The sequence below is a fragment of the Botryllus schlosseri genome, chromosome 1 (genome assembly GCF_051294905.1).
Source record: "Botryllus schlosseri isolate E-star chromosome 1, Bs_hap1, whole genome shotgun sequence".
Taxonomy (NCBI): domain Eukaryota; kingdom Metazoa; phylum Chordata; class Ascidiacea; order Stolidobranchia; family Styelidae; genus Botryllus; species Botryllus schlosseri.
The window spans coordinates 26,231,298-26,519,655 of record NC_137236.1 but is presented as its reverse complement, the minus strand read 5'-3'; the positions used below and the strand labels follow the sequence as shown (position 1 = coordinate 26,519,655).

At 40.3% G+C, this 288,358-nt stretch overlaps 9 protein-coding genes and 4 long non-coding RNA genes across 17 annotated transcripts; 6 read left to right on the top strand and 7 right to left on the bottom strand.

Moving 5' to 3' along the window:
* The first annotated feature begins 38,117 nt into the window (after positions 1-38,117).
* Positions 38,118-44,351, top strand: LOC145441398 (uncharacterized). The gene is made up of 5 exons (XM_080319252.1): positions 38,118-38,208; positions 38,703-39,023; positions 39,695-39,826; positions 42,128-42,340; positions 44,118-44,351. The coding sequence occupies exons 1-4, from the start codon at positions 38,118-38,120 to the stop codon at positions 42,334-42,336; spliced, it is 753 nt and encodes a 250-aa protein (XP_080175378.1). The 3' UTR covers positions 42,337-42,340; positions 44,118-44,351.
* Positions 44,352-51,517: 7,166 nt separating this feature from the next.
* Positions 51,518-54,856, top strand: LOC145446186 (uncharacterized). Of its 2 annotated transcripts, none has more exons than XM_080324429.1 (3): positions 51,518-51,769; positions 51,844-51,935; positions 54,183-54,856. In XM_080324429.1, exons 1-3 carry the CDS (start codon positions 51,687-51,689, stop codon positions 54,389-54,391), a joined length of 384 nt encoding a protein of 127 aa, XP_080180555.1. In that variant the 5' UTR covers positions 51,518-51,686; the 3' UTR covers positions 54,392-54,856. The 2 variants fall into 2 exon arrangements, with proteins under 2 accessions (XP_080180555.1, XP_080180559.1); XM_080324433.1 differs by having other exon boundaries at positions 51,521-51,765; positions 51,846-51,935.
* A 16,284-nt stretch (positions 54,857-71,140) lies between these two features.
* LOC145446176 (uncharacterized) lies at positions 71,141-83,312 on the bottom strand. The gene is made up of 9 exons (XM_080324418.1): positions 81,706-83,312; positions 79,912-80,090; positions 78,978-79,133; positions 77,550-77,726; positions 76,808-76,986; positions 76,655-76,746; positions 76,362-76,499; positions 75,838-75,985; positions 71,141-72,773 (listed from the first exon to the last, which is right to left on the bottom strand). Exons 1-9 carry the CDS (start codon positions 81,801-81,803, stop codon positions 72,372-72,374), a joined length of 1,569 nt encoding a protein of 522 aa, XP_080180544.1. The 5' UTR covers positions 81,804-83,312; the 3' UTR covers positions 71,141-72,371.
* Positions 83,313-86,165: 2,853 nt separating this feature from the next.
* On the bottom strand, positions 86,166-96,411 carry LOC145446136 (uncharacterized). 2 transcript variants are annotated; one of them, XM_080324364.1, is made up of 9 exons: positions 96,263-96,411; positions 94,481-94,659; positions 93,946-94,101; positions 93,447-93,623; positions 92,192-92,370; positions 92,043-92,134; positions 91,799-91,933; positions 91,536-91,683; positions 86,166-90,967 (listed from the first exon to the last, which is right to left on the bottom strand). In XM_080324364.1, exons 1-9 carry the CDS (start codon positions 96,346-96,348, stop codon positions 90,515-90,517), a joined length of 1,605 nt encoding a protein of 534 aa, XP_080180490.1. In that variant the 5' UTR covers positions 96,349-96,411; the 3' UTR covers positions 86,166-90,514. The 2 variants fall into 2 exon arrangements, with proteins under 2 accessions (XP_080180490.1, XP_080180499.1); XM_080324373.1 differs by lacking the exon at positions 94,481-94,659 and having other exon boundaries at positions 96,263-96,380.
* A 14,696-nt stretch (positions 96,412-111,107) lies between these two features.
* On the bottom strand, positions 111,108-119,164 carry LOC145446130 (uncharacterized). The gene is made up of 3 exons (XR_013917214.1): positions 118,964-119,164; positions 116,896-117,825; positions 111,108-112,268 (listed from the first exon to the last, which is right to left on the bottom strand). It is a non-coding gene; the product is annotated as an uncharacterized LOC145446130 (long non-coding RNA).
* A 9,592-nt stretch (positions 119,165-128,756) lies between these two features.
* Positions 128,757-164,676, top strand: LOC145446113 (uncharacterized). 2 transcript variants are annotated; one of them, XM_080324346.1, is made up of 16 exons: positions 128,757-128,963; positions 135,992-136,254; positions 136,332-136,472; positions 136,531-136,687; positions 144,579-144,741; positions 144,796-144,934; positions 145,858-146,016; positions 148,970-149,010; positions 149,075-149,203; positions 153,263-153,447; positions 154,641-154,898; positions 161,199-161,374; positions 162,516-162,645; positions 163,996-164,078; positions 164,159-164,307; positions 164,369-164,676. In XM_080324346.1, exons 1-16 carry the CDS (start codon positions 128,772-128,774, stop codon positions 164,461-164,463), a joined length of 2,460 nt encoding a protein of 819 aa, XP_080180472.1. In that variant the 5' UTR covers positions 128,757-128,771; the 3' UTR covers positions 164,464-164,676. The 2 variants fall into 2 exon arrangements, with proteins under 2 accessions (XP_080180472.1, XP_080180464.1); XM_080324338.1 differs by having other exon boundaries at positions 164,135-164,307.
* Positions 164,677-179,060: 14,384 nt separating this feature from the next.
* On the bottom strand, positions 179,061-193,268 carry LOC145446167 (uncharacterized). Its single transcript, XM_080324406.1, has 9 exons — positions 192,800-193,268; positions 191,878-192,056; positions 191,083-191,238; positions 189,126-189,302; positions 187,300-187,478; positions 187,148-187,239; positions 186,550-186,687; positions 186,049-186,196; positions 179,061-180,715 (listed from the first exon to the last, which is right to left on the bottom strand). The coding sequence occupies exons 1-9, from the start codon at positions 192,895-192,897 to the stop codon at positions 180,311-180,313; spliced, it is 1,572 nt and encodes a 523-aa protein (XP_080180532.1). The 5' UTR covers positions 192,898-193,268; the 3' UTR covers positions 179,061-180,310.
* A 16,692-nt stretch (positions 193,269-209,960) lies between these two features.
* On the bottom strand, positions 209,961-216,653 carry LOC145446156 (uncharacterized). The gene is made up of 9 exons (XM_080324396.1): positions 216,504-216,653; positions 215,495-215,673; positions 214,986-215,141; positions 214,496-214,672; positions 214,005-214,183; positions 213,852-213,943; positions 213,601-213,735; positions 212,991-213,138; positions 209,961-211,790 (listed from the first exon to the last, which is right to left on the bottom strand). Exons 1-9 carry the CDS (start codon positions 216,587-216,589, stop codon positions 211,359-211,361), a joined length of 1,584 nt encoding a protein of 527 aa, XP_080180522.1. The 5' UTR covers positions 216,590-216,653; the 3' UTR covers positions 209,961-211,358.
* Positions 216,654-230,853: 14,200 nt separating this feature from the next.
* Positions 230,854-238,710, bottom strand: LOC145446104 (uncharacterized). 2 transcript variants are annotated; one of them, XM_080324305.1, is made up of 4 exons: positions 237,313-238,710; positions 236,625-236,901; positions 233,947-234,026; positions 230,854-231,565 (listed from the first exon to the last, which is right to left on the bottom strand). In XM_080324305.1, the coding sequence occupies exons 1-4, from the start codon at positions 237,385-237,387 to the stop codon at positions 231,299-231,301; spliced, it is 699 nt and encodes a 232-aa protein (XP_080180431.1). In that variant the 5' UTR covers positions 237,388-238,710; the 3' UTR covers positions 230,854-231,298. The 2 variants fall into 2 exon arrangements, with proteins under 2 accessions (XP_080180431.1, XP_080180443.1); XM_080324317.1 differs by lacking the exons at positions 236,625-236,901; positions 237,313-238,710 and adding exons at positions 234,908-235,064; positions 235,660-235,815.
* Positions 232,014-235,064, top strand: LOC145446107 (uncharacterized). The gene is made up of 2 exons (XR_013917211.1): positions 232,014-233,053; positions 234,246-235,064. It is a non-coding gene; the product is annotated as an uncharacterized LOC145446107 (long non-coding RNA).
* A 4,297-nt stretch (positions 238,711-243,007) lies between the features above and the next one.
* Positions 243,008-252,645, bottom strand: LOC145446146 (uncharacterized). The gene is made up of 9 exons (XM_080324386.1): positions 252,484-252,645; positions 250,315-250,493; positions 249,692-249,847; positions 248,334-248,510; positions 247,560-247,738; positions 246,136-246,227; positions 245,485-245,619; positions 244,852-244,999; positions 243,008-244,387 (listed from the first exon to the last, which is right to left on the bottom strand). Exons 1-9 carry the CDS (start codon positions 252,567-252,569, stop codon positions 243,953-243,955), a joined length of 1,587 nt encoding a protein of 528 aa, XP_080180512.1. The 5' UTR covers positions 252,570-252,645; the 3' UTR covers positions 243,008-243,952.
* A 12,177-nt stretch (positions 252,646-264,822) lies between these two features.
* Positions 264,823-270,980, top strand: LOC145446049 (uncharacterized). Its single transcript, XR_013917188.1, has 2 exons — positions 264,823-265,148; positions 269,816-270,980. It is a non-coding gene; the product is annotated as an uncharacterized LOC145446049 (long non-coding RNA).
* Positions 270,981-276,219: 5,239 nt separating this feature from the next.
* LOC145446082 (uncharacterized) lies at positions 276,220-277,066 on the top strand. Its single transcript, XR_013917202.1, has 3 exons — positions 276,220-276,409; positions 276,481-276,592; positions 276,923-277,066. It is a non-coding gene; the product is annotated as an uncharacterized LOC145446082 (long non-coding RNA).
* Positions 277,067-288,358: the final 11,292 nt, after the last annotated feature.

Sequence of the window (288,358 nt, the reverse complement as noted above, 5' to 3'; positions counted from 1 at the left end):
GCTAATTAATAGAAATATATTGTCAGTACTTATACCTACCCTTGATTTCGGGCTATTTGGGAAACTGATTACAAAATATGGTTGCACCGTGGCGACCCTAGGTTGGAATCCACTGCGATATAGAAATGCGATTTTGGCTTGACCATATCAGTGAAACTGATCACCGTGCTTTCAATTAAACGATGCATGTTGGTACTTAATATTAATTACATTCCTTCCAGATGTTGTTGAGGGTTACGATTTTGTACTTACGAGTCTCTGCACAGTTCTGAAATTAAAAGATAAATATCAAATATATCATATATATCAGGACTCTTGGTCCCGAATTATTATGATGATATTTATCACATGTTGTAATTTCGAGTCATTGGTTTCAGTACTGTCTGATACGCTAATACGCATCACGTAATCATTACAATGGCGCAAGGGGGTCAAGATCAATGTTTTGGTGCCTCTGGGACCATGTTTACATCACAACCACCCGGGACAAGCAGTAAGTAATGCCTGTACTATTAGAATCATTAGTCAATATTATTATCAATGCTGTCAACATGAAATAGTTGCAAAGCCTTTCAACTACAAGGCATTTCGCTCATTGCGTAAACAAATATTAGAAAGAGAGATCTACTACATTCTTAAATGTTAGGGAAATGCATAGTAGGCCTATTTATGAATATGTTATGTTTCGAAATTTCGCATGCCTTACAATAATCGCGCGTCTCTTAGGATCTGTAGGATTGGCTCAAGAGGTTGAAAATGTCAATCAGACGATCGTAAACAGCTCGGTCACCGTCGTGGGGAGGGATCAGATTCACGTGGAAAAGGTTGTCATTATGAAAGGTGACGGAGAAGCAAGTTCTAAAAAACAAGGTAAATATGGTTTTCGCCATTAGGAGAGAACGGTATATTCCTACTGTCGTTGTAAGCCATTGAGATGCTCTAGTCTCGAGGTGCGCACTGCGCAACCATCAAACACCCGCAATTTGGCGCACACCATTTTCTCTCCAGGACATATTTTGATACATGCGTCTTCGCGAAGTGCTCTGCCAAGGAAAAATTACTGTGATAAAACCTTGGCCTCTATATGGATTCGTCGAAGCATCGAAATTACACGCGCAAAATAGATATATGTCTGCTATATGAGTGAAATCTGGTACAAATGCAAGCGCTGAGAGAGAGAGAGAGAGAGAACGAGAAAAAACGGGGATACAAACGATGTTGTAATCGCATGGGACTAGCGAAAGTAGTTTTTCTTTTAGTTTGATCTGGTACATGTGAGCGATTCCATTATTGTTTGATCCTTTCCCCGGTGTCTTTTTGCAACAGCAGCGTAATTCATAGCATTTGGCCCGCTCGGAGTAAACCCGCGATAACCTCGTGCATATTCTTAATCGTGTGGCTTGAAAAAGGCTAAAATGTAGGCCTGCAATTGAGTGCCCAATATATTCGAATTCATCACATCCATCAGATCTACGAGTGAGTACGATTGCATGCGTTGAAAGAGGATAAGATAGAATTAATATACAGTGGCCTAATGTCTGCAATTGCCAATATCATCAAGTTTCATTCAATACTTTCTCAATGTTTTCCCGCTTTCCGTGTCTACAGTGAAGAAATGCGTAGTTAGTGGGTAGGCCGATAGAATTAAATAGATATGTCCTGTGTACTGTACACAATTACTAATCGCGCTCGTTCGTGAATCGAGTTATACTGGAATTGGTTCGCTACGGAAAGATTGTGTGTGTTTGATAGACGTATGTATAGTTGGCGGTGATGAAATGATTCGTAGAAGAAATGTAGGTTTGGGTAGCAATGCCTTCAGAAGTTGGGTTGAAAACTGAAATGGCTAAACACGATGATTGGTACGACAAATACATGTATAAACCGCTAAAACAGTGGCTCTAACGATGATTTGATCTGTCGTAGGCTGTTTCTATGTTCCCCTTGATGTAGTCGTGATGCGACGTTGGTCGTTGACGTCCGTCCAGAAAAACTACAAGTGATCGTTAGTGTCATGTGTTAACAATATACATATACACATCAGTGTTGCGATGACTCGAGTCACCTTTTTCGTATGACTTGACTTGACTCGGCGGTTTGAGATTGCAGATTGACTCGTGACTCGGAGCAAAATTTACGGGTCAATTTCGAGTCATCAAATATTCGTTGTCGATGAGACTCACTGTATCTTTCATATCCTCGGATTGCGACCAATTTCATTTATTCAATGATTTTGTGTTTTACTGAACATCCATTGTCTATCACAAAGAAATAGACCGCAAATGATGTGATTGGAGTTGTCGTAGGGAACTCCAGGGAACTAGTAGGGAATCAATATAATATCAATCAATATAATATATCAATATATATCAATATATATCAATATAATATCAATATATATCAATATATATCAATATAATATCAATAATATCTCTGTTCTATAGACAGGTCATTGGTGCCCGGTGCTCACCTTAGCCAAACCTCATGTATGATTTAAATTGAATTAGAATATAGCTTATGTTACCCGTTAACCATTTGCGCAGGCTTAAATTATATCGCTTGAATATGTAAGTGGGTAGTGCATCATATTACGTCATTTCAACTATCTGAGGTTTCGTGATCTATTCTCTATATTGGCGAATATTCATAGACGGTGGGTTTACAGTTACTTACGAAGCTTCGCAATTCTACGCATGCGTGAGCTAATACAACGCCTTTTTGCATGTCTATGTAATTCCATATTCGTTCCTTGATTTAAAATATACAGTCAATTCAACGAGTTAATCATACCTCGTACTTCCCAAAGACAACTCGACTTGAATTGTAACTCTAGGGACTTGACTAGACTCAAATTTGCTCGAGTCACCTTCAAATATCGAGTGAATTGACTTGACTCGAGTCACCTTCAGAAATCAGTTGACTTGACTTGACATGACAAAATGTGCAATGACTCGAGATGAATGTTGACTCGAGGATAATGACTTGATCCCAACACTGCTAGACACGCTCGGCGCGGCCGAATAACTTACAGATCCTTATCGGTGTTTCACGTGGCGTAGAATATCACGTATCAGTACTTGACTACTTCGAATGGATAATTATTCGTTCCACCAGGCATATATACGTTGCTATAATCTTGATAGACGGAGGTTGCCGAGCTCATAATTGCATAATTGTTATTACTGCGCACATGGTCACCATGGTCGTGAGTAGGGATGGGCACAATGATTCCAGTACTCGAATCTGAATCGAGTATTATTCTCAATGATTCGAGCCGAGTATTGAGAGACAGTTTTTCGAGTACTGCAATTATGTGCTCCTTACCAGTCACAGTGAATTTTTGAACGAAAATTATAGTTCAGATACCTTTTTACACAGCTCACATTACTGGAAATTACATTTCTGCGAAGTTGTGATCAACTCACAGCATTATCACAACGTGCAATGAAATAGGTATGGTCTAAAAACACCACATCATCTTTATGCTATATAAATCAGGCGTTTTTATTAGGGATGGTGTGAACCTCTGAAAGGTTCAGGTTCGTGTGAACGCGAACCTTTTTGAAAGGTTCTGTGTGAACACGAACGTGAACCTCATGACGTCACGTTACGTCATATTGCTAATTCCAACCCTATCTTTCAATGAAGTGATAGCGTATATTAATGTACATGGTACCTAGCGACGACTCGGGCCACATCATGTCACAATGCCGAAGTACATGTTGGCGTTTTAAACGTCGCTAAATGTATCAACTGAGGCAATCGAAGGACATGATACTCATATAAATCAATATCTTCTGTCACTTTGCCTACAATTGCGACGAGGACTTACCAGGGAATATAAGCTTACGCCTTAAGGGTCTAGGCCAGACCGGACAATGTATTCGGCGTCTGAGTATCGCTACATTGATATTGAGCAGCGTGTAAACAGGTTTCTATACTTGCTGCTGATACTACCCCATTAACAAGTTATACAGCAGTAGCCAACACCTCAATCGCAAGGATTTGATTTTAATGACGCAGTAAAGATATGAAGTCATGATTGACCCCGTACGCCTGCTAGATTTTTTGGCATCAAAAACGATATCCATCTCATTGATTGCTTGAATAAGCATCATTCGCTGACTACGTATTTCGCTAGGGATGTCGTGTGATTGCGGGTCAAACTCACAGCAGAGAGTCACTAAATATTCACAAACGGAAAGCTGGATATTTCGAGCAAATTTTCTAACAAAGCAACTAAGACTTTTGAGATTGCCAAGGTGCATGCTCGTTTAGTGTTGATTTCTAATGCTGCCAGCGCCATGCATAGAGTGGCCTACAGTTGAAATGCAACAAATATGAACCAAAGATGTTAAAATGAAGTGAAAATTTTTATATATGAAAAAGGTTCACAGTGCAGAAGCTACCCAAGGTTCTGTTGTGAACGCGAACCTCTAAATTTCCGAGGTTCACACACAGAACGCGAACGTGAACCTCACGTTCACACCATCCCTAGTTTTTATCCTCTGCGGAAAAGGTATGTTTTGAACAGTATACATCACCCATACTCTTAAGGCGTTATAGTGACCGATAACCGAATACCCGACTCGACTCGAAGCCTAATCTTAGATTCGGAATTGGATCACCCAGGTACTAGTTTTTGCACAACCGAAACCGCGGGGAAGTTTTAGTAATCAGCACTCCAAATTGAGAGGTTGGGTCGTGGAACATTTTTGAATCGACCTTTGGGGTCGCGGTCATTAAAAGGTTGGGAACTCCTGCTTTATTGTTTTTGGAATCAAAGAGCTGATCAAATATTATATTTGTTGTGGTGATTTTTCGCTTGATATGGTATGTATTCCGCAATACCACGAATTATTTTTAACAGGTGACGGACAAACGCGAAACGGCGGCTTGAAGAAGATCCGACGAAATCTGAGCAAGGTTTTCAGGCCGTCATTACGAGCACCTTCAAAGGCCCGAGGTGGTAATTATGCAGGCGTTAATTGTCGTTATTTTGACGTATAGTCAAATTATTTGGTGGTATCCATTACAACCGATTAGTATATGTTAACGTCGATGCAGCAATAAACAGGTCCCATTGTATGCGGGTATCAACATAATTGAAATTTGGACTGAATTCTCGTAATTGAACGTTGAGTAACCACTCTAATCCAGAGCATGTGGAATATACTTTCCGCATCACGATTTTGCTGAGCTTGGGTTCATCTAACACAATTGTTCTCATCCTTGCTGACCTTGCGGTATACTCGTCAAAGGGCTAAATAGTTCGCAGCACCCCAGAGCTATACATCAACTTCACGTGATTTGAGTATATCAAAGAACGTATAATATAATTGCTCCTAATAACTGTATAGCGCATCTCAGAATATGGTATTTCCTCTAATTTCCACTCCGACTTTTACTTAGACTGATAATATACCATAGCAATATCTTAATTTGCAATCAGAACTAAAGCTACTATTCCTAAATCATTTTACGCCTTTCAAAACTTAGTCATAGTCCGAGATTGCTACATGTGTCGCTGCAACTGCTAACAAGTTCGGCTTGGTTCGATTCGAAGTTAGGTTCGAGCTAAATAGTCCGTAGTGTTGAATTACTGCAACATCTTGCGGAACTCTGGCGTATTCCAAACGGCACTCACGTTGACAACAACTGACGTAAGAGCTGACCGTACTTCATGTGTTGGCGTCTGGATTTCCGGTTCCAGAATTATTCCGTCATTCTCTATCACCAACTAAATCAGAAAGTTGAGTGTGGCAGATCTAACAGCCACGAACCCGTCTTCACTTGGTGTCTTTCTAAGATTTGATACGGGCCGTGGGTATGTAATATAAAAAGCATGCATTGCTGTTTGTCCTGTCGCACGTAGGGTATATGCCACAGTGGCTATAAACCCCACATCTGGAATAATACTTAACCGTTTTCTTGTATTACCATGAAAGCCTTCCGCCTAATTGTCACAAAATAATTTGGAGGTACTGTTCCTGCTCATTAGAACGTATTTGATCAACACGACTTATAGGTACGGCGATTTTTTACCTAATGAACGGAATATTTTGATCTGAGAAAATTAAAATTTGGACATATTTTAACCTTAAAAACATAATTTCGACAAAGGTTTGCCCTCTTGTATGCAAATTAGGTGTTTTCACACATATTGTCAGAATTTTATTACCTATCTTTCATTTCTGGATGGAACTGTTTGACCTTACAAAGTAGTTTGGCCTGGGAAACTTTTTGACTTGAAACTGACAATTTTTACATGAAGAAAACTGTATTCTAACGAAATCTGGATCTATGAGGAATTCCAGTAGTTACATCACGCATTATGGTAGAAGTAATTCAAATTTGTTGTCGTCCAACTAAAATTACTTTCCTACATTATCGGGTGGAAAGTATGTCCGTAGTTACGGAGTAGCTTGCCAAGAATCTAGAAAGAACGTTCAACAGCAGCAGTTGTTGGCTGGCAACACTTAAGTTGCGCGTGTACTGCTCATGACACACCATGTTGATAGCAAATCTTCAGCTATTCCTATTCTTAAGCTAGGGCTGGACTGGTCTCCAAGTAAAGTCGGAATAAGCACTCTCACGTCTAACCTGAGGTGGTCAAATTAATTAAGAAAGCTACTGTAGTAGAATCAGGTGTAGCGACGCAAAATCCACTTGAGTACAAATAGAAGTAGTGCTTTTAAAAGCAACCTATATCTACTTGAAGTGGAAGTAGAATAGAGTTGCTTGAAGTCTCTTCAAGTAAGCAGATAGCTGTGAAAACACTCATATAACGCTCACATGGACTGCCAAATATGTAGATTGAGCTATGCGGAAGGTGCAAAGAACATGATTCAGAATAATGAATCCAAGGACGTAGAGATTTTCGACAGCGAAAGCATTCGACTGCATCATGGGATGCAAATGATGGTTCTGCTGCATTATTTTCATTTCTTTACCGCAGTGCCATGTTTGCGAAAATGTCATGGCATCACCCCTTATTATATGGCCAGTAGTTTTGACGAAGAGCAATACGCAGAAGTTTTATACGCTTTGTGCGACTAAAATACGTTAATAATAAACTAGATTAGGTCGTAAAGATACCACACACTTCAATTTTATTTCTGGAAAATAGTGGCAATACCGTACTTGATTTTAAACTTCATCAATAATGTTCTCCAAACAAAAAAGTTTAGGAATCATAGTCTTCAGTAAAGGGAAATACAACTATTTGAAAGGGGAATATATATTCCATGTCTTTTGCTCGGAAAGCTTCATCAGTGGTCTGCTAAAACAGAATATATTACTATAAAATTTACGATATGATCATTTGATGCTACATTACGAAGAAGTAGATCCAAACGTTTTGTTGAAGCATATTCACTGTCATGAAATATGTCCTATAAACGACAATGCATTGTGAACGGACGTAACCACGTAGCCTGCTATCGAAATTTAATACACCGGTACTTTCATTAGAACAAAGTTGTCACTTCATATCTACTTTGTGCGATGCGTGACCAGAAATATGTGATTTTCTTAATTTTTGTGAAAATTAAATTCTTGTCGGTACTCCGCCAAAAACAGAATTTGAAATCCTCCGTCTCGCTTTCTTTCTTTGGAGAAATATAACACTTCTACTTGATAAATTGTGAATAGTAGATGTCCTCTAGAGAGCTCTCAAATCCGTCATTGGCTCTGTCTTCTTCACGGAGAGGAGTCACTCATATAACTTCAAGCTCTGGACCCACAAACATCGTTTTTTAATGCGATACTCGAGGCTATTATTCGGATAGATTCTTTTTCGCCAGCTTTGTAACAGTGTTTGAAACAACATGATCACGAGATAGAAGAACGTTTCACCGGAGGTATTCGGTGGACTTCAGGCAGCATTAGTGCTTCGGTAAAAATTTTAGAACCCAAACATGGCTTTCTTCAAATCAACTGCTAGACCTACCTTCTATTGACAAAAAGGAAACATCTCTTCTTCATTTCCTCAATAAGATTGTGTGAATGTCTGTGGTACAAACGACAATAAGTTGAAAATTAGAGGAATTTTGATCACTGATATTGAGAATATCAAGGTCCGTTTGTGATTGCAAACTTCTGATTCGTCTAGATTCCCGTAGCAAACGTAAACCGAACGTTATCAGGATTCGCACGAGCTACCATATGAGAACGATTGCCCGATAAATTGTACGAAATGTAGATTTGTAGTTTTTCCATATCTACTTTTTCAGCTATCGGCTGTGAAAAAGTCATACAAATTTGCAACGAAAATACTAAAGTCGTGACGGCAATTGACGTTCTTGATGACTTCAAGCATGAGGAGCTTGAGAAACCTGACTTCGAAGTTTACCCGCAGATGCGACAAGTTGACGTTCACGATTATTATAAAGGTCGCTATAGTAGGAACAGCTTTCACGAATTTCAACTTGACCATGATCAGGTGACAAAGGAAGTTGGGTTCTTCCGTCAAGACAAAATTGACGCTAAAATGATCGAAATAGCAGACGTCATGGCTTCCATATGGCAGAACGAGGGATTAAGCTCGTCACAACCTGTAGGCGTAACTGCTATTGTAGCATCTGCGGGATCGGGAAAATCCACACTTACACGCCGAATTGCTCGGCAAGCTCTTGGTATAACCTCTGCGAGAGAAAAGATTGAAGATCTGCCGTCTTACAATAAAAAAATGATACATTATATTGAGTTGAAGGATATGGTTGACGTACGCAAAATTAAACCGTCCAAATTTTTGTTTGGCGGCCTTTACCAAAACGAAGAGGAAGAAGATATAGCATTCGAATGGCTAGATAACCACCAATCAGAGGCAATAATAATTTTTGACGGGCTTGATCAAGCAAGATGGAATTTTGACATGGAAAATCCACGAAAAATAAAGAAATACGAAAAAGCAAGCTCTTGGACTGTCATGTACAACATTCTATCCAAAAATATCCTACGTCAAGTTAAAGTCTACATAGCTTCGCGCGAGTTCAAGGTTTCGGAATTACCGGCGTTGGCGAGACCAGAAACCATCATTACGCTGAATGGTCTTACGTTGAAAGACGCGCAGAAATTCTTCGCCTTTCTGTTAGGGGAAAATGGCAATGATCTCTGGCAGAAAATTGAAGCTATGTCTCCAAGATTGCTCAGTTTAATATCGGTGCCTGTTTTCCTGATTCTAACGGCAGTTGTGATGGGGAGGGATCCGAGGAAACCTCCTCCAACAACAGTGACAGAGTTGTACAACAGGATCATATTAGCTCTGCAAAGCGTAGAAAACATTCGAAATCGGGAGCAAATTTTATCCATAGTCAACAAACTGAAGGCAATGGCATTCCAAGGCATGAAAGAAGGAAGAGTCGTATTCAAAGAGACAGACTTGAAATTTTTCGACGTTTCCGCAGAGGAAGTCCAAGATTTAATGACGAAAGTTCCGGGAAAAAATCTACTAAGCCGGCATTTGATGCAAGGAGATTTCACATTCTTCTTTTGCCACCAAAGCGTTCAAGAATACCTGGCAGCGATCTTTGTAACGGAGATGGATTTCAACGAATTCTTTTGCTTCAATGATCAACATCTCCATAAAGAACGATGGTCCGTCGTGCGACGATTCGTAACAGGCGTTGTTTTCTCTAAATCAAGAAATGATCTTTACAGAGGTCTGAAATCATACATTGAACTCTTTCTGATCGTATTTGATTTTCTCTGCTACAACACTAATGAGTTGCCGCAAACATTCCGACAACTTCATAAACTCGCGCTAGTTGTTGGATGTTTATTTGGGCCAATTGTAGTCTGCCCGCGGAAAGGTTCCAAGTGGTATAGCTTTCATAATGACCTGTATACAATGAAATTAACTGCCTACGTAAGTGATTGTAAACTTACATTCCGCTAAATTAGCATACATTATTTGCTTCCTCTGTCCGCGAATCTCGAGATGCTGGTGACTAAAAAATGGTTATCACTTTTGTAAATAGAATCACGTATAACACTGTGTAACACGGAATTTCTCCGTGAGTTGGGAACAATTCTTTTCAGATTTAGTATGGCTTAAATCAATAAAAATAAGCAGCCAACAAGTTCAATATTTGGTTGTGACTTTGTGAGATTAATTAATATTTTGTATTAAATAATGAAATCCTGTTATTGTGCTTCTAAAAACGAAGGTCTTTTTCACCAAAAGCTATTTTATTTCATCAACACAAGATGATTGATTAGTTTAACGAATGATTATAAGATATTCACAATATTTAGGTAATTTCGATTATTATGAGAATAATCGGCGGAAAAATCATCAATGATGATGAAATATGCACTGTTTTCACCATTTTGGAAGTCAATAATACATAGATCTCATTACCCTAACATTATATGTCACAAAAGCTTTCATATGAAACCCTTCACAAGAATTTTGAAGTTGACGAAAAATAAGAGGATGACTCCTAAATATTGTTATGCGTGGAATGACTGAAGTGGAAGGCAATGACCATTAATTTGAGCTTGGTCCTGAAGCCGATCACCAAAAATCATAAAAATTTACGTGTATGATAAAAAATGATGGAGCAAATAAATCCATACCACAAAAAAAACTTTTTGCAGTTAAAGTTGCTCAATTAAAAACCATTTCAAGTCTGTTTAAAAAAGCCCTTCAATTCCACGGTTCAGTAAGCATCAAAGGCTCGTTTTCATCAAGAGATAACCTGAAAATTATTTTGTAATACATTTGAAATAAATTGATATTGGCGCAGTTAGACTTCACAATGTTTGAAACACGTTTCAGCTAAACCTGGAACTTGATCAAGGCCAAATCTCATTTTTTGCTCGATTAGACCTGGAATTATCCCCTAATATGGATTTGAAGTTGGCTCAGTAACTCTTACCCGAAGTTGTCATGGTCTTATTGAGATTTGATTTTTCATGTCGATTTGGCATAGGCAAACAAAAAATGACAATTATTCTCTACCGACAAAATAGTATTTTTTCTTACATCATGATATTAAGAAAGACAGTAGAAATTTTCATCAAATTGAATTTCTAATTCATAATATCGAGTTGCATGCTTACGTCCTATTAGTTACATACATCCTTTGATTATATTTTTGAAAGCCCATAATATCAGATTGTACCGGTCATATAGCTAAGTACATTTATTGATTTTATAGTCTCAGATCAGACAAAGAAACAACAAGTTCTTATTCGTTCCATTCGTTCGCATCTCGAGGAGAAGACTAAAGACAGCGACAATTACATTCGCATGGAGCTATATACAGCAGTTTATGAATCAGACAACGACGTTCTGATGAACAGTATTTCCGTAATCGATGCATCGTTCATCTCACTAAGTCGTGATGAAGCCCATATCGTTGGTTCGCTTGCATCAAGAAATAATGGCCTCGATTCTTTGAATTTGGAAGACTGCAATATCGACGACGAGCTGTTGTGGATGATTGCGAGATGTCTAAAAGATCCGATTCACGTAGGTTCCAGAACTGAGAAGTTTAGATTGACTGATAACCTCGTGGGATTCCGTAAAGAGTTTCGGCACCAGTCTAATTTATTAAGCAGTGATTACTAGAGATTGCAACTGTTCCATGTATCTGTAATAGAATCATCTGAAATCAACACTAGTCGTTTATCAAGCTAATTCCTGTAACGGTTCGTGCCTTGACCGAACCTTTTCGAGTTTCACGTATTTAAACCTGAAGGCTAAATGCAGCAGAAAATGTATTTGATCCATTTGAAAACCACCAACATGGACAAATGTTACGTATGGGGCTGTATTCAAAACAAAAATAAATTTCAAAATCTGCTCTATAGAATTTGTATTGTGGCGCTGATGATTTTAGATGATTTGATTTGACATTCACATTTGCGTTGCATCATCATTTCGAAAAATGTATCTACATCTTTTCAGGTTTTCAGAGTAAATTTGAGTGGCAACAATTTGTCGGCAACAGCACTACGGTCACTTCTTGGACATGAGCGGATTGCATCGTTATCTGGAAAAATGAATTGGGAAGTCAGTTAGATTCCACGATGTCTCTGGTTCCTATTAATTTGTCATTGATTGATTCGCATCATTTTCGATGTTTCTTCACCCGTCCGGCCTCGAACCTGTCATGTATACCCAGGATATCTACCGTTACCGGTTTACAGTGACTGCTGCTCGCAAGTGTAGGGTTTTTGTATGGTCCTGTTATTAAATGATGCTAGTTATATCACAGCTTCATGCGGTTCACGAATTTTTATGAATGTCCTATTTCCTATGTCCGGTATTTGACCACGTGATGGAGTCTATGTCACCCCAGTATTTGATATATGAATTAACGTTACATAATCGATGATCGATAGTTTTTACGATTTCAAGATTCTCATCCAACCAATATTAAGGTTCTCTGGCTGACTGCAGAAGCAGAACGTTTGGAAATGAAAAACGATGGAGATGTTATCAAGATAAGCAGCGGCATTGAAGGGCATTTCAACATAAGGGTCAGATATCAAAATGATATAAATATCACAGTGATTGGACGTTAGTGCTTGAATCCGACCGCACACATTTTCCCTTCCCTTTTATCTACACATTCACGTAATTTTATGTATCACTAAAGCAACAGGCATTATTTTAAAACATTTGTTACGTCATTGTCTCATTTAAGCGACTTCCAAGCTTCGCTTCGTGTGATTTAGAGTCACTATATCTTTGTGTTTTAATGTAGGTAATGTCCTACTAAAAATAGAAAAATGAAAAAAGAAAAAACGCAAAATGTACATACACGACCACCACCATATTCGCGCCACCATGCATCCAGACCAATTGGGGTTCGTCCAGAATGAGACACTTTTGCAAAAAAATCGGCGCTTCTTCGATGTACCACCGAGATCACAATTTATAAACGAAAAGATAAATCCTACTTCGTGTTGGGATTGGGATGGGATTGGAGTTGTGGGTGCTGGATATTAGAGTGGGAAGTGGGTCAGGGTTAGGGTTTTGAGTGGGAGATATTAGGGTTTTGGGGAGGCATATTAGGGTTGGAAGTGGATTAAGGTTATGGTTAGGGTTTTGGTTAGGGTATCCCATCAATATTAGGGTTGTGGGTGAGGGATATTAGGGTTGTGGGTGAGAGATATTAGGGTTGTGGGTGAGAGATATTAGGGTTGTGGGTGAGTTATATTAGGGTTGTGGGTGAGGGATATTAGGGTTGTGAGTGAGTTATATTAGGGTTGTGGGTGAGAGATATTAGGGTTGTGTGTGAGGGATATTAGGGTTGTCAGTGGTAGATGTTAGGATTGTTCGGGAGGGATTTTAGGGTTGTGAGTGAGAGATATTAGGGTTGGAAAATGAAGTATGTTAAGGTTGAAGGATAAAATATATTTAGGTTGGGGGTTACAGACGTTACTTCGTGAATTTTATCACCCCTAATCCGAATATCCCTCGCACCCAGCCCTAATATACGTTATTCACACAACCCTAATATCTGTCATCCCCCAATCGTAATATCTCTCACCCACAACGCTAATATTGGGATACCCTGACCCCAACCATAACTCTAACCCACTTACAACCCAAATATTCCATACCCAACACGAAGAAAGAATATATTTTTACATTTGTAAATTTTGATCTTGGGGGTATATCGAAGAAGCGCTAAAAATCACCACGGAAGGCTGGCCGAAACTTTCGATACCGATGTGTCCTGTCATATATTTGAAGATTTGCTTTTTATATCGGTATTTGCTACGCCTAATCCAGTAAAGTTACAGAACAGTGGTTCCTAACCAGAGGGGGCACTGGTAATTTAATAAGTATGTTTCAAAAAGTCGAACAGTGTGTAATAATCGTTCTAATCGCTTGAACGTGAACCTGAACGTATACCGAATAGTACATTGCAATGATATGGTAATGTTTGGTATATTTAGTTAGACTGAGGACATTTGTTTTTCACAGGATTCAACCTTAGTATTCGAACGATTTCCTTCCCTCGCAGCAGTGGTATTTTATGGGATGCTATTCGATGCAGAATATATCAAATTGACCGGATATCTGCTGATAAATCAGGATGATTTGCGAGAGATATCAGGACGGAATTTTCAAAAGGTCATATACTTTGTTCTTCCCATGTTTGGTTTCCGGATCGCGATCAGCGGGGACACGGAAAAATGGTTGATAGATTTCACTATTCATCCTCTCATACTTATGTCGATAATATTTTTACTATAATCAATCGGTTAACCCAGGGGTGGGCAAACTTTTGAGCTCGCGGGCCGCATCAAAAATCTGAATCCATTCGCGGGCCGCACTATATAAAATTGAGATCATAAACCAAAACGCAATATTGCTGGTATTTGATTATATAGTGAAGACATTGAGACAATACATATGCTTATTTGAAACAAACCAAACATTGCTATGATGATATCGTACGGCACGCGCCAGAAACAATGGCGAGATTTCGTAGGCTGGTCGACCTCAATAACCAATTTGTCAAAACTATAGAGATGAAAGTCTGTTGTCCCGATTCTTAGAACAGGATTGAAATTTAAATCTATGAGCAGTGATCTGTTCATATATTTACTAATTCCGCTTTGGGTTCAGTTCCAGGACACACAATGCTGACAGCATGATACCAATGTTAGCTTTAAACACACTTCTACTATATATGTAGATTTCGCGACATCTTATCGTCACATCACAAAACGCAACCAGGATGCAATAGCAAACCTAACGGATAGTTTGGTGGCATGGGAGGTTACGACTATTGATGAGATATTTTAAATATGAAATTCATACTAAATTCAGAGCAATAAATCTCAATTGGAAGTAAATCGCGCGAAGCGCGAAAAAAAATTCTGTTTGAGCTCAGCTTCGCGATGATTTCAGATGCTTTCATGACCCCAAGGGGCACGCGTCCACCAGGTGAGACCCACTGCCTTAGAATTATCATGGTGAAATATACTAAGAAAAAGTTTAATCAAGTCCCTGCGTTAATTCGATTTTTAGTACGCATTTTATCAATATTTTTATTAAGTTTCTTTAAACTCTCGCGGGCCGCACAGAACGGTGTTGCGGGCCGCATGTGGCCCGCGGGCCGTAGTTTGCCCACCCCTGGGTTAACCCAATGGTTCTTAACCTCGTCTCCCGCGCCTCCCACGAGGCAATTTTGATTTTGAAGGGGGCGGAAACGCTCAGGTGGTGATATGGAGGCGCCGAAGAAAAATGGCGTCGCAGTAAATAGAAGAGTAGAGACATATGACAGTATAGTAAAATAATTTTTATATTGACCGGAATTCTCATTCCAAATTAGCATTCTAAAAAATCTGTCTAATCTGGGAATCTTTTCGTCGCGCACCACCTACCACAGTGGTTCCCAAACAGTGGGGAATGCAGTGGTTTCTAGTAGGGAATACACGCCTTTGTTCAAAATTATCTACAGGACAGTCTTCATATTCACGAAGACACATGCGCAACTACCGTTACCAGTTAACTGTTCCGGAATGTATGCATCGAAAATTATATTGCGTGTTGTTCACCAAAACTGATTTTCAACTCTGGACGGCCAATGATGGCGTCACAAACGCATCCAGCACGACTAGTTAGACGTGAAATAACGCTTTCACGAAATTTTGAGTGTTACTGATATCAGTTAACAATACATTTTACGTTGCAGGTATAAGCGATTGTCTTGCGTACTGGTTTGGTTGTGTGTCTTCTGTAGTCAAACCAGCAAATAGCTGCTCTGTGATGACAAAAGTGTTGGGTAGTGGGGAACAGGACCAAAACTGCCGCATCCCACATCGAGCTGGAAGGGTCCCAAAATGATTTCGTGAATTAACATAAATTAGAGAGCATTATTTTGGAAAGTTATGTCACTTTTTCAATTTTTTTTTGCGCTGGGCGCACGATTTAATATTGCCAAATATCTTGATGATTGGGTAACCTTCCCCCACGAAAATACTTAGATTTTTTAGAAATGGAGACTTCGGCGTCGGTCATTACTGCGCCACGACGCATCAAGGCATATGAAGTTACAGGCCATGTAACATGTGACTCCTAGAAGTGTGCCAGAACGATCAGCAGCGAGAAGACCTTTGCCGAGAAGGAATGCCCTTGTGGTGACAGAAAACTTCGAAAGATATAAAATATACATATATGTTTAATTGTCCATAGGCGGCTAACTGGCTGGCGCTAAATGTTCATGCCCTGGCGATCCGAACCCCACAGGACAAATGCCATCCCGCAGAGAAAAATTATTTGTCAGTAAAGCAATACCAATTTGGAATTCGTGTGTGTCTTTTAGTTTTGGTTGATTTCCATATCTTTTGACATAGCAGATATAGGAGGTCACGAAATAGCATCATGTAACGAAGTCAATATATCAACGGTTCTGGCCGAGGATGTTCAATTCACATTTAGGGGTTCTACCTTTTCCAACACACCTCACTCAGCTCTACCGGTAAATCTGTTTACGTGAGCAGAGAGGGGATAAAAAATTCATAGCAAAATATATGCAATTCCCGATCATATTGACCGATTCAAACTTGGGTTACATAACTTTTTCGCGCTTCGCGCGTTTTATGGTCCTGGTGGGGAATGGAGGGTCGGAATAAATCTGAAGTGGGGAACGGAGACAAAAAGGTTAGGAACCACTGGCCTACGATGTTTCCACAAATGCCGTGGCAAATTATAATTTATGTAAAATGATTTTTTCGTACTATTGGACCGCCAATACCCCGTTTAAACCCTTCCCGCACGCTACCTCTGGTTATTTTCCACAAAATATGTCCAACCAGGTATTGTATCCTTCAGCGCACAGCGTGTCCAAATCGAAGAGCCAGTGTACAGCAGCTGAGAGTGATGCCCTTTGTACATTAAATATGCTTAGAAGCTTTTAGGTCATAATAATTAACTAAATCGGCCTATACAATTGTATTTCATAGCTACAAAATTAAATCGTCAGATAATTCCTTTCATGGTATGATAAATGATGATACTGATTATTTTTGTCACCAATAACACGCACGAACGTTACATAATATCGGTTACTTTGTTGGAAATAAATTTATGGTAAAGTTAAGAGCAGGTTTCTGTACTAAATTCAATGTCAGCAAAGATATCTACCACATTCTGTGTTGATTTACTAGTCACAAAAAGCAATAAATCAAAACGCAATACATTTAACCAATGGGATAGGTGAATTAGAGATGTGTACATCGGGCTCGAACCAGATTGTTGTTATAAAGACCTTGATTTGATCCCGAATATACCACATACAATTACTGTAATAAATCGTTAATTCGGGCGCGGTAAAGCATGGAATATTTCCTATAGTGAAGTCACAACCCGAAAAGACCTATCGAACTTCCACCATTTACCCAATGGTTCTTACTGCATGAGTCCTTCAAATAGGGGCGCTTGAACTACTCAATTTGTAAAAAGTGGCGCTGGAGGAAAAACGGTAAAAAAAATTGATTAACTGATATCCAAATGTCTTGCACATACACAAGTAACGTTATGCTTTCTTGAGCGCATCAGAACAGTTGAAATGAAGTTTTGCATGTGGAAAACATGTCCATTGCAAAGAGGGATATTTGTCATTTATGGAACGAAACTCCTACGGTAAACGTCCAGACGCAAATACTTTTTTGTAATCGGTTTGAATATGATGGATATTACCGCAGCAACGCTATATCTGTGCCTATAGGTTTTACGCAGTCTCCAGTGTGTTTTAATATTGTTGTATGCGGATCAGCCTTCACGTAGATATTAGAGAACACGTTTCATGCAACCTATTATTTTTATTTATTTTGAAATGGAGCAGGAATACATCCTTCCCGGCCCAAGATTTTAGAGCATGGGCGGGCAACATACGGCCCGCAAAGGGATTTTCAGCGGCCCGCAGAGAGTTTATACCCCTGAAAGTGAAATTCCTATTTGAAAGTATTGACAAATTTAATGTGTCATGGAATGAATACAAGTTCACCAACCTGAGAAAGATGGTAATGAAACTATTTGTTTTGTTCGGGTCTACATACATTTACGAGCAGACATTTTCGACCATGAACATTAATAGGACAATGCTGCGTTCCAATATTACTGATGTTCACGTGCAGTCTTTACTAAGGGTTTCTACAGCCGACATGCAGCTAGAGTTCAAAGCACTTGTTGACAACTTTCGAGCACAGATGTCTGATTGACCTCAACAGCTATTGAGGAACATTAGATTATTAAATTCATTAAGTACTGTTTTTGACCTCTATGCTTCAAACTTGAAGTTTACAATAGATTAGAGTTATTCCTTGTATAGGTGAATAAATACGCGATCAATGTATCGATTCTGCAATCCGGCCCACCAAGTACTTCATTTTCTCATATCAGGTAAACCGACCTGAGAGGTTTCCCGCCACTGTTTTTGACGAAGGCGTTTTGTTATATTATGGACCAAACGAAACGTTTACATACTACTTAGTGCTGCATAGTACGACGTGCATTTTAGCAGAGATCTATTCATTGCATTTTTGTCGGCACCATACGGTAAAATGTGAATATTGATTTAATTGTATGATACTAATAGTCACGATTACACCATCTTCCTTCTTCTATCCTACAGATAAGCAAGTTATTGCTCGATTGCACGGAGGTGAAACACATCGATTGGTCGTTGATTGAAACGTCCTCGAAAAACTATGAGGTCAGACTCATTTTTCGAAATATTTTCGAATGTTTTTTTATATTGAGAAATATATTTCACTGGGAATCCAACCGCATAATAGCCACGGGGGACTGTTTTTTAATCTCTTTTTCTGAATTAAGATGGAGATCTTGGATATTGCTGTGAATGGCCAGACATTTGCAGACGACATCAAAAATATTTTAAAGCGTTTGAGAAAAAAAAGTGCTTTTAATTTTCGCGTCACTGTCCATGCGATGTTCTTTGTTAAGAGAGGTGATGACTTCAGAAAGATAATTCAAGCTTGTGAGCGAAACAAGGTAATATTTATCATGTGAAATTATTTTCAGATTTTGAACGTACCAATCCTTCTCTCTTTCTCTCTATCTCTATCTCTATCTCTATTTAATCTGTTACACATTTTTTATGAATATTTTGTCGTACATTACAAGTTTCCTGCTCATGAATCAACATCTTGGTGCTGCCCGAGCTATTCCACGAAGTTGCGGGATTCGTAATTCCTAGTAATAATTTTATCTGGAGAATTGAAGCCACATGGTCTAAAGGCCAATAATATCGGTGAGCATGATCACAAGAAATAAATATTCATAATCTTCCACCACAGATGGAATATATCAGATGCATATTCGACTATGGAGGTCATGTTTCACTCGACGAGATTTCGTCTCTCGTCAAAAACTATAATCCAAAGAAAGTAACATTGATATACTATCAGGGATGTGATATGTTGCAAGATTTCGAAGTGAAAGAAGTCCAGAGGTTTGCAAATGATCGACATTCTCTGCTAGAAATTTCAAAAAGTAAGAAACGGCATGAAACGGACTATGATAACGAAGAGAAATCAAGTTTTGCATGTTACATGAGGTTGAAACTGCGCATTGCGCAATCACATATTCGACCAAATATTCATTTATAGAATTTGATCTGTATGATTACTAGGGCGATTTTTTAGACCTAAAAAACGAAAGATTTTGACCTAAAAAATCTAAATTTCGACATTTTTCGACCTTAAAAAACTAATATTTCGACCAAACTTTTGACCCAACGTGTGCAAGTAGGGTGTTTTCCCAAAAAATATTAGAATATCTTAATTTCTGGTTTCAACTGTCTGTCCTTACGAAGTAGTTTTCCCTGAAAAGAGCATTTTTGACTCAGAAACTGACAAATTTTTACATAGCAAAATATTATTATAACAAAATCTTGCCCTATGATGAATTCCAGTAAATGACATACTATCTTGGCCATATTTACTGGGGCCAGAAACTTTTCGCACCCCAATGTTCATCAAAAGCAATCCAACAGTTTCCGAGCAAGTGAAAATGCAAATGCTAACCTAAATTTTGTAATTCTTAGTTATCAGGAGGTTCTTTCCTTTTGCATATATTCTAATTTTACGCACCTTATCGGTATCATCCTTATCGCTGACGCCTTACCAATTACATTTGAGTAGCCTAATCGTTTGATTACATTTCATTGACTGTCCCGTAGCCTATTCGCTGTTAGTCGCTCAAACCTTTGGTTCTTAACAGTCGCTTGAAACAATTTTCTGTGCTTTTAGTTTTCAGTACTCATGATTAGGAATAGTTTAAATACGTTCGAGTTTTTTCTTAAATAAAGGGTATTCTACATATCAGGAATGAAACATGAAAAGCTTGAGATTGTTGCTAATTACGTCGCTACGGTTGCCAAAGAACACCTCTTTACTGAATCAATTACCTGTTTAAAAGTAATTGTAATTGTAATTATAATTGTAATTGTAATTAATTACATGTTTAACAGTAATTGTAATTGTAATTGTAATTTGATATTTTTAGCATAGAGTTATTGTAATTGTAATCTAATTGAAACATGCAAGGAAGTAATTGTCATTGCCATTGTAATTGAATTAAAATATTGTAATTGATCCAACTCTGGTGCACATCTCAAATTTTGTAAGAACCATGCAATGCCCATGCAGTCTTGGTTCCGTTGGGATATCGCGGTACGTTGAGCATAACACCGTGTCAACCTATTTGTTTCATTTGACTGTTTATGATTCACAATGAGCTGACAATGCGCCGTTAGCAACGGTGGGCCTATAAAGTAGGCTACAAGCTGTAAATTGTCTGACGATAAGTTCACTGATTGTGCAAAATCAACGATACAAACGAAATGCAGGTTGCAAAAATTTTTTTTCTTTCTAAACAATTTTGACATTTTTTGACCTAACGCTAAAATTTCGACCTTATTTTGACTTTTTTTGACATGTCCAAAAAATCGCCCTAATGATGACATTGAGCATTTCAGGTTTGATAGGGATTTTGCTGGTCTAATGTGCTTTGAAGGACAATTGTATCTGATATGTATGAAACACATCATTCACAGGGAGAGCTAATCTTGAGCATAGATCGCATAACAAAGGCATCATACAATCAGGAATAGCATCGTGAGAGTTCAAATACACCGCTTTGAATGTAAGAGCGCGGCCATTTTGTAGGGATATGTAATCCCCGTACAGCAAGTTGCATCTCGAATATTTGTGAATAGAAATCGTTTTGATACAGTACACTGCATGACGCGGTTGACTGATAATGCACGTAATAGGTGAATCTTAGATTAATTCAATTTGCTATATTGATTACGATTAATTAGTGTACGATATACATACATGTATTGATTTTAGCGTAGGCCTAATTAGTTCCGCACAAGAGGGCACCTGCATCGCTAGAAGGAATGATCCATTCCCAGCCATATTTTGTATTTGCGAATCCCCCTGGTATTACTGTCGACGTAATCACTACCTTTATTCAGCTATTTCGCGACAGTTGTTAAGTATAGTGATTCCTACTACATCTGGCTGTTCTATTCCTAACACGAGTTCATGACATATTTTTGCTTTAGTTTCATGCCACATCATACTTGTTAAAATGGAAACAGTATATATACGTTTATAAGCATGAAACAACGTCTTCCGAACAAGATTTACTATCCTCGATTTGACGGTAATTTGTCGAATATTATACCAATTTATCGTTTTGGAAAGTAACCGTCAGAACGAGGAATGGGTGGAAATCTTCATCAAATGATAACTAAAGTGGTTATTATGCATATCCTATTATTGGTTCAGGTATTACAAAATATGTTGGGTGCCAGATAGGATACAGACATGTTATACTAATCTATTGGGCGATTTTTTAAGTGTAAAAAAAGTCAAAACTATGTCAAAATTGCAGCGTTAGATCACAAAACTGTCAAAATTGTTTACAAAGTCAAATGGTTTTTGCAAAATGCATTTCGTTTGTATCGTAGATGTTTGCGCCGACGGTGAACTTATTAATTGGCATTTTACAGCTTGTAACCTACCTTATAGGCCAGTGGTTCCCAACCTTTTTCCAACCACGTACCACTTCGAGGTTTTATGCAGTGCTCGCGTATCACCTACATAATTTACGCACACCGTAGGCCAGTGGTTCCCAACCTTTTTTCACCCGCGAACCATTTTGAGGTTTTACGCAGTGCTCGCGTACCATCACCTACATGAGATACACGAGCCGAAGGCGGATAAAAACGTTGCCATCGTGTTGAGCTGCCGAAGGCAACGAAACAGAAAATAAGGCGCGGTATATGATTTCTGTAGCACAGGAGTGGCCACCCTTTTTGCTATTCACGGCCACATTTCGAGTAGTCATGTTGGCCTAGCCTACGGCCGCATTCTAGGACATAGTTCTTACTGAACAAACTGGACGCCAAATACCCATTTTAAACCGTCCACGTCCATGTCCATTTTCAGTGAGCTCTAGACTAACGTGTTTATTCATATCGGATTACGAAACGCACCGAAATCGCGAGTGGTCAGATGATAAATGGACTCTTGATTACGACCGAAAATTTTTCAGATTCACGCATGAATTTTGTCATTAATATTCGTAGTTTCACAAATTACTATCAAACATTTATCTTTTCAAGGCCAATTTGATGAGATTCCCAGGCAAAGTTGATGGAAGTTGTGTTTTCGAAAATTTAGGGCAAGTAATAAATGATGAGGTATCTTCGGGTGGACCAATTGTAATAAGTCACTTTGTTGCATGCTGTTATTTCTTGACCTCCCATCAGGATTAGCGGTATATTGGAAAGATATTGAAATCACTCAAACGCAACATAGAAGCAAATTTCATTCGTGAGGAAGACACGATTCCAAGTTGGTATTTCTACATGGGGCTCATCATTTTTCATTGCTGTTCACATCTGTATTGTGGTGCTCATGTTGCAAAGAAAGCTACTACACTAAAATCGAAAAATGAAGCCGCGTTGGATCACGCGCAGCGCGAAGAAAATTTCAAGGTTAATCAAAATCTCCCAAAAATTTGGGAATAAATTCGTAAATTCAATTTTCATGTCGACGGCCACCAACAGTCCAACACATACTAATTGAAATACTAGTCCACCTGAACTAATAACTCCCTTCCGTCGAAAAAAACAGAATCTACTCGCGTACCACCTGGAAGACCTTCGCGTACCACTAGTGGTACGCGTACCACAGGTTGGGAACCCCTGTTATAGGCCTACCGTTGTAGACGCCCCATTGTCTGCTCATTATTACTCATAGAGTGTCAAATGAAACAACTATGGTGACATGGTGTTTGGCTCAACGTACCTCACTATCCTAACTAAAGCAAGACTGCGTGGGCAATTAGGCATTGGTTCTCATATCAAGAAGCGCATGCTGGAAATTTGTGATGTAGACAACATTGTCAGAATGAAGCAACACGGTGTGTCACCAGTGTTGCCAGCTAACAACTGATGGTGGTGAACGTTCTTTCTGCATTCTTGGCAAGCTACTTAGTACGGACAGAGACTTTTTACCTGACAATGTAGGAAAGTATCTTTTGTTGTTCTACAACAAATTTCAATTATTTCTACCATAATGCGTAATGTAATTACTGAAATTCTTCATAGGTCCAAATTTCGTTGAAATAAAGTTTTTTCACGTGAATATTTGTCAGTTTAAAAGTCAAAAAAGTATTTTCAGACCAAACTACTTCGTAAGGACTGACAGCTTCAACTAGAAATGAATCTAAGTAATACGTGATGGCAAACTTTTGTCAAAAGTAAGTTTTTTAAGGTCGAAAAATGTCAAAAAGTTGATTTTTAGCTCAAAATCTTCCGTTTGTCAGGTCAAAAAAATTACCGTACTAATAAATATTTTATACGTTGTAATTTCTCATTTAGTGTATGAGCGACCTAAAGACGTTTGGAAGAAACTAGACTCCACATACTATGAAGGGTGAGTAGGATGTCCCAAATTCTGACAGTTCTGAAATTGGAACTTCTCCTTCATGTCCTGGTCGACCGATTTTCAAATGAATCCAGTCACAAACTACAGTATAGAAATATTGGGTCTGGGTCTGTGTGTAGGGATCGACGAATTAGCGAAAAACAATAAATATTCACGATTTTCATTTGTTTCATTAATGTTTTTAATTGCGTTTCAAATCACCTTCAAAATACGGGTGACGAGATAGCGCAGTGGTATAATCCGCGGCTGCAACACCAATGGTTGCGGGTTCGAGTCCGACCTAAGTCGACTTCTAAATTCCGATACCTAAGTGTTGGGGGTTTACCTAGGGTCCTCCTCGTCATTTCATCCGCGTAAGAGGTGTCTTACAATAAGCCTTGAGATGGGCCGTGCTATAAGTCGGCAGTTACGGAAAATAATAAAAGAATCTCGGCCTGGCGTAAATGATCATAGTAGTCGACAAACACCGTGAATACCACAAAACAAACAAACCTTCAAAATACGAATCCCTTCTCTGCTTACACCATATTGATAAAACTACTTTATGCTCTAATGGAGACCTATTCATAATTCCTGTTAAATACACTTCCAAGTACAAATAAGTCTAATTCGATAATTTGACCACTTTTATGCGGTGACCTAATTTCCAACTCGTTGTTTCTGGCCACAATTGGATAACGAGTAATACTTATAATTGACACTCGACTTTTTGAACTACGCAACAATTCTTCTCCTCGCCACACTTATCCATAGTTGCAATGTCGGATTTGAATAGGATATTCCGTGAATATGCATCTTGTGTACAATTTAGCAAGGTGTAGAGATGACGTCACAATTCGCTGATTCACCACACGACACATATAACTTGATGTATTGATATGACACCGTAAATTGATGCTTCGAATAAAATTACGTTAGTCAGATTCGAAGCAAATCACACAAACCAATGTGCACTACGATATTTGATCTTCGACACTCATGCGACATCCACATGCACCAAACCATACAGCTCGTCGCTCAGCCGTCTTCGATCTCACGTCACAGGCTAAATATTTGATTATGAAACCGAGATTCAGCACAATGCTCACTAAATTCACCGTTGATCCGGCATAACACGACTAACAACCTGGATATAACGAGCTAAAAACAGATTGCACAAATAGACTCGCAAATTCAACGACTATGATCCAAGTTTCGAGAACAGTACCATTTTATTACATCCAGTATGACGTAAATGAGCATTGAGCCCATGGTCCACATAGTTTCCAGATGTGTAATATCAATGTGGAAATTTCTTTATTCCGCTTTTTATGTGTTTCAGAGAGTAAACAAAGGGTTGAAGATGCGCCAAAGCTGATGCTACACAACTCTCTCATTATTAAACAAAATTGAGATGTAGAGAGTAGATGACAGTGTTTCATGTCAGTTTCATGTCATGTTATGCTACGCATGATGCAGTGCGTGATCCATTTGATGATATTAATTTTTGTTGTGCAATTTGCAATTATGTAACCAAAATGAGTATCGCACTCATATTACCATTGATGAAGTGGTGAATTACGCAGAGTATACTTGAAATTAAAAAAGAAATTCTGGAGAATTACTTCTTCTGAAATACTCCAAGAAATTGGAAACACAGATACCCCGCGGCAGCGAGTTAGAGGCTTTTTTTATTCATGTCACATCTCGATCAGATAAAACTAAATATAATCTTACCTATATTTATTAATAAAATCAGTGCGCTTCGTCTTATGGGCAGTGAGTGCATTTCTGAATCACATATGTTCATATTTCGAAATACATCAATTTCGATGTGTAATTTACTGCTTATTAAGAATACAGTATGGGTAATGAATATATTCGAACTTAAACATCGTAGATTTTAGTTTTTTTTGCATTCGACTCCCATATCCTTTTTACTTTCTACTCCGCCAGTCGGGTAATTGTGACGTGTTCTTTCGCCGCCACAAGTTGATGTAAGGAGACATTCTAAAACTTATTGCTGTGGTACGATGAGATAGCTACCAAAATATCAATATGTGTTCTCGTTTATTTGATGTTGTTGGCTTTTAAATGATTGACTGCATCATAAAATGGAACAATATATTCATGAGTACGAAAATTGAAAAATTCAAAATAAAAGTTGAGAGAATCATATTCATATAGTCAGTAGAGTTTCGTTGCATTTAGTACGATAGATTACGATAGAGTGCAGGAACTACATATGAAACGTCATACTAAAAGAAAGTGAAGATGACCTATATATATATAATTTCGAAAAATTATGATGAACATAATTGTAGTTAAATAACAATTTCGACGTCCAATATACACTTTCTTTCTTTAGTGTTATATATGTTTTACAACGACATGCTTTGTTGATGTCAGTATAAAATGGCGAACATAAATGACAGACTATACTTTATTGTTATTGACAAATACTTTATCCCAAATGTTTGATGTCAGTTTTGTGGACTATATCTAAGACATAGCATTGCACACAATTCATCGTAATCCGATGAAATTATTATCACATTATCAAACTTGATTTAACCTAATGAAACTGATAATTCGGTGACATGTTGAACGTGGAAGGTAATTTCATGTCATAAATTTTATATATTTATCATTGAAATGAACGTTTATCAGTCGTTTGTGCGTTACATTTTCGTCGGGTAATCAGGATGTGGCGGATTTCATATAAGTTTTGTAATATGTGAGTGTGTAGTGAGAACGACAGGGAGCATGACAAGTCGAAATAAAAGCTATTCATTTGACGCTTTACCACAACGCTATCTATTCCATTGGCCTACAGGCAATTAATGGATTTTGAATTGTATGACTTTTCATGTCATACAGCCATTCCAACGATCTCAGTAATGGGGTGTAAGGAGTTCTGAAGCAGAACTGCTTCATAAAATCTACGCTAGCATATAAATATCAAAAATTAGGTGATCATTAGGGAATTTGTTTTTGACATGTCACAAAAAGTCAAAATAGGTCAAAATTGTGAGTTAGGTCAAAAAATGTCAAAATTGCCCAGAAAGTCAAAAATCTTTTACAACCTGCATTGCGTTTGTATCGTAGATTTTGCACTTTCAGGGAACTTATCATTCGACATTTTACAGCTTGTAGCCTAAGGCCTGCCGTTGTAGACGGCATATTGTCTGCTCATTGTGAATCATAAACATCCAAATAAAACAAATGGGTTGGCATGGTGTTGTGCTCAACGTACCGTACTACAACAGATTTTAATAATTTCTATCATAATTTAACTACTGGAATTCTTCATAGGTGAAGATTTCGTTAAAATCAAGTTTACTCATGACCAAATTTATCAATGTTTGAGTCAAAATATTTTTTTCGGGTCGAACTACGTCGTAAGGACAGACAATTCGAACCAGAAATTATGAGAAGTAGTGCAATTCTAACATTGTGTGGGAAAACACCTAATTTACATACGTTACGTCGTAATTTGGTCAAAATTTAGTCTTTTCAGGTCAAAAATGTCAGAATTTTGACTTTATACGTCAAAATCTTCCTTTTTAGGTAAAAATTTCCTAAAGTGCTCATTCGTGTTGCAACGTAGAAGTTTCGCGAACCCTCGGTTAAGAACCACTGGTCTGTCTACACGACAATGACCGCACCGCAGCCAAACCTACCGCAACGGGACCTTCTATCCATACCGTAAGTCAGGGGCGGGCAACATACGGCCCGCGGGGCGCATCCGGCCCGCGGACAGTTTCCCGTCTTAGTTGATAATGTGGCCCGCCGGCCGGTGTCCGGTCAATACCGAGAAAACCATTGCCGAGAAAGCCATTACCGACAATGGACACTACCGAGAATGCAATGTATGCAATGCAGGCATGTTATGCATATATACAGGTCGTGTGCATGTGCATGACAGCTTTGCCACATTCGGTGTCGATTCTCAGATATAAATTTCTCCACAACGCATTCTCAGTAAGTTAGATTCTTGGCATTGGCCGTTCTCGGTAATGGTTTTGTTGGTATTGGTATAGAACCGAAGTAGTACGCAAGTAGTGGGGAATCTCGGCAAACCAAGGCCGCGCGGCTTTGTATACCAATACCGAGAAAACCATTACCGAGAATAGACAGTACCGAGAATGTGTGCGAGAGTGGAGCTTACGTGCAAGTGCGTAGAAGCGAGAAGACTTGTATTATCGGCATTTACGATGTACTCAACCCTAATGAATTGATATCGTGATGAATTTGAGGTAGCCTACCGGTCTAATCGAACGCTTTGAAATCTTAAATAAGGATTGCACCATGTGTTGATTGATCAGTGAGAAGCAGACATGGCGGCGCCTGTATATGACAACGGTGTTCCTAAATCCAGATTGTCTTCGTCATTATCGGCTAGAATGGCTTCGAAATGACATTGCTGTCGTTACAATACATTCATTACATGCGATTTATTCCTTGTATATGTGAAATAATGGGAGACCCAGTCAACAAAAGTGTGTACATTTAATGCCGAACCAGGCGAATAAAGTGCAGGAGAGAAGTGAACGCAACCGTTTTGACACTACAGCGAGGCGGCACCTTTGATGTATAAAAACCGATCGCTCTCGAATTGAGAGGATCGATTGTTCTCCTTTCCATCGGTCGGCCAGAGAGATTTGTGTCAGCGTTATTAACCAATCTAATAGACACTTACGTGACCTTTGACACGGACCAATCAGGTCTCAGCAGGATGTAAACAAAGATCAAGCCCGGCAAACTTACAATGAGCTCTTATGGAGAAAGGTTGAAAAATGAAGATATTTAGCAAAATGACATTGAATTGGGAATAGCTGGCTTTGATGAAGGGTAATAACGTATAGCTGGTATGTATTTACAGTGTTCTAACCTAGAATAAACATGAATGGTGGCAAGCACATATCAGCATGGTATATCCAAATGAATGGATTTCTAACAACGCTCGGATGAACCAACTATTGCTGTATTATCCTTAGTCGTGTGCAATACTATAAGATTTTCGTACCGAATAGCATATATTAGAGGAATCTTGAGGCAGGATAGGTGGGGTATTCATTATGTGTGCTCGGTGTTATATGTGTTTTATTTATAGAATCGTATATGGCAGGATTGTAATGACTCGACTCGAGTCAGTCTCGAGTCACGATTTTCTGATGACTTGAGTCATTTTCTCAAAATACGGAAATGACTTGACTCGACTTGGACTCGAGACATTGCGCATGACTCGAACCAAAGTCATATGACTCAAGTCAAGACGGCCAAGACCGACATTTCATTGTAATTTCGAAGAATAGTAAAGTAACCAACCTATATTGGGATTCGGTCTATTGGTACTATAGTACTTGAAAATGCGACCAGAAACTGTTAAAAGTGAGGAAAATTAGTATATTATAAATGGAAACCATTCGACATCACCAAACAGAGGTATAAAAGTGGGTTTAACAAGACTTTAATTGAAAACTGAGCAGTCAGCACAATGACTTGGACTCGAGTCATAATACCATGACTCATGACTCAGACTCGAACCTCTGTTCGATGACTTGGACTTGACTCGGTGGTGAATTAAAAACGACTCTAGTCAAAACTATAAAAGTGAGATTGACTTCTGACTCGGAGCCTTGTGACTTGGTTACAACCCTGGTATATGGTATAGTCTAGTCTGTGTCATTATTTAGCAAATTTCTGTTACACTGGGCACTTGTCTGCTTATTCTATAATCAACATATTAATATGATATATGTTAGGGAACATGACCCGTTCCCAGCTGAAATCGCCATTTTCTGCTCTAGCTCGTGTATTGAATCAATCAGGATAAATGCCGCATAAACAGTGTGCTAATAGCCTGTGCAACTTGGAGATTGCTACCCAGACCGTTCCTGGTGCGCGCTTCTACTTTTCCCGATGGCCGATAACATGCACGAAAGAATGTAAAATCTGGATAAAGGCATGTGGACTTCCTATAGCCATCTGAATTCTCATTTTATTAATAAAATGACGTATGTATTATTGTACCAAAAATATTGAATCGTCACATAATTTAGATAGAAACAATTTTGCGTTTCAAAATGAATTCAAACTGAAATGCAGTCACACCGCTTTCGTTGTTGATGCCACAATCGACTTGATGTGTGTCTCATATTATTCCGCTTCAGTGCTTGATGGTGTGCAATGGATAGAAATTGTTGAAAGCAATATATTCCATAATGAGATGGATATTTGATGAGATTGGTAGCGGTAGACATGAGTCGGATGAGTACGCCTTGATAGGTGCCTGCACAGCAGTGTTGCTCTATAAATTAAACAATAAACATATTATATATTTTGTGCAGGCTTGATGGATATCTTTTATGAAGCTGCAGAAAGAGGAAGTTGATGGATAAAGCGCAAGAAAATCAAATTTCTAGAAGAAGTATAGAAGCACAAAACAGGAAACTAGTCCAGGAAAATTACAAATTGACGGACAGTTATTGCTAGTGAAGTTCAGCTCTCAGAGCACCATAGTGTTAAAAGGTGTGGAGAAGCTGATGAAATTATATACTGGACTACAATAAATTCTTTCTGAATTGCCCGAGTTATCCTACTGAAGTCAAATTTCTATTATTATAGTAAGCATAGTGTTAAACCCTTAGGTGAACTGTATGTAACTGCTTCATTAAATTTCGATTTGGCTATGTAAAGATGTGGTTCTTAAAAATGCACCATTTGCATTCATTCGTGAATTCTTAAATCTAGAATGATTATTGACTGTACTGAACTGATTAAGAAAAAACGCCGTGCTCATTGCGATTACATTCACAATATCATTCTGTCTATGAATTACATACAACTTTAAAAGGATTGATGTATTGTGGTGCACTAACATTTGTGCGAGAACTATTCACATGTAGCTATGGTGCACCAAGAGATGCTACCATGGCAGAAAAGGGATTTGCCATTGAGTCTGAAATCAAGAAATTAAATCTAGATTTTGATATTCCTGCACAGGATTGCCACACACCGTCAAATGTCAGGGCCAAACTGTTCCACAACAAGAAAGATGGCGAGACATCGTATTCATATTAAACAACTGATCGGAAGAATCAAGGAGTATAAAATTTTGTCCGTTGTCATACTATGCAACATTGTGTATCAACTATGGACTAATTGGCTTACTCCAATTCAAGAATAAAAATGAATGACGCAACATATTTGGCAATTGTGCCAATTCAGTTCCATTGCGAATATTGTAATGCCTAATAGCATTCTACTGATCCTAATTGTGCGGTGCCATGGTCAGTGTGTACCAACAGCGCATGTCTAATTGTCTATTCATTCCAGTGGTGTGCATTGAATCTCATTTAGATGCCCAATTTGTTGAATGAACAGTTTTCCAGGTGCAGATGTTGTAGGATTATTTGTGTGGGTGAAATGTTATGAAAACGAAGACACCAGATACACCAAATCTACCTTGAGGCAGGAGTTGATGGGTAGAGAGTACGGTCGAGAGATGGCTTGGCAATCACGATGGAGCTCACTGATGCTGATGCTAATCACAATGTATGTCTTTCAGCCCTTGTAGCTTCAGGTGTTGGAGCGTCTTGATCCATGCATAATTGCATATACATGAGAGCATATATCATAGGGTTACCAAATCTGAAAAGAGGACACTTTTTCAGACTTGCAAAACCGGATGAGAATTTTCAAAAAATGGTAAATTTTTCCCACTTTGTGGGCGGTTGACTGAAAAAAGGTCAATTTTTTCGCCAGCGACTAAAATACTGTTTTTTCTTCACTTGAGCAGCGTAACTTCTGTGCTAATTTACGGCATCTCAGTCGAATTTGCTATAAATATGACCAAAATTCTCAAAAAAGAGGACAAAAGGGCGTCCTCCGAGGTCACTTTCAAAAAAGTCAAAAAAGAGGACAAATCCTCTTAAAAGACGACGTATGTCGTATTGTAACCATAATATATCAGAACCTAATCTGAAAATAAATCACGGTTACAATATCTACTGCATCATCGCAGTCTCTGAGGAAATGTCTCTTTCCTTACTTACCCTGACTTACAAGTGCAAGGTGAATCAATACTAGATTTTCTGAGATATTTCCATTGGGTGTGGTATCTCACTTTTCAGCAAGCTGCGATAACATTGGCTGTTCACAATAGAATATTGCTTCCACAATAAGAGAGGATTGTCTCCTCAATCTTTATCGCTCGTGTACGTAGCCTTCCATCAAATCTTTGTAGATTTATCCGCGGAGTTAAAAGAAAATACTTTTCCACTCAAATCCAAAAATCCGATATATTCTCCATAGCTTTCAATAATCAATATACGCCAAAACTGTGCTGTGTGGCAGCAGCTATATTTTTCTACCTTATATTTCTGAAAATGAGATATGCTTGAAAATTTTGCTCGTGACTTGAGCCTATAAAATCGTCAAAATACGCATTACCACAATCTTAAAGTATAGTATACAAATACAACAATCGTTGCTTATAATCGGAAAAATCGAATGGCATGGGAGAGGTAACCTTCATTTTACATGAATAACCACTGCCTTTATAATAAATTACTGCGCACACCATTTGTATATTTAGCGCGTAGTGCAGTGGTTCTCAACCTTTTTGGCCCGCGGACTCTTCTCAAGCTCGTCCATATATCCGCGGACTCAAGCTTTATATTTACGAAAAGTAGGTTTTTTGATTTCTATCCAAGAGAGTGTAATACGGTATCAACAAAAAAGCAGGCACTGTTTTTCACTCAACCCACACTTAACGAGAGCTTGGTCCTTGATCTTGCTTGACAAGCTTATCGATTTCCGGAATTATGGTTGTCAATGTAGGCCTACATCTGATGTCATCTTCCGGTTGAAGTCTATTGCTATGCTTCTTTTGTTTACCGTCAGAGTTGAAAAGCCAGATTCACACAGGCACACAGCGAAATTTTTGTACTGTTCAGTTAACCAGCTTGTTTCGAATAACCGCGCGAAGCGCGAAATATTCTATATTTCATGATTGAATCGGTCAATATGATCGGGAATGGCATATATATAGCTAAAAAATTTTTATCATGTCTCTGCTCATGTAATCAGATTTACCGGTAGAGCTGAGTGAGGCGTTTCGGAAAGTGATATAACTCATGCGTATTTTTTCTTGGGGGAAGGGTTGGCTACCCAATAATCAAGAAATCCAACATCAATAAATCGCGCACAGCGCGAGTTTTTTTTTAAGTTTCATAAATTTCGAAAAAAGATACTCAATAATTTATGTTAATTCACGAAATAGTTTTGGTCCACCTTCGAGCTCGCCGCCCCCCCCCAATTATAGGGGTTTGGGGTGCGGCAGTTACGGTCCTGCATACGTGTGTTTGAAGAGCTGTCCTAGGGGTTTATACCTGGCATATTCGGTCTGTGAATTTTGAATAGTGAATACTCCTCAATAAATTCCGAGTCCATTCGTACTAAATTCAAGTCAATCCGAAAATTTTTTGAAAAAGTGACATAAATTTAAAAACAATACTTTAATTCATATTAATTCACGAAACAATTTTGGGCCCCTTCGAGCCCCCCACCCTAATTGGGGGGTTCGGGGTGCGGCAGTTACGGTCCTGTTCCCTCCCACTACCCAGCACTTCTGTCATCACAGAGCAGCTATTTGCTGGTTTGACTACAGAAGACACGCAACCACACCAGTACGCGGGACAATCGCCTATAACTGTAACATAAAATGTAGTGTCAACCTATACCAGTAACGCTCAAAATTTCGCGAAAGCGTTACTTCACGTCGAACTAGTCGTGCTGGATGCGTTTGTGACGCCATCATTGGCCATCCAGAGTTAAAAATGAGGTTTTGTAAACAACACGCAATATAATTTTCGATACATACATTCCAGAGCAGTTGACTGGTAACGGTAATTGCGCATGTGTCTCCGTGAATAAGTAGACTGTCCTGCATTTAATTTTGAACAAATGCGTCAATTCCCCACCAAAAACCATTGAATTCCCCACCAGTGGGGAATTCCCCACCGTTTGGGAACCACTGGTTTAAAACATAGTGCTTCTGAAAAAGGCCATTAAAAATATATTTTTATTAAGTTGTATAGTTGTGCCATAATTGTGTAAATATTTTCGGGAAACATGTAGTATGAGCCTACGAACGATTTGCGCCCGATATGGTCGACGTACACGATATGGAAGGGTTAGAACTAGGGATGGTGTGAACCTATGAAAGGTTCAGGTTCGTGTGAGCGCGAACCATTTTGAGAGGTTATGTGTGAACGCGAACGTGAACCTCATGACGTCACGTGGCGTCATATTGCTAATTCCAACACTGCATTTCAGTGGAGTGATAGCGTATATTAATGTACGGACACTCGGACAGTCGTACACGATACCTAGCAACGACTCTGGCAACATCATGCCACAATGTTGAAGTAGGCCTACATATTGACGTTTTAAACGTCGCCAAATGTATCAATCGGGGCAATCAAATGGTATAATATTCCAATAAAATCAATATCTTCCGTCGCTTTGTCAACAATTTCGACGAGAACTTACGCCTTAACGGTCAAGGCCAGACCGGACAATGTATTCGACTTCTGAGTGTTGCTAGCCTACGTTGATACTGAGCAGAGTGTAAAACGGTCTTCTATACTTGCTACCGATATTACCCCATGAACAAGTTATACAGCAGTAGCCAACACCCCAATTACACGGATTTGGTTTTTATGATACAATAAACATAGAAAGGCAAGATGGACCCCGTACGCCTGCTAGATTTATTACATCAGACGACGATATCAATTTCATTGATTCGTTGAATTGGCATCACTCGCTGACTGCATATGTAGTGTATTTCCCTCTTGATGTGGTGTGATTGCGGGTCAAGCTCACAGCAGAGAGTCACTAAATATTCACAACGGAAATCTGGATATTACGAGCAAACTTTTGTGACAAAGCAAAGAAAGTTTTTGAGATTGTCATGTCAAGGTGCATGCTCGTTTAGTGTTTATTTTTTATGCTGCCAGCGCCGTGCATAGAGTGACCCGTAGTTGAAATGCAATGAATTTCAACCAAAGGTGTTACAATGAAATGAGAATTGTAATACAAGGAAAAGGTTCACAGTGCAGAACCTACCAAGGTTCGTTAGCGAACGTGAACCTCTAAATTTCTGAGGTTCACACACAGAACGCGAACGTGAACCTCACGTTCACACCATCCCTACTAATTATAATATCAATGTGACAATTCTTGTGGGATGTTGAGAAATAATTATTTGTAGCTAACAATCTAAATTATCCGTGCACACTGTAGTATTTATTACTGTGGCATATGTCATTGTCTTTAGATTTATTGAGACGTGAATACGTTGAAGCTGAAGAATATGAGGCTGGTCGCTGTATTCCTAGCAACCGTTGCATTCTTCATGTTTCACGCTGCTCCGGCGGGTGAGGAATTATCCACTGCCTGCCACCATGTTTGAATTGACAAGACTACATATTTCTGCAGAACAATGTTCCGTTTATAGCGATTGTGATTGGAAATGGCTTGAAACTCGTTATTGCATCAATGGAGATTGCAAGTATAAACCCGTGATATTGTGAGTTGATTATTTTCTTGACCGTTGTCCACTATTCTTACGACCTCTGGATATATATCTATCTCACGTTCACACCATCCCTAGTTAGAGCCCTCGAACTCGTTGTTGGTTCAATAGTTATAGCATATAGTTATGTACAATTGTTACGGAAGGGATGTTCTGATGATGCTGACCGCCGACGGTAAAAATGCTGCAAACCGATGTAGACCTGGTCAGAGATATCTTTATTCCGTTCAAGACTGGGGTTGGAAGCCTTTTTTCGGCGAAGGAGTCTATTTATTCTATATTATCATTCGTCAATTTTATACACCTGTATTGTCACCATTAAAGATCCGTGACGTCATGGCTTAAGAAACAACAAAAACATGTTTGAACAGTTATATAAAACTAATTTCGATTGAATGTATAGAATCATCTCATATCTATATGAGAACTACTCCACTATATACTGCGATGCTTTTTATTTTCAGGCCCCCCCCTCCCCATATCGCATCCCTGAGCGCAGCACCCCTCATATTGCTTTCTGAGTATTTCCTCTCATTCTAAATTCAAATCGACCTTCGGGGGCGCTGAAGCTAAGGCAAACGATCACTGGGCTACACCAAGTTTTGAGAAACCTGTAGACGCGAGAGACTGATTGCTGATTACCCGCAAATACTGAAGACTGTCTCGAACCATCAAGTCTGTGGTGCACATCGCATATAGGTTAGCACAGGTTGCAGACCAGAGGCGGTTACCATAACCGTTTCTGTTTGCAGTTGTTTTATGATAAATGCATATGTATTGGAGCTAACCGCCTTATCGAGAGTGGTTCATTTGATGATGTATGGTGACCGTTGTATACGAATATAATTTTGGACAACACCGATATACGTAGATATTGGAAGAGCGAGAGAGATGGAAAGTACGTAATTTTTTTAATTGGGTTGTCTCGTAGAGTATGAACGTTTGAACAATACAGCGCCTGAAGCACGCGCAGCACCTGCTGCGGTGCTTGAGAAGTGTAGGTTGTAGGAAAGATCTCCTTTAACGGCAAGGTAGTAGCAGTGTTGGGATGACTCGAGTCATGACTTGACTCGAGTCAGACTCGAGTCACTTTTTCGTATGACTTGACATGACTCGAGTCACATTGCTAAAATGACTTGACTTGACTTGACTCGGCGTATCAGAAATGTGGATTGACTCGTGACTCGGAGCAAAATTCACGAGTCAATTTCAAGTCATCAAGTAATCGGTGTCGATAAAATCACTGTATCTTGCACATGGTCAGATTGTTCGCGAAACGCTTGTGTAACCCGTGAGAGCGACCAATCATTCAATGATCGTGCGTGTTACTGAGCCTCCATTGTTCTCTCACAAAAATATTGATCGCAAACGAAGTGATTGAAGCTTACAGCTTACGTTGTCGTAAACTATAGTATAGTTAAGTAATTTAATAGCAAAAAGTATATTTCTGTTCTGTGTTCTTAACCTAACCAAACCTCTTGTTTTCTTGTTTAATTGAAATTGAATTCGAAAATAGTTTATATAGTCCTTAACCACAACAGGCTCGAATTGTATCATATCAATTTGCAAAAGGGTAATGTATTGCATCTTATCAATTCGTTTCTCTGTTCTCTATTTTGGCTGGTAACTATAAACTGAGGCTGTGCAATTACTTACGTAGTTTATTAGTTCTACTTATATGTGAGCGATACAGCGCCTTACTTGCGTGTATATTTAACGCTATATTCCTTCATCGGTTCAAAGTGAATGACCATGACCACTCAATCTGTATTTCAGACAGCTAGCAAAGTACAATGACGTAATCACGCCTCATACCTCGAAAAGGCAATTTGACTTGAATTGTGACTTGACTCGTGACTTGACTTGACTTGACTCGACTTGACTCGAGTCACCTCCAAAAATCGACTGACTTGACTTGACTCGAGTCACCTTCGAAAATCGATTGACTTGACTTGACTCGAGTCAAAATGTGCATTGACTCGAAATGACTCGTGACTCGAAGGTAGTGACTTGATCCCAACACTGGGTAGTAGCTCCAATAATTGGAGAGTATAAAGGCCAGATTAGTTGTCCTATTAATAAGTGACAAGTTGCAAGTTTTATTCTTCATCCTTTTTAGTATGAATACGGGACGGTGAGTAACTCAGCACCCAGTACCGACATTTGGGTTGCATATGCATACGCGAATCAAGTCACATGGATGGAAGTCCGGCTGTGGAGTCGCAGTTGTGGAGTCGGAGTTTCGTTAAATGTTATCTAGATGGAGTTCGTGTTGGGGAATTTCTGCGACATGTTTTGGGTCATAGTTCGGGAAATACATACTGACTTGAGTCGGAAAAGTTGAAATTCTTTGAGTCTGACCCGATTCTGAGTCTCGGACTTGGCAGTATATGACCCATTCCACGTCAATTGAATATGCCAATTCATATAAGCTGATAGAATGCCCTCGATAGAATGCTGATGCCATCACCGAAGCCGTTCCAGCTAGTGAATATTAGTGATGTTGGGCGCACGAGAATAGCTAACTTTGACCAAGAACAACAACTATATTTTCAAACTGAAATACATGTCAGCGTTTCGAAATGCCTTCTTCCAAAATCTCAACTCAGATCGCGCTTCGCATGCGGCCCTCGAGCTGCGTCTTGGTGACCCGCGCTGTAAGTGAATGGAAACCAAAATAAAAGGATTTTTTTACAATTTTGCAATTTACGCACGTTACAGTTTGTCGGAATGAGCAAAATGTACTATATCGCATGACGACATCCCTGGGGTCCAGAGGGTTCCGTTTATGTGTACTGCATTTTTGCGCTTTCCTAATTGCTACACTCAAATCTGAATTCGTGGGCTATACCTCTATCTGAAATGATGTATTCGGTTCATTGACATCGACTGGACAGAGTGTGAATGCAATTTTTCACACTTGAAATTGCTGACGAATGCATTTACAATCGACAGTAGGGTGGCAATCGGTAGGTTACAAGATTTTCATTCAGATTTCCAAGCAAACCAAGCCCCTCGATTCAATCTACGTAATTGATTACGAGTGTCTACCCAAACACATCGGCCATGACTTGAACATTTCGATTATAGAGCGATATATTTATTAGAATACGTAAGAAACATTTCAACCATTACCTCATATGCTCAACAGGGATACAACCAAGACAAGCAGTATATTCATTTCTATCTACAGGAATACATTTGGTGCCACCTGGTGTGCCACGCGTTCCGTCACAGCAGTACCTCTCCTGCGAAGATGAAGACACGGAAACGGAGCACTATGGAACCCCGCTTCTGGGACAGTCATTGGAACAAATCCCCACAGCTACATACGTAGAGATTGTAGCCGAAACCAGTGTAAACAAATGGGATGTTTCGCGGACGGATTTTGCCGAAACGTCGAATACTGAAACGGACAGTGACGCTCTTGTGACTATTCCAAAACATGTGTTGACCGGTTATCCCATAATGGGTGAGTTGCTCCGTTAAATATTTCACAAGACATTGAATCGTTTTTGCACACCGAACATTTTTAATTTCACGCACGAGTGCAGAAACGGAAGATGTCAAAAGCAGAACTACGTTAGTATGTCGTTTAAAACGAATTTGAGGACTCTCCATGACAGCCCAGCCCAATTTTGCAAGGTTTTTCTTTTGGCTTCGATTGCTTATCATTCAGTTCTGTTCCGCATAAATCCTGTAAACCTATTTTACTGGATATCAAATCTATATCTACTTCTTACTGAAGGATAAATTTTAGTGAACTATTGGATAATTATGTAAAAGCTATTATAGTGTAGAAACCGAAATTGTCTGGAGCCAAAACAGCTTCAGTCCGCATAGTAAGAGCTTACTAAGAGTGAAGAACATTATTTTGAAGAAGAAAAATTGCATCGTTATCGATAATCCCTGACGGAACTCCCTAATATGCCACTTCATGAATGTGGTCTTCATAAATTGTCTTGTAACCACCGGTAGCGGGAACGTCGTATTGAGCAGCTCATAATGCATATAAAATCCGAAATATATTTGAATTTTGAGCCCAAATTGTTATCGCTAATATATAATAGTTTTGCAGTTGCACTCTACATTTTCTGTCGATATGAAAATGCGATGTATTTCAAGTAGCCACAATTTTTACAGCCGAAAATAATGTAGACAGATTGGTGGTCTCCAAATCTGAAGTTCCCGAAATTGTCAATGCTGGAGCGGTCAGTGACGCGTGTACGACGACGACGACTCCAAAACATGTGTTGGCCGATTGCCAGATAATGGGTGAGTTAATAGGTTAGGGTTATCATACGACATACGTCCTCTTTTAAGAGGATTTGTCTTCTTTTTTGACTTTTTTGAAAGCGTCCTCGGAGGACACCCTTTTGTCCACTTTTTGAGATTTTGTCCTCATTTTTTAAAATATTGGTCAAATTTACGGCCAAAATCGACTGAGATGCCGTAAATCAGCACTGAAGTTACGCTCAGGCGGGTATTTAGGGAGCTGAGTCGGAGATGACCTTTTTTTATTTTTTAGTCAACCACCTGACAATGTGAAGGTAAAAACTGTATTCTGGTCGCTGAACGAGAAAGTTGACCATTTTATTTTTCTCAGGAGACCGACCACGAATTGTGAAAAATTTACCATCATTTCATGATTTCCCACCGGTTTTTCATGTCTGAAAATTCTGAAAAAGGATCCTTTTTTCATATTTCCAAAATATGGTAACCCTATATTAGGTTGAATCTTTAACGAGGCACCTTACCGTTTATACTTACCTAATAGTGCTAACTTAAAGTTCATAGTATCTGATATAATCGAAAAACATTTATTCCGCCTTTTTCCACCAAGGGAGACGGATGATAATTGACTATGCACTCTTAGCAGCGAAAGGACTGTGTTTCTACACCCTAAACAGAACCCAATTCAAAATTACATATCGGTTATAAATCCTACGTGAATGCCTTCCAATGTCCCTACGTGCGATTGTCATTTGACTTAAAATGACGTGTTGGATTTTTCCGTGGTGTAAATCTGAGGTTCTGGTTTGGTGTGGTGTGCCACGGGTGTATTGTACACGGACACACTTTTTTCGTTCGGAGTGTAGCACCTTTATGTGGTCTAGAACTGGCTTTGTCTAATCTTTGGGCGCATGAAAGGTAAATATATTCGATTTTTCCAATTCATCCAACTCTATCACTTCATAATGAGTGATGGGCTACTCTCGACACGACACGAAACGCAATACTCGATCCACAAACGAATCATTCTGTACTTGATTTTGCCCTGCTTTCTGAGCTCTCTAGATATCTGAAGTTTAGTTGATGTTGTTGTCGTCGAAGTAAAATACTATTACCAACCAAACAAATTATCATTCACCAATACATATGTAATGAAGACTCTCTATCACTCGAAACAATTATTGGAGTGGTGACGGAAAAGGTCTGTATCGCTATTTCTATAAGACAGATATCGGTCATATATATAGTGAGGGGTGGTAGTCATATCTTGGTACTCAAGTCGCCATAAAAGTAGAAGTAACGCTATAGATTTTGTCTTTAGTAAAAGGTGAAATGGCGATTTCCAAGCATGTTTGTTTGTTTGTGGTATTCATTGTGTTTGTCGACTACTACGGTCATTTACACCAGGTCAATTTACTTCATTTTTATTCCGAAACTGCCGACTTGGTAGCACGGCAAAATTCTAGGCTTTGTACAAGACGCCGCTTACACTGATTGGATAGCGAAGAGGGGCCTAGATACTCCTCTAACACTTGAGTAGGGCTTCAGTAGTTGGAATCGAACCCGCAACCCAGTGGTGTTGCAGGCTTGCAGCTGTAGGTTATACCACTACGCTATCTCGCCACCGCTTGCAATCGTATAAAAATGTGAGAATTATATGCCCATAGTTTTTTCTAAAACCTCACAGCTGTTAAGTGATAGGAATAGAAGTAGTCTGAGATCATAACCACTTGAGTAGGTATCCTAGGGTTACCATACGTCCTCTTTTAAGAGGATTTGTCCTCTTTTTTGACTTTTTTGAAAGTGTCCTCGGAGGACGCCCTTGTGTCCTCTTTTTTGAGATTTTGTCCTCTTTTTTGAAAATTTTGGTCAGATTTGGAGAAAACTGACGCTCCGGCGGGTATTTCGGAGTGAAAAACGATTATTTTAACTCTGGGCGGAAATATGACTTTTTTATAGTCATCCACATACCAATGCGGGAAGAAAAACGGTATTTTGAGCTCTGAGCGGAAAAGATCACCTTTTTTTTCTTAGTCAACCGATCACAAAGTGGGAAAAATTCACCGGTTTTCGAGAATTCTTCTCCGGGTTTGCAAGTCTCAATTTTCTGAAAAAGTGTCCTCTTCTTAGATTTCCAAAATATGATAAGCCTAAGGTATCCCAGACGGGCCAAATGTACTTGACTGCTGCGAAAAGTATAAGTATATGTCATTGGTTACCATCTCTATATATCGGCTATGCTTTAAGAATGACCGTACGATATTTTGCGATGCGCTTTTACATTTTAATGTTCGTATGGCACCACCTTGTCTGGTATTTAAAAAAGGATTTTATTTCATGCAGCGCGCAATGACATTCCTGAGTCCCGTAACATGAATCTTGAGACTAGATCACGCACAAGTCCAGAAAGAATCGCGTTCTCACCATCAACAGACCCGTCTCGTAGACGGAGGCGAGCAATGAAAATTTCGAAGACGAAAGGCGACAACGCGACGCGCTCTCTGACTCTACATGGATCGGCAGTAGCATACTTGGCCCCGAGGAGCAAATAACAAAGTATAGTTATTCTATTATATTGCCTGCTTAATTATTGTCTAGGTACTATGCTTAGGTAGTACTATTCCGATCAATTCCTCTTCTAGACTTAGTGGTTTTTGAGCTGAAACCATATACATTTCCAATTTGGATATCGCAAAGTGGAAAGTGGTTTTTCATGCTTTTCATCACTTGTGTAAGTTAAATTCTCGTGTCAATCGACAACCCATCGTGAACCGCTGTAAGTAAATATACGTTCGGAAATTGCACTTGCGTATATAATATATATATATATAGAGAGAGAGAGAGAGTTGCCTATCTTGTTATATCGATAGTACCACCTCCGATTAAATACTAAACGAGTGTGACTCGATGACCCAATCTACAAGTGGAAACTTTCATACCTTTACTTATCTACTCCCACCTTGCGTATTTTTTTTGGCTCGCGTTGTAAATATCTACTTGAAATTGACAGTTATTCCGGAGTTTCGCGTCGTAGCTCAACGTAACTCCAGGTGAAATAGGAGAGTTAACTACCGTATGCGCATTTAAAATATCAGGGTCATTTCTCCACCCTACTAGCGGTGAAAACGATCGTTACATTTGCCCCTAGTTACATTTGTCCCCGGTCTCCCCTACTTCCACTTCTACAAGTTACAAGGCGCACTAAGGCGTACCTCTGTACTAAGGTATAAAGAAGTGCTAGGAATGGTTTGCATCGCTTTCTTATTGGTTAAATCATCATTCCTCGTGACAACCGTCCAAAAAAACATCTATCACGCTAACTGAGTGTTCTCTATGAAAAAGTCACCTACATTTGGAATGTGGAGTCACTCTTCATTGTTAATGGTCACTAAAGTACAACCAGCAATTTCGACGCGAGCCTGTATCAGATTGACTAGGGAGAAAATGCGCTTTGAGAGTGTTTTGTTTTGTTAAACTGCTTTAGCACTTTGAACCGATTCACTTCAACTTATTCAACTTGAAGTGGCTTTGTATTATATTGGAATTTATACTGCTACTCGTCGATACATGGGCATGTGGGCTCCCACTTTCGTATTTTAATGGTCACGAAAATGCTTATAAGGTTTTTGAAAGTAGCCTACACTTTTCATTCACTAAGGAATGCGACTCTCTAGAGCAGTGGTGTTCAGCCTTTTTTACACACGCCCCCATTTATGTTTATGAAGAATTGTCGGGGGCCCTGATCGTCATATCACAAAATGTAATAGAATGCTAGCAATCCCAACGGATAGTTTGGTGACACGGCAGTGTTGACGAGAGAATTCTCGAATATTAAATTAGGACAATACACTGAGCAATCTTTATGACTATGAGGTAAATTGTACAGAGCGAAAAAATATTTTCGGTTAACCGCACTTCGCGATACTCTTCAGCTTCTTTCACGAACCCCCACCCCAAGGCGGCCCGCCCTAAAGTTTGTGAACCACTGCTCTCGAATATCTTGTTTGAACTTGTTTGAACCACTTGAGTACAGTTATAAGATTCATTCAAACTTTTGTGTGAAGTAGTTTTTGACTAAAATTGAGAAATAAAACATATACTTTTGTTTAGGTATATATGTACGGGGTCAATTTCGTGTTTTCATAGCCACGAAAGTTCATCTCGAAATTACGAAATTAACCTACCTCTGTCGATAGACTTTTCGCATCATTCATTTTGACTATATGCTTGTGGTAGTTATATTTTGTATTGTTATTCACTACTTCGTTTGTCTTTAGTTAGGCACTTATTCGATTAATAATGCTGACTTATCTACCAACTCCGTACTTGGCAGTTATCCCACACGGCCCATTGCCGATGACCGTGGCCGTACCCGTATCCGTATCGTAGACCGACGAATTGCTGGTTACCGTGATGATCAATCTCCCGAAGTCACGCCGCGAAGGGGACGCAGGAAACGCGATTTGGCTCTGCAGAAAAAGAAAATGCGATCTAGTAAGGTGTATACGCTGTAGAGTGGAAATTAGAGAAAGGCTTGTTATCAGTTAAATCACCGTAAACGGTGGTAAACGGAACCTAAACCTATAATATACCTTGGGTTGCATTCGAACCTAAAATCAATTTAAAACAATCATGTTTAAAATAAGGCCCTTGCTTAAAACTTGTTTTTTTATTGTTTTTTTAAGCCACGACGTCACGAATATTAAATTGTGACGTCATGGGGGCTTGATATTGACAATTGAAAATATAGGATAAATATATCTCCTTTGACGAAATATCTGTACTGTACCTGTTGAACCTTACCATCCCATATCGATATACGTTGGCAAAATTCGGTAGTAATTGTGCGTAGGTGGAATATATTTACACAATTATGGCATAATTTACCGACTTATACAACACAATTGTTTTAAAGGCCTTTGTTTAAAACACTGTTTAAAACATGTTTTAAACAACCACTTGTTTTAAATGCAACCCTAGCAAGCCAGTGGTTCACAATCTTTTGAAGTTCACCCACAGACGCGCGCCAGCTTTTAGTTCGAGTATAGCTAAACTATTAGCCGTCATCCGGTTTGCAAATGTGAACTCCTGTCCACTGCAAACTGCAAAAATTGGGGTTTTCAAATAACATTTGTGAATACTTTTATTGTTTCGAAGCGAATTGACCTAATGGTGTTTGGTATAGCGGCAGCTCAGAACTAAGTCTTGACAAACGTTGTCAAGTCTAGGCATCCGTGCTATCGATTTGTTTTGAACTGGAGACGAAAATCCACTGTGACGAAGATAGTTGGAGGCGAATGGCATAATAAAACTTGTAAAACGTAACACTTCCTGCGGCACTTCATGGTTTAGCTGCAACATCAGGTATGGAAATTTAGTCACCGATTTAATTGTTATCTACTAAACAAAATCCAAAGCGCGATGATGACGTAGTGCGGCCGGAAAACTGTTTGAAGTAAAAGCGAAAGTAGTCGCAGTCAGTAACCAACTGTTCAAGTAATGAAGGTTGTTAAAAAAATATCCGTTCATTGTGCTTTAGAAAAGTTCCCTCGGCTTATATCAGTCTGTGTTCAACCTTTTGATATTTTCGGTAGCTTTTGCATCCCCTAATTATTATGTGGCGGTTATGTACTCGCATGTTAATGTCGCCCGCAGGTTTACATATATTTGCGTGGAAACATTTTCAACCCCGAATATTAACAAGACAAATCTTTGTTCCGATCTAACTTACGTTCGCGTGTATTTTAGTAAGGGTTTTCAAGTCCGACATGTGGCCCGTGCTCAAACCTTCTCAACTAGTTTGATCGACCACAGATGTCGCATTGACTTCAACAGCTATTGAAGTACAAGACGTTCACAAATTCATTAAATACTGCATTCGGTCTACATGGTTTAAACTTATAGTTAACATTAGATACGATTCCTTTTATGCATAGGTGGTTAAATCTGATATTATTGTATTGAGTCGAGATTCCGGCCCACCATGTACTTCGTTTTCCCATATCCAGCACGCCCACTGGAGTAGCTAACCCTAACCCTGCCTTAATCCATCTTTTTGCCGCTAATTGTAATATGTTTTCGTATTCAGAAAATCTGTGCAAGATATTAGGACGTTTGTTCGCGAGTTTTACGATCATGTCCATATCAGGAGGCTTCGTTCTGGTGTTGTGCATTATAATAACGAGTGAAGACACAGTGGAGTTCAGTAACGAAACTGTTTCGGGATTCAATACAACAATCGCCACTCGACCGATCGGCCTTCACCGGTTGAACCCAGCCAATGCGGCATCATTTGCCGCCAGTTGTACTGTTATGTTTGTATCGTTTATATTCGTTATTACGGAAATAGTTAATTTGTGTAATCATTTCCACAACCGTGTTTAGCGACTACCTTTAAGCATGTTTTACCGACTTTGTCTTAAGATTTATTTTGGAATACGTATACCATTTTAAATCAGATGATAGCTTTATACTGGCGCAATAAATTTTATTTCATAAATAGGCAGACAGAATTCAATTCAAAGATTTTAAACCGAATAATATAATACTAGACATTATAGTGGTATAACAGTATCGTGGATGGCGTGGTCATGGTGCGTTCGCCTGCAGTCGTAGTTTTAGTCCGTTGATAAGGATGTGGGTATCACTGTGTCGATATTTTAGGACATAAAATAAAAGGCCAAGAGTCAGAATAACAGGTTGAGAACAATATATTACGTACGAGCTGCAAACTTCACCAATTAGAATAGTAACATATAATATGTAACGAACATGAATAACAAAGAACACATGATTGCATATAGCAACATGATGAGTAGTGATTTTGTATGATATATAATGATTATTTTGAAATTACAATATGTAATGTAGAAGAAAGGCCGAAGATTGGTATATGGATATTCACAATAAAATTCTAAGTTATTATGGTTCAAAACATCGATTGCAATGTTTTACACTGTGGAATCTGCAGAAAGCTGTAAATGGCAGTTTTGTGACTGCCATTGACATTTAATATTAGAATCTAAATTATTGGACCGGTTGTTGGTACAGACTCATGGCATGCATCAGGTGTTGGATCTGGAGTGCGTATGAACGAAACAGTGGAACACTTTACACATCACCGACTCCGACGAACATGTACTGTACCCATTAATGACGCGACCGCCGGTCCGTGACATGTTTCCCGCGAAGTATATTTGAATTTTACATCTCAATTCCGAAATGCAATGAGAAGGACGCTTATCCATTAACTAGAGAAATTAAACATTAAATTATAAATTGATGCATGAGCTACGAACGTATTTTCTGCATTTGTCGTAATAGAGGAGCAGTGGTGAAAGCATCTGAACAGAGGCGCGAAGCCGCCGGAAAGAAACGATCCAACTTCCAACAACTGCAATAATCCTAATTATATCGCGCTTTTAAATTTAATAGTCGCGTCGTACCATACATACAACTAGGGTTGCAGTTAAATCAATAATCAATTTAAAGCAAACATCTTGAAAACATGGCCTTTTAAAACAGGTTTCTTATTTATTTAAATCGAAGTGGCTTACAAGGTTGAGCTCCGAGTATACTCAATTCCGACACATTTTGCAGGATGCTACTCAAGTAGCGCATTGTATGGCAGGCCAAAAGTACTCAATTGAATTATTCTCTCGCCATACACGCGAGATCCTCAGAGAAGAATTGTTTGTCCATTGCAAAAGTGACAAGTTGAAATGGCGTGCGGCCCGTGCTGTTGGTTTTTGACTTAGCTTATGATCATGTACCTTTGAGCCAAGCTCAAGTCGGGTAAAAGTTGGTATTAGACACCACAATCGCTGAAATATATATCAGTTACCTGCTACCACAGGACATGAATATTTTTTGTCAAGTTATGAAACTGAAAATACTTTCCTTCAGCACACAATTATTGCCCCTTGTAAAATCCGAATATCATATTTGAAAAGTCTCTCAACAGTCATAATCTTATGCATGGCATCAAACTATGCATTAAGATTACAAAAATTCTGTTTGTTTGTTATGAATATTTTTTATATCACGAAAAGGGGCGCCCGAAATTTTTCACTATCATCAAGGGGGCGTGTCTAAAAAATTTGTGAACCACCGCAATAGAAAGCTCATAGTCTGCTGTGGGCATATTTCACAATATTGCAATTGCTGTACAAAACTCTTTTTATGTGAAAGCTAAGAATATCTATAACTCCTATAGATCTCCTTCTAGATCAGTGGTTCTCAACCTTTTTCACCTCGCGGACCGGTAAAATTTCAAAAAATGTCTGGCGGACCGGTGAACTTTCAAAACTGAAATGAAGCCAAAATGTATAGTATTCAACCGTTTTTTGTGCAATTTATGATGCTGTAGAGTGACATTTAGAGGGTTTGGATCGTAATTAATTATCTTCATGATGGCATCCATGTTAGTTTATGGAAGTGAGTTTGCTGAGTTGAGGTTAAATTGCCTTGTCCAGACAAACGTGCTGCTACCGCCGAGAGTCGTTTACAGTCTTTCGCACCGAAGGCCGAGGTTTAACCGACCACGCCAACTCGAATACTATCCTTCACTTTGACAATATCGAGCGAAGAAGTGTTTCGGAGTCGAACCAAGAACCTTGTCGTGCTACCTTGCTCATTGCTCACTGCCACTAGACGCAGGCTACTCTGGCAACTACGAATGCAATGCGTGCCGCAAGAAAACACCTTATACAGCAGACAGCAGCTTTACCGGCCATCCGCAAATCCTGGCCGAAAATGCACTTCGTCAGCCCACCCCAAAAAACGTTGGTCAGCCCACAGGGCGATAAGCCGAACTTCCGGGGGCTTCGCCCCCGCCCAGACCCGACAGTTGAATGGATGCTTCACCAGTACCTGTGAGAACATTCATTCCATTCGGTGTAAGCAGAGAGTTTATGCAGCTTAATCGCGACAATAGCGAAGATTTTCATTCATGATTGAATCGGTTTTCTCACTGCCGCATTTTTGGACACCTTTCGAAAGTCTCATATTAACCAAAACTTCACTGTGTGCTGGTACGTCTTGGCGCGGTAATGGATAACGCCAAAATGCCTATTTTTATAAATCATGCGTTTTCCACAGAGAAGGGTACCTAATAAGCAAGACAATTATAGACACTAAATCGTGCAAAGCGCGAAAAGAAATTGAAAAATGTTGGAAAAAGTTTCAAAAAATACGCTATGATATATGTTCATTTGCAAAAGAATTTTGGGCCCTTTTCAAGCTCGGCCCCTCTCCAATTGGGCGGTTTGGGCTGCCCCATTTACAGTCCTGCACAAAATGAATGAATCGAAAACGAATGATCGCGCAAACTGCGCTGTTTAGCGATGAGTCAGCTCGTATCTGTTCTGTACTTGTCGCTCGCATGTCCTCAAATGACACATCTTGAACCTTAAGTCAAATCGAACAGGTTTCCAGGCCTAATTTTACCACCCGAAGTTATGAATCAGTTGAAAATTTGATGTTTTATTTATTTTATCAATGGACAAACCTTCACCATTGCATCTTGGAATTAAGGTATAAAATTGTAATATACCTGACGGACCGGCAGGAATGTCGTCGCGGACCAGCACCGGTCCGCGGACCGGCGGTTGAGAACCACTGTTCTAGATATCCCTGATGAAAGCTGCCGACATTGCAATTAAGAGACACTATAATAGAGCTCTATAGCAAACAGCATCGCGTTTCTTTCAAGTCCATGATTAAGTTAATGGTCTCTAACATAACTTCGTAAGCTCCGCCGTCCGCAAACTTCAACGGAATCTCGCATCAATATATACTACCGAAAGGGCGCTTGAATAAAGTTGACAATGTTTGAGTTGCATACATTCGTCGTAATTAAATTTATGGTTGATTTTGAATTTTGAAGGTTCGCCCGTGCGCGACATTTGTTTTTAAGTTTTACCTGTCGTCGAGGTCAAAAAGGTTGAGAACCACTGATATATACGGCATCGTGTCATGATGTACAGAAGCCTAAATCCGTCAATGTCGGCCTATTGCCCGACATATCGGTGAACGATATCGATATTACCGTTGCCATTCTTGATCAGTTTTTCCTTGCTCCTTACTGTATGCCATTCACCTGCTCTTTTTCTTGGCTACTTTCGTGAGAACGAGAGACACACTATAGACAGGGTTGCCATCGACATGGACCCAAAAATAAGGACAGTCGAAAAATTAGATTAGCATGAAAGAGCGTTTTTGTACATTCTTTGTGAGCCGAAGCATATCACATTCCATACCTTTCACCAGAAACAATCTGCTCTCAACTCCTTGTTATTAGAGAAAAAAAAACTGTTGGTCTTGCCACTCGCCCCCCCCCCACCCCCCACCCCACAGGGTGATATACCAAACTTCTTCACCTCGTTAGTGTCGTTAACCAAGATGGAAAAAGGCCGCAGACCAAGTTTAGACAAATCATTTTTGAGCGTATGGAGCAAAAACTCCAGGATAAATGCTTGTGATCTTGGTCCCGACTGAATCGGGGAATATTGCTTTGAACAATTGTGATGTGCAATCGTTGGTGAGGAATGATTGCTGGTGTCTGACAGTATGTAATGCCCAGGTACCCTCTGCAGCAGCTGCCTTGTAGTCTGTGGTCGTTGGTGCTGATCGACTTGTGGAAAAATTATTCATCGACTGGCTCAAATTAATCATCATTACACACTTCTTGTTTTGGGGTATCAATGTGAGTTGAAATAGCGGTCTTTCCTATGGCCTCTAGGTTGAAATCACAATTGCTGATATTGCTATGTGCGAAACACTCGCCCTTCAAGCTTCGTTAAAAACCTTTGAATTCTCTCTCATAATCGTCTCAATAAACGGTTTTACGCCTGTTCATTTAAACTAATCAGATTTAGCCTTATTTGTAGCTAAAACACTATGCGCGAGTGCAATATAATTTAGAAAATTTTATCTATTGATAGCTTTATTACTTCTTAACCGATGTGTCGATTGCGCTGCGCCTTTTTTCACTACATAAGAAATGCTGCCTTCCCCACAGCTTGAGCTTATTCTGCTGTAGACCAAGCAGCAGGAACCCGGTACTGCTGTTTACTGCTAAAATGACGTCCGCTGCGGTAGCTTGGTACAGACGAAACTGCTATGCCACCACTCACGAGAGTTCCTTTCATTTATGATGTCATAAAATCTCGACGAAAAAGCATAATTTTAGAATATTATGCAACACAGATACCAGAGGAAAACGATTGAAGTTCTGTGGCGGTTGAAAATAGGACAAAATAAGGACGCAAGTCGAAAATAAGGACATTTCTTAGAAATAAGGACAGTTGAGTTTTCTACGACGTGGCCCTTCAAAATAAGGACAAATCTTAGAAATAAGGACGGTATGGCAACCCTGACTATAGATGTTGAGCCAAGATAAACCTACCACTCTTTGAAACGTGCTAATACCGAGACTCTACTGAGCGGTTGCTCTTTAGTCGCTAGATGTGCATTTACCAGCAAGCCAAGTAGGCCTATCCATATCCATACATAGGATTTTACTGTTTCCTTTTATTATTATTGGTCGTTATAGGTCACATTTCCTAACACCCCTATAGGCTACGTAATTTCATCCTGACAGCACAACTTTTCTACAGTGTATTGATAGCCGCCGCCGATCCATTATCGTGTGCTCTTATAAATCATGATTGCAAATCAGCGGGATGGCGATCCCGCTAACCTAAACAGCTAGGACCAAATCTATTGCAAACACCGAAATTCTCACGGTTCGAATAATGTCCGTTAGTTGATGCTTAAATTGCTTTCTGGTGACAGATTGTAGTCAGTTTTATGTATTTTAATTTGTAAATACCGAAGAGTCTCGGCAGCAGTTGCCAGTATTGAGTTGGTATACAAATCCTTGCCAAAGGAGTCGAGTGGTATGGATGACATAGAAACGAGTGCCTCGAGCAGTAAGTCTAGCAAGACTACCGAGATAAATGCAGCAAAGGATTCCCCGCGTAAGTTGACTTGATATTGTAGGAGACAAACGTACGTGAGCTTGTTGCTCAATGAAAATTTACTTGTTGCTTGCTTATAGGTAAGATGGTAACGTTTGACAAGAAGGTTTATAAGTGCCCTAAGAGGCCGGAATCTCCAAGCGTTTCCATAGCGGAAGCAGGTAGTCCAGGTTGGAGTTTCTTTTTATCCTCATCGTTGTCAGTGAAATGCAATTAATAAGGTCTACGTATCAAATACTCTGGAACATTGTAACATGTTGTGCAGGAGAGTCAAACATACGACCCGGTTGGTGATCTCGTCCGATCCGCGAAGCAATTCTGATTAATGAAAAAATGCATAGCTACATTTATATTCCAGTACTTTACTATCAAAGGTGGGCTCACTTATTGAGAATTTTATTCTGCGTACTCGCTTCCCTCAAGGATGCCGAACATGTTCATATGACACATTACAATCGTGCGACGGTGTTGTTGGGTTATTACTGTGATGTTATTTAGCAACGAATCTGTTACATCGTCCCCTACAAGGTATAACACGCAATTCAGAATTCTGATGGAAAATGGGCGAAATCGCCAATGCCTTCTATATGCAATGGATGTTGCGCCAAGAAATATCTGTGTTCGACGTTTTGTATTTCAATATAACCCAGGCCTTATAAAAGCCATCCGTATATTTTACACCACAGATGCAGTGCTTTAAACGTTCAATTTGTTTCATTATAACGGCTATAAATTCAAGTTATAATGTTCTGAATTTCGAGGTCGGGATCTGGTTACTGTGTCTTCTATACAGACTGTAGTCCAGAAGTTTCCAACTCTAATTGTTACGCGTGCCAGATTCAAAATTCACAATGGCTTGCGCGTCGGACCAATGAAATGATAACAAAATGTTACCGCCAAACGTGAACAGCAACTGTTACTCTCTGTTTGCCTTTGCATTTCTCGTGCGTGAGTGAAGATTGCAGAGGAATCGTTGCGTAATAATGTTTTCGTGACTAATTGAATGAGGATAGAGTGCTACTTGTTAGTTAGAACACTTGATTTTATAGTGCAGTGTTGATTGACTGGTGGTATTTTTGTAGCTTGTCCATGAATGCAACATTTTGATGCAACTTTTGTTACAAGCAAGTGTCACTGTGCTTTCGCTAGTGATGAGGGTAGAAGGAACATCTCTATTATGTCACTGAGGATCAACGTTTGTATAATGGATACTTTTATGCAATGAGTTTTCCTTCTCGCGGTGCGATTGGTTTCAAAATTCACTCAGACCTTTTCTTTCACGCCGTATTGCTTTTGATGAAAAATATTGAGATATGGTGACCCGAGTCTATCCCAGCAGAGTTTTAGCAATTGGGTCGATTGGAACAGTGGTTCTCGGACTTCTTTAGACACGTCTCGTTGATGATAGTGAAACCCCCCTTATTCATGCGCAATGGTACACATAGCATCAGGGTTGTAATGACTCGAGTTATGACTCGACTCGAGTCACGATTTTCTGATGACTCGAGTCATTTTCTCAAATACGGAAATGACTCGACTCGGGTCAATCCGTGTATTGACTCGACTTGGACGAAGTCTTATGATTCGAGACTCGAACGGCCAAGACCGACATTCCATTGTATTTTCGAAGAATAGTAAAATAATCACACTATTGGGGTTTCGTCGATTGGTACTGGTACTTAAAAATGCGACCACAAAATGCTAAAGATGATGAAAATTAGTACATTATAACTACGAGTCATTCGATATCACCAAAGAGTTGTAATAAGTATATGTTTAACAAGACTTTAACTGGAAACTGAGCCGTCAACACAATGACACCATGACTCGGACTCGCCCCTCTGCTCGCTGACTTGGACTCGAACTTGGCTCGGTGGTGTATTGAAAATGACTCGACTTGACTCGAGTCAAAACTATAAAACAGAGATTGACTTGTGAGTCGAGGCCTTGTGACATGGTTACAACCCATGCGTAGCATTGAGATATTTTACCGATTTTAGTCTTTGATCTTTTCTATTGTCATACTAAACATACCTCGGACCATGAACTAAATCAAAATCGCTACACGCATTCCGCAGATGCAAGTTACTCTTAATTCAGAGGAACGGTGTAAGGTGCGCGGTAACACATAAAATGTAGCATCGGCGTAGGGAGGGTACGGCGTAATGAACGTAATACGACGTAATGCATTTAAGAATATTTCCGTTGTTAAAAGTTGGGAGTTTCACACTAATTAAAATCATTCCTCGTTTAAGAAATATCAATTTCTCTCAGTTGGCTTCGCCCCCCCCCCCACTTCGGATGCTTTCACGTGTCCCGACGGGGCGAGCCCCCAGTTTGAGAACCACTGGATTAGAACAAGATGTATTACATGTGTGAACAGAACGCTTCATCCCGATTATATTTGTATTTGATAGGTGAAGGCAAGCGTTCTCTCATGACCTTCGAGAGCGACCGAAGACCTCTACGTTTCCCATTTGGTGTTACTAAAGGAGATCAGTACAAGTCACCGACTTCGTCATCACCCGATCATGTCACAGCCCAATCCAGCATTTCTGAGCAGCAAATGAGTACAAAGCGGCCGGTGACGAAAGACCATGAACCCGAGAAATCGAAGAGTCCATAAATTTTTGAGAAACTGTACGAAATCTGCAAATCCTATAGGCGAATACGAACGGCTATCAAAATGGTTCAACACCGTTTTACCGCACAGCATAAGTGTATTTCTCAGTGGTCGTACCGTCTGTAGGATGCTACTCTCAATAGCCCCTCAATATCTATCCTTCACGAACACTGGATCCGGCTTACTGATATACTATGGAACCTTCGTTGTGACACAGTCTTCATTCTAGAACGCAATACAGATTGATATAACGTAATATAGATGGCTGACAGACCTCGATTTTATTAGAACTTCCGAAAAGGGTTGGAGATTTTAGTCAAAAATGTAGGATAAAAGCATGCGTGTACGATGAATGATTGCTATTCAACATATCCGATAACCATATGTAAATATATAGGCTACTCGTATTAAACTTTTGCGTGCACTGGGTGCGAATTGAACGGATCAAATAAATCTCTAACGACCCTTGTTTTGCAATTATAATCATGCATTTAAACATGTTAGTATATAATAAAATATGCATTTTACAATCTGTAGATAGAGGCGGCGACAGTAGCCAGCTGCGTTGATAGAGCATGAATTATATATGCTTTAAAGTGGTAAGTTGTGAACTGCTTTATGTGAAAACTGAGTTGAAATGCAGCATAATAGCTCGGGGCCTGAAAATGGTATGAACGTCAAACATGAACCAAATGAATAACAGTGATAAACAAATTAACAGAAGAGTTAATTGGAAGGGTAAATCCATTTAGCAAGTTTGCGAGTTGTTATTTCTAGCAAGTTTGCACTTTGCAGGGAGGAGTGGTACCGATGGATCAAAAATTACGAAATTACCTCTGGCCCCAAAATGTTCAGTGGATAACCAATACTCTTCTGGTTCAACACTTTGATACAAGCTCTAGCTGCCGAGGATATATACATGAATATGCGCATTTTCAAAAAACATTTGTGAACGTTCAAAATTTGTTGTTCGAACGTATAATCGGCCCTTACCGGGTGGGTCAAAAGGAGCACGACATATGGACCTTTTAGACATGAGCTCAAAAACTCAGATGTTCCAACTTTTCTTGCTTTGTACTATAATCTCACCTACATCAAGTCAAAAAATAATGTTTGATCGCCATCTTAAAAATGTAAAATAAATATGAACTCAAATGTTGGCAGAAAATGACGTTTCGAATTAGGCTGAAACTTACACATTTGAGGGCCCATACATATTGCCCGTAAAGTTACATTTTGACTTCGAAATAGCTCATTATAGCTATAAAATACCACGAGATTATTATGACATACAGTCTCTCTGTATGTATAATTGTGTTTCTGTGGTAGCATGATTACTTAGTTAAAGTATTTTGCTTGATTTGGATGTTGTCCTCGACTAGGACGCTATAAATTTTGTAATTTTGAATTGAATAAGTACACTCGAGGATGATATTTAATAAAAGTTGCATATGTAATTATATAGCGTGACACAAGCCCTATACAGGCTATACTTCATACTAAAAATGATTGCTGTTCTGTTCGTGTTGAAGGTTACAAAGATAATTGAATAATCCCATCGAAATTTATTTTATACCCCCAAAAAAGAAAACATCTGTCACAGAACATTAACTCGCGCAGGTCAAAGCTATTTGCATGTGCATTTGCCTGCACGCATCTGTAAACAAATTCACGGACTCTAATCATGGGATTATCATACAGAATTATTCAAGTATGTCTGGTCCCCGTGTCTTATCGGTACCACATCTCCCCTACACCAGACCGTATACGATTGTTTGAAGGTTCAAATCGAGGTGATATCGAGTCCAGGATCCCTGCCTGCACTTGTGTCGGAGGCAATGTTTCCTTTAAGCTGCCCCCGTGCGTAAATGTGCAGTACTGACTCGGTCTCTGCGCACAGAAAATCCAAGTTGCGCACAAAAAATCCGATGTGCTGACCTTATTCTAGTCGTTACGCACTGTTGTCCAAGGGTCTGAGCAGTAAGTTGGTGAGTGTGCGCAGACTCGTCAAACATTGAAGGGAACATTGGTCGGAGGTTTAGCTCAAGGCTATCCGAAATGCAGTGATATCTTTTAAAGAAAATGTTAGGACGAAAGTGGACCAAGCCAGAGTCGAAAGATTAGGAATCACAAAATACGGCAATAGATGTAACGTGACTATTGCCAACTCCTCGTGTACTAGAACGGTGGTTTTTAACCGGGCATCAAACGAGCTTCAGTATTTTGCTGAGTTAGTTAGTCTCTTTTTCCGTCATTTACCAATTCACGTAATCCATTTTTATACCCAGATTTAGATTCAACAAAAAATATTGCATATTCCCCAATAAAACTAGGTAACTAATTCTGTTCCGAATACACGATAGCAATGTAAAATTGGAAGCATTTGGGTCTATAAGTAGAAATTCGAACATTCACACCATCTATAGCAGGAGTGGCCAACCTGCGGCCGTCGACACGTAATTCGATTAGCATGTGTTGGCGGCCGTCGACATGCAAATTGAATTTACGAGTTAACCCCTGAAATGTTGGGAGATTCTCTTCTTTGCAATCTATGCCCCACAGTACAGATGCGAGCATCAGAGGAAGTGATGCCCCTATATAGATATACCAACTTGGAATCGTGTGCTCCTAACGAAATAAAATTACGTTTCTGGTACGTTTGGGAGATTTCATTATATTTCCAATATACCGACAATCCTGATGGGAGGTCAAGAAATAACAGCATGCAACAAAGTGATCAATAACAATTGGCTCACCCAAAGATGCATCATCATTTATAACTTGCTCTAAATTTTCGAAGGCGACCCCTACATCAACTCTACCGGTTAATCCGGTCGCGTGGGCTAAGAAAGGTTTAATGTTTGAAAGTAATATATGAAACGAATAATATAATGACGAATTTCATCCGTGAATCTAAAATATTTTCACGCTTCGTGCGATAATAACTCTTCACATTACATGACCACTAGGGTTGTCAAAAATTTGGAAAATCTTACAAATCCCCCGTTGTAATGTCTTATTCTATAGATTATTGATAAAAAAACGACAATGGGCCTAAAAGAAGCTCACAGGAAGGCCGTTAAGATTTCGTGCAAAGCGTTTGAAAGTAGCTGCCAAAGAATGGGCGTACCACTGACCATCGAACGGCGAGAAGACTAGTCATCACGAAACCATGGCTCTTGATTGGCTGATCGGCTATGCTTCAATGACCACTGCAGCAGCAGCTTGCTGATTATGTGATCAAGGAGTCTGCTACCGGTGGCGATTCTGAAAGCGCATTGTATGTAAGCTGACAGTTAATGATTTAGGATTGATTCAGGGTATGTTGAGGTACGAAATACATGATGGACAAACAACAGCTACTTCACAAAAACGTCTAAAGCATGACCGCTTTAATGTGAAGGACACCGCCGTAGCCTATATGCCTTGTTTTCAACGAGGGAAAGCATAGGCGCTTATGCAAGTGGCGACGGATTCCAAGTTTCAGATAGGATCTATCATTATTGAATATAAATATAAAGCTTAACAATGACAATATAATTTGTGTGATCTTATTGGGCTTAGGTTGTAGTACATAGTTGCAGTTTTGAATGCTCTAGGGATCGGCTGAATCAGACAGTTAAGTTTGGCCCTTATCAGATGTTTACAGTAAATTGAATTCACTTGTAAGTGTTTACAAAGTCCCTAATGATGCCGCAGAAACGAGGTGTAAATGTAAGCACAGACTATGCTGGATATGACATACAAACTATGCTGGATACTGTGCACTATGCATCATTGTATGTGCTTACCTTTACACTCCTTTTCTGCACGATTATTTAGGACTTTGACATATCATATCCAGCATAGTATGTGCTTACTTTTACACCCCTTTTCTGCGTCAGCATTAAGGACTTTGACAACACTTGCAAGTGAATACAATTTGCTGTAAGCATCTGATAAGTGCCAAGCATAACCCGCTGATTCAGCCGATCGTTAGAGCTTTCAAAACTTCAACTATGTACTACAACCTGAGCCCTATAAGATCACACAGACAAAGTAGTGTCATTGTTAAGTTTTATATTTGTATTCAATAATGATAGATCCTTTCTGAAACTTGGAATCCGTCGCCACTTGCATAAGCGCCTATGCTTTCCCTCGTTGAAAACAAGGCATATAGGCTACGGCGGTGTCCTTCGCATTAAAGCGGCCATGCTTTAGACGGATTTGTGAAGCAGCTGTTGTTTGTTCAGCATGTATTTCGTACCTCAACATACCCTGAATCAATCCTAAATCATTAATTGTCAGCCTACATACAATGCGCTTTCAGAATCGCCGCCGGTAGCAGACTCCTTGATCACATAATCAGCAAGTAGCTGCTGCCGTGTTCATTGAAGCATAGCCGATCAGCCAATCAAGAGCCGTGGTTTCGTGATTACTAGTCTTCTCGCCGCTCGATGGTCGGTGGCACGCCCATTCTTTGGCAGCTACTTTCAAACGCTTTGCACGAAATCTTAACGGCCTTCCTGTAAGCTTCTTTTAGGCTCAGTGTCGCTTTTTATCAATAATCTATAGAATAAGACATTACAACGGAGGATTTGTAAGATTTTCCAAATTTTGAACAACCCTAATGACCACTCGCGATTTCGGTGCGTGTAGCAAATTAACCCAATTTGAATAAATAGATCAGTCTTGAGATCACCGGAAATGTACATGGACACTGGGCAGTTTAACGTGGATATTTGGCGTTCAGCTAGTTCATTAAGACTGCGTCCTGGAGTGCGGCCGTATGCTACATGATTAATCGAAATGCATTCGTAGATAGTAAAAAAGTTGGCCACCCCTGATCTATAGTATTAAAGATTGCATGGTGTGTAGATAGAACATTTTCACTGTCGTTTTATAAGTAGTTCTCACTCTTAAATGCATGAACCATGAACACATCTTGTGCTCATGAAAAATAGAACTCAGTGGCGTAATATAGCATTTACTGGTGAACCAAACGACTTATTCCTCTTTCACTACATTACTCATTCAAAATAGCTGCCCCACTCATATTTCTCGGAAAAGCTGTTATTGAATGCTTGGCTTTCACACTCATGTAAAAGTTACGTCATCGAATTCCATTCAAATACGTCTAGACTAGATATGTGGTTTTGCTGAGGTTATACTCGTGCTGTCATAATCTGTTAGATTAAACCAGGTGTCGGCAATTTGCGGCTTGCGGCCGTTAGGAGCTTCCGAGCTTCCGAATAAATGTATATTGAACTGATAACATTTTTCTTTTGTGAATTTTTGTCTTTTCTCAGAAACGTTGATTGTGTGCTGTTTGGATGTATACTAGCTGCAATAACTGGCATAATAGATAGTAGGGATGGTGTGAACCTCAGAAAGCTTCAGGTTCGTGTCAACGCGAACCTTTTTGAAAGGTTCTGTGTGAACGCGAACGTGAACCTCATGACGTCACGTGACGACATATTGCTAATTCCAACCCTACATTTCGGGGATGTGATAACCAATATAGTGTACACGATACCTAGCGACGACTCGGGCCACATATTGCCTCAATGCTGAAGTACATATTGACGTTTTAAACGTCGCCGATTGTATCAACTGGGGCAATAAAATGATATAATAATCCCATAAGACCAATATCTTTCGTCGCTTTGCCAGCAACTTCGACGAGGATTTGCAGGAGAGTATAAGCTTACGCCGTAACGGTCTATCCCAGACCGGAACGGGCTTCTATACTTGTTGCCGATATTACCCCATTAACAAGTTATACAGCAGTAGCGGACCCCCCAATCGCACGGATTTCGTTTTTCTGATACAATAAACATATGACATCAAGATTGACCCCGTACGCTGGGTAGATGTTTTTTTACATCAGAAAATGATATCAGTTTTATTGATTGGTTGAATAAGCCTCATTCGCTGACTATAGCGAGTCACTAGATATTCGCAAACTGAAAGCTGGAGTAAACTTTTGTAACAAAACAAGTAAAATATTTGAGATTGTCAAGGTGCATGCTCGTTTAACGTTGATATTTTAGGCTGCCAGCGCCATGCATAGAGTGACTCGCAGTTAACATGTAATAAACTTCAACCAAGGATGTTATAATGAAGTGAAAATTGTAATATATGAAAAGGGTTCACAGTGCAGAACCTACCAAGTTTCGTTTGTGAACGTGAACCTCCAGATTTCGGAGGTTCACACACAGAACACCATCCCTATAGTAAAAATCATTGCGGATTCTCGAACGCTCTACCAGTGAGTCGTAACGGTCAAATGCGGTGTTCCATATGCACTATGATTTACGTCGAACGTGTAAAATATGTACATTTTATGAGATCACGAAGGACATAATGCCAGTTCTACAACACTTTCTCGACCATACCTATACATCATTGTACTTTGTGACAATGCTGTGTGTGTATCGCGACTTCAGAGATACGTCTTTTTCCACTAATACACATTGCTTTGCAGTACGTGCTCCGTAACCTACAATACGAGTAATCAAAATTTACAACCTTCCAACGAGAAAAATAGCATCGCAACTATAGCACTGGTAACACATATTTTTAGGCGGACAAAGTAAGAGTGATTTTAGGGGTTCTGAAGGGCACAGATTCCGAATATGACCTTCGTTTTCTTTCAAATTGGCTCTGGTTTTGGAAATAACCCATGGCGCTATTTTGACCAAAATCTCACATTCTCGCTGTAATGGCTAGATAGAAAATCGGCTTCGTCGTAATATAAAGTTTAGAAAGCCAATCTACTTGTTAATTTTTACACACAGAAGACTCTTTCAACTCGAAATACAGCAACAGCACTATATTTAGGGGTATTAGATTTAACGCAGTTATAGACTTTCACGGATATCATGTAGCCTACATAAATAAACTCCAGTCATGTATATAGCAACGTAGCATTAATTCAATCAGTTTTACGTCAACCACCTATTGTAAATTTGAAATAATCATTTGGAATATAATAATATTCATTCATTTTAACGCACAATTGTTTTTTCATACGATTTTTGCCTGTAAGCAATATACCGCAGTTTCTAAGGTTCCAGTAATGCGCTGCCATAATATGTTCATCTCATCTGCTCTGATATCTTTCTTTTGTTGTCTTGATGTATTGGTGGATCCTCTCCCCTTGCTAATCAACAAGATGATCGGAAAATATATCAAGATGACTGAACAGGAAGTAAACTTTTATGCTCGTGTTAGTTCCGAGTTTTCCATATGCAGATACGAATTTTCGGACCAACTCTTTGTAGTTCGGTGCTTTGTGATCATAAAAAAAGTTTCTTTACTACATCATAGGATAAATTCCATACAGTGAACTCCTTCCCGATATGAAATTGGAATCTATTTTCCGTGTTCGAATCTGAAATCTATCACAAATACCAGATTTAAACTCCTCGTTCGATAGGGATAGTATACCCACTTTGTTGATTCAGCGGAAAATTATCCATTTACAAGTCGAAAGAAATGAGACGAATATGATTATGGTAGTTAAGCTTTTCAAATACAAATTTTATGGCTTATACTCCTCTTAAATCTTGGTAGAATAACCAATTGATACAGGAGAATATGTATGTCCGTTGTGCAACAGTACAATTGTTAAACTTGACAAACAGCTTTTTTGACAAACAAATATTTCGCATCAGGTCATGGTAATGATGATAGAATGACTGATAACGACATGAGGGTTCTTCATAGTCAATTATCTATTTTTGCGCAGTATGAAATTAGAAAAAAAAAAACTACGATTTTTTTCCTACCAAGTGAAATATTCAATGGTAAATACAGTAATATTAGGCATTTTTATGGGTATAAATATCTTCTGAGCAAGAGCCAATCTGGCAAAATTATTGTGATATTCTTAATCAGCAACCTCGAACACCCCAGAAACGGCTTTCAGATGTCCTGCCAAAAAATATTCTGTTGACCAGTGTAATTAACTCTTAATAATAATAAGGAGCGTATTTTGGCTGCACTCGAAAAAGTCATGTCACGCTACTCCACTTTAATCATAAGAATTATTATTGCTCTATTCAGATTCGAATAGTCGAATCACTGTGGCTAGCCTCAGTTATCACACGCAGCGCAGTTCAAATAAAATCGTTCATGAGGGTCATACCGTAATGGAAATATTTGGTAGATTAGCCGGTTTTAAGCATTAGAAACTGCTGAAATTTATTCTTGACTGTCATAATTGTGGTTTTAACGCTACCATGGTACGCAAAATTTATGCTAACAAAGCGGTCTTGTAAACGACTGCAACCGTACTTTGATATCATCGTCTATATCTATAGGATATGCTGTTTTCGATGACGAATTGAATGCACACTTCATTGCTGTATAGTTGTGACCAGAATATGTTGGAGTTAGGAACAAAAAGTATGGTTATTACCCATTAAACCTATACATGATTTCTACGATTCCATTCGTCAGTATTGCCAACCGCTAAACTTCTACACCGGTATGTCCGAAATAGAGGGCTGATTCTCACGCGCCAAAATCAATTACCCTTATTTCATAAATTGACATGACTTCCTTACATTATAAAATTTATTTTCGGGGCAGGTACAATGAACTGCTAACACTAGAAATTTATCCTTGAGCTATATTGGACAACTTTTGATATTACCTGAAAAAGAATCGTATCTGCGGTCACGGGCAACCGCAAAAATGAAAACTTTAATAAATGTCTGAAGCGCAAAGACGCAGTCGTATGAGATAAACTAATATCGAAAATTGTATCTCTACCATTTTATCTACATAAGATACGGTATCAATCCTTCGTTAGCGTCGATGACACTATAGGTCATGATTATGAAGATTTCAAATTTGTTTGTTTTTCATTTCACCGGAGTTGCCACAGTTTCCGCAGATGAGATGTAGGATTGCTATGACAAGTCGAGGATCACTGGTTTAGTGTGTGATTTCATTTATTTTTGGTAGTGAAACAGAATTTTCGGCTCTTGGTTGATTTTATGTGACGTGAAATGAGTTCAAATGACTCTCTGCATGCGCACGGTTGGTGACCCCGGATTGGACCAACTATTTTCTCCGCAACTCACCTTGAGTCAGGTTGCCAATACAACTATCAGTCATAAACAGTGCAACATTTTTGAGGCATGACTTTGAATAATAGATCTGGTCTGGGTTAGGTATTCTGGTGAAGTTGGAGTGATCATACCACAGGGTGCAATATAGCACTTATCGTTGATTGAATGCATAATCATGCATTTCTCCACTGCAAAGCAATATTTAAATAAATATGAGGTAATACGGAGTTTCCCAAAAGCGCCTGTATTACAGCAATCGACGCAATGGCCTACTTTCCTTTTACTGATAAGTGATAGTGAAACTATCAATCCATCCATCGTCTTACTATTACCGTAAGCTTACCATATATTCAGCACCTTAAAATAGGACATGTTCGTTGTCAAGTGAAACGAAAGTAGAATTGCCGCGTTCCAGTTTGATGATGTTTCACATTTCCCCGAATATTCGAAATTTCATGCCGCTGAAGTCAGATTTTGTGATACGATCGTTGATGTACGGTTCTATACCAATACCGAGAAAACCATTACCGCGAACGGACATTACCGAGAACGCTATTACCGAGAATGGACACCACAGAATGGACATTATCGAGAATTGACACCACCGAGAATGGACATTACCGAGAATTGACACCGCCGAGAATGGACATTACCGAGAATTAACACCATAGAGATACAATGTCCTTTGCCATTATCTACTATCGTTGCTGATGATTACCCGTGACGAGTGTCAGCCGGGTTCATTTCAAGATGAATATACTATTCAATTTCCTTGGCAGTTGCAGAAGTTACAAAATCAAAGCAAAGAAAAAGTTGCAAGGACACACAAAAACAACAATTCAAATTTATATTTTCGATTCAGCCCATAAATACTCTGCGGCTCCCGTAACTCGGCCTGCAGATTAGCGTAATTGTTCCGAAGGTTAGTAGAGGTTAATAACCACTGCAGTCGAGGCATTAGTAAGGTAGATCATCGGTATACAGACAATATGTGCAGGCCTACGTATGGCCATGATGCACAAAACATATCGCAGTCACATGCTGCAAATAAAAATATCACAGTGGCTGAATGTTATTTGTTTGAATACTTACGATTCACATTGTAGATCATTCATCAATTTCAGATGGGCAATGGCCAGTCAACGCCAGGAAAAATGAAACTACTGTTGTAAGTATATATTGCATCGCAATAACACTTTCTATACGTCACCTGGGTATTTATGAAAAACACGACTGTATCAAAGAGCATTCAAAAGTTGAATAAATGTTTTCTGGAATTCCATGAAAAATATGATAACCTTCAAAGTGTGAAAGTAAAATCGGTCTTTGTACCAAGCACAGGTATCAACTATCAACCTCTCTTGGAGCAAAACGGTATATTGACATCTTATGCAAACAGGTAACCTAAAGAATCTTTACGCCAAAGACTGGATTGGCCAACAGGAACGATCTTTGTGTGACACTGTGTTGACTGTTGAAACCATCATCATCGGCTATTTATTGACATAACGTAATGTATATCTAGAGATTTCTACAGCTTTTTGTTCGTAAATCTGTTCACATTTGTGCTCGTATTGGAAAGACGTCCTGGTGTAACAATATTTTTCGCAAAGGTATTATACTATGGTCCTCCGTCAATAGGTGACACATGCTATACGTCCAGTAAAGTAATATTACACAACGAGTTATTTAAAATAGTTGCGTCTACTTCTGTCATATGATGTAACTGTTAGCTACGCCAGTTTTATACTTGGAACTTATACATCAGGGTCCGTATTTAGATCTGCTCGGAATATCACCGTCCTCTTCAGTTTGGCCATAATTGTGGTGATGAATAAAGAATGGCCAACGCTGACACCTCTCTGCCAAATCCATGTAATCTACTCGTGGATAGTGGGTTTCTCCGAGATTTTTGCGTTAGTGTACGTGTGTACCGTATACTTGTGGTGATGTCTAAAGAAGGTCAACCGGCGTGGCTGTCAGATCCGATTATTCCACTTATGGATATTAAAACAAATATGGTCCGGACCCACTTCCCACATTCCAAAGAACGCAGTCCGCCAAATGCGTATTTTCTGGTCTATATGCACAATTGTCCATGAATGTTCTTCTTTTGGCACATTGTAGCAATAGTCAGCCAAGCGGTAGTATGTTGGTATTCAACGTTTTACCGCAAAAGAAATGACGTATCTCTGCTTATCACAATACGATTTGCAATTAGCTCGCTCTGTTATTATCGGTATACTGATTATAACGGCGAAGTACACCTACGAATTGCCTCTGATTATTAACTGCGTAGCCTCTAGCCATGATTGATTTAAATCTTGATCACGTAACTAAGCGGATTTACTGTCAGCATGGAACTGGCAAGTCTGGCAGCGAAACATTTGTAACACCACAGCAGATATGACGGGCATTACGAAACACACCAATGAAAATCGGACCCATGTAGGCTACTATACATGCATGCATAGGTATATGGTCAGAATGCTTTAATTACGACGATGTTTTGGCATTGTAATATCGTTAGTGCCGCATACTTGAAAATCGGTACGAACGCTTCGACAATTTTCAATCTAGACAAGCCGGTAGGCTATTTGCAAACCGTTTCACAGCCGACTGGTGTTCATTCCGAATACCTTGCTGTGGTTGACATTCTGCTTCCTGGCAGCATTCGCTTTCAAGCTTTTGTGTGCAAAGTAGAGAGAGTGCTGTTTGGGGAAATCCCGCAGCCGCAGTGGATTACTGGTTACTGTTGATACAGCCATACTCGGTAGTGGGAAATACCTATTTACACAAAGAGCATAATAAATAAAGCTGGGTAAACCGGGTACCTAACTTGTTTGATTCCGATTCCATGCAGTACAAAGCATCCGCCTAAAATCCGGCAAAATTTGCGAACGGCAACTATCATATACTATGATGTATGCCAGTGGTTCCAAACATGGGCGATATCGCCCCCAAGGGGCGATTTGGCGGCCAAGGGAGTGAAAATGACGAAGCGGACTATAGGGGGAGAAAATGGACAAAGGGGGCGGAAATCAGTGATGAGCACCGGAGCGGAGTCGGAGTGGATTAGGAGCGGAGTTTTGCCAATTTTGTGATACCCGAAGTGGAGTCGGAGTTTACAACAGATATTTTTCCGGAGTTTTCCGGAGTATTGTTAAGTTTTGCCCCCGATATCTTTCGATAGCTTTGACCAGAAGACACTATTGATTACAAACACAGACAGTTGACACCTTGTAAAGTTGTAATATGACCGGTAATATGATTGCCAAGTGCACAAAAATCAGCCATCTGCACTGCAATTGGGGACTGGAGAGTAACCTAGTGATCTAGCAAGGCATTTCCGTTGAGCAGTGTCTGTAGTTCACAAACTTGAAGGCACCCAATATCATTCGCAGTGCATCATTTACTCCCAGCCTTGAGATGCAGTCTTTGAATCCACTGCTGAATGTCACCATATTATGAGATAAGATCTCCAGAATCTTCCACGTTGCTGTCATTGCGGTCTTCTATAGTCACATCACATTCCTCCTTGCGTATAGTCACATCACATTCCTCCTTGCGTATTTGTTTCGTGACTAATTTTCATGCTACCCCAGTAATTGTGCGAAACATTTTACAATCAGCAACATACAGCGGGGCTTCCCTATGGTACAGCCTTTAGCTACCCTGATTCTTCCAGCAAGTTCATGATCATAACGGAATATATCCCATTATCCTGATGACATTCAACATAGTAATAGGTCCATTTTGTGAAAATGTATTCCCAACGTTGGTATCAGTTGAAACAAGATAATTTATCCGATACCACTTTTGTGATAACTTTTCGCAACTTTCATCGTACTTGCAATTTGCAGTAAGAGATATCGATAATAAGTGTTGCATCAATATTACCTTTATATCTGTGAGAAATATACATACAACAAGCAAGTATCTGGATGGAAACAATAATAGCTTGTGCAATGTGTTACGTGATTTAATGACATTGCGACGAATTTTCGCTAGTAAGATCCGCTCACAGAGGCATACCAGCATCTAAGATTTCAACAATACATAAATCACTAAGGTAAGCTGATCTTACCCTGTAAAGACAGAATATTCCGAAATTCTGAACAGCCACACTAAATAACTACACCCGTCTGCTTTGCTCTGCTCGCATCAACTCAACCACGCTTCCTTCAATATTGATTGACGTAGTCAGTCATCCAGAACTCTTCTGAATTTTCGTCATGTAATGTTTGGTTTGATTGAAAAATGACTTTGATGTGATAAGAAAAATCAGCACCGCAATCAAGTTTCTGCTGCTGGTCTGTCTCAGACTCCAAATTCCAGATATCATGTATCAGCTTCAAAATTGGAAGTCACTAGTCATTTAGTCAACTCCAAGGAGCGTCGTCGATCGGTGCGTCAGTGATGCATCATGTATGTTTAGTGCAGTGCAGTTCCATCAACTGGTTCATGGCGATGCGAAACTTAATTTACTGAAACCTGTGATGTGATCGTCGATTTCAGTGGTGTTAGTGGTAGTTAGTTCGAACTGACTGGTCTTCCTTCGTCGTTTTAATATAATGGCTGAAGCACCGTCGACTTCAAGTGGGTTACTCACAAAGACGCAGAGAAAGAGTGACGTGTGGAAGGATTTCACTCTGATGCTGCATGATAATAACGGCCAGTATACTGGGTTTGCAAGATGTCAAAATTGCAATGTTCAGCTAAAGCATCACATGTTGACACGTGGTACGTCGCATCCTCGAAGACATATCGAAGCTTGTAAGAAGAATTGATCGCAGTTGAAATGCAAGTAAGCGAGTAATCAAAGGAGAAGGTGATCATGGGGAACACTGATCGCCGGGTGGAGAATACCGAAGAAGTGCCGGTTTGCCGTGGTGGTGTGCAGAAGATGTTTTGCCATCCAGATTTACAGTGAAACGTAAGTTGGATGAGGAGGCTTCATCTTTGAAGCAGAAGCTGCCAGAGGAACTAAGAGTTGCTATCAAGTGTTATGAGCTGGCTGGCATCACCTCAGATATGTGGACCGATCTAAAGGGTCGCAGTTCTATTAGCTTGACTGTCCATTTTGTTGGAGAGAACTTGACTCTGAGAAGTAATGTTGCGACTGTTCGGCAATTCACGGGTACTAATAAAACTGGTATGAATATCAGACAGGCTATCGAAAACATCGATTGGGATACTTCGACAATGGTCTGGATATATTTCGAAGACTGGACAAGATTCTTCGGGTTATCTCGGAGTCTGGGATTGAGATCCCCGGAGTCGGAGGGACTTTGCATCAGAGACGAAAGTTGCCGGAGGGACTCGGAGTCTCGAAAAGCAGACTCCGCTCATCACTGGCGGAAATAGCGTAGGAGGCGACAGGGGGCGATGACGCGTTAAAATGGATATATTGGAGTCAAGTCGAAGAAATGAACTTTTTTTAATCAACCCACGAAAATATATTTGCGATGGTGTAAAATTCGACATTACGCCTAAAAGTTGACATTTTTTCTAGTCAACCCGTCGATGATTACAAATTTTATACTGATTTTCCGGTACACGAAATCGGGTGGCGAGGATCGGCGCCGAGCTTGAGAAGGGGGAGATGAGTCGAAAAAGGTTGGGGACCACTGATGTATGCAAACAAAGAATTGCCGCCTAAAATCGCACTATACGTCCCCGTTTATTTGTTCGCGTGGACTGAATTCGAGAGAAGTTGCACTGCGGTCGGGAACTGAGAAATATGATCAAGTACATTATCAAAATCATGCATGGCGGTTGCAACAATTTAAGAGCATGATTCACTTCATTGTTCTCCTATTGATATAGTTCGCCGAATGGTCACCGTCAGATGAAGTCAGTAACTCAAGGCCATTCATAATTTCAGCACCCAAATTAAGGATATTATTCGCCAACAAGTAAAATCAAAATGATTTTGCAGCGTAGGATATGAACCCTACTGGATTGCCATGTGTCTTGATGTAATCATACAAAAAACGTGTTCGGCCAATTAGTCTCTAAAACTTAGAGAGTATAGGACTACATATAGACCTTGCGGCCACGACTTTGCACATCTAATTATAATGTCACCTATACAGTGTGAAGTACTCTGCTGCTGTACGCTCTTACATCATCCATTCCAGCTTCTAGCACTAGTAGTTTTGACTTGCCATGGGATTTACTACTTCTATTCGTATTAAGATAACAAAAACATTCACGCGGCCACTAGAATTTTTCAATGATCGCAAAGGTACATCTCACATCACACCACATTGTAGATGGAAATCGGATAATTCGATGATTATCACTCCAAAGTATGGTGTGTATCAGGTAAGCAGAACTTCCAGGTAACAAATTGTTATTTCGAACCCTATCAACGAGTGCGAAAGCACAATTTGATACCTGAAAGGGCCGTTTACCTGATGCAAACCCCTCATTACCCTATTCGTGAAAGGTGTGTATTCACACCCGTGTACCAATAATGATACACGGGTGTGAATATACACCAACAGTACACGAAAGCAGAAGATATCTCAGACTTACAGCACAGTGTAAATCAAACTCAACATTTTAATCCATATGATGCTTGTAAGAAGGGGCTTATAAAGGTATTCACGTAGGCACGAAGGATTTATAACCGCGATAAAATACTTTCCTGTACCACCTTTTGGGTGTAAATACAGGCATTTTTCTTCGACAGTGTCTGCTGGGATTCGGATGACTACGCCTATCGTAACATGTAAACCCAAGCGATTACAGTGTATCACCCAACTGACTGCTTGAAATATGCTACACCTGAAAGAAGTCATCATTAGTTAAACTGTACTTCAGTACTTTTTGTGCCATCATTTCAGCTACAAAGTTAATTAGTTTTGACTTATAATGTAAATTGCAACGTATACCTGTATTTAGGCGTGCATTAAAATGGCCACTTCTTTCTATCTTCTAGTAGTAATGCCGAATACTTTACCACATCCATATTTGGTGGTTAGCCCACACGCCACGCGTCATGCGGGAGGCACATCGACAGTAAACCAAAGTGCCGGTGATCATATTTCCTTATAAATCTGTGTCAATTGTCAAATGAATGTGTGTCAATGAAAAACACCGAGAAGTGGTAATTCGATTCAATTGCAACAAAGTCATCTGTGATTTATGTTTGCTCATATATAATCCCAATAATTTAATCCCAATTATATTCGAAAAATAGGACAAGAGTTCTCTAACGAATTTCGAAAGCGATCCAATAGCTTTTCTCTTCCCATTCGGTGTCATAAAAGCAGATCAGTATACAAGCGACTATATCAACTTCCACAGATATCCCCGGCCCCTCTGAGCAGAAAAGCATAGTATCAACCGGCCAGCAACGAACGACTCTATATCCGAGAAGTCACTGAGTCCACAAATATGTGGGAACGTAAACGAAATCTGCAAATTCTACAGGGGTTTACCGCCTTTCATGCTACGTTTACCATAGATTTGAACAGTCGGGTGAAGGCGCAGCCGGCAGCACACAGGTATCGGTAAGCGTGTAGTACAATCTGCGGGATGCCGATTTCAAGAGCCTCGTACCTGTCTCTTGTGATCAATTTATTCCGGCTTACTGATATACTGTGAATCCTTTGTTGTCATCCATTCTTCATTCTCAAACACGATATAGATGGCTGACAGGCCCCGATATAATTAGTCCTTCCGAAATACTTATGAGATTTTATTAGAAAAGTAGAAAAAAACAGGCGTGTGCGATGAATGACTGCTTGCTATTCAACGTAACTAATAACTATGCATATACTCGGTATTGCATTGGATGCTAATTAAAAGATTCAATAAACCGTGAAGGCATAGGGACCCATGTTCTGCAATTATATTCATGCATTAAGACGTGTTAGTATATCATAAAATATTGATTTTACAATCTGTAGCTGGAGGCGGCGCCGTAGTATATTGACATTCATTCATACAGACAGAAAGTTTTACTCAACAATATTTGCAATTAACAACCAGTACATTTTGCATAGGATCTCTATGAGCAACAGGGTAATGAACTGCTCAGTTGCATTGATAGAGCTCAGTTGCATTGGTAGCGCACGAGTTAAGCTATACACTGTTAAGTTCGAAACCGTTTTATCAAATATCAGTTGGAATCAAGAAAAATAGTTTCAGGCTGAACGGATGGAAGAAAGTGGGAACGGTACAGCATAAATAAAATCAATAATAAAAATAACTAAATGATACCTGGAAGAGTAGATAAACGTAGCGAATTGGCAATTTCAACATAAATGAACAGGTTGGCTTGTCATTCTACCACCGCACCATATAACACACCATGTAACACAAAAAAAGATAGTTTGAAGGTTTAATTAAGATAGGTTTCGAGTCTTAAATACCTTCACTGACTCTGAAAGCCGTACCACTCGCATAAGCATTTTCGTGTAATGAAAAAGCCCAGGACGCAAGTGATCCAGTTGGCAGCTTACGAATATTAGAAAAGAGAGTACAGGCATAAAATGACAATTGCCAAATCATCGTATACTAAAAAATGGGTTCAAACATATCCCACGTGCTCGCGGAGTCTGCCTCGTGGGATCGTCGGAGGTCAAGACACAACCCGACTCACACAGAAGACAATTTACAGTAATTATCCATCATAATCCTGGTGTTGTGTGGAAATCGTGTTTCGATGATTTTCCTTCAATACTGCTCTTGATGCATAGTTCATTTTGTGGATCTCCATATACCTAATTGGGTAGGATTGTGTTTTGGTGATTCGGCGGAAATTTAGGGTGCGGCGAAGGCTTGCATATGAACGAAAGGGTTCGACAGATCGTAAAAATTAAGAATCACTGTACTAGAACAATAACAATCCGTATCTGTTTCTTTAATGGTTGTAAAGCCTACTCCTGTCTTCGTGGACTTTGTATTCATATTAACTCACGGCCTTCAACATGATCTTGACGCCCATTTTCGAGGTTGGGATGTTCCGAAGACATCTTCCTTGCGTTCGCAAGCTTATAAACGGTAACTATTGCTACAATTAGAAATATGGCACATATAATTCCGAGGACTACCGATATTGTTTCCACGTAACCGCTGACCGGCGTCTCTACTGTTGTGGAGGTAATGGTGGTGCTGTCAGGATCGATCTGTTTCTTCAGATTGACGGCGTCGAATTCGGACTCGTAATGGTGCCGTTTGACAATCGTTCTATTTGGTTTTTTGGTGCATAGGTTGACGAATTGAGGGTGATTGCACTTTGTGTTGTCGCTCATCGGACAGTCGAATTGTAAGGTCTGTCTCCAATCGTCCAACGATTGTACGTGACGCTACAACAGAAGATTTATTGATCAACCAACCAACCAATCAATCAAGTTCAAAAAAGTTCCCTCTGTGCAATTTCGAGTGCTTGATTTCCACGATTCAAGTACTATATTATTACTATACTGTATTAATTATTTCATAAGAACGACATAAATTTTGGAGTATTCGGTGGGTGATTTATTCAACTTGAAAAATTTTTTCGCATTTCGTGCGATTTATTATCAGTCCATGCCTTGCCTTCATTATCGGTACGGTCATCGCCGGCTATTAACGCGTCACCGCTCACCACGCAGCAAGACATGCAATTTCAATCAACATGTTACTACGCGAAGTGTGTTGACAAAAAGTTCCCTGAAGAGGTATACTTAGTAATTTTGTGCCCTAAATTTAGGTTTACCCAGTCAACTCTATACTGGCAAATCTAATCACGTGAGCTGAGTGAGAATTAAAAATTGATCGTAATATATGCAGCCACTAATATTAGTGACGAAATTCAGTCATGAATGTAACATTTTTTCGCGCATGGTGCCACCAGACAACAAACACATGCTATGTCTTCTGTAATGAAAAAACTCCAAATCGAGTAATTGGGGAAAGGCCCGTAGTGAAAGTCGGGTGCGGGAGCATCACCCCCAGATGTTTGGTTAATCACCCTATTTGGGGGAACACGCATGAAGATTTTTTGGGGGTGGGCTGGCAAAATTCTGGTTCGGTCCTGAAGGCAATAGTATATCGAATGATGATAATTGCGGCCCGTTGGAGAAGTGGGGGGATGTGGCTTAAATTGCACCAAATATTGGGTATATGAGTATAGGAGTAATTTTCCTTGAGAGTATGGACCGAAGCGCTTATATGCTGCGAAGCAATTCAAATGTACATGGAGTGTCGTTGGCAACAAAAACAAATATTATGGAAATTAGCAGTAACCTTACTGTTTTTTACCAACTAGCTTGAAATACCAGATATATTCGTCGCTAGCTGGAAATACCAGATATATTCGTTGCTGGGAGATATGAGGGCAATAGTACATCGATTTAAAGGATTTAAGTGTACAAGGAAGTTTGGAAATGACACCCCACTGGAGATTGGTGTGAGATAACGTTCTAATTGTAAATAGCCCTGGTCAACGTATAGTGATAAACCGCTCATCCTTTTTCTGAATTCGCGTCAAGGTAATGTAATATTCTATAGAATCGTCAGTATAAGATTGCGGGGCTTTATAATCAAGCAATTAGGCACAGCATCCGGTACATGCGTCATGTACTGAATCTGTCAATATAAGCTTGGTTTGAGCTATATATAGCTTTCGCCGTTGACATACATTCCGTCATCACACTCTCACAGAACCATGAGAAACCTCGTGTAGCTGGCGATCATCACCCACATCAGATATCGCCAACTTCCAAAATTGATGAATTGGTCGAGCACTTATCATAAGTAGTCTGCCACCACTCTTAATAAGTCGGCAAGACGATTCGAGTAGTCGAATCTGAATCGAGTAATAATTGTAATAATCCAAGTGTAGAAAAAAGCTAACCACAGTAATGCAGACGGTGTCCGGTCGATACTGAGTAAACCATTACCGAGAATGCCATTACCGAGAATGGGCACCACCGAAAATGGGCATTACCAAGAACGAACACCACTGAGATTAGGCATTACCGAAAACGAACACCACCGAGAATGAACATTACCGACAATGCCATTATCGAGAATGGACACCATCGAGAATGAACATTACCGAGAATGGATATCGCCGAAAATGGACATTATCAAGAGCGAATACCACTGAGATTGGACATCACCGAAAACGAACACCACCGAGAATGAACATTACCGAGAATGCCATTATCGAGAATGGACACCATCGAGAATGAACATTACCGAGAATGGACACCACCGAAAATGGACAATACCAAGAATGAACGCCACTGAGATTGGACATTACCGAAAACGAACACCACCGAGAATGAACAATACCGAGAATGCCATTATCGAGTATGGATACCATCGAGAATGAACATTACCGAGAATGGACACCACCGAAAATGGACATTATCAAGATCGAATACCACCGAGAATGGCTATTACCGAGATTGAACATTGCCGAGGACGAACACCACCAAAAATGGACATTACCAAGAACGAACACCACCGAGAATGGACATTACCGAGAACGGGCACCACCGATAATGGACGTTACCGAGAATGGACATCACCGACAACGTATATTACCGAGTATGGACAGTGCCGAGAACCTAACATATTGAGACGGACGATGTCGTGAAATATAAACCAGGAAATATCTAATACCATGACGTCGTGATCTGTACATTTGCAAATGCATACCATGCGCGCATAATAGACACCGCATGGTGCATATGTCACTGGACAGAAATGTCGCAATTTTGTCATCAACGTATACAAAGTATACAATACAGGCATGTTATGCATATGTAGGCTACATATCGTTTGTATGTGCATCACGACGTTGCCATAGTCGGCGTCGATTCTCACGTATAAATTTATCGGCAACATCCGTCTTATTAAGCTAGATTGTCGGCATTGTTCATTTTCGGTAATGTTCATTCTCGGTGGTGTCCTTTCTCGGTGGTGTTCATTTTCGGTAGTGTCAATTCTCGGTAATGTTCATTCTCGGTAATGACAATCCCGGCAATGTCCATTCTCGGTAATGATTTCCTCGGTATTGGTATAGAACCAATGCAGACGACATTTCTGTTCTGTGGTAATCGACCACATCATTGAAAGAATGCGCAAGAAGATAGATAAGCTCGAAAATATAGCGAATTACCTCTAATATCGTGGAACTACATTTTGTTTCACTCATATAAAATACGTCTTTGAACGTTCTATGGCACGCATACTGTTATGGTCCCCACACTGTTATAATGAGTGAGCATCGAATGAATACTCTTCTTGACTGGAATTGTAATACTGGATTCGTAATAGAATCACTCAGCGACTCGACTTAGCCCAGATCCCCTTATAAGTTATTCAATATAAGCCGCTGCAGACAATCTTAATGAAAGAAACGGCACTACCACTTACGTTCATAAGTTCAACGTTGCAATCGCATTTCCACTTGTTCCCACTTATGTCATTGCCAGAGGGTCCTCCGTTGCTGATTGCCGTCAAGTACCAATCCGCATGGAAGATTTTCAAACGATTATCGCTGATATTCAATTTCTCCACAAGACTGTAAATAAAAGTCATCGCGTAAATTTGGAGTATGCCGATTGATGTTTATATCGCATCATCTGTCTTCAATGTCATCTGCGTAGTAGAGAGCATAGACACGAGATAAATGGATGTGCTCATTTGTACATATATGGTAATAGAATTAATTTCATTTGTGATTATTATGATTACAGAGCTATATTGTGGAGCATTGTTGTCGATGACTCTTTATAATAATAACGCATACGTCTATGACCATTGACCATCGACCACTCTACGTGGCGTGCAAGGTCGAGACTGAATCTCTAAGTGCTAAGTGCTAAGATATTGACATTTCATGCTAATAACAAAGGTTTATTCAACAATTGATAGGACACCAAATTGATTTATATTACCAGGAATTAGTAAACAAGCGTGCTGCCATATCCGTCAAATTGTTTCCTGATAGATCCACCGTCCGTAGTTCTTTATTCCCCTTAAAAAGCGCATCGTCTTGTAGGGAGGACAAATTGTTGTGACGTAGTATCAAATTCCTGAAGACAATGCATTCGAATAGAACAGATAAATGAATGTATGCTACCTGATATTCAACTACACTACAATGTATACACATGGGTGGATCGTACTTAAATTTACTTGATATTTGTGCGAGCTATAGCCTATATCAGATCATCACAAAATTACTTACTGAATCCTTGGAATGTTAATTAAGTCTGATAGCTGTAGCGACCTGATATAGTTGTGTCCTAAATCCACAGTATGCATATGGCGATAAGGCACCTGCAGAATGGATAAAAGTACATATATGTAATTTGGTAAATTAGGGAAAACTGCCGCTTACTTCTTGCAGAGGTGGAAAAGTAATAAGATGATTATGTGATAAGGACAGAACTTGTAAATTTGTGAGTGATGCGAAGGTGGATGGTTCAAATTCGGCTATACGATTTCCATCCAAGTGCAGTATCTCTAATTGGTCCAATCCAATAAATGCCTCTTTCTCTATGACGGATATATTATTTCCTGAATATCGTAATAAAAACACAGTTAGATTTTCGTATGCATTTACTGAAGTTCCTGGGGGCACTAGCAGATGAAAAATAATTTCCCGAGGTTAAACCGAAATATAGCTCTAGAAAGCTATTTGTGAGCTGTCACAACCTGGACTAGTGAAAGTATTCTATCACACTGTAGTAACTAGATTATCGTTTCGGAATACTTAGGACGGTCTTGCCTGCTTGCAACACTTAGTAGAGTGGTTACAGTTTGTACACTTTGAACCACAATATTCAGATACCATGCATTACCTAGAAACAGTGTCGATACCTAGGATAGACATAGACATTGATGAACACGTAACGGGCTTCCGCTCGCATTCGCGGCTTGCCTTATTATAAAAGTTTGAGTTAAAATACACGCGACCACGAACCTTCCCACGGGTTGCAACCATTGTATCAAACATTTATGCTGTTGGAATCAAAGGTGTAATCGTGGACTAAACTGACACGTGATTATTACTTGATACTACAGCACTATATTATCCGTTGAAATTGTAATGGTACAATCAATTACACACACCAGTTTACCTGATAAATTTAGCACTTTAAGCTTCCGCAGCCGACCAAATGTGCCATTTCGCAATACTTCTATCAGGTTATTATGCAGGGAAAGTTCTTGAAGTGATTCAACGTCTTCGAATGTCGTTTCGTCGACGTCATGTATTAAGTTACAGCTGAGGTGTAACTGTTCGAGCTGGCGCAGTCCTGTAAAAAAAAATGATTCCGCATTTTGACACAATGAAGTCATACACCGCGTGCTGTGCACGTGGAAGTTTGTAACGAACTCCTCTGAATAGGTATGTATCACGAGGAGACAGAATCGTGTTGTGAGATTAGTCGAAATGCTATGAGTGTGTATATATTGTAATGGAACCTTTATTTCCTCATTTGGAAGCTGTTTCTCCTGCCTTTACCATACGCCTTCCATAAAATGTAGTCATAATAACCATTTTGTCAATGCAAATGCTGGTTATGAAGTATTACACTACTGAACATATATGGTAGGGGTTCAGATTAACGGAAAATACCTTATTTGCATTCGAATATCAAAATACCCCGGTAAAAATTTAACAAACAATGGGACCGCGAGTCCCTGTGTCCATTGTTCATCAATGAATAGAACTCGAATTGATCGATACGAAGACTTGTGGCAATTGCGTTGAGAATCGTTAATCCTTTAGCACTGGTTTCCAACCGGTGGGGAATTCCCCAGTGGTGGGAATTCATTGGTTTCTGGTGGGGAATAGACGCATTTGTTAAATATTAGATACAGGATAGTCTACATATTTGCGGAGACACGTGTGCGATTACCGTTACCAGTTAACTACTCTGGAATGTATGTATCGAAAATTATATTGAGTGTTGTTCAGAAAAACTCATTTTTACGATGGATAACCCATGATGGCGTCACAAACGCATTCGGCACGACCAGTATGACGTGATGTAACGCTTTCGCTAAATTTTGAGGCTTACCGCTTACCGGTATCGGTTCACAATACGTTTCATATTGCAGTTATAGGCGATTGTCTTGCGTACTGGTGTGTTTGTGTGTCTTGTGTACTCAAACAAGGACATAGCTGCTCCGTAATGACAGAAGTTAAGGAAATACAACGATAGTTTTGGGTATAGTGGGGAATGAAGGCTCGGAATAAATCTGAAGTGGTGAATGAAGACAATAAGGTTGGGAACCACTGTCGTACAGGCTTTGTAGAAATATATGAATTCAACGTAATAACGTGATTACAGCCGTTCGCATATTCAGTATCAAACATGCATTCGCAAACCGATCTGGGTATCCGACACATATATCAAATCGCCAAATGTATTTTCGCAATTCAGTCGAAGGAAAATGCTGTTTTGATAGCAATATATGCATATGCTAACCGCATATCCAAATGTACGCACCGCAAACTCATTTTCACAGACATTTTTCGTTTTGAACCGAAACATAATCACCTGAGAATGCTCCCTTTTCTATACGCCTGAGATAATTTTCGCTTACGTCTATCCTCTCAAGTTTCCTATTACTGGTAAATATCTCTCTCCTCAGAATTCGAATTCTATTTTTCCCGAACTCTAAAGATTCGATGTTCTCGAACTTCTCCAGTTGATCTGAAAAAAAAAGTTATATTCTTCGCGTTGTGCAACATCATATCTTTGCATATAGGAGACAGCCATTTCTATGATTGTGGTGAATGTCTTGGGGATATCGGCTGGGTGTGTGGAGTAGCTTAGCATCAGAGCTGTTTCTACAAGATACAAGATGTAATTTGATACGAACTAGAAAATGGATTTCAGGATTTTAAGCGCTTATCGATTGGCGATGCATAATCGATTCATAATCGTATTTAGATTGAATAATAAATATTGAATAAGTTTCAATAACTAGGCAAAAATTTAATTTCCGAGTTTTCGGGTGGAGGTTGCAATGTGTTTAATTGAGACAGTAGCCTAAAATTATGCATTTTCGGGTGTCTAAGAAGAATATCGAACATCAAAATCATCCCTAGTATTGAAGAAAACATATGTGAATAGCTATACTTCAAATAAATTTATAAATGGTTACCAAGCCTAAATGCGGGAAACGTGAAGATCCAAGGTGTGTATGGCAACAAAAGTCATTGGTGTAATGTATCCTTTGATGATGAACCAACCCCCTATTCCTCTTTCACTTACATTATTAATTCAAAATAGTTGTTCCAATCATCTCTCTCGTAACCACTTCTATTTTGTGCTTGACTTATTCACTCATGTATAAGTTACGTCATCGTATGCAATTCGATACGCCAAGACCGCAAGTGGGAAATATCCGTCGTGAAGTGCTTTTTGTTCACTATGCGGTCATATAATTTAATGGAGCGTATCATATACTGATAGCACAGCAACTTACCTTGTGTGAGGTCAGCAATACAGCTATCGTTCACGAACAGAGCAACAGAATTACGGCATGACTTTGATTGATAGATGCGGTCGGGGTCAGGTATTCTGGTGTAATTTGAGTAATCACACCATAACACCAAATTACTACCCTGCATGCATTCGGGGTATATAGAAGCTCTTTTATCGCGTCTGTTAATAAAAGAAGCGATTTAACTAGAGTACGTAGGACGTATGGTTATTATAGGTATGTATTTGTGCAATATATCACGTGTCGTAGACCATAGGTTCTTAAACAGGGGTCCACGGAGCCATTGGGGGTATGAAGCACCAAAGTGGGGGTTACGAGACGCAGTGTACAATTTTTGGCTATTCAAATATCTATATGATTTTGCAAATTTACATTACAAATTTACATTATTGGTCGGGTTTTATCAACTCGAAAGTTTTCTTCGAGCCTGGTGCGATTCCTTTTCTGTAGCATTCTTGCTTTAAGTTTTGCTATGGCATTCCTTCAGACAAAAGAATATTAGGAGACTTTTTCGCAATTGTGACAGAATGGTGCCTTGAGTCCGTTACGGTGCTTTAGTGTAGAGGTGTGAAACTGCTGATGCGGGACTATTACAATCCGACATTTCGGTGATGAACGTAACTTCCGCCTCCAGACCAATGACGTTTCGGTGCACCGGCGTCGGTGATTAACATTTGGATCCTACAATCTCGGCACATCGGCCAAACCTCCGATTTTATTATCTCCAGACGCTGAAATGTCTCCTTCCCTGAAAACCACATTGGTTGTGTTGAGGACCCTATGGCTGCCAAATACCAGACTTGACAGAGTGCTATTTCGATCCTGGATAGGGGTACGAGAAACATTCGGCGACAGCTTAACTCACGAGCGGGTACAAAAGTGTAGGAAACACTGTCGTAGACGAAATGAAAAATCATGCGCGCTCCCAATGCAACGCGATAGCAAAATACATATGATGTAATACGGGGTGACCCAATGATGAAAATAGCATACGTGTCATACTGTCATAGCAATGAAGGCAATAGCCCATTTTCCTTTCCTATGATAGTGAAATTTCTGCGTTTAGTGCTCCGAAAGCGTCACTTTATTATGTGTAAGCATAATAACTGCAAGCTATACAAGGCACTATTTCTCCAGCATGCGGGTTTGCTGTGATGTACCGTACATGACAGGTTTGTTTGTTTGTTTTGGGGTATTCATGGTGTTTGTCGACTACTATGGTCATTTACACCAGGCCGATATTCTTGTTATTTTCCGTAGCTGCCGACTTATAGCACGGCCCACCTCTAGGCTTTTGTAAGACACCGCTGACGCGGATGAGGTGGCGAGGAGGAGCCTAGGTAAACCTCCAACACTTAGATATCGGAATTCGGAAGTCGACCTCGGTCGGACTCGAACCCGCATCCATTGGTGTTGCAGCCGCGGATTATACCACTGCGCTATCTCGCCACTACGTACATGACAGGTATTCCCCAACAATAAATTGGCAACGTTAGGACCTCGAACCGCCGACAGAAATAAGAATATATTTGTTGAAACAGTATACCCAACTGAAGAAAAATTGCGTTTGTTACGTAAATAAATGTCGCAGGCGCAACGACTCCACAAAATGGGATTTTCCGTGACGCGAGTGTGTTGGCTGAAGGCAAAATAATGCTATGGATATAATGTGGCAACAGGTTTTTATTGACATAATTGCCGATGTTTAAATAAGGGCGTTAGCAAGGCCGATCCTAAGTATAACATACAGACTTACAGCCGTGCCGGAATACTTACGATGTACATTTATGTAGATCCATGTCATCAATTTCAGCTACGCAGTGACTGGCCAAAACCAGGAAAAATAAAACTACTGCAATAGATTTATAATACATCACAATAACACTTTATATGCATCACCTGAGAAAATATGCAACATATCACTATATCACTACCTGGCTAAATATTTTCTTGAATTTGTTGAAAAATACGCCAATGTTAAAAGCGTGACTCTTTGTGCTACAGTGAGATGTCCAGTCCCTGACATACTTCTCGTTTAGCAAAATGCAAAATATTTACTTATTGCGCGAAGGGATGGCCTACAGAATTGACACAGGTACAATTGAATTGGCCTACATTGGTATGATCTTTGTGTGATATGGTCTGACACCACCGTGATCAGCTATTTATTCACATAACGTAGACTACGTTATCAGATTCCTATAACTTTTTGTTCACAAATCCGTTTACATCTGCGGTCTTTATTAGGGAAGACGTGGTGTAACAATATTTTAGCTAAGGTGTATTGAAATAGTTCTCCGTCAAAGGCCGATCCAAGTGACTTCTAATAAAGCGACGGGACACAACGTGCTCTTAAAAATGTTGTCTTGTCTTATTAAGATAAGATTATACGATGTAACTGTGAGCTTCGCCAATTTTATTTGGAATTTCGTTGCACGACATCTCATGAATGCTCTTCCTGCGGAAGGACGTACTATTGTGTAGTCTGCAGAACGGTATAATGTTGATTTACAAGGTTTTGCCTCGAAGATAGTGTCACTCTCCTCAAGCTTACACAATTCGCAAAATTTCCTCGATCCTTAATGATATCACCACGGATTATATTGGCGAAATACACCATAGAATTGACAGTATAATATCTGCGTAGCCTCTAGCTATCATTGACTTAAATCCTGGTCACGTAACTCACAAATACATCGATTTATTATTCTGCATGGGATACGGAAGTCATGCTGCGAAACACTTAAAACGCGAGAACTGATACGGTATTACCGTTATTTCAGAAGACATGGTTTAAATCGAATCCATGTAGAACTCGTATAGTTATGTGGCTGAAATGCTGGTACCTAATTATGGTAGCATCTTCGCAAAGCAATTTTGCTCGTACCGCATATTATAAACAGCGTCATAAAATAGCGTTCATTGCGAACGCTTCGACGGTTTTAATCAACGAGATATGCGCAGGTAACCACGTGCTTCTATTTGATAAGCAGCTTGTGTACTTTCCATGTTCCTTGATATGCTGACTAATGTGAGGCTGGCAGTACCCGCTTTTATGCTCGGCGAATTGGGGGAAACGAGAAGTGCTAATTGGGGATTACCGCAGTCACTCAGTTTTATGTACGATACGAGTTACTGGTAAGTTAAATAACAACTGCTGTCGGATAAGTACCTACAAATAGGTAGTGGAAATGGTTGTTGACACAAAACGAGCTGAATAAATCGAACACCTGACTGATTTCAATTCGAGTCCATGCAATATCCAGCATGAGCTTCGAACGCAGAGCAGTATCTGTTTCGCGACCATTATATCGAGATAGATACTAACAAAGACTGGAACATATCAGTTCCTTCGCGTCTTTTATAAGAACCAAACGCATCAGAAAGAAGTTTCTCTTTTTAAAGTGAATACTTTGTTGCGTCGATAGCAGACGATACGTAAGGCATTGGTATCTTCACACACTAAAGCAAAGTCCACTTGTACGAATATAACTTTATTAGTTACACGAGCTTTCGGAGATCTGCTCCTTTATCGGGCGTTAAAGCAGAACTTTAGACTTTAAATTTCAGCTTCAACACCTGTAGTGACCTTAAGTGGTCATGTTCAGCCATAATCGCATTCGCAAAAGTCGCATCAATCAAATCGCCGGAAGTGTAAGCCCGATGCACACTGCACTCGCGACGCGACATCACAAGGACTGGGATTGGTTTACACTGAAGGCGAAAGCTCTGTTTATTACTATTTTGAGCGCCTCGTTACGCCTCATTACGCTTCGCCAGGCAACGCTATAAAATGCTCACGGAACGTTTTTTTTCGTGGCGCAGGGAAGCGCACAGAGGCGGCAACCCGAGATCGAATGAGGTCGCGATACCGGTTCCGTTGAAAAGACGTCGAAAGAGATATGTATAGCTGGCTACTGCTTATGGCGTTGAGACTACTTCATGTGATCGATTCCAAGGAAAAGAAAATATGAGTTCACCCAACAATGAAGAGACGAGAAACTTCAAATATATAGACATGCGACCGGTTTGCCAATATGGAATCGTTGTCGTGTGCACACTGCACAGCATACCAGAGATTTTGTTCACTGCACATAGGCGTGCAGTAGGAAACGTCTTGACACACCAAATATATGATGATAAACGTAACCTGGTCGGTTTGGTCATGTCTTCTCAAGTGTCATGTGAAATAATGTGGCTGTGCAATATCAAACTTGTTTTCACCCAAAATTTAGCATTGCTTTTTTGAATTCTCAATACAAAATTGCTAGATGTCCAGAATTTTAGAGTCAACTAGGCCGTTATCCAACCCGTCTGTCTTGCTCTACTTTGTGCATGCTGGCTGTCTCCACAACAAGGGGTAGGCATCACGATTAGGGTACCCGAATACGATTCAATAACCAAGTCGAATAGTGTGGTGACGAGAATATATTCCTTTGCACCAAAGACTGGGAGTCACATTGTATTTTTTAGTCGCTACGAAATAGTTTTTGTCCAAAAATACATATTTTCATGTCACACAAAAGATAATAACTATGTGACTATTCAAAACCACTCACTTTTTTGTGTTTGAACCATATAAAATGGGGAGTACAGTTTTGGATAAGCTTGTATCACTTGAATGAGTGAAATTGTGATAAGTGTCAGAAAATTATTGTCTGAAACACTGTCGTTCTATGTCCTCATTAGTTTACAGATATTGAGTGACTGGCGACTATTATCAAACGATTGGATTTTCGTACCGAATGAGCATCTCCTCTGTTGCGAAAATTATTCATTGTGGGATGCAGCCTACTCCATCCTTGGTTCACGACGAAATGGATACAAAACGATCACAGATGAATTCAACAGGATATGTCATTTTCCGAATAGTATCGGATCTATAGATGGAAAGCACGTTATGGTACAACTTGCAAGTTCCCACCAGGCCAGTCATCTCTATCCCAATATTCTGCAATTATAAAAAGCATATTGATATTGTGCTGGAGTAGCTGATGTGATGCTTCATACAAGTTCAGACCTGATGACATTGGCGTAGTGTGTGGTAATTTGCTGTTTCACAAATTGCTTCTTTTATCAAGTGTATGCTAAAGATTGCGGATTATTTCAACATGATATGTCATTTTCCAAATTATATTGAATCTACGATGGAAAAACATGTATTTGTTGAAAGCACCACACAATTTTGGCTCATTTTATTTCAACCATAAGAAGTATTTTAGTGTTATGCTATTAGCAGTAGCTGATTCTTCATACAGGAATAGTTGACATTGACAGATTTTGTGGTCAAGTGATAATTAAAGAAGAAAAATTCCGCTTGTTATGACCATTTGAAACAAATTTCAATATGACATTTCAGACTGCTTTTATATGAATACTAATGCCGTGATATTCTGAATATTAAATTCCCAGAGATTTGTGATATACATTTGGTCAATAACAACAAGGGGAAACTGCTGGTAAGGGATAGTGTACAGGCGAGCAGATGTATATACGAAGAAATCCCAGTGATCTTGTGGAGTCTCCACAAATTAGCATCGTTATCTTTTTAGACTGATTCATCTGTTGATAGAAGACTTTGAGTACAGTGCATTGCCTTATAGATTCGATCAATCACCCGGCAGCCATCGACGAAGTTTGCATAAATGTACCGTTATGAGCTAGTGATTAGTGGCCCGGATAAGAAACGTCAATTTAAGAACGAACTATCGCTGGCCACGCGTGGCTGCACACGATTTACGCCGGCAGTGTAAACTTCAGCTTCGCTTAGCTTTGCTTAGCTTTGCTTAGCTTAGCGTAGCTTCCACTCAGTGTAAACCGGTCGTCACTATCGTAAGTCGCGCGTCGTAAGTCGCGACGCAATGTACACTGGTGTCGAATGAGTACTCGGCAATGCGCACATGCGGCGACTACATCGCTTGCGTGTTCTGTCCGAATTTTCGAAGTGGATACACATCGCACGTCTCTATGGATAACGTAAATATGAATATTTCGAGGGGCACGGATTTTTGCCAATGAATTAGGTGACGTCTGATATGTACACAGTTTTCCATTACGAACCAATGGCATATTTCAATGCTGAAAGCGCAGAATCTGCGCGGGACGGGCGTTATTTCCGGTTGCTGATTCAGATTTCTAGAGTTCTAGGTGTAACTTTCTGTCTCTCATGGCCTCAATGACTGCATCAGCTGTCAATCAATTGTACATGAATTTCTCCACAAGGTAGAGAACAACTCTCAAATGCAATATAATTTAATTGTAAATGGAAAAGGTCATAACAATGTTCAAAGATAAATTCTGGGAGTCTTTCCATTTCATTCTTCGATTCGCCCGTAGGTATTAGCATTGAAATTGATCCATGGGTTTGGTTTATTTTAGCTCTCGGGAGCTTCACCCTCCTCTATAATTATGCATATTCCATTTCTACTGAATCTCATAATCCCCACTATTTCGTTCCAAAGTATGGTAAAGAGGAGAATAGACGAAATCTTGCATCATGAATTACACTGATACTGCCAATTAAGTCGACAGTGATATTTTCAGACGCCGCGCTCCGATATGTACCTGTGCCTGAAATATAGGCCTACATCTCTGAAATCTCATGACACACCTCGATTAAAAGTAGTAAGTGCTTTTCCCAGTTTCCAACCAATGCGTAAAGTAAACCAAGCAAGGCATAATATTTCCATAGACATGCAATGTCTGTGACTTTCAGAAGCGATACTGGTTTGTTTTTGTTGATTACCAAGTACCGGTACTTCTTACAGTAGAATGCGTTCTTGCAGTTAATATACATTACGTTTTAAAACGGTCTCAAATCATTATAACTTTAACGAAGAAACCATTATAGAAGCTGGAACACGCAGTGACGGGACAAACTGGAGTGGTGACATAGAGACTACGATCAGTAACTGCTTCGACCTCGCTCGCAACTAGCGACAAAGTTGAAAATTTGCGCAGCCCTGTCGAAAGCGTCATGTTGCGGATTGCCGGTAGTGCGGAGCGGATCGAAAAATTCTCTGGTCCTACTCCGATCCTGTTTTTAAAGCTCTATTCCGACTCCTGTTCGACTCCTAGACCCGATTCTAGAAATGAACGTTATCCGGTCCGAAACACTCCGATAATAATAACACTGTTGTGCGTTAGAAAATTATTTTTCAAAGGTCAAATATGTTATAACTATTTTTGAGTCAATTTTTTGCGCTGAACTCAAAAAAGGCAACCAGCATTTTTTTCAATCAGGTCAAGTTTTTTCTTCACCGAATATTCAATTATGCTAGCTTTGGTCATTATTGTCTAGAACACAAATAAATTAGGTTCTGCGGTAGCTTAATTGTTCTTGCATGTCGTAAATTTTATGAAGATGGTATTTTCATTTGAATTCAAGGTTCTTGCAATGACAGCCGTTTTAAATACTATTAAAATACAATACCAAAGTTGAAATAGAGGCTCTTACAACTAACTAAGAAAGCATAATTTTGTTCAATGTCGCTCAGCCTAACAGAAGAAGGTATAAGTTAAAATGTTACATTATAGACACGTAAACATTTAACACAAATTTGTTTTAAACGCGAAATCCTTGCCAACATAAATATGAGAAGTGTGAAATGAAAACGAAGTATTCAAAATAGCTTAGCAAAGAAAGCGTTGCGCGGAACATGATGATAAATTAAACCAGAGGTCTCAAACACGCGGCCCGCGGGCCACATGCGGCCCACGAGAACATTTAGTGCCCCCCGCGACGGTATTTTGGGATTTCAAGTATTCGACGATATATTCAAACGCCATATCTTTTTTTAGATTCAAGAACTTGAAGTTCACCCTAAAACTACTACAAAAACCTGATTTATTAGCAAATCTCACTATCACATCACTTGTAAAAGCTACCATGCGGTAGAAGACCAGCTATTACGTCCCATTTCTAGTTCATGATGATAAAACATGACCCGTTGGTGATTCGTGACAGAAAATTGTGGCATTGGCATTTGAGGCCTCGTGAGGCATAGTTGGTTATATCCTGGGTGTTGTGGGCAGTCCTTTTCTCGCTGCCGATCGTTGTGGCACACTCACTGGTGTTGCGTGTCACATGGCCTAAAACTTCATATGTCTTGGTCAGGGATATCTAGACTAGATGTCCCTGGTCTTGGTGCGTCGTGGCTCGGTAATGTAGGGTTACCATACCGTCCTCTTTTAAGAGGATTTGTCATCTTTTTTTGACTTTTTTGAAAGTATCCTCGGAGGACGCCCTCTTGTTTGAGATTATGTCCTCTTTTTTGAGAATTTTGGTCATATTTATAGCAAAATACGACTGAAATGCCGTAAATCATCACCGAAGTGACGCTCCGGCGGGTATTTCGGGAACTGAGTGGGAAGTTGATCTTTCTGTTTAGTCAACCACCTGACAATGTGAAGGGAAGAACTGTATTTTGGGCTCTGAGCGAGAGAGATGACCTTTTTTAAGGTAACCGACCACAATGTGGGAGAAATTTACCATTTTTTGAGATTCTTCTCCGGTTTAGCAAGTCTGACAATTCTGAAAAAGTGTCCTCTTTCCAGATTTCCCCAATATGCTAACCCTTGGTAATGACCTACGGCGATATGCCCATTTTTATAAAGCTTGCGTATGTTTCCTTGTGGGAAGAGTACCCAAGAACCATGATATTTGGTAACTTGAAATCGCGAAAAAATTTTGAAAAAGTTGCAAAGATTTGAAAAAGATACTCTGTAATTTATGCTAATCCACCGAAAAATTTTGTGCCCCCTTCGAGCTCGCCCCCCCCCCCCCATTTGGGGGATTTGGGGTGCAACAGTTACGGCCCTGCGTAGCTGTTTATGTTTTAAGGAAATTCATCGTTACATTTAGTACAAACACCGACTATAATGCGCTGAATCTATGAAGAACACCGATATATTACAAGCAAATACATGATAACTAGTTATTAGAGACCTAAAGTAGAACTGACACAGGTGAATTACTGAGACAAAAGTGAGAAAGATTCACCGGTATGTATGGTTAAGTATTTCCGCTTGAAATAATTAGATGAGAATAGATGCAAGATATCACTCCGTTTATTCACGCTTCGTAAAAGTTTGGTGACAGTGACTAGACGCTGACAGTGACGCTGTTTATTGCTGTACAAAAATGGACTCTCAAGATAACCGCTCGAATGAGCAACGTAAAAACATGAAATATGGGCTACTGACGAAAGCGTAAACTGATACCGGAAAATTTATCACGATGAAAGTGCGAAATGCTCTCTGGAAGATGTGGGTAGTTATTTGGAGATAATAAATGATTTTTTTTCTCCAGAACCAAGATTTTAGTCTAACACTACACGCATACTTCGCCATTATAGACTGTGGTAAAAATGACCCACAGCTCATAAATAAGCAACAACGACAACAACTCTACCTACATGCATCGTATTGGTTGAGGATAGCTATACTAATTCACTGACTTAATATATAAAGGTAGTTTATGTACAGGCTGTATATGTTGGTATATATTTCTCATAATAAGTGATTCTTACATAAAACTCAAAATATATCATTTCCATATTGGCTATTCATGAACGGGCAAATTACATTTTGGCGAACTTGTCCAAGTAGTGTTTCAAGCGCTCTATTGGATGATACATATTTTTACTGGGTGTATTATCAAAACCGAGATAGACGTCATAGTAAAAAAATATATTGATTTCTATATCAACACAGGGAGATGTGTTTTTTTCTGGACAAACCTTATTGCATAGTCATATTATCGGTATTCGTCACTGCGCGGTAGTGCGAAGCGGATCGACAAATTCTCTGGTCCGGCTCCGATCCGGTTTGCCAATTCTCTGGTCCGGCTCCGATCTGGCTCCGGCCGTATAACAATACGTATAACAAGTGATACAGGTCGCGGGGATACGGACAGGCAAAGCGCCTTGTGAGCCTAATTCGCGTATCGAAAGATAGAGCAGTCTTATACGTAAAATGTAAGAGAATGAGGCAAGATGGACATACTACACGGAATGTGATAATTCCTGAATATCAATGGCAGTTGCTAACGAAGTGATTGTATTTTTTCTGAGTACTAAATTAGCCTTCGCCTACTTGCGGTACTGAACCCGCTTTTTATGTTTGTCTACTTCCACTTCTATACTTAAATGATTTTTATTCAAAGCTTAGTAATTTTTAGACTTAAGGATTTTAAATTTCACTAGAGTTCAACCATATACTTTCATCATGTTTTTCGTGATTTTATCATACCGAAATGAAGCAGTGGCTCATGTATGACAGTAACTGAATATTTATCTTTCGTAAATTGCGGTGTCATAGTCATTCTGCGTTAGTATTGAAGATTCACTCGGAAAGCTCCAACGTATTTATCTTCGATCGACTAGTAAAGTTTTGCGACATATCGACCAACTACGTCTTGAAACTAATCATGTTAGTAGTTTTAAAATCTTAATTTTCTACTTCCGCTTGAAGTAATCTCTATTTTTACTTTTGATTGAGTAGAAAATTAAATCTATGCGAGTCCCAACGTCGACTACTGGACCCACTCTGCTATTTGTGTGACAACCCTTAAAAAGCAGGTAAATCACGCCGGGGTTGGATCCGCTATGTGAATGAAGTCGTGACGTCCTGTTTCTACACTTCTCTGTTTCTCGAGCTTCTTGCTATACCGTCTCCTAACGCAAACAGCTGCCATAATCATTGTCAAAATTGTTGCCAGAATCCCTGCTGTGATGAAGGTGACTAGCATTACAATTGTAGATGCGTTCTTTGTCACTGCCTCCGTTGATGGTAAGATCGTGGTTCGTGGTGATATGGTGGTTAGTTCCATTTGCTTCCTCACAACGGATCTGTCGTATGCCGCTTTGTTGACATGTCTAACGTAGCTTTTTGTGGTCGTTTTCGTTTTGCAGTGATATGCCGTGGCAAGGTGTGGTTGAGAATGTCTACATTTAGTTAGGTGTCCTTCGGCATCCAGTCCGGTGTAGCATTCGGGATGGAACATTTGCCTCCTCGCCTTCTTGTGTCGAAGCATTTTCTGCGAAATTCAGCTATTTATGAGCATGTAAACAATATAAAGGTGACATTCGTTTGATTCCACCGAAAATATCTAATGATCGTTTGCAAAAAACGCTCTTAACCCCTACAATTTGCTGCCGTAAAAATATGATGCCAAAGTCGTCATAATGATTACTTTAGTTACTCCAGTGGTTATGATTTACACTGATTCAACTTCTATACTTAACAGTCTTGATTTTTTTATGCAATAGCAGGCCTTGCATATTAACATTTGTAATTACTTGTATATCACTCCTTATAGCCTTCCTGTACTTGAGTACAAATTAACGACGTAATTTCTACTTATAATTGAATTTAAACGATGACTACAATGAACTCATATCTATAGGGCAGAATGTGCTCTAAAATTTTCTTTAACCGTGGTCACCGTAATATCCAGACGAATATGTTTGAATCAATATGTTAGAATGTGTGATATACCTCATACACAGCCAGGTATTAGCTAGCTAGATCGGCATCGGTTAGTCCCAATCTCGTTAAGTTAACGCGGCTCCCGTTATTAAAAATCGGTACTAGGGCATCCTTACGTGGAGATGATAGAGATCACATGTACAGTCCCATTTGTTTCTGTTGATATCATCGTCACTGGGATGTCCGTTTCGAATGACTGATGAGTACCAATCAAGATGAAAGACGGTCAGGCGATTATCGCTCAAATTCAATTCCTCCAAATGGCTGCAACAAAAAAGCACCGAATGTATGACGCGATTATTTAATTATTAATTGAGATTGGACACAAGCAATCCATTCGGAGTTAAACGGTTTTATCGAATAGAATGTTCCACATTACCAGGAATTCGTAAACATATGTCTTTCTATTTCCGTCAAGTTGTTGCCTGAAAGATCGACCATCCTTAATTCTTCGTTCATGCTAAATGCACCTTCTGGCAATGAGAGCAATTCGTTGTTCTTCAAGATCAAGTTTCTAAACCAAAAACGGATATACTCAGCTCAATAATTGATTATATCTATATCAAGGACGTTTACATATTTTTTAATAATTTACAATGACACAAAATCACAAAAGGACTTACTGAAGCCTCGGGATTGTTGATAAATCCAAATCTTTAATAGACGGGATGTGGTTGCGACTGATGTCCAAAGTATGTAAATGCGGAAAATAACTCTGTAGAATATACAAATATCGCCGTTCATGTATACTGCCGAGTAAGATTACACTTACCGTTTGGAAAGTTGGAAAGCGAGTCAGGTTGTTATGAGACAGCGTTAAAACTGTAAGATTGCGGAGAGATGCGAATATGGATGTTTTCAAAACGGTTAATTTATTGCCGTCCAGGTACAGCGTTTGCAGTTCATCCAGGCCCTCAAATGCTCCGTCTTCTATGACACTAATTTCATTTCCTGCAGATCGAGATGGTTCAAATGTCATTCGAGAAAAAAGATACTCGACAGCCAGAGGTGATCAATGGGAGAGCGGAAAAGCCACTCTTGGTAGAAGTAATGCCGTAAATTTATACTAAATTACAAGCTGAAGTAAAATTTCCAAGGGATATCAAAATTTCTTCAAATAGAGAAAAAAAGAAAGATTTGAAAAGTATTCCAGAAAGTACTGTTCGCGGGGTTGCAGACCTTTAACAGTCACGCGGAGATGGCTACCATTGACATTGCTAGGTGCATCTTCACGGCCAAAACAAAGTGACTAACGATACTGCGAATATGGTACAATTTCTGAAAATGTATTTACTAACCATGACAGGTGCTCATTCGACTAGATTTGTAGCGACAATTACTGTCATAAAAATGATTGATTCTTGTCCGCAAACTATCTTTGCAATTAAATCAATGTGAGCAATGATAAGTAATGATTATATAGGGCGATTATTTTTCGATATTGCCCAATAAGTCATTTTGGATTGAGTACTAAAAAGGTCGACGTAGAAAACATTGTTGGTATGAAGCAACAGGTCTATTACTAGCACTCCGGCAGAATACACTGAGCGTCCATGCTGTCAGCAAACAATTGCTGCTGTTGAACGTTTTTTCTCTATTCTTGCCAACCTACTTCGTAATGACGGACAGTTTCAACCAAAAATGTACTACAATGCTATTCTTAGGCGCAACAATCCCTAATTTGAATACTTGAAAGCACAGAATTTTGTCAAAATTTAGTTCTTCAATGTCAGAAAATGTCAAAATTTTGATATTTAGGTGCAAAACAGTCCGTTTATTAGGTCAAGAAATAATCGCATTGACACTGCAAATTGGTACAATATCCGCAATTATGTTCTTCTCGGTGCTATTGAAGCGAACTCAAAACAGAGCCAATTTTCAAAATCCAGATCCAGATTTTTCCAAACTACAGTTCAAGTAGATTTGGGAGAAATCTGAAAAACTTGAGTACTTCGATAAATCAGATGAAATTCGTTACTAACCACTTCTGATAAAACCCCATTATTTTTTGCTTTCGTCGTTCCCACCTGTCAAATCCAGCACTTTTAACTGACGCAGATGACTAAAAGTTCCATTCTTCAGCACTTTTATGTAATTATTATGTACAGATAGTTCTTGCAATGATTCCAGCTCTTCAAACGTTGACTGTTCGATCCCCTCCAATAAGTTGCTGCTCAGGAGAAGGACCTTGAGATTACTCAAGCCTGAAAAGTAACATGGAATTCATTCGTTCCCGGCGCGAATATAGCAAACATGAGTAATTTAGATCACGTCAGAAAACGCAATACACGTAATACATACACAATTTGACGTCTATGATCTAACACTCAAAACAATATATCCCTTTCGAAGGAAAGCGGGATTCGTGACGCAACGCTTCAGCGCGACGGTAACATATCAATCGATACTTCATGGTAACATTGGCTTCTCTTGATCAGGTAGAATGAAATTTCCCAGCAGTTGTCTTGATCGATTTGTCCAACTTCAACTAGAGTGATTTCTAGAAGAAATTGACGCGATATCTACCTGCGAAAGTCCCTCTCTCGATCTCCTTGATGTAATTCCGACTCATGTCAATTTTTCTGAGATTGGCATTGTTGCGAAATACCCCTCTCCTGAGAATTTGAATTTTGTTTCTGCCGCAATCCAAAGTTTCTATGTTTTCGTACTTTATTAGTTGATCTGTAAACGAGTAAATTCGGATTTCATTTCATGAATGGAAGGGTATTACCAGCCGGACGGATATGTTTAAAAAAAATCGACAATATTTTGCAATTGAACTTTTTGAGAAAAAAATGATGTAAATTATAAGACTCATTCTCACTATTGTATGATTTTTAGATTCCATTGCGTTTTTATCCTGTTGGTCAGGATCGTGATAAAATATAATAGTAGTTTATTCGCAGTAGTGTATACAATCTTGATGACGTTACGTCAAGATGAAAAATAGTCGGACCCATTTAGTATGGTTCATGGTTAAGAAAGATAGTAAATATCTCTCTAAATTACAAATAAACAAAACTTGATTTGAATTTTCACGACTTAGCATACTGCAATTTACCTTCGGTGAGGTCGCTCAGACAACTGTCGTTGACGAGAAGTTTTATTGTATTTCGACAGGACTTTACTTGATATATATGATCGGGATCAGGAATTTTGGTGTAATTCGAATAATCACACCCTAAAGTTAGGTCGCTTCCCTGCATGCATTCCGGGTATATAGAGTCTCTTCTGTCTCGGCTGTAAAGTAGCGATTATTGTCAAGTAAACGCAATATATGGTGTCGGAAATTTAGCGTTGGGCTTGATGTTACACGATTATTCATTGACATAGTGTTTCGGACTTATAGTCATACTGGGCTTTTTGTTTTTCGCAAAGTGACTTTCTGTCTCTTTATTAGGTATTTAAACCAAAATCTTCAAATGTGTTCAAACTGAACAACCCCTTTTCAGTGTGTTTGTACAGAAATGAAGTGTCCGATAAGACTTTTACTTCGAACATTTTAGAACACCGTGATGGCAGTTGCGGCTTCTACGTTGTATTGAACTGTACATTACCATGTGTGTCAGATTCGCTGCGGCGATAATGATATGTGACTACAGTTGATATGTTACAGGCATAGCAGAAGTCCCACATGACCGCCATCCTCGCTTTAGTTATCTACACTACATCGCTGCATGGATTACAACATCATTACACTTATTGATAGGTATACGGATTACAACAGTCTGACGACATATTGATACGTAGATTATTACAACATTCCATTGTCAATCATGTGCACCATGGAAATTGCCGATGGTTTCAAATTTCACTGAATATCACATGGGTATGCTATGCAATATACATCTATTGTATACATACGCATATGATCCCCCTGTGGACATCATCAAATTAAATTTTGCTACCCTGTTTACACGTCACCGAAAGCAATATCCCACTGGTCATTGGTGGATGGTCAAGCCCATAAACGACATGAATTAATAACCAACGACATGTCATTTATCACGTGGAAACTAAATGATTCGAATATGCAAATGAAATGCAGGTGCAGTTGTTGCTCTATTTGGCTGCCTATGTTCCTGAAAATATTGCTTGGTTTTGCATGGTAAATGCGATACAGCAAACGTGTCATGTTTGGAGCACATGGCAATAATACATGTACAACATTCGTTATATCTACATTTTGCACACTACATTTCTTCGATACGCAACGTGCATAATCGCTGCTACATTTGTGAAGTTTTTTTGAGATATAGGCATTGGGTCATTTGGGTGGTTTCCGTTTGGAAATTTGTTTTGGGAAATAGACAGTAACGTCAAATGAAAACAATAATTGATGTCATCGTATACCCAATAGGTTGTTTTTACGATTTCGGCAGTAGATTGCTAACCAGTGCATTGTTGCTCGGCGCATTCAATGACCTATGCGCCGTTCTACAAACATCAGGGTGAACACTTCCACGTTGAACAAATTGTTTGTAATCGCTCAGAATAGCAAAACAATCGGCGATCGTAATGTGAAAGGGTTATCATAATATCTTTTTGTTGACCTATCAAACAATGGGTAACTCCGCTTTTTTGTTTGATGCTAAACACAAAGGCGAAAGAGGAAGCTATATGCTTAGTGACGCAGGCTTGCAGCTCTAATGCCGCAGCACGCAATTTCAACCACCAAAAACTATCCTCACCATTGATACATCTTGTTAATTTTCATTCATGTGTCGGCGGTAAATGTGACGACTTGAGGTATGGGCAGATTATTATCACAACTCGTCGATGAAGTAATATCATATTGAAACTACATATATTCGACCGTTGAATTAGCAGGGGCAATACTCACGGTGTGCATTTCTCTTGTTCTACTATGTCCGGCTCGACTGCGACACAAGCACCAACCCACAAAATTAGAATTATCAGTTTACCCATCGTTTACGATTAAAATAGTTCTGAGGATACTGCAAAGAATCACATCGCGTCAATGACCATTTCTATAACCATCGGTGTTATACACAGGTGCTTTGGATATCATTCATAACAAATTCTAATATCCTACATGAAAAAATTAGATGAGTTGATTGTCACAAGCCACTGCTCGCGATGTCATTTGTTCTTTCACGCCAAGTCTTTTCTGCAAAACGATATCACTTACCAATCGTGACTAACGTAATTTGCGTCATATCATGAAACAGTGAAAAATATCGGATTTATAGTTTCTTAAAATCGTATGAAACGATCCTCAACATATTTATGCATCTTTCGAAATAAAATGCTTCGGACTGGTATCACGGTTGCGGATCGACTTGAATGCCGCAAAGGTCGTTCAAGACAGTTTATATCAGGGGTCGCCAACTCAAAATAGGTCGCGGGCCACTTTTCCAAATTCCTGGAGGCCGCGGGCCGCATGACATCAATATCGATATAAAAGTAGGCAACGCAGTTCAACAACCACGTCTGATAACTCTACGTTATTACAACGCTGTGCTTTCTAACATAGGCGACGGTTATAGTCACCACAAAAGAACTAATATTTTATTGAACGAACACAAATACAACAAAAAGTATCATGATCATCAATGTCATTATATTTTGGACTATGAGCTGTACACGATACCTGACAATGACAACACTCTTTAGCCGCTAAAACAGAAGTGGCCAACATTTTTGTAATTCACGGCCGCATTTCGCGTACTCATGTAGCCTGCGGCCGCATACCGGTGGTTAGTCGTGATAAACTAGCTGGGGCCAAATACCCACGTTATCATGTCCATGTCCATTGCCGGTACACTCCGAACTAATCTATATGCACATATCGGCTTACTATGCGCACCAAATCGTTAGTAATTATGTTGTAAAGAGCCACAGATAACCAATCTGTAGTCGCGCGAAGCGCGAAAATTTTTTCATGTTCATGAGTGAATTTCGTCAATAAATATTAGTATAGTTTCACATATTACTATAAAATATTTATCCTTTCTCGGCCAATGTGATCAGATTCCCAGATACAGCTGATGCAGGGGGTATCTGCGAAAACTTAGGGTTGTTATTACAAGTGTCGACAGCCGCATAATTTTCCTTCTACTGCTGCAGATTGGCCACCCATGGATTGAAGAATCAATATTGGGGTTAGCTATACACGGTAGGCTTACTTGCTAGACAACTATCTCCTCGTAAAGCATGGTCTTTTGGAGCGCCCGAAGTCGTTTTGCAGGCGTCTCGGTCTTGGCAGTGGTGGGCCATTGCACGTCAAGGCAATATGCCCATTCGTACCAGCAAATTCTTCATCCATGGAATGATATTACCATGCCGAAGCCGTATCAACTAGTGAGTAATAGTGATAGTGGGCACATAGAATGGCTCACTTTGTAAAACAACAACATTATGTTTCAACTGAAATCAATTTTAGCGTTTCAACATGATTTACTAAGCGTTTTTCTGAATTTTTTTCAAATCAGGTCGCGGGCCGCAAAATAGGACCTCGCGGGCCGCATGCGGCCCGCGGGCCGCGTGTTGGAGACCCCTGGTTTATATAGTAGAGAGCAGAGACATTCCACAGGTATTGCCTGCGACGAGAGTAGTGCTATTGGGATTTCACCTCTCTCGATCTCGGTTTTAACAACACGCAGCATACAAATAAAGTACCGTAGGCAGTGACGTGCGTTCCAATGAGGCAGGTGAGGCAATGCCTCACCTGTTGTCTGTGTGAGTAAGTGAAATCGTGAAAACCCTCGATAAGTCGATGATTATTGATGTTTTACATGGATGTTCCTAAATAACTAAATTTGAACATTTTTTCACCCAACATCATCAATTTGCATAATTACTATTCAAAAATACTCCGCGAAAGGAGAGGTGAGGTACAGGTGCGGCACGTGCCTCATCTGCGACAATGCAATTCTTCATAAATAGCTCGGAATTCATATTAACTGATATCAATGAAATGCCATCTAACATTGATTCCAAAAATCGAAATATTAACAGTGTCAGAGCACCAGGACCCCCAAAAATCGCTAATGAAGGTGACATTCGGCTTTATTACAGACAATGCCATCGCAGAGAAACAATGGCCAGGTGAGGCACAAACGAATCTGCCTCATGCACTCTTCGCTAACAATTGGACAATCGAAGAGCAGTGAAATGCGCAATCGATTTCGGAATCCAACAGCCTTGTAGGAATTATATAGTAGCGACGGCCAATATATGTAATGCGGAGCCAATACATTCCCTTATTTATGAAGCTGTTATGTATTTTCCATCCATAGCTATGTTAAATTGTGGTATGTGATAGCTATTTGCATATGTTTCATTGTCCTTGTTTGTGTCCTTCATGCTGTGTTCGACTGCAATACCTTTAACCCCTATAATTGTGGTATGTCAAAGCTATACTTACATAGCCTACGTTTTCGTTGTTTCTGGTCGGTGATGCCACTCCTGTGTTTTTACACAAGATCTAGTGTATTTTGACTTGACCTGAGTGCATTTTATTTCGAAATTTGGAAAATGTGGTGTTTTTTTACTGAACAAAATTTGTAACTGAGGATACTATTTTCATTTGCTTCGAATAATTTATACAGGTACTTGAAGAGATAGTAATTATTATCCGTCTAAACTTGCCAATTTAGCACAATAGCGACCAGTCCTATATGTATTGTAGAATATGGAATTGCAAAGGATATCAGTCTGCAAAGAAAATGTTCTCTATACCCGTTGCTATTGTTACGTGCGTGCGTGTTTGTTTGTGTGTGTGTGTATGTGGGGGGCGTGCCTCACCAGTCATGAACCTCACCGCACGTCACTGAGGGTAGGTCTTTACATATTTTCAGATCAAACAAATTTTTATCGGTCGGCCAGTCAGTCAGTCAATTCTCCGTCCTAAGAACCCGATATTTGCTTTTGTTATCTTGAGTGCGCGGATTCCAAGTACGGAACTACATGTACCATATACAATAAGTTACTATAATTTATAACAGCCTCAAAACTCTGCTCTCAACTGGAGGGGATATTCCATATTCACGGAATTCAGAAACCACATACTCTGATACACCTATTGTTGATAAATAGTTGTGCATGGGTGCAAATGGGCGTGCCTGACAGGCGTGGCAAGAAACACATTTTAATCGCTGTTACTGAATACACTAAATAACATTTTTAATAACACGTCACGATTTCATTCCAATTTCTGCACGAAATCTCAAATTGTCTCCAAGTCGAGCGATCCATTATAATATAGATGTTGTTATAATAGGGCTATGGTGAAGGATGACGATTGTTTCCAATCTGCCGCAATGGCACAGTACCCTACGTCTAGCATAGTGGCCAAGATGATTGTTCGCGAAGGATAGCGAGATTTCGGAGAAATCTCATTGCTTACTTCATATCATCATCACATCACCGAAATGCTCGGACATGCAGGTATTTTCATTGCCAGTTTATGCCGCATCGAGTAAATTGACCTGCATTTGGTGTTGTGCAGCTTATATAGAAGTTGTCAGGATTAACCGCAACTCCTTTTCTGTATGTATTTTCGAACATTCCAAGCTTTTTTTACTAGAGCCACCTCATGATAGACTTTTATATAACGTAAAAATATCATATCACATTTTTGTCTTCATCACGCCAGCCCAGGGCCGTAACAGCACTTCGTCAGCCCCCCCCCTAAAACGTTGGTCTTGGCCCCCCATCGGGTGATAAACCTAACTTATGGGGGGGCATCACCCCCCAGACCCCCCCTCCGCCTTTACCCGGTTTATCGCTACTTATCAACTACATTGGGGAGGGGGCGAGAGTCACCTTTGGTCGCCTAAGCGCGCGAAGCGCGAAAAAATTCTAGAATTCATGATTGAATCGGTCAGTATGATCGGGAATTGCAAATATATTGTTATCAATTTTTATCTTCTCTCTGCTCACGTAATCAGATTTGCCGGTAGAGCTGAGTGACGTCTGTTCGAAAAGGTAGGACCACTCCATAGTAATTAAACATCTTCGGGCGTATACCCGTTGGCAGGAACGAAACGGCACCTCGTCAGGGAACCCAAAAACTTGGGTCTTGAGCACCCATAGGATGATAAAACGACCCCCCACAATCACGTTGTTCGCGTTTGTCACGCAATCAGCTGTATTGAATACTGAGCCAGCACGAGGCACGAAAATTTTCGGTAATTTATGATAAAATCGGTCAATCAGATCGTCAACTGCATATATATTGCTATCACTTTCTTGTCCTCTCTACTCACGTAATTAGATTTACCGGCAGAGCTGCGTGAATTGTCTTGAAGACGGGAGGGCCCGTAAATAATAATTAAACATCTTCGAGCGGGCGGACCCGTTGATATGACTTCGTTAAATGATGACATTTCGTGACTTCCAGTCTGATAAATCAAAAAATATAGAATCGCATCAACGTACTAAACTGAAAGACGCACACGATTTCAAATTGGTATTTCTTCACTGGCGTAAAATTTTTCTTAGCGGGTTGGCATGTGTCTTGTGAGGTTGAGATTGCCAAGACGGGAACATTCGGCGCCCGTCATTTAGGCGCCTATGGACAATTCAACCTCCATGTATTTTGTATATATAACGAAGTCTTCGGTCAACATAACGGCATAGTCCTTTTCGGCAAAGGTTTTCTCGCTGCCAATCGTTCTGGCACACTTCTTGGAGTCTCATGTTATATGGCTTAAAACCTGATTGTATGTCTTGGTGGGTCGTGGCGCGATAATGGCTCAATACCCAATAATAAAGATAAATGGCTTTTTGAAGTCGCGCCCAGCGCGAAAAAATTCTGAAAAAATTGCATAAATTTTCAAAAAATACTCTATGATTTATGCTAATTAACGAAATAATTTTGGGCCCCCTTCGAGCTCGCCCCCCCCTAATTGGAGGGTTTGGGGTGCGGCAGTTACGGTGCTGCGCCAGCCTACAAATATTTCATTCGGTATGATGTAGACCAGGGCACCATGTTTTCTATCGATTTCGTACCTTATATGGACGCTCTGTACTGCCGTCTGCCTCAAGCACAATCTCTTGATGAACAAACAATTTGATCGAATCATATTTAATTCAAAATAATATTTACCTACCACAACAACACTTAAGCACGAAAGCAAAATTTTATGAAAATTCTGTTTCTGTTTACTATCCACCAACTATGCGATGCGATGTGTAAATTTGCAAGACAAGATTCGGCGTCGCACGCAGATGCCGTTCGCAACTCAACACCTGCAAATGTGCGTATTAGCTGTCAAGGATCTCTGCGACTAAGTTCGTTTGTTCCAACCGATCATGAAGTCGGGATTTTTACTATTCAAACATGGGGTTGCCATGCGTCTGGAATTTGCCGGACATGTCCGGAATTTCACTGTTCAAACCTGCGTCCGGGAAAGGTTTTTCTGAAATATGCCAAATGTCAGGAATTTTGAAGACTTGACGTAGGCTCATAATTTTTTCGTAAATCAGCATAAAAACAAATTTTTTTTGGAAAATTTGTGCTGATGCATGATATTTTTCTTCGCGCTGCGCGCGATTTACTATCACATTCATCTATTTAAATATGGAGACTTACCGACCTCGCAAAAACTGAAATAAAATGTAAACAAAAACAACCTTCATTTACTGGAAAAAGTCTAATTGTAATCGCAATTATAGGAGAACGGTATATTCCTAGAGATCGGTAAGGTCGTTTAATTGCTTTATTCAAAGATAGTCGTTCCAAACGTATGGGTCGTTTGCCTTTCTTCTGGGGTTTGCGAATATGTTGAAAGTAATCAGCTTCCAAAATAGCCCGTGCGTAAGTCATGGCAAAGGTGCTGACTTCTTTTAGTAATCTGCTCGTCAAATTTTGATCTGGGACACGGAACATTTTCAAATTGGAGATGGAGTCACGACCATAAAAGGTTGGAAACCACTGGATGTGGGTATTTATAAAGCTCCGTGGTGCGCACCGGCATAAAGCTGATAAACAATCATTTCGGTAGGACATGAACATGACTTAAAGGTCATCTACATCGTCATATACAACTTTATCTTATATTGAAGAGTTTTTCATGCTGAACACTTATAGCTAAAAATGATAGCCGAAAAACGCAGCATGACAGAGAATTTCCAAGTTGAATATGGAGAATCCGGTCCTTACGAAAAACGAGTTGCGAGTCAGCGATGCGTTGTATGACGTCAGATTGTGTGCAAAGTTGCCAAGGCAATCCAGCCCTAGTTAGTTAGCAACGCTAAATGATAATGGAAAGAGATATCAGTGATACAACTAGAAGCGGGAGCTATTCGGATAAATTTTCAAACTAAGGTATCAATTATATGTGGTATCAAAGAAATATATAGGCAAGGCCTTTTAATCCATCTACTTGTGACTTTAGACGTTCTCGATCCTACCGAGTTAGAACCCATGGTTTCGGATGGAGAGGTCAGCGCGTTTGGAATACTGCCTTCAATGTGACTGCGTTAAAACACTTTGCGATATATTTCTGCCTTCTCTAGATTACTGCAATGAAGTTATTGCTCTCACCAAATCAAGACTAGGAACGACGGAGTTCACCAATTTTATTTGAGTAGCGGCATAGTCAAAATTAACTGGGATTATGCTATTGCTGGACACAAGACCCGATATATTTCTCTCCCTGGTAGAGTAGCAGTGTTGATGGATTATATATGTTGCATTTATTATTTTCAATAAAACAATACATTCACAATGAAGCATTTCAAAATTAAAATCGTTTGAAACTACTGGATGTGAATTTTGATCGGATGGCAGTAACGACATGCGCAGGCAGGATTTTCCGTATCTTTTTTTGCAGAATCCCCATAACAATTGGACGAAATTTCTGTGCAGTGTTTTTCAGCTTCCTGAAAAGTGTTGTCGTCTTAGAAAATTACTTGGCAACGGACTCGCCGCTTCACCTTAATGAGGGTCATTCACTCATGCCTCTAAGCTAGATGTTATAATTATGTGGCCATATTCCTGTTCATGCCTATATTTAAGACACCTCCAATGCATCACCGTCCCCATAAGCTGATTGGAATCATGGTAATGATGTGATTCACTCTTATTCTGTCAGGACGAACACTACCTGGATTCACTTTCATTGCTATAATCCCCCGCATTAGGGTATCGTAATGAGTATAGCTACTATCATAGCATACCATACCTATAGCATTCACACCCTTTCTCCTGAATGAACTCAGCTTAACTTTATTTGTCCTAGTTATTTTATCTAATAATATTCGGTAATATCGAAAACCAGCCTGCTTGTGAAGATCGTTTATAGGCACAAAGCATTCCTGTTTGAAATGGTTGAAACACAAAACTAGGCTTACCATACGGATTTGTCCTCATTTTTGACTTTTTTTAAAGTGTCCTCGGAGGACGGCCTTTTGTCCTCTTTTTTTAATTTTTTGTCCTCTTTTTTGAAAATTTAGGTAAGATTTAGATCAAATTGCAAGTGATGTGCCGCAGATATGCCGGCGGATATTTGGGAGTGAAAAACGGTGATTTCAGCTCTGAGCGAAAAGATGACCTTTATTTTTTTTATTTTTTTTAATCATCCACCTGGTAATGTGGAGAAAAAAACTTTATTTTGAGCTCTGAGCGGAAGAGTGATGACTTTTTTTTTTTTAGTCAACCGATTATAAAGTGGGAAAAAATTCACCGGTTTTTGAGAATTCTACTCCGGTTTTGCATCTTGCAAATTTCTGAAAAAGTGTCCTCTTTTTTCATTTCCAAAATATGGTAAGCCTACACAAAACACAACATAAGAATACGGATGATTTTTCGGCGTTCCTTGGCGTTTCCTCGTTCTCCCAACCGTATCAACCCATGCCTTGTCCCTTATAGGTTTAGACTGTTTTCCGGGAAACGAAACCTAGGGTTCTGTATAAAGAGTCATTTGAGCACCCGTAACCCACGCATCGTTTACCATTTTTTCGTCTCCTCTTCGATAGTCTGCTATCTACTCTGTCCATATTCCTTTATACACGCGAAAATCGCCAATCACTTCAACAGAAATAAGTAACAAGCCAACAGATCACCAAACATACACGTATGGCACTCGGTAAGTGAGCAACAGAAATAAAACTGCACACAATCCGACGTCATCATACACTCGAGCGATTTTGTGTCGTTTCAGCCGGAGGTTGCTGTTTTACGCCCGATATCTTAAAAATTACTCATTTTCTGCCAAAACGGTATTGATTTTCAAAATCAGTGGAAATATATCTACCGAATAAGGGAAAGTCGATTTAACCGATGAAGATGTCCTTTAACGATGTGCAATTGCGTTCTCTGTATTTTCGAACTGATCGTCCTCCGCCAGCTCTACCGTTAACTCTGATCATATGGGTGGAGAGTAGTATCTATAAAGTAATATATGGAACAACCAATATTATTGACAGAATTCATTCGAATAATATAATACCGACCAGATGCATATAGAAACCAGATTCATATAGAAAAAACTCCTCCCCCCAGAAGTTGCTTCGATTACGCTATAGTGCGGGCTCAGAATCATTGTTTATTTGGTCGGAAGGGGCTGGAAACATATGAATTCGCTCCTGGTCACACAACACACATTCACTTGCTCCTGAACCGGATCGTGACCAACTCTGGTCTATGAGCAAAGCTTTGCTATTGGGATGTCATAACTTATTTTGAAATCCGCTAGTGGGCGCTAAAGAGTGTCCACAATTTGGGTGGCAGAAATATGGTGACCCTATTCAAACACATGCTGAACAGAATATAACGTGGTGAATTTTTTTGAAAACACGGACGGCACTCGCGTGCCACTAGTCGTACCGTACGCACACCACCTGTTGGGAACCCATGGTGTTAGCATACATAGGACTTAGCGACGTGACTCCACTTCAGAAGCCAATTCGGAATATACAAACCGCGAAGCAAGATCGTCAAGATGTCCTTCCCTCACAAAATGACCTTGTTTATATGCTGCAACTACACCGCGGTACATCCGCATGCGACCCTGCGTGTTCGTTTCAAATGTATTTATGACAAATTTCAAGACTATGTTTTCCATTTCAATTTGGAACTACTTATATCAACATCGTTGGCACGATAGTTACACTAATGAATCAGAGCCAGAAGAAATATATTATTTGGTCCATTCTACGAAAGCAGACCAAGCAATTTCCAAGGTCAGTCAAAGCTAGTTGAGGTAAAATTACTTGGAGAAATTTCGAATGGCTATGTCAGGTAGAGAAGGTAGTTGGTTTGGAAAAGTCCAGCTATTGTAACATTAACTTACTTTTCAATGTTGTACCCATATGAATCGGCACAAACTGCCGTAGACGTAGATATGGTACATGCTTAATAATAACGAAAGCGATTTTTCTTGACATGTCAAAAAAGTCATAATTTTGTCAAAATTGTAGCGTTAGGTCATAAAATGTCAAAATTGCTTACAAGGTAAAAAAATTGTTACCAACATTTCGTTTGTATCGTAGATTTTGCACTGTTAGAGAACTTATCATTTGATATGTTACAGCTTGTAGGCTACTTGATAGGTCAACCGCTGTAGACGGTCCAATGTGCGCTCATTGTAAATCATAAACATTCAGAGGAAAAAATAAGTTGACATGGTGTTATGCTCAACGTATCGCAATATCCTGATTGAAGCAAGACTGCTTGGGCACCGGACAGAAGCGCATGATGAAAAATTGTGATGTAGACATCATTGTCAGAATGAAGCAACACGGTGTGTCGCCAGCAGTGCACGCACAACTTCAGTGTTGCCAGCCAACAACGGCTGCTGTTAAATGTTCTTTCTCCATTCTTGGCAAGCTACTTAGTAAGGACAGACACTTTCTACCCGAGAATGCAGGAAAGCATCATTCGTTGTTTTACCACAGCAAATTTTAATTATTTCCAATATAATAAGCGATCTAACTACTGGAATTCTTCGTAGGGCCAGATTGTTGTAAAATAAAGTTTTTTCATGTGAAAATTTGTCAGATTTTAAGGCAAAAAAGTTTTCAGGCCCAACTACTTCGCAAGGACATACAGTTCCAACCAGAAATGAAGATAAGTAGTACAATTCTAACATTTTGTGGAGAAATCACCTATAATTTGCTTACGCTAGTTAAAAATTCGGTCAAAATTAAGTTTTTGGAGTCAAAATTTTGATTTTTCAGGTAAAAAAATCGCCTAAGTAATAACACACGATATTAATCGTAATTACATCCCTGTGGGACGGAGTTGTCAATGAGTCAAGTATAATATACCTAATCTGAAACTTCATCCCACTTAGGAGTGGGATAGTCTGCAATTCACTTATGTGCATTGTGCATATGCAATGTGCATTCGATTTTGCAGCACACAACCGTGACTGAACACTCAAGTAGGGCAATAAACAAGTATTAATGAATGTGAGTTTGGCTTCAACCACCATCTACGATTCGATTTGGCATGTAAAGAAACGCAGAGTCGCCCTTGATAGTTTACTATCTTATCATGTCTACACTCTACATCTTATCTTCAAAAGTACATATTCTATTAACCATGAAAGTGTCGTCTGGCGATACATCGCATTATTCCACCTGTGAAATAAGAAATAGCAAAGCTTCATAAGTTCCGACGCTGTTTTAAATCTACAATTTGCTGCAGTTGAAGAAGAATCCAATGTTGCGGTCGTAAGCGTAATTGACAGGTCTGCAATATTGGGTATAAGTAAGGTAGGAAAATATAATTGCATTGTAGCCAAAAATTCCAGGTTATTCTACGGTGAAGTCAATGCTCTTCAGGCATAAAAATCAAACAACATATCAGATCTACTATCTCGCCCTTTTGTTACATTATCCTGGGGCTTCTGATGCGTCATTCCACGTCTTTTCAAACAGAAGACTACAGCAGCTAGAACAGTGGTTCTCAACCTTTTTGGCTTCGCGGACCCCTTTTGACCGTCACGGCCTCTCGCGGACCCCCTCAAGTTTTAGTTCAATTTTAGCTCTATTATGGTGCAACCTTCATCTGTCTTGTGCAAATATGAACTGTAGGCTTGTGATAAACAGCAAAATAATGATTTTTCTTGAAGATAACATCATACAATTTATCTAAAAATTGGTGGACTTCTATTATCTCAAAGCTAATTTTGCTGCTGTATTTCTTGAAGTAGGCTACGTGGTCGTGTCTTGATAATCCACGTCTTCGTTTTGATATGAACGAGGAGTGCCGAAAACCATTTCCGCAAAGATAGATGGAGGCTAATGCAATATTAACGAATAACGCTTCCGACGATACTTTTGGTGTGATCGCAACATTTATGGCACCAAAATGAAGAAACACATATTTTATGAACATATCGCGTCCAGCATCTAGCGCAGGGATGGGCAACATACGGACCGCGGGCCGGATTCAGTCCGCAACGGCATTTTGATCGGCCCGCAGAGAGTTTCTACCGTCAAAGTGAAATCCTAATCTAAAAGTATTATAGAGAAATAGTATGCTCCAAAGAATGGATCCAAGTTTTCCTACCAGAGAAAGACTGTCATGAAACGACTTGTTCTGTACACGAGCAAACATTTTCGACCATGAACAATTGAACATTAACAAGACAAGGCTGCATACCAATAAAACTGGTGATATGAATTTCAGGGTTGGAGCGTAATGCTTTGATAGCAACGAAACACTCCTTGTTTATCAAAACATCCGCATTCCGCAATATGAATGAGCCAAATCTAATAGCCGAGCTTTAAGAGCAGGTATATCATTGTCCGATTTATGACGAGTGTATGCCGAAAATATTCGGCTTCATTTCAATATGAATATAGGCCTACTATGCAATTGTATATTAAAGTTCTGTACCTCCAAGAAGCTGTTCCCTGTATTGGGACAAATTATGGAAATACTTCAGAAATTTGTATTTCAAACGACTGTTCACTAATTTGATAAGACTGACAACTTCAAATCGAGAAGGTTTAGCAGACATTACGAAGTCACCCTGATTGACGTTACTATCTCCATATTTTTATTTTTTCCACAAACCCCAACAAAACGTCTCTAAACAGCAATATGTTTGTATCAGCAGGTTATTGGAAAATTGGCAATGAAAATGAGTTTCCACACTACGTCCATGTCAGACGATTATTATATGACGATATGAGTCATGAGATTTTAGCAGTTGTGGTGTCGTGCGAAACGGCCTCATGCTTTCTCAAATTAAAAAATAAAACAAAAATTAGGTTATCAACCATTTTAAAAATTTAGAGGTCTCGCGGACCCCCTGAAATTGCTTCGCGGACCCCTAGGGGTCCGCGGACCCCCGGCTGAGAACCACTGAGCTAGAACGATTTGGAAGATTGTGGCCAAGCATACAATTATGCTGTCTATTCGCCTCAACGGTGGGGTTTCATCGCATGGTAGCCTTCTGCTTTTTTCGGATATGTATACTGAGAGTGTAGTGGGTAACTTCATTTTCTTCCTCACAAGACGCTTCGTAAACGTATCTTCGAAAAGTTTTCGTCATTTTTCTTTTCTGGCAATGGCGGAACGCAGACATTCGTTTGAGTATGTCCTTAAATTTATAGCTTGTAATACTACTTCATCTTCGTCGGGCCGACAATCGAAATCTATCATTCCGTCCCACGTTTGCTTGTCTCAAAGCGCTTGCTGAATAAATCTAATCCATCGTCAGTATAGGTCGCCGATATGACACATAACCGTTGTTCGTTTCTACTTGATTGTATTATGGGGCTATTTTGTGACATGGGTCGTGAAGGGTATAATTTTTGGTTGCCACTGCACCAGAGCGACCTTTTAATATGTAGATATGTGCTTTTTACTTAATTTCTTCGCGCTTCACGCAATTTACTGTTGTTAATTTGTGCATGTTCTATAGGTCACTGTGTTGGGTACCATAGCCAATAAGCGAATCACGTGGGAACACTTGATCATGGAAATTATCCGACATCTGTATAACCAGGCCGTGTTATTTTTGGCATATGCCAAAACTGCCAAAAATAGCTTATTTTTGGCATTTTTCAATTTTTATTTTTGGCAGTTTTGGCATCGACCTCTAAATAGATATTTTCAGACTCGAATTAGTCATAAAAACGCTTTATTTGGGTCGGTTTATCAATAGAGAGCAAAATATGTGCAGCATCCACTTATAATCAGTACCAACAAACAATAATAAGAAGAAAAAACCTAGCGATTACATACGTTAATAATATCAAACGAAACCACAAAATGTGCAGTATCCATTCGGGATCGGTGCCAATAAGCAAAAAGACTGAGAAGCCTAACAAACACGCTCCACACCTGATTGTTACAGCTTTTGAATAGACTTAAATTGTTTGCACTGTAACAGTGCTTCCAAAGTCAGGTCAGCAAAGTTTCTCCTGAATTAATTTTTCGCCTAACGAATCTGGGAAATATCGACTTCAACAGTAGCCGTTGAGGGAAAGAATGTTGCCAGTCCTCCACAAAAGGTTATCAGAGCTTCAAAATTTCGGAGGGCAGAACCGCCTTCCAAGCATCATGAAAAGAGATCACTGCGCTAGTGCCATCGATCTCATCGCGGAAAGAATTTTCTTCCCGATACTTTTCCAGGAGTTCCCTGTGTTGTCTCTCAACACATTCTATTTTGTAGCACGACCATCCCATCTCCATCAGTCTACCGATATATTTTAGGAGGACTTTTGTCACATCAGATGGCTTTAATATTACCAACTCACATGGAAGAGTCCTGGGAAGATTACCTTGTTTAAGAACATTAACGCAACAAGACTGTCTGGCAAAACGAGACTGCAGCTCTGAAGTAGCCGGACTGTTTGTTGTGTCACAATGTTCAACTCGATCACAATGCAAAAATCGTGGTTGAATTTAGGGGTTCCAAATCCATGAGCAGAATACAATTTATATTTTAGTAATCAGTACAGCGGCAGCATTCCATTGATACTCGTTTTATCAAATTTAGCGCTCGCCAAGCGGGTCAAAAATGGCCGTAAAATTGCCTTTGGACAAATGGAAACCAAATGCAGTCAGCCGCCGTTCAATCTCGCTGTGCCCACACCATTTAGGACACCATGCTTTCTCCCCTAATGGGTGGGCTGGACTCATAGAGTAAGAAACCTGCCCTTCACACACGCTCTTCTAGCTTGTAATGCGGTCCTGTTAACACAACACCATGAAAGAAATACACTATTGGCAGGCCGTGTTATTTTTGGCATATGCCAAAAATTAGTTATTTTTGGCATTTTCAAATTTTTATTTTTGGCAGTTTTGGCATCTGGCTCCTGAAATGCCAAAAATAACACGGCCTGTGTATAACACAAACTAATTTGAATTCATGATAATATATGTCAGACAGTGGTTCCTCTGGAAGAGGCTGCCATAGATACCGTTCGTGTTCTTTAGTATTGGTGCATGCAACGGGCGGGTGCGCAATTGTGATACACAGGTAGGATATTTCGAGGTCACCCACTGTCGCACCAGGACACATGAATACATTAGGTTTTGGACAACCTACGGCTGGGCAAAGTGAGGTTCCAAAAAAGACCCGCGGCATTACACTCTAAGTTTTGAAGTGTTCCTCAACCCGGAAAATTGAACACGAAACGTGATCCAAAAATTGAACGCCTAGAAGTGTTGCGAAGTGTTTAAATTAAAAGTGTTTACCTAAAAAGTGTTCAGTCTCAAATTGGCTGGTTGTCTAGTCACCGGAACGCAGGGCTCAAAATAAAATCAGATTTTATTGATTCATGAATAAATGACGCTTATAATACCCAACCTGGGTGATTAAATACGTGCAAGCATTGAAATTTTCAATAGGTGCTGTGACAGGGTTTCATAAATTCAGATCAGCAGTTGAAACCGTTTCTGGAATAGTCCATGAAATCACGAACATCACAAATGATTAAAAGCAAACTCACTACAAATATCATGCAACTCGCTCAATCATGAAAATGAATGCATAGGGAATTATAGGGATAGTAATAACAAAATATCATTTAGTATCTTAAACTTTCGTGACAGGGGCATGGAATCAAATTCATTGGTTACGTCCGTTACATGATCAACACAAATCATTACAACTTATTTAAAACTGATCGAATTATGGCTTGTAAATTTCTAATGTTATTGTAAACAAACAAACAATGAATGTATCAGTATCACTACCACTACCACGATAAACAACCATAGGTATTGTTTTTACTCTTAATAAAATTGGGCCTGCTAACCAGGCATCAAAAATATTCTAGGGCTTGCATTACAAGTATTTATATCAGGTTAATGCCAATCACTTTTGTTTAAATAACAAAGAAATCGTTTCTTTGAGTCCAGTCAAATTTTGCAGATTCACAGAAAAGATTTTGTTGTTATTTACCAGTCTGCTGCAAAATATGAAATCTGGAAGTCATTAGGGCAGTGGTTCGTAAACATTTTTGGACACGCTCCCATATGATAGCAAAAAAATTCACACACCCCTTATCGTCGTATCATAAAATTTAAAAAAGCAACCAGAACGCTAGAAATCCCAACGGATAGTTGGATGGCCGTGACGGTAATGGTTGTTGATGAGAGAATATTCAAATATTAAATTCTGACCATACACAGAGAAATAACTACAAGCTGCCATGTGCGAAAAAGATTTTAGTTGACAGCGGCTTCATGCCCTTTCAAATGCTTTCTCCTGTTTGAGAACCACTCCCTTATGGTATGACAATCTAATGCATAGCAGCTCAAAACGTCAACAATGTTTCTGAATATTGCATTTTCACTGAAGCAGTTTTATATTCTTGCCATCAGCTACAATCCAGGCTCGGTCAAACTCTGATTCGTGGCGTGCTATGGTGCTTGTTTCTTTTCTACTGGTCGACTCCAAGTTGCGCTCCTTGAAAATGTGATTAAATTTCAAAGTTTTGAATATGTCAATGAAAATTCTAAATTTTATGCAGAAATAAATATAAATATTTCACACATGCAGGTTACACAAGTGCAGGAAAGGCGCTCGGATACATGTGAAATCCTATCACTGAGAAGGACTAAAATTAGCATAACGACTAATAAAAATATCTTGAATCAGGTCTGCGTTTTTTTCAATTCTGCCATTTTGACAGTTGCATTGACATTCAAACGCACAGGCAACAGTGAGAATGCAGAACTGTAACTCAGAATGAAATTTATAGCAGAACGTCGCAGGTCTATGTAAATTTGTATGGTCCACAAAAAAGAAAGATTACGGTACCTGTTTCAATAAGACATGCGCTTGGGTCTTAGATTATATTCGTTTGTCTCCCAATTTGGCTTTGAGAAGTAGACAGTTGACTTCAACCTCGTTTTGCTGAAAATGTAATTGATTGCAAACAAGATCCGACAATAAATATAGTAGAATCGTTATTCCTATGGGTTCGGATTTCCATTATAATAATTGACATACGGTAGGCTTTACATATAACTTTGATTCTAAGATTTTATAGCTGCTTTGAGTAGAGACGAGAAAATATACCAGACAAAGGACACATTGATTGTCTTTAGTACAAAAACTTTGTGACATCTTATCGAAGGTGTTGAATACTTTTCCTTCATTGCAGTAATTGTAACTGTTCTTAATCTTTCAAAATCCTTCATTCCTGATTGAATTTAATTAACAAAATTAATTGGAATTAGCACGACATGGGAATTGATCTCAATTGGATGTTCCAAGTATAGTTCAGTAAGCAGTAGTTTAAATACAAGTTACACCAGCTCTTTACATTCAACAACACCTCTGTTCAATGTACACTGATCAAGCCTCTCTTCAGCTCATATCGCATATATAGATAGTTTCTGAGAAAATTGGGACTGCAAAAACCAGCACATTACATAATCAATGGTGATATATGAAATGAATAAATAGACTTACATAATCACATGTTTCCATGGGTTCTTGAGGCAAAAGTATGTATCGCAAAAAATGACTGCACCGGCACAACATCTGTTCAGATGACTTCTCAAGGGAAATATTCAATATTCGAACAGCAGCTAGACACTTTTTTAGGCATGCGGCATGCCTAGAATTCGGTTTGGCATGAATCGGCATAAACCCCAATTGTGTTATTTAGAACGAATCGCAATGTATTTCCGTTTACGACATTACCTGCTACCGCTTATGTGAGCGAGGTAACCCGTTGCGCGCGGCCAATTAGCTACAAGCGCGTTGCCAGTTAACGAGATTTGTCTGTGCACGCACAATGTAACGCGACGCGATCTCCCGCTGAGATGATCGCGAAATTGTGTCATTGATTGCCGTGCGCTCGGCAATCATCGCTTGGGACGCTTGCCTGCTTTATCGCGTCTCCGACAAGCCTAGTTTCACTCGCTTGAGCATGATGAACAATCACATCAGCAGTAGGCCCGGTGCCATCTCTGCCTGCACTATCGCATCTGCATTGGCGCACACGATATTATCGCTTGCCTACACAATCGCATCTGCAACAGGCCCGGTACGAAAGATATCATCGCTGGCCAACTATCGCGTCTAGAGCCGAGCATGCGTTGGCTCCCTTCTCTCGAGCCTAGCATGCGTTAGCTCCAATCTTTCGATGGCTTGGTGACAATGCCGTTAGGTGTTTGTTGGTTAGCGATTTTAATTAAAGAACGACATCGCTGACCTGAATGACATCGAATGTCCGCAGACATGTGCGATTGTGAGTGCGCCGTGCATGCGTAAGTGAATTCCGCTATTACCTAAACATAACCATCAGAAGATGTGTGTCAACTATCAAGGCTTGAGTTGTAAAAGACGAGAAAGGTTTGAACAACCTGAAATCGGTGCCATTATAGAACAGATTCCATAACAACTCTGACATTTTGCCTTGCGCAAATCGTCGCCGAGGTTACGTAATACGCGTTGATAAGCAGCGTATTTAATTGTTCGCTAGCGATCAGGGACTCGCTAATTGACAGCGCTTCCGGACTCGTTGACAAGCTTATAATACGCGCAAGTTTGTTAACACGAAGATATTGCATAATCGGCATTTATGCAGGCACTTAACCCTCATGCTATATTATCACTAATTATCAATTCCGTCGGATCATGACGTCATTCCTTTGTGACGTCATCGAACTCGCATGCCTAAGGAAAATTAGCGTTCGGCGCCTATGGAACAGCTTCTTCGGGGTACAAAACTTCAACATAAAATTGAATAGTATATGCATATTGAAATGAGCCCGAATATTTTCGGCTGATACTCGTCAGGGGTAATCGTCAGCAACTAGTAGAGAACTCGAAAGAACGTTGCACATCAATAATCGTATCACAAAATATGACGTTACCAGCATTCAGTATTTACGCAGATATCAGACAGGATACATTGTATGTGACAAAAGGGTGTTTTTCATAGAACAATTATTATTGTAATGGAAAGTTGCATGTGACCTTACCACCAATTTTACTCCAGCACGAGTAGCATACTTTCTTGGATTGTTAATCATTTTAGTGAAATTTTACCAGCAAACATTCATAAAAATAACCGAATGCATCAGAATCAAATTCATTATCTAAGGATATACCAGTTTACTTACGAAACACGGCGATGCTTACCAGTATTTTAAACAACAATAAGATTTCAAAAAGGTGCCAATCGCAATACATACTACCTGCACATTAGGGCATTTTCCATATTCTTTCCATCAGCCGCAACCCAGGCTTGATGATTCCCTGATTCGTGGCGTGCCATGGCGGCTCTTTTTTTTACTGGTCAAATCCAAATGCTGCTCCTAGAAAATACAATAAATACCAAAGGAAAATTGTAAATTTTATGCAGAAGTAAATATAAATATTTCACACAGGTAGGTTACAGAAGCGCAGGAGAGGTGCTCAGCCCCCCAGGTTGAGAACCACTGACCTAGCCCATTATAGTTCAGTAAGCAATAGTTCAAGTACAAGTTACACGAGCTCATTACATTCAACTACATCTGTGTTCGGTCTATAGCAGTGGTTCTCAACCTTTTTTGACACGCGCCCCCCTTGGATATGGTCAAAAAACTCGCGCCCCCCTGACCCCCTTGCATTTATCGTCATGTCAAAAAGATCACATCATCTAATACAGAGGTGGGCAACGTTTTTGATAATCATGACCGCATTTCGATTGCTTATGTAGCGTAAGGCCGCATTCCAGGGCACAGCCGCAATGAACGATCTGGACGCAAAATTCCTACGGTAAACTGTCCATATCCATTCCCGGTGAACTCCGGACTATTTACTTTTTACAATGGCCTATTGTACGCACCGAAATCGCGAGTGGCAATGTTATGAATAGTTGCCGGGAGGTGCATTTTGTCGCGCGGAGCGCGAAAATTTTTCAGGGCCGTGAACGAATTGCTATTTCTTGCCAATTCCCATTCCGGCTCAGATTAAGAAGGGCGCTACTGCATTAAAATAGAAAAATGAAGTCTTGTTGAATTGCACGAAGGGCGAAGAAAATTTCAAGATTAATTAAAATCTCTCGAAAATGCGGGAGTGAATTCGTAATTGCAATTTGCATGTCTACGGCCGCCAACACATACTAATTGAATTAGGCGTCGACGGCCGCTCAAATTCCCTTCTACGGCTGCAGGCTGCCCACCCCTGATCTAATAGTATACATAAGGTATATCTTACGCCAATTTTGAATCTGCATTCCAGTTGTTGTGTCTTTTACATTGCTGACAAATTTCTTCAAATTTGTTTGAAAATAACAAAAAACAAGACATCCATTAATTAATTTTAATGTAGGTCACCCTGAGACTAATCCTGATGCTGGTAGTGAGTACAGAGAGCAAGGCGTCGTTCTGTCCTGCCAGGCTAAATTTGATCGGTTTTCGAAATGAAATAATTGTGTTGAGTTATAGCCGAATTGAGGGCGAAACCGGGCCACCTATGATGCATCTAAATCTGTCTTAGGCAGTGCAGTTCGCAAGCTACTAACAAGAGCTGACCAGCGCGACAAGCTTTAGGCTACTGTCAAAGCTATGAAGCAATGAATGACTTACACGTGGGAATTGCTCCCTATATCTCCAAAGAATTTCAAAAATTTGCTCAAATGAAGTTGAAATCAGACTATACTCAGTTGAGCGCTGTTGCTAGAGTTTGTATTTTGCAAGCTTTCCTGAATATGGAATAAATTTCATCTTCATTAATCGTCTTCTCATAATGGATGTGAAACACATGTTCAGACACGTACAATTTATACTGACTTTGTCAATTTCACGCGCCCCCCTTATACTGACTTCGTCAATTTCTCGCCCCCCCCCCTGAGAGCCTCCCGCGCCCCCCAAGGGGGGCTCGCCCCCCAGGTTGAGAACCCCTGGTCTATAGTGTTCAGTGTATACAGTTCAGTGTACGTACACTGTATAGTGTACACTGATGAAGCCTTTTTCAGCTCATATCGAATAGTCTGTAAGATACTCTGCGAGATAGTTCGTGAGAAAAGTAGGACTGCAAAAACCAGCAAATTACATAATCAATGGTGATATATAAAATGAATAAATAGGCTTACATAATCACATGTATCCATGGGTTCTTAAGACAAAGGTCTGTATCCCATAAGATGACTGTGCCGGCACAAAACCCGTTACGAACGACTCCTCACGTCACTGTCAACATTGTCCGATAGCGCAGGCACGGTAGACCAAGGGGGCTCTTTTTAAAGAGTCGACATCTGTTGGACGAATGTGAGGATCAATCCAAGACTATTGAAAAGAAAATATTTGTTGCGAAAATTCGAAATGCAAATGAACTGCTCAGTAATCACGCAGATATCATACTGGATACTGTTGTTGTTTTCTGCAACAGGTTGTGCATGACATAAGGGTGTCTTTCATAGAATAATTAAGTAATGGAATGGAAAGTTGCACATGACGTTACCACCAATTTTACTCTGGCACAGGTAGTATACTTCCTGGATTGTTAACAATTTTAGTGAAATTTTATCAGCAAACATTCATAAAAATCTTTATCACGAAGATGACCGAATGCAACAGAATCAAATTCATTCTCTAAGGATATACCAGTTCACTTACAAAACACCGTGATGCTTACCAGGATTCCATATAGCAAATGCATTTCAAAAAGGTGCCAATTTCAATACATACTACCTGCAAAATAGAGTTTAGTTCAGTTACCGTATCATAATATAAACTCAGAAAAGTCAAATTTGGGGATTGGGTAAAATAAATACTACCCCTTGTGATCCATGGTTTGTTGAAAAGATTGTTCGTTTGACTGTGCTATCATTAGGGCGATTTTTTGGACCTGAAAAGGGAAATTTGACTAAAAAATCCAAATTCACACATATTTTGATGATGAAAAACTTAATTTTGACCCCATGTACTTAAATTAGGTGTTTCTCACATAATGTTAGAATTGTACTACCGGTACTTATCTTTATTTCTGGCTGGAGCTGTCTGTTCTTCCGAAGAAGTTTGACCTGAGAAAATCTTTTAGCATGAAAACTGACAGATTTTTACATGAAAAAACCTTATTTTATCGAAATCTGGACCCGTGGAGAATTTTAGTATTAGTTACATCTCGTATTATGGTAAAAATAATTAAAACTTTGTTGTGGTACAACGAAAGATACTTTACTACATTTTCGGGTAGAAAGTGTCTGTCCTAACTACGTAGCTTGGCAAGAATGAAGAAAGAACGTTCACCAGCGGCAGTTGTTGGCCGGCTACACTGAAGTTGTGCATACACTCCCTCTCTCTCTCTCTCTTTCTCTCTCTCTCTCTCATTATGACAAAGTTGTCTACATCGCAATTTTTCATCATACGGTTTCTAATAAAATAACCAATGCCCACGCAATCTTGCTTCAGTTAGGATAGTGAAGTAGGCTACGTTGAGCATTTGTTTCATTTGACAGTTTATGATTCACAATGAGCAGACAATGGTCCGTCTACAACGGTAGGACTATAAAGTAGGCTACAAAATGTAAATTGAAAATGATAAGTTCACCGACAGTGCAATCATCTATGATACATACGAAATGCAAGTTGCCAAAATAAAAATGATTTTGTAAACAATTTTGGCCATTTTTGACCTAACGGTACAATTTTGACAAAATTTTGACCTATTTTGACATGTCAAAAAAATCGCTTTAGTTAACACCTCACCACTTGGAATAAACAGTACAGTGTAAAATGTGTTGCAGTTGAAAAACAATCAAAACCGTTGCATGACTGTCATACCGGCATTCAATTGCTGACATTGCAGTACTTGTCCACAATGGACCACAATATCGCCTACATAGGGATGGATGGATGGAGAGAACATCCCTTTATCTATATATCAAAAAAGTTAGTTCGATAGCAGCTTCCCATCAGTACCGTAGTACTGGACCTGGTCGCAGCCTGGTATATTATCAGATTCGAAGCTCGATCATCCAGCAATAAGATCAGACGAATCATATACTACTAAACATCTAAAGAACATTCATATGAATAAGGGATATCAGTAGCCTACTAAAACATCTAAATCAAACGACCTTACTGCAATGTCAAAACGAGCTCATTTTATGACTATTCTCACATTACATATATTCAATAACATTTACCGCATTTCCATACCTTACAGTACATGGATGTTATGATCCATTACGCCATCAGGTAGCAGAAACTGCTTCAATATATCCATTCTGCCAAGTCTTTTCGTGTACCCTTCTCTCTGCCTGAAGCCTGTCGAACCACCAATTCAAATTCCAAACTGAAATCGAGCGCGCTCTACCGTAACGAAGGTGGTGACCCCTCTGCGTCACAGGGAAATATGTATATTTTATTGTAAAACTACCCTTAAGCTTAGTGGTTCGGTCAGTTGAATAACATTATTTTACATATACCATGATTTAATGTGATCTCCATACCTACCGATAGTTTATGAATACGAAATTGATGATAAATTACCCCAAGTATAAATTTTTTTGAAAATAAGCCGCAGTGGCGAAGTGTTACATGTAAACGGAGAAATACGCAGAAGCGTTGCGACGATAATGGCCCAATGCGTTTATATGCCCAAAAAGTGTGTCTGTACGCAGAAAAAAAGTGTTGTGAAGTGTTCAATACGACCTTGCGGATTTAGAGTGTAGAAACTTCCCCAAGATTGACCGACAGTGGTCGGCGAAAACCTACGATATTGATTTGTGTGGTCGTCAATATGGTCGGCACCGAATCTCCCATCCTTAAAATTCGAGCAGACAGTAGTGCCAATGCAGCACAAATCCCACCGCCGGAGGAAACTAATGCACAATAATTTGAAATCGCATGCGTCAGGCATGTTTCGAAGAAATGCATTGCGCACAGTTGTTGTCTAGGCGTTCTATGTCAGACATGCCGGTAAACGTATCATAAAAAATATTAAAATGCATTCTTTCTGATGTGTGAGGCTTGGGGGCAAGATGCCGCTAAAACTCATATATGGTTTGCGGTATAAAACTTTAAAAACCACTGCGCTATGCATAGAAATATGTTCCGCTCTTCTAAATCAGTTCAAAAATTCCAATTGTTATGTTTAACAATGAAATGGACAAGCGACCATCTCCGTGCATTTTGAATTGAGATTATCAAAAATTCTAATATATTTGGCAGACCGGTATGAAACTTGTCGCGGAACGGCGGTTGAAAACAACTAGCCCAGAATAATTACTTTTTACTTACCTGAAAATCGCTACTTTTACTTCTATTTGAGTATCAATGAATACTACTTCGACCACCTTTGAATGGTATCCCACGCAGAAATCCATATCTACCAGTAGTGGTAGAACCACTTGACAACGAGTCGTCGTTTGGCGTGAGTCGTGATACCGGTGCTGTGTGATGATCTTGCAGCATAGCCAGCTCCGAGTCAACACTAACACAGACATACCCTAGGCCCTATAGACGCTGGGGACCGAGCTCCGTTCCATTTCAAAGCCGACATATCAAATACCGATTCTGTCCCCATTATACTTCTTACCTCATTTGTAATTCAATTATTCGTATTATGACTATTAGTTAGTTGTGTTTTAGTTAGTTAGCTCTGGATATTAAAGGTTGCTAGTTCTAATTCTAGTTCTAGTTGCGAGTTTTGAAAATTAAGTAGTTCTAGTTGCGCATTTTGCACATCCATGAGTTTGTTCAAGTCTGATCACTGGGAGTCAACGACGTGGGGTTTAATGAGGCAGGTGAGGCAGTGCCTCACCTGTCGCCAGGGTGAGTAAGTGAATATTGTGAAAATCCCCGATGAGTCGATGATTATTGATATTTTACGCCTATGTTCATAAATAACTAAATTTAAGCATTTCTCATCCAACCTCATCAATTTGCACAATTAATATTCAAAAATACAGTGCGAAATGAGAAGTGGGGCACATGTGAGGCACGGGCGGGTTGTGCCTCACCTATGACAATGCAATTCATCATAAATAGCTCGGGATTAATAATACCTGGTATCAATCAAATGATATACTCACACTGATTCCGAAAATCCAAATATTATCGGTATCAGCGCACCAGAACCCCCTACAATCACCAAGGAAGGTAAAATTCGGCTTTATGACACACAATGCCATTGCAGAGAAACAACAGCCAGGTGAGGCACAAACGAATCTGCCTTATAAACTATTCACTAACAATTTGACAATCGCAGCACAGTGAAACGCGCTATCGATTTCGGAATCCAACAGTCTTGCAGGAAATATATAATATGCGGAGCAAATAAATTCCCTTACTTATGTAGCTGTTATGTATTTTCCATTCATAGCTACGTAAAATTGTGGTATGTGATAGCTGCATTGTCGCTGTTGTGGCCTTTATGCACTGTGTTCGACTACAATATACATACAATAACCCTTAATTGTGGTATGCGATAGCTATACTTACATATAGTTTGCGTTCTCGTTGTTTGTGGTCAGTGGTGTTTCTCTCCTAGTGGCTTTTAATTTACACTAGCTCCAGTGTATTTTGACTTGACCTAGCGTCAAGTAGTGTATTTTCTTTCGAAATCTAGTGTTTTTTACTGAAAAAGTTTTTGTAAATGAGGATGCTATTTTCATGTGCTTCGAAAAATGTATACCGTCAGAGATAGTAATTATTATCCGTCTTATGGTCAATAGTGAGTAGTCCTTTATATAGCCTATTGTACAATGTGGATTTGCAACGGCTATCAGTGTGCGGAGAAAATGCTCTCTATACCCCCTGCTGTTGTTATTCACATTTAAGTCATTTTATCACGTACTTTACATGCGGGCGTGTTTTTATGTGTGTGTGCGGGGGGGGTGTCTGTACCACACCTGCCATGAACCTCACCGCACGTCACTGCTGGGAGTCAATCTATTCTGATCAATGGACTATATATAGATTTCGTTGCAGATTCCGCGATATTGGTTTTATTTTATCTGCGGAAGAATGTACTGGAAGAAAGCTCGTTGGAACAGATTTTGTGATCTTTGGAAGTTGCCGATGAATAACGAAAGTCACTGTCTTGTTTTTAGGTGAAGATGCTAGCTTATTGTATGCATTCGGTATGGTGGCTGATATAGACTAACTGTTACTCAGTGCATGCGCTCCTTCATACTGTATCCTTACCCAAAAATTGGAACTATCGTCGGCGTGAGTAATCGAGTCCTATACCAGAATTTCTTTTCTTTCCTTTCAGGATTTTTGGTTTGCTGTTTTCGCTCTTGATCGCACTACACTACGCGCGGTGTCGGTCGATAGTTAAGCCTACGTAACACACCCACACACCCACGCGTCTCGCCAAACTCATCTTTCTTTTAAATGTCATCAAATCCGAACGATACTTCAGGTTGGGATATAAACTGATTTTTTTTGTCACTATCCCGTTTAGTCACTTTCCACTCGTAACGTTATTGTGAAATTTCGTGCATAATTGTTGATAGCTTCACATTCATAGAGAACTCGACGCAATTAGGCTTCAATATTCCGTAATACCCTCAGCCAATGTGATTTCACTTATATGACCTATTTCCGCGGTATACTCTAATACGCATTGAGATCAGAAACGTACAATTGGGATAGGGTCATTAGCTAATGAATGTCTTAGTTTGAACGATATCTCATTAGAACAAAGCATTTATCATGTCGCGTTGCTAATTACATTGAAAACCAAATAGTTACCGATATGAAGTGCCAATGGTTCATGCTTTGAGGTCATGGGTGAGGACCGGGGTGTGTTTCAGTATGTTCAGCCGTTTGAGACGATGACCACACATAATTGAGAAATTGATATCACGTATTCACAATTCAATCATGGTTTCGAAGGGTTTGTCAGAACGCTACGAGTAAATCACTGTCCCCTTTTGTATTAGAATGATTAGCGTATATACTCTCGTGAAACAGCAAGCCCAGGCTAACCCTTTGATGTGTGAAGTTTTCAATTTGGACACCGGTAAGATTTCCCAGTATCGTGACACTATGTGCGTTTTCAATGACTCTAATGTGTACATTATGTAAAAGTACTGTAGCCTACACAGTGATTGAGTGTATCACCTGTCATTGTGCGATGAAATACGATTTTATGCTCGAACGTGGTAGAGAAACTGGAGTCATGTCGAATGTCCCTTCAAGATTTTTTAATAGCGATCATTGTTTCCGCGTTATTGTAAGGCTGCGGCCGTTTGCCACGATAATACTGAATTGAAACACTTCCTTTTTCTGTAGCAATGATTGTGGCCTCATTGTAGTATCTTCATTTCATTGACTTTTAACATATTTGTTCCAATAACACTGTAATCGATATGCGCAAGACAACGTGTTCACTCATAATAGATCAGGGACTTATGTCATTTCCACTAACGTTAGGCTTACCATAGTTTGGAAATCTAAAAAGAGGACACTTTTTCAGAAATTGGAGACTTGCAAAACCGGGGAAGAATTCTCAAAGATCGGTGAATTTTTTCCACTTTGTGGTCGGTTGACTAAAAAAAGGTCAACTTTCCGCTCAGATCTCAAAATATCGATTTTCTATCCACAATACCAGGTGAATGACTAAAAAAATGAAAATAAAAAGGGTGCTCTGACCCTGGCACTGACAACGACGGTAAGGGATAAAAGTGTTGTTGGGTCGGTATGGTTACGAGGCTGGTCCCACACAAATGACCTATTGGTAGCATTGATGTACCGTATGTCGACAACAATGTCAGTTCCTTCCCAGCGTTTTGGGTGGATTTCAATCAAGTTCAGGAAGTACACGTGGTCCCGACTTTTAAGGCCGGTAGCGTCTTGAAGTGTTCGCTCCACCTCCCTACGGTGACGTCATTCCATAGACAGTTGAGCTACAGTCTCTCATGGTCCAAGGGGTGAATAGCGTGCGTGTGCTTCTCATTCTTGCGATAAAGGAGATGGTTTCTTCTGGAGAGCAGTTGTGACAGAGTTACCAATTGCATCATACAAGCTGTTGGGATCAGAGATGCCACGGATAAGGTTTACGTATAGCGGCACAGTGCAACTTCACTAGCACAGCAATCAGGCACGGGTTAGTGAGGCTAGCATAAATGTTTGCATTGATCTGTTGAACATCTAAAAGTATCTATAAGAGAATAAAATGGTTATTAATTACCCTCTGATTTTTGTTCAAGAAATTTGTGTAAATTTTGTATAGAGCCATGCAAAAGCTACTGAAGGTAGAAAATTTTTAATTTGACTCAACTAGCCAAATTTGCTATACATTTATGAGAACTCAGCAATTTCATGGCGTAGCCAGTGAAATTTGAATAAAATTGTTTCATTTTTTCAATAAATTCAATTTTTTTAAATCTGATAGCTTTACTTCTGTATGTTGGAATTAGCCAAATTTAGTGTGCAACGTTTTTAAAGCCAACCTATCAATTTTCTTCATGAGCCAGTGAAATTTGGCACAAAAAATATTTTTTAACAACACTAATGTAGAAACTTGACCAAAATCTAGAAAAAACATCGGTAACAGTGCCAGTACTAAATTATACGAAGCAATGTCATGAGTATCAGCAAGGCCTGGTTTCCCATTAAAAGGATATTTGCAATACAGACAGAATGATACCAAATTGTAAATCGCTGCATTTTCCCAAAAACCAAATTGAAAGTACGGTACTCTTGTCCTTGTCCAGCAATGAAGTATATATAGCAGTTTTCTCAGCACTATCCTTGAAGCTATCAATAACTTGCTTCTGATTGGCATGGTTAAACTCAAATTTGGCTGACCGAAATTCTTGATTATCTTTTTCGATAAATTGCACAGATATCTTAATATTTATTAGTTGACCGATGCCGGCAGTTGATGCATCTATTCTTAGGCCACTTTCACTAAATAAACACAATAAAAAATCTAATAATTGCGGCTTATCTTAAATCATTTGCTATTGAAGCTGACTCCATTGCGCTGTCTTGGGGCACAAAAGATACCGGTATGACATTTGATACCACCGAACAAACAAGTCAACATAGTTCAAATGTAAATTATATTTAGCATTCTCACTGGCGTAATTAATTTCAGTAACTTTCCTGTCGTTTTCTGGCAATGCAGAAGTCGACGGAAAGACTACTCCGAATTGTTTTCTCATCCATTATAACAAACGGGCACGTTACACCCTGACATTTTGCACGGCTGCAAAACAACATAACCCTACCTAGTTAGCATCTAAAAAAACCTGAAACTAGCTAAAAAGTCTACGAAGATAACATAGAACCCAGAACTGTACTTCAAACAACCTCACTGAGACAGAAAATACGAATTGAAAACAGACCAATATCGCAAAGTAACACAGGGAGCGGGTATCTAATATAGTTGTTTGGCCCCAGCGAACCACAAGTCACGTGACTTTCGAGCCCAATGGGATGCTGCTGTATGATTAGATGCTAACGTTGCGACGTCATGGAATTCAATGATTAGGTTGTTTATACAGTAGTGCACAAGTACTTATGGCCGAAATTATTCTTATTAAAAATATTGATTAGAGTCGTCAGATCAATCGGGTAAATAGTCAATTCATCACGAATATACTTTAGCTTAGAGGCTGCTCCGAATAATCTACCGCTATAGTCATTATTCTGTATTAGCTGTATAGGTGCAGAATGCACATTCGTCCGAACTGTCAACGCCGATTAGGCCTAACTGATAAAGGCTGCAACCAGACTGCGACGATTCGTCTCGACTTAGCTTACAGATTCGCCAAGCATATTGCAAGCTTATCATCTGAAATAGCGGTATATTGTGTAGGAGAACACGGTATTAATATGTTCGGTGCAAATCATGCATTCCATTATTGAAGCAAGAAATATCTGTACACGAAATAGCACGAGCCTATACGGTATTTGATCTTGCAAGAGCACCATCGACTTGATCAGCCTGATATTTATGTAGATCATTGCACCTGTCATCGCAACTCCGAGGAATTGAGCATGAAACGTTAGCGAGCGCCTGTCCCTTTTCTTCACCGCGGCGCGCACATTCTCCAACGCAGATCCCGATTATTCCACAGCCCTTTTCGCAAGTTCCTCTCCGCCGAAGTCAATAATATTGCACAGCTGCAACGACCGCGCGAGGCAGTTTTCAGCTCGACTGTAGCACGAGATCCCGTGGTAGCATAAAGCGAGGTTGTACAGTAAGGTTTGATGCCACGCCGGCGGTTGTGAGCCAAATTGCGGCCGATGGAGAATTCCCAAAGCAGCTTCACCGTATCCTACGCCTCTCTTGTAGGACTATTTGTGGGGGATTACGCAGACGAATATTATTGTACCTAGAGCTCCGGCCTGTTCTAACGCTTTACGTTTCGGATCTGCTCCAGTTAGATTCTTGATCGCTTCCAATAAATCATCCATGAAATGAATAACATAATTGACAACGATAATGGGTTCTTTTAGCACTAACGTCTCCGCGCATCCGCACAAATCATAAATACGTCTGCCTATAAAAATCAGATTACCCGTCGGATCATGGTTTTTCCATTTGCACATTTCACTGGCTACTACGCAGAGCAGGATAGCTCCTACGTCGCGGCCTTGTTTCTTGGATTGGTCAGACCAAGACACCAGAGAGTCGACTGTGAACGGCTTGCCGAACATTCCGCGGTACACTCGATGAATTATGTCGTGCCTGTCTGGCGCGTTGGTAAAAATGTTGTACTCCGATTCCATGATAGTGTCGTCAATCTTGCTTGCTTCAGATGTCCTGGGAGCGATGGAACTTCCGCGATCTGCGCTTTGCTTGTTTAAAAATTCTGTGAACATAAAAGGTTTTAATATCGATACGGTAAACGATTTAACTAACCCGCATACAGGTCAAAAGATATAAAAGTAACCGACTACATATGCAAGTCCGTAGTATTTAATCTGATGACATGCACATACAATCTACATAGTCATAGTGAGGACGGACTGCGACTGCATTTGGATCGGGTCGACACTCGACGCCATATGGCCAGAACAATAATTACTGTAATCTAAAGAGCAAACTGACTTTCGATAACCGTGCTATGTCGTGCAAGGACGTACAAGAGTGCGTCTTACTAAAAGATTAGACTTCGACTTCATCATGAACTTTACTAAAGGATCGTGCTGTCATTAAACTGCTAATCTTTTGACACCAATATAGATCTTCCTGATTCGGCAGCCAGAAACTGTTTCGCCAGGTGACTAAACGTTTCTGCTCAAACCTGAGTTTCAGTGATATTGCGTATCAAGTCACTCTATTCTCAAGATAGGATATATTTTGCTCAGATTTTTACGGGGCATTCGCATCAATGAGAATATCGAAGTCCAATATACTATAAAACTGAATATGTTATGAACAAGGAAAATCCCAATTATTTCATTTATTCAACGGTTTGTTTTGTACATCTCGTCAGCAGTTAATTCCCGCAAAGAATGATTTGTCGCAAAGAGCAATCAGTATTTAGCTTTCCCGAGGCCAACGTTTGATATGAAAAGTCCAGGCAACCTGTACAAATTTCAGAACAAAAAAAACATGGCAGTCTTAGCAAAAGCAACTCCTCATCCTATATATATAGGAATTGATACCGTAAAATCACAAACCAAATACCAACCAAATACAAACTTGCACGCCAAACGTTATTATGATCAACGCAGGAAGCCGACACATATCATCGGAGAAAGATTTATAAATACATCCACAATCTTAAAGGAAGCATTTACGATATAGGCCTACTTTTTGTATCTCACCTCGATCCAGGTTCCAACTGGATTGCCAACATTATAGCCCGACCATATATTTCCAAATCTTTTTAATCGCGTACCATTTCGAGATTTTTGCACGGCATTCGCGTACCGCCAACTTAACTTTGAACTAAAACGCCATCTGACGCTGATGTCTGAATATACCGAATTCATCAGAACCTGGGAAATATATAGACGGATGTAGCGTAATGATAATAAAGAATTGCAATCGGGTGAAGCGTCGATAGATTACCAGGATTTATAAATTGATCAGAAATATTTTCAAAGCTGATATGGAGTGGAATATATTAAAATTTCCATTCTATTTTCAAATCCAACTTATCTACATGATTGCAGTTTTGGGGTGTGATGATAGTGCCCTTTTATAAGATTCAATAATTTCAACAACGGACCGAACTCGACCCGCGATCCGGACCTTGCCGGTAACAAATCATACTTGATATTTTACCATATAATGAGGTTCACATTTTGCAATGGCTGAAGTTTTAGCATGCAACGAGGTATCCACCACGTATAGTAAAATGAATATAAGGTATACACACATTGATATTAATTTTTCAGCAGTAAAGAATGACCAACGCGATGACTATTTTTCGTGGTGACGAATGTCATTAGCTTCAGACTAGTAAGCAAAACTAACCACTGATTTGGAATGGATTCGACTAATCTTTGACGATGTACGACCCATTGCCATCTGAAAGTGTTGCTGAAGCTCGGGTTTGTGATTTTAATGTACATAGTTACGTTGATTGAGCTTGTAGATTTCTGGTGTCAGCGTAATGTCCATGGTATTCATCGGCAATTTCATAATCAAATATGCCTAGCAAGTATTGAATCTGATCTAATGTCTGTGTAAACGCAAAGAAAATACGGAATGTTTAATTATTGGGTTCGTATGTTTCAGCACTCAATGGAAATGCCTTCAAATTGAATTAGTAACCTATCTACCAACACATCACAGTATATCAGCCATTGTGAACGACTAAGGAAGCAGAATCGGAACTAAACGAGTCCTTTTCATCAATGTGTAACAATGTTCCTCGATCAGCATTCGCATTGACCGTAAAAAGAGTTATTAGATGACTCGCGAACACGAACCTCGCAAAGTCACGAAGACAAATTAGAGATAATATGACAATCAATTGAGAAGTCTTCCGTCACTAGGTAACGAAAAAGTATCGCTTAGTAGCAATAAAACCCCTTGCGTATAAATATGGATGGAAGTCGTGCCCTCCTCTATCAACTCATTGTGACTGTACGGGCGTCGAGACTAATCATGGAATTTAAAGGTGTAGCTGTATTTATAGCGGTTTGCACTTTGCACTTCGGCATCTCTACGGCTTCACATTTTCGTGGCGGTACTGTGTCGTGGAAGCATTTGAGTAGTCAAGGAAATACTCATCAGGTATATGCATTAGAGTAGACGAAGTTTAATTGGCATCGGGTGGCAACATATAAAAATACGATTTACAACGGCACCATTGGGCTGGATACCTATACCATGCTTTGTAATTTCTTCAGGATGTATCCATCATAGATCATATGGACAGGCCGTGTTATTTTTGGCATATGCCAAAACTGCCAAAAATAGCTTATTTTTGGCATTTTTCAATTTTTATTTTTGGCAGTTTTGGCATCGACCTCTAAATAGATATTTTCAGACTCGAATTAGTCATAAAAACGCTTTATTTGGGTCAGTTTATCAAAAGAGACCAAAAATGTGCAGCATCCACTAATAATCAGTACCATCAAACAATAATAAGAAGGAAAAACCTAGTGATTACATAGGTTCATAATATCAAACGAAACCACAAAATGTGCAGTATCCATTCGGAATCGGTGCCAATAAGCAAAAAGAATGAGAAGCCTAACATACACGATAAACACCTGATTGTTACCGCTTCTGAATAGACTCAAATTGTTTGCACTGTAACAGTGCTTTCAAACTCAGGTCAGCAAAGTTTCTCCTGAATAAATTTTCCACCCAACGAAATTTGGGGGTTCCAGATCCATGAGCAGAATACAATTTATATTCTAGTAATCAGTACAGTGGAGGCTTTCCATTAATACCCGTTTTATCAAATTTAGCGCTCGGCAAGCTGGTCAAAAATGGCCGTAAAATTGCCTTTGGACGAATGGAAAGTATGACGTAAACCAAGTGCAGTCAGCCGTTCAATCTCGCTGTGCCCACACCATTTAGGACACCATGCATTCTCCCTAATGGGTGGGCTGGACCCATATAGTAAGATACCTGCCCTTCACACACGCTCTTCTCGCTTGTAATTCGGTCCTGTTAACACAACACCATGAACGAAATACACTATTTGGCAAGCCGTGTTATTTTTGGCATATGCCAAAAATTGGTTATTTTTGGCATTTTCAAATTTTTATTTTTGGCAGTTTTGGCATCTGGCTCCTGAAATGCCAAAAATAACACGGCCTGCATATGGACCAGTGGTGCTCAACATGGGCAATATTTCACACAGTATGGGTGATTCTGAGAAGGAAGTAGGCGAAAATACCAAAGAGAATGACTGACGGGGTGGGAGGGATAGGGGGCGATGATGTTAAAATTTCTGGTGAGATATATTTAATTAACATGTCCAAAATTGAACGTGAAGACGGCTTATTTTGCATATGACGCGAAAAAATGGCAAATCAACGGGAAGTACATCCGGAAACGTGCACCTACCAAGCCATAAAATGGTATTTTTTTGCTAAATTATTGAGCAATCAGAGTTAGCTGAATACATCTCCCGATTATACATCGTTTTTTTCCTGTCCGTTCCAATGGAAGGCAAAAATTTATGTCAAAATTGATAAGGGACGATTAATTGGGAACGACTGAACCCACTGGTTGGGAACCATTGATATAGATCAAACGTTACCAAAACAAAATGGCTGAAGGCGATATTTGTCGACTTGGCAGGCACTGCGGACGCAGTATTTCAATATCAAAACATGAATAAGCTATTCGCCTTAGCTCAGTTTCGTCCACACTGCGTTACTCAATACATCGCTTTGTCCTATAACTTGGACATAGCGCTGCTTACTATATTGAAGTAACGTGAATGAAAATCATACAATTGGAGCAGTTTGACTCGTACACAAGGCATTTCCACAAACTCCGACTCCAGCCATCAAATGTTTTCGGAACTCCGACTCCTACTCCAAATAGTGTTGCGACATTTTTTGTCGCCGACTCCAACTGATTCCATAAAAAAGACAACAAAACTCTTTGACGCCACATCCCTAGCTACTCCGGAGAATCTTGACCGTAGTCGAACGATGATACGTTGGCTATGGCGAGTGCAGTCTGTATCAGGCACAGAAGGAGTAATTGCGCTTCGGATAGCATGTAGTGTGGACCCACTGCATTAGCAGAATATGCCAGATCGCTTGCTTTCTGCATTATAGCTTTGGCGTCTCATGCGGTAATGATTGATGGTTGGCTCGGGTGATCTTGCATCGACAGGCCTGTCGATCAAATTCGGCGGCCGCTTAATTAGGCCTACCTAGTATTCCTTTTCGTCCAAAAACGCAGGCAAAATTAATAATGACTCAGCTGGTGTCATGAATTTGTTTGAATATTTCAAATAAGTTGTATGATCGCCGCTTTAGCTGTCTCGAAATCTTCATCCATGCGGAAAAGCGATCTGAAATATAACATGGACGTTGATTTTCACTAACATAAAGGGGGTAGTGTCTGAGTAGTTGAAGAACCACTTATCTATAATGATATTAGGTGGGACGACTGGATATTTCCGTTCTCAATATGATGGTAAATTTGTGATTATTCTTATTCTCATTAAAGGGGCACTGAGCTTTAAAAATAATGTGGTCTTAAATTAAAGCACGGATCGATTTTTTTTTACCGCCGCAGCCGTTTACTTCAGATAGCAACCTTAATGGAGCTGCAATTAAATGAAATTTATATAGACCATTTCCGGTCCAGCTGCCGCGGCTAAGCGTCATCGTTTCGTAACCCATTGCGACATTTCTGGCGCGATATCTTCACCGTCGCACTTGCTCGACGCACCTCCATACTGTAGCTTCATTTATTTATGTAATACAAAAACACATGTGATATGTCACTCACTTTGCTGCCATAATCCAGATGATACAACAGCACGGACTCTTAATGTCATTTGCAACGTAAGTAGGTTAGGGTTGGCATTCGTCCGGAATTTTCCGGACATATTCGGAACAATAACAACAATAGGCCGTGAGTAAGTCTGGGCAAAGGTGCTGACCTTATTTTTAGCAATAACAGCTTATAAAATTTTGAGCTGGTCCACGGAAAATTTTCAAATTGGAAATGAATTTACGACCATGGAAGGTTGGAAACCACCGGATATGAGGTGTTTATATAGCTACGTGGTGCGCACCGGTAATAGGCTGATCCAATCGGCGTGACATGAACATGACTTAACAATGTACAATTACGCTCCCTGCATGTTCAAAGTCATCATTTCCAACCGCTGACTCTGATCATGTGGGGACGGAGAAAGGAAATTATAATTATATAAGAAACTATATAGTAGTATATGGATGATCCAATGTTATTACCAGAATTCATTAAAAGCAAATTACCCACCAGATGCATACAGTTAGCTCTCCAGAAGTTGCACCAATTACCCTATGGTGGCCCAGGCCCTAGATTAGTGTTTATTAGGGAGGGAGGTGGATGAAAATGTGGTTTCGGTCCTTGTTAGAACACACAACCAGTCCGCATGCCGGATCGTTACCACCTCTGGACGAAGGGCAAAGCTTTGCTCGTGTGACGTCATATTGATAGATAATGCGCTCATACCTAATTTTAAAAGAGGGTCCAGGATTTGAGCCTCAAAAATATGGTGACCCCAAAATAGGTGTAGCACACTGTATAGTTACCAGGGGCAGTTTTTGCAACTTTTACAATTTTTTTACAGCTTCCGGCAGCTTCCTAAATATTCATAAGTAGGGCAATTATTTTAATCTATAAAACTATCAAAATTTTGACATTTTGTGACCTGAAGAAACTCAATTTTGAACAAATTTTGACCTCACGTATGCAAATTAGGTGTCTTCGCATTTGATGTGGCGTTACTAAGGCACGTTTTTGTTGCAGACAAATCCGTGGAAAGTTGCATTTATTTTTCAGAAAAGTTGCTGTAAAAAGTTGCATTTATGGCCAAGTTTACTGAAATTTACTGAAATAGGGTATTAGATACTCAAACCATTCCGTATTTTAGGCACTGTAGCAAAATTCAGTCTTGGTGACCTCGGCAATATCAATAGCCTCATAAAATTGACCCAGTAGGAAAAATAAATTTCGACGGTCTAGCATGAATGCACGTCGAATCAGAAAGAAGGTAAAATTTAAACGACAGTGAAATAATTAGGCGATCAATATATAGTGCCAAATATTTTCAGTAAAATGTTAGTTGCATGAAAAATCGAAAGAAACCTGCGATAAGTTACATGAAATATCGAAAAAGATACAAAAAGTTTCATGGAAAAATGGAGAAAAGTTGCAAAACGCTGCACTATAAGATTCCCCCAAACAGCTTAACACACAATCCTGCATATCTAATGAGTAGGGCGATTTTTGACATGCCAAGCCAAGTCAAAATTTTGGTAAAATTGTAGCGTTAGGTAAAAAAAATGTCAAGATTATTTACTAAGTCAACATTTTTTTTGGTCGTATAAGGGAATTTGTGCGGCTGTCGACACCTAATTCAATTAGTATGTGCTAGCGGCCGACGACATCCAAATTGAATTTACGAATTCACTCCTGAATTCTTGAGACATTTTAATTAATCTTGAAATTGTCTTCGCGCTCCGCGCAATTCAACATTACTTCATTATTCGATTTTATTATAGTAGTGCCCTTCTCAATCAGAGCCAGAATCGGAATCGTGTGCTTTTCGCGAAAGAAATTTGTTTATGGTACATTTGGGCGATTTCAATACATTTTCACTATTTCCACTACCCTCTAATCGGCAATCCTGATGTTGGTCAAGAAATAACAGCATGCAACAAAGTGACTAATAACAATTTGCCCACCTGAAGATGCATTATCATTTATAACTTGCCCTAAATTTTCGAAAGCACCCCCTCCATGAACTCTTCCGGTGAATCTGATCACATGGGCGTAGAAAATATAAATATTTGATTGTAATATGTGATACTGCTAGGTACTAATAATTACGGAATTCATTAGTAAATCTGAAAATTTTTCGTGCTTCGACGTGCTGCGACAATATGCAATCCCAGCAACTATTCATAATATTGCCACTCGCGATTTCGGTGCGTACAATAAGCCGTTGTGAAAAGTAGAATAGTCCGGAGTTCACCGGGAATGGATATGGACAGATTAACATGGGTATTTTGCGTCCAGTTAGTACATTACGACTATCCCCTGGAATGCGGCCTTAGGCTACATAAGTAATCGAAATGCGGCCGTGATTAGCAAAATAGTTGCCTGCCTCTGTATTAGATGACGTGCTCTTTTTGACAAGACGATAAGTGCAGGGGGGTGTCAGGGGGGCATCATATTTTTTGACCATCGTCCACAGGGAATTAACCGAATGAAGTCACTGCCACCGAATACGTTCTTGGGCTATGGATATTGTCGAAGTTCTGTACCGTAAGCACTTCAGTACTACTATCATTTACATCAATAATAATGAGGCATAACCACCACCATCTTCGTTACATAGTGTGAAATATGCATTCGTTAATATACAAATGATATATCCACACTAATTCCCCCTACATCAAACGGAATTTGCACAGCACCGTGCCGGTACGGTAGTATACAGCCGAGCAACGACAGCATGGTGATTATGCAATATCTATATGCTGCAAGTGGTGTTGACAGTCCGTGTTGTTGTTTCATGTGGATGCAAAGTGAGTGTCACAGCATGTGTTACCACATAGGCCCTAGTACATAAAGCAATTTACCTAAAATATAGGAGTCGTGACGAGAAGTTGCGGCGGTGAAGATGACGCGCCATGAATTTCGCTACGGTTTCAAAAATCGATGACGCGCAGCTGCGTCAGCTGGTCTTATACAAAATTCATTTATTTGCGACTCTAATACGGTGGCTTTTTGAAGAAAATGGTTGCGGCCAAACTTTCTTCAATGATTTGTGCTTCAATTTGAGACCACATCATTTTTAGAGTGGAGTGCCTCTTTAAGGCGTTAACCTTGATAAGGGTTACCATATGTTTGTGGAGCAAATTCCGGACACTCTTTAGCGCCGACTAGCGGGTTTTCGAATGAGGTATGACACATTGTCTCTCAATATGATGTCACTCTATCAAAGCGGTGTCTATCGACCAGAGGTGGTCACGATCAGGATCATGAGCCGCTACAATGTTAGTTCAGTGCATTTAAATTATTGTGTGCTGTAACCAGGACCGAAACTTCTGTAAGTTCTGGGGGCTTACTATATACATCTGATTTTCATATGCATCGGGTATTTAAATTTTGTGAATGATGAGCTGATGATGACTTCGAAAACGTAAGGAGCGTAATTACACATAGTAAAGTCATGTCATGTCCCACGGAAAAATATATTTATGAGCCTAAATGCCGCTCCGCTCCAACAGGTTGCAAACCCCGTGGTTTTCAACCTTTTATGGTCGCGACTTCATTTCGAATTTGAAAATTGTCTGTGGCCCAGCTCAAAATTTGATAAGCTGATTACTGAAAAACGGTCAGCACCTTTGCCCAAACACACTCAGTGCCTATTTTGGAACGCGAACCCCAGAAAAAAGGAAATCGACCCCCAGGTTTGGAGCCACTGTCATTGACTAAGGCATCTAAACAGCCTAACGAATCGACTCCAGGAATATACCGTTTTCCTGTAATTGCGATTACAAATAGACTTATTTCTGTAAATGATGGTTAATTTATTTATTTTTGATTGCATGTTTGGCGAAGGTGGTGGCCAATGTTTCTTCTAAGCTGCGCACGTGCGCAATTGCGCAGTACTGACATGGTTTCCGCGCACAGTAAAGCTAAGCTGCGCACAAAAAATCTGAAGTGATGACTTTTTTATAGTCGTTACGCACTGCCGTACAAGGGACCGCGCAGTGAGTCGGTGAGTGCGCGCAGACACGTGAAAAAATAGAGAGAACATTGGTGGTGGCACTAGACGCAATGAATGTGACACTAAATCGCGCGCAGCACGCAGAAAAATTTCAAGTGGCATAAATATGCCCGAAAATAATATCGTTTTTGTAGATTTACGACAAAAATTGATCCTATTTCAAGCCTTCCAAATTCCGGACATTTGGGGATATTTTAGAATTTCCTCTCGGACGCAGTTTGAACGGCGAAATTCCGGACATGTCCGGGAAATTCCGGACATATGGCAACCCTTACCTTACCTCTCAGAAGCATCATGTAGCCTATTGAAACGACTGTGTCTTCATTTGCAGATCGAAGTTAATTATCGACTCGGCTGGCGTCGCGATTGGGTCACCGATCAGTGCGACGATTCCTCGATATCCTCCCAGATCGAATCATACCCCAATGGAAATTGGATTATCTCCACAAGCTACTCTGCCGTTACCAATTCAAGTGGAAGCAACGTTTTGCCTACAACAATAAAATGTACCACGTATGATACCATCGAAAACTGGGCTTATGGATACAACAGTTTTGCAATTGAAGTACAAACGCCAGAAGCGTTTGTTATTAGGTATAAGCCTTGCTCACATTTGCAGAATTTTAATGTGTAACTGAATCCTACGCTAACTATGCCCGTGGTTCATTTAGCTACGCAGGAGGTGCGTGGATTGGCGGTTTGTACAGTGGTGGAGGTAGTTGGGCGGTACCGACTCTCGTCGATTTGGCAGTAAGATCTGATACGGGACACCCAAATACTCCACCGCGCACTTTCAGCCCACCAGTAGTCAGGTATCAATTTTGTAATATAATACATCATCGACAGTCTAGAATCAAGAATAAATTTCAGACTCCTGCAAGGATGTCCATCTACCATCAAAATCACGTCTGTTGACGATGACGGGGACCATGTGATTTGCCGATACGCCGGATCAAACAATACGCTGATATCTGACGAATGCGCTGGTGTATGCAATGTCATATACCCGCACTTCACTCTTGATGAGGTTTGTGTTCAGAGCGTATGATTTCTGCTAAGCGCATAGGATCTACTGTAAGGTGATGGTCTGGAAGACAATGCGTCAGCGGTTACCTTTATTAACCCGCGGAACACTTACGCCAATCTGTGAGTCTTTGCGGAATGCACAATTTTCAAAGAGTTATAATAACGAAAGTGTATCACACTACACATTTAACTACACATATAATTTGTTACTATAGATTGGTAACCTATTATGGTTTAGACAGTCATATCATCACATAGCATATGCATCAGTTGAGCGTGTGTATTGACGTAGTGTTCCGTGGAACATCGGATAGAAGCAACGACAATTGGCCCATATGCATGACATGGCAGTTTCAGTTGGCTTCAATGATGACTCGTCGATTACCATCTCTATAATTCGATGAAGTGCAAAAGGCCAACTATTTCAAGTTGATTCGTTAAGTTGGTTTTCAAACGCAGCACCGAACTAATTTTGAGCAGCCTATCTCCTGTAGTTCCAAAAAGTGTTACATGGTGAAAAACGTCGCGTGTTTAATTTTCAAATCTACCAATGAACAAGACTCAAATGAATATTCAACGACATCCATCCCCTGTTGCTTGATTATTCGTTGTCGTTACTTCAGCTCCGGCAGTTTCGCAGCTAGGACAAGCCGAGAAGTATCACCTTTCGCTTACGAACAACATGCGAAGCTAGAAAAATGTTGTGGGCTTAACATACCATCGGCATGAATTGTTGGTCCGAAATGACCGGCGCCGAATAGTTCTGTATCATTCACAGTTGGGCACATGAAAGAATGCAGCTTCACAAAATTAGTTTTGAATGAAAAATATAGCTGAACAGTTTTTTTTAGTTATTATTAGAATTAATGAATTCGCGTAAGCTTATTGTCATAAACAGGATCTTAACAGATGTATGTACAGCAAGCTTAGCTCGTTTCACATTATACAGTTCCTCTGCAGCACTGCACCTTCGGCAACCGAACCTATTCTTCCCGTATATTAGTAAGCGCTTGTGGTATGAGAGTGCGTTAGCCCCACACGTCCGTGCTGCGTGGATTCGAAATGCAGAAACGTACTATTGTAAAAGCACTTTCCGGACATGAAGATTTGGTGGTGCCAGGTTGGTCCAATTCTCGTTGGTCGCATACCACTCTTCAACTTGGTCAAATGTGTTATGTATATATGCACGACAACAGGAATTAGAAGCAGACTACCTCGTTACTTTACACTGATACACTGCTGGGCACCCGACATCCACTGCACCCGTGGTTCTTGACCTTTTTTTCTCAAGCGCCCCCTTTCAAAAATTGCCTGGGTCTGACGCCCCCCCTATTTTAAGGACTGTAACGAAAAAACACAATGGGTAAGTCTCCGAAGTCCGGTGCCGAGTTGGGACTTCACTATTAAAACACTCGACTAATTACCGGTCTAATTGTTTGTGTTATTTTCGTTCATCAAATCCAGGTTGCTGTTATAACAACCATCGGGTGAGGCCCACGGGTTCGAGATTGATATAGCCTACACATCCCGAATTCTTCTCTGCTATTGGCAATACGGGGAAGTTAATTGTATTTGGTTTTGTTCTATTGCTTTGTGTGACTGCTAAATCTACTGAGAAGGCTGTAGAGATTTGCTCACATTAAATTTAGTAGCCTACTGCACCATTCTCTTAACTTTATAATGAATTGGGGTAACAACATTACCCGCTATAATTCCTTTATGATACGATGAAGAAATATTGTTACGATTTAATTTTGTAGCTCTCAAATACAAGTATATTTAGTTAATCCAGTGGTTCCCAACCGGGGGGGATGAATTTCCCCCTTGGGGGGAATTGGGAAGTTTTAAGGGTGGGATCTGGCTTTGGCGTTGTATCGGACGATGCACTGGGTTAACAATGTGTGGTGAGATAGCGCAGTGGAATAATCCACTGCTGCAACACCAGAATTCCCATCCAAGTCTTTGGGGTTTATCTTGGCTCCTCCTTGCCATCTCGTCCGTGTACGCGGCGTCCTAAAAAATCCTAGAAGTGGGCCGTGTTATAAGTCGGCAGCTACGGAATAAAAAAAATTAGGGAAATTGCCCTGGTGTAAATTACCATAGTAGTCAACACACACCATGAACATCTCAAAATAAAAACAAACTGGGTTCACAAGGTTTCTAGATTTTTATGGTGTAACTGTTAAGTACAAACCAGTTTTTCACAATTGTATGTTTGCTTGGCGGATTTGAAGCTGGGTGTATGTATAAATGCCTTCCGTAGATATTATACCCCCTGATAAAGTGAGGCTCGCGGACGATTTCGTTGGGCCCACGACAGCCTCTTGACTAAATTGCTACTAAGGAGGAAAAAGTCCAGCCAAATTCAGCACAAGGCCGCTGGTGAAATGCAAGCGCAAAAAACATATCAGTCATAGAACATATCAAAACATATCAAATTCATCGGTTCGACTCAGGCCATAACAAGCGGACTTAATGATTTATTTTTCGTCATCGACTACCCGACCGCTGAAAAACAGGTCGAATTTAGCTTTACTTTACCAAAAAGTGGTGCAGTCCGCATTGGACAAAGTTCGGACATATCTGAATATTTTTAGCCAGTAATTGCTCAGTCAACAAATGTTTGTGCGTTAAAAAGCACCTTTTCTAGTCACAGAAAAATTTTTCGTAGGGGGGAATTTTAGCTCAAATATCGGCCAAGGGGGCAACGAGACGAAAAAGGTTGGGAACCACTGGGTTAATCAGTTTGGCCAAAAAGCTTCAAAACATCCCTAATGTACAACGGGCAACACTCCTAAAAGTTGTATTGTACAGTGCCTCTTCGATGTCGACACGCAGTGCGCTGCAGGAAATAAACTGAGCTATTGGTATAAGTATCAGTTTAAAAATATTTTCATCATTTCAAAACACCACAAAACTGCCCTACAATGAAAATATTGGAAGGTGTCGAAACGACTTGGTGCAGCTAACGTGACGGAACTATTATAAAGGGAATTGACAATCCAAGAGAACGCCCAATTTCTTTTACATGACCTAAAATAAACCACTGCATTCATAACATGGTCGGTGGATATTTCGCGATGAGCGCAACGAGAACATGATTTGATAGATTTTGCCGAATGTTAATTTGCAATGAGAACTCAGGGATATATAAAACTATTGTTCCACTGTGTAATCATAAGTCCTTACTAGCCTACACCATGTACTGCGAGGCTATTTTTATTGAGCGTCCTCCATAACTCTCCTCAGCCCAGCGCCCCAATTTCGCCCCTGACCGTTTCCGTCCACTTCAAAATTGAATTCGCCCCTTGGGGTCGCTGGAGACAAGGTTAAAAACCACAACCCTACACCAGAGGTCGGTGGACTACGGCACGCGGGCCGTATGCAGCCCGCAACACCGTTTGTGCGGCCCACGAAAGCCTCAAAAAGCGCTGTAAAATATTCATCAACTGTGCACTAAAAATCAAATTAATGTGGCTACTTGAACAAACTTTTTTTAATATATTTCAAGATGATACTGATGAGTTTCATATTTTGGCGATGGCGCGATAGCCAGACCTTGCGGCTCATGCATTCGTGAAGGTTTCAATTGCTGAACATCGCAAAAAGTGAAATGTAAATGACTTAATTTGGACCACGACTGTGATTTGAAATTGGCATTACGAGCAAGTTTATTGCTTTTAGTGCTGTACTTGGAAAAACCGATTGGCGAGTTTGTTAGATGGATTCGGTCTTTGTATGTGTAGAAGTAGGCTATTCGTATTAATAATGTTTATATAGCGTATAAGCGTATTTAAAGGTAGGATGGTTAATTGGTTATGATGCTGTCAGCATTGCGTGTCCTGGAGTTAAACCAAAAGTACAATCGGCAAATCTATGAACGGATCACTGCTCACAGACTAAAATTTACATCAAGTTCTAAGAATCGGGATAACCGATATTCATCATCAATTTTGACAATGAGGACGACCTGCTTGTGAATTGTGGTCAATGTTTCTGACGCGTGTACATCATCATCAAATCAATGTTCGGTTTAAATATAGAAATAGTCAAATATTATTCAATATTTCGATGTTGTCGGTAACTAAATAATTGAATAACAATATTGAATTTTGGCTCAGTATCCCAATTTTATATAGTACGACCCTCAAATGGATTCAAATGTTGAATGCGGCCCGCGAGCCCCGCACAAATGACTCGGACAGCCGTATATATTGTTCTGAGTTTTACGTGTCGTCTGTCCAATGACATGCAGCGTTATCTAGTGAATATCCTGTAAACCAGTGTTTCCCAACCTTTTTCCACCCACGTACCATTTTGAGGTTTTATGCAGTGCTCGCGTACCACCTATATAAGTTACACGCGTTTCCACCATTTATGACGTCATACTCACGTATTTGACCTATGCGAGGTGTATTAACAAATTCTATTAAACTAGGCCAGGGATGTCAAACATACGGCCCGTGGGCCGGATCCGGCCCGCCAGACGATTTTATCCGGCCTGCATAGCAATTCTGAGTACATTGAAAAAAGATAGTATTATCCATCACATCCACAGTAATAAACCAAATTACAAAGTCCGCGTTGACAGTTAAATATCTTGTATTCATCACAACGCATACGCAGGAATAACGCCAGATTATGGCTAAAGCAGGGGTGGCCAACCTTTTTGCCATTCACATTTCGACTACTCGTGTAGCCTACGGCCGTATTCCAGGGCATAGTCGTACTGAACGAGCTGGACGCCCAATACCCAGGTAAAAGTGTCTATATGTCCATTTCTGGTAAACTCCGGACTAATCTATTTAATGGTAGAGGCTTACTATGCGCACCAAAATCGCGTGTGGTCACTGGTAATGTTAAGAAAGGTAGTACTCATAGTCGCGCCCAGTGCGAAAAAAAAATCAAGATTCACCAATGAATTTCGTCATTGATATTAGTAGTTTTACATATTACCATCAAACATCTATCCTTTCTCATCCCGTGTGATCAGATTCATTGGTATAGAGTTGATGTAGGGGTGTTTTAGAAAATTTAAAGCAAGTTATAAATTATGATACATCTTCAGGTGGGCCAATTGGTATTAGTCACTTTGTAGCATGCTGTTATTTCTTGACCTCCCACCAGGATTGTTATTATAGTGAGGAGCACACGATTCCGAGCTGATATTTCCATGTGAGGCGCATCATTTTTCATTGATGTTCGCATCTGTATTGTGGGGCTTTGATTGCAAGGGGTGCTACTACATTAAAATCGAAAAATGTAGCCGCATTGAATCGCGCGCGAAGAAAATTTCAAGAATAATTAAAATCTTTCAAGAAATCAGGAGTGAACTCGTAAATTCGAATTGCATGTCGACGGCCGCCAACACATACTAATTGAATTGCGTGTCTACGGCCGCACAAATTCTCTCTTACGACCGCAGGTTGGTCACCCCACCCCTACTTGTATCGCCGGTAATGCCATTGTATTCAACCGGACAAACTTCGTATTTTCGCCAATTTCATTGCTCGCAAATAATGGTGTTGCGACTCGCTAGAATGAAACCCCTACGATCCGTGTATTATCTATATATGCTTGATAATAAAGTAATCCAGCGAGAAGCAACGGCATGAGGCAACATTTTGGATTCCGTTGACTGGTCCTGCCCGCGGGCGATTTCATGACTTCGATCCGGCCCGCGATGCAATTTGAGATTGACACCCTTGAACTAGGTATTATCACCCAGGGCTGATAGGATGTATGGAATTGTTTTTCACCACCAGTCACAAGAAGAACAACAAAATGAAATAACAACACACATTCAAAAGTCAGTTTATTTAATGCGATGGCTGCATTTGTTTATTTTCCACTAGCTTGTCGATGCGTGGTATACGTTTGCTTACAGCGCATCGAAAGTCTTGTATGGACGCAACAAGTCGGTTTCGTTTCTTCGACTTGATAGTCATCAGGGATGAAAATCTGAAAATCCTTGTTCGCATTCTCACGTATAAGGGAAATTAGCAGCTGATGGTGAATAGCGTGAGACGACGGCTTCAAAAAACTCAAAATCATCCTCACCTGAACTAATAACTCCCTTCGGTCGAGAAAAAAAAAACAGAATCTACTCGCGTACCACCTGAAAGACCTTCGCGTACCACTAGTGGTACGCGTACCACAGGTTGGGAACCACTGCTGTAAACGCATTACCATAGTGCTATACCTAGTATTGCTTGCTTCAAGGAGGCTTTGTGGTGTATATATATGGAGACTGAAACGGAATTTTCGGTATCCGTATCGGGAATGTATTATTATTTTCAATCTTATTAGAGTGGAAATAGAGTCCACGTTAAATCGTGAGTTTTGTATCCTCCTCTAAAGGTGGTCCCGGGGTTTACTGTGTACCAGACTTTTCAATTCGCATTTCTACTCGTGAGCATTATTTTTCTCCCGGCTATATTGCCTATATTCTTTCCGGAAACGCACTTCTCGTGAAGTCCGATATTGGTCAAATCTTCATACGTCTCGGTGTGTCCAGGTGCGGATTAGTTCATCGTCAAAATGCCGATGATACAACTTTTTACTATTATTATACACAAGTATTACAGTGATGCTTATCGCCGTTCAGGCCTTGTGCGTCACGACACAGATATTTCTACAGTTCAGCTTTATTGGCTGGCGGGTCAGTATCTTCAGCTTCCTGCATCTTCTGGCTTTCTCATTGGACGACTTTCATTCACGCACATGCACACTTGCATCAGGGATATCCCTTCAACAGAGATATCCCTGACAGGCATGCGTCCGTTTTCTGGTCTCGGCTGCCGACTTTATGAGAGCGTGGCTTACTCTGTTTCTGGGATTTTCAACACAATGTTTGTACAGTGGGATCGGCGAGCCTAGAAAACCCCCGACACATAGAAACATGGCAGAGCCGAGACTCGAACCATTGGTGTCGTGACGGTGTCGCCTAGCACACTGCACCACTCGCTTCACGATAATACACCTGGGAGTTGCGGACCCCTGTAGAATAAAATATTTCAACGGCCTCGAGCAGAGTTCTCCTATACGTAGATTTATTTTTGTAAAACTATGCGTATTTTGTTCGGGAGTGGGTATACGCACAATGCAAAGTGACACAGAAGCGCGTAAAGCACGATTCAAATGTAAAAGTGATTAAGTCTGCATCAAAATTTTCTACTCTATGTGGAATACCGATATATTTTCGGGCCCAAAGCGCATCGGGTTTGGCTTAGAAATAGTTTGCGCGAAATGTTTATGTCCCAAAAACATGTTTTAGCTGGGTCATTTGAATTTTTTTGTTTCGTGCTTCACGGTCCTAAACAACCGTCTCGTGGACGCCGTTGAGAAACCACTGGCTAATTAGACAACAAAAATTATCCAGTTGCCAATTCAGGCATAATTCACCAGTAATTAGAGTTGCATTTAAAACAAATGGTTGCTTAAAAGACTTTGTTTGAAACATGTTTCAAACAGTGTTTTAAACTAACGGCATTTTAAAAAATCCGTTTTGTCAAGTTGTGAAATCATGCCATGATTGTGTAAATACTTTCCAAAACATTTCATGTGAGCCTACAGACAACTAGCACCCGATATTGCCAACGTATGCGATTTTGGATGGTTGGAACGCTCAAAATAGTTGGTTCAACAGCTATAGTAAGTAGATATTTCGTCAAAGGAGCTTTTTCTACCTTATGTTTTCAATTGTCAATTCTAATCCACTATGACGTCACAATTGAACATTCGCAACGTCATGGCTGAAAAAAATAATTACAAAACATATTTCAAACAATTAAGGGCCTTGTTTTGAACATTTTTGTTTTCATGTCGATTTTTGTTTGAAATGCAAGTCTTATACCTGTAATGTGTCCTATCACTCATGTTTTGTACTTCAGACTACATGTCAAATTCATTATGATGGGGGCGGTGGAATCTATCTCGTCCCTGTGGCTCTGATGTTGGAAGACCGTCCACTGAATACAATTATACTGAACGGAAGCAGAACGGTGAAGCCGACAGACTACTTGAGTCAAGTGCCGTTGCAATTCCTCGTCGACAGTAAGAGAAACTAAGTCTAGAAATATCACTGTGTCACCAAATACATTACTGCAGTAAGTTCAACAACAATGTGTAATGACTCGCCGACTTACCCGGCTGAAACAATACAAGATGGAGAAACCATCACCGTGTCTGACGACGAAGGCACCTTCGATGAAATCATTTACGCGTATCCAAGTGACGCCGAGGCCACGTATGTAGACTTGAACACTCATGCATAATTGCCCTTAATTTAAAATATACGACCTACTCGATATACACTAAAGTCAGAAAGGATTCGTTGACCCATAGGTACCACACCAAGCTATCCTTAAGTATATGCTGCTCCAGAGCTCTCTTCATTTGTATTTTCTTTGATAATTTCCGGTTGATTGGTGCTGAAAAGCACTGTGCTGCGCGAAACGCTTTGTCATCATTCGTCCCTTCGACGAATGAATGGTCTGAATTATCTGTACTGCAATAGAAAAACAAACAAAAAAACGGTCTATTGTGGTCGGAATACCCATATCCATCGTTCTATATGAAATATGAATACACTTAACTAACTATTGCAAGTGTGGAACGTAATGTTGCATTTTGAAGTTGTACGTCGTGAAATTTAATATGGTTTGCCATATCAAACTCAACGGAGGACTCATCATTTTGTGAAAAACAGGCACAACCAATTATAATTGTACAACATCAAGTCAACATAGTACCATAACACGCCATATTATTTCACCTTTTCGAAACTGACTCAGCATTCGGGACTAATGTTTTTCATCTAATGCAGTGGATTTCAAACTATTTTAAACACGCCGCCCTTTATGATAGTGAAAATATGCCATCGTCATATCACCAAATGCAAAAAGAATGCTTCCAATCCCAACGGATGGTTTGGTGGTATGGAAGGTTATGACTGTTGATAAGATGATTCTGAAATATGAAATTTAGACTATACCAGATTAACAACTATAAATAGATATAAATTGCGCGTAGCGCGACAAGAATGTTCGGTTGACCGCAGCTTCGCGCCCCATACAGATGTACTCACGCCCCTAAGTTTGAGAATCACCGGTCTAATGCAACGAAGAGCTGAATCACACTGTAGTTAACGACATTTTTTCACATTTACAGGATCATCCAATTCGTTGTTTTGGGCCCCATTGGCGTTCAAGTATCGGTGCCAGTGTACATAAACGCCACCGGGGCGTACGGATCCAACATTACATGGAGTCCAGACCCCAGTCAGACAGGGCGGCATATCATCTGCTATTATGCTCTGGACTCGTTCGGGTAAATTGGTTTTCGGATATAGATGCATGTCTTTCGCAGGCACACTGATATCGATGATGATAATAAGTTTTAAAGATTACAGACATATTGCCATACCATGTAATTTCAGTTGTAATTACTTTTTGCATCCAAGTTTCATTTATGATACCGCGAGTTATATGGCAAGTGTCAGGTATCACGTTGTACAAACCCTAGAGCAGAGGTGGAGAATTATGTTCTCTGCGGGCCAAATGAGAAGCAGACACTGCGTTTGCGGCCTAGTCAAACATTTTTGCTATATTTTCCAGTGCAATATTCTCATTTCTAAATACCAAGCAGCTAATTTCCTTTCTAATAAATGATGCCTAGTGGATGTGTTGATATTAGGTAATTAGAAAGTGACAGTTAATTAATAAAAAACAATAATGATAATTTGCCGTAATAATTCCAAACAATGTTGAACGTGATTTGTTTCGAACTCTCTTCAAACCCGTATCCCCGTTTCCATGTCAAGACATTAAAATATAATGGGATACAACAAAGCTTTTTGTCTTGATCTCTGCTTTTCCCGCAGTGTTCATAGCTTGCAGATCGAAGCTGGCACGAATTTGCCCTCTCTTGACCGAGTGTTTTTCTTTGAATTTTTGCCGTGACGCCGACTTAAATTATACTCCCTGAATACGGCAACCTGCGCGACACAAATCGAAAGGATAGTTTTACCTGTGACTTCCAGTAAACAGATATTTAGTGCTCCAGACCTTCACTGAAATTCAGCTTCCGCCTTTCATTTTTGACGTGCCTTTTCATATTCATCGTTGAGGGGTGATGATGACTTGTAGTAATCACGAGCACTGATTAACTTGTTTTGCGAATTAGGGATTTGGAAACGTATCACGTTGCACATTCAAGCACAGATCGTTTAATGTAGGGTCCCCATATTTTTTGACACAAATTCCGGACGCTCTTTAGCGCCCACCAGTGAATTTTAAAACGAGGTTTGAGCACATTGTCCATCAATATGACGTCACACCAGCAAAGCTTTGTCTGTCGACTACAGAGTGAGTGAGTGGTCACGATCCGGTCCAGGAGTATGTGGTTGTGTTTTGTAAGTTGTAAACAGTGCCGAAGCCATATTTTTCAACCCTCTCCCGCACAAATAAACACCGATTTTTGACCCACTTGAGGGTAATCTATCCAACTTTTGGGGGCTTACTATATGCATCTGGAAGTTAGACGACAGATTTCGTGTCGTCGGGAGGGGCCGTTCACACTTTCATTCGTGAGCCTTGGAGTTGACTTTTATCAAAATACACTATTCAAGGCTCTGTCAACAAAAAGAGTTCGTGTACCGTCTAAACACAGTGCATTGAAGGCTGTCGTATTCGAAATTTCCTGCTGGTGACGTCATATTTTGTGATGCGATAAACGATTGTTGATATACGATGTTGTTTCGAATTCTCTACTAGTTGCTGATGATTACCCTTGATAAGTGTCAGCCGATAATATTCGGGTTCATTTCAATATGAATATACTATTCAATTGTATATTAGATGATTTTAATGAATTATGTCCATAATAATGGTTCTTCCATATATTACTATATAATTTAAATCCTCTCTCCGCCTTGATGATCAGAGTTAGCTTTAGAGCTGGTGAGGGAAAACCCGAAAATGACTTCGAAAATGCAAGGAGCGTAATTGTATATCGTCAAGTCTTGTTCATGTCACACCGATAAAATTATTTATCAGCCTAATGCCGGTGCATACTGCACCACTGAACTATATAAACACCGCGCCTCCGGATGGTTTCCAACCTTTTATGATCACGACTCCATGTCCAATTTGCCGTGGCCCAGCTTCAAATTTGAAAGCCGATTAGTAATTAAAGGTCGGCACATTTGCCCAGACTCACTCACGGCCTATTTTCGAAGCTGATTACGTTCATCATCTTCGCGAACCCCAGAATAAAGGCAAAATACGCCCAGGTTTAGAACCAGTAACTTTGAAGAAAACATGCAAACGGCCTAAACCGACTCTATGAATATACCGTAATATTGTAATTGCGATTACAATTAGACTTATTTCTGTGAATGAATGCTTGAATGCTATTTTTATTTATTTTGATCGTAGTTTTTGAGAGGGTGGTATAGTCCCCATATTAAAACCAATATATCTGATGATGAATCGCGCGCAACGCGAAGTAAAATTTCATGTGGCATAAATCTGCCCTGAAATAATATTGTTTATGTTGATTTACGAAAAAATTCCGGACATTTAGGCATATTTTAGAAATTCATCCCAGACGCAGTTTTACCAGTGAAATTCCGGACATGTCCAGGAAATTCCGGACGTATGGCAACCCTAGTTCAATGTGTATTGTGACAACAATGAAATAATAAACTATACTATCTGGACAGAGTGGCTACTTGTGACTTTAATTGTTACGACATACTTTCTTACATTGACTTTATTTTCAATCTGGATTACGCATGTGAGGCACGTAGACAGCGTGATCGCGGCATATTAATGAACAGGTATCAAAGTGAACGAATTTCTGGTTCAGTTTATACAGCTTGTGAATTTACTCCACGCAGCAATATTCAAAAGTAGGTGTTAGGTTTTGAATTTCAGGCAGCATTTCCCGGGCTGCTCCAAATAGCTCTGCGGGCCTCACTTTGCCCAGGTCCGACATAGAGTTACATCAAACGAACGTATTAGTTTAGTTGTTTCAAAAGCCGTTTAAATATCTGACAGATCCCTATATTAGAGAATATTCATTTGCTTCAAACAATTCACAGGTAGGATACGACGATTTGCAAATTTATCACCTTCAGATCAATACTTCAATGGCCTTAGCAAATATTTGCTCAACTCCATGATATTTGCTCGTCATATATTAGTCAGATCAGAAACACTGTCATTCCACCTAACAATAATAATTGGGGTCTGTTGTCACCATGTCATTCGAATTTCAGAAAATCAGGCACTCAAGTATGTTTCACGGTGGTTGTAGCGAGTGAGTTATTAAACATGTAATTTCCGTTTCTCAATAAAAAATCAACTTGATTGGATTGCTCAAGGTGTATCAAATCCTTGTGACATCGACAACGGAGGCTGCAATGACGTATGCCTACCACAAGGAGGATCGCGGACATGCGGATGTTCACTTGGATGTTGGAATCTTCTGGATAATATGAAGACATGCGCACGTAAGGAGAAAACATTTTTGGGTTTGACATTAGAAGCTTTCTCAGTAGGGTTGATCAAGAGTAAAAGGCTTTACTTAAATTTTACTGGCTATTCGATAAATTTGTTAGGCTGGTCTAAAAAATGCTAAAACTAAAATTTGGATCAATCGTAACTGTTATAACTTCGCTGTTGAACGTAGTACTTGAGCCAAATTTGTTATACAATATTTTTTAGCCAATCTAAACAAAATTAATGAATAGGCAGCAGAATTTACCGAAAATTTTTATTTTTCAACAATCGCATTGCACAGATTACACTGATCAACACAATTTTTGTTGACTTTGATCAGACAATTGATTTTGAGTAACTCTTGGGCGCTGAATTCAAAAATACATTCGGTTTTCCTCTATCCCGTCAAGTTTTGGGGTTAGGCCCCCACCACATTGTCTCAAACTCACATAAAAGCACTACTTTTTTTTTATTTTTGTTTATTGTATACAACGTTTTAAAAAACATTGCCATATTTGGTTGATTTAAACGCAAATTGCTTCTACAGGACAAATAAAGTGCGAGGTTCGGGGTCCAAATTTACGCTAATAACCCATAATTCTGTAGGTTGTCTCGTTCGATACTCGAGCGATAGTCAGCTAACATATGTAAGCTCTAATTTACTCTTGTATCTTATCCCCGTCATCTTGGGATGTTGGGGAACATTTTTTCCTTTCACATCTTTGACTTTCTCAAGGTTTTCCGGGAAATTATTGAGATATTTCAACTTTTTTGAATGTCGGCTGCCCGACATTAACATATGACAGTGGCACATGTGTATCAAGGTTACATGTGTGCATCCTTATTGTCTGACCACCAAGAAAACACAATATTACAAAGCTGACACATGATCCATTCGGGCTTGTGATATTGCAACAATTCAATGTTTCTGTATTATTCTCAATTTTCCTGTATTATTCACGAAGACAAGCTGAATGTGCAATTGTTACTGCAGCTAACACGTTGTCATTTTGGAGGATGCCACATTTTAGGATCATTTAGGCTACCTATTGACATTTCCCTTCACTTGAGTTGGAAATCGAGATTCCTAACTCCATCAGCAATCCATGGTAACAGTATACTCTTGCTTGGCTTGGCCTCTGTAGTTTTCAATTATATAATTGCAGGAAAGTTGTGAGTAGAGACTGCTAACGTTACGTCACTGCTTTTTCAATGCAATGTGCCCTAACTTTTCAGTTGAATGAGAAGTAGCTATAGATATAAATAGGTATTGATAACTTTCAAAACCGGAGGAAAACCCTGAAAAAATGGTAAATTTTTCCCACTTCGTGGTCGCTTGACTCAAAAAGAAAAAGAGGCTCAACTGCTGGAAAATACAGTTTTTCTTTCACATTAACAGGTGGTTGACTGAAAAAAAAGGTCAACTTTGCGGTCCAGCTCCCGAAATAGCCGCCGTAGCGTTCCTACAGTGCTGACTTAATGTATATCAGTCGAATTTGACCCTATATCTAACCAAAATCTTCAAAAAAGAAAACAAAATCTCAAAAAAGAAGACATTTGGGCGTCATCCGAGTACGCATGGTAACCCTATGATAACTAGATGTGCAACACGTGACTCATGGTTGAATACGCCGAGATGCATACTGCTTAGCCGGCTTAAAGCAGCGTAATTGGTAGTCCTATAGTCAGGATCGTAACTGCCGCACACCAAATCCCCCAATTGAGGAGGGCCGAGCTCGAAGGGGGCCCAAAATTATTTCGTGAATTAGTATAAATTATAGAGTTTTTTTTTTTATGCAACTTTTTGAAAAAATTTTCGCGCTGGGTGCGACTTCAATTCGCCACATATCTTGATTATTGGGCACTCTTCCCCAAGAAAAAATACGCAAGATTTATAGAAATGGGCATATCAGCGTTGGCCATGACCGCAGCACAACGCACCAACACATATAAAGTTTTAGGCCATGTAACATGTGACTCCAAGAAGTGTGTCAGAACGATCGGCAGCGAGAAAGCCTTGGCCGTAAAAGACTGCTTTTATGCTGACCAAAAACTTCGAAATACCAAAAACTTCGGTATATATACAAAATACATATAGGTTTAATTGTCCATATAGGCGCCTAAATGACTGGCGTCGAATGTTCTTGTCTTGGCAATCTGAACCTCACAAGACAAATACCATCCCGCAGGAAAGAAAATTATATGTCAGTGAAGAAATATCAATCTAAAATCGTGTGATCTTTCACACAAATCGTTTTGTAGGTATGGGCAATTCTACATTTTTTGGTATAGCAGACAGGAGGCCACGAAATAACATCATGTAAAGAAGTCATACCTACCTAGGGGTCCGCCCGCCCGAAGATGTTTAAATTTACGGGGTCTGCAGTTTCAAAGACACCTCTCACTCAGCTCTACCGGTCAATCTGATTACGTGGGCAAAGAGGACAACCATGCAATTCCCGATCTTATTCACCGATTTTACCACGAATTATCGAAATATTCGCGCCTCGTGCTGTCTCACTAAACAGTACAACTTTAATTTCGTGGCAAAAGCGAACAACGTGATGCGGGGTCAGTTTATCACCTTATGGGAGCCCGGGGTCCTGACGAAGTGCTGTTACGTTCCTGCCAACGGGTATATCTCCGGAGATGTCTAATTACTATTGAGGGGGCCTATACCTTTCCAAACAAACCTCACTCAGCACTACCGGTAAATCAGATAACGTGAACAGATGAGACAGGATGAAAATTGATGGCAATACATGCAATTCCCGAGCATATTGACCGATTCAGTCATGAAACTAATGAAATTTCTCGCGCTTCAAGCGTTTAGGCGAGAAAAGGTGATTCACTCAACGGACACCCAATGCAGCAGATAAATAGCGGTAAAGAGTGTACAGTTTTGAAATCTCGCCAGGGCAATTAAACTACTCCGAAATAGCCATGATGGCTGTTTGGGTCCGTTTCATACCCATAGTATTCGTGCGGCCCCGGCCGTACTCTGAAATTCTAAATTTGGCGCTCACACCGAAAAAGTTTGGGAAGCACTGGTTTCAAAATCTTTATCGGTAGGTCTACTATCCCTAAGGTCTTCATCTTGATCCAAACTATCGAGCGTTTATGAGTTTCAAGTGACACTGGATAAGCTGAATGGGGCATTGGACCTATAGCTGATAGTAAATGTAAATGCCATGCTTATTTATATCATATTTCGTGCTGCATCCTGCAGTTTGCATCCCATATGTGTCCGAAATATCCTCGGATAATTGCATCCTCTAACCAAAAATGGGTGAAAGCATCGTCCTAGATCGATACCAGTACCAGTACCTTGTCTATATAACTTCAACTTATAGGGCAAGTTTTTGTAACTTTTGCAACTTTTTTTTTACAGCTTCCGACAGCTTCCTAAATACTCGTAAGATATGTAGAATGTTGTTTTAAGCTGTTTGAAGGAATCTTATAGTGCAGCTTTTTGTAACTTTCGTCCATATTTTCCATGCAACTTTTTGCAACATTTTACAACTTTTTCGATTTTTCATGGAAGTATTTTATATTTCGGTGAAATAAACGGCCAAATTCGTCTGAAACACCGTGAATCAGCCCCGAAGTAGCGCTTATACGGGTATTTCGGGAGCTGAGCCGGAAAATTGACCTTTTTTTTAGAGTCAACCGAGCAAAATGTGGTCAAAATGCAACTTCTGCAACTTTTTTCGAAAATAAATGAATGAATGCAACTTTCCACGGATTTAACTGCAACAAAAACTTGCCTACAAAAGTGTGGATTTTTATATGGTATAGAAAAGTAATATGGGTAAATTCGTCAAAATCTGCATATTTTGGCCATATGCCGTAGAGCAAAAATTTGACGTGTTAGAAGTAAACCAGCGGTATTTTTGGAATCAGCACGCCACAATCAGCTTAAATCAAGGGCAAATTCAAACTCAACAAATTTTTCGTTTAAAATTGTTGCCCAATGTTATTGAATTTGTCTTAATATGCGATCGTAATGACAAAGTCTGACAGAAATACAGTGACGGGAATCTGAATTGCTACTGTATCATAATTTGTAGCGCCGGCGGACGTTGCATGTGACGGTTCCGGAATGCAAATATCTTTGCCGTCATGCGCTTCAAATAGAACCGTTGTGGTTGGGACGACCGTGCAATCTTTTTCACAAGCAAGCTGCCAGTCTACGTTCGACGGACAACATCACATTCTGCAAATTGCGAGACATCAATGCGGCGTGACCGAATGGGTAGGGGTATTGCATTGGCAGTTGTGCTCACATATAAGTAAATATTCAGTTTATCAAAATATGTATATTTTTATATTGTACGGCTGTTCAAGTAGCTGTTATTTACCCAGAGCCGAACAACTACAAAAGTTTCAGCTCTTCGAAATTATATTAAAATCAGAACGCTACACAATGTTTTCCGGATTAGGTTACAATTAGAATTACCGAATTCGCAAAAGAAAAATAACACATCTCGTGTACAGCTCGTGTAAAATATGAGTTCATTCACATGTGCATGTGAATATGAGACAGGCGATACCAAAGTTGTAATGACTCGAGTCAATGATCTGAGTGGCGATTTTCTGATGACTCGACTTGACTCCAGTCATTTTCTGAAAATACGCAAATAACTCGAATCGACTCAAGTCAATCTGTGTATTGACTCGACTTGGACTCAAGTGTTCGCGCATGACTCGTACCAAGTCACATGATTCGAGTCTCTGGCGGCCAACATCAGCATTTCATTGTAATTGTAAAGAATAGTAAAGTAACCATACTGTTGGTATTGCGGCTTGAAATGCGACCAGAAACTGTTAAAAGTGAGAAAAATGTTTATATTTTAACTGCAAACCGTTTGATATCACCGAACATATTTATAAAAGTGCTTTTAACAACACTTAAACTAGAAATGAAGCAGTCGACGCAATGACTTGGAACGGACTCGAGTCATAATACCATGACTCGGACGCGGTGCTCTACTCGCTGACTTGGACCCCGACTTGACTCGGTGCCTTATTAAAAGTGACTTGATCTGACTCGAGTCAAAACTATAAAAGTGAGATTGACTTGTGGCCCGGAGCCTTGTGACTTGGTTACAACCTTACAACTTGAGGTCTATTTGGTTTTCGTCTTAATTGCTTTGTATATGGTTCTCATTGTGCCGTTAACTCTTGAGGTAATAAATTCTACTACAATGCATGTAGTCCTTAAAGCAACAAGCACGTGTGTGGCATGTCTGTATCCTATACCAATTTTGGCTGGTTTTGGCATATACAGTTGTCTTGTACCATTTTCAGGAAAACCAGAAATTAGATACCATTGTACCATTACCAAATTGTAGTAGGATTAGATCACAAGCCTTTCGATCCAAGTAGATAACTATGGAGTTACCTTGTCCAACAGTCCTAATCTGCTTTAAACATCGCGAATTTCAGTCCAACTCCTACCTGCTACGCTACCACGCCGATATGTGGATTTGGTACGAAGAAGAACGACTGCAGTCGATCATAACTCGTGGAGAATGGAAACGTGTCCCTGTCACGTGCTCCGTGCGGACATCAAGCGGTTCAGTCAATGCCTCATTTGTTCCTGAACTGCCGCTGGACTCGGATTTCTTTCCGAATGACATCACGATTGATGGGATGGGCGAATATTCTTTCTATTTCGAATTTTACTACACGGGAAGCTTCTCGGTAAGACATCCATAGTGATTTGTAGGAAGGTTTCATACAATACAACGCATGGACCTATCTGAATTAGTCACCACCTTGGACAGGTTTTCCACTGTGTTCAAGTGAACATGCATCACAAGTATATACTAGGTCCGGTGCAATGCATTTCGGCCTGAATGTTCAAGTTTATTTGTGTAAGTCAAACCATTAGGTGTACAATCATAATGAAATAATATTGCAACCACAACTACAGAACTACAGAATTTTCAGCTAGTCCATATTTGATAGGGTTACCATACGTCCTTTCCTAGTGGGATTTGTCCTCTTATTTGACTTTTTTTAACGTGTCCTTCCAGGAAACCTAAATGTCCTCTTCTTGGAGAATTTGCCCTCTTTTTTGAAACTTTTGGGTAAATATAAGTTGAAACTGGACTGAGATATACGAGATCAGCGATCAAGTAACGGTCAAGCGTTTTTTGTTTTAGTCAGCCAACGGATAATCTCATAGAAAGTTGGTTTTTCGGGACATGATCCGTAAAGCGGGATGGTCCGAGTCATGACTTGAGTCACATTTTTCGAATGACTTGACTTGACTCAAGTCACTTTGGAAAAATGACTTGACTTGACTTGACCCTACGTTTCAAAAATGTGGATTGACTCGTGACTCGAAGCAAAATTTACGAGTCAATTTCAAGTCATCAAGTAATAGCTGTCGGTAAAATCACTGTATCGTGTATATGTTTGGATTGTTCGCGAAATGCCAATGTAACTGCGAGAACGACCAATCTTTCAATGCTGGTACGTTTTACTGAGACACCATTGTTCTATCATAAATCATGACCGCAAACGAAGTGGTCGGAGCTTACAGCTTACGTGGTCGTAAACAAACAGTAAAGTAATCTAATATTAGCAAAATTTCTCAGTTTAATATTATTATTTAATATTAAAATCATGTTATGGTGCTTATAACAGCGTGGTATTTTGTACCAGAAATTTCTCAGTCATATAGACTGCTCGTTGTGCTCTGTTCCCATCTTAACCAAACCTCTTCTTTGCTTTAAATATAATTCGAATGAAGTTTAATATACCTTCCTCATCCACAATTAGCTCAGGCTTGAATTGTACAAAATGGTTGTGTAGGTGGCTAGTGCGTATCCAGTCGTTTCTACTTTTCGAGGGTTCGTATTCGATACCTCGAAATTGATGATAATTATAGACCGATACTATACAGTTACTTACACAGCAGTCTACGTATGTGTGGGCGATACAACGCCTTTTAGCCGATATATTTATAACTCTATATCCTCGAATCAAAATAAATGACATCTCAATCTGTATATCAAGCAGCTATCTAAGCTCAATGACGTAGCCTAATCATGCCCTGTACTCTGTAAAGCAGGGGCGGGCAACTTCTTCAGTCGGCGGGCCGGATATAGGAAAATTTAGTAGGCCTACTTGGCGGGCCGAATTGCTGAATCGATACATTATTCGCCCATTTATCCACATATACAAGGAATAAATCGTCTTTAATGAATGTATTTTAACGACAACGATAATGGCGAAGACAATGTGGATTTGAGAATAACAATCAACACACGGTGCAATCCCTAATTAAGATTTCAAGGCGTTGGATAGGCCCGGTTACATTAATTATCCGAGATATCAATTCATTAAGGTTGAGTAGGCGACGGGATAGCGTCGTTGTTCAACTGCGTGTGGCCAATTAATCTCGATATTCAATTCATGCGGCCCGCGTCCTCTACGAAATTTGAAAAGTGGCCTGCAATCCGTTTTGAGTTGGCGACCCCTGGCATAAGCGGTACCTTGCCTAGAAGTGCGCCGTGAAGAAATATCAGCCTGGTGCAAATGACCATTGTAGTCGACAAAAATCATGATAACCACAGATGGCATTATGGTCGAGTGCATCGTAAATGCCGATAATGCAAGTCTTCTCGCTTCGACGAACTTACGCATAAGCTGCACTCTCGCAACGCTGTGCATACACGTGTATAATGACATACAGTCTCTAAAATTTGACGTAGTAAGCAAGTAGTGCGGAATCTCGGCAGACTGGGGCCGCGGGCCACATTATCATGTAAGACGGAAAACTATCCGCGGGCCGGACAAAATCCGTTCGCGGGCCGTATCCGGCCCGCGGGCCGTATGTTGCCCACCCCTGCTGTAAAGTAAACTTGAATTGAATTGTGAGTTGACTCGTGACTTGACTTGACTTGAATCGACTTGACTCGAGTGAACTCCGAAAATCGAGTGACTTGACTTGACTTGACTTGACTCGAGTCGAAATGTGTAATGAATCGAGATGACTTGTGACTCGAAGGCAGTGGCTTGATCCCAACACTGCCGTAAAGATGACCTTTTTTGTCAGCTGTCAGCTTTTTTGTCCTCTTTTCAGATTATCAAAATATTGTAACCCTAATATTAGATTATGATTAGAATGACAGCTACACAGTGTATTTCAAATTGCACTAGAATTAGAAACATTACTTTAGACAGTTTTTTTTTTAAACTAAATTAGAATTACAGATCTAAAGAAAACTTGTAAATTGAATCAAATTTAATTCATATCATATCAGAGTTTATTCCCATATCCGTGAGAGCAGCAAATATCTGAACAGCGATATTGGTCAATTTCCCACTATTCAGCATTTCCAGGAGCAGCAGGAATTGGATAAGAATTGAAACTAAATCATAGAAACATTTCACATCTCAAATTAGAATTATACTACCGTCATTTCACTCTAGATAGTAAATTATAATTATCTAGTTCACCGCCAAGTGTCTAGTACCGACTACAAGCGATTTACATCTGGCGGAGACAGGACAAACCACGTTTTCTTATAATGATGTATAGGGCAAGTTTATGTTGCACTAAAATCGCGAGAAATTTGCATTTAATTTTACCCAAAGTTGCAGTAAAAAGTTGCATTTATAATTTTTGTTGAATTATTAGGGTATGAGATACTCTAAAGCAGTGGATCGCAACCTTTTTTGACACGGGCCCCCCTTGGCGATGGTCAAAAAAATCGCGCAACCCCTGACCCCCCCCCATGCATTTATCGTCATGTCAAAAAGAACACATCATCTAATACAGAGATGGGCAACCTTTTTGATAATCATGGCCGCATTTCGATTACTTATGTAGCCTAAGGCCGCATTCCAGGGCATAGCCGCAATAAACGATATGGACTCAAAATACCTATGGTAAACTGTCCATATCCATTCCAGGTGAACTCCGAACTATTCTACTTTTCACAACGGCCCATTGTACGCACCGAAATCGCGAGTGTCAATGTTATGATTAGTTGCTGGGAGTGCATATTGTCGCACCGGGCGCGAGAATTTTTCAGAGCCGCAAATGAATTGTTATTTCGACTCAGATTAAGAAGAACGCTACTGCATTAAAATCGAAAAATGAAGTCTTGTTGAATTGCGCGGAGCTCGAAGAAAATTTCAAGATTGAATAAAATCTCTCGAAAATTCGGGAGTGATTTCGTAATTGCAATTTGCATGTCTACGGCCGCCAACACAAACTGATTGAAATAGGCGTCGACGGCCGCACAAATTCCCTCCAACGGCCGCGTGTGACCGTACGGGCAACCACCCCTGATCTTATAGTATACATTTGGTTAATCTTACTTCATTTTGAATCCGCATTTCAGTTGTGGAGTCTTTTACATTGCTGACAAATTTCCCCAAACTTGCTTGAAAATAACAAAAAATAATTGAACAGAACATCAATTAATGTCAAGTTTTTTGTTTTGTTTTGTGGTATTCATGGTGTTTGTCGACTAATATGGTCATTTACACCAGGCTGACATTCTTCATTATTTTCCGTAACTGCCGAATTATAGCACGACCCAATCTCTAGGCTTTTTGTAAGACACCGCTTACGCGGATGAGGTGGCGAGGAGGAGCCTAGGCCAACACTTAGATATAAAGGTAGGTTGCACTAAGACTAATCCTGATGCTGGTAGTGACTACAGAGAGCACGGCGTCGTTCTGTCCTGACATGCTGAATTTGATCAGTTTTGGAAATGAATTAAATTGTGTTGATTTAGAGCCTAATTGAGGGCGAAACCGGACAACCTATATTGCATCTAAGTCTGCCTTAGGCAGAGCAGTTCACCGGCTATTACAAACAGCTACTTAGCGCACCGAGATTTAAGCTAGTGCCAAAGCTATAAAGCAATGAATGACTTGCACGTAGGAATTGCTCCAAATCTTCAAAGAATATCAAAAATTTGCTCAAATGAAGTTGAAGTCAGCCTGAACTCGTTGAGCGCGACTGCTGGAGTTTGAGTTTGGCAAGCCTTCTATATTATGAAATAAGCTTAATCCTAAACAATCTTCTTTTCAGAATGGTTGTGAAACACATGTTTGGTCACAATTCCTACAGACTTTGTCAATTTCTCGCACCCCCCCCCCTGAGACCCTTCCGCGCCCCCAGGTTGAGAACCCCTGCTCTAAATGTTATTTTGTATAACCCAGTGTTGGGATGACTCGAGTCACCTTTTTCGTATGACTTGACTTGACTCGAGTCACTTTGCTAAAATGACTTGACTTGACTTGACTCGGCGTATCAGAAATGGGGATTGACTCGTGACTCGGAGCAAAATTCACGAGTCAATTTCAAGTCATCAAGTAATCGGTGTCGATAAAATTCACTGTATAATGCATATGCTCGGATTGTTCGCGAAACGCTGATGTGACTTGTGAGAGCGAACAATCATTCAGTGATCGTGCGTTTTACTTACCCTCCATTGTTCTCTCACAAATAAATTGACCGCAAACGAAGTGATCGAAGCTTACAGCTTACGTTGTCGTAAACTAGCATAGTGAAGCAATTCAATAGCAGAATGTCTATTTCTGTTCTGTGTTTTTACCTTAACCAAACCTCTTGTTTTATCGAATTTGAATTCGAATATAGTTTATATACTCCTCAACCATTAGCGCAGGCACAAATTGTATCATATTAATATGTAAATGGATAATGTATTGCATATTATCAATTCGTTTCTCTATTCTCTATTCTCTAATTTGACTGGTAACTATAAACGGAGTTGTACGTATATGCGAGTGATACAGCGCCTTCTTCGGTATATTTTCAACTCTGTTTTCGTTCCTCGGTTCAGAATCAATGGCTACTCAATCTGTATTTCAGACAGCTAGTTAAACATAATGAAGTAATCATGTTTTATACTTCGAAAACGCAACTTGACTTGAATTGTGACTTGACTCGTGACTTGACTTGACTTGACTCGACTTGACTCGAGTCACCTCCAAAAATCGAGTGACTTGACTTGACTCGAGTCACCTTCGAGAATCGGTTGACTTGACTTGACTCGAGTCAAAATGTGAAATGACTCGAAATGACTCGTGACTCGAAGGTAGTGACTTGATCCCAACACTAACCTAGTTCCTGCAGAGCTGTCCAATATGTTACGTTATTGCCATTTAACGCACGAATTGGCGAAACCGCTATAAATCACATTTGTTCCGGCACGCAGCAAACAAATTATGCAATGCGGAAATAATTTCCCCCAAAAAGCCAAAAAAAAACATAGCGATAACCCCCTCCTCCTAAAACAAGTCAAATAACACACCCCAAACCCCCAAGCCCTAGGTCTGCAAACCAGACACAAGGCATTACAGAAAAACTGTAACTTTAACAAAAGAAATAGCCTAAAAAATGTGACTCAGTGAAAATGTAATTACCGGCTGACTCGCATGAGTGCTCGTGAAATGGGAAACTATTTCAAAATTAAATAACAGAATTACTATAGCGATCTATTTACATATTGTTCGTGCACGGTTTGTGCTTGGCCGGGGTAGGTGAATTTTTTGCTTGCAAGCCATCGTGTCATAGATAACAGTAAGATGCAGCTCACCCATCATATAGCTCTTTGTTTTGCTAATCAAAGAAAATAGAACCATACTAGGAATAGTTTATAGCGTGTTTTGAACTCACTCCTTCATATTTCAACGCTATATTTGATAAAAATTGGCAAGAAAAATAGAGAAAAATTGGTAAAACTTGCACTATAAAATCCCACTGAATAGCTTAAAACATCATAGTTAATAGATTATGAGTATCTAGTGTCGAAAGCTGTAAAAAAGTTTCAAAAGTAGCAAAAACTTGTCCTGGGTATCACGGTAATCTGCACCATTAGCAGGTTTTATACAATGGCGATCATATATCTGCTGCGATGCAACAATATTGACTACATGAGCAGGCACAAAATACGAAATTCCTGATTTTGCATTGTCTTCATCCGAAAATCAAGTGTTACTATCCTACAGACTGCTGTCGCCCCAGTGGATTATCCGCTACAAGTTAGTGTTAAAGATCGAATGTACTTCTCTCTTGGCGCCGTCGGCCAAGGACAATCTGGGCTAGTTTTCTTTACTGAAGAGTGCACTGCGAGCTCTACCACTTCCTCCGGCTCGACTTTGACGTACACATTTATTAAAGACGGGTATGTGCGGCGTAGATACGAAATTATTAATCGCAGAAATACGATTCTCATGACAAGACGTAACTACATTACTCAGTTGATTTTCCATATTCGCTTCAGTGATCGCAATAGTCCAAGCTGCTGACTACATATATAAGTCCCTAAATACAGTCAATTCCTACAACAGTGCTTCCCACCATGTTCAGTTCTCTCACGAGTTTTATTGTGCGACCATAGTGTCCTATATGGTGTGGACACAAGCAAATCTCACGGCTCCCCCTCTAACTTTTCATTTGGTCAATGGCAATTTGACGGTAATTTTCGACCGGTTTGCCGAGCATCAACTTCGATAAAATAGGTGTTATTCCAAAGCTACCGTGGTGCTGATTGCGAAAATATAAATTATATTCTGCTCTTGATCCTGGAACCCACCAAAATCAGCCTCGAATGTCGCATTGTAACGAACTTTGGTATTGTGACAAAACTATGCCGTCTGAGTAGCCCAGGAGCAAATGCGCACGTCGGTGAGAGTGTGAATGCTCAATCGGTTGCGCAACGATGGACAATACGCTTGCGGTTTGCACTGCTTCTCACCTGCTTCCAGATGGCATGGCTGCGTCACAATACCCAACTCCATTACAATGCAACATTCGAGGCTGATTTTAGGTGTTCCAGGGCCACAAGCAGAATAAAATTTAGACGTTCGCAATTAATACCGCGTTAGCTTTCGATTGATGCCCGTTTTATCAAATTTAATACTCGGCAAGCCGGTCAAAAATTACCATAACATGGCCTTTGACCAAATAAAAAGTGTGACGTATACCTATTTCACTGATCCGTGAGATTTGCTTGTGTCCACACCAAATAAGACACTATGGTGCGTCCAACTGCGAGATATGATATGACCAACAGAGTGAAAAACAAAGTGATGATGAAACAAACAATTTAGAGGCTACTCATGCAATTTACAACTTATGCGAAAGCTTGCATATTGAATATTATCAAATCACGTTTAGGCTTGACTACCATGAATTTCATACTCGGGAAATATCCATTACTAATGAGCAAACACTTGCATGGAATAGATATGCTGTATGTCGTGTATGTTGTACAATGCTCGCCATGATAGTGGTTGAAACCATCAATTAAATGTTTGTTTCAGTTGTTTCCTCGATCCCACTCTCATCCGACACAGCGCACCGTCAAACATGGAGGACAGGATTAGTATGCAAGCATTCGAGTTTGAAGCCAACTTACTTAACGACCGACAAAACGCAGAGATTTTCATAGAGGTATACGGCATTGAAATTACGCTTCTCCGGCGAGCCCCACATGGACTCATTTGGCAATATTGATGTCAATGTTATAGGCCTACGCGACAGGCGAAACAGCTCGTATATGATTTTGGGATTGCTTCACAGCCTCGCCATGTAACTTCAGAGGCGGAAAAAGTAGACGACATTGGTACTCAGTAGAAGTAGCAATTTTCATGACCTTTAAGTATTACTCCAAGAGTTATCTTCACTAATAAAAAATCACTAGTGACAAGGTCGATTATTTGTTTACATAAAAAATGACAATTTCGCACTAAATAATTTTTTTTTGACATTTTCTGATATTGCAAAACTAAATTTGACTAAATGTTGCCCTTAGGGATTTAAATTAGGCGTTGTTGCGCATAGCGTTAGAAATATTGTATTACATCTCTGGTTGAAACTATCTGTCTATATATACGAAGTAATGTTGTAAGAATAGACAAAAAATGTTCAACAGCAGCAATTGTTTGCTATCAGCATTGAATTTCACTTTATATGCTGGAGTGCTGGTAACAGACCTGTTGCTTCGTACGGACAATGTTATCCTCATCAACCTCTTCAGGCCGCAACACAAATCTGAGTTTTGTTAACATCTCACGATCCACTCATATGTTGGGAAACACGTTGTTATATGAACCAATGTCCATAACGCAGTCAAGCTTCGGATTCAAATTTAAGATGGCGGCACGGTCTTGTAAAAACTGCTGACCTACTAAAAATTTAACTCGTTTTTTGGTGTGATAATCATCACGCCATGTCAAATTATTTGTTTCATTCGATGGTTCGTGATTCACAATGAGTAGACATTGGGCCGTGAGACTATGAAGTAGTCTATAAGATATGCAATGTCAAGTGATAAGTTCAATGATAGTGCAGCCTCTACGATACCAACGAAACACGATTTGCAGAAAAAACTTTGACGTTGTTAACAGTTAGTTAGTTAGACGTCAGTTAAAACGCAATTTGTGATAGCAATGTCGTCGCAATGTCTTGTAGATGTTTGGAATTCCTGTAAAAGCTACCTCCATTTTGGGTCATATCATACCATTGAATCAGGTGGCGAGATACCGTAGTGGTATACTCCACATCTACAACACCAATGGGTTGGGCGTTCGACTCCTAACGGGGTAGACTCCTGAATTCCTACCTAAGTGTTGGAGGTTTATCTAGGTTCCTTCTCGCCGTCCCATCCGCGTAAGTGGTGGCCTGGTGTAAATGACCATTGTTGTCGACAAACACCATGAATATCCTAAACAAACAAACAATCCCATGAAATCAGACTACCCTCACTGGGAAATGGGAAGTAACATTCGGTTCCAATTTTAGTGCCAGGTCATGATTTGCGACGCCTCAAACAGCAGCACCAGATGTTTCCAAGGATGTCAACCGTCCGCCGCTCGCAAAAGAAGGTGAGTGATAAGAATAGTGAAATAATATTGCACTTAGACTCATCCAAATTGCGAAGTTCGTCCTCATCTGCCATCGTCAGATCCGCGCAGGATGGACAGAAGTTGTATCGGTACGCCCGAGATATTGATGACGACGAGAATGAAGAGGAAAGCCTTCGAATCACGGAATCACAGTCTTCATTGCAAAGAGCCAATACTAAGTTCATTCTTAAATCCACGTCGACTGTTGGTAAGCTAACTCATTGCGTTTGATCGCCTTTCACCCTCAACAACGTAATGTCGCAAAACAGGTTCAGGTTCATCGCGCGATAGCTACAGAATTTGGTTGCTTGGAATCGCACAAATTGGCGTTGTCCTGAGTCAGCTTCTACTTGCGGCACTCTGAATAAGCGCGTATCGAATGACATTCCGCTGCACCTGATATAAAGCTAATTACTCAGTGTCATTTCATTGAAAATTATTTTGTGCGTATCATTGATGGTAGTGCGACTATACAATATAGACTTCCCTTTATTATGTAACGTATCTACAATTGTGTATTTACAGATAATGAATTTATCCATTCGAAATTATATAAAATGGGATTGAGAAGTAACAAGGGTTTCTTTGTAGGCATACATGCGTTATACGTGAAGGGTTACACAGAATGACAATAGTTGGGAACCAATTAGTTAACCCGAGATCACTAACGCGTAGTACCGTTACACTATAGCGTTGCCATCAAGCGGTGCGCATCTGGTATTCCCAATGTTGTCTCCAGTGGAGACAATTGAAGCGTAGCCATGGTTACTCCTTGGCTACCTAGTCGTCACAAATTTTACATGGGCGCTTATTCGTTTACGCAGTGTACCTTCATAAAAATGGCTTACAATCAGTGAACTGTTAGTTATTAGCCGCCCATCTTTTGATATTGAGGTTAAACTAGACCTTTTATTTCTATAACTCATAGATTATAACAGGGGGGAACAAGGGGAACAGGAGATACCTCAGGTCTCAGAACAGAAGTTAGCTCTAGAACTTCTCGACTAGAAGTAAGATTCAAAACTCCTAACTAATATCACTGCTCACTAAATCCTTCTAAATTTTACATCCATGTGCATTTTCACATCCCTGTACAGGTGATTCCAAGACAATGTTGGCGGGATCAGTGGGTCAGATGTGGTGTGCTTGGCATGGCTGCGCAAAACGTTTGAAGGCAGTAGCAAGTGTCGAGTATGTCAGGGGTGATAGCGCGGGTAGTGAGGATGAGTCAACACAGTTAAAGCGACGATATTCACACACTTTTCCACTGTGAGATTTTAGCATTTAAGGAAGAGAGGAAGACAATTTTTCATCCAACTGTTTGCTTGCAGCTATCTTGACACTTTGAGAAATTTTCTATTTACAATTACATGAACAGATTATTGTAATATAGATTAGTTTGTAGCTGCAGAAATGCTTTGAAAATGCCCGATTGTTACTATATTTTGTGTTCAGTTTTATTGGAACTGGAAGCAATGATGCTCTAAAGAACGAAGGGATTAGACTTCAAGTGGAGAGTAAATTGGAAGCTCTAAAAATATTCAAGGATTTGCTCCGAAGAATGAAGAGATCAAGAAAAAGCTGCGGAATAGAGACTAACATCGAAAGGAACTGGGAAATTTGCCACTAGGCCGAGGTGGATGCCAGTTTAAGAGACCGCAATTGGTCGTTCGGCGTCCTCCTATCCGTGTGTGTCTTCAAATTAAAATATATTTTGACGATTATTGAAATTTTCAAGATTTCAAAAAAATGTCACATAGCAATCATCGGACTATAGTTCTGCCTACCAGCGATCTGGAGGTTGAATCCGGCCCTTAATCCAAGTCTAATTTGGAATTCTCTTTGTCAAATTAGACTCAATACAACAAAATACCGGTAATCTAATACTCATCTGATTTGACAAATGATTTTTTGCTCAATCCAATTTGTGGTTCTCTTCAAAACTGTACATGAGAACTATATAGTGCAAAACGAGCCAAGCTTGCTGTGCAGAAATTTGCCATTCTCGTGCTTTTGAGAATGAACAGTGACTTGATATGAACTTAGCTTGATTCAATTTCCCAGTTTTCGCGAATTCAGTAATTCTAAGTCTAAAACCAAGTAGCTATAATTCTAATTGTAATCTAATTTGAAAATCTGAAACAGTTTCTAATTGTCTAACTCTGCAACGGACAGCAGTGAAGGATCACATAAACGCCATCGAGTATCGAGCATCGAGTAACCGCGTTCGCGATGGGGCAATGCCGTACGCCCGAGTGCAAGCGTATCGGGATTCACGCCGCAGCGGCGTCGCTATGTGACAGTCCTGTAAAGCTTGATAACTCATTCATACCTCACCACATGCGAAACGGAGAAAATAATTCGAAGGAGCATTTTGATATCGATTGGCTTTGGTTTGTCCGTATACGTCCACTCTAAATGCGACCCAAAAGAAGACCCTTCGCCTAGTCTGACGCCGGTGTTCGTAGAGCGCGATGACTGCTTTCTCGTTAAAGAGCATCATAATAAGCGTTACTCCACTTACATGGGGGATATGTGGCAAGCACTATCCAAACAAGGTTTCCCGATGGACGAAATCGCCCAAACTTTAGCAGCAGGACTTTCGGTTGACTTCCCAAATACACGGAAGGAACGATTTATAGTTTTAAAAATGAAAGAGCTCTACAACAAGCATATCACCGAATTCATGAGTGGGCAACGTGGAAAAATCGTCATCGCGACAATGAAATCTGAGGATAAGGTACGCGCCAACGAAGATATTTGCCATACCATGGATTTACGTCGGTGAACTTAAATACCAGTTGATAGCGTCCGGAGCGGTACAAAACGAGAAACTTTCGTTTACCCTATGTGCCGTGAAGCGTGCAGCAACAGACTTTTCGGGGGACAGATCAGACAGATACACCATGGATGTTGTCCAGTGCGAAAAACTACAGGACAACACAACCGTGACAACGATCTCACCGGTTTGGCAAACGACAAGCTATGTCAATCAACAAATCGCAATGTCAATGATGATACCGAGCGAGTCAAGTATTTTGTACACGAAGGATGACTTACTGGGTATCATTGTGTCAAGGCTTACCACCCCGACCCTTTTCAAAACCGTCGTTTGAGAACTCACCAGGACTAAAGTCTTTCTTCATTTCCGCGGGATTCACGGATTGCGTCGAGGGAATAGAAAATGTAAGCTACGCTGCACATTCCCTTCATTTGCTGTCAAGGAAGCTATTCCAGCGCAGAGGGAGATCAGACTTCTCCCGAAACTGATGGACCGGTTGATATTCTGTCATTAGATTTAAAATCACTGACAAGCGATCAGTATTGCAACTCGGATTTGGTTCACTTGACTAACGAAGCAGCGTTTGGTAATGCAGTGGTCGATGCAGTCAGACATCCAAGTGAGCTTCGACGTGCAATATCTGCATTACCGACTGATCACAATTCGAGCGCGCCTTATCAAAAGTGTGATAACGGGACCAGGTTGACTCTGAGTCGCGGAGTGGAGTTGCAGCTACATTCTACAGCAAACGAAGCATCAAAACTACGTTTGTTGAGAGTCGGTAGCAATTGCCACCTGTGTGCTTGTTCCATATCATGTAACCGAGAAATGCATTCAGGTGCGAGCGGCAGGACACGAAAGAATTCATCACAGCTAATGATATAACTCTAATGAATGAACGAATCTGAAATGACTGTGTAAAAACCAACGTTGTGCAGGATGTCAATATTAACTTGAAGGGTTTCTACTACTCCGGAGGTACATTTGGACGCCCTGCAGCTACCATCGACCCCAAATATCTCCTTTGCATCCGTAAAAAATAACACACGAGAGATCAGAGGTGTCATTCGTGTGGACATGCCACGGCGTGGTTTCTGAAGTCACAGAAGAAAGCGTGACGTTCATGACAACCAACCTACTGCAATGTCAAAGCCCGCAAGATTGTGCGGATGACGGAAGTGACGATACGAGTGGCGGTTTCAATGTTGAAATCATTGATACCGCCGCTGATGCAGCCGAAACTGCGCAAAATTGAATTACATTCACCATGTATAGGCACAAAACATCTCACATAAAAATGTTTATAATAATAGCTTGTAATTTCGACACTTCATTTTCAATTCTCTGTAATTCCAAAAGCATTGCCGATTCTTCATCTACCGTCGTTCTGTAATCGAAAACCTCTTCGTGTATTGTATAGGAATAACAATGTGATTTTCTTGATGGAAAGGTTTACTTTAATCGCGATATGTTCTTGGAAAGCAGATTGCTCGATGAATTGTGTTTGTATTTACCAGTTTTGCTGTGAACAAATATTGTTATTACAATAATATAGTGTACTGTGAATAAAGGTTATAATCATATTAAAAATAATGACAACACCACGACTGTATTATTGCTTCACGTCGGCATACCGCAATAAAAATAATGCCCTGGCCTAGATATTTGTAGTGTACTCAATATTATTGTAGCAAAGTATTTATCTGACACTAAATTGCCGATTACATATGTCCCAAAAGACCGATTAGTTTCCTGCAGAATCAAGGTATATCCAAATCACTGAAAAAATGAAGTGATGTTCACACCAACCAAATGAGGAGCGGATATGTCGTGACTTGGTTCCGGTTTCGGCCAACACATTACAAATCCCATATTGAAGTCATTTTGAGAACAAATACACAAAATTACACTCGAAACGGATCAACATCTATGTCTTTTTAAAAGCTGGTTTCAATAATGATTACTGAAAATTTGAATGGTCAGACATTTGTACTATCAATCTAATTATAGTAGTTGGTAAACCAATTATCGGTTTTCGAGTGGTTCTAGGTCTAGTTCTAGTTGCGGATTTTGAAAAGTTAGTAGGTCTAGATCAGGGCCAGCCAACCCGTGGCCCGCGAGGTAATTTCTGAAATTAGTATATACTAATTACTAATATTATATAATATTATCAAAACTGGATTGCACAGATTGTGAACTTGCAAGGCCAACCAAAAATTTGATTAGTCTGGCCGCAACACTTGAGATGTGATGAAAAAATATCAGTTCCGACGCATTGGCAGATCCATGAGTCAGTCACATTTGGTAGATCTTCGTACACTACAATAAAGCAGAATAATTTGCGATAGATTTATCAAAAGTAAAAATTTTCTGCACGCTTTGCGCAACATTTTGTCACTCGATTTCTTGCTTTTAATATCGTTACCCCTTTCTGAAAATGAAAGAACGCCTAATGTATCAGATTGAGTATAAGTATATTCGCGATTACGAGACGAAGTGTCGTTCAACATATACGACCTTGCGACTATGCGACTATGAAACATAAGCACAAAATGATTGACGCATGTTGGTCGAAGCTTTTGATATGGATATGTCCAGGCGCCGAATAGTCCATTCCTTGCAAACTGAGCCCAGCGATATACAGCAGGCCAGCAATATAGTCAAGTGACAATATTATTGACCTATGAACTTCCAAAAATTTTTGCGCTTCGCGCGGCTAATGGCTCGCGCAATAGTTCGTCAATCAAATGTAGCCCTTTGGCTGAAAAGATTGGCCACCCCTGGTCTAGATCTTGTTCTAGTTGTGCCAAAAAAATGGTTGCCAAACTACTAGAAAACACGTGTCGTCATGTGGCGTGAATACCGGTGTTATGCTTTTCTTACAATCACTGTTAGCTCTGAGTCATCACCAAGGCAAGTTTTTGTAGTAGTCAAATCCGTGGAAAGTTGTATTTTTTTTTCTCAAAAGTTGCATTTATGAACAAAATCAATGAAATTATTAGGGTATGATATACCAGAATCGATCCGTATCCAAGGCACTGTAGCAAAACTGAGTGTTAGCTACTTCTACAAAATCAATAGCCTGAAACAATTGACCCAGTGAAAATATAATTTTCGGTGGTCTAGCCTGAATAAACGTCAAATCAGAAAGGTCCTCAAAGTTAAACGACAGTGAAATATTAAAGCGATATTTTTTACTTATAGTGCCAAATACTTACAGTAAAGAGTTAACGTAATTTTCCATCTATTGTACGCACCCATGCAAATGGCATGCCAAAACTGGATGAAGCGTGTTTGAAGCAGCAGATAAGAAAGATGTGTTTACTTAATTACTTCATTTCCACCATGGCGCGGGATGTGAACGACACTTTCACACCCTTCCAATGGGTGAAAACGAGTTGAATACATCTACCAGGGTTTAAAAATAGATGCAGCAATCAGATTCCCACTCAAGTCCGGACACCATGGCCGAATGTGATGCGCGATTGATAACAAAAAAGAAGAAGGATGTGATTGCAAGTTTTATTTCGAGAGAAATTTTTTCAAAATTCTTTTACCCACGTATAATACGCACCTGCGATTTTAGGTCTAAAAAGTTGATTGAAATGCGCGAATTATGCATGGCAAATTACGGTAGTTGTATGTAAATTCAAAAAAGTTGCAAACTGTTTCATGAAAAATCGAAAAAGTTACAAAAAGTTGCATGAAACAATAAGGAAAAGTTGCAAAAAATTGAAATGTAAGAATCCTGCTAACAGCTTAAAACACCATACTACATAACTTTAGAGTAGTCATGAAGCTGGCGGCAGGCAGTTTAAAAAAAACTTGCCTTAGTCATTACTAATAACGGCGATATAGCCAGGGGCTGGATTTTTGGGGTAGAAATCTCTACCATATCAAACTTGGCATAACGTTGATGTGGAATGCCGAACGGATTATCCGACACTGGTTTGTACTGAAATATAAGCATTAAGCATGCTCTCAAAGATGATAATGTAAAATTATCGCAAATTCGGCTTCATAAACTAATCTGCAGCAGTAGCACGACTTTCAATCACCCTAGAATAATCCTTCTTATTCCTCGTTACTGAGGCCAATTGTCACAATTGTAGCGTTAATTCAACAAATTGTCACTTTTGTATTGGCTACTTTCTAGGCCTACCGTTGTTTACGACCCACTATCTGCTCATTGTGAATCATAAACGGTCAAATGAAACAAATAGGTTGACATGATGTTCTGGTCAACGTACCGCAATATCCTAACTGAAGCAACACTGCCTGGGCATTGCTTTTTATATCAAGAAGCGCATTATGACAAACTGCTATGTAGGTAGACAACATTGTCAGAATGAAGCAACACGGTGTGTCATCAGCAAGTAGCAAGTTATCCGCAGGGTGGTTATGACGATTTCACTCATACTAATGATGCAAACCTTCCCAACAACCAGGGCTTTGGAGCTGGAACAAATTTTAAATGCTCCAGCTCCTGCTCCGGAGCGCTCTTTTATGATGAATTATCTCCGGCTCCAAGCTCCGGAGCTCGTTGATACCGCTGCTCCGGCTCCGTAAACAATTGAATGGTTCAGACATGCCGTCGTGCCGAACCATTTTTGTGTGGGTATGCACAGTCCTGTTACGTCATAATTACTCTATGTCGACTGTCGAAAACGTCATAATCGGATGAGGACTCACTCTACGGCAAGGGTTTTCAACTTCCTTTGTATAACGGGCCGCATTTCAACAGTATAAGACGCTGCGGGCCGCAGAACATGTATTTATGGGCTACTAATAAATTTAGGCTACAGTAGCCTATTTACCAGTCGTATAGGGCATTTAGTACATTCTTATGCATTATAAAGCATTAATGAACAGCATTCGTAAGTTTGCCGTTGCTGTTTTTGTGAGAATATGTATCTTCCAGCGGCGCAAGTAAATCATCCCTTCATTGAGTCAAGCGAAAGTGGGTATATACACCTTCAAACCCTTCCACCAGAGAACCGAAGTCTCTGCTTCAATGAGTGAGCGAGCTAGTATAAAATTACGTTAACTTTTTCGTTGCCGAGGCCAATGTCACTTTGAGCTCTCAGTGATAGAAGAAAAAGTCTGGTGTTCGGGGTCATTTCTGTACAAACCAATCAACCCTTCTCCTTTCCTTTCATGGATAGAGCCCTACACCAATAGTTACAGAAGTCAGCTTTGCCAAGTTGAGGTTTTTCGCTGGTCCCCTCCCCACGTTTGCCCTGCCAGCATTTACTCTGCAAATATGTCCACTCTGATCATTACGCACCCAAATAATTAGCTATGCAATGTCTGTGGAGTCGGCGGATTCGTCCAATGCTTGGCTAAAGTAGTCTGCGCGGCAACGTGTTTCAGAACATGCGATAAAAGATCGACTGACATTGCTGTTACTCTTCTGGTCACAGTTGAAGCAGACAACTGTAGCTTCAAAATTTGTCATGGGATGATGTTGTCGTTGTTGCTAAGTTTCGGAAACGGTAAATATTCGCACATTATGCTAAAGTTTTATTGAAAGCACACCTTCTCTAGCATAGTTCTTGGATTTAACGATATTCCAAGCAATGTTGAACGATGCGACTGTAACGTCGTCGGTAATTTTAACAATGCCTCGAAATATGGATTGCTGGGCTTGACACTCAGCTAGCAACGTTTTTTTAAGATCAAGCGATGTGTATAACTCCAGAAGAAGCTGTCGTGATATCATAAGCTTATACGCTTCGTTACGACAACTGTTCTTCGACAAATATGACCTATCGGTTTCTTATTCATAACCGAGAAAGCAAATTCATTGTTCCACGCAGAGTTACAAACCAAGTTTCCGCCGTTTAAATTCCCGTTCCTTATTCTTGTTTCTGTTCAAACCATTCGCGGTGAGTGAAACACTCTTTAAAAGTGTAGGCCTTGTACGCAGTGGGATTCTCTTGAACCGGAGTCCAGCCGACTATCGATTCATAACAATAACAATCTAAAGTCGAGCATATATCAAGAAACCAGAACAAATCAAAGAACAAGTAATCGAACGAGACAGAGACGGTGCGATAAGAGAGCTAAGTAGCTAAATTATTATGTAACAATAGCCCTTTATTTACCGGACCACGACCTGACATCGATCTGGCCTTCCTAGTTCCGACACATGCTACCTTTTTTTTTATCACCTGTCCTTCTATGTTATCTTGCTTTACTTTTCATTCAGTGTGCATGCCTCCTTTTTACATCGCCTAGGCCAGGTTGATGTCTGATATCGAAGACTACTCCAAGTCGTTTCGACACCTTCCTATCTTTCATTGTATCGCAGTATGTGCAATTGTGCATGCATGGTGTATTGAAATGACGAAATTATTAGCAATATATTGAATTGAATACCGTGCCAATAGAAACTGCTTTCATAATGAAAGATGTCGCGGGCCGCAAAATAAGGGTCTGCGGGCCGCATGCGGGAGAGAACCCCTGCTCTACGGCATTGCTGCGTACCGCATCAAAACAGTACTATGATATTTCATTACCGGCGCTGCACTTGCTCATATCAGGCCATACAGTTAAGTGTAATCTTGATAATTGTGGGATTGTTCAATTGTAACTGCAGCAAGCGCAACCTGAGCGCATGTCGCGACCATATTAGTAGAAATTCGCTTTCTACCAAATATCCAATGGGTTGAAATGCGATATTGATGAGCTCGTTAACGCGCTCGTCCGGTGTCGATCAAGTTTACTGGAGTAGAGAAAGCTTTCCTTCAAAAGAACCGAATAAATGAAGAAATAGTGCCACTGAGAATCTGGTGCGTAGTGCACCGTGTCAGTAACTAATTAAAATACACGATCATTGCGTGACAATTCAGGAATACCACTATTTCAAGCAGATAAGACTAAATGCACCAAACAGACGATTACATACGGGGGAATCCCGCATTCAGTCACTAATTCCTCTTTATTATATCCAACACCATGGCGTTCGGGCTTCGAATTGTCCAGCTCGCATCGCGAAAATTTTTTGCAGACTATAACGGCGTTCTGCGATGCGTTTTTCTATTCGCGTTCGCAGATCCTTACAGCAATACATGATCTGGTGCAGGATTTACCTCCAATTCGCAGGCACGCACACTAACACACTGTCGAATTTCGCCGTATGATTAAAAAAATTGGTTGCCTGACATTTCAGCATGCGACAAAATGAAAAACGACAGCTCAGCATATGACACAACAACATGGGGACACATGAACGTGGGGACATATGAACGTGGAGACACATTAGCATGACGACACATTAGCGTGGAGAAAGATCGGCATGGTGCCATAGCAGCATGGGGACACCTGAGCATGGGGACACATTAGCGTGGGGATATATTGGCATGGTGACACATCGGCATTGGGACATATGAGCATGGAGACACATGAACATGGGGACACATCTACATGAGGACACTTGACAATGTTTACATATGAGCATGGTTACACATGAGCATAGGGCCACATAAGCATGGTGACAGTTTGGCATGCAGCACTTGAGCATCACGACACTTCCGCATGCGACATTTAATCATGCGACAATTGCGCGTTACGACACTTCAGCTTGTGACACCTTAGCATGCCACAATTGAGCATTATGACCGGTGGGGAATTTAGGGGTTTCTTGTTGGGAATAGACTCACTTGTAAATTAAAGTATTAACATTATTAACCTCGCTTATTAAACGTCTCTATGGAATGCCGATCGTATCTGAAATATTTAGGCCTATTAGCTCATTTGCAATTCAGCTATTCGTATTATCAGTGCCAGTGCCTGCAATTAGCGAGAATCGACTGGACAGCGACCTGATTCGGTATAATACGAGTTCATATGTATATTAATATGTAGCCACGGGAGGTCGAGGACTCGCTTATTGACAGCATAGCCGAAGTCGTTACAGATGAAATGTAATATTTATTTCTGGTTAAAGAGGCGTGGAAAGTGAAGCATGTGGCGGCTAATATCTACCATACTCATCACTTCGTCAACAGCATGAAGTTTATCTGACCCATGCATTATATGGCATTTACACGCGTAAATTGATGGTACCTCGCTACATGTGGACATCCTTGTAACGGAACATAAATGGTAAATTTGCTGGTAAAAAGTCCCGTAAATTCAGACAATTATCCCTCGTTTACTTCGGACACAGGTTCGAAATTCTTATTGTTAGATTGTGATACAATAAACAGCATTATTAGTCTATATTCGTGATGCGTTGTCTGCCTTTATCCATGACCATGATGACGAAGGAAGCGAAGAAGTGATTTTCCTCTAGATCAGTGGTTCCCAACCTTTTTCGGTGGCAGGGCCAAATTTAGAATTTCAGAGTACGGCCAGGGCCGCACGAATACCAGGGCAATGAAAGGAACCCCTAATAGTCACCAAAATATGAAAATTGGCACTGTTCCGATCATTCGCTTGACGCCATTGGCCATTGTGTTGCCGCGCTCCCATTGTTCAGAACAATCAACCTTTGCTGGCTATTTTGGAGTAGTTTTATTGCCCTGGCGAGATTTCAATTCGTATTTTTGGAATCAGTGCGACACTTGCTTTCGATAAACACCGACATATCAAATTATTCGGACGCTTGGGTCGCAAGCTATAGGACTACCAACTATGCTGCTTTTTGCTGGCTAAGCAGTACGCATCTCGGCGTCCACAATCATGAGTCACTTATTGCACATCTATCCGTAAATTAGTTACCAATTCCCAGGGCCGTAACAGCACTTCGTCAGCCCCCCCCCCAAAAAAAACGTTTCTCTTAGGCCCCCCATAGGATGATAAACCGAACTTCGAAGCCCCCAGACTCCCTCAGGCTAGATGGATGTTTACCGCTATTTATCATCTAAATCGGGTGTCCATTTCAGGCAGCTTCTCTCGACAAATCGCGCCAAGCGCGAAAAATTTCTCTAATTCGTGATTGAATCGGTCAATATAATCGGGAATTGCATATATATTGGTATCAAGTTTTATCCTCTCTCTGCTCACGTAATCAGATTGACCGGTTGAGCCGAGTGAGTTATGTTTGAAAAGGTAGGACCACTCAATAATAATTAAACATCTTCGGGCGTATACCCGTTGGCAGGAACGAAACAGCACTTCGTCAGGCCCCCCAAAACACTTAGGTCTTGAGCTCCCATAGGGTGATAAACCGACCCCCCGTGCCGTTGTTCGTTCTGCCACGAAATCAGGTTCCCTGTTTAGTGAGCCAGCGTTGAGCGCGAAAATTTTCGATAATTCAAAATAAAATAGGTCAATAAGATCGGGAATTGCATATATATTGCTGTCAGCTACTTGTCCTCTCTGCTCACGTAATCAGATTTACCGGTAGAGCTGAGTGAGGTGTCTTGGAAACTGTAGGGCCCGTAAATAATAATTAACATATTCGGACGGGCGGACTCGTTGGTACGACTTCGTTACATGATGTTACTTGTTATTTCGTGACCTCCAGTCTGCTATATAAAAAAATATAGAATCGCCCAAACGTACTAAACTAAAAGATGGACACGATTTCTAATTGGTAGTTCTTCACTGGCATATAATTCTTCCCTGCGGGATGGTAGCCTATTTGTCTCGTGACGTTCAGATTGCCAAGACAGGAACATTCGGCGCCAGTCATTTCGGCGCCTATGGCCAATTATACCTGTATTTTGAATACACATAACGAAGTTTTCGGTCAACGTAAGGGCAGTCCTTTCGGCCAAGGTTTTCTCGCTGCCGATCGTTCTGGCACACTTCTTAGAGTCGCATGTTACATGGCCTAAAACTTTTTATGTCTTCGTGCGTCGTGACGCGGTAATGACCAACGCCGATATGCCCACTTCTATAAATCTTGCGTATTTTATCTTGGTCGAAGAGTACCCAGTAATTAAGGTACTTGGAAACTTTAAATCGCGCGCAGCGCGAAAAATCTTTGAAAAAGTTGCATAAAATTTCATAAAATGCTCCATAATTTATGCTAATTCACTAAATAATTTTGGGCCCCCTTCGAGCTCGCTCCCCCCCAATTGGCTGGCTTGGGGTGCGCAGTTACGGTCCTGTCAATACCTATATCTATACCTATATCTATAGGTACTGCTCGTTCAACTGAAAAGTTAGGGCACATTGCATTGAAACAGCAGTGACGTAATCTTAGCAGTCTACTCACAACTTCCCTGCAATCCTAATTGAAAATTCCAGACTCCAACCCAAGCAAGAGTATTTTATAGATGTAATTTTTTTGATAAATCGATTTCTCAATATTATTGTGGGGGCCGCAAGAAGGCTAGTTGGGGGCCGCATGCGGCCCTCAGGGCCGCGGTTGGGAATCACTGCTCTAGATCGATACAAAGCCGTTTCTCTGGTCAATAGTGAGCGGAACCAAAGTTTGCGAATTGAGTGAAGTCGGCTGAAATTGATTTAATCCGGAATCGAGAGTTTTTAGAGTGAGACAATATAGTTGATTATCACTGCGGGTAGGTACAGTTGGCAAATATCCATGTCACTGATCCGTTACACCAATTATACGGCTGGGTTTGCGTTCTTATACACGTAAGACTGGTGATCCAATTCGTCTGAATAACACCCTTCCTGCCTTTAGGATCTTCGCTCTTCGTTACCATAATTATCAATTGCTATACATGTTAACAGTGTGAGTTTGGGTAGCCGTACTCGGGTTGCATCTTAATTATAGCTTAGAGCTGTATGTGCTACCAATAAGAAGGGGCGTTGGCAGAGCGTCCGTCGTCTATAGATCTGGATCAAGGGTGTGATTATACACGCAACAGTGGTTGATTCGATTCGTCATATACTAACAACCTTATTGTATTTAAAATCCTCGCTCTTCGACAGCATCAAATCAATAGCTATACAGTATACATCTTTGCAGTGTTAGTTTGCATGGGTATAGCCCTCCGAGAGGAGTTAAAACTTAATTTAAGCTTAGCTGTTAGCGGACCGGTGACATGGCGCAGGCTATTGCAGGGCTCTTCAACCGGGTGTATCGTGTACCAGAACTTTTAAAGACTGTACCACACGAATGGGGTGTACGAGATCCGCATTACAATGTACCAATGACTACCTACTAGCTATTACAATAAATAGGCAATATTGTGCTTCAGAACAGTTTGACCAGATTTGCAATATCGTACAATGTTCATATCAACTGTACGCAGCTTGTAAATTACATTCCTTTTACGATGTCCTAAACAAATGTTTCTCCTCATCATTTAACTCTTGGTAATGAACTTATTGGTTTTGTAGCAGATCAGTTCTTGATAGGAGAGCGCCGGCATATCTTCGGAAGTAGAAGGGATGATGGGGACATTCTTCGCCAATCTGTCATCTTTAGTTAAACTATACTTCAGTAATTTTTGCGCCACTTTATTTCAGCTTCAAGTTTAATTAGGTTTGACTTGTATTGTAAATTGCAACGCACACTTGTATTTAGGCATGCATTAAGACGGACACTTCTTCTTCCCTTCTAGTAGTAAAGATGACTACTTCACCACCACATTCTTACGTGGTGGTGATCGCATAGACCACGCGGCATGGGGGATGTACATCGACAATAATCTAAAGCGCCGTGGTTTCCTGGATGATCAGTTTTCCGACAAAATATATGTCAGTTGTCAAATGAATGTATGTTGATGAAAATATTGAAACGTGGTGACTCGATTCGATTGCCCATACTTAATCTCAAATTATATTTTTTATTTGAGAAAGAAGGCAAGCGTTTTCTAATGACCTTCGAAAGACATTCGGAGTTACAAAAGCAGGTCAGTACAGGAGACTCTATAAACTCCAGAAGGTATCCCCGTCCCCCACCCCACCCCCTGAGCAGAAAAGTAGTGCCAACCCGCCAGCAACAAAAGACTGGATATCCGGGATGTCGCCGAGTCCGTAAATATGTGAGAACGTGCACTAAATCTGTAAATCCCACAGGGGTTCAACACCTTTATGGTAAGCTTGCCATAGATTTGTACAGTTGAGTGAAGGCGCAGCAGGCATCACACAGGTATCGTTAAGCGTGTCGTACAATCTGTTGGAAGCCGATTTCGAGAGCATCGTACCTATCTTCTATGATCAATTTATTCCGGATTACTAATATACTATGAATCCTTTGTTGTCATCCTGTCTTCATTCTGAATGGCTGTCAGGCCCCGATATAATTAGTCTTTCCGAAATACTTAAGAGATTTTATTAAAAAACGTAGGCAAAAAACGTGCGTGTGCGATAAATGACTGTTCGCTATTCAACATAACCAATACCTATGCATATACTCCTATTGAACTTTTGTGTGCATTGGATGCGAATTAAAAGAATCACATTAATCGCGAAGCTATATGATGTCCCAGTTTCCGCAATTATATTCATACATTTAGACGTGTTAGTAGGCCTATACAATAAAATATTGATTTTACAATCTGTAGCTGCAGGCGGCTTCGTAGTGTAGTGACATTCATACATACTAACAGACAGAAATTTTACTTGACAATAATTGCAATTAAAATACAGTACATTTTGCATAGGATCCCCACGAGCACCCGCGTAATGAACTATTCAGTTGCATTGACGTCACACGAGTTATACAGTACTATATTAAAAACTGCTTCGTTTATCACATATGAGTTGGAATCAATCAAAATAGTTTCAGGCTAAGCGGATGGAAGGATGTTCGAACGTTACAGCATAAATAACATCAATAAAAAATAACTAAATAATAACTGGAAGAGTAAATAATCATAGCGAGTTGGCATTTTCAACATAAATGAACAGGTTGGTTTGTCATTTCACTGCCGCACCAAATACCACACCACGTAACACAAAAAGATAGTTTGAAGGTTCAAGTAGGTCAGAAGTCGAATCTAAAATCCCTTCACTGACGAGTGTAGGAGATATATCTAAATGCCGTTACATTTGAATAAGCATTTTATTGTGTTGAAAAAGCCCATGAGGAAAGTGATCCAGTTGGCAGCTTACGAATAATAGAAAAAAGAATGCAGGCGTAAAATGACAATTGCCAAATCATCATATACTAAAAAAGGGGTTCAGACAAATCCCACGTGCTCACTGAGTCTGCCTCGGGGGATCGCCAGAGATCAAGACACAACTCGACTCACACAGAAGACGATTTGCAGTAAATATTCATATTAATTTTTGTGTCGTGTGGAAATCGTGTTTCGATGATCTTGCTTCAATAATGCTCTTGATGCATAGTGCATTTTGCGGATCTCCTTATATTTAATGTGGTAGAATTATGTTTTTGTGACTCGGCGAAAATTTAGGGTGCGGAGAATGCTTGCATATGAACGAAAGGATTCGTCAGGATCGTAAAAGTCAAGAATCACCGTACTAGAACAATAACAATCCGTAACTGTTTCTTTATTGGTTGAAAAAGCCTACTTCTGTCTTCATGGACTTGTATTCATATAAACTCACGGCCTTCAACGTGATCTTGACGCCCGTTTTCGAGGTTGGACTGTTTCGAAGACATCTTCCTTGCGTTCGCAAGCTTATAAACGGTAACTACTGCTACAATTAGAAATATGGCACATATAATTCCGAAGACCAACGATATTGTATACACAGAACCGCTGACAGCAGTCTTTACTGTTGTGGAGGAAATGGTCGTGTTGGTGGCGAGATCGATCTGTTTCTTCAGATTGACGGCGTCGAATGCGGAATCGTAATGGTGCCGTTTGACAATCTTTCTATTTGGTTTCTTGGTGCATAGGTTGACGAATTGAGGGTGATTGCACTTTGTGTTGTCGCTCATCGGACAGTCGAATTGTAAGATCTGCCTCCAATCATCCAGCGATTGTACGTGGCGCTATAACAGAAGATTTATTGATCAACCAATCAACGAATCAATCAAGAAAGTTTACATTATTCAATTTTGAGTGCTTGTTTTCAACGATTCGAGTACTATATTATTACTATACTATATTAATTAGTTTGTAAAATCGACATAAGTTATGGAGTATTCGGTGGGTGATTCATTCAACTTGAAATTTTTCTTCGCGTTTCGTGCGATTCATTATCAGTGCATATCTTGATTTTGTATCGGTGCCCTCATCGCCGCCATTAACGCGTCACAACGCACCAAGACATGAAATTTCAATCAACATGTTACTACGCGAAGTGTGCTGACAAAAAGGTCCCCGAAGACGTATGATTATTAATTTTGTGCCCTAAATTTTGGTTGACGCAGGCAACTCTATACCGGCAAATTTGATCACGTCGGCTGAGAGCGAATTAAAAATTGATCGAACTATATGCAGCCACTAATATTATTGACAAAATTGAGTCATTAATGTAACTATTTTTCGCGCCTCGCGCGACCAGATAACAGACACATGCTCTGACTAATGAAAAAACTCTAAATCAAGTAGGGAAAGGTCCGTAGTAAAAGTCGGGTTCGGGGGCGATGCCCCCAGATGTTTTGTTGATCGTCCTATTTGGGGGACCAAGACTTAAGTTTTTTTTGAGGGGTGGGCTGACCAAGTGCTCCTCCGGTCCTGTGGGCAATAGTATATCGAATGATGATATATACATGCTGATGCTATAGTTCGGAAATTGCGGCCTGTTGGAGAAGTGGTAGAAAGTGGTTTAAATTGCACCAGATATTAGTCACGTGAGTCTAGGAATTAGGCACAGCGTCCGGTGCATGCGTCATGTACTGAATCCGGTCCTTAAATTAGACTTCAGGATCTATTTCAGTACATGACAGACGAACACAGTATATGCTGGTGTCAATATATGCTTGGCTTGAGCTATATATAGCTTTCGCCGTCGACATACATTTCGTCCTCACATTCTCACAGAACCGTGAAAAACCTCGTGTAGCTAGCGACCATCACCTACATCAGATATCGCCAACTTCCGAAATTCATGAATTAGTCGAGCACTTATCATAAGTAGTCTGCCAACACTTCTAATAAGTCGGCAAGACGATTCTAATAGTCGAATCTGAATCGAGTAATATTTGTAATAATCCGAGTGTAGGAAAAAGCTAGCCACAGGGTCCGGTCAATACTGAGAAAACCATTACCGAGAATGTAATTATCGAGAATGCCCTTACCGAGAATGGACACCACCGGGAATGGACACCACCGAGAATGGACACCACCGAGAATGGACACCACCAAAAATGGATATTAACAAGAACGAACACCACCGAGAATTGACATTACCGAGAATGGACATTACCAAGAACGGACACCACCGAAAATGGACATTACCGAAATGGACATTATCAAGAACGAATACCACCGAGAATGGATATTACCGCGATTAAACATTGCCGAGGACGAACACCACTAAAAATTGACATTACCAAGAACGAACACCACCGAGAATGGACATTACCGAGAATTGACATTACCGAGGACGGGCACCACCGATAATGGACTTTAACGAGAATGGACATCACCGAGAATGTATATTACCGAGTATGGACAGTGCCGAGAACCTAACATATTGAGACGGACGATGTCGTGAAATATAAACCTGGGAATATCTAATACCATGACGTCGTGATCTGTACATATGCATACCATGCGCGCATGATAGACACCGCATGGTGCATATGACTCTGGACAGAAATGTCGCAATTTTGTCATCAACGTATACAAAGTATACAATACAGGCATGTTATGCATATGTAGGATACATATCGTTTGTATGTGCATCACGACGTTGCCACAGTCGGCGTCGATTCTCATGTATTAATTTCTCGACAACATCCGTCTTATTAAGCTAGGTTGTTGGCATTGTCCATTGTCGGTTATGCCCATTCGCGGTGGTGATCATTTTCGGGAGTGTCAATTCTCGGTAATGTCCATTCTCAGTAATCCCATTCTCGGTATTGGCATTATCGGTAATTTCCATTCTCGGTAATTATTTTCCCGGTATTGGTATAGAACAGTGGTTCTCAAGCTTTTTCACTGTGGGAGCCATTTTATGAACCTCAACTCTGTCGGGAGCCGCATGATGGCACGAATAACGTAATTTATTGAGAATAGAAAAATATCATCAAAAATGGTATCAACGAAATGGTGTACGGCTAAAATAGCGACGGCCTTAATAGCGACGGCCAAAACACCGACTGGCCACAACAGCGACGGCCATAACAGCGACGGCCAAAACCGCGATTGGCTCAAACAGCGACGGCCAAAACAAATACGACAATTTCCCCAGACGACACTGTGACAGCGGGCACTCCCCATACGGACAACTTCCGAAACGACGTTACCCAGCCACGTCCCTTCACCGATGGTATACCGAGGTATACCCTTCACCGTTGAAGCCGATTGCGGATGATTTACAATTTACATTCTTCCAGATAGTAAATAGATAGTGATCACCACAGATTTAGCGTCACAACATGTTTATTGAGACTTAATCCACAATCTTTCTGAGTTCCGAGAGCATGTGAATTGAGTTTGGATGAACAAGGCGTGACGCTAAATCTGTGGTGATCACTATCTATTTTGCAACTTAGTGCGAAACTTGAAATTGAATTTGATTTTTCACAAGTTTGTCATAACGAGGTTTCATCGTGGAGGAAGCTGTGCACAAGAGCTGTTTCAGATGACGATCAGTCAATCGGTTGCGATATTTGCTTTTGATCCTCACTAATTTGCTGAAAAGGGCTTCACATACATAGGTTGAACCGAACATGCAGGCATTCTTCGATGCGTTAGCTATCAGGTTGGGGTATTTTTCTTCAGGAACAGCACCCCAAAATTCAAGGAGTCCATTGCTTTGAAACAACAGTCGCAATTCTATATCGGACTGCAAGTCCAGCAGTTCCATCTGAAAAATATCAGGGGCAGTGGCGGCATCTACTGCCATTGGGTTTGAAAATATATTCATCAGGGGTACGGAATGATGCATTCCCTCTATTCGACGTTTAAACCCGTCAATCAAGGTACTAATAACCTGGTCATATGTTTTGAATGATCCATTCTGTCGGTGGTTTGAAAGCGTTACAAAATGTGTCGTAACACCCTCCTCTAGGTGCTTTCTCCAAAGACACAATTTCTCAATGAAACCAGACACTGTCCCGTACCAGGCGTGACAGAGCTTGTTATTTCCTTGTAAGTTCCGATTTAGTGACGACAGGTGTGAGGTAATATCCACCATGAACGCCAAGTCAGCAACCCAGTGTTCGTTTCCCAACTGAGGGATGTCTTTCATTCCTTCGACAAATATTTTAATCTCAGCAAGTAGCGCGTAAAATCTTTTGAGGCATGCAGCTCGGCTTAGCCATCGTACAGCGGTGAACATGATCAAGTCTCCATGGTCAGCATCAATATCGGTGAGAAAAGCCTTGAATTTTCGATGGTTAAGTGCGTTTGCTCGAATCCAATTTACGGTCGATATTACTATATCTGTCACATTGGACATCTTTAATGATTTAGCAACAAGACTTTCCTGGTGTATAATGCAGTGTTGCCAAGTCACAGCGTCAAGATTCTGTTCAGCACGCCATTTGTTGACGAGTCCTTGAAGACCTAGATTTTTGCCGAGCATTGCTGGGCAGCCATCTGTCGCCAATGAATATAATTTCGATGGGTCTAAATGCGCTTCTTGAAGAGTAGCATGAAATTCACGAAACATGTCGGTTCCCTTCGTTGTGCCATGAATAGATCGCAAAGTAAGAAACTCCTCGCAAATCTTGAAATCTGGCATGACTCCCCGGATGAATACAGCTAATTGCTCTATGTCGGTAATGTCGTTAGTGCTGTCAAGAGCAAGCGAGTAGTAAGAAAAATCTTGCGACTTGTGAATAAGTTGCTCATGCAGATCTTGGGATATGCAATCGACACGACGCGTTACTGTATCATTGCTAAGCTGCAAGTTTTTAGCTTTCTGCTGAATGGCAGGAGAACAATTGTCTTCGGTAAACAAAACAATAGCCTGCTTCGTAATTTCGCCATCAGAATATGGCTTCATATTGCTGGCCAATAGATGACTGATCTTATATGATGTTATTGTTACCTCTTCGGGTTCTTTTTTTTTTAAAAACATTTTTCCTTGTTTGCTACGCTCTGCTTTCAGACATTCTAACTTCCGTTTCCTTGATTCACCTTGATAGACGTCGTATTTTCCCGCATGTGTTTTATAATGCCTCTTAACGTTGAAAGATTTTACACCGTTTATTATTATAGGGCACAGAAGGCATTTCGCTTTGCCGTTTTCCTCAATTTGAAAATACGCCTCTTCCCATTCACTTTGAAAGGCCCGATTTTCTTGCACAAGGGTGCGAGATTTCTTTGCAGGTTGATCTGAACCTGACATTATCATTGAACCAAAGTCTCCGATATTTTCTAACGCTATCAAGATCAAAGCAAAGAGTAAGAAAATAAAGTACCTGCAGTTACCCCAAACGTTGATTGTCTTATTGACCGAGTCTCTTGTCACCCGTATTCTAATATGAGCCGCCGTCTCGAGCGAAATAAACTTCGCCCGTCTCATTACAGACACCTGATTAGGCTTAGGTCAGACGGTCAGAGCCTTCAGTAAAGCAGTAAAGGTTCGGATTTAAAGCCTACCGAAATTACTATCGGTAATGTTACGTCACAACCCGTACAACTTGTATTACGTAGGATTCTATTGTGATCAGGGAATGACCTTCGCGTCAGTAAACGTGAACATAAACGTACATTTGTTGTGTTGAAGGCGCGATTTATTTATGATCATGAATAATTAGAATTTCCGTAGAAGCATCAATGATTTCACATCGTTAGTGAGAGCCGCACGGAGAGCAGTCGAGAGCCGCATGCGGCTCGGAGAGCCGCGGTTGAGAATCACTGGTATAGAACCAATGCAGACGACATTTCTGTTCTGTGGTAATCGACCACAGCATTGAAAGAATGCGCAAGGAGATAGGTATGCTCGAAGAATAGCGAATTACCTATAATATCGTGGAACTACATTTTGTTTCACTCATATAAAATACGTCTTTGAACTTTATATGGCATGCATACTGTTATGGCCCCCACACTGTTATAATGAGTGAGAATCGAATACTCTTCTTGACTAGAATTATAATACTGGATTCGTAATAGAATCACTGAGTGACTCGATGTAGTCCAGCCAGATCCTCTATTCAATACTGCAGACAATCCTAATGAAAGAAACGGCGCCAGCACTTACGTTCATAAGTTCAACGTTGCAATCGCATTTCCACTTGTTCCCGCTTATGTCATTGCCGGAGGGTCCTCCGTTGCTGATTGCCGTCAAGTACCAATCCGCATGGAAGATTTCCAAACGATTATCACCGATATTCAATTTCTCCATAAAACTGCGAATAAAAAGGCATCGCGTGAGTTTGAAGTATGACAACTGATCTTTATATTGCGTCATATGTATTCCATGTCATCTACCAAGTAGAGAGAGTATAGACACGAGTCAATGTACCTGCTCGTTTCTACAAATGTGGAGATAAAATTAAATTCATCATGATTAGTTGATTATATAGATGGATATCGTCGTCGATGACTCATTATAATCATAACGCATACGTCTATGACCTTGACCACTCTTCGTGGTGTGCAAGGTCGAGACTGAATCGCTAAGTGCTAAGATATTGAAATTTCATGCTGATAATAAAGGTTTATTTAACAATTGATAGGAAACCAAATTGATTCATATTACCAAGAATTGGAAAACAAGCGCGATGCCATCTCCGTCAAATTGTTTCCTGATAGATCCACTGTCCTTAATTCTTTATTCGTCATAAAAATCGCTTCGTCTTGTAGGGAGGACAAGTTGTTGTGACGTAGTATTAAATTTCTGAAGGCAATGCATTCGAATATAACAGATAACTTAAGGTAGGTCATCTGATACGTAGATACAATATAAATGGTTGTAAATAAGTGTATCGGTTAAACTTCCATAATAGCGTAGCATGCGAAGCACACAATCAGCGCTTTCTGGCACAAAATTGTTCTTTGAAGCCCCTGAAAAAGAGTCTATCACACCACCCATAATGGAGATATATTCCGAGGGGTGCAGTCGGTTCTGTACGTAGGATGTATCTTAATAGAAATTGGTGGATTTGATTTGTTTTCATTGGTCGGCATGGCATGAAAGCATAATATTGTTCCTTAAAGTGACATTTACGTGAGTAGCTCCCTAAACTCTAGAAGGACAATTATTCAACGAATCATAAGATTGTTTGTGTACAGTGTGTTCTTGAAATTTACTTGACATCAGTGTGGGCATACATCACATCAAACGCGAAGTGACTTACTCAATTCTTGGAAGGTTAAGTAAGTCTGATTGCTGTAGAGACGTGATAGAGTTGTGTCCTAAATCCACTGTATGCATATGGAGGTAAGGCACCTGTAGAATTGATAAAATACATCCGTTAAATTGAATCAATAAAGGCAAACGGCTGCTTACTTCTTGCAGATGAGGAAAAGTAATAAGATGATTATGCGATAAGGATAAAACTTTTAAATTTGTAAGTGACGCGAAGCTGGATATTTCAAATTCGGTTATACGATTTCCATCCAAATGCAGTATCTCTAATTGATCCAATCCAATAAATGCCTCTTTCTCTATGACGGATATATTATTTCCTGAATATAGTAATATAAACATCGTTAGAGTTTCGTATGCAGTGACTGGAGTTCCGGCCGGCATTGTTATAGCTAGTTATCGCCTAAGTACGCATTTCAACCAAGGAAGCGATTTCGGGACTATCTCATCTAAGCAGAGATTGTCAAAGTAGTCACTTTGCTTCTGTATAAGTCGAACTGACGCCGTACCTTTCTACTCACATTATGACGTAGCAATGACAAAGCTACTTCAAGTATAAGGATAAAATGTAGCACACAGTAAATAACATCAAAAAGTAGATTTAGTCGACGGATCCATACTTTTGACGGTTAAATCGAAGTTGATCACTTTTCGAATTGAAGGTTGCAATCTTCGAGACAACGCAAAATAACGCTTGATATTACAAATTCGTGGAATTTTGGGAAATATGCTCAGATACGTGATCCAGCGGCTCTTTCGCCTAGTTAATATGACAATTTCACTCATATAAATGTGATGCAAATGAGACAAAAAGTACGTAAATTTGCCTCAAAATGATGTCAAGTAGTAGTTGGAGTATTCGAAATGTGTCACCCCTTGCGTAATTAGTACAAGTAGGCAATCATCTACCCTGAAATAGTGTAATAAACGAAAGAAAGTAGATTATTTAGTCCTTCATGTTTTGAGGCATATATATATACACTTACTCATGATATATGTACACACGATGTGTAGGTATGGTATGTATATGCCGCTGGACAAGGAATGTGCATATATAGCTTTGTTAGGCTTTCTAAGTCTTGCACCAGCCCTCTATGATATCTCAGTAATGCATGAGCGCCAAGCGGGAAGTCATGGATACCAATGTTTCTAATCAGGACTATGGTCTGACCCGACAGGGGATCGAACCTACGATCAAGAATCCGGACGCTTCACCATTACGCTATCTTGTCAGTATGTCGAACAATGCCGTTCGTGTATACCAGCTCTACTTTCAAGCGGATGGTTTTTAATCATACAAAGATTACTGCCTATTGCTACTGAGTCGCTTATATGACATAATGAACATTCAGATACATCATGTATTTCCAAGAACCGGTGTGGATATCAAATATGGACAATAGACACGGACATTCATTGACAGTTGACACGCGAGAGGTTCCCGTTCGTGTCCGCGGCTGGCTCCAACGATTTGACACCAGTTCGCTCAAATATCATTTGTTGTTTTATCAGGATTGCCAACCTCTGCCCCTGCCTGCTAATATACGCTCATGATATCGCTGTAACCTGCTCCCAATGCAAGGTCGTAACAGCGACGAAGGCTGGTCATTATTTGGCCGGAGTGATGTGATATTTCAAGCGACATTATCGAGATGCAATAACACTTGCGACTATAAACTATGTATGTATGAATGTAAAAAGGGTTTATGGTGCTCGACCACTAAGGTCTTGTTCGCCAGACTATACACTAGGTTCATCTTAGCTTTGTATCCAAGTATCACGGTGGTGTAGAAAGTTGCAGTTAAACGAACTTTTATCAAAAATCTTTAGATTACTGTGATATTTTGCTACTTCGCAAAAAGGCTGACACTTTAGCACCTTCCAAGGTTCGCTTGCGTACACGAATATTCGAAATTACGACCGAACACGGACGCGAACAGAACGTTTTTAGCATCCACCCGGCTTACCTGATAAATTCAGAACTTTAAGCTTTCTTAGTCGATTGAACGTTCCATTTCGCAATACTTCTATCAGGTTATTATGCAGGGAAAGTTCTTGAAGTGATTCAACGTCTTCGAATGTCGTTTCGTCGATCTCGTGAATTAAGTTACTGCTGAGGTGTAATTGTTCGAGGTGAGGCAATCCTGTAAAACGAATGATGCCGCATTTTCTCACAATGAAGTCATACCGCACGTTGATCACGCGGTAGTTTGGATGGAAACCTACAGAATAAGCACAATAAAATAGGGAATTGGATCGTGCAGCATCAATGAGTGGTCATCGTTTTAAATCTTTTTAACGAATATATACTTCCCGATATCAAATTTGTTTCGTATGCCCCCACTATATAGCTTCCTCGAAATATAATCACATTGCCATTGATGCAAATGTCAAGGTATATCAATAGGCTTTTAAACACACTGACGGGAGTTCGGATTACGGAAAGTACGCGAGTTGTATTCAAATATCGCAAAACCCCATTAAGTCAACGTAAGGAATGTTGTGATGGTAACGATTTGTCGATTATCTTTAAAGACAAGTCGAATTGAACCACACAAATACTTTTCATTGGTTCTATACCAATACCGAGAAAACCAATACCGAGAATGGACATTACCGAGAATGCCATTACCGAGAATGGACAATACCGAGAACGATCATTACCGAGAATGGTCATTACCGATAATGGACACCACCGAGAATAGACATTACCGAGAATGGCCAATGTCAAGAATATAGCTTACTGGGACTGACGTTGCCGAGAAATTTATACCTGAGCATCGATACCGAATGTGGCAACGCCGTGATGCACTCACACGACCTGTGCATATGCATAACATGTCTGCATTGCATATATTGCATTCTCGGTAATGTCCATTCTCGGTGGTGTCCATTCTCGGTAATGTCCATTCTCTGTGGTGTCCATTCTCGGTAACGTCCATTCTCGGTGGTGTTCATTCTCGGTAATGATATTCTCGGTAATGGTTTTCTCGGTATTGTCCGGACACCCTTTTCATTGGGGCCGGTCAAAATATAATTTTTGCTGGTTCTTTTCCGAATGGATTCGAATATTTGTGTACCACCTATGCTGATGTCATAACGGTAATAGTGACTTGAAAGCTTCAAATATGTATCTTTTACTATCCCTGTGCAATCCAGTATATTAAATTTCTGCACCATGACTGCTTTGTTGTGTATTGCGAATCTTGTGAGAGTTGACTTTGACAACTATAATTGACTTTATTGTCAAAACATACATATTAATAGCATTGTGCTGAGGTGCGACCAACTGAGGCTTCCATTGGATATTACGGCGGAAATACTGCATCAAAATATACTCTCTTTTATAAAAGAGTACGTTCGGTATGTACCGGCGACTATCTTCGTTACTCGAAGAACACCATTCTCACAACGTGACTCTAATGACATTACAATTGACACTCCTCTCGGATCTGATTACTCCCATCGTTTTCCATAGCCTTGCTTGTGACGATTGCCAAATGGAGGAACGTTACTAGCACATTCGTCATAGCAGGATACCACTTGAAGCGATAAAACATGACCACAGCCTCTCCTATAGCCATATTTGGTACATTACATATATGTGCGTATGGCGGGCTGCGTATGTGAAATATAGATACACATTTTATCGCAATGCAGTCGAAACAAAATGATGTTTTGATAACAACATATACGTGCTTATCGTATGTCATAATGTCTATAGACTCTATACCATAAATCAAATTTCACAGCCAATTTTAGTTATTTAAGGAAGTGTACAGCCACCTGAGAATGCCTCCATTTCTACGCTAGATGCTGTTTGATATGAATATATACATAGCCTACTTACCGTAAAACAAAATTTGTCTATAACATTAACAAAATTTCACGAGGGATTTTCGTTATGAAAGGAAACATATTCACCTGAGAATGCCCCCCTTTCTATACACTTGACGTAATTTTCGCTTACGTCTATCCTCTTGAGTTTCCTGTTTCTGCTAAATATGCCCTTTCTTAGAATTCGAATTCTGTTTTTCCCGAACTCCACTTCTTTGATGTTCTCGAACTTCTCGAGTTGGTCTAAAAAATAATATTGCTGATATAGATGATTTCTTGTGTAGAGCGGCTGGGTGTGCGGCTACGCTTCGCATCAGAGCGGTTCGTACTAAATACATGAATTATGATAATACATGCTTTGAAAATAACTCAACTATTTTCATCACTTACCGATTGACGATGTCTATTTTCGGGCCCATACTTAGATTCAACAATCGTTAGTGCACTAATTTCAATTCAGGGTATTTATATTTTAGAGGTTGCCGCGTTCGGTTTATGTTATGATCGCAATCTAAAGTTGAAAGCATATTGGTGTCTAATTAGTTCCCAAGCTTTAAATGAGTGAAACGTTAGCACCATAAGTGTATATGGAAAACAAAAGTAGGAATCGTAATATAGCGTTAGAGGATGAGCAGACCGACCTATTTCTCTTACACTACATCATTACTTCGAAATAGTTGTTACACTCATAGTTTTCATAGTTCTCAGTTATTATATGCTTGGCTAGTAATCTAATGCTTGGCTAGTCAGGTATGAGTTACGTGATCGCATTGAATTACGATACGTCTAGAATAGAAGTGGGAAATACCGATGAAGTTGCTAGTCCTACTTGGGCAATCAAAATCTAAAATGCCGTAACAAACTATTATCGCCGCAACTTACCTGGAGTCAAGTCACCAATACAACTATCGTTCACAAACAGCGCTACGGAATTCCGGCATGACTTTGATTGGTAGATTCGATCGGGATCAGGTATTCTAGTGTAGTTTGAGTAATCACACCACAATACCAAGTTACTGCCCTGCATGCATTCTGGGTATATCGAAACTCTTTTGTCCCGCCTGTTAACGAAAGTAGTGATTTAAATACAACATAAGGCGAATGGGTATTATTTACTGGTTTTCGCAAGTTATCACCTGTTAAAAATCATGCTTGCTTCCAATACAAGGCGATATTCAAATACATATGATGTACTACGGAGTTACCAATGTCAAGAAGGGCATCTCTGTTGCAACAATAAGTATACTTTCTTTTTCGTGACAAGTGGTAGTGAAATTTTGGCTTTTAGTTCTATAAAAAAGTCACTTAGTATGTGTATCCGGAACAACTATGAGCTATACATTGTCTTACCATAAGCGGTAATGGAAAATTTACCCGGCATTGCGGTTTGTTGCCGTCTACGTGACAGGTTTTTCCTCTATGGCATTGATAACGTTTGGAGCTGGAACGGTTGGAAGGAGTCCGGAGAGGAATAAACAAATACTTGTTGAAAGTATATATGTATAGCCTACTTCACTTGAAATAATGTTTGGTAAAGAATGTAAATATCCTAGGAGTGTGGACTGCTCAAAATGGGATTTTCCGCGATGCGACAATATTGGTTGAAAGCTCATTAATATATAGATTCAACAGATAAAATGTTTTTATTGACATAGTTTCTAATGTGTAAATAAAGCTGTTGGCAAGGCCGGTCCGAATTATATATATGCAACATACAGTCCTACGCATGATCAACAGTATATCTCAGTCACGAGCTGCAAATAAAAATACCCAGTTACTGAATGGCATTTGCCTGAATACTTACGATGTACATTTATGTAGGTTGGTGTCATCAATTGCAGATAGGCAGTGACCGGTAAAAGCCAGTAAAAATAAAACCACCGTTACAACTATATAATACATCACAATAACACTTCATATACATAACCTGTGAAAATACCCAACACAAGATGTTTATATTATAAGTCGGAGGTTCATCTGGGCTCCTCATCGCTGACCCCACTGTACTCAGTGTCTTGAAAAAGCCCAGAAACACAATAAGCCACGCTTCAAAAAGTAGGCATCCGAAACCCAGAGTTGAATACATGGAAGAGTGAAATGCAGAGTGAAGAGTGAAATGAAAGTGAACGATTGCGAAGCGCTTGAAGAAGGATTCAAATGTCAATGACACTGAAAGATACAAGAAAGACAATGTCACTGAATTGTATAATATCCGTGCCGTGATGCACAAGGCCTAACAAGGCCATAAGCATCACTGAAATGCCTTGAATTGAAGTCATCTATGAGTTGGATAAATGCTTTGTTTAATTGGTTGAAAAATATGCTAATATGCAAAGCGTGAAAAATAAAATCGATCTTGTGCTAAGCCGAGTAACTTACTTCAGCTCGGTCGAAAAAAGGGGAAGCGAGTGGCGCAGTTGGGTAAACACTGCAGTCACGACACCAATGGTTGGTGGTTTGGGTCTCGGCTCTGCCCTGTTTCTATGTGTCGGAGGTTTATCTGGGCTCCTCATCGCCGATCCCGCTGTTAACGCAGCGCCTTGAAAAAGCCCAGAGAAAGAGTGAGCCGAGCTCCGAAGTCGGCAGCAGAGACCAGCAAGAGGACGCACGAAAGCGAGAGCGAATGGAAGAGTGGATGTGCGCGAGCATGAAAGTCGTCCTGAGTATACAAAAGCAAAGAAACTGAACTTTACGAATGCATTGTCGTGGCGCACAAGGCCTAAACAGGCGATAAGCGCCACTGTCGTTGTTGTGTGATTATAATATCATAATAAGCTCGGTCGAAAGGGCATGTCTGCAAAATATTGACTTGAGAAGATAGGCAATAGAATCGATGCGCCATCGACTGTATTCGCCTACATATAACCACCTTTGAGTGGTACGGTCTCGTAAACACCAAGGCCGGTTATTTATTGACATAACGGAGTTCTTTCATCATATTTCCATAGCTTTTTGTGTGTAAATCTGTTCACATTTGTACTCTCGTGGATAGAAGTTGTGAAGTGATATCATAATATTTCGAGCTGGTATACTAATATAATTCTCCATCAACAATGTCGAGAAGTGACTTTTAGTAAAATAATATGTCCTATACATTCCCTAGCCACATCTCAATGGATCATCTGGTTTACCCTGCCACTGTAATCGAGACAGAATCCCACAGCGTTGTACAGAGTATGCTGCCAAACTTGTTGCGTTACAACACGACGCGTCATACACAAGCAACTCTTCTTCGATTTAAATGAGGTATATGATATAGCTATGAATAACGTCAATCTTATTTGGACAACATACCGCAGCAATGAGCATACGAGTGACTATACTTGCGAAATATACCTCAGACTTGACTCTGATTATACTGCGTAGCCTCTAGCAATGACGGAGTTAAATCCTCGCCGACTAGCTCTCTAATCAGCCGATATATATTAACAACATGAGATACGCCAGTGACATCGGGAAGCACTTGTACCGTCACAGCAAACTAAACCAGTATTCCGGAATATTTAATTCTAAAATCGAAGCCATGCGGTACTCACATAGTTATAAGGTTGAAATTAGAGTGTCGAATTACATTAATATCTTGGCATTCATATTCTGCTCTCACCGCATAATACAAACCGCTTCATATCACATCGTCGCTGGCAAACGTGTCTGAGGTTTTAATATGGACAATGCAATATGTATTCTTGTGGAAAAGTTCTTGTATAATTTTTCACGATCAGCTAGCGTTCTTCCACCATATACCTTGATATAGATAGGCTACCACTCTGACTGAGCCTCACACCGTTCGCGTCTGGCTTTTATCCACGCCTCGGTGCTACTTAGGGAATTTCCCAAGTCACGGTGTCAGTTACAGCAGTACGCGTTACTTTCAATTCAATACATACGTACAATTCGATGGAAATACAAACTTAAATACACACTGTTGACGGAAAGTTAGTAAGAAATTGACTGGATAAAGTACCCAACTGATTACGGATCAGCTAAGAATGCGGAACAGTATTGGATTTGCGTTCATCACGTCATGTACATAAACAGCAGAGTTGTAATGACTGGAGTCACGATTCTGTGATGACTCGACTTAAGTCGATTCATTTTCTCAAAATACGGAAATAACTTTACTTGACTCGAGTCAATATGTGTATTGACTCGACTTGAACTCGAGTCATTGCGCATGACTTGAGACTCAGACGGCCAAGACCGACGTTTCATTGTAATTTCGAAGAATAGTAAAGTAACCACCATGTTGGGATGCGTGTGCGTGTGCGCGTCTTTTATGCGAACCGTAATGATTGGAAAGCAGATGCCTTATAGAAACTGAGAAGCATGATCTAGTACAGGGGGTGGGAATCTATGACTCGCGATCTATATATGGTTATTTTAATGATATGATATAACTCTTTGAAAAATGTTACTTACAATTCGTTGTCTAGCGCAACTTCTTTGTATAAACTATCATAATGGGCACAGTTCCTGCCCTGGCGCTGCCATGTTTTTTTGGGGTCTGGGAGCCACTTTTAAAACTCCAAATATGTCGTCAAATATTTCTTGCTGATAGTTGCGGGACAATATAATAGTTTTTCTGTCTACAATAAGGCAAAGGTGGTATCTTCAAGTTATCAAGGGATCGATATCGGGCAAATCCAATTCGTCGAGATCGACTTCAAGTTTACTTGTAAAGTTGCTGTCCCACTGACAAGCAAATATTATAATGTGCGAATTCGCAGTACCCGACAGCGCATGCCCTGGAATCATGGATTTCTGTTACAAGGTGCTTTGATTGATCAGCGAGGCAATGCAGCTTTCTCATCCACATTGTCTTTATGATCATCGGTGAGAAATGAACTCTCGTGGAAGTGACATTCCCAATTACAAACTCAAATTACAAATATAGCCATGTCGGTTTGTAGCTGAAATTTATGTTACCGCCGACGAACTTGAGAATTGAATAGTAAAGTTAACCAAATATTGCCTCTATATTTCTTGTTTCTAATACCCCTCCAGAACACTAGAAAAATAAGCCTAATTTACAGAATTGAGGTATCTGCATTCGCAATTATAAGAGAAGAGAGAAGCTTCCTCGTATCGCTTGAGGCCGTTGTGGCGCTTCAGTCTAGTGATGTACAGTCGCCCGCCCATTTTGGTGTCATCCATCTCCAAGCTAAGGGTACGCCAATATATGTATCATATCCACCTAAATGCAACTCCGCGAGTGAAGTCCCAAAAGTATCGTCTTCTATGAGACCTTAGCCCGAAACGATCGTCGCGTGTTGGCCGAAATGTTCGATATTGATATGACCAGACGCCGAAAACATCTATCATGGCATTCTGAGCACTGCGGTGCGAAGTGTGAACACGACCCGCAATATAAGCAACCAATGCAAGTACCAACTTTATTGACCGAATTCATTCGTTAAATTTGAAATATTTTCGGTCTTCGCTCGGCTAGAACATGAATCTACACTGACTTTCCATCACGACGATTTGGGTGCGTTGTAAGGCAGGTCTTACGCTCACCGTTGCCCAGTCCGAGTCGCTCATATCGGACGACTTAGAAAGGTCAATAAAACCCAAATGGCCCACGCGATGACTCGGAAGGTGGTCCCCACCAAACCCCGAAAATAAGATTAGTTGTATAATGCGTGTTACAAAAAATAAACAATAGATTCTCACTTTGACTGTTGTCTACAATTATTGGTTAATTGATCTAGTATTAAAAAAATATCATTTGTCACTCGCGGAACACAATTACAATATGTAGCTTGGAAAGGCTTAGTGCGGATATTAGAACTTCAAATTATGAAGCCCATGTAGTAAACTTCTTTTCCGCGTCGCCAGCACGTCATTAGTCTTCAATTATGACGTAACAGTTAGTAGGCATCGTTGTATGACTCTTTGTAAATTACAATTAGAAATGTGGAGTCAATACGGCTCTTTTGACCAAAAAGGTACTTGAGCCCAGATCCGTAGTACTTTGTATCATGATGCGCTTAAGTCGTCACTTATGTCCCGTTAGAGCTTTTATCCAAATATTTTAGACTCACAGGTTTTTATTGAACACAGGTCTCTATTTGCGGCTACTGATGTGTGTTAATAAACACGGTTTCCCTATTGTTATTCATCAATAACCTCAAAAGCGATTCTGACCGTATCAAAAGAGTGAAAATGCGGCTCCGGTCAAAAATTAAAAAAAAATACGGACAGATATCCAGTCCAGCTCTGTTACATGCCCCGAACCAGTTGTAATCAATCACAATTGAAGGACAGTTTCTCGTCGTCTGGATCATTTTCATGAAAAAATGGTATTTTTATGGTATTATTTCGCAAATGGTATATTTCGAGATCAAAAAAATCAACGATCACTGGTCAATCATATCATACGTATCATTATTTTGTTCGCTTTTCTTGGCCCTTGACCACGTATTGTACGCGTGAAATAAGTGTCATTTTAAATGCCTTATAACAGGGATGGCCCATCTTTTTGCTATTCACGGCCGCATTGCGATGACTCATGTAGGCTATACGGCCGCATTCCAGGGCATAGTCGCCATGAACTAGCTGGACACCAAATACCCATGTTAAACTGTTCACGTCCATTTTCAGTGAACTCCGGACTAATCATGTATATATCATTGTTCTATACGCACCGAGATGGCGAGTGACCACGTTATAGGTAGGGCTTGGCAAAATCGAGTACCTGAGTGATTCGATTCTGAATCACGTATTGCGGTTCGAGTCGAGTCGAGAATTCGAGTTTCACTCATTATGACGTCATAACAGAATGCACAATGTCGAAGTTCAAATTTGTACCTTATATTTCACCACAAAGAACATATTGCCTGGTATCCGTGACATTAAGGATACTTTGGTATTTTGTCGACCATACCGATTTCATTGCACTTTTTCACAATGTTGTGGGATGACCATGACTTCGGAAATGTGTTATTCCCAGTAACGTTCGTGCCTTTGTACCGTGTTTCGTATGCTGACTGCTGAGACACCCCGATCAAGGTTTCAAAGCTTCCTTAGTGGAAAATAGTATCAAAACTATAATTCTCGTTGATAAATTAACTTTCAGTGGCGATGAACGTATAATTTCAGTACTCCGAAAAATCGCTTTTTACTACTCGTCTCGAATCATTAAAATTAATGCCCGAATCATTGTGTCCAGCCCTAGTTATAGGATTGTTTATGGTCGTGACAGGCGCGAAAATATTTTCAGATTCACGAACGACTTTCGTAGTTTCTCCATTAGTAGTTTCTCATATTATTATCAAACATTTATCATTTCTCAGCCCATGTGATCATGAAGGGTTTTTTCGAACATTTAGGGCATGCTATAAATGATGATGCATCGATGGGTGGGCCGATTGTTATGAGCAATGTTCCCTCTAATTTTTCACGAGTCTGCGCAAACACGTCAACTTACTGCGCAGGCCCATGAACAACAGTGCGCAACCAGGCACCCCATAAGGTGATAAATCGAACTTCTGGGGGGCTTCGGCCCCTACGTTTTTCGCCGCCACTTACCATCTAAATTGGGTGTCCCTTTAGTGGGTGTATAACATTGACGCGCGAAGCGCGAAAATTTTATATAATTCATGATTGAATCGGTCAATATGATCGGGAATTGCATATTTATTGCTATTAATATTTATCCTCCCTCTGCTCACGTAATCAGATTTACCGGTAGAGCTGATCGAGTGAAGTGTGTTCGAAAAGGTAGGACCCCTAAATAATAATCAAACATCTTAGGGCGTACCCGTTGGTATAATGACTTCGGTATATGATGCTATTTCGTGTCCTCCTATCTGCTGTGTCAGAAGATATTGAAATCGCCCAAACGTAAGACGTACACGGTTTCAAATTGTCATTTCTTCTCTGAAAAAGTTGCATAAATTTCCAAAAAATACTCCATGATTCATGTTTATTCACGAAATAATTTTGGCTCCCCTTTGAGATCGGGTCCCCCAATTGGGGGGTTTGGGGTAACCCAGACGTGTGTGTATCCATTCGAGTCACATGATTCATTGATAGAATCAAAGTAGAGCATTTACATTTAGTTTTATTGCATGCCACCAGATCATCACATTATGAGTGAAGAATGGTAACTACGCTCTAAACATTATGTGGTCTCGACTTGAAGTTAAGCCATTGAGGGCATTTATTTTCAGAAAGTCACCGCGTTTAAATATTTTTGGGATATGCACCATAACACACGTGCGACTCTGTTGTGTCGCAAAGGTTTAAGAAGCATTCACACGCAATGGCGATAAACCTCGACATCATGGATATCGCACGTGTGCTTTGGTGCAGATTTTGAGGGTGATTTGGCTTCAGTTCGAGTGCGGTGGGTTTCCTTAGAAAATGCATGCTATTCTTTTCCATATTTTGCTTCTAGACCAGTGATTCCCAACCGCGGCCCTGAGGGCCGCATGCGACCCCAAGCTAGCCTTTCTGCGGCCCCCACAAAAATATTGAGAAATCGATTTATGAAAAAAAAAATATTTATAAAATATTATTGCTCGGCTTGGAGTCTGGAGTTTTCAATTAGGATTGCAGGAAAGTTATAGAAAGATTATACGTCACAGCTGTTTCAATGCAATGTGCCCTAACTTTCCAGTTGAACGAGCAGTACCTATAGATATAGGTATAGATATAGGTATTGATAGGACCGTAACTGCCGCACCCCATGTCCCCCAGTTGGGGGGAACGAGCTCGAAGTGGGCCCAAAATTATTTAATGAATTAGGATGAAAAAGAGCATTTTATGAAATTCTATGCAACTTTTTCAAAATTTTTTCGCCTTGCGCGCGATTTCAAGTTTCCAACTACCTTCATTATTGAATACTCTTCCACCAAGATAAAATACGCAAGATTTATGGAAGTGGGCATATCGGCGTTGGCCATTACCGCGCCACGACGCACGAAGACATAAAGTTTTAGGCCATATAACATGCGACTCCAAGAAGTGTGCCAGAACGATCGACAACGAGAAAACCTTGGCCGAAAAGGACTGCCCTTACGCTGACCGGAAACTTCGTTATGTATATACAAAATACATATAGGTATAATTGACCATAGGCGCCTAAATAACTGGCGGCGAATATTCCTGTCTTGGCAATCTGAACATCGCGAGACAAATAGGCTACCATCCCGCTGGGAAGAATGATATGCCAGTGAAGAACTACCAATTTGAAATCGTGTGCATCTTTTAGTTTAGTACGTTTGGGCGATTCTTTATTTTTTGATATAGCAGACTGGAGGTCACGAAATAACATCATGTATCGAAGTCGTACCAACGGGTCCGCCCGTCCGAATATGTTTAATTATTATTTACGGGCCCTACAGTTTCCAAGACACCTCACTCAGCTCTACCGGTAAATCTAATTACGTGAGCGAGAGGACAAGTAATTGATAGCAACAGAGTTGGATCAATTACATTATTTCAGTTCAATTACAATTACAATTACAATTACTTTCATGCATGTTTCAATTACATTACAATTACTCCATGCTAAAAATATCAAATTACAATTACAATTACAATTACTCCTTGCATGCTTCAATTACATTACAATTACAATTACAATTGCTGCTGTTGAACATGTAATTGAATAATCATAAATTCAACCGTGCTCCTTGACAACCGTAGCGTCGTATTTAACAACAATTCAAGTCTAGTTCAGATTGTGTAGTAATAATTGCGTTTATGTGCGTACATACTACATGGTATGCTATGTAAGATGTCATTGTGACGTAATATAAGCGTGTTTTGTATGCTCGGTAATTATGGCTCACGTAATTGGAAATGTAAAATGTTATTTACCTAATTTCCTATGGGTTAGGATTAAGGATAGGGTGCAGTATGTCGTTGAAAAGTATTATACTATATGCATGTGTGGGATTTGCGTATATAGTATATAATTAAAGAAATAATATTATTTTCATCGAGGGACGTAGGAATTAGGATGAGGAGTAAAAACAAAACCGTGCTTTGTCAGATAAGACGTTATATAATATCCAGTGGTCTGGTTAGTTAGTCAGACGAAGTAACGATGCAGCATCGTGATCTGAAATCGTATTGTAGATTGCCAACCCACGGATAGATGCGCAAGATGTGAGTCACGGATGAATGCACCGACAAACGTACTGCACAGCCGGCTAAAAGCAGCAAACTTTGTAGTCCTACAGCTGGCGATTAATGCGTCCAAATTTGATGCATCTGGTCTTTATCGTAAGCTATTGATGTACTAATTCCGAAAATACAAAATAAAATCTCGTCAGGGCAATGTAACTGCTCCAAAATAGCCGTTTAAGGCCGACTGTTCTGAAAAGTGAGAGCGCTGCAGCAGCATGACCACAACAATTACCAATTACGCCCAGCGATTGTTCAGAACAATGCCGATTCCCAGACTTTCACGACTATTTTGGGATGGTACCATTGCCTGGAAATATACTTTAATTGCGGAATCAGTGCGACACTAGCTTTCGATTAGGACCATTGATATCAAATTTCGACGCTTGGATCGCCAGCTATGGGACTATCAATTCTGCTGCTTTTAGCCGGCTCAGCAGTTCGCTTCTCGGCGTATTCAATCGTGAGTCACGTGTTGCGAATCCATCCGTTGGTTAGTAATCTAAAAATTGTATACAATGGCAGCCGAGGCCAGCATAGCGGTAAAAATAAAAATAAACTTCGCCCGCAAGGGCGCAGTCAAGGTCTTCCGCGAATGGATCCACCAAATTCCTTGTCGACATTTAAAGAGAATGCATCATAATTCAATTCTTTTATGTTGTGCTTGTCAGGTCTCAATAGCAACTTAATGTAATTGAAATTGTAATTGAGCAAAATTTTTGTCAAATTACAATTACAATTACAATTACACAAAATAAAAATGCTTCAATTACAATTAAATTACAATTACATTGAAAAATGTAATTAATTACATTCAATTACAATTACAAATTACAATTGATCCAACTCTGGATAGCAATATATATGGAAATCCCGATCTTGTTAACCTATTTTAGTTTGAATTATCGAAAAATTTTCGCGCTCAACGCTGGCTCACTAAACGGATCCTGATTTCGAGGCAGAAGCGAACAACGGGACGGGGGTCGGTTTATCACCCTACGGGAGCTCAAGACCTAATTGTTTTGAGGGGCCTGACGAAGTGCTGTTTCGATCCTGCCAACGGGTATATACGCCAGAAGATGTTAAATTATTATTGAGTGGTCCTACCGTTTCAAACACAACTCACTCGGCTCAACCGGTCAATCTGATTACGTGAGCAGAGACAGGATAAAAATTGATACCAATATATTTTCAATTCCCGATTATATTGGCCGATTCAATCATGAATTATTGAAATTTTTCGCGCCTTGCGCGATTAGTCAAGAGAAGCTGCCTATGACGGACACCCGATTTAGATGATAAATAGCGGTAAACTGCCATCTAGCCTGAGGGGGCCAAGAGCAACGTTTGTTTTTTTTGGGGGGGAGGGGGCGAAATGCTGTTACGGCCCTGGGTATTGATAACGAATTTACGGATAGATGTGCAACAAGTGACTCACGATTGAATACGCCGAGATGCGTACTGCTTAGCCGGAAAAATAGCATAATTATGGTAGTCCTATAGCTCGCGACCCACGCGTCCGAATAATTTGATATGACGGTGTTTATCGAAAGGAGGTGTCGCACTGATTCGAAAAATACGAATTGTATGCTCGCTAGGGCAATAAAACTACTCCGAAATCGCCACCAAAGGTTGATTTTTCTGAACAACGGGAGCGCGGCAACACAATGGCTAATGGCGTCACGCGAATGATCGGAACAATGCGAATTTTAATATCTTGGTGACTAATCTGGGTTCCTTTCATTGCCCTGGTATTCGTGCGGCCCCGACCGTACTCTGAATTCTAAATTTGTCCCTGCCACTGAAAAAGGTTGGGAACCACTGTTCTAGACATATTTTGCAGACCTTTCTCGCTCGAAAAAGAAAAATTCTCAACTAATTTTACAATTTTTTCTTCCGTTTTCACATGCTCCGACAACCATTTCATGTTAAACGAATCGCTTGCATATTGCCATTATCCTATCTCACCATACGTGATCAGATTCGCCTGATGGAGGTGATGACTTCGAAAATTCACGGCATGTAATTGTACAGTAGATCTTACGCAATGTTCATGCCACGCGGAAAATACTATTTGTTAGTTTCTCGCAGATTAACTTTGAGCTAGCCCATTGTTATTTATAACTTTGTTAAACCATGTTATTTCGCCATTTCCAGAAAAGATTGCGCTATTGAAATGAAATCAGTATCGCTCACGCGTACGAGACCATACTAAAAGAAAATTTCGTTCGCGAGGCGCACGTGATTGCAGATTCTCATTTCTTCACGGAGCGCAATATCTACCTTTGCGGGCAGCACTTGTGCCTCGCCTTCAGACTTCAGCGATAGCACTATTTTCCCCTGGCTATGTTCCCTATAAATTTTCTGCTCGCCTGCGCGGTCCCTTGGACAACAGTGCGCAACGACTGAAAAAAAATCATCATTTCGGATTTTTTGTGCGCAGCCTAGATTTTCTGTGCGCAGAGACCGTTTCAGCACTGCGCATTTGCGCACGTGCGCAGCTTAGGGGGAACATTGGTTATGGGTCACTTTCTTGCATGTTGTTATTTATTGACCTCCCATCAGGATTTTCGGTAAAGTGTAATGATATTGCAAACGCCCAAACGAAACACACGATTCGGGAGCTGGTTCTTTTATATAGCGTGCATCATTTTCCTCTGCTCTTCGCATTTGTACTGTGGGGCTCAGATTGCAAAGAGCACTACTGTATTAAACTTGAAAAATGAAGTTGCTTGGAATCGCTCCCGGCGCGAAGAAATTTTCAAGAATAATTGACATCTCCCAAAAATTCGTGATTCAATTCGTCAATTCAATTTTCATGTCGACGTACGCCAACACGTGCCTACTTATCGAATTACATGTCGACGGTCGCACAGATTTCTTTCCACGGCTGCAGATTGCCCCTGTCTTAGAACAAGTGTTACCAACACATGGCCCGCGAAATCATATTTTGCGGCCCCCGATCTGATTTGAGATTTCGAAGGAACGCCAAGTAAAGCATTTTGAAATGCTGAAATTTAGTTTGAGTTTCAGAATATTGTAGTTTTCGTTCAAAATAACATATTTGCCTATGGCGACGTCACTATTTATGACCAGCTGAAGCAGCTGCGGAAACAGCATTCCATGGAGGATGAATCAGGTGATATGAATGGGCGTGTTGCCTTGACGTGCAATCACCCAGAAACTGCCACGACCGAGACGCTTAGAAAACGACTCCATGTTTCCTTCTTCACAAGATCAAGCTTTAGTAGGAGATGGTTTTTCAGCTTTAGTAACCTCTCTCGCTAGCCTAAATATCGATTCCACAGTCACTGGAGAGCGTTGTCAGGTAACGTGTGCAGCTCATATTTCAAAATCATATAAAAGTTGATGATCATATTATTTCTTGTTGCATTGAAAAAATATTCTTTCTCTTGTGGTAGCTATGTCCGTCGTCCATTCGAGAGAGCACAGCCTCGTGCTAACGTAAAGTTCTAAACATGTGGCTGCTCATCTGTATGTAGCCTATTTTGTCTGGATATTGCATATTGCCGTGACCCGTTTTCAGTTGACCCCTGCTTTAGACGCCCTTCTGTAATGATTCTCCTTTATGTGAACACTATATTAAAATGACAATCTTTTAAATACAGTAATATTTTTATCTGGTGAACGTATGCTAAACTATGTAACACTGTTGGGATAAAGTCACTACCTTCGAGTCACGAGTCATTTCGAGTCATTGAACATTTTGACTCGAGTCAAGTCAAGTCACTTGATTTTCGGAGGTGACTCGAGTCAAGTCGAGTCAAGTTAAGTCACGAGTCAAGTCACAATTCCAGTCAAGTTGCCTTTTCGAAGTATGACGCATGATTACGTCATTGCATTATGCTAGCTGTCTGAAATACAGATTGAGTGGTCATTGATTCTGAACCGATGAACGAGTATAGAGTTAAATATATACGCAAGAAGGTGCTGTATCGCTCACATATACGTAGAACTGTTGAACAACGTAAGCAATTTCATAGTCTCAATTTATAGTTACCAGCCAAAATAAAGAATAGAGAAACGATTTGATATGATGCAATGCATTACCCATTTACAAATTGATATGATAGAATTCAAGCCTGCGCCAATGATTGAGAACTATATAAACTATATTCGAAATCAATTTCAATAAAATAAGAGGTTTGGTGAAGGGGAGAACAGAAATAGACATTTTACTATTCATTTACTTTACCACTAGTTTACGACAGCATTGGCCGTAAGATTCGACCATTTCGTTTGCGTTAACTTTATTTGTGAGAAAACAATAGAGGCAAGTAAAAAGCACGATCATGGAATGATTGGTCGCTCTCATGGGTAACACCAGCGGTTCGCGAACAATCCGACCATATGCAAGATACAGATTTTTATCGACACCGATTAATTGATGACTTGAAATTGACTCGTGCATTTGGCTCCGAGTCACGAGTCAATCCACATTTCTGATACGTCGAGTCAAGTCAAGTCATTTTAGCAAAGTGACTCGAGTCAAGTCGAGTCAAAAAGGTGACGCGTGTCTGACTCGATTCAACACTGCCATGTAATTCAATATGTCACGGCAACACGGTGCGTTTGTTGAATGTTTATGTCTCTGAATTTCTAGTGCTTACGTTTCCGTTTTTGTTGTGTACCTACATATCACTGGAATCTGCTAGTATAAGCTTCTGTCGGTGTTTTCTGTCATTCCATTATTTCTTGCATTTTAAGTTTGTGCAGCTTTCAAATGCATGCGATGGTGTGACGCAAAAGGCTTCAATGTGAAAAGCGTCACCATCTCTTCTTTGTTAACGAATACACACGGAGACACAACAGGATAGGTCACTACATTCATCTTGAATTATGCAAACATTTTAACATCCCCACTTCGACAAAAAATTGGCATGATTATAGCCCTGCACCAGTGACAGAAAACCACCAAGCTAAAATTCTGTGGGGTGTACCAGTTATAACTGACCGCGAAATCAGGAGCAATCGCCTGGATATGATAATCAAACTAAAAGAGAAAACATAATGCTTATTTATCGAACTGGCGGTCCCAGCTGATCAAAATAGACTACAAAAAGAATCACAAGACTGTATTACAGAAATTTTAAAAATTTACTCCAATCTCGCCATTTTCCTTTGGGGGCATGTTGCTCTACGGATTATGTGAGTATTTACCAGTTTTACTGTGAATAAAGAATATAATAATGATAGAAGGTTTTCCAAACAATTGTAGGGATAAAAATAAAAGTACACACCAAGTTCAGAGGTGTCGGGAATATTGACCTAATGGTAGCACTATTCACAGAGGTTAAACGACAGTGGTAAACCGCTCTGTGACAGTTACATTCAGTGCTCAATGAATATAATGGAAATAGCGTGGGTCGCACTGTTAATTTCTGACTCAAAGGGTCCCCCTTGTGAAGCCATTCGGTGTAGGGTATGCTATCAATCAAATGTAGGCTACGCACGCTCAAATTACGTTATTTGCGGTAAAATATTCTTCGTATCACCCTCTTCCTGTTGCGTGGTGTTTGGTTTGGGGTATTCATGGTGTTTGTCGACTACTATGGTCATTTACACCAGGCCGATATTCTTCTTATCCATCGTAACTGCCGACTTATAGCACGGCCCACCTCTAGGCTTTTTGCAAGACACCGCTGCCGCGGATGAGGTGGCGAGGAGGAGCCTAGGTAAACCTCCAACACTTAGGAATCGGAAATCAGAAGTCGACCTCGATCGGACTCGCACCCGCACTTATTGGTGTTGCAGCCGCGGATTATACCACTGCGCTATCTCGCCACTGTTGTGTGGTGTGTTTGTTCAGTGCGGAAGTTCAATATATTTTTCATGCCGTGGCTCAATATCGTGTCCGTGGAAAACCGAATTGCGATTTATTAACAATGAACAAATTAAGATGAGTCGTCGTTTACAGTTAACCTATTCTATTAGGTTGGAATGAAAAAATTTCAAAAATTGAACTTGTGACTCCAAATATGATATTACAACTTCAATCATTATTTTGATTTCTTGTACCCTGAGTGCAATTTCATCAAACGAGCAGTGAATAACCACTTTTGCCATATCTCGACGACCGCTGATACTAGAAAGCTAGTCTTGGGCTTAAAACCTACAAATGAAACATGCTTTTATCTCATTTCCATATATCCTTGCGCTATAAATGTCCAAAAAGAAAATTACAAGCAAGTTGCTGATTTTTTTAATTAACCACTGGGGGAGTGTGTGCGATGGGAAAGTGTATCATGACTGATCTTATGACCATGAAAGATATTCCATCAATTCACTGCTTCCAAATATTCACACGAAAAAAGTACCCTTTTGTGTAAATGAGGCTCGATCTCCGAAACCAACTGTTAGAACTGCCTGTTAAAATCGCAGCCGTTCATGAACCTTACCAACATTCTGTTGTAGCTTGTATCACACAACTCCATATTGTACAAAAACTACGATTCCAAATCGAAAATAGATTCTTTCATAGCTGGTTTCAGAATGATATAAAATATTATTCAGCAAAAACATTAAATTCATATTTCTTATTGAAGGATTTCATCTTCTGTCAGCACTTTATTAGTTTGGAAACCCCCCGTCTGAGAACAAGAATATTAGGCACCAGTGATTTAGGCACCTATGGACAATGGCAAATTGGACATATCGGTTTCGGCCAGCACGATACGGTCTGGTCCTTTTCGGTCAAGGTTTTCTCGCCGCCGAGGAGTTTTGCCAGCACACTTCGCAGAGTCGCATGTTGGCTGAAACGTCGTTGTCAATGTCTTGGTGTGACGTGACGCGGTAATTACCGACGCCGAAATGCCTATCTCTATAAATTGTGTGTTTTTCTTCTTTTCAGAGGTGTACCCATATTAATATCAAGAGAGTTAGCGGAAGTAAATCGCGCAATGCGCGGAAAAAAATTGGAAAAAGTTCTGTAAATATCCAAAAAATACTGCATAATTTATGGTGATTTACGAAATACTTTTGGGCGATCTTTGAGATCGGACCCCCTCAATTGGGGGTGTGCGATGCAGCAGTGACTGCCCCAACCATACTTAACGAACCTTTCCATATAATGAATTATGTCTCATCGTAAACAATTACACGTTGCAAACTGCCATTCAAGGATAATAATCACATGTTTTTGTAAAATTCATTGTAACAATAAAATGAGGCTACAGTAAAAAAAATAGTCTCTATATAACTGCTAGAGTAAATAACTTGAAAATAAGCAACATGCAATACTACTGACACGGGGAGAATTACTAGCATAAAAGTGCGAAAAGTTTTATGGTAGCCTATATTAGGGTAACCATATTCGCTTGATTTCAATGATAAACAGGGTTGCCATCGACATGGACCCAAAAATAAGGACAGTCGAAAAATTGGATGATTATGAAAAAGCGTTTTTGTACATAGTTTGTATCTATACGAGCCGTGGCACATCACTTTCCATACTTTTCACCAGAAATAACCTGCTCCAGCAACTCCTTTTTATTAGAAAGTGCTTCATGCATCTCACGACAGCTCAGGTCTAGGTTTATCTTTATTCAGGGCCGAAACAGCACTCCGTCAGCCCCCCTGCAAAAAAACACCGTTGGTCTTGCCCCCCTCCCCACTTGGGTGATAAACCAAATTTCTTCACCTCGTTAGAGGCGTCAACCAAGCTGGAAAAAGGCCGTACACTAAGTTTAGACAAAATCATTTTTGAGCGTATGGAAAAGGAAAAGGAAAGGACGTAGTTTATTTTTGTCCTTGATGTTTTTGCGGCATATACACCGACCCATGATACACATACACACGATCTGCGCATATGCATACCATGAGTGCATGATGTGCATATGCCGCTGGACAAGGAAGTGCAGATATAGCCTTTGCGGCTTTCTAAGTCATGCACCACCCCTCCATGCTATCCCAGTAATGCATGAGCGCCAAGCAGGGAAGCCATGGATACCAGTGTTACTAATCAAGTCTTTGGTCTGACCCGGTCGGGAATCGAACCCACGACCTACCGATCAAGAAGCCGGACGCTTAACCATTACGCTATCTTGTCGGAGCAAAAATTCCAGTAACAATGCTTGCAGTCTTGGTCCTGGCCGAAGAAAACTTATTTGCAATGTTGACATCGGGGAATATTGCTTTGAACAATTGCGATGTGCCATCGATGGTGATGAATGATTGCTGGTGTTCGACAGTATGGAATGCCAAGGTACGTGAGGTATACTCTTAGCAGCAGCTGCCTTGTAGTCTGTGGTCGTTGGTGCTGATCGACTTGTGGAAAAAATTTTTCATCGACTGGCTCAAATTAATCATCATGACACACTTCTTGTGTTTCGGGGTATCAATGTGAGTTGAAATAGCAGTCTTTCGTATGGCCTCCAGGTTAATGTCACAATTGCAGATATTGCTATGTGCGAAACACTCGCCCTTCAAGTTTCGTTAGAAACCTTTAGATTCTCTCTCATAATCGTCACGAGAAACGTTTTTACGCCTGTTCATTTAAACTAATCAGATTTAGCCTTATTTGTAGCAAAAACTATATGCGCAAATGCAATATAATTTAGAAAAATTTATCAATTATTTATAGCGTTACTACTTTTTAACCAATGTGTCGACTGCACTACGCCTTTTTTCACCACACAATAAATGCTACCTTCCCCACAGCTTGAGCTTATTCTGCTGTAGACCAAACAGCAAAAACCTGTTACTGCTGTTTACTGCTAAATTGACGTCCGCTGCGGTAGCTTGGTAAAGACAAAACCGCGATACTACCACTGACTGCCCTAGCTATCTCACCACTTAGAAATCAAATCTTGTGGTGTGTACGTCACGAGAGTTCCTTTCATTTATGATGTCATAAATCTCGGCGAAAAAGCATAATTTCATAATATTGTGCAGCACAGATACCAGAGGAAAACGATCGAAGTTCTGTAGCGGTTGAAAATAAGACAAAATAAGGACGCAAGTCGAAAATAAGGACATTTCTTAGAAATAAGGACAGATGAGTTTTCTAAGACGTGGCCCTTCAAAATAAGGACAAATCTTAGAAATAAGGACGGTATGGCAACCCTGATGATAAATGATGGATTTTTTATCCACAAATTAGATTTTACTATGCATGTACTGATGTACATGTATACATTTTCGTAAAAAAAGATGGGGATACTGGTCATAAGTGCTACCAGAGATAGTTCACGAATGGCACAGAGATAATAAGGTCTGGTGAACAACTTGAAAACATAGAATTTGTTGCATTCAAAATATGAAGGTGTTGTAACATACGATCGATATAAGTCGAGGTATATTTCCCATAACTCTTGCTAACATAGTGCTCAATATAAGTCATTCATACACAGTGTGTATCACACACTCATGAATAAGCCAATCGTATTTTTGCGTACATCTCAATGAGAAAGTTGTGTTTTAATCCCTTTATTGGGTGATACATATTTGTACTGACGCAAGCCTGAAAATATGATGAGGTTTATTTGTCAGGATTATCGTTCATGGCGCAAATATAACGAACATGCATGAATTCGATAATGTCAGAACACGCATATACAATCTAACATCTATAATCCATAATCTGGAATTGTAAAAATGATATCCTTTTAGAAAGACACGCGATATCAGGGTAGTAAATGAATCCAAGTAAATTGGGTACTTTTGTCGAAGACGAGTGGTCATTACATATAATATTATTGAAACGATTGACATAAGTTACACCATGCATGAATACTTGTAATCTGTACCGTACTACCATGTATTACGAAAACCAAGGTTGAAGAAGTTAATAAATTATATACAAATCTCATTCGAAGGCAGTGATATGAGTACAGTCGATGTCCATTCGATATTGTTTTGCATAGACATGATATCGGAATTAGTACTTGAGGAGCATCCATCGCAATCATTATTATTATTCTCGTGCCAAACTCCTCCTCAAGACGTTCGCACCTAACTATATTACGATAATATAGAATCACAGAATCCCTCTCACACGGTAGCATCGAAATAAGCGCCTATGAAGGCGTGCAGTAGGTAGCCAGCGCGAGCAAGAGTCTTGCAGCAAGGCATGTGGTTAGACTTTGACAGAGCATATCCAATGTGAGCGCAGTGTTGCATACGCAAAGTAAGAATGCTACGCAGGATTACAGTACCATACCACCGACGGCAGTAATTCCTTAATTATCACTTCGAAAGCAGACAAATCACGCCGATGTTGGATCCGCTATGTAAATGGAGTCTTCACGTCCTGTTTCGCTAGTTCGCTGCTTTTCATGTCTCATCCCATGTCGTCTCCTAAGGTAAATAACTGTAACCACCATTGTTGCGGCAGCGAGCAACGCAGTGATGAAGGCGACTAGCATTACAATAGTAGATACATTCATCGTTGGCAGAGATTCGGTTGATGATGAGATTGTGGTTAGTTCCATCTGCTTCCTCACGGCAGATACGTCGTATGCCGCCTCGTAGTCGTATCGTTTTGAGCTTTTGGTTCTTGTTTTCTTTTTGCAATGATAGGAAGGAGTGAGATGCAGTGGAGCATTTTCACATTTAGTTGGCTGTCTTTCGTTATCCAACCCGGCATAACAGTCGGAAGGAAACGTCTGCCTCCAGACTTTCTTGTATCTGAGCATTTTCTGTGTAAATCAGCTATTGGTCAGCACGTGAACAATATAAAATGTCAACTTTAGTTCGATTATACAAAAATATCACATGACGGAAATTAAAGTGCTCTTTCATATGAATCGGGGAAATTCGAGTACTAGGGTGATCCGATTCTGAATCGGATATTGGCTTTTTAGCAGGTTCAGAATTATGGGGGCGTGACTACATAGGCTCATGGCAAATTCAATTTGTGACACTTCGGAGAAATCAATCATTATAACACTTGAGTAGATGAAAGAAGACATCTAATACAACAAATATCAACAACACAAATTGATTTCTTTTTCAATTTCTTTGGTGGCCTAGCGGCCCTAGCCTCTTAGTGTACAAATACAGTCTAGTGTACCTCTTTATAACGTCATTGCAATAATACAGATTCGAGGAGTTGGTATATGTACCTTTTGCAATAATCAAGAATCATATTATGTCAATCTACATTAATTTTTAATTTTATCAACATTAACCATAGTTAAATTAATGACGTAGTTCATTGCGCCATAGCACTAACTGTGACATATCGATCTGTAACAATGCAACAGGCGGATCATTACTTCAATGGAATTTCGTTTCCATGAACGATCGTAGGTCGGCAAATCAAAATATATCTCGAACGAAAACTGGCTCGAAATATCTCGATCATCTAAAATTTGTTGGTCGTGAAATTCTCTCTCGTAGCTTCACAATAGTGATGGGGCGTCACTTTATTTAATTATTGTTACCCTCCAAATTAAAATTCTCGCTATGTTCGCGATGAAAGGTATATTTGAATTCAGCTATAGAAAATTATGAATCAACATTCATTCCCGCCAAGTCGATGATGTACAAAAATATTGTTTACCAGTGAAATTGTCGAATTATATTGGAAATTTACCATTGAATTCTACCACTTTAGATTGGGATGTGATGCTGCACAAGGATATATTCATACGGCACAATATGCTTTTAAATATTCTCCAAACATGCACGCCATGCATAATAAGTATATGTGAATATAATATGAACTCATATATTCACATGTGTGCTATATGCCTCACGCCTACCTTCATATTATGCTGCAATATCCGGTCAGCTCGTTATGTTTTAGCTAGATAGCGAAGCCCCACTTATTCCGAAGCTTTTGAAACTACGAACATATATTGCAAATTCAACAAGGACAACAAAGGCGTACTTACATGGAGATGATAAATATCACATGTACATTCCCATTGGTTTCTACCGATGTCATTACCAAGTGGGTGTCCGTTTCCAATCACTGATAAGTACCAATCCAGGTAGAAGACTTTCAGGCGATTATCGCTTAAATTCAATTCCTCCAAATGGCTGCAAAAAAAGAACCGAATGACTTATGAGATTAATTATGAATTGAAGAATTGTGGGAAAATATCAGAATTACCGAAGCGTACAATTCCAAATTTGACCGGAAATTTGTATATAAGTATACAATATCAATGATAGAAGTGGTGCAATGATACCTCAAAACTGATTTCTGCTTTAGAATATTTACAGTCTATATTAAAGAGTTAATAGTTTATATTGAATATTGGTAGAAGTGAATCTAGTGTACAGATATCACCACTTGAGTAGACAAATCACCACTCATTACTCACCACTCACCACTCACCACTCAAGTAGAAAAAGGTACTTAAGTACTTGGAAAATATAAAATTACTTCATTACTGTATGCAATGGCTTGATGTTGTAAAATGTATGTATTAAGATGGGAAACAAGTAATATATTTATATATCAAACGGTGTTATAAATTTCTAAATATTTCACATTACCAGGAATTCGCAAACATATGCCGTCCTATTTCTGTTAAGTTGTTGCCCGAAAGATCAACCATTCTCAATTCTTCGTTCGTGCTAAATACGTCATCTTGCATTGATCGCAATTCGTTGTCTCTCAACTTCAAATTTCTGAAGCAAAAGACACATACACTAAACCTATTATTAGATAATATATATATCAAGCACATCGATACGTTCATATATATTAGGAATTTACAATGACACATAGTCTGATAACTACTTACTGAAGCTTGGGGAGTGTTGCTAAATTCGAATCTTCAATAGCGGAGATGCGATTCCGACTGACGTCTAGCGTATGTAAATGAGGAAAATAAGTCTGTATAGCAAAGAAAATATAGTTTTACTGTTCTACAGAGTAACCTCAGAGTAATACTTACCCTTTGGAAAGGTGGGAAGCTAGTCAGATAGTTATGAGATAGCGTTAGCACTTTAAGATTGCGAAGGGATTCCAATATGGATATCTTCAAACCAGTTATTTTATTGCCATCCAAGTGAAGCATCTCAAGCTCATCCAGTCCATCGAATGCCCCGTCTTCTATGATGCTTATTTCGTTTCCTGCAGAAGGTAGGGATTTTTTTTCTGTACTGTAGCGTTACGTTAGTTCTGGTGAGGGTAAGGAGAATGTCTTTACTGGGTGCGTGCAAAATGCAAAGCTCCAGTTACACAGGGCTGTAATAGCCACAGCATGAAAGAGTTATATATGTGACCTGACGAAAGCATTTGAAGCTCGAACATAGCTCTGGTTAAATAGACGTGTTAGTAACTACAATTAGCTGTATAGGTGATGGCTCAAAATTCAAACTTGTTATTTTGATCAAGAAGATGAAGATTTAACAGCCCTGTAATGCGCTGATTCATCATGTCTACCTGTTAAGTCTAACACTTTCAGATGACGCAGATAGCGAAACGTTCCATTCTTCAACAGTGTTATGAAATTATTATGTAAAGACAGTCTTTGCAATGAATCGAGCTCTCCAAACGTTGACTCGACAATCTCATCCAATAAATTGCTGCTCATGGAGATAAACTCCAAACGACTCAAACCTGCAAAATAAGATGACACCTATTCGTCAATATGATCGTTTCCATTTCTAATATGTCTAATCTGCGTATTCTGAATTATCTCAAAAACATTAAAATTTAACAACCATGATGAAACTCTGAAGACTTCAAGCGTATAATGATTGGGTATAGAATTGTTTATGCAGTTTATTATTCCACTATACAGACATGATGCTGTTTTATTGTAAATTATTACCATTACTTTTCATTGTATTTACTTCTCTTGTAGAAATTGACAAATAGTTTTCATTCCCACTTTAATCACATATCAAACAGCGCCTCACACCATATTAACCTGAAAAAGTTCCATGCTCGATATGCTTGATGTAGTTTCGACTCAAGTCTATCTCCTTGAGATTGGGGTTGTTGCGAAACACCGATCTACGGAGAATGCGAATTTTATTCCTGCCGCAATCCAAAGCTTCTATGTTCCCATACTTTTTCAGTTGATCTGGAAACACGTACATGTGCATTCTTATTGATTAACGGAAGATTTTGTTGTGAAAGGTACGGAATCACTGACAAATTGCACGATTTCTATCGTGTTAGAAAAAGTACATAATAAATTTTGATAGCAATCAACACTAATAAACCTGTGGTATATCTTTAGGAGGTGTTGCCAGAATTATGTTTTAGGTCTGGTACTATGACTCATGCTAATGAGAGATAGTGAGTATTTGTCTAACTAAAGGACAAGGGGAAACCTAATAAGTAACTACTTATATCAATATTGAATAGCCATCTATCTATGCGTGATAAACCATACTACCTAAGATGCTTAAGATATCAAAGACGCTGACCTACCTTCTGTGAGTTCGCTTATACAACTGTCATTGACGAAAAGTTTCAATGTATTTCGGCATGACTTCGATCGATATATGTTATCGGGATCAGGAATTCGGGTGTAATTCGAATAATCACACCACAAAATCAGGTTGCTTCCCTGCATGCATTCCGGATAGATCGAGACTCTTCTGTCGTTGCTAGTGTAAGGGAACGTTTATTGTTATTAAATTGAAAGGTTATATATTACGATAAAATAAGAATTATATTTCAGGCCTGGTCGTGTACTTTCAAACTAAAATCATACAGAGTGTGTATGTGTGTGGTTTATATGGATAGGAGCATAGCGGAAGGGATACCTATTCACACTTGTTTCAGCATTTATATTCGGAAACCATAAAACCTTCATCGATTACAACACAGCTGTGTTACATATATCTTAGGCATGGATTACATCACTCTGGCGTTATCTCGGTGTACATTACAGCGTACGTTCGGTCGAGACTGCATATGCAACAAGAGACACGATTCGGCAGAGAGCGCAATCCGTCTACATCTGTTAGCAAAATTAGATATTATCAAATGACACTCAAGTGACGTATTTCACCATATTGATTTTATTGTTCACAATGAATGCTGAAAGACTCTCACCTATACCTGTGCTACGCCGAACAATGGTGGTAACTCGTATTGCGGTGGTATCACATTATTCGCTTTGTCCAAATATAAAGAATGGGGAAGTTCCGGTGATGTCACGAAACAAAAGAGGAAGTAAATAAAGAAGGAAATTTTTTATTAAAGGTTGTTGCAATCCCTCCTGTAAGAGGGGTATTGCCGCACCGCATGGGTTTCCAATATTTGGGCTTGAATCTAAAGCGTAATGTCTGCCCTTTGCCACGAGACACGGAATGGTTGGAATGAACGATGGACATTGACCGTAGATAGGGTTTAGATTACTATATTCTTCTTCTACAAGCGCACATCATTGCGTTATCAAAGGTGGATCATTAAGTAGCAAGGAAATACTTACAGCGTGCATTTTTCCTGCTCTACTATGCGTGGGTCGACGGCAGCACATGCGCCGACCCAGAAAATTAGAATTCGCAGTTTTCCCATCACTATGGTTTGCACTAGTTACAACTTATAAGCATGCTGCAATGAAAATGATATGGTATAGAAAAGAACGTTTGCTTCGGGAAAGCACTATAAGTGCGCGTTAACTGTAGGTAGAGTGTAGTGCAATCCGAGAATTAATCTTGCTCGTAATAATCTTAATACTATTCAACACATTCGTTATGAACATTTTCACGATTATGGCTGCTTTTGAGTAGCCTGGAAAATAAGTTCGACAGGGGTTTGGCTGTAATGATATGTGGGTTCTATTTCTGTTATGCTATTAATGCAAAATTTCATATCGTACAATCTATCATTCAATGCACAATGCACAAGCACACACATAGCGTTACTGTATAGCTGCACAACTGATTGAATTTACCACAATAGTATTTGGTAAGTATTTAGTCCTGCCTCAAAATGTAGCCACTCTGGCGTGGCTCCGTACTCTGATTCAGCTCAATGATTGCGAATGCTTTGAGACTTACATCGCACTTTATTCTGTAGAGTTAACGGCGTGGCGCGGGTGTGACTGTGTAATTGTGTTGTATACCTTCGCAGGTGCTTCCCCCGTCTAGTTCCAATTGTTTCGCTTCAGCTGGTAGCGGACGACGTTTGCAAACAATACCATACAATCGCGCGGTTATATCTTTTTGATCCTCTCAGGAAACATAATACGCGATGTCGTAACACAGTGGTTCTCGACCGGTGTACCGCGGCACACGAGTGTGCCTATTGGACTGCTCAGGGGTGCCGCGAGCAAATGTGGTACACGAGATCGACGCAGAACAAAAATTAAGGAATCCAAATTATGTGTGTGGCGTACCGTAATCGGTTGTTCTATTATTTTTACCCAAGCCAGACGCACGAGGTACAAAGCGATGCAGTGAACAGGCACAATGATGTCGATACAACCAGTTACGGTCTTTCAATCTGAAATCCCCTTCGCCTAATATCAGTTTTCGATCTTTATATTTTTTTAGGCTTCCTCGCTATTTCCATTCTTTCTCTTCGATTGTTCCTTGATCGGGTCTTTCTATGGGATTTATATTGTAACGACGCACTGAGCACAGCGACGTAGGGAAGAGAATCTTCGGAGCTTGCTCCTGCCACGAATCAAGCCGGGGGCTCTACCGTCAATGGCGGCGATACTCCTATTCGCCCACATATGGAAGCATTCAGGACGATTATGACTAAACAAAAGGTCATCGCTCAGGCAATTGGGATCAGGTGTGGGCGAAAATGTTCACCGTTATCTTGGGGTTACAGTACGTCCTCTTTTAGGAGGATTTGTCCTCTTTCTTGACTTTATTGAATGTGTCCTCGGAGGACGCCCAAATGTCCTCTTTTTTGCGAGATTTTGTCCTCTTTTTTGAGAATTTTGGCTTAATATAGGGCAAAACTCGACTTATATACAGTATATCAACACTGAAGTAGGCTAGGGCGGGTATGTCGGGAGCTGGGCCGGTAAGTTGACCTTTTTTTAGTCAACCAGCGAAGAAAGTGATAAAAAAAATGTATTTCTGGAGCTGAGCCCGAAAATTTACTTTTTTCTAGTCAGTCGACCACAAAGTGGGATAAATTTACCAATTTTTCAGGATTTTCCCCCTGTTTTGCAAGTCTGACAATTTTGAAAAAGTGTCCTCTTTTCAGATTTTCAAAATATTGTAACTTTACTTTGTCTAGTCACATCCATCTGAACAGATGGCTGAACACTGAACAGTGACATGACACAGGTTGATGACGTTTTTTTGTTCTTTTTATAGTCATCATCTTGCCAAATCTTCGACATCGCTGGTCGTTTCAAACTATGCCGATATTGCTTATCTTGATTCCTGAGAGGCCAACTTATAGCTACGCCCACTTTCGCCCGAATTCTGGACTCGAACACGCGTCCCATTTGTGTGGCAGCGGTGCAACGTACCAATACGCTATAATCACCCTATAATGGTACTCGAAGTGCTATGGGGCGGCGCGAACAATTTTTCCCTGTGAAAGAGTGCCGGAATGTCGAGAAGGTTGAGAACCACTCTCGTAACATATACGAGCCAGGGGCGGGCAACTTCTCCAATCGGCGGGCCGGATATGGGAAATGATGTTCCTTCCGGGCCGGATTCCTGAATCGATACATTAAACGCGTATTTATCCACCTATACAATGATTACACTGGTCAACAAAATGAAAATTTTTTTTTAGGCAGAACATCTGAGAGCCGTTTCCGGGGTTTTTGAGGTTGCTGATTACGAATATCACATTAGTTTTGTCAGATTGGCTCTCTGTCAAAAGATATTTATACCCCTAAAAAAGCCCAAAATTACTGTATTTACTAGGGATGGTGTGAACGTGAGGTTCACGTTCGCGTTCTGTGTGTGAACCTCAGAAATTTAGAGGTTCACGTTCACAAACGAACCTTGGTAAGTTCTGCACTGTGAGCCTTTTTCTTATATTACAATATTCCCTTCAATATACTATCTTTGATTGAAAGTTGCTGCATTTCAATTGCGGGCGACTCTATGCATGGCGCTGGCAGCATAAAAAATAAACTCTAAACGACCATACACCTTGACAATCTCAAAAATTTTACTAGCTTTGTTACAAATGTTTGCTCGAAATATCCAGCTTTCCGTTTGTGAATATTTAGTGACTCTCTGCTTTGAGCTTGAACCGCAATCACACAACATCAAGAGCAAATACGCTATACATGTAGTCAGTGAATGATGCTTATTCAACCAAACAATGAACTTGATATCGTTATCTGATGTAAATAAAAACATCCAGAAAGAGTACAATGTCAATTTTCATATGTTCATTGCAGGGATATATAGAACTCTTCCATATAGAACTCTTCTATATATCCCTGGCTCATTGTATCATAAAAACCAAATCCGTGCGACTGGGGTGTTGACTACTGCTGTACAAATTGTTATTGGGGTAATATCGGTAGCAAGTATAGAAACCCATTTTACACTCTGCTCAATATCAACGTAGCAATACTCAGACGCCGAATATATTCACCGGTCTGGCCTTGACAGTTAAGGCGTAAGCTTATATTCCCTTGCAAGTCTTCGTCGAAATTGTTGGCAAAGCGACGGAAGATATGGTTTTATGGGGTTATTATATCATTTGATTGCCCCGGTTGATACATTTAGCGAAGTTTAAAACGTCAAAATGTATTTCAGCAATGTGGAATTATGTGGCCCGAGTCGTCGCTAGGTATCGTGTACGTCAGGGGTGGGCAACATACGGCCCGCGGGCCGGATCCGGCCCGCGAAGGGATTTTGTCCGGCCCGCGGACAGTTTTCCGTTTTACATGATAATGTGGCCCGCGGCCCTAGTCTGCCGAGATTTCCCACTACTTGCTTACAACGTCAAATTTTAGTGACTGCATAGTGCATGTTATTATATACGTATCTGCGCAGCGTGCTAGAGTGGAGCTTACGCGTAATTTCGTCGAAGCGAGAAGACTTGCATTATCGGCATTTGCGATGTACTCAACCCTAATGTCGTTTGTGGTAATCATGGTGTTTGTCGACTACAATGGTCAATTAAACCAGGCTGATATTTCTTATTTTTCATTCTGTAACCGCCGACTTGTAGCACGGCACACTTCTAGGCTTTTGTAAGACGAAAACACTGCTTATACCAGGGGTCGCCAACTCAAAACGGGTCGCGGGCCACTTTTCAAATTTCGTAGAGGTCGCGGACCGCATGAATTTATTACCGAGATTTCTCAGGCCACACAGCTGAGCAACGATGCTATCTCGTCACTTACTCAACCCTAACGAATATATGTGTTGGTAAATTAGGGGTACCGGGGTTATCGAACTCCTTGAAATCTTAATTGAGGATGTCACCGTGTGTTGATTGATCAGATAGAAGCAGACATGGCGGCGCCCGTGTAATGCTGTTCTCAAATCCACATTGTCTTCGTCATTATCGGCGATAAATGGCTTTGAAGTGACATTACTGTCGTTAAAATCTGTTCATTAAATGCGATTTATTCCTTGTATATGTGGAATGTGGATAAATGGGCGAATATTTTATCGATTCAGCAATCCGGCCCGCCAAGTACTTAATTTCCTATATCCGGCCCGCCGACTCGAGAAGTTGCCCGCCCCTGGTGTACGTCAATATAGGCTACCACTTCACGGAAATGTAGGGTTGGAATTATCAATATGACGTCACGAGGTTCACGTTCGTGTTCACACAGAACCTTTCAAAAAGGTTAGCGTTCACACGAACCAGAACCTTTCAGAGGTTCACACCATCCCTAGTATTTACCCTCAAATATTTCAATTGGTAGGAAGAAAATCGTAGTTTTTTCTCATTTTATACTGCCCATAAATGGCCAATTGACTATGAAGAACCCTCATGTCATTCTCAGTCATTCTATCAATACTAACATGGCATGATGCGAAATATTTGTTTGTCAAAAAAGCAATTTGTCAAGCCTAAAAATTGTACTTTTGCACAACGGAAATTCATATTCTCCTGTATCAATTGGTCATTCTACCAAGATTAAAGAGGACTATAAAACCATAAAATTTGTCCTTGAAAGGCTTGACTACCATACTCATATGTGTCTCATTTCTTTTGACTGGTAAATGGATAATTTTCCACTGATTTAACAAAGTGGTATACCTAGTAGCCCTATCAAACGGGAAGCTTAAATCTGGTGTCTGGTATATTCGCATACCGATGAAAGATTCCAATTTCACATTATTAGGAAGGAGTTCACAGCATGTAATTTATCCTAAGATGTAGTAAATAAAACTTTTTAGATGGTCACAAAGCACCCAACTACAAATAGTTGGTCCGAAAATTCGTATCTGCATATCGAACACTTGAGCACAAACATGAGCAATGAGCATAAAAGCTCACTTCCTGTTCAGTCATCTTGATATATTTCCTTATCATTTTGTTGATTAGCAAGGGAAGAGGTTCTACTAAGACATCAGAACAACAAACGAAAGATACCAGAGCAGATGAGATGAACCATTGCACATATTATATCAGACCATTTCCGGAACCTTTCGAGAAACTGCACTAAATAGCTTACAGGCGAAAATCGTACAAAAAAACAATTCGATTTAAAATATATCAGTGATATTGTATTCCAACTGATTATTTCAAATTCATAATAGGTGGTTGACGAAAAACTGATGGAATTAATGCCACGTTATTTGAGTATGTAGGTAAATACTTAGGCACTTCTTCGATAGTAGGTAGACATCGAAAAGTGTTCACCATGATGACCAATAAATGTTTCCCATGAACACGAATAAAAACTTATAAACGTCAAAATGAGTGGTTGTGTTATGTGTCTTTGGAGAGACGGATATGAGGGTTGGGTTGGCGGGTATACGGGTTGGGGAAAGAGGGATAGGGCTTAGGATGGGATGTTAGGCTTGGGGGAAATTAGGGTTATGGGAGGAGGGATATTAGGCTTGAGGGGGGGATATTAAGGTTTGAGGAAAGGGGGATTGGAGGTGGGTTATTGTCAAAATTGGGGTTGGAGTATCCCAAGATTAGGGTTAGGGAAGGTGGGGTATTAGGGTTGGGAGAAAGGGGGATTGGAGGTGGGTTAGGGTCAAAGTTGGGGTAGGGTATCCCAAGATTAAGGTTGGGGAAAGGGGAATATTAGGGTTGGGGGAAAGGGGGATTGGAGGTGGGTTAGGGTCAAAGTGGGTTGGATATCATGTCCCTCACCCCAACTCTAATATCCTCCTCTCCCCCAACTGTAATCTGTGGATACCCTAACCCACCTCCAATAACCCTTTCCCCCAACCCTAATACCCCCCTTCCCTAGCCCAAATATCCCACAACCCTAATCTTGGGATACCCTAACCCAACTCCAATCCACCTTTCCCCCCAACCCGAACCCTAATATGCTCCAACCCTAATCTTGGTATACCCTAACCCCAACTTTGACCCTAACCCACCTCCAATCTCCCATTCCTCCAACTCTAATATCCCTCTTTCCCCCAACCCTAATATCTCCCCTCCCACAACCCTAATTTCCCCCAACCCTAACATCCCGCTCCTCATCCCTAATATCCCCCTTCCCCCAACCCTAATATCCCCCTCCCACAACCCTAATTTACCCCCAACCCTAACATCCCGCTCCTCATCCCTAATATCCCCCTTCCCCCAGTCCTTATACCCCACCCCAACCCTAATATCCGTCTCTCCAAAGGCTCAAAAAACAACAATTTATTTTGACGTTTATAAAAAATTTCGTGTTCATGGGAAACATTTATTGGTGATCATGGTGAACACTTTTCGATGTCTACCTACTATCGAAGAAGTGCCAATACTTATATACATGACTGGAGTTTATTTATGTACAATGTACATGATATCCGTGAAAGTCAGTAACTATGATAAATCCATTACCCCTAAATATAGTGCTGTTGCTGTATTTTGATTTAAAATGGTCTTCTGTGTGTAAAAATAACAAGTAGATTGAATTTTTAAACTTTATAGTACGACTAAGCGTATTTTTTATCTAGTCAATACCGCGAAAATGGGAGATTTTAGTCAAAATAGCCCCATGGGCTGTCTCCACAACAAGAGCCAATTTGAAAAAATCAAGGTCATATTCGGAATCAGTGCCCTTCAGAACCCCCAAAACCACTCTTACTTTGTCTGCCTAAAAATATGTGTTGACCAGTGTTATTAGTATTTGTTGTAAATTTCAAGTTTGAAGCATAGAAACAAAACAGTTTTCAATGAATTTAATAATGTAATGTATTGCGATAGCCGTTGAAGTCAATGAGACATATGTGGTCGATCAAAGTTCTGATTAGGTTCTTTCAACTGTGGCTGGATGTCACACACAAAGAACTAAAGATTAACTAAAAATCACTATTGTTTGTGTCGGAAAAAAGAATGAATCAATTACAGTCACTACAATTTGACATACGCAACAAGTGGCGGGGAATTGACCGCAGGCCGTATGTTACGCACCCCCGTTATAATGTACTCTATGCGAACGAGGGCTTGGGATTTCTCCAAATTTACCAAGATATCAATTCCTTACGGTTGAGTACATGCGTAAATGCCGGTAATGCAATCCTTTTCGTGTTGAAGAACTTACACGTAAGATCCACTCTCGTACTTTACTCAACACACACACACACACGCTGAAGAATAACCTACTGTCAATATCATTTGACGTAATAAGCGAGTATTGTTGGATTTCTGCAGAGTGTGGCCACAGGCCACGTTATCATGTATGACCCGAAACTCTTTGCGGGCCGCTCAAATTCACCTCCCGGGAAGGATCCGGCCTGCGGGCCGTATGTTGCCCGTCCCGAATAAGACTATTATAGGGTTACCATATTTTGGAAACCGGAAAGGAAGACACATTTTACGAATCATGACAGTCAGAGTCACATTAGCGAACTAGAAAACAGCTGATTCAAAACTTTTGTACTATACAATTCTTGCTGTGTTGACTAAAACAAAGCGAAAAGGTCATATGTCCGACCCGACTCGCGATTTACCCACTTTTTACCTATACTGATATGGCGGTGGATAAAAAAATGAAGAAGGTTTTCTTTCCGACTCGACCCCCGGATTACCCACTTTTTATGATATTGATGTATTGTTGACAGAAGAAAAGTCATTATTTTCCAGTCCTACTTCCGAATGACTCGCTCGAACGTCCGCATTGTAGATTTCGCGTCATTTATGTCCATTACCCTGGCTGTCAAAGCTATAAGAAGGGCGGATTTCCACAAAGGAGGACGATAAAGCTATTTACTCAATATATTGAATAAATGTGAATCGGGTAATGTGATGAGCACTAGAGTTATAAGCCACACATAATGTATGTAAATGCTCAGTATCAATTATAAGGAGTGTATATTACAGGGTCATATTTGAGGGAGATTATTCTGAGATTGTTTTCAAATGTTCGTCTACCGACGGAGAGCGTAAGGCAGATTTATTTGCATTCATTATTTGACTTTGCTGAGATTACCGGGAAACTTTCGTGGCCTAGTCAAACATTTCCTGGGACCACACTTCATGCTTCTTCCCTGAAGATTTTGGAAACTCCCATTGTGTACTGCTGACAAACACTTTATTTCTTACTGAAAACAAGAGTTGCTAAGCAGATAATACAATGGGTTTGGTCGTTGCACTCGGAGAAAAAAGACAAAAACCTGTATTCGTCGGTACACACGTTTTTCATGGATACTATATCATTGATGTAGTGTAACTTAGGGACTAAACGAGTATTTTACAGCATTACGCATCATATAATAAAAAACTGATCAGCTAATAAGAGAAAATAACACATCGTTTTAGTGGCAGCTTGGTCAGTGTTTACGTCTTATGACCCACTGTCACGTCAAGTCAAGGCATCCGTTGCTATTTTAGTATGTTACAGTGAAACTTATCCGGACTAGCTTATGAGATGATATTACTTCGATCTTGTTCGCGTTGGCAAAACGGAAGTATTCCGAGCATTTACAGCAACAATATCGCATATTTTTTTCGAACTCTCAACCCAGCCATGGGCCGCAGAATATGACCTGACGGTCCATAGTGGTCTCGCGCGACGCGTGTTGGTCACCTCTGGCCTATAACGAGGTTTAAAATCAAATTTGACATCAGACAAATCTAACACTCTTTAGTCCAATTGCAACCCAAGAACGAGAGTAAGTTTTAGAATGTCAGTAAAGCTGGGAACTTACTCGTCGAAGCGTTTGAATAACAATTGGAAATATGGCAGCTGTGGGACACGATCACGAATTGAATCATAGATTAATAAACTGCCGTGCCGATCTACGTAATTTAATTTAAATTGACAACATATACGAAACTAAAATCCCACTATACTAGGGTTACCATACGTCCTCTTTTAGGAGGATTTGTCCTCTTTTTTTCGGGATTTTGAAAATGTCCCCCGAAGACGCGCCTATATGTCCTCTTTTTTGAGATTTTTTCTTCTTTTTTTAGAATTGTGGCTACACATAGGGCAAAATTCGACTGAGATACCTTAAAACAGCACTGAACTAACGCTCCGGCGGGTATTTCGGGAGCTGAGCCGGAAAGTTGACCTTTTTTTAGTCAACCACCTCATAATGTGGGGGAAAAACTGTATTTTGGCCGCTGAGAGGGAAATCGGGAACGTTTTTTCTATTTTTTGTTTTTTGTTTAGTTAGCCGACCTCCAAGTGGGAAAAAAATTACCATTTTTTCAGGATTTCCCTTCGATATTCTAAGTTTGAAAATTTTGAAAAAGTGTCCTACTTTCCCGATTCCAAATATGGTAGCCCTACATATGTGAGTGCGGTACATCTATACCAGGGTTGCTCAGCTCAGTTCTAACTTACTCTTCGGCAGCGCGTGCATGGGGTCTAGTTTTGAAATGCCAATGATGTTGCGATATATACCGATGCGACTGCATCACCATTAGGCCTGTGTAATTGGATGACGTATAAAGCTGAAGACTATCGATTTTGGTTTAGTTCACACCGGACACTGTAAATTGACGTTGATATTGTCCGTATGGCCTATCGTAGGGGGGGGGGCAACCTGCGGCCGTGGAAGGAAATTTTTTTGCGGCCGTGATCACGTAATTCAATTAGAATGAAATGGTGGCCGTCGACCTGCTATTTGAATTTACGCATTGAGTTGAATCCCGATTTATTGAGAGATTTCAATTAATCTTGAAAATTGCTTCGCGCTGCGCACGATTGAATGAACTTTGTTACGATTTTAATATAGTAGCACCCTTTGCAATCAAAGCCCCACAGTGCAGATGCAAACAGCAAAGAAAATCATTCGCCTAATCTAAAAAATACCAACTTGAAATCGTGTGCATCTCACTATACTAGCAATCCTGATGGGTGGTCAAGAAATAACAACATGCAACTAAGTCACTAATAACAATTGGCCCACCCTACGATACATGATCATTAATACCTTAAATTTTCGAAAACACCCCATCCATCAAATCTACCGGTGAATCTGATCACATGGGCTGAGAAAGGATGAAAACTACTAATATTAATGACGAAATTCATTAGTGAATTTGAAAAATTTTCGCGCTTTACGCGATTATTAGCGTTCCGACGACATGACTACTGACCACTCACGATTTTAGGGCGTGGAGTAAGCCTATATCAATAAATAGATTAGTCCAGAGTTCGCCGTAAATGGACATAGACATTTTAATACGGGTAATTGGCGTCCAGCTACTTCATTAAACTATGCGCTGGAATGTGGCCGTCGGCTACATGAATAAAATCGAAATGCGGCCGTGAATGGCAAAAAGGTGGGCCACCCCTGTCCTATCACTTTCAAATAAGTTGATTGAAAATGCGAATTGCTGCTTGCAATCTCACAAACCCATTCACGTGGAATATCAGAACTAACATGGGGTTCAGAGCAGTCTACATAGACTTTGTATCTAGTTGATTGTTTTCGGTCTTTTTGCAAGTGCTATGTTATTTACGGAACAAAGTACACCCGCCCTGTAGTCGATACCTCCTCGAAATGAATGCCGCAGCTTTTGCAACGTGCTGTTTGTATTTGCGGAGTATTTGCTTTGGGACTTTCCGTCTTTTATATTTATAGCCTCACCTCAAATATCAGTGCCTATATAGGAGTCGTTTACAACAGACTAACTCTTGCTGGCTTTTGTTTAAACTTCAAACAATGGCAAGCACAGACGTCATATTTTATATCTGACAGAAAGCATCATATTTAAATTGTAGACTCATTCGTATACCCAGGGAAAATGAGGAACGATGATACTATGTGATGGAAGTCTTAGAACAGTTCCCATGATAATACAATCTTCGAATTCGTTTTTAGAACCTCATGCTGGCAGAAGCTTTCATCACATTTGCGCGAGTTGATGAAGTCTGTGACAGAGAATCTATGTTGTTTGGGGTTCAAAGAAAACTTGGGTGAACCTAGACTGTTTTGTTTGTGACTTTTTATCAAAAGGAGATTACCCTCATTTCTTACGTGAAGGCCAAGGGGATTCGTTAATTATGCTATACGAAAAACACATTTTCTTATCTAATGGTATCCTTGTGTGGGATTTTTCACCTGAATTAAAAATATTAGAAACCATGTGGCGATAACCCACCGAAGAATAATCAAGCAATTTATTCTGACCAATTATTTATACAACAAAATGATGACCTAATGACAAAGAAACTGTGTAATATTGGCCTGTGGTATGTTAACGTCGTAACGCACCATTTACAAGTGAAATTGTATACTGTGGAGGTATACCTGTATTATGTACACAAATTTTGGTGAATGGGTTGGGTTGGGACTGTGATATCAATGTTTCGCACATCAATTATAAGAAGACTATGATTTCATGTCAATCTGCCTCAATAACAATACCCATTTTATTCTATCTTATATATATGCTATAGGTCAGGGGTGCGCAAGCTTGATAATTGATCACGGAAGCATAGGTCACGATCATTTCCGCACTAACAATGGTGAATACGGCTCTTCCATTTTTATTGTAAAAGCTAGCATTTACTTCAGAATTTGGCCAAGAAAATGTATTTGAGCGATAATTCATTTCAAGAAAAATAAGTAGGAATTGAAAAATAGAACAATCACTTGAAACGTAATTTTGCAATCAAACACCTAAGCCAATGGTTTTCAACCTTTTTGGCTTCGCGGACCCCTTTTGACCGCTACGGACCCTCGCGGACCCCCTCAAGTTTTAGTTCAATTTTAGCTCTATTATGGTGCAACCTTCATCTGTTTTGTGCAGATATGAACTGGAGGCTTGTGATAAAGGGCAAAATAAATGATTTTTCTTAAAAATAACATCATACTATTTATGTAGAAATTGGGAGACTTTAATACTTCGAAGCTACTTTTGCTGCTGTATTTCTTGAAGTACGCGGTCGTGTCTTGGAAATCCGCGTCTTCGTTTTGATATGAACGAGGAGTGACGAAAACCATTTCCGCAAATGTACATGGAGGCTAATTCAATATTACCGCATAACGCTTCCGACGATACTTTTGGTGTAATCGCAACATTTATGGCACCAAAATGGGGAAACATATATTTTATGAACATATCACCCCCAGCATCTAGCGCAGGGACGGACAACATACGGACCACGGGCCGGATTCGGCCCGCGACGGCATTTTGATCGGCTCGCAGAGAGTTTCTACCGTCAAAGTGAAATCCTAATCTAAAAGTATAGACAAATTTTATTCGCCAAAGAATGGATCCAAGTTTTCCAACCTTAGAAAGACTGTTATGAAACGACTTGTTCTGTTCGGGTTTACGTATATATTGACGAGCAAACATTTTCGACCATGAACAATTGAACATTAACGAGACAAGGCTGCATACCAATATAACTGGTGATAGGAATCTCGGGGTTGGAGCGTAATGCCTAGATAGCAACGAAACACTCCTTGTTCATCAAAAAACAGCCTTGTCGATAGGGCATCCGCAATAAGAATGCGCCAAATCTGATTGATAGCCGCGAGCTTTGAGAGCAGGTATATCATTGTCCAATTTATGACGAGTGTCAGCCGACAAAAGTCTTGTCATTTCAATATGAATATTGAATATACTACTCAATTGTATATTGAAGTTCTGTACCTCCAAGAAACTGTTCAAATAGTGGTTATGTATATCACAGGATCAAATGGATTTCGCGTAGCGAGGTTTCAATCCCAGCATTGGGACAAATTAGGGAAACACTTCGGAAATTTTCATTTCAAACGACTGTTCACTAATTTGACGAGACTGACAACTGCAAATCGAGAAGGTTTCGCAGACATTGCGACGTCATCCTGATTAACGGTACTATCTCCATACTTTTATTTTTTCCACAGACCCCTACAAAACGTCTCTAAACAGCAATATGTTTGTATCAGCAGGTTATTGGAAAATTGGCAACGAAAATGAATTTCCACTCTACGATAGTTCATGTCAGACGATTATTATCATGATATGAGTCAAGAGGTTTTAGCAGTTGTGGTGCGAAACTTCCTCATGCTTTCTCAAATTAAAAAATAAAATAAAAATAAGGTTATCAACAATTTTAAAAATTTAGTGGTCTCGCGGACCCCCTGAAATTGCTTCGCGGAGTTGAGAACCACTGACCTAAGCTTTGCCACGAGTTACCCAACGAAGACAGATTGCCGGAGTAATGAGTGTAGAGCCCGACCGATAATGGATTTATTGGCCGATACCGATAAACCGATATCTAACACCTTCACAGATACATCCAATACATTCAGCCAATATTCAAAATAGGCGGGACTACCTTAAAAGGCGCATTTTCGAAACTTCAGAGCATTTATTTGAACAGCTTTACAGTCAGTGCCATACTTGAACATGAAATAAACTAGAAAGGCTGCAACTGGACAACTTCAAAGTGTAAGCTATATGAAATATGACAATATTCCCAGTCTATAACAGTCAAACATTATAGTTTTCTGACTTCCTACCACCATGTTGTGACGTCATGAAAATTGCCGATATTTTTTCACCTCTAATAGCCGATACCTATATTTTTTCAAAGCGTGATATCGACTCGATATTAGTGGCAAACCGATAATAGGTCCGGCTCTAGTAATTAGATTACCTAGCTTTAACGACAATTGGGCATGCGACACTCCAGAATGTAGGTAAAATTGGATTTAGGGCTGGGTAAGGTTTATAATGGACATCGGCTTAGGGTTGGGTTTGGGGTCAATATATATATAAAAAGTGTTAATATCAGAATTGTGTTAGGGGTTAGAGTAGGTTTTGGGCTGTAAAGCTACACGCCAAAGTGACGCATGCTGATCTGTCGTTTTTTCATTGTGTCGCATGCTTAGGTGTCAGACAACCTGTCCCAACGCATAGTTACGGGCACGGCACACAGTGTCGGACTAATAGCCTGAGATAAGATTCGTACGGTAGCAAACGAATAACCATTGCCTATATTTAAATGCCTGTTCTGTACACACTGTAAAAAATATCCTCGGTAAATCCCGACATTAGGTTAGGAACAAAATTCCCCGAGTTGTGACCCGGGAAACTACTTTCCGACCTTATTAAAAGTCGGTAAATCCCTAGTTCTCCCTGACTCGGATTGGAAAAAACCGAGTCTGATAATTTTCATTGACCTTTCACCTATATTTTCATTGACCTTTCACCTCACCCAAATCATAACTGTGCTGACTGACTAGGATTGCAAGAAACCGAGCCTGACAAATAATTGTCATTGACCTTTCACCTTAAACACACAAAATCAGTAGTCAGTCTGCAGATTAAAGAACAGTGTATGCAGCAAATCAAGCAATGTTCCATGAAAGTACAATGAACAATATTGGAAACCTGCAGGGTCACAAATTCATAATGAAGCGTAATTATTACAGGTAAACAAACAACATATGTTTGTTGTTCAAGTTGAAAATTTTATTGTGTAATGAGCACGCTATGTGCTGGTGCTAACAACTGAACAATGGTGCTTATAAGGTTTAGGCCAATTGGTTGCCAATGCGTTAAGCAATCCAAAAATATAATCAAAAGACCAAATTTTGGGCCACGATCATTACAAATTTTTTGCGAATTAATATCGACAAGGACGACTATAGAGTAGCACCGATTAATTAAAAAACCAATGCTAAGCGTCACAACACAAGTTATTACTGCTGGCAGTCATCGAAGATGGCAAAAACAGGACCGCCACAAATCATAATACGACCATTATTCATCGAATATCATGTTTATCTTGTTACGAACAGCATTAGTTGGCTTGACGTTTGGAAGCTCGGCGAGAAAAGTTGCGATAAAGTTCAAGGAGTTTGATGATGAAGGAGCAAACTTCACATTGAAAACCCAATAAATAGCTATCAGGCATGCTAGAGCATGGTGAAAACCAAATAAACCTTTCACAACTTCTCCATCGAAATGAATCGTCCACTTTTCCGTCTCAGAATTGAATGCGATGGTCGGGTAGACATTCTTCGGTTCCTACGAAATATAAACGTTGCTAATATCCAGTATCCATGGAATAGTTTAAATCAGTGATTCCCAACCGCAGCCCTGAGGGCCGCATGCGGCCCCCAACTAGCCTCCTTGCGGCCCCCACAAAAATATTGAGAAATCGATCTATGAAAAAAAATTATATTTATAAAATGCTCTTGCTTGGCTTGGAGTCTGGAGTTTTCAATTAGGGTTGCACGCAAGTTGTGAGTAGGGCTGGGCATAATGATTCGAGTACTCGAATCTGAATCGAGTATTAATTTTAATGATTCGAGTCGAGTAGTAAACGACGATTTTTCGAGTAGTAAGATAATACGCTTCTCGCCACTGAAAGTTACCTCATCAACGAGATTTATAGTATCGATACCAATTTTCACTGTTGAGGCCTTGAAACCCTGATTGGCGGTATCGTAGCAAACGAAAAATATAGTACGAAGGTTACTGGACATAGCACATTTCGGAAGACATGATTATCCCACAACATTGTCACCAAGTGGAATGAAATCGGTATGGTCTGAAAAATACCAAAGTATCATTTATGAGATGGATAACAGGCAATATATTCTTTGCGGTGGCATAAACGGTGCATATTTGAACTTTAATGTATTACATTCCGTTATGACGTCATTATGGGTGATACTCGATTACTCGACTCGAAGCATATTACGTGATTCAGAATCGAATCACTTAGGTACTCGATTTTGCCCAGCCCTAGTTGTGAGTAGACTGCTAAGAATACGTCACTGCTGTTCCATTGCAATGTGCCCGAACTTTCCAGTTGAACGGGCAGTACCTATACATATAAGTATAGTTAGAGATATTGACAGGACCGTAACTGCCGCACCCCAAGCCCCTGAATTGGGGGAGCGAGCTCGAAGGGGGCCCAAAATTATTTAGGGAATCAGCATAAATTATAGAGTATTTTATGAAATTTTATGCAACTTTTTCAAAGATTTTTCGCGCTGCGCGCGATTTCAACTTTCCAAGTACCTTACTTATTGGGTACTCTTCGACCAAGATAAAATGCGCAAGATTTATAGAAGTGGGCATATCGGCGTTAGCCATTACCGCGCCACGCCGCACGAAGACATATAAAGTTTTAGGCCATGTAACATGCGACTCCAATAAGTGTGCCAGAACGATCGGCAGCGAGAAAACCATGGCCGAAAAGAACTGCCCTTACGCTGACCGAAAACTTCGTTATGTATATTCAAAATACATATAGGTATAATTGAAGGGAAGAATTATATGCCAGTGAAGAACTACCAATTTGAAATAGTTTGCATCTTTTAGTTTAGTACGTTTGGGCGATTCTATATTTTTTGATACAGCAGACTGGAGGTCACGAAATAAAAAATAACATCACGTAACGAAGTCGTACCAACGGCTCCGCCCGTCCGAATATGTTTAATTATTATTTACGGGCCCTACAGTTTCCAAGACCCCTCACTCAGCTCTATCGGTAAATCTGATTACGTGAGCAGAGCAATATATATGCAATTCCCGTTCTTATTGACCTATTTTATTTTGAATTATCGAAAATTTTCCCGCTCCGCGCTGGCTCACTAAACGGGGATCCTGATTTCGTGGCAGAAGCAAACAACGGCACGGGGGTCGGTTTATGACCCTATGGGAGCCCAAGACCTAAGTGTTCTGGGGGGCCTGACGAAGTGCTGTTTGGGTATTGATAACTAATTTACGGATAGATGTGCAACAAGTGACTCACGATTGAATACGCCGAGATGCGTACTGCTTATTTAGCCGGCAAAAAGCAGCATAATTGGTAGTCCTACTCCTATAGCTCGCGACCCAAGCGTCCGAATAATTCGATATGTCGGTGTTTATCGAAAGCAAATGTCGCACTGATTCCAAAAATACGAATTGAAATCTCGCCAGGGCAATAAAACTACTCCGAAATAGCCAGCAAAGGTTGACTGTTCTGAACAACGGGAGCGCAGCAACATAATGGCCAATGGCGTCAAGCGAATGATCGGAACAATGCCAATTTCCATATTTTGGTGACAATTTTGGGTTCCTTTCATTGCCCTGGTATTCGTGCGGCCCCGGCCGTACTCTGAAATTCTAAATTTGGCCCTCACGCCGAAAAAGGTTGGGAACCACTGGTTTAAATGAGTGTGAGGTTTGTGGATCAGTGATTTATAATGTGGGCGGGTAGGCAGAGGCTGGAACATTATGTAAATTATATTTAATTAATTAATTATAACCAATGTTCCCTCTAAGCTGCGCACGTGCGCAAATGCGCAAATGCGAAAACAATACTGACAGAGGCCATTTTAAATGTCCAAAATATGTAATGAATGGATGGAAATGTTTAGCTGCAGTTTGAGGAATACCAATGATCAACACACCTTGTCCACAATCAGGAAGTTGTCATAATTTTCTTTGAAGATGGTTGGGATGTAAACCATCCAGTCCAGTTTTTGAGTACCTGAAAACGAAGTGCCAACTCAGATGAAGCATAAAAGGACAGAAAATGATTCCCGAAATAACAAATAACGTAGTCAGCGAAAGTTCGAACTTTGGCGGTTTATCAAGTAAAAGGGGTACGTTGACACATGCGTAGGGCACAATAATTCGAGTACTCGAATACGAATCCAGCATAAATTGTAGTGATTCGAGTCGAGTAGTGAAAAACGATTGTTTCGAGTATTGTAATTATACGCTCCTTTTAACTGCTAGTAAATTTATCAAAGAGAGAGACGTATAGTTCAGATAGTATTTTCCACTGCGGAAACCGTGAAATCACGATTGGTCGTATAAGCCACAATACTAGAAATATCCTATTTCTGAAGTCATGATCAACCCACAGCATCGCCGCAAAGTGCAATTAAATATGTACGGCTGGAAAATACCATTGTGATACTCGAATATTCGACTGGAAGCCTGATAAGTGACTTAGAATTGAATCCATCACGCACTCGATTTTGCTCAGCCCTACGCAATGAGCGTACGACAATTGGGCATGCGACACTTGAGAATGTGGGTGAAGAGAGACGGAGAGACAGTTTTTATTGAGCAAAAAATTACATTCAAAAACAAAATACATGTTGCAGCGATACGGTTCCTTAGGGACCATCTAGTCAGCTGCAGAAATTTGGGTTTACGACTGCGTAAGGTTTAGAATGAGGATCTAGTTTGGAATAGGTTTGGGGTTAAGATATATACAAGAGTTAATTTCAGGATTATGTTAGGGGTTAGGGTGAGTTTTTGAGTTGTGAAACCACATGCCAAAGTGTGGCATACTGATCTGTGGTTTTTCATTGTGTCGCTGTGTTGGGCAACCTGTGAAAGGATAAAAACATTACTTACGCTTTAACTTCGTGATTTCCCAAGGACTATCCAGCGCTAGTATGAATCTTGATGCTGAGCTATAACTCTTCCCAAAAATCTTTGACGTCAGGTCGACAGAGTAAGTATCGTCGGAACAGTCTTGTTTCTGACAAATCATTTTCATTTCTTCCAAAATCTGAACAATGGGAAATATTGACTTCATAGCATAGCTACCATGCCATGGGTGGTTAGTATAGTATAATTTTGCTGCGGGGGCCTTCAATTTCATCAGTAGTTTAAATTGACGTGCAAGTCCGGTGACGTACTGGTCATAACTATGTATTAATGCTCTACTAATACATAGAGAATATTATACACTTATGAAAAATATATATCATAGCGTTTAGTGCAGTGGTTCTCAACCTTTTTTCAGTCACGCCCCCCTTTATGATAGTGAAAAATTTCGCGCCCCCTTATCGTCGTATCAAAAAATCCAACGGGGATGCTAGCAACCCCAACAGATTGTTTGATGGCATGGAAGGTTATGACCGTTGACGAGAGAATTCAAAAATATGAAATTCGGCCTATATATAGAGAAACAAGCCTGAATTGGAGGTAAATCGCGCAAAGCGCAAATTTTTGTAGTTGACCGCTTCTTCGCGCCCCCCTTCAGAAGCTTTCACGCCCCCCAGGTTGAGAACCACTAGTTTAGTGTAATTCATTCTTGTGCGTTTCGTATGTATGCACACAGGGCTTATAAATCGTGCCTGAAACCAATACGTTATACCTACCCAATATGCACCTGCCAGAACTGGGTACGCACACAACAGACTCTTTGTTGATGTCCCTTTGCTAACGTTATGTCGACGATCTTTGAAGGTTCTTTTCATCCTATCCAAGATTGTGTTTTTATCAGCGTTCCGGCTTCTTTTCCACTCAGTCTTCATTTCATTTTAATGCGCTTCGATGCTACTGTCATCCTCCGGAGGGTATACGGTTGGAATCTACAAGAAAAAAAAAATTTCTAATCAGAGATGGTCAGAGGTTACTTTTCATCGTCAAATTTTGACGAGTTTATAATTGCGTACTTGCTATTACTGCGCGAATAGTCAATAGACTCTCGCATACGCCAAGAGTAGGTTTGGGAGAAGGTGCAGACCACTTTCTTTAATAATCTGCGGAGGCGGGTCGCGGAACATTTACCAATAAAAGTTTGAGATCGGGACTATAAAAAGTTTTGGAACCCCTTCGTTGAAAAATTCACGTGACGCTGTGCGTTATAGACCATGTCACCAACCAACACACGCCCCGGAGGTCATACTATGGTGCATGCTATCTGATTTGAAATTTTGGAGAAATGCCAGGTAGTTTTTGAAATGTTTAAATTGATTTCAGTTATTATTAATGTTGTTGTTTCAAAATATGCTATTCTCTTGTGCTAAATATCAATATCCTTAATGTTCTCCCTCTCACCCGTTATACAGGTAACAAACGTTCAACAACAGAGTTGTTGGTTTTTGGAGAGGTTCCCTCTGCACCAATAAAAATAGACTCGATGAGGGTTGAATCTATTTCGCCAAGGCACATCAGATCAGACTTGAAGAACTACGGTAGATAATTATAGTTGCGTAATTTCACAAAATTATAGCGAAATGTCAGTAATCTAATTCTAATCTAATTTATTGCAAGAAATATATGAGTAGGTAAATATTCATCTCTCTTGTGAATGAGCCTACTGATCCTACATTTCACTTACCGCCACTGGTGCTCAAAATCAGCCGCAACGTTAGTCCATCTACAATTGCCGACATGTTATAAAGTTCGACGAACGAATCAAATGTCTTGTCATAATATTCCATTTTGAATTGATTGTCCCCAATTTCATTACGAAATACATTTCTCACAACATCAGGAACCGCAGATTGGTGATTAACTGTGATCACTCTTCTAATATCACCATAACTAATCAGCAGTTTCATATTCAACTGTACAACAATCACAGTGGTAATTTGATAACCAGCTGTAGTGTGTATCTGTAAAATACAATGGTCATAATCAAAATAATGAAAATTGCACAAAACTTGTGTCAATCAATATTTTTCAATCAACATACTACACTGTATGAGCTCAATTATCTTTAGGCTTCAAACTTAAAACATATTTGTTGATGCAGCCAATAAAGTATGCATCATGGGGCCTTTGCTAAAATATTTCCCCGGGCTGAAAAACGTAAACAGAACCGGTTTCCTCCACAGCATAGCAGTGTAAATGTCGTACAAATCTCGACTTCAGCAACGGCCACCACACAAGTGCCACTGTTCATTGCAATATAGAATATATTCCACACGACAAAATATTGATCCATCATCAGCCTCATTTACAACATAAATCCCCTGCCTACCATATGTTTCATATCCATTGCCATATAATTTCCAAGAACATACCCAATTCATGGCCGTCTGTCGGCGTGAAACCGCACTCTGTTCGTTAACTCCTGGCGAAATGCTTGGTACGCGCATCCACTCGCGCGGCAAATTCTTGACCTCAAAAGACCTCTCTCGGGTCGATATATAAGAGCAAATAGTCGCGGAAACTTTGTCATGCCTGCTGAAGCGAGACGGAAATGATGGAGCTTCGTGCCTGTTCGAGTGTTCGTTGCTATATTAAGCGCTTGCTACACAGCACTCCATTCATTATGCCAAGTGAAATAAAATTGAAAGCGCGGGCATTGGTGGCCACAAAACTGAATCTACTGTGTCATAGTTAGTGGGCTTAGGCGCGTTAAAATTGAAGGCGCGTTAAAATTGAACGTGCATTGTGATTTTGAGATCGCAGAACAAATAATCACATACTAATATGCCGCGACAATTAAAGTCACCAAACCTTCTTTGTTGCAATGTCACATTAGGCTACGCATTACGCATTAGACAAACGCGAATACGGGTTACAAGGCAGTTCAAAATGTAACATGTTTGACATTGTTTAGCGCGGATGGAAATAATTGCCCATTCTTGCTCTGTACTGAATAATCAGCTATCATGATCGCCCGAAAGCGCGATGATGTAATCTCAACTCCCGATTTTACAATGGAATTTTCCACTACAAAATGTTTTGACAAAGACTGTTACGCACAATGCACAATGCGATAAGACACAATGCAATGTAACGAACAGATAGGAGGATGTTGAATGACACGCATCAGCAGCGATCCTTCACTCTAGCATCCACCTCGGCCCAGAGTGCCCGATGTCACAGTTCTTTTTGATGTTGATCCATCCTCAAGAATGGACATTACCGAGAATGCAATATATGCCATGCGGGCATGTTACTCATAGGTACAGGACATGTATATATTTATCACGGCGTTGTCACGTTCGGTGTCGATTCTCAGGTATTAATCTCGGCAACATCCGTCCTAGTAAGTTGGATTCTTGACATTGTTCATTCTCTGTAATGTTCATTCTCGATGCTGTCCATTCTCGGTAATGATTATTCTCGGTAATTCTCGGTAGGGTACATTCTCGGTAATGTCCATTTTCGGTGGTTTATTCTCGGTAATGACCATTCTCGGTAATGTATATTCTCGGTAGTGTCCATTCTCGGTAATGGTATTCTCGGTAATGTCCATTCTCGGTTGTGTCTATTCTCGGTAATGACCATTCTCGGTAAGGTTCCAGCTTCGGTAATGGTATCCTCGGTAATTTCCAACCTCGCATGCGGTTGACATCTCGCGTGACTCGGAATGCACTGAAAACGAGTCGACGTTTTGGGGAAAAAACTAGGAAACGGGTTGAATCGAGTCATATCCGAGCCTAAGGTCGGGATTTACCGAGGATATTTTTTACAGTGCAGTGTACATGTAAATTTTGCTCCACTACAATGCAGTAGTTGCGAACGGAGTCTTCGGTCGGTTTATGTACAATATGCATGTATCATTAAATGTTGTGACTATGAGCCTGACTCACTCTGCCAATTATCCCACCGAAGAAAGCTGAATTGTGACAAGTCGCAGCAGTACCTCGCTACCACGCGTAATGTCGTCCGCTCGAGAGCTCTGTAGAGATTGGGAACACAGTGTGGCTTAGTATCATAAGTTAACCCCGACAGCTCCCATGATATCAATGCATTTTATTCCTCATACAACAGAAGGCTTTAGAAATTCAGCAATGCAGCGAGCTAGCTTTGGTCCTTCTGATCACCACGGTTATCATGCCGAATATCAGAGTTGCAATTGTTTCTTCTCTTCTCCGAGTTGTTGCACGAGCTTTGTAAAATATATTGTGACGAGCTCTCTGATTTCGTCTTTGTTATAACTAGGGCGATTATTTTTTGACAATGCAAAAAAGTCATTTTCATTTTTAGTGTCAAATCTTCCATTTTTTAGGTCATAAAATAATCGCCCTAGTTATACCCATGGTTAGAATTCCAAATCGTTAGTGCACAATGCACATTGCACAATTGCATCAATCAAACTAGGAGATGAAGATACCATCACGAATATCATAGAAATACGTTAATAGTAAATATCCAGGTCACACTGTCTGTGGCATAATCGTTGATTTGAACATTCTCCATTTTCTCAACCTGAAATTTGAATCTCGATTCTTTCGAATATCAACAGTGGAGGCTTTATTTACTCTCGTGCCTTGTTTATCATTACGTCTTCCTGAGACTCAAAAGATGTATGAGGTCAAATAATGTATATTTGACTTTTATATTTTATATGCCCCAATCTCGCAAACGCAAACAGTCGTTTTGTAAGTCATACAAATATACCTGAGAAGTCATGAGAAGCGGGACTTGAAAATATTGTCAAATATGTATGCAGCCCAGTGTCCATACACACGTATCTGAGAACATATTAAAGGAAGGAAGACAGTTTACTTTCGCTATGAATGTGCTTGGACGATGGAGATGCGACGGTAACACAAGAAGGCTATTGAGTCAGAACCAACTTTCCCTCCACACCATGGCTGTATGCTACTCGCCTAGCAGGGAAGCCAAGGTTACCAATTTTGGGCCAAGTCTATTATCAGCCCTGGTCGGAAAGTGGGCCTATGACCTACTACATTAGACACTGCGTCCTCTATGGTTACGCTATCTCGCCAGGAAGTCGCACCACCAAGATGTCACACATCCCTCTATAGTCTATATTCTCCAACTCTTCTTGTCTGTTTGTATAAGGAGGATTGTGGTGATTAACAACTATCGCCGTGTCATCGTGTGTACAAAACCTAAGAGCTATTCAGCAGAATGTGCTATTGCCGCAGTTAAATGTATTACCTTGTAGCAGTGTTTCTCAAACTTTATTGAGCTACCGCCCACCTGGACGAAGAATTAAGTGCCAGCGCCCCCTCAACGACACCCCCATCACCACGCCTAAATCATAAAACGAATGTTGTTCTGCATTTATCACAGCTAATAATGAAACGGATGAAGCTGGTGTGTTGTTATCCTCAACCTCGTCATATTGGCTTTGAGTTTTGATAGTAGCAATCTGTTATTGTCCCCTTCATGTAGGCTTACTGTCAAGTTGGTTTCTGCTGTGAGCAGGACCGTAACTGCCGCACCCCAAACCCCCCAATTGGGGGGGTCGAGGTCGAAGGGAGGCAAAAATTAATTCGTAAATTAGCATAAATTATAGAGTATTTTTTGAAAATTCATGCAACTTTTTCAAGAATTTTTCGCGCTTTTGGTGCGATTTCAAGCAGCCAAATATCTTAATTTTCGGGTACTCTTCCCACAAGAAAAATTACGCAAGATTCAGAGAAATGGGCATATATCGGCGATTCCCATTACCGCGCCACGATAAATAAAGTTTTTGGCCATGTAGCATGCGACTCCAAGAAGTGTGCCAGAACGATCGGCAGCGATTAAACCTTGGCCGAAAGGGACTGCCCTTATACTGACCGAAGACTTCCTTATAGATACAAAATATTGTCTTGGCAATCTGAACCGCACAAGACAAATACCATCCCACAGGACAAAAGTATATGCCGGCGAAGAAATACCAATTTGAAATCGTAAGCGTCTATTAGTTTAGTAGCCTACGTTTGACCGATTCTATATTTTTTGATATAGCAGACTGGAGGTCACGAAATAACATCATGTTACGGAGTCATACCAACGGGCCCTGCAGTTTTCAAGACACCTCACTCAGCTCTACCATAGTTAATCTTATTACGCGAGCTGAGAGGACAAGATAGTGATAGCAATCTATATGCAATTCCCAATGCTATTGACCGATTTTATCATGAATTATCGAAAATTTTCGCGATTTGCGCTGGCTCACTAGAGAGTACGGCTAGCTTCGTGGCAAAAGCGAACAAGGTGTGAAGGTAAGGTTTATCACCCTGTGGGAGCCCAAGACCCAATTTTTCTTGGAGGGCCTGACGAACTGCTATTTCGTTCCTGCCGACGGATATCGCCCGAAGATGTTCAATTGTTATTGAGGGGTCCTACCTTTTCAAACACACCTCCCTCAGCCCTGCCAGTAAATCTGATTACGTGAGCAGGAAGAGGATAAAAATTCATAGCAATATATACGCATTTTCCGATCATATTGACAGATTCAATCATTATTTATAGAAAATTTTCGGACTCACGCGTTAAGCCAAGAAAAGCTGACCCACAAAACGTAACCCAATGTAGATGATAAGTAGCGGTAAACAGGCTTCAGTGTGAGGGGGGTTTGGGGGACCAAGCCCCCAGAAGTTCTGTTTATCCTCATATGGGGGGCCCAAGACCAACATTTGGTGGGGCTGACGAAGTAGTATTACGGCCCAGGCTGTGACTCAGAAACTTTGTCACGGCACTGAAAATACGTTCTGTCAAATATGAGCGGGGAAATGCAATGACGAAAAAGTCAACTCGACTCCAGTGAGAGCATTTCTATTTGATTCAATTGTGTATCCAGAACGATTGATTGGGGATATTGAAATCGAAACAATGTAATCATAATCAGCTACTCAATCATTTCATGCCCGGAAACTTCACAGAATAGATTGATTATATGGTGAGGAATTTCTAATTGGAATATATTCTGGAATGACATTGCTATATCCTCGTGTAATTTTGTGAGATGATTGATTTATGTTTCTAAATCAAAATCGGGTATTCGAGCTGGACCGGTAGCTCATGCTAGCTTGAGAATTGGAACAGTCACGAGTCGCACGTGTCTTATCATTGAATCCTGACAGTGCCATATTCGCCTTTATCAGGTTTCATCATTATCAAGAACTTATAATCTACTTATAAGTTTTGGAAAGCATGCCGTAGGAGCGATATCGTTTCTCGCAACCAGAACGCCGTGTCGAAGGCCGCAATAGAGGTTCTTCAAAAAAGTCATCCCACCTTGCAGTGAGCAATACCTAATCAATTACTTCGTACTTCTCACTGCACACAATGGACCACGCATTTCACGGATACTGCCGATTGCTAAATTAGTCCATTGATGGCCATGATCAACATTGTCAAGTAACAATGGACTTTTCTGGTACAGCTGAACAAATAGACGGACGAATATAATTGCCCTTCCTGCATCGATTTTGCATTTTTACTGAGAATTTAGCTGTTTTATTAATCAATCGTTTCAACACTATACGCAGTAGTTGCCTTCTAAACCTACACCACCCCCGTTTGCTCTCATCGCCCCCTACCGCCAAATTTTATTGCCACCCCCCCCCCCCCCCCAATCGCCCATTTTATGGCCAGCGCCCACTTTGGGAGCCACTGTTGTATAGGAATAACAATAGTTGTTCCATCTTAGCCATGTTGTTTCGTCGTTAACGGTCAGTTTGCATAAGTCCTATCTTGATTTCACAGGTGCACAAAGTAAGCATACTCCAGTATTAACTTCCAGTTATTATATAATCGAAATTATTTACGCTAGACGCAGATTGTCCCCATACCCGAGGCCAGGGGGCAAGAGACGGTTTTGCCCATCCCATTTTCGACTTTACACATTGTGACACCCTACCCGTCTTTATCGGGGCACTTTAAAATCTTGAAGTACGTATAATTCGACATTACGAATACATGTTTTGCGGAAATAATATGACTGATATATACCTAAACTTTCAATGGTTCCAATTTTACAAATAGCTCTGCGACCCACCTCGAACTCTTCAAAACTGCCACTCATTGATCTCCGTTTGTATTAGGTCATTAGGAATCACTTCGTTCCATTAAACCTATTGATATAGCAGATACTAACGTGTATGAAACAAATGCAAGAACAAATGCAGCAATTTTACAAAATTATAAGTGGGACAACTGCAGCAAAATTTAGGAAAACTTCTACGGACTAAACTGTAAGATATAGTATTTGGAATATTCCGAGATAAAAATAATATGTAACAGTAACATGTTATGAACAAGCCAACAATGTAGCAATTTCAACGATAATGAATTATGACATTGCATCTACAAACCACAATTAACTTGCTGCTTTAGACTATAAACTAGGGCTGTTTATAAATAACTTATTTTTCCGGATTCCAGCCATTCAGTGATTAAATTGTCAGGTTACCTTAAAAAACGCTGCACATGCGCACCAAGTTTGGTGCAATTCTAACAACAACATCATCAACAACAACAACAACGACAGCCACATCATTTCTAGCATGGCACATGACATAATTGTGCCCTCATAGCTCATTCGGATTCGGAGCACCAAATCTGTGACCGAAGAGGAACATCAAATCCGTGCATTTTTCTCAATATGATGATGAGTTGAACCAAATCCTGTCACGCGGTTTTGCTCGCATAGAAAGGGTATTCGTCGTTGCGCGTCTAGAGTCTATCAATGTCATCATGTCCATCGTACCTGCGATAGTGCAGAAGTGCTTGTCGCGTGAAGTCGTTCTCGGCCATAGAAATGCATAATCTCATCACAAGGTTGTAGGGAGCTAAAGTGAAAATTTGTTGATTGCGATCAGCTACAATCGATTCAAACATTTCGGGAACATTCGGGGAAACTACACATCCGCACAAAATATTAAATCAGAATATTGTACACTGCTAGTGTACAATTGTACATGCACAATAATACCGGAGGTCATTGAAAACACGTAATCCAGCTCATCAAGCAGCAAAATCTAGCGACATATCTGATCTGTTATCTCGACGTTTTGAAGCATTATCTTGCGGTCTCTCACGCTTCATCCCATGTCGCTGACGACGAAAATTCACAGCAGCAAAAATGATTATGGCGAGGGTGGCCAAGCATGCAATGGTAATGACTATTGGCCATAAATTTGTGGGCGCTTTATACGATAGTCTTTTCTCTGAGAATGTAGTGTGTAACTTCATTTGCTTCCTCAAGAGAGAGCCGACGTACGCCACTTTGTAAACGTGTATTTGAAAGGTTTTCGTTGTATTTCTCCTATGACAACGGTGAAACGCAGAACGGCGATTGAGTATTCCCTTGCATTTGGTTTGAAATACTTCTTCATGTTCGTCTGGCCGACAATCGAAATGTAACATTCGACCCCAAGCTTGCTTGTCTCGAAGAGCTTGCTGCATAAATGTAATCGATCGTCAGTAGGTCGCCAATATCGCACCGAACTATTTTTTCGTTTCTACTTGCGTTACATCAAATATGCTATCCGTAGGTCAAAAAGGCGGTCTCGCGCTCACGTTTTGTATAATGGGAGATATCGTGAAGGACATTCCTCTATGACTTGCAAAGAAACTGCGACGTGACGTCGTAGTATAGTTGAAATTTGAAAATATAATGCGATTTTGAAGGGTTATCGCCACACCCAGTATCGTCACACCTCCTTTCAAATGGATATGATTCAATACTTCGGACTGCAGAATATATGTGTTTCAAAGTTTTCAAACCGTGCTCGTCGTAATAATTAAGTGAATGTCGCCATAAAATCACAACCACTTATCCACGATATAGTGTTAGAAAGAATACCCAACTAATTCCGAATCTTCCTAAATTAACATCACATCGAATCCCATATCAAACTTACTTTGAGCAAATAAATGTCGCATGTACATTCCCATTGGTTTCTTCTAATATCGTTACCAATAGGATGCCCGTTTCTGATCACTGATGAGTACCAATCCAGATAAAAATTATTGATTCCATTATCACTCAGATTCAATTCCTCCAAATGACTATAATACAAAAAGCACCGAATGTTATGAAGGGCACTATTATGGGGCGATATCAGCAATACAAAAGTGCGGAATTATAATACGAAAGTTCACTCGATCGTTGCGATACGAATACTGCGCAAATCAGACAGATTCTGCTGAAATGACAACATGAAAAATAGGTCAATAGTACTATTTTTCTCAATGATGCGAGATAAATCAATCAGTATTTGACTTAAGTAGAACATCTCAATTTGGGAACGGATATGGTACCAGAATGAATGTGATTGGTGATTGCTTCAGACCATGTCATTCAAAGGTTATGCAATTCTATGGTGTGATTGTTGAAACACTACGATCCCATCGCAAAATTACTATTCGTGAAGTCAAGCTATCATGTGTAGTTTAATGTTTTGATATTCCGATGATATATCCAGAATTGTAATGAACTTATCGGGATGGGCTGCAATCAGTCACGGCCTTACAAATCACAAAAGTAATATTACCATGAGTTCGAAAACATATATCGCGCTATCTCAGTCAGGTTGTTGGCAGAAAGATCGACCACTCTCAATTCTTTGTTGTTGCGAAAGGCATCTTCATGTATTGACCGTATTTCGTTGTACTCCATTTTCAAAGTTCTAAAGGCAAATCAACATCTATATCAGTGATACTGATTACCAACCGCAACTCTCACAGCAGCATGCGAGTCCAAGCTGGCATTCTTGAGGCTCTGATTAACCTCAGAATATGCCGCAAAATATATTATACAGCTGTTGTTAGTATCCATGAATAATTATTGTCAATTTATGTTTACGAATGCTAAAATAGGGGATATTTGTGACGTCTGAAGCCGCCGGGGCTGAAAACGGGGAAAGAGAATTCTTGCAAACTAGCGTCAAACGCAGGGATGAATAGTGAGTACCGGTCAGACAATGATATATCCTGATATCTGCTGGTCATATAGACATTTTTGATCATCGTCTCTGTGAGGAGTACATTTCGACACAATTTTACTGAGATTAAAGTGACGGCTCATAGTTAAGCCTATAAATTGCAATATCACCAATATTACCACTGATTCATGTTATCTATTTTGCGGAATTCAATGTAACGATACAAAATCTTCTTCCACAAATAAAAGTTCATCGACTCACTGAAGCTTTGGCATTCTTGATAGCATGAACTCGCCAAGAGATTGGATGCAATTGTGGCTGAGGTCAAGCGTATGCAGGTGTGGAAACGGTCCCTGTAAATTATATGCACGCGGTTTGGATACACTATGGACTGGGTGACCAGAGCATTCGGATATCTGCAATTTCTGGAAGGAGTGTTCGGGCATTCATGCGACAGATAAGGCGGCCCCACGACTGTGTTAACGAATAGACTATAAGGAAATATTTCGGGTTGAGGTTATCTTGGGATATCGATGACAACATGGCGACGGTTAGTTTTAGCTCGACTTGACTTCGGGATTAGAGAAGGTTTAGATGGAAGCCGATATTGGTTAGCGTGGGCTGGGGATGAGAGTAGGTTATGGATTCTTAAGGTATTTGAAAGGGTTTAAATTCTTCAGGCGGTTTAGCGATGTCTTAGCTGGGGATAAGCGATTTCCAACGATAAACGAGTAAGCTACTAGCTCTACTTTTTGCCCACTTATTCTACTTCTTTGAGGGGTTATGTTTTTCGACTACTTGCATTTCTATCTAATCATATCTTCAGGCAAAGCAACTGACTATTTTAAACTATTGAGTTTGAAACGTACAGGGTACTTTCACGATAAGTTCGCGTCACCTTTATGAGTGAAATCGACATGAACGGATGGTGAAACAGCCCCTGTACCACGTCAACAGAATATATTGCCGAAATCTGCGTCTGTTTATAGTGTCGTTGATCATTTCTCGGCATCCTGGAATTTCGTAAATGACAGACTCTTTGAATTCATTATTGGTATTTGAGTAGATTACTTTGACCCGCGACCTATATGATAACTTACGGTCTGAATTGGTTCAAAACACTCGCAAGTTCGAGGAGGCCGGCACTGGCAAAACAGACATCGGCTATTGTTTTCGATTTCGACCAGACGACTCCCGTTTTGAAGCCATAATATTCATTACTCAACTGTGATGTTGTGCATTTGTGATTGCGCTTCTGTGTATAGAAGACGGCTTAAAGTTTGAGGCAAAGATTTGGAGCTAATCGCTGCGTTTGAATTATTATGAAATCATGCCATGATAAGCTAATAATATAGTAACGAATGTGTTCGATTTCAGTGGCGATAGAGTTATATTTAGCTTCCGTTTTGACTAGCTTATAACATTTCTCTTGTATACGGCTTTGTTACACTTATCTGAAGAGAGTCGTCTGGTTGCGAGAAGCGAATCTGTTTTACGAGCGTCGGCCGCCACGACATTGCAAGTGCAATGCGACAGATAGGGCCGTAAGTTATCGCAGACACCGTTTGACCACATCTGGACAAAAGACCGTATCATATCCTGGTAGCTCTATTACGTCGTAGATATTCGAAATGTCTGTCCGAAATGACAACTTCCAGGCCTTCCGGAAATTAATTCATACTTACGTTTGCGAAAAGTGAGACGGACTTGAGATTGTTGTTTGATAACGTTAGAACTTGTAAATTAGGAAGAGATTCGAGGATTGCCGTATTGAACTCAGATATTCTATTTCCATCCAAGTGCAGCGTCTCAAGCGCATTGAGCCCTTGGAAAGCCCCGTCTTCTATGACAGTTATTTCATTTCCTGCGAAATTTAGATTTGGTTTCTGCCGGCTCACTTATATACATACAAATCACATTGTCTTGAAACTTCGAATTATGTGATTACAAACTGCTTTCAATGCGCCTACGCGTTTTGACAGTAGCATAATGGTGCTTTCTACTACTGCAAGACAAGGCTGGGGAATGGGCGGGTGCTTTGGCACAAATTTCAATTCAACTCCACACCCGACTGCAGCGAGTTTCCAATTCCCAACGCCCGACTAAAACTCACGACTCTATGCATCATCAGATTACTATACTTAGCCACCCTGCTGCCGACTCTGACAAATCCAAATTTGAGATTCCGACTAAGATCCGTGCTTACAATCAAGTAGAAATGTTTTTAGATGACTGCTTCTTCTATTCGATCTGATTTTTAGGCATAATTAACTACTTAATTGCTCCGATTTGAACTTTGAAGAGTGGAAAATAGTTTTGTATTGCAATACACAAATCTATATACGCGATCTGAGCTTACTAGTACAGTGTCGTTAATCGTTTCGCGTGATTCAGTAAGACACATCTTGCGATGAAGAATGTAGCCCACGTCCATTCTGTATTGCCTTCATCAAGCCCACCTGACAAATCCAGCACTTTGAGATGACGTAGATGACTAAATGTTCCCTTCTTCAACGCTTTTATGACGTTATTATGTAAAGATAGCTCTTGCAAGGATTCTAGCTCCGCAAACGCCGATCCTTCGACTTCCTCCAATAAATTGCTGCTGAGGTACAGAGACTCCAGATGATGTAAGCCTGCAAAAGTGATTTATAGAACGCATTCAGCGATACCGATCATTTCAAGGCATTGATCTCCATTGTAGCATAGCTGTAGGAAACTCTTTTTATAGCACAAGCACCCACACGTATTTATGACTTGACAATGAAACGAATATGTTATTTTTTTATATCATCGGAACGATACCGGAATAATGAATGTACGTAAACGATATCGATAAGTCAAATGGAATTGGCCAATTAGAATTATGTATATAAAATGGGTGTACAGAGGTATTCGGTAACTAACTACAACCAGGTTTTCAACGGCCTCGAGTAGGTTTTGATTACCTGTACTACCAGGTTATGTTTTTAAAATACTTCAACCTGAGTAGTAGCACACAGCAGGACTCCTTATATTTTTGGATCAAATTTAAGAGTAAAATTGTCAAAACACCTGGGCAAAATAGCGCTCGTATCGCGATAAATTTATGGTTTAAGGGTTCTTAAAGATTTTTGAGTGCAGATCCTTTCAAGTTTCGTAGGCGGATGCGTTTACCTCAAGAATTTGAGAAACCGATGACTGGAGAGTCATCGCATCTAGCTAAACTCTATTTAGATTTGGGGCTATCCCATGGCTGAAACAAAATAACTAATGACTACAAGGTATTCGCAGTCCCACTCACGATGTCATTTTCAAATGATAAAGTTTTTTGTAGATATTGATGACGTACTGCCTTTTCACGCATTCCCAAAATATAATCCAGGTAACTCAATGGGGTCCACGGACCACACTCGGAGAAGCCTATGGTCGTATGTATTTTCTGAAATATCTGTAGTGTCATTAATCGTTTTGCGTTTGTCGCAAAGGCATTCTCTACCTACAATTACTAAGTTAGACAATGCTTATCAACTGACGACGGTATATGCGATTGGGTAAAGAAATCGAATTTCGATACTACTTACTAGCATACTTTTTAGATACTTTTCCGATACCTTCTGACATGTCTTTGAGTGTGCATGAGTGTGCTTTGATGTGAGAATATCAGGGAATCTCGCGTGTTTGTAGGGTTTGGTATTGTTTCTCAAATATATATTTACCTTTTATCGACCAAGTATAGAGAAGTCCATCCAAACAGATGTGCTAGGCTGGTGGTTTTCACTGGCGCTATGAACTTTGCTCTGATGATCGTTTTCAATAGAAAGCCCCGTTGATTTACCTGTGAAAATTTCCCTCTCGATATGCGTGATGTAGTTTCGCCTCATATCGATCCTCCTGAGCTTGGCATTGTTGCGAAAGACGCCACCCTTGAGTATTCGAATTTTATTCCAACCACAGTGCAAGACTTCTATGTTCTCATATTTTTCCAATTGATCTGCAGACATTCGAGTGTAAAAATTGGACATCCGTCGAATTGAGGAATGGGGTGTCACCAATGTTCCCTCTAATTTTTGACGAGTCTGCGCACACTAACCAACTCACTGCGCAGAGCCTTCGACAACAGTGCGTAACGACTAAAAAAAAGTCATCATTTCGGATTTTTTGTGCGCAACTTAGATTTTCTGTGCGCAGAGATCGTATCAGCCCTGCGCATTTGCGCACGTGCGCAGCTTAGAGGGAACACTGGGTGTCACCACTGGAATTGCAACAGGCGATCGTTAAATCCTATGTCAACACCGTAAACTCCATTTGCCATTCTTAGTAGCGATCCAAAGAACTGTCTCGCGGACCCCAAAAGGACCGCGGAAATGATTTTGGGACGCACTGGGTTAGGATGTAATCCAACAACCCGCATTAGGATTCTCAATACCACGGCTACATCCATACATAAAATCGAATTACCTTCGGTGAGCTCTTGTAAACAGCTGTCGTTGACGATCAGTTGTAATGTATTCCGACACGATTTTGCTTGATATATATGGTCGGGATCTGGAATTTTGGTGTAATTGGAATAATCACACCATAGTATCAGGTTGCTCCCTTGCATGCATTCCGGGTAGATGGAGACTCGTCTGTCGCGTCTGAGGAAAAATACCGATTGCCAAATAAATGAAGTCATCCTTGCAACATTGATTTTCACTTTAAGACAGTGGTTCTCAACCTTTTTTTAGACACGCCCCCCTTTATGACAGTGAAATATTTCGCGCCCCCTTATCGTCATATCACAAAATCCAACCGGGATGCTAGCAACTCTAACAGATTGTTTGATGGCATGGAAGGTTATGACTATTGATGGGAGAATTCAAAAATATGAAATTCGGTCTAAATATAGAGGAACACGCATGAATTGGAGGTAAATCGCGAATTTTTTTTAGGTTGACCGCGTCTTCGCGCCACCTCCAGATGCTTTCACGTCACCCCCCACCCCACCCCCAAGGGGGCACGCCCCGCAGGTTGAGAACCACTGCTTTGGGAGATCAATAGAAACATTCCTCTCCTGGTTACAATCACACATATTTATGCGCTTAGACTAAAAAAAGATCCGGAACCACTAGCCGAGACCGTTTTATTAATGAGAAATGAAAACAATAGTTCATCATTGACGAAATAAGTACGTGTGACTGAGCTCTACTTAGATTAGGAGTCGTAGAGTAACGTCCAGTCGTGGAATATTGCCCATAACAATATATCCAGTATTGTGATCAGTGAATAATAAGGGGCTTCTATGCGTAACTTATCCCGAAGAAGATCCCTCAACTCTGATGTAAAATTGCACGTTGCATCAAATTCGCGGTGATGAAGGCAGGCAGGCAATTTGACAGAACTGCAGTCGTTAATTTCATCCTTACTCTTTCGCGCTATACACGATATACAGGTGCAGTTACACATCCAGTAGGCCTACTTTTCATGCGACATACAAGACATCGTGTAACGGATCTATGACCTTCGCTCATCACGAGTTTGAATACAGGTATACAACCGCACCAAACTTTGTAATTCAATTTCTGCAGGATATTCATGGTGTCATGTAACGAATGATGTATTGCAGCTGCTAGACTTACAGACATCCTGAGTTGAATTAAAGTAGTGCCAAGCACCATAACGTTGCGTCGGCAAAATTTAAAGCGCTTATCTTGCTCTTTATCCATCCCAATGGTAATATTACTCGAGCAATTCAGCATTGCTGAATGATTCGTGTCACTTTATGTCCTATGGATAGGTAAAGAAGGTCTTCAATGTAATCACCATTGTTACTCAAGTGTAAGTATAAGTAACCGCATAAATATCTACTCAATCACAGGTTGAAGTCGTAATTCAAAGGCATTCTCAAACTACTTCAAGTAGAAGTGGAATGAAGATAAATAAATAGTACGCAAGCAAGAAGCGAGAAAAAAGTAGATTTGATTGACGTCCAGTAAGTGATGACAAGCGGTTACTCTTGAAATGACAGGGTGCATCTTCCCGACCACCACAGAGAATGAACTACAAATAGGTGCAATTTGCGTACATATATTCAGTTACCGCAAGACCGGGTCTCTTTCGTCCGGTTTTCATGTCAATTTCACTCATTAACTTGATGCAAGCAAATCCCGAAACTAATTCCTACTTTACAAAGTTTGAAGTGCAGAAAGTATGTAGGTATACTTAATATGTCAAGTACTTCATTAAGTCACCAATTCTACCACCAGGATAGATCCTCATATTAGCTGGTGTACTTGACTCATTTTCAGCTACATGGGATGTTGTGAAAGGTGGATTTTTTACCAGTAATTGACGATGACTTGATTTGCAATCTAAGCTAGGGTAGGAATCGTTATAATACACAGATTTCCGCTTATTACATAGGCAGGCTATATTCCCATATGAGTTGCCGAACATTCATGAATCAGTAGGAGTAGATTGTATTCATGATAAACTACGCATATGACAACGATTTCTGAAAGGATGCCACATCGCCATCCGACAATTGTTTGAGTTCCGGATGTCATATTTCCTTATTTGTTCACACCAACAGCTCCCATTTCGCGATAGAGTGTGATCGAGAATCGACTAGCATATATCAATACTCACGGTGTGCACTTTGCTCTTTCTACTATGTCCGGATCGACGGCCAAACAGGCGCCGGCCCACAAAATTAGAATTTTTATGCTGCCCATCTCGTTCGTGACTTATCGCTATTACCATGCTGACATGAAGAAGGTGTGGTATTTAATTGTAGATAAGTGTACTGTGGGGTAATCGTACGAAACTGTAAATATCCTAGTAGCTCGTACTAAGAACGCTGTGGCAGCAGGGCGACATGACATAACCAACATATATTTAGGCTACGTTCCTCAAGTAAACGTAATGTCAGGTAGGGAACGCTTTTACGTGCAGTGATTTCACAAATGTGACGTTATGCAGTTATACGAATCGTTGCAAAATTTCGCATTCGTCAGCGACTTTTAAAATCTATATAAAAATTCCGAAACATCTGCGAAATCCGACCGCCTACTCTAACATCATATACAACCGTCCGCTGTTGTTCCATATGTAGCTACCTCATGACGATTTCACGCACTCTTGATATTTCGTGACGTATCTGGTGGGATGCAATGCCGCATGGGGCTAAATTGGCAGCTACGAAATTGCATCAATTGTAAATCAGAAATGGGTTCCATTGCCCATTAATGCTCATTGCTTACACTACGGCAACGGTAGATTAGCCCATTGAATGGTATGGCTGAACAGCTGAAAGATGTCGCTAACTGACTACGTACTGTACTAATAATAACCGCAAATTTTCTCGTGATACGAGCAACCAGTCAGACGTAAACAACAATATCGCTCGAGTCCAACGTCCTTCATTGGAATTCGCGCTTACTGAAGCGCGGTCGTACGAATTAATACAATGGAAGACGGGGAATCACCGACGGAAATACCGCTCTCGATCCACTTCACCAAGCCAGCCGCTCGTTTATATTAATTGAGCTTTGACAGCTTCTTTTGATTCGCAATTGCTCAATTGTAAAAGAAAACCGCACGCTCCGTTTCATCAGAATACTTTTATACTTGAATAGTCTTCACCATAGATTGTAATGGTCCGGTCTGGATTAGAACGTCGCGACTCGCGAAAAATAAAAACAACTCATTGCTCTCTTGTGTACACACGACATTTTGTGCATAAGTGCTGTATAACACTTACACTGATTTACTATATTATACATTATATGTTATTGTCTATAAAACATGCTACGCTTTGCTTCGTGAGTTTCGGGGCCGCCTTATGATATCCTTGCATTGTTGAAGTTGATGTAGTAACATTTGCACGTACGAACCTCTTGTTTCTCCAAGTCATGTAACATATTGTCACAATAGCTTTTAGCTACCATGCTGTATGTTATACAGACTGATCATCGATATCACTATACGCAACATGTATAATGCACTCTACGTACACTCGTATAGTCTTATCGCTCACGACTGTTACAGAGCTAACAGCTGATAAGATATTCAACTTGCATACCAGCATCGCCAGTCATACATGACTAATAAATGCTTTTTCGAATGCCTGGTAAAGCTAGAGGTGGCTTGCCAAATGACCTCACAGTGAATAAATTCATTCCCTGCGACTGCACGTTCTTTCAGTGACAACTGGGGTAATCACTTTCGTTCCTTGCTTTGTAAAATTTCCATAATGACTGCAAGTATTATTCACAGAGGCCTATGTCTGGGTCGCTAAATAAAGTTAATTACTACCAGTCGTTCTGAACGACCGGTCCGCGGGCCGGTAGCCTACTGACCCGTGACAAGTTTCCAGCCGGTCCGCCAAATATATTCTAATTTTATATCCTAATTCAATTCCATAATGCAGGATGTAGGATGCTTGCCATTAATTGAAAAAACGAAACAATGAATTTTAAATTCATTGAGAAGTTAGGTGCGTAACTGTCTGCGTGGTGTTGTACTAGTGAGTAGTGAATTAATGGTTTACTTTCGCAACGGTGCTAGTGTCGTTGGAATTGTTCTTGAAGAGTAGCATACAAATTGTTTCGCACAAATATATATATTATTATTATTATGGAAACAAGTGGCGCTTTCAACCGATGATGGTTATTTGCGCCACGCTCAGTATACATTCAATGAGGCAATCGGAGAAAAACAAAGAGATCAGAGAAATAATTCGCTGGAGAGAATAAATTCTATAACTGGTATAGTTAGGCAATGGAGGGTCAATAGATTTTGTACAGAGAAAGCAACGTTTTCATTGGCACAATGAGCAATCAAAAATCGGCGATGAAATTCAAATTTACGACATTCCATTAGCAAATGTGAAACAGTGTCCGGGACGCAGCATAAGGAACACAAGGGGGAGTCGGCACACCCAATCTTGAATAAATGGGAATTAAGGCGGCAATGACCTGACCGTAGACGAAATAATATTCGATCATAATGACGATTATTCGTGTCGGGGAGGCGGTTGAAAATTGTATTTTGAAGCTGTTTATAGCAGGCTCCTTTTTGGTCACGTATGTAATTATTGTTCCAGCGTTGCCGGCAATGCTCGAGTATTAAAACTCTTGCGTCTTTTGTTGGTGTGTCTATATTGAATTCAGAAGCTGGCGATTCATCGCTTGCCACCGCTTTTGCGTGTGCGTCTGCAATTTCATTTCCCGGGATACCAACATGCCCTGGTATCCATACGTAATGGATACTTGCACCGAGGTTGGTCGCTTGATGGTTCAATGAGGTTATCTCGCGCTGGATTCCGGGTTGACACGAAAGTGATCTTCCACATATATGCTGGAGGCCACTCAGGCAGTCTGAAAGAATAACGTAATTAGATGGCTGCCCGCGCTCCACTATCCACCTCAAGGCGGACAATATCGCCAGCAGTTCTAATGTAAAGCTAGATAGCAGTTTTGAGCAACGCCGTTTGATGACAGTTTGATGATCAGGGATATACGCTGCAAAGCCCGCGCAGTCGGCGAACTTGGAGCCGTCAGTGTAGATTTCTGTGGCGCTATTGTATATGTCGGAAACATAATCAAGACAAATATGTCGTTGGCTATGATCTCGAACTCCTTGCCGGTCAAGGATGGAGACAAGGTTCCTGTCCACTCCGAGGCGAGGGACTGTCCACGGTGGCAACGCCGACCATTGGTATCTATTTACGTTGAGATCTGTGAAAAAGCATTTGGTGAGAGTATTGAAAGAGCGCAGTCTTGGGTTTAGCAGATAGTCTATTTCTTGCCATGAGTCCGACATCAGGCCTTCGGCTGGGTGGGTACCAAGTGGTCTACTCATTACATGACATCGGTAATTAAGGGAAAGGTGTTCATGTCGAACTTGCACTGGCATTTCATTGCAGCTAGCTTGAAGAATGCAGATGGGGGTGCTACGCATCGCGCCGCAGCATATCCGTAGTGCCCGATTTTGTAGGACTTGAATTCGATCTACTTGCGACTTTACACCGAAACCATAGGCAGGGAGGCCGTAATCAATAACCGGGCGTATCAGTGATCTGTAAAGCACAAGCAATGATTGTTTAGACGCGCCCCAATGCGTCCCGGAAAGAAGTCTAATCAAGTTTAATCGTTTGGTGCATTTCTCTATAACGTGATCAATGTGATGCCTGTAAGACAAGGTCTTATCGAAAACTACTCCGAGGTATTTACATTTTTCCACAAAGGAAACCTCTCTACCCCCGATTGTAAGCGATAAACAGCCCACCTTACGTTTACGAGTGAAAAGCATTGCTACCGACTTTGACATGGATATCGAGAACCCCCAGTTACAGCACCACTCGAAAACGCTGTTAAGCGACGTTTGTATCGATGATAGTAGGTTAGGAATAGAGAGACCGCTTTCCCACACTGCGCAATCGTCCGCATAGAGACCGTGATCACATTGGATAACAGATGGCAGGTCATTCAGCATTATCGAAAAAAAGCAATGGGCTAATAACACTTCCCTGGGGTGTACCATTCTCTAAAATGTACGTGTCTGATAATGTAGAGCCTATTCGAACTTGGAACGTTCGGTTGGTTAGAAAAGAACTAATCCACGAATAAATGCGACCGGTTATTCCAAGCTGCGAAAGTTTATACAACATTCCTTCGCGCCACATCATGTCGTACGCGCGCTCGATGTCTAGAAACACGGCAATGACCGAACGCTGACTATTCAAGGCTTTGTAAACTGTGTCGTGGAGTGTGAGAATGTGATCTAATGTGGTTCTACCATGTCTGAATCCGGATTGCGAGGTGTGAAGGAGCCCTCTCTCCTCGAGGTACCACCTTAGCCTGTTTGTGACCATAGCCTCCATGATTTTGCATAAATGACTTGTCAATGATATCGGTCGGAAAGACTCCGGAGCGCCAGGGTCTTTGCCATGTTTGAGAAGAGGGATCACTATGGCTTTCTTCCAGGCTTCCGGAACCAGTCCGTCGTGCCATATAGAGTTGAAATGCTCTAAGATATGGTTGAGAGCAGTCGCAGATAGGTTCTGCAGCATGGCATAGCAGATGTCGTCATCCCCAGGAGATGAGTTTCGACGAGATCGAATTGCATCCAGCAGTTCTTCCAGATTGAACGGGACATTGATGGGGTCGACGGGCTGAAGTGGTCGAGTATCGGGAACCGGTCCCACCATGAGGTCTCGATGCCGGAGAAAACTTACGGAGTAGTTATCACTGCTGCTGACTCTGGCAAAATGCAGTCCTAGTCGATCAGCAATTGATTTGTCGTCCAACAAAGACAGATTGTTCGGAGTGAAGACTCTAGTTGCTTCCGAAGCCGAGCCGCCCGACATGGATCGCACTACGCCCCATACTTTTGATAAATTTGTATTCCGATTCAGCGAGGTACAGAAGCTTTCCCATCCCTCTCGTTTTGCCGATAGTATGGTGCGTCTACAGTCAGCGCGTAGTTTCTTGAAGGCTATGACATGATTCAAGCAGAAAGTCCTCTTCATTTTGAGGAATGCCGCTCTTTTGCGCCGTACCGCTCGGTCGCATTCCGAATTCCACCAAGGAACAGGGTTTTTTGACGTGTGTTTAGAACGCGGAATACTGTTGGTGGATGCTGATATTATTGCCTTTGTGATGAACTCGTTGGTGTCATCAATATTAGAATTCTGATATTCTGCCAGATTACTGTCAACATGACTGGAGAAAGCGGCCCAATTTGCTCTTCTCAAAGACCAGGGTCGTCTTTTTATAGACTTTCTTGTGATCCGCTTCCTATATTCTGTGTGTACTATACAGTGATCACTTCCGAGGAGCTGATCACTCACAGATGTGTGGCATTTCGAAGCAATATCAGATGAAGCAAGACTTAAATCCAGCAGGGACCAGCGATTAACGGCGTTTGACGAGATATTAACGCGAGTCGGGATGGACGAATTTAACAAAACCAGTCCGTATTTATCGATAGCATCAGAGAGGATATCACCCCGTCTGTTTGTGAAGGTACTCCAGGACAGATGGTGGGAATTAAAATCTCCCAAGATAAGTGCTTTCGATGACAGATTCCGCAGAAAAGAAAAGTCTTGTTCTCGCGGTTGATAATGCGGTGGGATATAAATATTGCATATCTGGAGACCGCCCGCGTTGATAGCCAAGGCATCGATTTGAGAGGCGGTGACTATTTGGTTCGTGGAAGAATTTATTCGATTGCTGACAAAAAAGGCAATCCCACCAGAATGCGCCGACCTATCATTCCTATAGAGAGTGTATCCTGGCAACCTAGGCGAGTATTTTTCAATGAGATGAGTTTCCTGAAGAGCAATTACGTCCGGGGGAGTCGCGAGATTATTGATGTAATGCTTGAATTCGAAAAGTTTCCTGTAAATTCCACGGCAGTTCCACTGCAAAATAAGTAGTGCCGAAGTATACATTTAATTCGAGTTTCGTACCAAGGAAGTCTTCCCAGCCGCGGGTGACGGCACATTCATCAGAACCTCAGGGTTTATACTAATTCCAAGGTATTTCGACGAGACTTGACAGACAATGCTAAATACGTCTTGGTCGCCCGACTTAGTCAAATGAACAATCTCGGCGACGAGTGCCAACAGGCGTACGGCGTCTAAACCTGGGAGTAACTGCGAATCATGTTGGCTTCCTTGAAGCAGAGGGTTGTGGGATACTGAATCCCGCACAAACTGTTGTCCGTTCCCAGGTGATGATTGGTCATTGCGCGATTTTAGGTTGCGTAGATCACAGTCATTAGGAAAAGGGTATGCAGCCCTGTAATCATGACGAGGTCGAGTTTTCCTTCGTAGTGCTGCACTAAATGATGTGTTAGGGGTACTTGTTGTTATGTCCGTATTAGATATGTTCGTGTTCGATAACTGTGGCCACTCTTGGTCTAAGACTATAGTTTTGGCTTCACTGTAAGATATGTTCGAGCGCTCTCTTACGGCAAGAATTTTGGCCTCTTCTTTGAATATGCGGCACCCACCATAAGCGGCGCTATGATGCTCCCCGCAATTGACGCATTTCTTATCCTTATCACAGGATTCATATTCATGATCTCTACTTCCACATTTAGTACAACACTTCCTCCCTCGACAGTGCGCGCTGGTATGCCCAAAACGATTGCATTTGTAACATCTGAGAGGTGTAGGTTTGTACGGTCGAGTTTTCAATTTAAGGTACCCGATTGCGACGTATTCGGGAATCTCTTGCGTTTCAAAGAATAACAACACCGATAGACTATCTACCTTATCCCCTTCCTTCGTCGTACGTTGAAGTCTCTTAGCAGATTTAACTTTGAATAGCGCAAGATATTTCGGGATTTCCTCATTAGTTATTTCTATCGGAACGCCCGAGACCACAGCGCGACTGCCGTACGGCTTTGATTGATACAGTGAAGTGCTAATTTCAATTGTCGTTTTCTCTACCGTAATCAGATCACTTTCGAGTAAGAGGTTAACTTGCTTCTTATTCAAACAAGGAACAAGCAAATCTCCCGAAGGCAATGCCTTAATACTTCCATACTGTCCTATACGATTTATGAGCCATTTGTGAATGGTATCTGGACGGTAATGTTTCATTTTCCGGCCGGGACCTCTGGATGATACAATCACCCGTAGCTCCGGAGTAGCACTACTTGGATCTGCCAATGCTGGTACAGTGGATGAAGGGACGCTGTTATTTTCCCTACGAGTATTATTCCCGTCTACAAGCTTGTTTGGCCCTGATAATGCATACGACTTTGCTGGAATCTTAGCGGCTGTTTTACCGTCTCCTTCACTGTCCGACGACGTAAATGCCACAGATGATCTGCGCTTCTCGGAAAGATTTGCGTCTGTAGTGTCCATGACCACTATGAAACCGCAGAATAATAGGGCTAAGCCTATTAGCCTACCTATATAGATAACTATGCTACCCCGTATGTACAATATAGAACAGTCTTACCGTAACTATAGGAGTCCAACAAGATACGCGCGACCTCAAATCTCTCCGCTACTGAAGACGTCCGCACGCGGTGACGACTAATCACGACTACAAATATATATATGCAAGCTACGAATGCTACAGATATATGCCGCAGTATAACGAATTGATAAATCAAGCGGTTCTATGCTGGCTGCACGCCACCACACGGGCATGCAGCGAACCTTGCCTCCAGATTTAAGCAGCATGCCCACGTGTCGTGTCGCGTGCTCATATGTCCTCGGATCAAAAAAATCATGTACTAATTCATGTATGGCTTTTGTCATTTTTTGTAATTATGACGTCGTATCGGTGAAAATAATTCTCAATGCCTAATGTAAGTTTGCTAGTTTGCGGTCAAGCTTTCGTCATCGTGCTAGACCAGGGGTGGTCAAACTTTTTGCTATTCACGGCTGCAGTTCGATTACTTATGTAGCCCACGGCCGCATTTCAGGACATATAGCCATAACAAACTAACTGGACGCCGAATACAATACCCCTGGTAAACTATCCATGTCCATTTCTGCTGAGCTCCGGAATAATTTACTTTTACATATCGGCTTACTATATGCACCGAAATCGCGAGTGATTATAATATGAATAGAAACTGGGGTCCGTTGTGGTCGCGCTTTGCGCGAAAGATTTTCAGATTTACAAAAGAATTTTATCATTGATATCATTGGTTTCACATCTTAAATCAAAAATTTATCGTATCTCAGTTCCTGTGATCTGATTCACCGGTAGAGATGTGGGAGTGTTTTCGAACATTTAGGGCAAGTTATAAATGATGATGCATCTTCGGGTGAGCCAATTGTTATTACCGGTAGTAATGTCATTAGTTGGATGCTGTTATTTCTTATCTTCTCATCAGGGTTTTCGGTATATATTGGAAACATATTTCTTTCGTGGTGAGCGCACGATTGCTAGTTGGTATTTCTATATGGGTAGGGTTACCGTACGTCCTCTTTTAAGAGGATTTGTCCTCTTTTTTACTTTTTTGAATGTGTCCTCGGAGGACGCCCAAATGTCCTCTTTTATGAAATTTTGCCCTCTTTTTTTGAGGATTATGATTAAATATAGGGCAAAACTCGACTAAGATACAGTAAATCAGCACTGGAGTAACGCTCTGGCGGCTATTTCGGAATTTGAGCTCCGGGAAGGTGACCTTTTTTTAGTCTACCGACCATGAAGTGATAAAAATGTACCATTTTTTCAGGATTTTCCTCCGGTATTGCAAGTCTAAAATTTTGAAAAAGTGTTCTCTTCCAGATTTCAAAAATATGGAAACCCTATATATGGGTATCTTCATTTTACTCTTGTGTTCGCATCTACACTGTCGGATTTCAAAGGGCTATACTATATTAGTATCAAAAACGAAGTCGCATTGAATCACGCATATAGCGCGAAAATATTTTAAAGAATAATAAATAAAATCGCGCGAGACTTCGGGAGTCAATTCGTAAATTAAATTTGCACAAGGACGGCCGCCAGCACATAGTAATTGAATTAGGTATCGCCGGTAGCCCAAATTTCCTTCTAAAGTTGCAGGTTGGCAACCCATGTGCTATAGACCTTCGTCCAGGTTCACAGTTATATTAATGGGAATTAGTGCACTACTTCTCGAACGACAGATCACATCTACTTTCCAGTTAAGTATTGCAATTCTAGCTGAGTGGCTGTTGATCAAATATTCAACTGATATAGATGACACCAATCCGTTGCTGTCAGAGACTGTCAATTTGCGTTGAACATTACTAACAAAAATGTACGGTGGGCACAATTTTAATCTACTTCAAAACAACACAGATTTTTGGTCACAGGCCCCATAAGCTCTCGCAAGTCGGAATAATTTGCAGGTGATGAAGAAAGTTTTTGCCAAAACGAACTTCAAGCCATAAAATAATTCACTGAGTGAAAAGTTTGACTTTAGTATCATCGAGAACTATACTAGTGCTTCAAATCCCTCCGTGTCATCAGAATCACGTCTCCCCTACGCATAAATATTTGAATGACTCCTCAATCGGATAGCATACGTTGTTTCTAGTTTGGTGCGTAATGTTTGCGGAGGCCGGTGACAATAACTTACGCAAACGTCACTTGAAGAAAGAGGTCATACGTGTGAGCGCTGAACAGAGAATATTTAGAAGCACACCAGGGGACTAGTGCGAGGTGCTGTAGTTCCAACGCAAACAATATCACGCACTCACGCAAACACAAAATATCCCGTGAAAAATTGGCGGCATTCATTTCGTTGATCTGTGTCCCTGCCGGGCGGACGTACGTTTTTCCGCTTGTCTTAAGATTATGTTCTGGCAATTACGAAACCATCGCATACGGGAGGATATGTAGAGTACTGTAACCTCTATATAACGTGTCATATTGTCAGCGTAACCGACCCTGTTACATGGATGACGGGAATCAACACTCGCGGTATTCAGTGGAATTTTACGCATCAAAGTTTCCGCATGAATGCGTCGTCAAAATCATAGGTAGTAATCAGCGTTTACAGTTAACTTATTAGGATGCTCATCTGGATATGGATAATCGTTTAAATTGTCGATAAAAGGTTATGCCTATACCATCTACTCTAGGTCGGAACCGTCGACGTTCGCAGAAAGCAGCCATTGAAGTTACTCTTAGTAACAATTCGTTTTATGACCAGTTCAGTATTAGTATCAGCCTACTTTGCGGTTTGAATTCCGTGGTCCTAAAGTTGTTTAATTTACCGGTGTTGTGCCGCAATCGAACTCTCATGCTGTCATGGCCTATTGGTGATTGGTTTGGTGTTTACTTAGATTCTATACTATTTGTCTGTTGCGGAATATTAACTGTTTCAATCGGTAAATCTGGATACGAATCTCATTATAAATTTGTTGGCTGTTGCTGTATATCGCAGTCGACGCAGAGGAGCGAGAGAGATTGACGCCACGAGTATTATATTGCAATCAACGATCGAATATCTAAAATTTCATCAGAAATACAGCTGATAACGATTTTGGAATAGCAGCAGGGTAATGGAAAGTGTTGGCTTTCTACGCCTATATTTTCGCGGAGAATAACTGGCTCTCTCACTGCAATAGTTTGCCCGAACCAAACCAAACCAAACCAAATATACAAATACAGATATGGAGGATGTAGGCATTTCTACATAGATAGATGTTGGCAGCGCTAGTTAATGATTGTCGCTGTTACATTTGCAACAAATCATTACGAACTTCTCATTTTATTGAACTTCACCATGTAACGGTGATCATGATCATATTGTGTTTACGAGGCTTACTCTTTCCAATAGGTGCTGTAGGCATTAATTCCTTACCAGTGACCAGGGATATATAGAATTCTAGATATACCTGATACCTTACCCTTACGCAAATATGAAAAACGTTCATATTCATTCGCATCGCTGTATTTGTATTTTTATATATTATTCCGGTGCAAGTTGCGAGTAGTAAATAAACCAATGATATTACATTTACAAACGGGCGCGATTATACGCACGGGGATTTACGAAGTTATACGCAGTACGCATTTATGGTGCAATGCGTAGACTAGACTTCAGGTATTTACGTCGGGGGTTCCCCGTCTAGAAGTTTGCCACAGGAATATCAACATTTCAGCATCTAGCTAGATTTTAGATATCAATGAGTTTGTCAGTATTCGATATTGCTAGTCTCGCTTGAGTGCGTGATAATTCAAACGATCAATGTCGGAATCGGAATGCAAAGCAGAAGATTACTTGGAGATTACATATTCCAGCGTGAAGAATTATGCTATAATAAATAGGGCTGGGCATTTTCGAGTACCTGAGTGATTCGATTCTGAATCACGTATTTTGCTTCGAGTCGAGTAGAGTATTCGAGTATCGCTCATTATGACGTCATAACAGAATGTAATATGTTAAAGTTCAAATTTGTACCTCTTTATGCCACCACAAAGAATATAATGCGTGCTATCCATCACATTAACCATACTTGGTATTTTTCGACCATCCCGATTCCATTGCAGTTTGTGACAATGTTGTGGGATGATCATGACTTCGGAAATGTGGTATTTCCAGTAACGTTCGTAGCTTAGTACTTGTACTTCATGCCCTGTTTTCTATGCTGCAATACGGACAATTAAGGTTTCATGGCTTCCACAGTGGAAAAGAGTAGAGACGCTATAATTTTTGATGATAAATTAACTTTTAGTCGCGAGAAGCGTATAATATCAGTACTCGAAAAATTCGTCTTTTACTACTCGACTCGAATCATTAAAATTAATACTCGATTCAGATTCGAGTACTCGAATCATTGTGCCCAGCCCTAATAATAAATGCCCTGCATTTGCAAATATCCTTCGAAATGGATGTAGATGTTTTTTTCTGATTCTGTTATCCATTTAGGAAGAATATTTATTGGGAAAAATCTTGTCGATCAATATCGTCTGTATTCGACAGTAATCCACAGTCATTATTTCCAAAAATCTGTGTAATTTATTGATGCATCATGCATCCCAACTTCAGGTATATTCAGCTTAATTGTGAAATTGCACTGGACCGGATTGCTGCGAGCGTAAAATGCTGTTCATGATAATATCCGAACGATACAGAAATTTGGTTTATTTGCGCCCAGTACTGCCTACCTACAGCGTCTATATTTAATTGAGAAACCGTCACACAGCAAACACGAGCAACTTTGATAACGATTTGTAGATGAGCAAATAAATTGATATATTTAATATTCAATGTAAGCGTTTGTATAGTACAGCGAACTCGAAAGGTTATGATAGGCATTAAAGTACACGAGTACGGTCGACGCCAATGCTCAATAATACCCGGTTTTTACGCGTGTCAAAGTATAGATAACTAACCTACGTAGGTTAGTTATCTATAGTCAAAGTTGACGGCTTGTGTGAGTTACCAAAGTTCACGTCGTAAAAACTTACTGACGCCTGACGGTACGGTGTTTACGCAATTTTAAAGTGACTTTCCACGCACAGGCAGCCAACGCTACACTAGAAGATAGTTATCAATCAGTTAGCTGCTGGCTAAGCACCGGCAGATGAGGAATTGATGCATTGCTGATAACACAAGATACGCCGGCGTCCGATAACCGAATCATCGTTGGACGAAGTGGAGATAATTATTCTGTCACCAAGACTCGTCTAAAATCGCAGGATTCTCTTTCAACGGTGGAATTTCAGTTCGACCGTGTGTTCCAGCAGCCTATACAGCATGTCAATGAACTGTGATGGCAGTCGGGAATCACGCAGTGGGGGTACGGAGTCTAGCGAGCTGAAATTTGCGGCGGTTTCCAGCGACTCTACAGCAGAAAGGTAACATTTGCACTGTTTTAATGGTACTATACAGTTCTGTGTCCAGCAACCCCCTTATTTCATGCCATGCTATGATTTCAGGAATGCTGTTTATTTAACTTAGATACGAAATCGCGCGGTAATGTTGTGACATTGAATTTCAGTATGGTATGCGGTTAACAGAGGTGGCCAAAATACTAGGCGGTGGTACTCATGTATAAATAATGCGAAAATTTTCAAGAAATAATGCCAAAAGAACAAAGTTTCAAGAGGTGTAAGGGGAAAGTGGAATGTTTAAAAAGTACTAGTCTCAAAGCAGATTTCGTTGAGGTGTAACAAACCTTAATTAATCGGAGACGACTCAATTGTAAGATGTAGTTTCACGGCTAAATCACAATGACTCGTGAAACTACAAGCAGGTACGATGTTTGCAATCATATTCAGTAGGCCCAACACAGAGGCTATTTCAATTTGTTATTAACACTTTAGGTACCAAGGCCTATTATGGAAATTGCCAGTAAACTCCAGCAAACAATGAGTTTTCGAGTAGTTGGATATTTGGCTGGAATCGGGCGTGCTGATAAGTGTAAACCTTGTACAAGTTATGAAAAAAAATATTTTTGTCAATATTAAGGAATTATAAAAATAATTCGATTTTTTAGCTGCTCATTTTATGAAAATCCACCTAGTGATCAAACCAAAAAAATGGTTAACCTATTGTATGCAGATGTGATTTAAAAAAAATACTTTCGGCAACGAAAATGGTGGTTTATGACAATAAGCCTATTGAGTAGCCTCGGATATAGCTGCAATCCGGGGATATAGAGCAGTGATTCCAAACCGCGGCCCCGAGGGCCGCATGCGGCATCCAGCTAGCCTTCTTGCGGCCCCCACAAAAATATTGAGAAATCGATTTATGAAAAAAAAAATCATATTTATAAAATACTCTTGCTTGGCTTGGAGTCTGGAGTTTTCAATTAGGATTGCAGGAAAGTTGTGAGTAGACTGCTAAAATTACGTCTCTGCTGTTTCAAGCGATGTGCCCTAACTTTCCAGTTGAACGAGCAGTACCTATAGATATAGGTATTGACAGGACCGTAACTGCCGCACCCCAAGCCCCCAATTGGGGGGGGGAGCGAGCTCGAAGGTGGCCCAAAATTATTTAGTGAATTAGCATAAATTATAGAGTATTTTATGAAATTTTTTGCGACTTTTTCAAAAAATTTTCGCGCTGCATGCGATTTCAAGTTTCCAGGTACCTTAACTATTGGGTACTCTTCCACCAAGAATAAATTCGCAAGATCTATAGAAGTAGGCATATCGGCGTTGGCCAATACCGCGCCACGACGCACGAACACATATAAAGTTTTAGGCCATGTAACATGCGACTCCAAGAACTGTGCCAGAACGATCAGCAGCGAGAAAACCTTGACCGAAAAGGACTGCCCTTACGCTGACCGAAAACTTCGTTATGTATATGCAAAATACATATAGGTATAATTGACCATAGGCGCCTAAATGACTGGCGTCGAATGTTTCTGTCTTGGCAATCTGAACCTCACGAGACAACTAGGCTACCATCTCGCAGGGAAGAATTATATGCCAGTGAAGAACTACCAATTTGAAATCGTGTGCATCTTTTAGTTTAGTACGTTTGGGCGATTCTATATTTTTTGATATAGCAGACTGGAGGTCACGAAATAACATGTAACGAAGTGGTACCAACGGGGTCCGCCCGTCCGAATATATTTATTTATTATTTACGGGCCCTACAGTTTCCAAGACACCTCGCTCAGGTCTACCGGTAAATCTGATTACGTAAGCAGAGAGGACAAGTAATTGATAGCAATATATATGCAATTCCCGGTTTTATTGACCTATTTTATTTTGAATTATCGAAAATTTTCGCGCTTCACTCTGGCTCACTAAAAGGTGATCCTGATTTCGTGGCAGAAGCGAACAACGAGACGGGGGGTCGGTTTGTCACCCTATGGGAGCTCAAGACCTAAGTGTTTTGGGGGGCCTGACGAAGTGCTGTTTCGTTCCTGCCAACGGGAATACGCCCGAATATGTTTAATTAATATTGAGGGGTCCTACCTTTTCAAACACAACTCACTCTGCTCAACCTGTCAATCTGATTACGTGAGCAGAGAGAGGATAAATATTAATACTAATATCCAATTCCCGATTATATTGACCGATTCAATCATGAATTATAGAAATTTTTCGCGCTTGGCGCAATTAGTCGAGAGTAGCTGCCTAAAACGGACACCCGATTTAGTTGATAAATAGCGATAAACAGCCTCTAGCCTGATGGGGGTCTGTAGGGCTTCGAAGTTCGGTTTATCACCCTATGGGGGGCCCAAGAGCAACGTTTTGGAGGGGATTGACAAAGTGCTGTTACGGCCCTGGGTATTGATAACTAATTCACCGATAGATGTGCAACAAGTGACTCACGATGGAATAAGCCGAGATGCGTACTGCTTAGCCGGCAAAAAGCAACATAATTGGTAGTCCTATAGCTCGCGACTAGGGCTGGGCAAAATCGAGTACTTGAGTGATTCGATTCTGAATCACGTAATATGCTTCGAGTCGAGTCGAGTAATCGAGTATCACCCATAGTGACGTCATAACAGAATGTAATATGTCAAAGTCCAAATATGTATCGTTAATGCCACCACAAAGAATATAATGCCTGTTATCCACCTCATAACTGATACTTTGGGGTATTTTTGTGACCATATTGATTTCATTCCACTTGGTGACAATGTTGTGGGATAATCATGACTCCGGAAATGTACTATACGTCAAGCAACCTCGTAGCTTTGTACCATATGTTTTGTATGCTACGATACCACCAAACAAGGTTCCAAGGCTTCAACAGTGAAAATTAGTATCGAAACTATAATGCTCGTTGACAAATTAACCTTCAGTGGCGAGAAGCGCATAATTCCACTACTCGAAAAAATCGTCTTTTACTACTCGACTCGAATCATTAAAATTAATACTCGATTCAGATTCGAGTACTCGAATCATTGTGCCCAGCCCTACTCGCGACCCGAGCGTCCGAATAATTTGATATGTCGGTGTTTATCGAAAGAAAGTGTCGCACTGATTCCAATAATAAGAATTGAAATCTTGCCAGGGCAATAAAACTACTCCGAAATAATCACCAAAGGTTGATTGTTCTGAACAACGGGAGCGCGGCAACACAACGGCCAAGGGCGTCAAGCGAACAATCGGAACGATGCCAATTTTCATGTTTTGGTGACTATTTTGGGTTCCTTTCATTGCCCTGGTATTCGTGCGGCCCCGACCGTACTCAGTAATTCTAAATTTGGCCCTGCCACCGAAAAAGGTTGCGAACCACTGATATAGAGCCTACCCCGGACTTTACTGTACGCATTTCAAAAATATCCTAAATATAGGATCGCCGGCACTTTATGGAATTGAGTAGAATACCAAATTTAGGATTGTTGGCAGTCAAAGTGTTAAGGCAGTATCGTTTACAAACATTATGCAAAATATCCCCAAGTAGATTCTACTATACAAAATCCAAAGTTCTGAAAGTAAATAGTTTTTCGTAAGAAAACGTTCCGTAGAAGTGGAAGTAATATAAAGAAAGGGAGTAGTGGATGAAGGCAGAGCCTACTTGGGTACTTCAAAAAATATGGAAATACTTAGTTACTGACAATCTCTGATTCGCAATACATTTTTTACATTGACTGTCAGTGATACAGTATGTGGATAGTGCGTTCTAAGAGTTGTTTCTTTCCACATTCGCACGACTGTTATATTAAAGTAAACTATGTTGTATTCTCGAATCTGAGAGAGCACCGATAATGGTTTTATTGTCCTTTTAAAACCGCTGTAGTATTGATGAATCCCGTTTGGTGGTTCTCGTCCATTTTCGTCACGCTCCTCCATTTGCTCAGATGGTCAGACCGGCCTTGAAATGATGGCTTCATACCTATATTACTGAAAATTAAAAAAGGAGTCCCGAATTTTATGAATCCTGGCATTTCAATTAAATTGGTTTCTCTACAATCCACCTAGATTTAAGTAGAAACCAGTAAAGCTATAGGTTTGCTTGTGCACTTACGATCGACCGCACAGCCGGCGGTCTACGAAAATTATTATCCGTTATGTCATTTTTTAGTGTGGCTTATCAAAACTAACACTCCTGTCGAAGTCGCAATTATACGACTTGAAATAACCTTAATCACAGTCACACGTGCTAAATATTTCCCACGGATCTGAAGAAGCTACATTTTTCAATGTGAGATATTTTAAAAGTTTTTTTTTAATGAAATTACTTCTCTGACGGGCTCCTTTACTCCATAGTGAAGAAATGATGTCCGGTTGGGAACCACTCATCAAGACGTCTGACAGTAAATGTATCAGTACATACGTACCGAAAAAGATGTTGGCTGTCGATTCGCCTGCGACCAGATTAGTGTCCATATTTATTTTTCGACATCCATGTATGAGTCGGATCCGCTTTCTAAATATTTATCATTACAGTGCATGATTCGTATTGCCTCGTCAGATGCGCGGGAAGCTTTATGTTGATTAATGGGACGTAAAAATTTATCCAATTTCGCATTATTTAATCGAGTTCATATAAAACATAATTAGAAACAGTATCATCGCGATTCGTCAACATCAAATCATCTCTTTTACGCCAGATTCAACGAATCGGAGGAGGAGGACCGTAAAAACTATGTTTGCATCAAATGTCGCTCACGGATGGCCACGAACGAATCATTCGTAGCTTGCACGCACCCGCCAGCGTACTGCTCCGAGTGCATTGCAACTTTAGAAGACTGCATTGTCTGCAGGCCGACTGCGGGCACATCTCATGATGTTTAACTTCGCATTAGTATGGTACTCGGTAATAGGGCTGATCACAACTATTCGAGTCGAACAGTGTGAGTGGATCTTTACGAGAAACGAAAATATACGACTTCGGCACGGGAAATGTAGTTCCAACGTTCTATTCCCGACCGTTGGAGCCTCGACACCTCGGGCGTAATTCAGCGTCGACGAACTTGCTGCACAAGGCTACGAATATTCATGGAACCCTTTATTCTGTCGATCAATAATATTGACCCTTACATACGGTGCCAAAGCGCTAGCCATAGTCAAGATATACAAAACCAAATTGGATAAAGTGTACCTGACACGGTTTTCCTTGTGGCCTCAATATTTATACATACTTGAACTTTCCAAGTCGTGTTACGGCTATGAAGTAATCGTGTGTGGTGCTCGAATACACGACTCTAAATCAATGCCCAATACTTGACTCTGAATCAAAAAACTCTGGTACCAATTTTCCCAGCATTCGTTTAGTTTCATTTCGGTCCCTAGAATTGAAAGGGAAGGTCATGGGTTTGCTAAAGATGCACTGAAATTGCCCTTTTGTATACCCTTAGTCCTGTTATATCCGGGCATTAGCTTCGCTGTACATATATTTTACAGAAACAATGAAACACAGTTTCACACTTTCAAATCAACGCATGCGGTTGGTAACTTGCATTTATCTATTGTTTGCTATATTATTGCCGATTTCCTCTCAGTTCAGCAAATAATATTTTGTCTCGTTCAGTACTTTTGCTCTGCCACTGTCCGCAGTGTGATCCTGTGTTAATTTCGTTTACATTGAGATACCTATTTATTTATCGTTTTTAGAGTTTCTGATGCGGAAAGGTCACCTCATAATTATTGTGTGTTTTCCTGTGACTAAATGCAATCATGAAATAATCTTGGGTGTGTGGTCGATGCAGTGGTGATTTAAAACGTTTTGCAGTGTATGATGAACACACATCTATTAGCGGGATACTTATATGCTAGGAAGATCACGAGGAACGGTGGATCCTGCATATATTCAGGGTTGTGACCGAGTCACAAGTCAAATTTACTTCTATAGGTATGACTCACCGCCCAATCTAGTCGGAATCCTATGGCCGTATTACGAAAACAAGGATTAATTCAAAAATTGCGTAATACTCGGATAGAAACTCGGCCTACAGTAAACTCCGGTTGGTATTACGAAAAAAATGTAATTCGTCGTCTACTCAATACTCGCATTACATGTAATTCGCGTATTTGCGTCATATATCTTGGTCATATTTGGGCAATTCCCTGCACAGACAACCGGTGTTCCCACCACTACCTCTCCAAATCTCCTGAAATTTGGTACACGCACAGATGAGCTAATTCCAAACAGGATTAACTTTATTTTATGAAAATTGGACTTGGGGGTCAAAAGTTACGTCACTTTGAAAATTGACAATTTTCTGCTCATTTCGGGTCTGCACTTTCAGGTTTTATCAATGCAATATTCAAGAAGGTGTAGCTAGAGGTTAGACGACAGTTGAGATACGGCACTTGGATTTATCTGAAGCTTGTCTGATCGTCTATATTTCCAAGTAAAATTTAATGCCCTGTAGGTTAGGGCCAAAGGTTAAATTGAGGGGGAATTTGGTCAATGGTATAAAATCAGTCAGGCGTTACACGATTTAGACTGCGGATTGCTCAAAAACATATCAAAATATTTTTGAAAATAGGATCTTAAATGAAAGTTTGCTTCAAGGAGACTTCGTTCATAGCTGTTTGATTTTGGCTATTAGACTGTAAAGTGATGAAATTGCAGTTTCAAGAGCACACTTCATTTGCACACGGAAATGCAGTAGTAGAAGGGTGCGTTCGGACATCGAGTCTGGGGTGTGTGTGGACATCATGTCTGGGATGTGTTCCGCCATCATGTCTTGGGTGTGTTCGGACTGTGTTGCCATTGAAACGTAGTGTCTGGGGTGAGTTCGGACTTTTTTCCCCTCGGACATCGTGTCTGGGGTGGGTTCAGACAGTTTTGCAACTCGGACATCGGGCCGAGGGTGTGTTCGGAATGTGTTGCCATTCGGACATCGTGTCTAGGGCGTGTTCGGACATCATGTCAGGGGTGTGTTGCTACTCGGGCATCGTGTCTGGGGGGGCTCGGACATCATGCCTGGAGTGTGTTAGGATTGTGTTGTCAATCGGACATGGTGTCTGGGATATGTTTGTGCTGCGCCAGACATGCCTCAGACCTGATATCTGCGCACTATTTTTATCCAGACGTGCTCCGGAGCTGATGCCTGCGCACTAAATACCTTCAGGCATTGTCCGAAACGGATATCTGGACACATACATGCGTCAGGCGTGATGCCCGCGTCCTAAACGACGCGTTTTTGCTGATATCTGCGATAGCTAGGTATATCCACAGTATAGTGGTAGCTGAGTATATCCAAATTTACAGTAGTGATAGCTGAGTACATCCACAGCTATCACTACTGTGGATATACTCAGCTATCACTGACATCACTACTGTGGATAAGGATATACTCAGCTATCACTGCTATACATATACCCAGCAATCGCAGATATCAGCAAAAACCGCAAATATAGAGGTCATATATTGGTCAAATGTCGTTTAGGACGCGGGTATCACGTCTGACGCATGTATGTATCCCTTAAGCCCGCAGATATCAGATTCGGAATATGCCTGGGGGTATTTGGTGCGCAGGTTAGAGCTACGACGCATGTCCACTGTCCAGATTAAAATAGTGGCAGATATCAGGTCTGAGGCATGTTTGGCGCATCACAAACATATCCCACACACGATGTCTGAGTAACAACACAGTCCGGACACACCACAGGCATGATGCCCGAACACCTTCCAGACACGATGTCCGAGTGACAGCTCAATCCGAATGCCCCCCAGATACGATGTCCGCGTTGCGAAACAGTCCGAACACACCCAAGACATAATATCTGAACACCTCCAAGACACGATGCCCGAGTTGCAAAACAATTCGAACACCTCAGACCTGATATCTGCGCACTATTTTTATCCGGACATGCTCCGGAGCTGATACCTGTGTGCTAAATACCCCCAGGCAGGGTCCGAACCGGATATCTGCGCACTTAATAGCAGTGTTGGGATGACTCGAGTCATGACTTGACTCGAGTCAGACTCGAGTCAACTTTTTCGCATGACTTGACTTGACTCGAGTCACTTTGCAAAAATGACTTGACTTGACTTGACTCGGCGCTTCAGAAATGAGGATTGACTCTTGACTCGGAGCAAAATTTACGAGTCAATTTCAAGTCATCTAGTAAACGGTGTCAATTAAATCGCTGCATCTCTTTGATGTTCGGATTGTTCGCGATACGCCGGTGTGACTTGTGAGAGCAAGCAGTCATTCACAGATTGTACTTTTCCCTGTTCCTCGATTGTTACATCACAAATATATTGACCGAAAACGAAATGATCACAGCTTACGTTTATGTAGTAGCTGTAGAATAATCTAATAACTACGTATCTCTGTTTGTTAGATGGCTCAGTGCTTACATCGCGAAGTGCCCTGTTTAGGCAACCCCCTAGTATGATTTGAATCGAACGAATATAGTTTATGCGTTTATAATCTCACGGATGTGTTGATGGGTAGCGTATTGTACCATATTAATTTGTTTCAACTTCTCGGCGCTTCGTATTAGATCCTCCATTTTAGCAGCTCTAAGAGTTCGTGAGTGATACAACGCCTTTTTGCATGTATATTTAACTTGACACCCGTTATTTGATTCAAGCGATATCAGCAACCAATCTGTCATTAACACAGCTAGCAAAATGTAATGACTTTGAATCATCACTCATACTTCGAAAATTCAATTTGACTTGAATTGTGACTTGACTCGTGACTTGACTTGACTTGACTCGACTTGACTCGAGTCACCTCCAAAAAACGAGTGACTTGACTTGACTCGAGTCACCTTCGAAAATCGATTGACTTGACTTGACTCGAGTCAAAATGTACAATGACTCGAGATGACTCGTGACTCGAAGGTAGTGACTTGATCCCAACATTGCTTAATAGACATAGACATGCGTCGGACGTGATGCCCGCGTCCTAAACGACGTTAGACCTATGACCTCTATATTGGCGGTTTTTGTTGATATCTGCAATAGCTGAGTATATCCACTGTAGCGATAGCTGAGTATTTCCACATCCGCAGTAGTGATATCTGTGATAGTTGAGGTGAGTAGGCCTATATCCAGAGTAGTGACAGCTGTGGATATACTCAGCTATCACTACTGTGGATGTGGATATACTCAGCTATCACTACTGTGGATGTGGATATACTCAGCTATCACTACTGTGAATATACCCAGCTCTCGCAGATATAAGCAAAAACCGCAAATAAAGAGGTCGTATATAGGTCACGCGTCGTTTAGTACGCGGGTATCACGTCTGACGTATGTCTGTGTCCACTAAGTGAGCAGATATCCGTTTCGGACAATGCCTGAAGGTATTTAGTACGCAGGCATCAGCTCCGGAGCATGTCTGGATAAGAATTGTGCCCAGATATCAGGTCTGAGGCATATCTGGCGCAGCACAAAAATATCCAGACACGATGTGCAATTGACAACACAATCCTAACACACTCCCGGCATGATGTCCGAGCCCCCCCAGACACGATGCCCGAGTAGCAACACACCCCTGACATGATGTCCGAACACGCCCTAGACACGATGTCCGAATGGCAACACATTCCGAACACACCCTCGGCCCGATGTCCGAGTTGCAAAACTGTCTGAACCCATCCCAGACACGATGTCCGAGGGGAAAAAAGTCCGAACTCACCCCAGACACTACGTTTCAATGGCAACACAGTCCGAACACACCCAAGACATGATGGCGGAACACATCCCAGACATGATGTCCACACACACCCCAGACTCGATGTCCGAACGCACCCTTCTACTACTGCATTTCCGTGTGCAAATGAAGTGTGCTCTTGAAACTGCAATTTCATCACTTTACAGTCTAATAGCCAAAATCAAACTGCTATGAACGAAGTCTCCTTGAAGCAAACTTTCATTTAAGATCCTATTTTCCAAAATATTTTAATATGTTTTTGAGCAATCCGCAGTCTAAATCGCGTAACGCCTGACTGATTTTAGACCATTGACCAAATTCCCCCTCAATTTAACCTTTGGCCCTAACCTACAGGGCATTAAATTTTACTTGAAAATATAGACGATCAGACAAGCTTCAGATAAATCCAAGTACCGTATCTCAACTGTCGTCTAACATCTAGCTACACCTTCTTGAATATTGCATTGATAAAACCCGAAAGTGCAGACCCGAAATGAGCAGAAAATTGTCAATTTTCAAAGTGACGTAACTTTTGACCCCCAAGTCCAATTTTCATAAAATAAAGTTCATCCTGTTTGGAATTAGCTCATCTGTGCGTGTACCAAATTTCATAATATTTGGAGAGGTAGTGGTGGGAACATCGGTTGTCTGTGCGGGGAATTGCCCATTTGCGATACCGGTACATGAATTTATCGTTACGCGAGCGGTTCGTGTTTTCACGGTGATTTTCAGCATCAATGATCGGTCATACCTGGCCCATCTTATAGAACAACAAAAGGAGCATGTCACTATAGATAGCTCAGGTAATACATTCCATTTCGATGGTTGTCCGGACGTACAGTAGGGTGCCAAATTTTGGAATATTTCAAGGCTGTTTTGCAGTATGTATTCGTGTACCTAAGGAAAAGTTCAGGTTTACTAAAGGAAGCATATGATGTCTAGCGATCAATAAATCGTAATCTTGCAATAAATTTTGAGTTACGGTACTGAATCTGCTATTGTTACAAAACTGACGGCGGTGTAAACCTTGCTGTGGTGAAGCTATTACTTTTTAACGATTAGCTATTTTTCTTAGTTCTCTAGTTCATAGCCACAAGATTATAAATATGGATTCAAGTGTTGAAAAGAGGACAAACTATTCAGAGTATGAAAAAGAGTTTTTGCTGAATTTGGTGGAAAAGTGGCCTATATTAAAGGACAAATCAACAAATAAATTTACAAACAATTCCAAGGCGTTGGCCTGGACAAAGATTCAGGTTGAGTTTAATATGGACAGCCATACACGGCAAATTGACAATTGGATGAAGCTAAGAGCTCTATATAAGAACCTGAAGGCAAAGGTGGGAAAAGAAATGACATTTATCCGCAAATAAAATGTGAAGACCGGTGGTGGATCCTTCAAGGATAAAGAATTAACTCCAATTTCGCAGCAGGTTTGTAGGCCTACTTCTTTTGCCACTCTTCGGTGTACATTGGCATCAGTGAACATTGAAACATATCTCAATCTTGAATTGAAATCGGAATATATTATTGCTGCATGAATTTTGTGATTCACGCGCAGAGAATTGATAGACAATTCATTTGGTTTGCTCATGTTGTTGTTTCTCACTGAAGAAAATTGATTCCCATTTTGATTATTGCAATTGTATTTCCAGCTGCTCGCAATGGAGCCAGCGCACTTCAATCCCATAATCACAGACTCTCAATTGGACACTGAAAGCGCAACTCTTCCATAATCTGGTGGGATCGTTGGAAGTACAGAGCAAGGTTTGTAAAAATTGTCTCAATGTTGGGTATTATGCGTTCTCAACACAATTATTGTACTATTTCATAAGTGCAATCCAGAGCTACAAGCAGAAATAGGCCTGTATACGTTTCAACACAAACATGCTGGTCACGCCGTTCTATTGCATTAAGGCTTTGAGAATACGCCAACTGCATGTATAAATTCAAACTCATAAATGCTTCTTACACCTCTGCGTAGTCCATACGAATTTGATAACCTATTTTACACAACAGAAATATATTAACTGGTTTATCTGTATATCTCATAGAAAGTATGTGTCGTGTCACTTAGTATGTACTGCTTGATTTCAGAGGAAATGTACACACTGGTATCGGTGTCATCTCCATCCAATATAGTCGATGACTCTGTACTATCTGCACCAAGCAGGCATCCCGTCTGTTCAAAATCTTTGAGGACGTATGCATCTACTCCGGAAAAACGACCTCTCAAAACGACAGCAGGTAAGGTATTTTTTGTCTGAGATAGAGTAGGTGGTAAAAGGAGCCGACTACTCCTGCTGAATATGTCCTAGGCTCAACAGAACAGTGTTGGGATCAAGTCACTACCTTCGAGTCACGAGTCATTGCAGATTTTGACTCGAGTCAAGTCAATCGATTTTCAATGCTGACTTGAGTCATCCCAACACTGCAACAGAACAAGACATATTGGTATCTTTTCAGATGATACGTCGATATCTGCACCTCCTAAACCAACCTGTTCTGGAAAGAGGAAACTTGCTCAGGAGTCTGAATCCCGGAATGAGCTGTACAGATTGCAAGCAATCAAACTAAAAAAACAGATAGAGCTCCTAAACAAAAAGCTGAAATTGGCAGAAATGGAACTCGAACAGCGTTCCATCAAAAAGTAGACGTGATTAATAGATATTTTGAAGAGTCGTAATGCTCGTTCCTAACAGCTTCATTATTTCGTTTTAGCCAGCACTGTTCTTTTGTGATTTAATATATTTTCTTTAGTGCAATAGAATTGGATCCATATCGCCGCTGTGGAATCAAAGTAGCTATTGGCCATTTTTGTAAGATTTTTATTCTCTTTTGATAACATCATGGCCATGACCATGACCATGTCTATTTGTGTGTGTCACGTTGTTTCTAACATGAACATGGTCAAGATATGACCAAAGAAAATTAGACACGTTCGATTCCAGAGCGATAATACGTTTGTATTCCAATACTGTGCTGCAAAGGGCTAATTGCCTAATATATTTTTGTACTGTGGTTCTTTGCTACTGCTAAAATGTCTCATTACTAGAGCGATTTTTTTACCTAAAAACGACTGCTTCTGCTTCACTTAAGATACTGCAGTATGTTGAGTGTAACACCACATCAACCTAAAATTTGTTGCATTTGGCGTTTATGATTCACAATAGACCGTCTAAAACGGTAGGGGCTACACAAGCTGTAAAATGTCAATAAGTTCACCGAGAGCGCAGGTGAAACGAATGCAGGTTGCAAAAAATTTCGACATCATTTTGGCTCAACGTGACAATATTGACATGTTGGATATATTGCCCTACTCATTACCAATGTCATGCTGATTATACTGTGCTTGCTTATGTTTCTTTGTTCTGCCACTCAATAAAGTTTCTTTGTGCTGGGCTGCTGCTCAATAAAAGAGTGCTTCAGACATCTAGTATTATTCATTCCACTGCAGGTACCATTTAAATCAGCAATAGCAAACAATCTGTAGAATTGTGACAAGGTATATTTACTAGTAGTAACTTGTCAATATGTATTTCAGTAGTAAGATAAGAACCATGTCAAATAGCCATTGTATCATGGTAACGGAATAAACTTTCCAAAATTAATCCAATTTGAAGGGTTATTTTTGCTTATGTTAGGGAGATTGGACAATGGAAATTGTTTTTTAGGAAACATCTAGTCAAAAACTATACAAGTTATCTTATCATTTGCAACTGCACCACATCACATTCGGTTCTACGCAGATGAAAAGTGCAATCTTATCAGCTGCGGACGGATCGCAGAAGCTTGTGCGTAGTCTGTACGCTGGCCTTGTGGTGTAGAATCACTAGGATCCATTCCATCATCTGTAAATTCATCAAGTGATGCCTCGATCATGCCACGTTGCCTGAGAAAGTTGTACATGCAGACGCAGGCTGGAATCACGTTCAAAGTTGTGTCGACTTTTAACCTCATGCCTGTTTTCAGGCAGGAAAATACTCGCTTCAAAACACCAAACGCGCGTTCGATTGTCAATCTGATCTTTTTGTGGCTTCTGTTGTAACACAGCTCAGGCTCACGCAAAGGATTGCGTAACGGTGTCATTAGATAAGTAGTCAATGGGTAGCCTTGGTCGCCAAGCAACAGTCCATTTGAGGTCGACTGGCTTTCCAGATAACCATATAATGCAGAATTATGGAATATCCTTGCATCATGTGTCGAACCGTACCATTTTGCATAAATGTTCGTAAAGACGAGTCTTGCATCACATACAGCCTGAAACATGAATGTATGTATTAGTATTGTGAATTACTATTCTATATATCACTTGCATCACTGGACAAAAAAAATCATTAAATAGTTATTTTTAAATCACAACAAACACCCAAACCAAATTGTATGGTGTAACTTCATGTTTTGTTAGCTAGGAATATTTGCATTATCATCAAGGCAGCAACATAATATGGGGGGGTCAGTGTAATTACTTATCAGCAACAGCATGATCAATTGACTATCACTAGGCAGTGTTCCCCATGAATACGTCAAAATTTATGGCATTTATGATTGGGTTAAGGTTGCGGTAGAGGTAACGAATGTTCCTATCATACCCTATACGAATTATAAATTATAATTATTTTAGTGCAAGTGCTGCCGATATATATCATTATAAACCACGGTTATGATATTGACCTGGCAGTTTATGGAAAAGTAACCTTTTCGGTTTCTGAACCGTTCTGCATTTTCACCACCTGGGCTCCGGATCCGGAGCGAACAAGGTCAACATTCTGATTCAACTCCCGAAAGACCCGCCGGAACGTGACTCGAGTACTAATTTTCTTTATCCCAGTTGAATTTTAACATAGGCTACATTTAACCGATATTTAAAAAAGGACACATTCCTAAAAAGAGGACATTTGGGCGTCCTCCGAGGACAGTTTCAAAAATGTCAAAAAATATGACAAGAGGACGTATGGCAGTGGTTCCCAACCGGTGTGCCGCGGCACACTAGTGTGCCATTTACATGTCGAAAGTGTGCCGCGAGCGATTTTTTCCAAATTTCAAAATTATGCGCAAAATAATTCTAGTCTAAAGCAAATGATCAATAAATAATCTAAATCGTGCTCAATGTGAAGTTTGCACATTTGACAAATCAAAATTGATGTTATGCCCGCAATCAACATGCCCGCGAAATCGCTTTACCCGACATATCGCGTTCCCTGAAGGATGAATTCAGTTTTGCACAATACGTTAATTCAGGGGTCACCAACCTTTTTGCAACCGAGGGCTACTTTTGCGTAATGATTGAAGCGGCGAACGACTATTTACTCCCGCCGTTTACCCGTACCACACTGAATTTCCGCTTTGATATTCATAGCACTGGGCAGGACTGGACATCATGTTATCTGTTTCTATAGCAGTCAGTGGGAAGCCTGGCATTGTATGATATCAACTAGTGCGTTGTACACTGGTATTTAACTTGACGCTGCGATTCTAAGTTAGTGTTCCAGATGTGCAATAATTAAGCGTGTTTTGTGTATGTTTTTGATGAAGTTCATGTCCGAAAAGGCTGATTCACAACGATAAGTCGAACAATAGACGCTTGCAACCTTCATAATTGCTGCGCATACACTACTGTAGTTTTCCGTATCAACAAGGCACCGAACATTTTCTGCACAGTGAGGTGGGGGTCATTTTGCAGTGTTACAATTTCAATCTCCTAATGTTCAGCATCCAGAAATGACAAGATTTCATTATACCGGACAGCAGCAACGATTACAGAAAGTTAGAAACATGGTACATTAAACTGCGTTTAGTGTAACAGAAACAAGCTGTGCCAAAAGATGCAATACGTAATGGGTATACAGTTACTGAAAATCTGCTAGTACTTCACGGCTATCTGAGTCCGAATAGTAATATTGGTTACTACTTTGGCATTGTCCTGGTCGTCGAGCTATCGTAACGGAACCCCCCACCATTTCAAGAAGACCGTGGACGGCATTCCGTCATGCCACCTGTGTAGGCAATGCGCCGTATCTTGAATTTCTGGTGATTCCATCACATACATCTATATTACTAATTGTAATTGAAGATATTTTCAAGTGTTTATCCACATGTTAGTGTGTTTTAAACAAGAATAGCTGAATCAAACAATCTATATATTTAAAAGCTCACTGGTAATAATCTGACGAATATTGGTAAATGCTGCTATTCCACCTATTTTTAGAATGGGATCGCGGGCTACTCATCTAGTCCTCGCGGGCTACCTGGTGCCCGCGGGCACCGGGTTGGTGAACCCTGCGTTAAGTGATGGCAAAGAAGGCAGACTTGGCGGCGCCTGTATGACAATACAGTTTTCCAATCCTCATTGTTTCCCCAATCACCATCGAGAAATTACTTTCTTTGGAAGCGATATTCTCGTTTACAAATTCGAATTACAAATATATCAATCCATATTGCGATTGTTACTTAGCGTGCCGGCACTTCCGTTTAAATGTATGCTTGTAGTGCAACGCCTTTGGAAATGATATTCTCGTTTACAAATTCGAATTACAAATATAGCAATCCGTATTGCGATTGTTAGGTAGCGTGCCGGCACTTCCGTTTAAATGTATGCTTGTAGTGCAACGCCTTTGGAAATGATATTCTCGTTTACAAATTCGAATTACAAATATATCAATCCATATTGCGATTGTTACTTAGCGTGCCGGCACTTCCGTTTAAATGTATGCTTGTAGTGCAACGCCTTTGGAAATGATATTCTCGTTTACAAATTCGAATTACAAATATAGCAATCCGTATTGCGATTGTTAGGTAGCGTGCCGGCACTTCCGTTTAAATGTATGCTTGTAGTGCAACGCCTTTGGAAATGATATTCCCGTTTACAAATTCGAATTACAAATAAAGCGATTCATATTGCGATTGTTTGGTAGCGTGCAGGCACTTCCGTTTAAATGTATGCTTGTAGTACAACGTTTTGTTACAGGCGACGAATATGAGAATTGAGAAGTAACGTTGATCAAATTTATCAGTTAATAACTTTGTTATTATTTCGATTTGTTGGAAATGTAATTGAACTGCGGGTGGCTGCCAGTAAACTTGTCGAGGTATGATTATCCTCATTCCTCACACGCGTGCTAGACGATCTGCGTGGCTATGCATTGAGAGAGAGAGAGAGAGAGAGAGAGAGAGAGAGAGAGAGAGAGGGAGGGAGAGAGAGAGAGAGTCTTTATTTGCATCCAACCAAAATACATAACACACGGCAGTGGTGGTGGTACAGAAATATGCTTGCACAGTATTCGGTAATAGATAGGAATGATCGATAAGACCGTGAAGGTCATCTAGTCTAATCACACCAGCATCAAACAGGTGCACTAGACTCTAAACAGTCTGGCTGTAAAAAATGTTACGGTAGTTTTAAAAAAAAAAGGATAACTTAAACGATGGTAGCAAATGATCAATGAAGCAATGCCTGGGCGAGGTAGGGCAACAGTGTTAGTGTAACGACAAGAGGTGATCAAGTAGGGCTTTTTTGAATCTATTATAAGGCAATTCACGGATTTGTCGTGGTAATGCATTCCAGATGATAGGTCCCGAGTAGTCGATAGATCTCTTAGTTAGGTTGCTATTGGGTAGGGGTAAGTAGATATTTCCTTTGGACGAGGATCTCGTGTAGCGGGAGTGGACATTTTTGCATAGCCTTACGCGTCTAAGCCTCCGTATTCGGTAGTGGAAGTTGGCATTATTCAATGTGCATCCAGACGTATAAAAATGCATTGTTGTCTGATGTAAAAAAAAATCAAGCAGGCGTGCGGGATCGATCTTTATTTGATATGTTTATTGTGTCATAAAAACCAAATCTGGGCGAATTGGGTGTTGGTTACTGTATAACTTGTTTATAGGGTAATATCGGTACCAAGTATAGAGACCCGTTTTACACTATGCTCAATATCAATGTATCAATAGTTATACGCCGAATACATAGTCCGGTCTGACTTAAACCGTTAAGGCGTAAGCTTATATTCCCCTGCAAGTCCCCGTCGAAATTGTTGGCAAAGCAATGGAAAATATGCATTTATCGGATTATTATTGTAATTGATTGTTCCAGTTTATACATTTGATGGCGTTTAAAAATTCAGCATGTACTTCAGCATTGTGTCATGGTGTGGCCCGAGTTGTCACTAGGTATTGTGTAGCCTACATTAATATACCACTTCGCTGAAATGTAGGGTTGGAATTAACAAGATGACATCACGATGTGATCGTTTCATGTTCGTGTTCAAACAGATCCTTGCAAAAAATTTATCGGAACATATGAACCATCCACAACTGAACAAAGTACATATTTACCATATTATGATTACTCAGGGTTTTGACGACTTACATAGTAGCCTACGTATACATTCTATATTTTGTAACTGTTACTAGGGTAGGTTTCTCCTAAATAGCACTCTCTCGTTGTACAGTCTTTGCCGTGTATAAAGCTCGAAAGCATACATTCTGGACTCAGATTAGCAACTCCATCATGGTATGTGGGAAGTACTTAATTACGGGTATCTAACTGTCTAGATCAGGGTAGGGAACCTATGGCTCTCAGAGAAATGAAATTGACAGTTTTTTTGCAACACGAATACAACCAATCGAAATCAATTGTAATTTCCTTTATGATTTTCCAAGAGACGGACCGTGGTCCGCTAGTGTTTGATACGCAGCGATTCTTTAGCATAATGTTTATGAACTACAACTAGAGTAAACGTTGATCAGTCTGCTTGGAATACGATACGGAAATCGGTATCGTGCCAAGCGTCTGAAATTAGTCCGTATATTGTGAAGTTTACGAGGTACTTGCTTATGAGGCGATTTCGCAAAATCAAATGCATTTGTTCATTTGATAGAGATATGCTGTTAGCTGTAACGTAAATTTGGCGTCGGGTAGCTGACAGAATCCACAATGATTTACCCTCTGAAGATCGCGGACATGTTATCTAGGATTGAGGCAACGCTGGAGATTCTCAGAGATATATATTATTAATTATTGGAGTGATGATCGTCATCGTACTCTCGCCAGTCCGATTCACCCCATCAGACGTATCGCGAATTACCAACTATATTACGTGAACGAGTGCACAATAAAGGGATTTCTATTTGTGTATTTAGTGAACAGTGGATTTGTTATAGTCATGATGTCACGTCGTTGGTTCAGTTCGGGTTCTATAACATTACTGTAGTTATTTGTGCTTCTTTTGAGGTATTCATGGTGTTTTGGACTACTCTGGTCATTTACACCAGGCTGATATTCTTCATTTTTATTTCGTAACTGCCGACTGATAGCACGGCCCACTTCTAGGCTTTTTGTAAGACACCACTTTGTACACTTGAGAATTGCAATTGAAAATATAGAGCTGTAATTGCACTATCGGCGTATAGGGCTTCCACCACGGTCCATATGATGCGCTGGGATGCGTTTGCCATCACAACATCTGTACAAATAGAGCAACCGTAATATACAAAGTAGTTAAATACCGACTTGCAGATGAGCAAAAATTGATGTACTAACTTTCCCATAAAAGCGTTTGTATCGTAGCATCAGTTTAAACTTTGAAGATAGGCAATATGGTCCACGCATACAAGAGCTTTGAAAGCAGGTCCCCATGCCCATGCTCAATTGCTTAAATGCTCAATTGCTCATTCATACGTTTGACACCCATGGTACTGATACACTTTATAGCTTATTCTTGTTACTAAATTCATGAACGATACCGTCTGACGCACGATATTTGATGATATTTTCTGGTGATTTCCAATGTATTTGTAAACAGGGCGGCTTTGGTAAATAGTTATCAACCTTTTCAGTACTAGGGGGCACATATAGCTGGCATGATATATTGCGAACTGTGATATATTTTGTTTAAAGTTTGATATCACAACCAGCCGCCTTTCATGCTTTAGCTGACTTGATTATCTCTCGATTCCTTCACTACAACCTCGTTCTGAATTGAATTATATATATTTTGCTTTGTATTCATGTATCTATATATTTTCACTTTCATGGAACCGAATAAATTATCCATCTCTCTCTATAGAGGAGGAACTCTAAATTACCTAACTCTTAAGAACCGAATCCACGCTGGTCATCGCAAGATAAAGTCCACACACATGCACTGAAACGGAAAGCAATACCATCTAAAAGTGTTGATTTCAGCTCGACTGTATATATCAAGAGCCTACATAATGTCAGTAAACAATGCTGACTATCAGGAGTCACGGAGTGATAGTGCAAAGTCGAGCGAGCTGAACCTGGGGGTGGTTTGCAGCGACGCTACAGCAGAAAGGTAACATTTGGTTCAATTATTTGGAACCATACCGGCTTTTGTCAAAGCATGCGCACAGGAAAACTCTCGTGTATCCAATAGTATTGGCTTTTGTAGATGTTAAAATCTAATTGAAATTAGGTGATGGACACAGTGGCTATAAATGACCCAGGTTGATATATATGTTATGAAATATGCAGGTGTGTTCCCGATTGGTAAAATACCACAGTGTAGTATGGTGTTGACTGACTTTTCGGCTCAGAAAAGCTTCTTATTAATCTCAGGAAATGTTCTGGATCAGTGGTTCTCAACCTTTTTCGCCTCGCGGACCGGTAAAATTTCAAAAAATGTTTGGCGGACCGGTGAACTTTCAAAAGTGAAATGACGCCAAAATGTAAAGTATCCAACTGTTTTTTTGCAATTATATGGTGCTAGAGAGTGACATTTAGAGGGTTTTGATCGTATTTAATTATACTCATGATGGCATCGATGTGATTTCATGGTAGCAAGTCAGCTGAGTCGAGGTAAAATTGCCTTGCCAGATAAACGTGCTACCGACGAGAGTTTACAGTCTTTCGCGCCGAAGGCCGTTGGATTAAGTGACCACGCCAACTCCAATAATATTCTTCTCTTTGATAATATGGAGAGAAGAAGCGCATCGGAGTCGAACCAAGCATCTTGTCGTGCTACCTTGCTCATTGTCCACTGCCAACAGACCAAGGCTACACTGCCAACTACGAATGCAATACGTGCCGCAAGAAAGCACATCACAGCAGCTATACCGGCTATCCGCATATCCGGGCCGAAAAAGCACTTCTTCAGCGCACCCCAAAAACGTTGGTCTTGGGGCCCCCACTGGGCGATAACCCAAATTTCGGGGGATTCGCCCCCAGAACCTACAGTTGTGGGATATTTCACCTGTGCTTGTGATCACATCCATTCTACTCAGCGTAAGCAGAGAGTTAACTTAACTGATCGCGCCACTGGTGAAAATTTTCGATCATTCACAACTGAAGCGGTTTTCTCGCGGCCGAATTTTTGGTCCACCTTTCGGAGTCATATGTTAACCTAAACTTCATTATGTGTTGGTTCGTCGTGACGCAGTAATGGTTGACGCCGAAATGCCTATAAATCATGCGTATTTCTCGGAGAAGGGCACCTAATAAGTAAAACGTTTAGGCACACTAATTCGTGCAAATCGCACAAAGAAATTGAAAAATGTTGAAAAAAGTTTCAAATAAAAACGCTGATTTATGTTCAATGGCGAAATAATTTTGGGCCCTTTTCGAGCTCGGTCCCTCTCCAATTAAGCGGTTTGGCGTGCCCCATGCAGTAACGGTCCTGCACAAAATGAATGAATCGAAATCCAATGATCAAAGTGCATGTGCTGTTTAGCGATGAGTGAGTTCGTATCTGTTCTCTGCTTGTCGCGCGAATGTCGTCAAATAAAACGTCTTGAACTTCAAGTCAAATCGAACATGTTTCCAGCCCTAATGTTGCCTCACGAAGTTGTGAATCAGTTTTAAATTTGATGTTTTATTTATTTTATCAATGGACAAGCCTTCAACATTGCATCTTGAAATCAAAGTGTAAAATTGTAATATACCTGGCGGACCGGCGGTTGAGAACCACTGTTCTGGATTATTGTTAGGCGCCGTTACGAAATTATCCGTGTCCGGCGTCTATAATGGCCTAGATTGCAACGTAGTAAACCGTCATAGCTAATAATTAGATAGCAGTGGTATGCAGTGAAGATCACCAATGCGATTCATTCTACATTCAATAACTCGAGGCTTCGCGTTATTTCTAGTTCCGTTTATTTCAGATTTCTCGTTAAACTTAGTTATTTAATAATCGGATTCATTCTCAATTAACATGTTATTTTACCATCGAATAATCAATTAATTATCAAATGAACTCTTTCACAGCAGCTTGAATGAACCGGATGAAGAGGACCTGAAGAACTATGTCTGCATCCAATGCCGTTCTCGGATGGCTGCTAACGAATCGTTTGTAGCTTGCACGCACCCGCCCTCGTACTGCTCGGAATGCATCTCTAGTTTAGATGACTGTATTGTCTGCCGACCGTCAGAGAACAGCTCTTCTAATGTTTAGCCTCGCATTAGTATGGTATTCTGTAAAGTCGGTTCCTGAAATTAACAGCGAAGAACATGGACATCGAGAATGGAGTCGTCCACTCTGACTTTGAACAGGACATTGTGGTCTGAACGAACGTATGTACATTGTACAATGTACGGGATTGGATGCCACGACGACAGATGAAGCGAACTGTGCACACTGCCGCAGCTTGATTCTGCAGAACAATTCCTGCTACAATGCGCGAGATGCTACAATATTTTTTTAGTAGCCTGCATCATCGGAGCTGCCTGGAATCATGGCAATAACATAAGGCCATCAGTCCTGCTCATAAACCTTTCACTGTGATGCTTCGCATACACTGTGTGATGTTGTGTTGATATAGGCTTGAATTAAAATACCTATATTTGTTTCAACGTTATAGGGTGAATTCCTGTCAATAACACGAAATCATGAAACGTATGTGGGTATGTGGTCGAGGCGATAGCGATGCTGTACTTGTGAAATGTTGTGGTCAACGCAAATGCCTATACTGGAAGCTTCAACATAGTGAAGATGTCGTATGACACGGAAACCGGGATATGTATTCAGCGAATTTACCGAGAAATCTGCAGCAAAAATCAGGGCCAAATGTAGACTATTGTGGCGAAGGGTGCTAGTTTAATCGACCGCAATATATCGGTATATTCTGCAAATATCCGTACCAGGTGAAAATCCAATACGAAACTGATCTTGGCTCAAGTTCTGTCAAACATCGCAATTGAATATTTTCAGGCATTTCAAGTGCAAATTTAAATCCGCATTCAAAACCTTCCAAATCCGGCCAAATCGCTTATTTCCATCTTTATTTTGTTGAACACATTTCCGATTTACTGCTTCATGTATGCGACACCAGGCATAAATCACGAAAAAGACACTCTCGACCGATTTAATCATGAATTATAAAAAAACTATCGCTCGTGGCCCGTCGATGCAATTAAACCAGGGGTGGCCAACCATTTCGGCCAAGGGGCCACATGAGATTTACGAACCATTGCGCAGACGACTTGAATGTTGATGACCTTTTTTACACATCCGATAGGAGGGAACCGGATTAGGTAACGCTAAAAAATACCTATAACAGTCCTACGTATCAAAATCAATA

What these genes read in the sequence shown, in the direction of transcription:
- LOC145441398 (XM_080319252.1), top strand. Translation starts at nt 38,118, where the DNA reads ATGTCAGCGTTTCGAAATGCCTTCTTCCAAAATCTCAACTCAGATCGC. An exon ending in GCGTCTTGGTGACCCGCGCT is followed by an intron (nt 38,209 to 38,702) that starts GTAAGTGAATGG and finishes TATGCTCAACAG; the next exon opens with GGATACAACCAAGACAAGCA. An exon ending in GACCGGTTATCCCATAATGG is followed by an intron (nt 39,024 to 39,694) that starts GTGAGTTGCTCC and finishes CAATTTTTACAG; the next exon opens with CCGAAAATAATGTAGACAGA.
- LOC145446186 (XM_080324429.1), top strand. Translation starts at nt 51,687, where the DNA reads ATGGATGACATAGAAACGAGTGCCTCGAGCAGTAAGTCTAGCAAGACT. An exon ending in GCAAAGGATTCCCCGCGTAA is followed by an intron (nt 51,770 to 51,843) that starts GTTGACTTGATA and finishes TTGCTTGCTTAT; the next exon opens with AGGTAAGATGGTAACGTTTG. An exon ending in AGCGGAAGCAGGTAGTCCAG is followed by an intron (nt 51,936 to 54,182) that starts GTTGGAGTTTCT and finishes TGTATTTGATAG; the next exon opens with GTGAAGGCAAGCGTTCTCTC.
- LOC145446176 (XM_080324418.1), bottom strand. Translation starts at nt 81,803, where the DNA reads ATGTATTATAAATCTATTGCAGTAGTTTTATTTTTCCTGGTTTTGGCC. An exon ending in AGAAAAGGGAGCATTCTCAG is followed by an intron (nt 77,727 to 78,977) that starts GTGATTATGTTT and finishes TTTTTTTTACAG; the next exon opens with GACTGCGCCAGCTCGAACAG. An exon ending in GCAACGTTGAACTTATGAAC is followed by an intron (nt 72,774 to 75,837) that starts GTAAGTGGTAGT and finishes CTTCTGTTGTAG; the next exon opens with CGTCACGTACAATCGTTGGA.
- LOC145446136 (XM_080324364.1), bottom strand. Translation starts at nt 96,348, where the DNA reads ATGGGTAAACTGATAATTCTAATTTTGTGGGTTGGTGCTTGTGTCGCA. An exon ending in CGAGAGAGGGACTTTCGCAG is followed by an intron (nt 93,624 to 93,945) that starts GTAGATATCGCG and finishes GTTACTTTTCAG; the next exon opens with GCTTGAGTAATCTCAAGGTC. An exon ending in TCAACAATCCCGAGGCTTCA is followed by an intron (nt 91,934 to 92,042) that starts GTAAGTCCTTTT and finishes TTTTTGGTTTAG; the next exon opens with AAACTTGATCTTGAAGAACA.
- LOC145446113 (XM_080324338.1), top strand. Translation starts at nt 128,772, where the DNA reads ATGGATGGAAGTCGTGCCCTCCTCTATCAACTCATTGTGACTGTACGG. An exon ending in AATGCGGCGTGACCGAATGG is followed by an intron (nt 153,448 to 154,640) that starts GTAGGGGTATTG and finishes CGCGAATTTCAG; the next exon opens with TCCAACTCCTACCTGCTACG. An exon ending in ACGCAGAGATTTTCATAGAG is followed by an intron (nt 162,646 to 163,995) that starts GTATACGGCATT and finishes TTCCAATTTTAG; the next exon opens with TGCCAGGTCATGATTTGCGA.
- LOC145446167 (XM_080324406.1), bottom strand. Translation starts at nt 192,897, where the DNA reads ATGTATTATATAGTTGTAACGGTGGTTTTATTTTTACTGGCTTTTACC. An exon ending in AACCTACATAAATGTACATC is followed by an intron (nt 192,057 to 192,799) that starts GTAAGTATTCAG and finishes TTTCGTTAACAG; the next exon opens with GCGGGACAAAAGAGTTTCGA. An exon ending in CGCTTGTTTTCCAATTCTTG is followed by an intron (nt 186,197 to 186,549) that starts GTAATATGAATC and finishes TTTTATTCGCAG; the next exon opens with TTTTATGGAGAAATTGAATA.
- LOC145446156 (XM_080324396.1), bottom strand. Translation starts at nt 216,589, where the DNA reads ATGGGAAAACTGCGAATTCTAATTTTCTGGGTCGGCGCATGTGCTGCC. An exon ending in TATAAGCGAACTCACAGAAG is followed by an intron (nt 215,142 to 215,494) that starts GTAGGTCAGCGT and finishes ACGTGTTTCCAG; the next exon opens with ATCAACTGAAAAAGTATGGG. An exon ending in GCAACACTCCCCAAGCTTCA is followed by an intron (nt 213,736 to 213,851) that starts GTAAGTAGTTAT and finishes CTTTTGCTTCAG; the next exon opens with AAATTTGAAGTTGAGAGACA.
- LOC145446104 (XM_080324305.1), bottom strand. Translation starts at nt 237,387, where the DNA reads ATGCGCGTACCAAGCATTTCGCCAGGAGTTAACGAACAGAGTGCGGTT. An exon ending in GACAGACGGCCATGAATTGG is followed by an intron (nt 236,902 to 237,312) that starts GTATGTTCTTGG and finishes TGTATTTTACAG; the next exon opens with ATACACACTACAGCTGGTTA. An exon ending in GATTTTGAGCACCAGTGGCG is followed by an intron (nt 234,027 to 236,624) that starts GTAAGTGAAATG and finishes CTTCGTTTTCAG; the next exon opens with GTACTCAAAAACTGGACTGG.
- LOC145446146 (XM_080324386.1), bottom strand. Translation starts at nt 252,569, where the DNA reads ATGGGCAGCATAAAAATTCTAATTTTGTGGGCCGGCGCCTGTTTGGCC. An exon ending in GAAAGAGCAAAGTGCACACC is followed by an intron (nt 250,494 to 252,483) that starts GTGAGTATTGAT and finishes ATTTTTCCTCAG; the next exon opens with ACGCGACAGACGAGTCTCCA. An exon ending in GCGACATTTATTTGCTCAAA is followed by an intron (nt 244,388 to 244,851) that starts GTAAGTTTGATA and finishes ACATTTATGCAG; the next exon opens with CAAGCTCTTCGAGACAAGCA.